At 38.4% G+C, this 288,358-nt stretch overlaps 5 protein-coding genes, 1 long non-coding RNA gene, 1 other non-coding gene and 1 pseudogene across 23 annotated transcripts in view; 4 read left to right on the forward strand and 4 right to left on the reverse strand.

The window, feature by feature from the left end:
* Positions 1 to 3,657: 3,657 nt before the first annotated feature.
* On the forward strand, positions 3,658 to 5,681 carry LOC113889528 (annotated as a pseudogene).
* A 5,909-nt stretch (positions 5,682 to 11,590) lies between these two features.
* On the forward strand, positions 11,591 to 73,870 carry WDR47 (WD repeat domain 47). Of its 10 annotated transcripts, none has more exons than XM_027536316.1 (15): positions 11,591 to 12,119; positions 33,983 to 34,149; positions 36,276 to 36,359; positions 40,822 to 40,927; positions 42,487 to 43,289; positions 47,664 to 47,787; positions 53,633 to 53,811; positions 56,946 to 57,203; positions 59,884 to 59,959; positions 62,043 to 62,200; positions 66,093 to 66,274; positions 67,069 to 67,245; positions 67,946 to 68,077; positions 70,604 to 70,822; positions 72,515 to 73,870. In XM_027536316.1, exons 2-15 carry the CDS (start codon positions 33,992 to 33,994, stop codon positions 72,655 to 72,657), a joined length of 2,799 nt encoding a protein of 932 aa, XP_027392117.1. In that variant the 5' UTR covers positions 11,591 to 12,119; positions 33,983 to 33,991; the 3' UTR covers positions 72,658 to 73,870. The 10 variants fall into 10 exon arrangements, with proteins under 10 accessions (XP_027392117.1, XP_027392121.1, XP_027392122.1 ...); XM_027536320.1 differs by having other exon boundaries at positions 11,593 to 12,119; positions 40,822 to 40,906; XM_027536321.1 differs by having other exon boundaries at positions 11,641 to 12,119; positions 40,822 to 40,906; positions 66,105 to 66,274; positions 67,075 to 67,245; positions 72,515 to 73,863.
* Positions 73,871 to 77,329: 3,459 nt separating this feature from the next.
* CLCC1 (chloride channel CLIC like 1) lies at positions 77,330 to 110,486 on the forward strand. Of its 3 annotated transcripts, XM_027536331.1 has the most exons (12): positions 77,330 to 77,487; positions 93,411 to 93,551; positions 93,957 to 94,058; positions 96,629 to 96,736; positions 98,755 to 98,976; positions 99,210 to 99,350; positions 100,692 to 100,785; positions 102,850 to 102,947; positions 103,218 to 103,364; positions 104,996 to 105,337; positions 108,234 to 108,509; positions 110,170 to 110,486. In XM_027536331.1, exons 2-11 carry the CDS (start codon positions 93,423 to 93,425, stop codon positions 108,477 to 108,479), a joined length of 1,629 nt encoding a protein of 542 aa, XP_027392132.1. In that variant the 5' UTR covers positions 77,330 to 77,487; positions 93,411 to 93,422; the 3' UTR covers positions 108,480 to 108,509; positions 110,170 to 110,486. The 3 variants fall into 3 exon arrangements, with proteins under 3 accessions (XP_027392132.1, XP_027392130.1, XP_027392131.1); XM_027536329.1 differs by having other exon boundaries at positions 108,234 to 110,486; XM_027536330.1 differs by having other exon boundaries at positions 77,330 to 77,474; positions 108,234 to 110,486.
* Positions 109,503 to 164,958, reverse strand: GPSM2 (G protein signaling modulator 2). Of its 4 annotated transcripts, XM_027536326.1 has the most exons (16): positions 164,690 to 164,775; positions 148,193 to 148,256; positions 146,433 to 146,735; positions 137,258 to 137,479; positions 136,608 to 136,743; positions 136,114 to 136,256; positions 135,107 to 135,230; positions 134,893 to 135,008; positions 131,941 to 132,096; positions 130,739 to 130,847; positions 129,487 to 129,616; positions 122,431 to 122,501; positions 120,554 to 120,730; positions 118,075 to 118,234; positions 116,972 to 117,189; positions 111,473 to 112,288 (listed from the first exon to the last, which is right to left on the reverse strand). In XM_027536326.1, exons 3-16 carry the CDS (start codon positions 146,486 to 146,488, stop codon positions 112,061 to 112,063), a joined length of 2,046 nt encoding a protein of 681 aa, XP_027392127.1. In that variant the 5' UTR covers positions 146,489 to 146,735; positions 148,193 to 148,256; positions 164,690 to 164,775; the 3' UTR covers positions 111,473 to 112,060. The 4 variants fall into 4 exon arrangements, with proteins under 4 accessions (XP_027392125.1, XP_027392127.1, XP_027392126.1 ...); XM_027536325.1 differs by lacking the exon at positions 148,193 to 148,256 and having other exon boundaries at positions 164,690 to 164,958; XM_027536327.1 differs by lacking the exons at positions 148,193 to 148,256; positions 164,690 to 164,775 and adding an exon at positions 164,300 to 164,419.
* On the reverse strand, positions 138,123 to 138,252 carry LOC113890596. The gene has a single exon (XR_003510555.1). It is a non-coding gene; the product is annotated as a small nucleolar RNA SNORA70 (small nucleolar RNA).
* A 24,900-nt stretch (positions 164,959 to 189,858) lies between the features above and the next one.
* Positions 189,859 to 190,963, reverse strand: LOC113890480. Its single transcript, XR_003510503.1, has 2 exons — positions 190,674 to 190,963; positions 189,859 to 190,025 (listed from the first exon to the last, which is right to left on the reverse strand). It is a non-coding gene; the product is annotated as an uncharacterized LOC113890480 (long non-coding RNA).
* Positions 190,964 to 197,176: 6,213 nt separating this feature from the next.
* AKNAD1 (AKNA domain containing 1) lies at positions 197,177 to 242,649 on the forward strand. Its single transcript, XM_027538238.1, has 15 exons — positions 197,177 to 198,163; positions 200,160 to 200,199; positions 200,363 to 200,511; positions 200,609 to 200,671; positions 209,052 to 209,185; positions 219,809 to 219,965; positions 226,991 to 227,093; positions 227,591 to 227,718; positions 227,823 to 227,908; positions 233,346 to 233,443; positions 237,168 to 237,290; positions 237,410 to 237,514; positions 239,788 to 239,869; positions 241,060 to 241,159; positions 241,867 to 242,649. Exons 1-15 carry the CDS (start codon positions 197,177 to 197,179, stop codon positions 241,996 to 241,998), a joined length of 2,487 nt encoding a protein of 828 aa, XP_027394039.1. The 3' UTR covers positions 241,999 to 242,649.
* Positions 242,650 to 247,678: 5,029 nt separating this feature from the next.
* Positions 247,679 to 288,358, reverse strand: part of STXBP3 (syntaxin binding protein 3) — a 54,312-nt gene continuing 13,632 nt past the window's right edge. The window contains exons 2-19 of one of the 3 annotated variants that reach the window (XM_027536332.1): positions 285,496 to 285,545; positions 284,804 to 284,885; positions 283,932 to 284,008; positions 280,886 to 280,964; positions 278,864 to 278,964; positions 275,765 to 275,919; positions 271,095 to 271,185; positions 269,938 to 270,062; positions 267,833 to 267,928; positions 267,641 to 267,698; positions 263,398 to 263,463; positions 262,537 to 262,617; positions 261,513 to 261,651; positions 260,420 to 260,526; positions 259,776 to 259,868; positions 257,496 to 257,581; positions 249,233 to 249,381; positions 247,679 to 248,405 (exon numbers count right to left, since the gene is read on the reverse strand). In XM_027536332.1, the coding sequence (XP_027392133.1) occupies positions 248,311 to 248,405; positions 249,233 to 249,381; positions 257,496 to 257,581; positions 259,776 to 259,868; positions 260,420 to 260,526; positions 261,513 to 261,651; positions 262,537 to 262,617; positions 263,398 to 263,463; positions 267,641 to 267,698; positions 267,833 to 267,928; positions 269,938 to 270,062; positions 271,095 to 271,185; positions 275,765 to 275,919; positions 278,864 to 278,964; positions 280,886 to 280,964; positions 283,932 to 284,008; positions 284,804 to 284,885; positions 285,496 to 285,545 (1,730 nt within the window). In that variant the 3' untranslated portion in view covers positions 247,679 to 248,310. The other 2 variants (XM_027536334.1, XM_027536333.1) reach the window with 2 other exon arrangements.

Here is a 288,358-nt window from a genome sequence, read left to right on the forward strand (position 1 = left end):
GAAAAGGAAAGATTTTAGAGAATTCCCATTCAAAAACCAAGTTTAAAAGTGGGTTAAAAAATATACATATATAATGGCTACCTTAAGGGACTCCCTTAATAAGATGGAAGGATAGAAATTAGAACAAAAGTCAGAATCTGTTCAGATTCCTTCTTATTTGCCTTCAGCTATTTGCAGATATTATAAAAAATTAGGACATTTGAGGTTTAATTGTTCTATACTTAAGAAAAAGAAAGAAAAAAAGAAAAACAATTTGGAAGTTGGGGTGACAAAACATTCATTCAGCTCAGTCGTGTCCGACTCTTTGCAACCCCATGAGTTACAGCATGCCAGGCCTCCCTGTCCATCACCAACTCCCAGAGTTCACTCAAACTCATGTGCATCAAGTTGGTGATGCCATCCAGCCATCTCATCCTCTGTCGTCCCCTCTCCTCCTGCCCCTAATCCCTCCCAGCATCAGAGTCTTTACCAATGAGTCAACACTTCGCATGAGGTAGCCAAAGTATTGGAGTTTCAGCTTCAGCATGAGTCCCTCCAATGAACACCCAGGACTGATCTCCTTTAGGATAGACTGGTTGGATCTCCTTGCAGTCCAAGGGACTCTCAAGAGTCTTCTCCAACATCACAGTTCAAAAGCATCAATTCTTTGGCGCTCAACTCTCTTCACAGTCCAACTCTGACATCCATATATGACCACTGGAAAAACCATAGCCTTGACTAGACAGACCTTTGTTAGCAAAGTAATATCTCTGCTTTTCAATATACTATCTAGGTTGGTCATAACTTTCCTTCCAAAGAGTAAGTGTCTTTTAATTTCATGGCTGCAATCACCATCTGCAGTGATTTTGGAGCCCCCAAAAATAAAGTCTGACACTGTTTCCACTGTTGCCCCATCTATTTGCCATGAAGTGATGGGACCAGATGCCATGATCTTAGTTTTCTGAATGTTGAGCTTTAAGCCAACTTTTTCACTCTCCTCTTTCATTTTCATCAAGAGAGTCTTTAGTTCCTCTTCACTTTCTGCCATAAGGGTGGTGTCATCTGCATATCTGAAGTTATTGATATTTCTCCCGGAAATCTTGATTCCAGCTTGTGCTGCCTGCAGCCCAGCGTTTCTCATAATGTACTCTGCATATAAGTTAAATAAGCAGGGTGACAATATACAGCCTTGATGTACTCCTTTTCCTATTTGGAACCAGTCTGTTGTTCCATGTCCAGTTCTAAATGTTGCTTCCTGACTTGCATATAGGTTTCTCAAGAGGCAGGTCAGGTGGTCTGCCATCTCTTTCAGAATTTTCCACACTTTATTGTGATCCACACAGTCAAAGGCTTTGGCATAGTCAAGAAAGCAGAAATAGATGTTTTTCTGGAACTCTCTTGCTTTTGCGATGAAGCAGCGGATGTTGGCAATTTGATCTCTGGTTCCTCTGCCTTTTCTAAAACCAGTTTCAACATCTGGAAGTTCACAGTTCATGTATTGCTGAAGCATGGCTTGGAGAATTTTGAGCATTACTTTACTAGCAATTGTGTGGTAGTTGGAGCATTCTTTGGCATAGCCTTTCTTTGGGATGGGAATGAAAACTGACCTTTTCCAGTCCTATGGCCACTGCTGAGTTTTCCAAATTTGCTGGCATATTGAGTGCAGCACTTTCACAGCATCATCTTTCAGGATTTGAAATAGCTCAACTGGGATTCCATCACCTCCACTAGCTTTGTTCGTAGTGATGCTTTCTAAGGCCCACTTGACTTCACATTCCAGGATGTCTGGCTCTAGGTCAGTGATCACACCATGGTGATTATCTGGGTCGTGAAGCTCTTTTTTGTACAGTTCTTCTGTGTATTCTTGCCATCTCTTCTTAATATCTTCTGCTTCTGTAAGGTCCATACCATTTCTGTCCTTTATCAAGCCCATCTTTGCATGAAATATTCCCTTGGTATCTCTAATTTTCTTAAAGTGATCTCCAGTCTTTCCCATTCTGTTTTCCTCTATTTCTTTGCATTGATCTCTGAGGAAGGCTTTCTTATCTCTCCTTGCTATTCTTTGGACTCTGCATTCAGATGCTTATATCTTTCCTTTTCTCCCTTGCTTTTCACTTCTCTTCTTTTCACAGCTATTTGTAAGGCCTCCCCAGACAGCCATTTTGCTTTTTTGCATTTCTTTTCCATGGGGATGGTCTTGATCCCTGTCTGCTGTACAATGTCACGAACCTCCATCCATAGTTCATCAGGCACTCTATCAGATCTAGTCCCTTAAATCTATTTGTCACTTCCACTGTATAATCATAAAGGATTTGATTTAGGTCATACCTGAATGGTCTAGTGGTTTTCCCCACTTTCTTCAATTTAAGTCTGAATTTGGCAATAAGGAGTTCATGGTCTGAGCCACAGTCAGCTCCTGGTCTTGTTTTTGCTGACTGTATAGAGCTTCTTCATCTTTGGCTACAAAGAATATAATCAATCTGATTTCGGTGATTTGACCATCTGGTGATGTCCATGTGTAGTGTCTTCTCTTGTGTTGTTGGAAGAGAGTGTTTGTTATGATCAGTGGGTTCTCTTGGCAAAACTTTATTAGCCTTTGCCCTGCTTCATTCTGTACTCCAAGGCCAAATTTGCCTGTTACTCCAGGTGTTTCTTCGGAGAAGGCAATGGCACCCCGCTCCAGTACTCTTGCCTGGAAAATCCCATGCATGGAGGAGCCTGGTAGGCTGCAGTCCATGGGGTCGCTAGGAGTCGGACACGACTGAGTGACTTCACTTTCACTTTTCACTATCATGCATTGGAGAAGGAAATGGCAACCCACTCCAGTGTTCTTGCCTGGAGAATCCCAGGGACGGGGGAGCCTGGTGGGCTGCCATCTCTGGGGTCGCACAGAGTCGGACACGACTGAAGTGACTTAGCAGCTTAGCTGCCAGGTGTTTCTTGACTTCCTACTTTTGCATTGCTGTCCCCTATAATGAAAAGGACATCTTTTTTGGGTGTTAGTTCTAAAAGGTCTTGTAGTTCTTCATAGTACTGTTCAATTCAGCTTCTTCAGCGTTACAAAACATTAAATGACTATAAACTAGTCCTGGAAGCCATAAATAGCCACAAAAAATGACTGGACAGAAATATGGGTTGTACCCCATTTGTAGATAGATATGGCTGGAAAGAAAATGTAGGTTATGGGACTTCGTAGTGATCCATGGGGTTGCAAAGAGTCGGGTACAACTTAGCTACTGAACAACAACAAGAAGAAGCGATTCAGTGGTTAAGGCTTTGCGCTTCCAATGTAAGGGACAGGTTGCAATGCCTAGTTGGGGAACAAAGGTCCCACAGGCTATGCAGCATGGCCAAAAAATTGTATATTAAAAAAAGGATCCCGCCAGCTCCGGCTTGCTGCCTGCCCACTCCCGGGTGTAGGGTGTGTGTTTATGGCGGAGGTGGGGAGGGGGGCGGTGCAGGGGACGTTCCTGCCGCTGCTGCCGCTTCTTTCACACTTTAGTTGGGAGCCAAGTGCCCGCGCTCAGTTACTGAAGAGCTGGCCGCCCGCCGCAGTCTCCAGCACGGAGGCACTTCAGCCGGGCTTCCAGGCTCTTACCTACCCCGGACTCTGGGAGGAGGGGAAGACCGGGACTCACCGTGGGAAGGAGGAGGGAAAAAGAGAAGCAGAGAGGAGGACGGGGTGTGTGTGGAGGGGGAGGGGACGGCGGCGGGAGGCTTGCCACCTTCGGGCACCGCTCCCCGCCCCCCCAGCCAGCCCCCCCCACCAAGTGAGCTCCCAAGTTGGAGATGGATTGAAATTTCTTTCAAAACTTGAAAACAAGAAACAAAGTGTTGTATGGACAGAAGATTAAGATGCATCATGTCGGGACCCCAAGTGCTTTATACTAAATAATATACCACGAGCAGCAGATCATAAGGAAAACTCTAGAAATTGCATATAGGGTGCATACGTCTTGACCGACTCAGCAAGAAGGTGGATTTATGTCCCCATGTCTGTAGAGATGATTTACAGTTCAGCCCAGCTGAAGCTGACGGAATGAGACTATGGGCTGTGCCTCTGCCAAGCATGTTGCCACTGTTCAAAATGAAGAGGAAGCCCAGAAAGGGAAGAACTACCAGAACGGAGATGTGTTTCGCGATGAGTATAGGATCAAACCGGTGGAAGAGGTCAAATACATGAAAAACGGGGCAGAAGAGGAGCAGAAGATAGCAGTCAGGAACCAAGAAACCTTGGAAAAAAGTGAGAGTTCAAATGTAAGACTTTAATAAAGAGATTCCAGGATTAGTTCATCAACCCAGAGCAAACATGTACATCTCTGAAACCCAACAAGAATTCTTCAGAATGTTGGATGAAAAAATTGAAAAGGGTCAAGATTACTGTTCGAAAAAAGAAGATACCACATAAAGCGGGAGCTGCTACTGTGTTAAATAGGTTACACCCCAGTTGAAATCTTTGCAAAGGACTGTTTTCTTCAGCCAACAGCACTATAGCAAAAGATTGTTCCATATTGTATGCCCCATTAAATTACAGTGTTTCTTAATGAACTTGCAAAGGAATATTGCTAAAAACAAACAAAAACTGTTATCAAACTTTCTTTGTTGCTGCTAGTTAAAACTTGTAACTTTGCACTTCTCTCAGTGTCCAGGTCTGCAAAATCCTGCAGTATCACCTTAAAGATACCGTTCTACAGATGCTCTCCAACCTGTTTTCTATAAGATGAGGTAGTGGTGAACTCAGATATCCAACTTCTGTTCTAGACTGGTTCTGCTTCTAAGACAAGCGCCTCCTTACCCCGTCCCTCCTCTCTGCCCGGAGCAGTCCAGAGTCTTGCTTCTCACTGGCAGTGTTGTGCTTTGGAGATGGGATGGTTGCTATGGCAAGGCTAGCTTCTTTGCTAAGAAGTAGAGACACTATTGTCGATTCAAAGCATGTCGTGACATGACTCCTGGAAGTGACATAGGAGTGAGCGGCAGGTGATTTCATTTCCTGGGTCTCTTAAAGATCAAGCTTGCAACATCAGTTTTGCTCAGATACAGCAGAAGTGCCATACAATCATTTAGAATCCTTCTTGCCCACTTTTTTTTCCTAAGAAAATTAAACATTTTACTGTTTTTATATTAAAAAAAAAAAAAAGAAAATGTGTGTTACCCTCCCTTTGTGACTAGCAAACTGCTGCCAGTCTTAAAGGAAATTACAACCTAGGATGACAATGGCATTATGAGGAATGTTCCAATTAGATAAGATCATTTAAAAAGTGTACTTAAAAGCAAGGGCTTCCAAATCAAACAAATAGAATTGGATACCTATTTTCATTGGTATGCAGGAACTGCCAAGAGGCCTCCAAATTCCAAAATAGCTTCATTGAAAAATTTGTTGTAAAAGGCATAAATAAGATGGGAGGCCAATGGTCTGACTGAACTTGTGATTTATAACTCAAATTCAGAGCATAATAGGAAATTTTTTTAGACCTTTTCCCCTAAGCTAAATGTACCCAGATAGAAAAGCATTGCAGCATAAGTGGATGGACAAATCATTCCTATGATAAGCAACTAAACTTACTGATTTCTCTCAAAAGGTTTGTAAGTATTCTAGCCTTAGAAAATCAAACCCCTTCTTGGAGGAACTTGCTTTCCTTCCCTCTGCCTTTGGAATGTAAGTGTTCTACAAACTTTAGGGAGGTTTTTTTTTTTTTAATGTAGTATAGTTGATTTACAGTGTTATGTTATTTTCTGCTGTACAACTAACTGTTCTATATATAGAATATATATTCTTTTTTATTATGGTTCATTATATGACATTGAATATAATTCCCTGTGCTATACAGTAGGACCTTATTGTTTATCTATTTTATATATAGTACTTTGTATCTGCTAATCTGTATCTCCTAATTTATCCTTCTCCCACCTCCTTTCCCCTTTGATAACCATAAGTTTGTTTTCTATGTCTGTGAATCTGTTTCTGTTTTGTAAATAAATTCATTTGTTTCATGTTTTAGATTCCACGTGTAAGTTTTATCATATGGTATAGATATATCTTTCTCTGTCTGATTTATTTCACTTAGTATGATAATCTCTTGGTCCATCCATGTTACTACAAATGGCATTATTTCCTTTTTTTATGGCTGAGTAGTGTGGTGTTGGAGAAGACTCTTGAGAGTCCCTTGGACTGCAAGGAGATCCAACCAGTCCATCCTAAAGGAGATCAGTCCTGGGTGTTCATTGGAAGGACTGATGCTGAAGCTGAAACTCCAATACTTTGGCTACCTCATGTGAAGAGTTGACTCATTGGAAAAGACCCTGATGCTGGGAGGGATTGGGGGCAGGAGGAGGAGGGGACGACAGAGGATGAGATGGCTGGATGGCATCACCGACTTGATGAACATGAGTTTGGGTAGACTCCAAGAGTTGGTGATGGACAGGGAGGCCTGGCGTGCTACAATTCATGGGGTTGCAAAGAGTCGGACATGACTGAGCAACTGAACTGAATTGAATTGAGTGTCGTATTCCAGTGTGTGTGTGTATCTTTATCCATTCATCTTTTGTTGGACATCAAGATTGCCTCTGTGTCTTGGCTATTGTAAACAGTGCTGCTAAGAACTGGATATTTCCCAGGTGGCTCAGTGATAAAGAATCAGTGTGCAATGCAGGAGGCGCAGGTTTGATCCCTGGGTCAGGAAGATCCTCTGTAGAAGGAAATGGCAACCAGAGCTTGGAGGGTCACGGTCCATGGGATCGCAAGAGTCAGATTTGACTTAGTGACTGAACAGCAACAAATAGTTGTTTTCACAAGTTCAGTAAGAATCGGTTCTTCTTGTAACAGGACACAATTGGACATATTAGCTATATTACCAAGTCTATGGTTGGATTATCATATTTAAGAGAGACATACATAGACCAGAAATATGATCAGAATGCTTTAAGAAACTAAGGTTGACTTTATGTAGCCAATAAAATCTCAAAGAGAAACAGACTGCTGTCTTGCTTGCAGAGTTTTCAGCAACCATACTAAGTAAGGAAGATCAATTCCTGACAGGTTACAGGAACTTCAGGTTATTGGGGGACCTTGAAAGATAAGAATTCACCCCAATATATATGAGTTAAAGGCAGTTCAAATGGTAAGTTGTCAACTTGACTTCTTGGCCTCAAGAGATGTTTAAAAGTCCAATCTTAAATTCCATGTGAAATTTTCCAACAAAGCAGTTTAGGAGAGCCTAGATGGTCAGTTCCTATTCTTGCTGTATTTAAGTAGATTAATAGGCCAAGTTATTGAAACTAAACTTACTTTGCAAACAGGTTTGTTTTAAGTTGGTAAAAATGAGGGTGATTTTAGAAAAATTATGTTTTAGTAATACAGTGTGGATATTAGATTCTAATACTATCCATTTTCTTTGAGGTTTGTTTTATACCAATAAACTGGACTAGATCCTCATACCTAGCTATAAATGGACTAGTCTCCTCATATCTAGCTACAACTCTCTGAACTAATGTCTGATTTTTCCCATTCTTTTGATTTGGGGTTATTGAGAACTGCCCTTGTTCCTGAAGCCCTGCACACTAAAACTAGAAAACTTGATATAAACTCCAGAGAAAACACCACAGTTGCTCATGTTTAGAAAATCTTTTTTTGCCTCTTCTTATGTGGGCCACTCAAATTTTACCAGTATATTTGATGATATCACCAAAGACATTCAAATGACAATTTGAAAATCTATCAAGTTGTCACTGCCTGCCCTATTCCATCTGAGTATGCTTTGAGCCAGACATCTAGAAATCTCTATTGGCTGCTTTCAGATCCCAGGAATTGGTATTATGTGTCTGCTCCAATCATTAATCATTGTTTTTATTTTGTCCCCATAGAAACGCCTTAGTAAATACATGATTGCTTCCACCATAGCCCTAATTTAGGGAGCCCACCTGATCACATCCTCCTGAAATTATTTAAAGGTGGGACTGTAGAGGAGCAAAATTAGCCACCCTAAAATGCGAAATGAAAGTCACTTAGTCGTGTCTGACTCTTTGCCATGGAATTCTCCCAGCCAGAGTACTGGAGTGGGTAGCCTTTCCCTTGCCCAGGGCATCTTCCCAACCCAGGGATTGAACAAGGTCTCCCGCATTGCAGGCAGATTCTTTACCAGCTGAGCCACAAGGGAAGTCCTCTCTTTGGCATAAGCATTATTTTGGGCTAATTATTTTTAACAAATAGTTGACTCCAGAAGTGGTGGGTTTTTTTTTTTTTTTTTCACCTCCAGCTTAGCTGCTTAAAGAATTTAGATAAAGTTCTGGTCCTGGAAGAGCACTGTCACTGGAGATGTGGACACAGAGTATGGGCTAAGTGTGGTAAGGGGAGCTCTTCAGGGCCTGGAGACCAGTGTCTTTGTGTCCCACTGTCTTTGCATGGTCCAGCAAACATTGCTTTACCAAACATTTTCCTATCTTCCTGTAAATTGTTTTCCTCCCCTTTAGAGTCCCAAATCCCTAACCCTTTCTCCTTCCCTCAGATGGTGTATAAGCCTCACTTGGCCTAACTTGGTTTCAGGCCTCCTATTCTTGTGGGGCCCCATTTATAGGTCGTACTCATGCTCACAGCCATGTCCGACTCTTTGTGACCCCCTGGGTTGTAGCATGCCAGGCTCCTCTGTCCAAGGAATTTTCCAGGCAAGAACACTGAGTGGGTTGCCATTTCCTCCTCCAGGGGATCTTCCTGATTCAGGGATGAAACCTGTATCTCCTGTGTCTCTTGCTGTTAGGCAGATTGTTTACTACTGTGCCACCTGGGAAATCCCACCATACAGAGGTAATTCAGTTCATTTTTCCCCCTGTTGATCTGTCCTGTACCAATTTAATCAGTAGGACCGCCCCCCCCAAAAAAAACTCAAGAAGGATGGGGGGGAGATTTCTCCCTTACAAACATATTATAAACATTTCCTTACATAAAGTTTCTAGTTTCTAAAAAATGTTGAACTATTAATTTAAATGGATTATTTTCCTTCCAAAACATGTTTTAAAATTTATTTTTGTTTTCAATATAACATTCAGATATTTACTTATTTACTTTACATCCTTGGTTCATGTATTCTTTTGTTTTTTCCTTTCTCTGGCTCTTTCTTTTTTGTTGTTGTTTTTAAAAATTTATTTTTTTAATTTGCCTTTATTTTTTTATGTGGTAACAAGAAGGTTTTTTACAAGGTTCAACCATCCACATATAATTTAAGCTTTTATTTGGGAGTATGGAGAGGAGCTCTGGTAGATGTGGTATTCTTCGTTCATAATCTTGGAGAAGCAGCCATGGTGTTACTCTGTTCTCCTAGAGCCACTGCTGGCTCTAAAGCACACAGCTCTGTGGTGTGTATGTATGAGTGTGCATTCTAATGAGAGTGGAACTTTTAAAACAAATTCCCTTACACCCACTGATCATTCCCTGTCTAGCCGAAGGCAAGATTTCTTAGGTTTGTACTCTGCTTCCTTCCTACTTTTGAGGAAAAACTAAAAACCTTTATTTCCCCCCATTTGGAAATGAGATTTGAGAATCAGATTAAAAGGAGTCCACCTTAGCCTATAGGGTTATTTGAGTCACTAGACATCATGAATCATTCTGTCAAGTTAGAACCTGCATTTTCAAGTGATGCTTAGCCTAGTTGCTGATCCAGAGGAGGCACTGTAAATATTTGGTGAATGATCGAGGCAGTACCTTTCCAACTAAGGACAGCCTTTCATCTCAGAAAGCCTTGTCCTTTCTGAATAATTCTCTGCTTTTCAGCAACTAGAGTGAAAGACAAGAAGATCTAATCTTAACCAGGGTGGCTGAGTGTAGAAGGAAAGGTGGTATCTTAGGCTAACAGCTATTAAGGTTGTAGTGTAAAACTTAATGTTACATTAGGAAGCAAATGTACAGTCAATGCATTTATCAGTGTGGAAGTAATAAGATGTGCCAGATGTCTTGTATTTCAGTGCCTGGTTCTTTTCCTCTCCCTACCCCCCTTTTCTGAAAATACAATGGTTGTATACTGCTTCCAATAATTTTGACTACTCTTAACTAGAAACTTAGATGCAAATAACACTATGTCCTAGGGCATGAGGGATATAAACATTAATGACCTCTTATTCCCTCTGCCTTGTCAAAATAAAGTCCATTTTCTTAAAGCTAAAATTCCCAGTTATTACATGGTGGAGTAAAAGTAGATAAAGAAGGTTTTAAAAAAAAAAAAAAAAAAAAAAAAAAAGAAGGTTTTAAGATTCAGAATAGTTAGAATCTTGGCTCTGCTACCTATCAGTTGTTAGATGACCTTGGGTGAGTTATTTCCCTTAATCTCTAAAATGGTAGTAATTAACAGGGCTTCCTTGGTGGCTCAGAGGTTAAAGTGTCTACCTCTAATGCAGGAGAGGACTGAGCGACCTAACAGGCACTTTAAGGGAGATGGTGAGGCTTAAGTGAGAACAAAAACAGGACATTTTGGTTTTTACTTGATGAATACCAAACTTATCTAGTGCCAGAAGGTCAGGTTATTCCTTTTTTTTTAAAATACCACTCAGCTGCTAATAAGTGGTAAGATGTTTTACAGATTGTTCTTGATTTGTAATTCTTTTGAGATTTAGATGAAGATTTAAATGATGCTCATTCTAGCAAGTGCTGTTCTTTGAGAATTAAGGTTGAGAAGCTGGTTGCCAAGTAAACTATACCGGTAAAATAGTCAATAGACAATTTCCAAGATATATTTAACCACTTTTTCATTTTATACATTCTGCAAAGTTGTTGTTGCTATTGTTTTTAACATCAAGACCCTTTGCTGTTTAGTCGCTAAGTCGAACCCTTTAGGACCCCAGGGAGTGCAGCACACCCGGCTTCCACGTCCTTCGCCATCTCCCAGTTTGCTCAAACTCATGTCCGTTGAGTCCCTGATGTCAAGATCCTAACAGGTTAGGGTAACACTAACTTGTGTTTACATTTATTTTTCTGTCACTTATCATTGAGAGGGTTCTTAATGAAGAGTTAATCAAGGCTAGGCAATTGAAGTTTGCAGTTAAGCGTCTGTGCTTAAATTGTTTTCTATCAATTTTTAAAATTTTTCCTAGCAACTTTTCCTCAAGCTATCGCTTCTTTTATCTTGAACTGGCTCAAATTCTTCCTTTCCAGAAATGTTTTTGATGTTTATTACCAGCCTCTTTTGTCACATTTTCCTCACTTCGGGAGACCCAGGTTACGAGGACCAAGTTTGTGCTCGGTAATCTTTCCTGAGTTCTACGTGATTATACCCCTGAATGCTTAATTCAGTTTGGTTAAGCATCAGATATATTTGTGGAATGCTGCTGTATGATAGGGTGGAAAGTAGTGAGGTAGTGGGGCTTATTACCAAAATGGGTAATGGAAAACAGAGAATGTGTTGTGTTAAATAACAAAAATGCTTTAAGCATCAAGAAGGGGGTAATTAAACTGCTGGAATTTTCAGTAAGTAAGTGGGACGTGAGAGTGAAGAGCGAAGAGAAGGTGGCGAGGTTTTACTTCGTTATCCTTTATTAATAGATCATCAGGGAGGAGTCTTAAGAGTCACGTCTAATGCGCGAACGACTCATTCGGAGGCGACAACCCCCTCCGCCCTACTTCGGGACGCGGGGTCATTGGCCGCCTAAGTGTCTGCGTCCTAGCTGCCGGTCTCTCACGCAGTCGCCGCGCCGAGTCTTCCTCCGAGTCCAGCTGCTCCTTTGAGCGCTAGCAGGGAGCCGGTCCACCAGGCCTATCCCCACCGCGCCCCGGGTTGGGGCCCGCCCAGCCTACTCTCCCTTCGGCGCAGGCACCTGCCTGGCCGCCCCGCTCGGCGGGGTCCTGAGGCGCCTCGGGGAAGCGCGCCGATTGGCTGCGGCTCGGGGCTGGTGCTTGGCTCCGGCGCCGCTTGACAACCGCAGTGTGCGAGAGGCTTAGCCGAGCGGTAGCCGGCTTCGGGAGGGGCAGACGCGAGGAAGGACGGACTGACGGGCTGATGGATTGACGCGCTGGGGGCAGGAGGCAGGACCGACGCCGAGCCCAGACCGCCACCCTCGCGCTCCCTCTCCAGCCCGGAACCCGCCTTTTCGGGGCCCGGTCCTCTGGCCTCCCAGCCGCTTTCTCCTCCGTGGTTTCTCCGGGCTCGACCCGGAGCCCTCAGGTGAGCGACTCCTGGAGGCGGAGGCGGGGTCGGGTTGCGCCTCGGGTTGTCATGGTCACCCGTCGCCGCCGGTCACCACCTGACAGGGCGGCGACCCTGGCGACCCCAAGGGCGGCGTTCCTGGCACGGGAGAAGGGTCTTGGGTAGGCTGGGGTGCTGGCTGGGTGGGGACTGGGGTCGTGGGTGAGGCCCTGGCGCCGACGGGTGGGGGCCAGGCCGAGACTGGAAGCCGCCGCTCCTGAACCACACCTTTGCCTCGCTGCTAGTCCGGCTTTGCCGACCAAGCCGACGCCCCTCGCCCTGGCACTGTCCGCCTTTGAGCACGGTGGGTGCCCATCTCGCTGCTGCTGTGGAGCGGGAGGGCGGCTGACGACGCTGATTCTTTCTTCCTCGCCCCTCTGCCAAGCCCAAGCGACAGCCAAGGGGCGCGCTCCCGTCCCTTTCTGGGCACGCCTTGGCCCGGAGGAGGGGAGGGCGCTGCGGGGCTGGGGCAGCCCCGCGGGGGCCGGGTTGGGCCTTCCTGACGTCAGTGGTCAGTGGCTGCAGGCCTTTGGGGGTCTGGGCGGAGTCGGGGAGAGGGGCCGCGACTAGATTTGGAGCTGGGGTTGGACCGGAGCCCCGGGGGCGTCTGCGTGGGAGAGAATAGGAGCTTGTAGAACTCATAGGGTTAAGCCGCTTACTTATGTTGGGGAGAAAAGAGATTGGGGCTCCAGCTCTGGAGCGAGGCCTTGGCCGAAAAGGGGCAGGAGGAACAGGGGAGGCATTTGACCAGCATTTGATTTTTTTTTTCCTCTCTGTACCCAGACGTGCAGTTAGTAACTACGCATAGTATCTGAGCAGAGCAATTTTGGCAACTTGGTTCTCTCTGCATAATGAGAGGAGAAGTCTTTGTTCCACCCAGATTCATAGGTTGTGATCCTAACACTTATTTCCCTCCCCTTGTTGCTGATTTAGAGTGCTTCAAGAAGTTAATGGCACAGAGATGAACATGTAAGGCTTGAATATGCTGTAAATATTTTTTTTTCCACAGTAAATCCAAATAGATTTCTTTTTTTTTTTTTTTGTCTCCAATGTTGGCATGTATTGCCTTGAAATTTTACTGTAATAGAATGGAGAAACGCCTAAGAGCCTATTTTCCTTTATATAGCATATTCCTGGGTCTCATTTAGAAGGAAAATGTGCTGAACAATTTTACCTTAGGTTTTAGTGAAATGATTGCTTCTACATAGGAAGGAAAAATTATTATAGTGACCAGCCAATTAAGCCATAACAGTGTATTGTTAGGGGAACACACACACACACACACAAATGCTTGAATTTGATGCCATTATAAATATGCAGGTTTTTTGTGAAGGAATTTTAATCTGTTTTGCACCCACTTTCCCACTTCCTAATTGTCTTTTTTTCTTTCTGAAGTCAGTACTAGGATTATATCATAAGAAAGCAGGGTACTATCCATTCCTAGTTACATAATGTGTTCAGTTTTTCTGTTTGTGAAGCCCCGTTATCAATTACTTACTAAATAGCGTTTGATATGCTTGACATATGCTGCAGTTTGAGAAACACTTCAAAATAAGTGTGAAAAGATGCAGTTTTCCTTAGTAGCTTAGTAAACTGAAAATCAGATTGCCTGGATTTAAGTTTCCCTTTGCTACTGATTGTAATCTTGGAAGAGCTGCTTACCCCACTGTTGACTAGTCTAATTTCCAAATGATAATACCTGCTTTTGTTTTAGTCTGGAAATGAGCTGTGAAGCTGAACAAAATAAAGTATTTGAAAGCAGTTTGGAAACAAAATTTAAGACATCTGTTGATTACCTTTTAATAGAATGAAGTGTTGACAGATTAATTAAAAATTTCTGAATGATCTATTTAGTATTTCTAGGTCCAAGACCTTATTGTAAGAAATAAGGGGCTTATAGAAACTATTAAAATACATCTTTAGTCCTTGGCAGAGGTTCTTTATTACTGTGGTGACATGGCGAAAGGGTGTGTTCTTTCTATATGTGGGTCAGGATTGCTTTCCTGGTTTCAGTAGGATGTTTTCATAGTTTAGAAAATAAGGCTATGGCCAATAACTCTTACTTGAGTTTCATTTGGTATTAAATAATTTGTAGTGTACATCATTGATTTTTGATCAAGAAATAGCTTACTTTATCCCGTCTGACCTATGGTTTTCAAATAGGAGTATTCGAGATAAGCTGAAATGTGCCAAGAAGTAAATCTGTGGCTACAGAATATGATACACATTTATGGAATTGTCATCAGTTTCCCTTGAAGACTTGGATAAAAAAAATTTTTTTTAATATTAAACAAGATATATGGAGAAGTAATATTGACACTAGTTTCTAAGGTAAAATTCAAATTTTATGTTTATAGGTTCTGTGGGGATGGGTTCAGTTTCTTTTGTCGTTTTAGAAGAATTGCCTTAGGCTTACTCAGCTAATGAATGAGAGATTTACTTCATAGGACAGGAAATAAGTTAAGTTCACTTTCTGAAGCTTTGACATTAGGCTCCAAATTACTTGAATCCTAACTATGTTCTCTTGTCTTCACCCCTATATAGGCCTGAAGGTTGTAATGGAAAGGTCACAGGATTTTAGACCCAGTTGTCCCATTCTTGCTTCTGCACTTTTTGCAGTGTGACCTGAGACAAGTAACTAACATCTCAGAGTATTAGTGTAATATTAGGTAAAATGAAGTTGGAAAGTTGTGAGAATTAATATAGATGATGTATGGGAGTGTTTAGCACAGGACCTGACATAGTGGCTGCACAGTAAATGTTAGCATGTTTTTCCCTTCTCATCTCTGCATGTTAGGATATTAACAATCCTTCAGACACATTCTTAGCAAGATACCTCATTATTCCTCTGAACTTCCATGAAATTTTGTCATTTTTTTTATGTTACTCTTTACATTTTATGTATAATGTTTTTGTACAGAAGACTTTAATCCACGTCTTCAGGTTATAAATCCATTGCTGACCCTTGTCTGAGAATACTTTTTTTTTTTGCCATTTAATTTTGAGACCATTACATTGAATAGCCAAAACTTACATATTTCAACTGATTTTTCTTTTTCTTTTGAATTTGTTTTTGTTTGAGTAAAAGGATACCGTCACAAAACACCACGCCCTCCTTTATAAGCCCTTCTTTTGTGTTTTATCTTCTTGTTCACTGTAGTAACTCAATCATTGTAACTCAGGGGTGCAGCATGATGCTAGCACATGTACACAAGTATTTTTAAATGAGTACTTCAAACATGTTTCTACAAGTACGAGTCTCTCCATGCCGCATCTTTACCATAGTTGATCTAATCAGGATTCCCAATGTTTTAAAATTACACCTAGCTTTTTTTTAAAAAACAAGGTAAACTTTTTCCAGATTAAATTTTTATATTTTATTCACAGCACAGTAGCTCTTCCAGAAAATTTTCCAGAAGATCCCCTGGAGAAGGGAATGGCAACCCACTCCAGTATTGCCTGGAAAATTCCATGGACAGAGGAGCCTGGCAGGCTACAGACCATGGGGTCACAAAGAGACATGACTGAGTGACTAACACATATAACACACAGCTCTTCCATAGCATGTTATTAGCAGCCCTTTTGACGCATTGTCCGAGGACAATGTCCTTACCTTATGAGTTCTAAAGAGGGAGAAATTTACATTGCACCAGTCACATTCATGTCACTCTGTTAGGAAGTTGATCTCATTTTACAAGTCGGCACTATTTTAGAGAAAAAGTACTACATGAAAAATGGCATAAAATTTTTGTATTATTTATAGTTGATGCATTTGATTCAAATAATGAATTCAAATAACTCATTCGAGAAATGAATGAAATTCTATGACTAAGTGCCAAGTTTTGTGAAACCTATTGAAAATGGAACTTATATAAAAATCATTGAGAAAGCTTTATAGAACTGAGCTAAAATTGGTGCCTTAATGTCCATTTTGATTTAACATTTTTCCTTTCTTCGCTTCCAATTTTATTGAGATATCATTGACAAACAGCACTGGGTAAATTTAAGGTGTACATAATGATTTGACTTGCATACATTATGAAATAATTATCATAAGTTTAGTGAACATCCATCATTTCATATAGATACAAAATTTTAAAAATAGGAAAAAATATTTTCCCTTGTGATGAGAACTCTTAGGATTTACTCTCAACAACTTTCTTGTATAATACTGTTGTTGTTTAGTTGCTAAGTTGTGTCCGACTCTTTGTGAATGCATGGACTGTGTAGCCCGCCAGCCTCCTCTGTCCATGGGATTTCCCAGGCAAGAATACTGGAGTGGGTTGCCATTTCCTTCTCCAGGAGATCTTCCGCCCCAGGGATCAAACCCAGGTCTCCTGCATTGGAGGCAGATTCGTTACCATTTGAGCCATCAGGGAAGCCCCCTGTTTAATATAGAGCAGTGTTAATTATTTTTATCATGTAGTACATTACATTCCTAGTACTTGTATAACTGGAAGTTTTTACCTTTTGATGGCCTTCGTCCACTTCTCCTTTCTCCTGCTCCTTACCCCTGATAACCACAAATCTGGTCTCTTTTTCTAAGAGTATGGTTTTGAAGACTGTGTAAGTTCCTGTTATATAACGTAGTGATTTGATATTTCTATACATTTCAAAATGATCACCATGATAAGTCTAGTCACAATATGTCACTCTATAGAGACATCACATATTAATAGTTATTGTCTTAGTCCCCACACTGTACATTTAATATCCATGACTCATTTTTTTGAAACTGGAAATTTGTACCTCTTAATTTCCCTCACCTGTCTCTTCCTCCCCTTATACCTTTCCTCTCTGGCAACCACCTGTTTGTTCTCTGTATGTATAACTGTTTCTGTTTTGTTTGTTTTTTAGGTTCCACATATAAGTGAAATCATTCAGTATTTACTTTTCTCTAACTTATTTCACTTAGCACAATACATGGCAAGATTTCATTCATCTTCTTTTTTTAAAGATTTATTTATTTTATATTTGGCTGTGCTGGGTGTTTGTTGCTACTCGAGGGCTTTCCCTCGTTGTGGCAAGTGGGAGCTAGTCTTCATGTGGTGCATGGGCTTCTTGCAGTGGCTTCTTCTGTTGCAGAACACAGGCTTTAGTGCAGGGTCCTCAGTAGTTGTGGTGCTTTGGCTCAGTAGTTGTGGCTGTGGGCTTAGTTGCTCCACGGCATGTGGAATCTTCCCTGACCAGGGATAGAACCCGTGTCCCCTGTATTGACAGGTGGATTCTTAACCATTGGACCACCAGGGAAACCTTTCATTCATTTTTTTTGGCTGAGTAATATTCTATTGTGTATATGTGTGTGTATACCACATCTTTCTCCATTCATCTATTAGTGTGCACTTAGGTTGCTTTTATATCTTATTTTTGTAAATAATGCAGCAATGAACATAGGGGTTCTTATATTTTTTCTAATTAGTGTCTTCATTTTTTTCAGATAAATATCTAGGAGTGGAATTGCTGGGTCCTATGGTAGTTCTATTTTTAATTTTTTGGGAATCTGTTTACTGTTTTCCATGGTGTCTGTACCAGTTTACATTCCCACCTGCAGTTCACAAGGGTTCTGTGTTTTCTGTATCCTTGCCAACAGTTGTTATTTGTTGTCTTTTTCAATAATAGCCATCCTGATGTGTGTGAGGATGTTACTGGTTTTGATTAGTATTTCCCTGGTGATTAGTTGAGCATATTTTCATTGCAGTCTGTATGTCTTTAGAAAAATATGTTTAAATCTTTTTGCCCATTTTTTAATCGGGTTGTTCATTTTTTGATGTTTTATGAGTTATTTGCATGTTTTGGTTATTAACCACTTGCTGTATATATTGTTTGAACATTTTTCCAAATTTTGCTTTTTAAAAAATATTATTTTGAGTGCTTGGAAATAGAATTGGGTTGGTTTTCTTTCTAACTTTAGGAAAAGCTTTTGAAATGAAATTCTGGGAAGTACAAAAAAACAGTATCTCACAAATAGATGATGTAAAGCAACTTTAGGTGTCTAGTTGTGCTCACTGTATAGTACCCACATTATGGGAATTGTTAAATTTCATTGTGTACAGTTGTTGACCAGACCACAACTCGAGGGAGAATTGTGTTCTATTTCAGGTGCTTTAAAGTGAGGTTAACAATTGTTCAGAGGAGAATGACTAGTATTGTAGGGAATCTGAAAGTTATATGAAGATTGGTTGAAGGAAGTAGGCGAATAAACATGATTGTCAGACTCAAATGTGTAAATTATTAACGTAACAAGTTTTTATTGTGCTGACCCTGAAGACACACCTAGATGAAAGTAGATTTCAATGCAATATTGGAAAACAAAATAAAATGCCTTTTTATACTTGTGAAAAATTGCAGGAATTCTGCATTATCTATTGCTGTGTAGCAAATTACCCCCAAACTAAGTGGCTTAAAACAACAAGTATTCACTTTACTGTTTCTGGAGGTCAGGAATCTGGGCCATCCCAGCTGGGAGCCTCTGAGTTTAGGTCTCTCCTGAGGTTGCAGTTAAGCTTCTCTAGGACCTATGGTCTCACCTGAAAGCTAGACTGGAGAATGATCTCCTTCCATGCTCAATGACTCAGACCTCTGTTCTTTGTTGGACTGAGGGCTTCCACTCTTCACAGACTGCTGACTGAAGACTTTCTTCAGTTCTTTGCTACTTGGATCTTTCCACAAGGTTTCTTCATGACGTGGCAGCTGACTTCCCCCAGAGAGAGCAGTTTGAGAGAGGGCACACACCTGCTCTTGGAATGGATGTTACCATCTCTTTATAAATCTTGGAAGTGACACCCCAACACTTCCAGTCTGCACTTGGGTACAAGTGAGTTACTAAATCCAGTCCACACTCAAGGGCCAGGGACTACGAAAGGGTGTAAAAACAGTAATAGTCTCGCTGGTGACTGTCTTAGAGTCTGAGACAGGTACCTTGGGTGGGGTATAGAAATTTTCTGTCATTGGAGGCATTTATGTAGACATTGGCAGATCATCTGTCAGAGATGTGTTCAGATATTCTGTGCTAAAAAAGAGTGGACAAAGGTACCTCCCAACTTAATTCTATGATGAGTTTATAAATGCTAAGGAAGTAGAAAAGCTGAGGATGGAAAACTCAAGTGGTTAGTTATATAGTATATATACTATTGTACTTCTTTCAGTAGTTAATGCTTATATATTTGTGGGTTTTTTAGTATGTTTTCAAGTTTTTGTGACTCATTACATTTTCTTATGTTTCTAAATATTCTGCTCTATAGTAGATACAGTTGTATACCTACTGACAAACTATTTTTTGTATGTTTAGTTTTTGAAGCATACTCAAATATTTTAAGTTCTACTTTTCTCATTGAAAACAAGTGTGGGAGTAAAAAAAAAAAAAAAGAACATAAAGGATAATTTTAATCTATTTTACAAAGATTACCTTGTCTTTAGGTGTGACAGAAAACTATACTAGAGATAGTTATATTTCATTATATAATGAAAAATGAAATTGTGTTCTTAGATAAGGCATCTCTTTTACCACAAATAAGGTAAAACACACAAATAAGCAAGTAAAGAATACTACATAAATTTATATGAATATTCACTTTGATCTTAATTGATAAGCATTAATTTGTGATTAGAATTTTAAATTAATTTTTATTATAAATATTACTCTTAAAAACATTCTGCCTGTCTTTTTTTTCCTGCCTATCTTTTTTACATGTGTTTTTATAGGTTGAAATTTTACCTAATAAACATTCGAATTTTTACCATAAGCTGCTATGATAATTTAAGGAATAAACTATTTAAAACTTTTAAAATTCTTTGCAAGATTAATACCTGAAACTTTTGACCCTGAGTCAGGAGACCTTGAGTTTCTTATGCTTAGCTCTGCCTAATGTCCAATAATAATTCTATAGTCAAGTGGTGGCATTGTTTCTCATTAGTAAGTAAAATTCACATTTTGAATAGTTCTAAAGAAGTTACTTGCTTTGGTCTGACCAAACTTAACCCTCCATGTTTCTCTTGAAATCCGTAACACAATTTATGAACTTTATGATTGGAAAAGTATTAAGTCTGAGACTGGAACTCAGCAGAGATCCAGTAGACCTTAAACAAACCCACTAAACCATGTTGTAGATTACTTGTAAACAAGTGATCTAAAGCAGTGTATTATTATTAATATTTTGCCACACCCGTGTGGCATGCAGGAGCTCCCAGAACAGGGAGGGAGCCCATGTCCCCTGCATTGGGAACATAGAGTCTTAACCACTAGACTGCCAGGGAGGTCCCTAAAAAAGTATATTATTTAAGAATAAAACAAATTTTTCACATACTTCCTTTTTAGATCTAAAATTCTTATGCTTTAAATTAGCACCGTAATTTTGCTTTTGGTCGTGCTTCAAAAACTAAGTTATGTTCAGCAGCAAAGCATTGTAGCAACACACTATTGAAATTTATCTAGTTTCTTCTTCCTCTTCTGCGATGGTATCTAAAAGCATTCAGAATGATACAGCATTTGACATACCGTTGTCTTTTGTCCTGCAGTACGGCCTGTAACAAAACCAGGCTGTCCTGACCCCTGGTAATAGAATTATTTACCTTTATCCCAAGAAGGTTGGGAAAGCACCAGAATCTGCCTGTGGAGTGTGCCCAGGCCAACTTCCAAGGAATTCATGCTGTGAGACCTGAAGTTCGTAGTAAAGTCAAAGTGGAAGTTGCTCAAGTCATTTCTGATGCTTTGCGACCCCATGGACTATATAGTCCATGGAATTCTCCAGGCCAGAATACTGGAGTGGGTTGCCATTCCCTTTTCCAGGGGATCTTCCCAACCCAGGGATCGAACCCAGGTCTCCCGCATTGCAGGCTTATGAGGTTGTCTAAAAAGTATAGACCAACATGTAGTGGTTCCGTATGTGCTACATATGTTTGTGACAGGATTAAATGCACTTTCCTTATCGAGGAGTAGAAAATTGTTGTGAAAGTATTGAAAACACAAGCCAGAATCAGAAAGCTAAATTAAAAAATTAAGCTTTTTTGAGTAATAAAAAGATCAAAAAGACGTAAAAATTTTTTTAATTAAAAAAAAATTTATTTAGACTTCCCCATATTCAGTATGGCTTTTCAAAGGTGCTTTCAAATCTGGTTTGTTTTAAAGTCAAAAGTTAAACAGCTAAGGGGCTCCCCTGATGGCTCAGTGGTAAAGAATCCGCCTACAGTGCTGGAGACACAGGAGACGTGGGCTCCATCCCTAGGTTGGGAAGCTCCCCTGGAGGAGGGCATGGCAACCGGCTCCAGTATTTTTGCTTGGAGAATCCCATGCACAGAGGAGCCTGGCGGGCTACAGTCCATAGGGTCGCAAAGAGTCGGACACTGAAGTGACTGAGCACGCACAGATGCAAACAGCTAAACTATAGAGTTCTTTCGATCTAAATTTTTTTTTTTTTTTCACTTTGGAGGTTTCCTTCCCTCCTGTCATTTTCAATACTGCTAGTTTTTTGATGACAGTATTCATTTGGATAACATAATTTAAAAATTAACTGGAGTTTATTAAGTAAAGGTTAGGAATTATATTTTACTAGACGTGGAGAGATCTTTTAAAATAAAAAAAGTAATCTTTAAATTCATTTTAGTATCTTACACAGTTGAGCTAATAATTTTGTCTCTCTAGCTAAAAGGGTATGTTTAAAACTCTGATTAGATTGTTGTTAACGTAGACTTCTAGCTTATTTACCCACCCTATTAGCATTGTTTAATAGAAAAACAATATGAAAAATGATAGAACTATGGACCTCTGTTGGAATAATTTTTATATTTTTCGAGTTCGATGAAGGTTTTTCATTTTGGCATATTTAGATGACCGTGTATCCATTTTATGTTTTTCCTTGTTTTTGTATTGTTGCCCTTTCTTTTCTTGGAAATAAATGTGATACAATAGAAAGAACTTTAGTCAACTTACCGTTCCAGTCTTGTTCTAGAGTTTTTGTCTACAGTCTTTTCTTCCTTCCTTCTCTCCCTTCCTGTTTCTGTTTCTGTGTCTCGCTTTGCCTATCTTCTCTGTCTCTGTATTTCTTTCACAGTCAAAAATTCTAATTTTCATTGTTACAAAGCTTAGGTTCGGGATTGGGGAGGAGGATGCAATTTCTTGCCTGTCAAGATAAGGCAACGCAGATATTTTAAGGAATTAATGAAAAATTGATCTGAAAATTAATCTAAGTATAAATATTTGCCTCCTTTTTACCTCTTTGTTTTTTGTTACACAGTTGAATAGGTTCCTTCAGTTACTTTTGAGAAATTTCTTGGATGGCGTCGACATCAATGTTGATATTGGAATTTATGTCCTGACATGTTTCTGAAAGAAGTATTCAGCTGCTAGTGAGATGTTCAGCCTTAATATAAATTCTGGGCTAAGTTTTTGACCATACAAAGCTTTGTGTCTTCATCTGTAAAATAGAGATAACGGTGTCAATCTTATGATTGTTATAAAGATCAATTAAGCAATATCAGATCCTACAATAGTTTTTGTGCCCAATAGTTTTTGCATTGTAAATGTAGCATTTAATCCTGTCTGTGGACTTGCCTTGTGGCTCAGATGGTAAAGAATCTGCCTGCAGTGCTGGGGACTTGGGGTCAATCCCTGGGTTGGGAAGATCCCCTGGAGAAGGGAATGGCTACCCACTCCAGTATTCTGGCCTGGAGAATTCCATGGACAGAGGAACTTGGCAGGCTATAGTCCATGTGGTTGGGATTCTTCTGTACCTGGTACCTTGATATAGAACTTTTGAGATCTAATTCTGTGATTTTTTTTCATTTTCATAGTTTTTTTCTGTTACAACTTTTATTTGTATAAGAAATGTATGTATAATTAAATAATACATGAATATATATTGGTTATAAACCGTTCAGATGATTTTGAATGATGAAGAGTAAATCTCCCTTCAATCCTTTCCTTTCCTAGTTCCCTGCCCTCCATCCATTCTCCTCCTTCTTTTCAGGGGTAACCACTCTGAACAGTTTGATATGCATCCCTCCAGCCTCTCTTTGTCATTTATTTAGATACAGAGATACTATGCTCTCCCTTTTAAAAGAGATAAATAGGCCTATTTCTGTTCATCGATTCGTCAAGTATTTGTTGATACCTGTATTTTTCTGTAATGTGTCTTTTTATTGGTAAGGTACAGTAGATATACATCACTGCATTAGTATTCTGTAATATGAATTTACCAAAAATTAACAGTTCTCCTATTGATGAGAGCTCAGTTCATTTCTAATTTTTCTCTATTACAAGTAAATCTTAAAGAACATCTTTGTATATGTTCAGTTCAGTCACTCAGTCGTGTCTGACTCTGCGACCCCATGAACCACAGCACGCCAGGCCTCCCTGCCCATCACTGACTCCCGGAGTCCACCCAAACCCATGTCCATTGTGTTGGTGATGCCGTCCAACCATCTCATACTCTATTGTCCCCTTCTTCTCCTGCCCTCAATCTTTCCCGGCATCAGGGTCTTTTCAAATGAGTCAGCCCTTCACATCAGGTGGCCAAAGTATTGGAGTTTCAGCTTCAACATCAGTCCTTCCAATGAACACCCAGAACTGATCTCCTTTAGGATAGACTGGTTGGATCTCCTCACAGTCCAGGGACTCTCAAGAGTCTTCTCCAACACCACAGTTCAAAAGCATCAATTTTTCGGTGCTCAGCTTTCTTTATAGTCCAACTCTCACATCAGTACATGACCACTGGAAAAACCATAGCCTTGACTAGATGGACCTTAGTTGACAAAGTAATGTCTGCTTTTTAATATGCTGTCTAGGTTGGTCATAACTTTCCTTTCAAGGAGTAAGCATCTTTTAATTTCATGGCTGCAGTCACCATCTGCAGTGATTTTGGAGCCCAAAAAAATAAAGTCAGCCACTGTTTCCCCATCTGTTTGCTATGAAGTGATGGGACAGGAAGCCATGATCTTAGTTTTCTGAATGTTGAATTTTAAGCCAAGTTTTTCACTCTCCTCTTTCATTTTCATCAAGAGACTCTTTAGTTCCTCTTCACTTTCTGCCATAAGGGTGGTTTCATCTGCGTATCTGAGGTTATTGATATTTCTCCCGGCAGTCTTGATTCCAGCTTGTGCTTCTTCCAGCCCAGTGTTTCTCATGATGTACTCTGCATAAAAGTTAAATAAGCAGGATGACAATATTACAGCCTTGACATACTCCTTTTCCTATTTGGAACCAGTCTGTTGTTCCATGTCCAGGTCTAAGTGTTGCTTCCTGACCTGCATATAGGTTTCTCAGGAGGCAGGTCAGGTGGTCTGGTATTCCCATCTCTTTCAGAATTTTCCACAGTTTATTGTAAACCACACAGTTAAAGGCTTTGGCATAGTCAATAAAGCAGAAATAAGTGTTTTTCTGGAACTCTCTTGCTTTTTCTATGATCCAGTGGATGTTGGCAATTTGATCTCTGGTTCCTCTGCCTTTTCTAAAACCAGCTTGAACATGTGGAAGTTCACGGTTCACGTATTGTATATGTATCTTTGTACCTATTTGTATATTTTTGCAGAATGGGTTCCTAGAAATAGAATTGGAATTGGTGAGTCAAAGAGTATATGCATTTAAAATTTTCATAGAAAATTTTCATAGATGAAAATTTCATACTGTCAAATTCTCTCTCCAAAAGTTTGTCCCAATTTATATTCTTTCTTTCATTATGTATTTTTAAAGATTTTTGGTCATACTGTGCAGCATATAGAGTCTTATTTCCCCAACTAGGGTTTGAACCTGTGCCCACTGTGGTGGAAACATGGAATCCTAACCACTGAATCCCCAGGGAAGTCCCCAATTTATATTCTTAACATGGTGTGTGTGAAGGGGCATTTACTCACACTCTTGGCAACTCTAGATAGTATCAGGTCTTTTAAATTTTGCCATTGTTGGTATCTTATTTTAATATTTCTAGTGAAGTTGAACATCTTTTCATCAATTTTTTGGGTTATTTTTAGTGCTGTGAATTGTTGTTCACCTGGAATTTTGGGGGAGATACTGATTTGAAGATGCTATTTTTATGTTCTGGATGGTAATCTTTTAGCCATTTGTATTATATTTGGTCCTTGTCCCTTATCTATTACCTTGTTCATGGGAACTTCTGTTAAATGGAAGATTTACATTTTACATTTTTAGTGCCAAATTTGGCAGTTTTTTAATTTACCTTTCCTGGATTTTATGTGACTGAATTACACAGTATGTGTCTACCTATCTTGTACATTTTTTTTAGTACTTTAGTAATTAAATGTATTTAAAAAATATTTGTGGGTTTGAATATGAAAATAATACAAATACTTTTATCTTATAAAGATTGAAATAATATTTGAATAGAATCTGAGAAGAGGGTCTCAGTTTATGAAAAAAATACAAATCATTCTGAAATGTTATTGCTTTGTTATATATATAAATAATGAATATATTATATTCCTTATAGTCTAATTATTTCCAGTTATTTGCAATTGGAAAGTCATTATATTTCATGTGTGTGTTGTTTTAGTCACTCAGTTGTGTTTGATCCATTGAGACTCCATGGACTGTAGTCTGCCAGGCTCTTCTGTCCATGGGGATTCTCTAGGCAGGAATATTGGAGTGAGTAGCCTATTGCTTCTTCAGGGGATCTTCCTGACCTAGGAATTGAACCAGGGTCTCCTGCAGTGCAGGCAGATTCTTTACCAGCTGAGTTACCAGGGAATATATGTTTCATATGTAATATTTAAATTATAAATATAATATATAAATTTCATATAAAATATTTAAAATTTTTGGAATAGGTAATAATTGCACATGGTCCAAAATTAAAAAGGTACAAAAGGGTATATAGTGATACCATTTTTCGTCTTTATTATCCATTCCATTTCTGTTGTTTATTATCCATTTTCCCCTCATGGAGATAACCAGTTTTATCAGTTTCTTGTGTCTATTGCCAGAGATATTTTATGCATATATACAACGTATTTTTATGTTAATTGATTCTTTTCTTTTTATAGCTTTATAAAGCTGCACCTGCTTTAAATGTAATTTGTTCTTCAGGCTAAAAATCATTCACAGTTCCAGAAGATAAATTAAAATAATTGATGAATAGAGAGCAGCTGTCAGCAGTAAGAAGGGACACATGCTGCATCCATGCTAGCTGATTAGTAGACGTGACAGGGCCTTGCAGTTAGAAGGGCTTTTCTTTTTTTTTTTTTTTAGAAGGGCTTTTCTTTTGTTGACGTAAATGATCTAAAACAAATCTTTCTTTTCTCTTGTTAAACTGACCTTAGAATCAGAGACTTCTGATTATTCCAGACTTGATATTTCCCGCTAAGAAAATATACTTCCTGTTATTGAAATGTGAGTTAAAACAAATGTAAAACTTGAAGGAAAATCATAGAAATTAGACAAACTAAATAACCCTCTTATTTTATGTGTGAAGAAATTGAGGCCAGTAGAAATTAAGTGACTTGCAATGTCACATTGATATTCCTGAAGGACCAGATATTTGTAGTTAGTAATCTGGCAGCAGCATAAGTTTTTGGAAAGCTTTTTTATTTAAGAGCTAGGATGTTTTTCCCCTCCCTCTTTTTTTTTTTTTTAAAGGAGAAGTTACAGTAGTCTTACGTTGCAGTTTGCTATTTTATAAAAAAATCTTCATAATAACTTCATTTCCTCATCTGCATTTTTGCCAGTAAACTGGAATGGTGAAGCACTATTGTTCAGCGTTAGGCACTCTAATTCTTGGAAAGTTAAAAGAAAGCAGTGTTTATTGTTTAGGATGGGGATAGGGACTAATGGAGCCTTTCTTAAACACTTTTTTTTCTTGACTATAAAATATTTAATGGATGTGCCCTAATTCCCTTAATGCTTTTGAATCATTCTTAGCCTTCTGCATTTTCTTCCTTCCTATTTTGTATTATAAGTTAGTGAAAGTACCTCATTGCAAAGGGACATTTAAATACCTATTTATGTTTGGTTAGAAAGCTGATATTTTTTCATGAAACATTTTTCATATCTATGTATGGAAATATACATAGAAGTCAATATATTTCTATTACCATTCTTTTTTTTCTTATCTATTGCTAACATTTTACCTTTAATCTTAGATTTCTAAAAATAATTTTATTTTTTTCCCTCTAATACATTCTTTTAATCTTGATTCACTTAGATAGTTATCAGCAGGAGTCCATATAGAGACCCCATCTGGAATTTAGTTTCTGTAGATGTTAATTGTATCTTAGTACTAAAATACTGACCTCTGTCTAGCTCATTTCCAGATATATTTACTTATTAAAAAAAACTCTTTTTTCCTTACTTCATTATTGAATATAAGTAAACATTTATTTCTTAGAGGAAAATTCATAGAGTTCACATTTTGAGATTTATTTTTTAATAGCAAATCTTTTAGTATGAAAATACTGAAACAATCTGATCCTCCCTACCCCAATTTTTTTTCTGTTTTACATGGAATACACTTTATTGTTGGCCCTATATATTATAAATTCTGCTTGGTGAGCACGCATGTACATGGGCTGGCATATCTACCTAAGATGTTTTCAAGGCTGATTTGGCTGAATAGATTGAAGGGCTGGAGCTTTATCCTTTAGAATGACTTTTTTTTTTTGGCCCCGCCATGGGATCTTAATTCCCTGACCAGGGATCAGACCTGGATCATTGGTAGTGAAAGCGTGGATGCCTAACCACTGGACTGCCAGGGAATTCCCTTGAATGGGTTTCATTTTATTTATTAATTTTTCTAATAAGTAGATTAAACATGTATTTCAAGTACTTATTTTAAATGTATATCTTTTTTTTTTTCAAACTTTTGTGTTAGAGTATAACTAATTAACAATGTTGTGGTAGTTTCAGGTGAACAGTGAAGGGACTCAGCCATACATGTACATGTATCCATCCTCCCCCAGACCTGTCTCCCATGTGCCATCCTGGCACATAACATTGAGTCAAGTTCCATGTACTATACTATAGGTCCTTGTTGGTTATCCATTTTTAATATAGCAGTGTGTACATGACCTTCCCCAACTCCCTAACTATCCCTTCCCTCTGGTGACCATAAGCTTGTTTTCTAAGTCTGTGAGTCTCTTTCTGTCTTGTAAGTAAGTTCATTTGTATCATTTCTTTTTAGATTCCAGGTATAAGGAATGTCATACAATATTTCTCTTTGTCAGTTGGACTGACTTCTCTCAGTATAACACTCTCTAGGTCCATCCGAGTTGCTGCAAATGGCCTTATTTCATTCTTTTTAACAGCTGAATATTATTTCTTTGCATGTATGTGCATCTTCTTTGTCCATTTCTCTGTCGATGGACATGTAGGTTGCTTCTATGTCTTGGCTATTGTAAGCAGTGCTGCAGTGAACATTAGGGTGCATCCTTTTGGATCATGTTTTTCTCCAGATGTATGCTCAGGAGTAGGATTGTAGGGTCATATGATAGCTCTAGTTTTAGTTTTTTAAGGGCCGTCAATACTGTTCTCCATAGTCGACTTGATGGACACGAGTTTGTGTAAGCTTCCGGAGTTGGTGATAGACAGGGAAGCTTGGTGTGCTGCAGTCCATGGGGTCTCAAAGAGTCGGACACGACTGAGCGACTGAACTGGACTGAACTGATACTGGCTGTGCCAATTTACATTCCCACCAACAGTGTAGGAGGGTTCCCTTCTCTCTACACCCTCTCCAGCATTTGTTGTTTGTGGATTTTTTTGATGATAGCCATTGAATGGCTTTTAGAAGAGTTGCAAACAAAATCATCTACTCTACTTTTTTTTCCTTGTAGGATAATTGCTCTACAATATGGTGTTGGCCTTTGCCATATATCAACATGAATCAGCCACAGGTATACATAGGCCCCTCCCTCCAGAGCCCCCAGCTCCCATCTCCCACTTTATGCCATCCCTCTAGGTTGAGCTCCCTGTATTAAACAGCAAATTCCCACTTGCTATCTGTTTCGCATGCAGTAATATATATGTCTCCATGCTGTCCTCTCAGTTTGCCCAGCCTCTCCTTCCCCTGCTGTGTCTACGAGTCTGTTCTCTGTCTGTGTCTTCATTGCTGCTCTGCTACTCTGTACTTTTTAAGAGACATTTCTTCATTGACTTTTTTTTTGCATCTTAAATTAATTCAAGTAATAATTATGAACATTTATGTACTGTCTGTCACATTAAAAATAATATTAGTGGTTCCTAAGCTCAGCAGTGGCCACAGGACTGGAAAAGGTCAGTTTTCATTCCCATCCCAAAGAAAGGCAATGCCAAAGAATGCTCAAACTACCACACAATTGCACTCATCTCACATGCTAGTAAAGTAATGCTCAAAATTCTCCAAGCCAGGCTTCAGCAATACGTGAACCGTGAACTTTCACATGTTCAAGCTGGTTTTAGAAAAGGCAGAGGAACCAGAGATCAAATTGCCAACATCCATTGGATCATCGAAAAAACAAGAGAGTTCCAGAAAAACATCTATTTCTGCTTTCTTGACTATGCCAAAGCCTTTGACTGTGTGGATCACAATAAACTGTGGAAAATTCTTCAAGAGATGGGAATACCAGACCACCTGACCTGCCTCTTGAGAAACCTGTATGCAGGTCAGGAAGCAACAGTTAGAACAGGACATGGAACAACAGACTGGTTCCAAATAGGAAAAGGAATCTGTCAAGGCTGTATATTGTCACCCTGCTTATTTAAGTTATATGCAGAGTACATCATGAGAAACGCTGGACTGGAAGAAGCACAAGCTGGAATCAAGACTGCTGGGAGAAATATCAATAACCTCAGATATGCAGATGCTGCTTCTGTTGCTGCTGCTAAGTCACGTCAGTCGTGTCCGACTCTGTGCGACCCCAGAGACAGCAGCCCACCAGGCTCTGCCGTCCCTGGGATTCTCCAGGCAAGAACACTGGAGTGGGTTGCCATTTCCTTCTCCAATGCATGAAAGTGAAAAGCGAAAGTGAAGTCGCTCAGTCATGTCCGACTCTTAGCAACCTCATGGACTGCAGCCTACCAGGCTCCTCTGTCCATGAGATTTTCCAGGTGAGAATACTGGAGTGGGGTGCCATTGCCTTGTCCGGATATGCAGATGACACCACCCTTATGGCAGAAAGTGAAGAGGAACTAAAAAGCCTCTTGATGAAAGTGAAAGTGGAGAGTGAAAAAGTTGGCTTAAAGCTCAACATTCAGAAAACGAAGATCATGGCATCCGGTCCCTTCACTTCTTGGGAAATAGATGGGGAAACAGTGGAAACAGTGTCAGACTTTATTTTTTTAGGCTCCAAAATCACTGCAGATGGTGACTGCAGCCATGAAATTAAAAGACACTTACTCCTTGGAAGGCAAGTTATGACCAACCTAGATAGCATATTCAAAAGCAGAGACATTAATTTGCCAACAAAGGCCCTTCTAGTCAAGGCTATGGTTTTTCCTGTGGTCATGTATGGATGTGAGAGTTGGACTGTGAAGAAGGCTGAGTGCTAAAGAATTAATGCTTTTGAACTGTGGTGTTGGAGAAGACTCTTGAGAGTCCCTTGGACTGCAAGGAGATCCAACCAGTCCATTCTGAAGGAGATCAGCCCTGGGATTTCTTTGGAAGGAATGATGCTAAAGCCGAAACTCCAGTACTTTGGCCACCTCATGTGAAGAGTTGACTCATTGGAAAAGACTCTGACTCTGGGAGGGATTGGGGGCAGGAGGAGAAGGGGACGACAGAGGATGAGATGGCTGGATGGCATCACTGACTCAATGGACTTGAGTCTGAGTGAACTCCGGGAGTTGGTGATGGACAGGGAGGCCTGGCGTGCTGCGATTTATGGGGTCGCAAAGAGTCAGACACGACTGAGCGACTGAACTGAACTGAACTGAACTGAAGCTAGTAGAATCTTACTGATTTATAGTCTCCCTGAGGGAAGAGGAAGAGGCATTTATTACTGAATTCTACTTCTCCGAATTAGAGGAAAATCTTAGCTTTGTAGTGACTAATAGTTTAAGGAGATTAAAAAATGTTGATGGATTATGCTTTTATATGTTATCTTTAAAATATATACAGCTAGGATTTTGGGAGCGTCTTCAAATGCTGCAGTAACAGAGGGTGTGTTCAAAAATTATAATTCTAAAATATAGTCATTATGTACCTATGTTTTATGTTGTATCTAGCAACAGTAAAGTTTATAAGAGTTAAAATTCTGGTTTGGATAATTAAAGTATACTTTTCTACTGGGAATTCTACAGTATAGAATTAAAACTTATGTTTTAAATTAATTTTTTAAAACCCTGAATAATTCCAGTTAATTAAGGTATATTTTTTGCATCTATTCAAAATCTAAGTATAAAATCATTGTAAAATATGTATTGTTGGAATATACTACTTCTCTTAGGCTTTATTGACTGATCAGAAATGATGGCAGCGTGAAACTTGTGGTTATGATTTAAATTTAAGTGGGACTGTTGCCATAGATTCAAAGTATAATAACTCCAGAGTTACTTAGTATTAAACTGAATGTTGAATAATATGAGGCCTATAAACTATTTGATATCATTGTATGTATTGAATGTTAGAAAGTTATGGTCTCAATTCTATATTAGGCTGTGTAATTGGTATATGGTGATTTAAATGAAGTGCCCTCTAAGAACTTTTGAGGCAGCTTTTCAGTTATTTTTCTGGGAGTTAAATTAGCAGTGGCTCATTGGTAAAGGATTCTCCTGCCAAAGCAGGAGACGTGGGTTTGATCCCTGGGTCAGGAAGATCCCTTGGAGGAGGAAATGGCAACTCACTCCAGTATTTTTGCCTGGGAAATCACATGGACAGAGGAGCCTGGCAGGCTTCACGGGGTTGCAAAGTGTTGGGCATGACTTAGTGACTAAACAACAACAATTCTTTTCTAGTAAGAACTATCTGAAGATTTGGGGAATGCTAAAATCAGTGTGCTCTAGGAATAATCTCAGAGAGACAATTGTGAAATATGATCAGAATTTATTGAATGGAAGTATCATTAATTTTATCGTACAAAGTCTTTTGAACAAAGTCTATGAACAGAAGGGTAGTCAGCTCAGAAGACAGCAAAGGGAAACCCAAAGCATGAGGAGTTGGGTGACTGGCCTGTTGGGGGAGAATTTGTGATTTGTCTGTTTCCTGAGGTAGGCATGTCCTTACTGTGGAGATGGATGTATGAGATTAGCTTAGTCTGATGTCATTACTTATTTGAGTCCTAATTACTTTCCCGTGCTCTGTCCTTGGTTTAGTGCCTTCTTCACCTAAGAGAAAAAATATGCTAATCTGATGAGCATTCTAGTCTGCCACATGATTGTAATTAATTCTCATTATGAAGAAATGAATTGTCAAAATAGTAAACAAATTGAAAAAAATAAACCTGTATGCGTACATGTATATATTTATATTTCTGTGCATTTGATTAAAGATAATTGGTCCTGTGGGAAAGATGCTGTTTTATCTGATCACGTTTGTTTGCAACCAGTCTCCTTAGCTTGCTATTCTTTTGTATTGCTCTGAGCCTGGACTTTTGAAAACTGCAACAACTTAGGGCATTTAAGTTGTGTGGTCTCATCTTTAAAATGAGAATGTTGACCTAATGCTCTTCAGAATTCCTCTTAGTTCTAATTCTTCATGATTAACTTGTGAGCTCAGTTGTATCACTGCAGACTTAACAGGTAAGAGAAGGGATTTGAAAGAACTGAAATATCATTGATGTTTATGTTGATAGTACCAATATTACTTAAAGTTGCGCTTTTCAATCAGCCTTGTTTTATTTGGTTCCAAAGTATAGAGTACAATATTTTACATGTTGCTGCTACATTCTGTAAACTTCTTAAGGACAGAGTGAGTACAGGACAGTGTATATCACAAAGAAAAGATATCCAGTGCTTATTGAATGAGTATATAGGACATAGCTAAACATGGTTTGGATATTTGTGACTTTAAAAATATTCTTTATTGCAAATTTTATACATATGTATGAGTAGACAGAATAATATTATCTTAGTTCATCTGAGGTGCTGTAATAGGATACCATAGACTCGGTGATCTATATATAGAAGAAATTTAGTGCTCACAATTCTAGATACTGGGAGTCAGAGATAAGGATGCTAGCATGGTTAGGTTCTGTGAGAGCCCTCTTGCTAATTGCAGACTGCTGAGTCACATTGTATTCTCCTAAGAGAGAGGGGTAAGCTAGCTTTCTGGGGTCTCTCTTACTTTTTAATTATTATTCTTTTTTTTAATTTAATTTTTCATTTTTATTTGGCCATGCCGAGAGGCAATGCAGGATTTTAGTTCCCCAACTAGGAACTACTGGTTGCCCATTGCAGTAGAAGCGTGGAGTCTTAACCACTGGACTACCAGGAAAACTGGGGTGTCTTTTACAAGGGCACTAATCCTAATCATGAGGGCTTTGTCCTCATTACCTAATCACCTCCCAAAGGTCTTTCCTCCTAATACCATCACTTAACATATGAATTTTGGGAAGACACTGATGTTCAGACCATAGCAAATATTATGAACCTCCATTTACCTATTACCCTACTTTAATAGTCATGATTATTATTTTTTCTTTACTTCCTGCCATGTGCCTTTTGTATTATTTTGAAGCAAATCTCAGACTTCATATCAATCTGTAATTCCAATGTATATCTCTCGAAGATAAACACTTAAAAAAATCATAGCTATACCTATATCATACCTCAAAGAATGACTTGGTTTTGACAAATATTACATTAATTTCACTTTGAATACCTGTACTAATTATTTCCAAGAAACTTGTTATGTGTAGTCTCCATGTAGTTAATAATGCTTAGAAGTAAAACAGTAGAACTAATTTTTGTTTTTATTTTGTTTAATATTTAGGCTATCGACATGACGGCTGAAGAAACAGTGAATGTCAAAGAGGTCGAAATCATTAAGCTAATCTTAGACTTCTTGAATTCAAAGAAGCTCCATATTAGTATGTTGGCCCTTGAGAAGGAAAGTGGAGTCATAAATGGCCTGTTTTCTGATGATATGCTTTTCCTGAGGTACGATTTCATTATCACTGTAAGGTTTGTAGCTCATTCCAAGAAATGTTAAGTATTAATAAGATAATAGGTACAATATAGGTAGGTGTTTATAATCATGAAAAGTAAGTATAATTTTTTAAGGTTTATTTCTATAATGAGACTTTACAAAATAAAGTTTTCTGTAGAATATTTTCAGGAGTAAGATCCAAAGATTCATTAAAAAGAGTCACAACTCTATTATGGTTGTGGCATCATGTAAAAGGTACTCTATTTAAAGAAATCAGAGACTGTAAAGTTAAAATATTTCTGAAATATCTCTTGTGGCTGTAGAAATAAAACATACTCATATAAATATATTCTTTGTAGAAAATACAGAAAAATAAGAAAAATCACCTCAACGTCCACACATAGTTTTTGATGCATATTAAAAAACCAGCAATTTTGTTTTGCTTTTATAATTTGTATCCTATTCTGTCCATTAACATTATAAGAATTCTCTGTGTGATTATAAATTTTTGCTTTTAAATTGTTCAGTTTACTTAATTTCCTAATAATTTCCCTATTTTTAGACAATTAAATTGTTTCCAGGTTTTCTTAAATGCTCTACTGAGCATCTTTCATACATATGACTTTTTCTGTATCTTGGATTATTTCCTTAGAACAAGTTTCTTGGAGATGGAATTGCAGAGCAAAAGGGAGTTAACATGTTTGCCAAAATGGAAAGCTAAATATATCCTTCCTTGAATTGGATGGAAAAAGAAAAACCCAAATTTCCAGACAGAGATGTATTCTGTGCTTATGTGGTACCAAATGTCCTTGACAGGGAGTACAGATTCTTGGATATGTAGCATTTTGTGAAATGAAAATGAAGTGTTTCTAACTCGTGAAGAAGGAACTTTTTAAAAAGCTTTATTATATCAGGAAAGTTTATTTAAATTCATTGCACTTCTCTGTATTTAATATGAATGTCACTGAGCCCTAGGGAGCTTAGTCAATGAAATGTGTAGCAGGAACCAATACTAAGGCAGTATTCTTTGGGCTTTGTCTTTCAAGTATTGCTATTCCTGGAATTTAGTAGTGGCTCTCTGATATCCCTCTGCAGAAACCCGTTGGTTTGTGGTGAAGTTTTACTGGTCTAAGGTGAAATGCAAAGAGTTAAAGAATAGGAAATTTTTCATTAAACTAAATGTGTTCTTCTAATGTATTCATCTTAAAGGGCTCACCTTTGAAATTATATCCTTCCTACTTTTTAAATGTTAAAATGTCCCTTTATAAAATGATTATGTTATATATTGTGATTGCTTTTTATTACTATTCATTCTTTGTAGAATTTTAAAAATTGACAATCTTATGTAGATCTTCTTGCTTGTTTCTTCCTTTTTAAATTTTCTGTTCTGAAAATGTGTAAGTAGGGAAATAACTTTTAAGAAAGAACAGCAATCTAAAAGCCTTATAACTTTTGGAAGTTCCCATAGACCACTTAAGTCAGAGAAACCTGGTATTATTCATTACTGTTTTCATTCTCAGAATGTAAACTTTAGTATATATTAAATTTAGTTAGATGGCCTCCAAGATGTTGAAGTCACATTTAGAGCAGTTTTTCAGCCTTAGTGCTGTTAACATCTTGTTGTGTGAGTGTGGGAGTTGTCCTGTGCATCGCAGGATGTAGGATATTTAGCAGTTCCTCTCACCCATACCCTGTAAATGCTGGTCACACCCCAGTTGTGACAACCAAAAATGTCCCCACACAGTGCCAGATGACTCCAGGGGGCAAAGCTGCCCCAAGTTGAGACCCACTGACTTAGACTGGGACACACCTACACACTGGCCCCTAAATAATACAGAATAACTTTAATAGTGGGGAAATAAATAAACTTTTCGATTTAGTTCAGTGTTTTTACATAGGTGAAGAAAAACATTTTAGAATTAGGAGTGGGTGCAGGTTCAGAGATTCTTCTCAAATAGCATATGTTGTTACAAATAATTTATGGGAAAAGTTAATTTTATTATGGTGGTTAAGGAATCAAGTAAAATATTAATCTTATTACCTGCTTTGTGATGTTCTAATGCTATCTTGTCATCTATTCTGCTTTTAACTAGTGTAACATAAATTTGATAGCAGGCATGGATTTTTCTTTATATAGGCAACTAATCCTTGATGGCCAATGGGATGAAGTTCTTCAGTTCATTCAGCCTCTAGAATGTATGGAAAAATTTGACAAAAAAAGGTAAGATTTCATATGAAACTTTCTGGTATCTTATAGTTGGTAGAAGTGTAGCAAGACAAAGCAATAAACAAAAATTTAAAAACAAGACTGTTAGCTTTCCTAGCACATAGTACCCTCAGTCCCATTGAGTTGGAGCATTTCTAGAGGACAGCTTGCATGTACTTCAATTAGTTTACTATCTGATATATAAAATTAGTCAACGGTGCCTGTATATAAAACATCACAAGGGACTATCTGAAGCAGTTGTTTCTTCATAATACTACAAAGATTTTAGAGATGTCATTCCATTGTTTCCTGACCTCCATTATTTCTGACAAAGAGTTATTTTTAATTCTCTTGTATATAATGTTTCTTTTTTTCTTCTTCAACTAGCTGCCTTCAAGATTTTCTCCTTGTCATTGGTTTTCAGCAGTTTGATTGTGCCTATGTGTGATTTACTTGGAGAAGGCAATGGCACCCCACTCTAGTACTCTTGCCTGGAAAATCCCATGGATGGAGGAGCCTGGTAGGCTGCAGTCCATGGGGTCGCTAAGAGTTGGACACGACTGAGTGACTTCACTTTCACTTTTCACTTTCATGCATTGGAGAAGGAAATGGCAACCCACTCCAGTGTTCTTGCCTGGAGAATCCCAGGGACGGGGGAGCCTGGTGGGCTGCCGTCTATGGGGTCGCACAGAGTCGGACACAATTGAAGTGACTTAGCAGCAGTGATTTACTTGTATTTTTCCTGCATGGGGTTTACTGAGGTTTTTGGATCTAAGTTAATGTCTTTCATCAAATTTGAGAAGTTTTTGGCAGTTATTTCTTCAAAAATTTTTTCTGCTCCTTTCTCTTCTCCTTCTAATTATATAGTATTAGATTGATATTGTTCCACAGTTTTGAAGCTTTGTTCCTTTTTTAAAAACATTTTTTCTGTGTATTCTTTAGTCTTGATTTACCCTCAACATTTATTGACACTTCCTTCAGTTAGTAATCTGCCCGTAAACAGTGAATTTTTCATTTCAAATATTGTACTTTTTGGTTGCAGAATTTACTTTAATTTCTAATTTTTCTGCTGAGATATTCCTGTTTGTTCATTGTGACTATATTTCCCAATAAAGTCCTTGAACTTATTTTTAGTAACTGTTCACTAATAGTTCTTATTTGCTAATTCCAACTTCTGGGTTACGTCAGGCTCAGTTTCTACTGATTGCCTTTTCTCTTAACTGTAAGTCACTCTTTTTTTCACATGTCTCATCATTTTTTAAAATATATTCTGCACATTGTGTATTCATTGTTGAAACTCTGGATTTCCGTTATCTTCTTTAGAAAATTATTGATTTTTATTCATACAGGGAGTATACTTTGTTATACTCAGAATGCAAAGTCTGTCCCTCACCTAACAGACGTCAGTTGAAATCTCTGCTCAGTTATTTAACCTTCAGTCTGCTGCTTTTGCTGGGCTGTTTGGAGTCTCCCTTGCATCTTCAGTTTTATGTATGGCCAAGGTTTTAGGCACAGTTTATATAGTAGATTTTGATATATTGTTCATTGTGGTTTCCTCTTGTTTTGGATCCTCCTACCCTCTCTGCCACTTTTCAGCAGTTCTGGCATACCAGACCTTTTTCTGACTTCTCAAAAATCTGTAAAACTGTAGCTTTCTGCTTGAGTTTTAGCTCACGCTGTGTGGATTGGGGAGTACCTCAACTGGAAGGCCCTATACCCTTCAATCTCACTCCCTAAAGTTCCCTTTTTTCATGTATTGACTTCCCTCTAGTTGTGCTAGCCTTTTTTTTTTTTTTTCCCTTTTGGTGCTTTCAAATAATTTTGGGGTTTTATCTAGGGTTTAATTGTTATTTGCAGAAAAGTTAGCCAGATACAAATTACTCCACCATTATCAGAAGTGAAACTTCCTGTTAGTTTCTGATTCTCCATAATTCATGCTATTTGATACTTTTTGGCTTTTGTACATTGTTTATTTACCTGGAATACTGTTTCTTACATCATCTTCTGCCTTTACATAGCACATGCTTGATCATCTTCCAAGAGTCAGTTCTTGTAAGACCCTCACCGTTCCTTGTAGACTTGGTTTAATACTCCTTCAAAATCTTTCTCTGTGTTAGTTACTCAGTCGTGTCCGACTCTTTGAGACCCCATGGACTATAGCCCTCCAGGCTCCTTTGTCCGTGGAATTCTCCAGGCAAATATTGCAGTGGGTTGCCATTCCCTTCTCCAGGGGATCTTCCTGACCTAGGGTTGAACCCCGGTCTCGTATTACAGGCAGATTCTTTACTGCTGAGCTACCCAGGAAACCCAGAGCCTTGCTGAATCCTATACATATTCCATGGAATTATTTAGATGATTCTCTTCTTTTTGTTTTTTAAGTTGAAGTATAGTTGATTTATAATACTGTGTTAGTTTCAGGTATATAGCATAATGATTCAGTATTTTTGCAGACTATATGCCATTATAGCTTATTACAAATTCTCTGTGCTATACAGTTAATCTTTGTTGCTTATCTGTTTTATGGATAGTAGTTTGCATCTGTTAACCTCATACCCCTAACTTATCCCCCACCACCAACTTTAGTAACCACAAGTTTGTTGTCTATGACTGTGAGTCTGTTTTGTATATACGTATATTCATTTATGGGAGAAGGCAGTGGCACCCCACTCCAGTACTGTTGCCCGGAAAATCCCATGGCTGGAGGAGCCTGGTGGGCTGCAGCCCATGGGGTCGCTAAGAGTCAGACACAACTGAGTGACTTCACTTTCACTTTTCACTTTCATGCATTGGAGAAGGAAATGGCAACCCACTCCAGTGTTCTTGCCTGGAGAATCCCAGGGACGGAAAAGCCTGGTAGGCTGCAATCCATGGGGTCGCAGAGTCGGACACGACTGAAGCAACTTGGCAGCAGCATATTCACTTATGTTATTTTTTAGATTCCACATATAAATGTTATCACATAGTATTTGTCTTTCTTTGACTTATTTCAGTAAGCACAATATTCTCTAGGTCCATCCATGTTTTTGTAGATGGCAATATTTTTTGTTTTCCACTTCCTTATATGACTTCTTTTTTTAAAATTTTTATTGGAGTATAGTTGGTTTACGATGTGTTAGTTTCAGGTACACAGCAGAATGATTCAGTTATACATAGACATATATCCATTCTTTTTTAGATTCTTGTCCTGTGTGAGTCATTACAGAATATTGAGTAGAGTTCTCTGTGCTAAACAGTAGGTCCTTATTAGTTATCTGTTCTATATATAGTAGTGTGTATATGTCAATCCCAATCTCCTACTTTATCCCTCTTCCCTTTTTCCCACTATTATGATTAAGATTGTTTTCTACATCTGTAACTCTGTTCCTGTTTTTTAAATAAGTTCATTTGTACTATTCTTTAAGATTTCACTTATAAGTGATATTATGTGATACTTGGCCTTCTTTGACTTACTTCAGTCAGTGTGACAATCTCTAGGTCCATCTGTGTTGCTGCAAATGGCATTATTTCATTCTTTTTTATGGCTGAGTAATAGTTATTGTGTGTGTGTATACACACACCATGACTTCTTTATCCAGTCATCTGTTACTGTGCATTAGATGAGTTGCTTTCATTAGATGCCCTTCTTTTTAAAGGCAGGGATTTTGTTTTATTGGCAAAACAAATGTTTATATTTGCTGTTATAACAATGGTTGGAAGAATGACTGTGAAGGTTCATTATTATTTTCTTTCAGCCCTTAGAAACACTTTTCTTTAAAGTGCTTAAGGCACTCAACATTTTTTGATTCATAGACAAGTCAAGTAGACTCTCCCTTTCCCCTCTCTGAAAAATACCTTTTAAAAAATTTTAAATCTACAGTTATTTTATGGCTTTTTAGCAGTTTTATTCATTTCATTCTACCCTTTCATCTCCATTTTTGTAAGACTTTTCTCATGTTTGAAAAGAAAAGACATATTTTGGGAAATAAAATATTTGGAATATAAAATGTTTTGATTTCATGTTAGATGAGTTTTGACATCTTCCATAAAAACTTGTTTGCTTAGAAGTAATATTTCAAATAAAAACCCTTCCTTTGAGTATTAAATTGTGATTACTTGCTATCTTTTAATTGTGGCTTATGAGTGATTGAACATACACACACAGGGCTTCAGTGTGATTAGCCTTATAAGATATTTTTAAGAATTTTTTGAAAGCAAAGGTACTTACAGTAACTAGTAAATACATTTGATTTATGAGACATTGGGAAATTAATTTTTTAAAGTCTTTTTTAAAAGGAATAATTGATCCTATAAGAAAAACTTGGCCTATTTTGCTTTAGGAGCTTGAGTTTCATTTTTAGTCATTGACATTGCTATAGTGAAAGGCAATGAAAGTGTTAGTCACTCAGTCGTGTCCGACTCTTTGCAACCCCATGGACTATAGCCTGTGCTATAATTCAACTTTTAATCATTTTAATGTTTCATATTTTATTTTTCACAGGTTTCGTTATATTATCCTGAAGCAGAAGTTTTTAGAAGCTTTATGTGTTAACAATGCAATGTCAGCAGAAGATGAGCCCCAGCATGTAAGATTTTTATTCCTGAAGGTTTGCGCCATAGTCTTGTTTCAGTCATAAGTATTTTATTCACTAAAACAAAAGATTCGTGTCATGAGTTAAAGTTTTTATGAGTGGTGGTGGGGCAAGATCTGTTGTTTTACGGGTGTAGTACTTTCAATCTGTAGTGCTTCTGGATTTGTTCTGTGATTTAGGCAAAGATGATACACACGAACGGCTGTTTGGTTGGAGAGTGTGTGCCCCTCTTGTTTAAGGTGATCTAGATAGCCGAAGATGTTTGACTTGATGAGTATATCATTGCTTCTTTTCTTATCCCAGAAGTGAATTATGTTTACCTCTTATTTCTGTCTTTTCAGTATTTTCTTTGATCCAGAGATTTTTTTTTTTAAAACCCTTTATTTTTCGGCTGTGCAGTACAACTTGTAGGATCTTAGTTTCCCAGCTAGAGGTTGAACCCAGGCCCTTGGAGTGAAAGCGCAGAGCCCTAACCACTGACAGCCAGGGAATTCCCCAGAGGTGTTTCTTAATAGAATGTTTATTTTTTAATGACAATTTAGATTTAATGATATTAAATTCTTTTTGGTTAGAGAGTTACTTTTAAAGTTTTAATATTAGTATTGTTGCATCCAAAACCAAAGAAACTTTTATTAAGTGCTAGTAAGTAATCATTGAAATAGTAGAGAAATGCTTGCCAGGTAATGATGTTTAAAGGTAGAAAGAGGTACTTCCCTGGTAGTCTAACAGTTGAGACTCAGCACTTCCACTGCAGAGGATTTGGGTTTGACCCCTGGTCAGGGAACTAAGCTTCCACATGCCAAATGGCATGACCAAAAAAAAAAAAAAAAAAATAGTGGAAAGAACACTGGAATATGAATGAGTCAAATAAGAATTTTCATTCTGTCTTTGTCACTAATCAACTGGATTACTTAGGTTAAATCTGCACCCTACCCCCACAGGTAAGATATAGAAGCTGTGCTATGCAATTTCTGAAGTTCTTTACATCACTGAAAGCTTATGATCCTAAGATAATATTCACTGTACAAATTACTTTGTCTTTTAGCTAAGCTTCCTTTTGTTCTATCTGCACCATTTTTGTAAAAGTGAACTGTAGATGTTGCCTTTCCTGATTTGCTTTCTTTCCCACACACATTTGTCCTAAGGCAAGTTTGAGAATGGCTCTTTCGCTTTTTCAGTAAGCTGGAGTGATGGCAGGGTATAGTAAACAGTTGAATGTTGGCATGCTTCAGTTTCATTGCTTGAAAACTTAATTATCCTTAGTCTTAAAAATTATGCATTGAAAATGATAGTATTAGTCTGAATTACCTTACTTTTTTCTAGGTAAAAGTTTAATATGCTAATAACCAAATTTTAAAATCTTTATTTTAGTAGTAGAAAAACATTTTGATTCTTCACTTGAAAGTTGTTATATAGCCCACCATTATATGAGTATTCTTTGACACCAGTGTATCCCTTTGCAATTGAACAGTTGAGAAAGTTTATAGAGTATTTTTGAGTAAAATACTTTCATTGTTTTCATATCTCATAGGATATGCTCTCTTTATAGCACTTGTTTTTTTTGTTTTTTACAGCTGGAATTTACCATGCAAGAAGCTGTGCAATGTTTACATGCCCTGGAAGAGTACTGTCCTTCTAAAGATGACTACAGCAAGCTCTGTTTGCTTTTGACTTTGCCTCGTTTGACCAATCATGCTGAATTTAAGGACTGGAATCCCAGCACTGCACGAGTTCACTGCTTTGAAGAGGCTTGTATCATGGTTGCAGAATTCATCCCTGCTGATAGGAAGCTAAGTGAGGCTGGTTTTAAAGCAAGTAACAATCGTTTATTTCAGCTTGTAATGAAGGGCCTACTTTATGAATGCTGTGTAGAATTTTGTCAAAGTAAAGCAACAGGAGAAGAAATTACAGAAAGTGAAGTACTACTTGGAATTGACCTCTTATGTGGTAATGGGTGTGATGATTTGGATCTGAGTTTATTGTCATGGCTCCAGAATCTCCCATCTTCGGTCTTCTCTTGTGCTTTTGAACAGAAAATGCTTAATATTCATGTTGACAAACTTCTAAAACCCACAAAAGCTGCATATGCTGATCTTTTGACACCTCTTATCAGCAAACTTTCTCCCTATCCATCATCTCCAATGAGAAGGCCTCAATCAGCTGATGCCTATATGACCCGCTCTCTGAATCCTGCTTTAGATGGCCTCACTTGTGGACTGACCAGTCACGATAAGAGAATCTCAGACCTTGGGAACAAAACTTCTCCAATGTCACACTCCTTTGCTAACTTCCATTATCCAGGAGTACAAAACCTCAGCAGAAGTCTCATGCTTGAGAATACAGAATGTCACAGTATTTATGAAGAATCCCCTGAACGGTAAGTATTTGCTTATAAAAATTGGTAGAGCTCCGTAAGTGTGAGATAATCTAATTGGGGTGTGTGTGTGTGTTTTCTAAATGTTCAAGTCTCTTTAGTTGAAAGTTAGTCTTTAAAACTTTATTTGTAAGGAGTTTTAAAAATTTTGATAATTAATATTATCTAGGAAAATCTTTATTTTTATGTCCTGTATTATCATTTTGCTGGTTATAAAGGCAGTGAATACATACTAAGAAATTTTGGAAAATGGAAGATTATCAGGAAGAAAATTAAAATCCCACACAATCTCACACTTAGATGACCAGTGTTTTTCCTATGAATACGTTTTTAAAAATTGAGAAGGTGCTATATATATTTTCATACAATTTGCTTTTTTTCGCTTGATAGATCATGAATTGTTCCCATATTCTTAAACGTTTATTGAGGTCAGTGATTAAGGGTATGTGCATTATTCCTTTGTATGACTGTATCATAGTTTTACCTAATTCCTTATTGTAGGAGAGTAGATAGTTTCCTGTAAATACTACTGTATTGAATATGTATATATATAAAAATCTCTGGTTATTTCCAGTTATCTTTAGTAATTCTTTGTATTTATTTATTTATTTATTTATACACACACATAAGGAATTTAAGTGTTAAAACCACCACTCAGTTTTTCTTTCAAATCTGGCATGAAATAATAATTTCCTGATTAGCAGTTCTTTATATCAAGGCTTAAGAAACTTCCTGTCTCAGTTTTCCAGGAATCCCATTGGGACACATGGCTGGTTTCCTATTCTCAGAGTTGATACTATGAATCATTACTATTGACTGCAATAAATTTACTAAAAGAGCATAAAAATGGGAACTTTTACTATTCACATAGGATAGTTGACAGCATTCTGTATTGAGGAAGAAGCACTGGACTTGGAATTTCTGTTTCTAATTAAAACAAGAGGAGATATTTAGTTAAGGCTTAAGAATTACAGGATAAATATTTATGGAAGCATTTTCTGTTAAGTTGCTGTGAGATTGTTGGGGATGGTGGATGTGATTTTCTTTAATGTTTTTTAAAGAAAGGAGAGGATTCTAGGATCAGTTAAGTGAGGGGACTTCCTAAAGCCTAGGGTGACTTCCTAAGGCATCTTACTGCTCTGTATTTTATATTTGAAAGATAAAGATGATATCTAGTGATGAAAATGAATGAGTATAATTTAATATAGGGCATCCTATTATTTAAATCCTAAAGGAATAGAGAATCTTGAATATTGGTAGAGACTATCTTAAACCTTTCTTTGACTTTTCAATCCCTTTAGAGAAAATTTTTGCTGTCTGGGTTGCTGAGCTTCTGGGGGAACTGGTGACATTTTTCTGAGTGTATGAGATGATAGGAGCTTCTTGGTCAATGTAATGAATAGCATGTTTGGAACTGTGCACCAGTGGGATTGTCTTGATAAAGAAAAAAGAAAAAACACAAAAAGCTAGCCAAATTTGACTCTACATGTGCTGTTTCCTATGTAAAGAAAGTACTGTAATTGAGAATTGACTGAATAAAGATGGAAAGAAGTGAAGTTATTAGACCATTATAGAGGGGTAAAATGTAACTTGTTAAAAGGTAAGTAATACATGTGTTTTTAGCTGAGCAGTAGTAATAACCCAGAAAACATCTGTCATGTCTCTGAAACTGGGAAACTTATGAGGCAAAGCAGTGTAGAACAGTGAGTAGAACATGGTCTTTGGAGCCAGACTATGGTATGAATAGTAGCTTTGCCATTTTCTAGCTGCATGATCTTGGGAGGCTACTTAATCTCTCTGAGCCCCAGTGACCTCCTCTATAAAATAAGGTGTTGACTTGTAGAATGAGATAAAGTTCCTAGCAGAGTGGTAAGCACGTGCTTGGTGCTTAATAAATACAAATTTCCCTCCTTCGGGGCTCGTACCCTTGGAAAGGACAGTGTGTCAAAAGGGCTACTAATATCATGTTCAGTTCAGTTCAGTTCAGTTGCTCAGTCGTGTCTGACGCTTTGCAACCCCAGGAATCTTAGCACACCAGGCCTCCCTGTCCATCACCAGCTCCCGGAGTTCACCCAAACTCATCCAGCCATCTCATCCTCTGTCATCCCCTTCTCCTCCTGCCCCTAATCCCTCCCAGCATCAGAGTCTTTTCCAATGAGTCAACTCTTTGCATGAGGTGGCCGAAGTATTGGAGTTTCAGCCTCAGCATCAGTCCTTCCAATGAACACCCAGGACTGGTCTCTTTTAGGATGGACTGGTTGGATCTCCTTGCAGTCCAAGGGACTCTCAAGAGTCTTCTCCAACACCACAGTTCAAAAGCATCAATTCTTCGGTGCTCAGCCTTCTTCACAGTCCAACTCTCACATCCATACATGACCACTGGAAAAACCATAGCCTTGACTAGACGGACCTTTGTTGGCAAAGTAATATCTCTGCTTTTGAATATGCTGTCTAGGTAGGTCATAACTTTCCTTCCAAGGAGTAAGCGTCTTTTAATTTCATGGCTGCAGTCACCATCTGCAGTGATTTTGGAGCCCAGAAAAATAAAGTCTGACAGTTTCCACTGTTTCCCCATCTATTTCCCATGAAGCGATGGGACCAGATGCCATCCATGATCTTCGTTTTCTGAATGTTGAGCTTTAAGCCAACTTTTTCACTCCTCTTTCACTTTCTTCAAGAGGCTTTTTAAAATAACATGTTATAGAAGAGCTATTTGGCTGTTGATAAAGTGTAAAAATTTATTTTGGAAAAAGTTTACCTGGTTTTGAAAAATGTTTTAAGAATAATTAGAAAATATGGGTAGCTCAGATCAATTATGTTAAAATGCCACATAAAGAGACTTTGGCTTGTGGTAATATATGTTTGAATTCAGTACTTATTTTAAAATATTTAATTGTCTACTCTGTCCTAGCACCATGCTGCATCCCCAGGATATAATGATTGAGTTACTATGGTGAAGAAGATAAAACCCACAGGAAAAGTTTATAAAAGAGTGTGTAGTGTTTTGAAGGATATATTTTGACTTGAACAGAAAGCAACTCAAAAAAGGAAGAAAAAGCTGTTGAAATATGCAAGCCGTGACTATGCAATATAATGGTCTCAAAATTAAATTGCAGGAAAAAAAAAATCTATTCCCAGACTTGGGCCAGCATTGGATTTGGAGTCCGAAGACCTGGATTCAAGTCCTAACTTTATTTACTAACTATGCAGTTTTGGGAACATGCCTTTTTTGAGTCTGTTTAGTCATCTGTGAAATGGGAGTTTTAATCTATTTTACAGGTCACTGTGCAGATTAAATGAGATAATGTATATGGAAATGTTGTGTAAATTGCAAAATTAAATGTTACTTTATAAAATTGTTTTAATCTGTCTACACAGTTAATAATTCTTACAGATTCTACTTTTGGATTAAAATGCATTTTCCTTTGGTCATTAGCAGTTTACAGCATAGTCCTGTAACCGAAAACTCTTCCCAGATCTTTTCTACTTCCTCCTCAGGGTGCATGTGTGTGTATATATGTCTAGATATTTATGACTACTAGGCTCCTAATGTACCTTTGTGAAGATGACTCTCTAGCTCTGCTTTTCTAAACCCTAGACCTCTATTTTAATTTGTCTTACATACTTATGCCTGGAGAGGCCATTATGAAGTCATCTCATAATCAAATTAATTGAAGACAAAATTCACTTTACTTTTGTACTTGTTCCCATGGTATCTGTTACTGATAGGTAATCTTTGTGAATGTGGTATTTGTCATCTTTGGATAATGTTAGTTATTAAAATTTTTAAACAGTGTAACTATGAAAAGTAGAAGTTGCCAGTGCCTAAGACGATGACAAGGAACAACCTGACAGAAGACATCAAACTTACTAATTAGTATACATTAAAAATACTTGAAAGATATTTCACTTTTATGTTAAGTACAAATAAATTGAAGAAAGCCTTTTAATAAAATCTCAGCTGTTCTTAGCTTTTTATTGAAATATATTGGAGGAAAGAAAATTGATGTTTGGATAACAGAATAACAGATTGAGTTCTTTAAGAGAATTTAGGCTTTAGGTCATTTGACCTATTAATTTGTAGATGAAGCTGAGCCACAGAGAATGTAAGTGATTTCCCAAGGCCACATATACTCTTTTAGATGGGAGTCCCTACCCTCCTTGCTTAATAATCCAGTGCTCTTTCATTATTAGCACATTCTATTTTTTTTTAATCCCTTACATATAGTACTTAAGAGAAAAAAGTAAAGTTTAAAATCTGTTTTTGTGCATTTTATATATACTTAAGCTAAATATGCCTCTTTTAAATTAAAATTTCTTTAGCTACATTACATTTTTCTTTACCCCTACTTCTTTTTTTCATTTATTACCCTGAAGTGATACACCTGTTGAGGCACAGAGACCTATCAGCAGTGAAATCCTGGGCCAGAGTTCAGTTTCAGAAAAGGAGCCTGCAAATGGAGCACAGAATCCAGGACCAGCTAAGCAAGAAAAAAATGAGGTAATGTTTATTACATCTCAGGTCTTTTAGAATTATCCATTTTGTAAGAAGTAATACTATTTGGTTGGATAGAATTTTAAAAGAATTTTTTGTTATTTCAGAGGAGAGAGAATACCTAGGTTTTCTTATTAATTAGATCATTTCTCCCTTCTTTAAGAATTTGTAGGTTTTTTGTTTTTTTAGTTATCATTATATATTTTAGAGCATTTTTAATGTATGAATTTATTAACAGTTAAAAATATCACAGTTGACATTCCTTCTGCATGTTTGAGAATTCATGCAATTGAATTCATATTAAAAGTAGCCAAGTTGTATTTTAAGATATGTGCTCTATATTTTACTAAGTAGATTTAATGAACAAGAAATTATGACATTTATAATGTAGAATAATACCTTATCTCTGCTTCCCTACTGGCTCAGCAGCAAAATAATCTGCTTGCAATGCAGTAGATATGAGTTTGATCCCTGGGTCGGGAAGACCCCCTGGAGAAGGAAATGGCAACCCACTCGACTATTCTTTTTTATTTTTTTTTAATAAAAGTATTAGGCTGTGTTGGTCTTCATTGCTGCGTGGGCTTTTCTCTCATTGCAGCGAGTGGGGGCTGTTCTCTGGCTACTGTGCACAGGCTTCTCATTGCGATGGCTTTTTTTATTGTGTAGCACAGACTCTCTAGGGTGCATGGGCTTCATGCAAGTTGTGGCTCTTGGGCTTCCAGCGCACTGGCTCAATAGTTGTGGCACATGGGCTTAGTTGCTTCTCAGCATGTGGGATCTTCCCAGACCAGGGATTGAACCTGTGTCTCCTGCATTGACAGGTGGATTCTTTATCACTGAGCCATTAGGGAAGCCCCCACTCCAGTATTCTTACTTGGGAAATACCATAAACAGAGGAGCCTAGCAGGCTATAGTTCATGAGGTCACAAGAGTTGGATGTGACTTAGCAACTCAACCATTACCACCACCACACCTTATCTAAGCCTTTAGAGTTCTAGTTTATTTTTCTGTGGTGCTTTGAAAAGAAGTTGTATTGTGAAATAAGGTGCAGATTTTATCATATATATAATATCCCACTTATAAAGTGTGAGTAGGTTTAATAAGTTGAATAAGTTTTTTTTGTGTTTGACTAAATATTAAAAATGAGGTTGAAAAATTATCCTTAAAAGTACATATGGATATGTACCAAACAACAGTATCCCCAAATATATGAAGCAAACATTGGCAAAGCTGAAGGGAGAAATAGACTGTTCTGCAGTAATAGTTGGAGGTTTCAATACCATACCTGCCATAATGGATAGACTATCTAAACAGAAGATCAGTAAGGATATAGAGGGCTTGAACAATGCTGTAAACCAGTTAGCGCTAACAGACATCTGTAGAATACTCAACAGTAGTGGAGTACACAGTCTTCTCCAGTGCACATGCAGCGTTCGTCAGGATGGACAGTATCTTAGGACTCAGTACATTTTAAAAGATTTAAAATCATGTAAAGTGTCTTCTCTGACCACAGAGGAATGAAGCTAGAAATGAGTAACAAGGAAAATTTTTAAATTGAAAATTTGAAAAAATGAATCAACACATTCTTAAACAACCAGTGGGTCAAAGAAGAAATCACAAGGGGAAATTAGAAAATACTTAGAGACTAATGAAAATGAGTACAACATAACAAATAGACAACAAGCTTATGGAATGCAGCAAAAGCAGTGCTCAGGGATAAATTTGTAGCTGTGAATGCTTACATTAAAAAAAGAAGAAAGATCCCAAATTAATAACTTTATGCCTTGAAGAGCCAAAGAAAGGAAGAGCATGCTCTATCCAAAGCTTGCAGAGGTAAGGAAATAATAAAGATTAGAGGAGAGAGAAATAAAAGAGAAAAGGGAAACAACAGGGAGAATCAACAAAATCAAAAGTTGGTTCTTTGAAAAGATCAACAAAATTGATAAGCCCTTAGCTAGACTGACAAAGAGAAAAGCGAATAACTAAAATAAATAAAAATACCTTACAGGGCTTCCCTTACAGGTGGCACTAGTGGTAAAGAACCCACCTGCCAGTCCAGGAGACACAAGAGATGTGAGTTTGATCCCTGGGTCGGGAAGATCCTCTGGAGGAGGAAATGGCAACCCACTCCAGTATTCTTGCCTGGAAAATTCCATGGACAGAGGGACCTGGTGGGCTACAGCCCATAGGGTCACAGAGTTGGACACGACTGAAATGACTTAGCATATCTACCTTACGACAATATAAAGGATTATAAGAGAATACTATGACCATTTGTAAACTAACATATTAGATAACTTAGATGAAGTGGACAAATTCCTTAGAAGCAAATTACTAAACTCACTTGGAAAGAAATAGAAAATCTCAACAGATCCATATTGAGTAAAGAATTGAATCAGTAATCAAAAAGCTTTCCAACAAAGGAAAGACAAGGATCAGATGACTTTACTGGTGAATTCTATAAACATTTAGGAAGAGTTAACAATAATCCTCAAAATTTTCCAAAAAATAAAAGAGGAGGGAACCCTTCCTAACTCATTCTGTGAGTTCAGCATTACCATCATAGCAAAGCCAAGTGAAAGTATTAGGAAAAAACTACAGACCAACATGTAGTATGAATATATAAGCAAAAATCAACAAAATACTAGCAAGCTAAAACCATTAGCATATTAAAAGGATTATACATCTTGACCAAGTGGATTGATTGCAGGATGCAAGTGTGGTGGTTCAACATAGAAAACTTTCAGTTTAATAATCACATTAATAGAATGAAGGAAAAAATAAACAACATGTGATTGTATCAATTGATGCAGAAAAGACATTTGACAAAATCAAACACTCTTTGCTGTTAAAAACTCTCAGAGAACTAATAATAGAATGGAACTTCCTCAGCATGGTGAAGATTATTTATGGAAAAACCAAGCTAATATCATACTTAATGGGGAATGACTAAAAGCTTTCTCCCTATAATCAGGAACAAAGATAAGGATGCTTGCTTTCACAATTGTTACTTCAACATTTGTTACAAGTTCTAGCCAGAGCAGTTAGACCAGAAAAATAAATAAATAGGGAAGGAAGAAGTAAAGCTGTCTCTATTCACAGATGACATAAATATTATATATCATCAGAAAGCATCCACATGACAGCTATTAAAGCTTATGAACAGGTTCATCAAAGTTGCAGGGTACAAGATCAACACATGAAAATTGTTTGTGTTTCTATATACCAGCAGTGAACAATCAGAAGAGGAAATTAAGAAAACAGTTTTGTTTACAGCAGCATATAAAAGGATAAAATACTTGGGAATAAATTAAGGAGGTGAAAAATTTGTATGCCAAAATCTACAAAACATTACTGAAAGAAGTTAAAGAAGACCTAAATAAATGAAAAGACATTCTGTGTTCACGAATGGGAAAATTTAATACTGTTAAGATGTAAATGCTACCCAACATTATTTACAAGTTTCATGTAATTTCTGTAAAAAATTCCACTGTCTATTTTGTAGTAATGGAAAAGCTAATACTCAAATACTTGGAATTGCAGCAGGCTTTGAATACCCAAAACAATTTTGCAAAAAGAAATACAAAATTGTAGGACTCACACTTTATAATTTCAAAACTTACTATAAAGCTACAGTAATTAAAACTGTGTAGTTCTTGTATAAGGATAGGCATATAGACCAGTGGAATAAATTGAGAGGCCAGAAGTAATTTCATATATCTGTGACCAGTTGATTTTTGGTATGGATGCCAAGTCTACTTAGTGGGGGAGAAATAATCTTTTCAACAGATGATGCTTGATATCTGGATTTCCACATGCAAAAAAGGAAGTAGGACCTCTGCCTCACACTGTATATAAAAATTAACTAAAACTAGATCAACAACTTAAGTACAGGACCTACATAAGTATAAAACTCAGAAGAAAACATAGGGATTAATCTTTACAACCTTAGATTTTGTAATATGTTCTTAGGTATAATACCAAAAGCTTAAGCAACAAATGCAAAAATTGAACTTCATCAAAATTAAAAACTTACTTGCATCAAAGGACATTATCAATAATCTGAAAGGACAGCCTCCAGAATGGGAACAATATTTGCAAATTATTTATCTGGTAAGGTTTTAGTATCTAGAAAATATAAAGAACTACAAGTCAACAATAAAAAAATCCATTTTAAAAAAGGAGTTGAATAGACAGGTCTCCAAATTGGCCAGATGTCTATAAATGGCCAATAAGTACATGAGAAAAATGCCTAATACCACTTGTCATTAGGGAAATGCACATCAAAACCACAATGAATTATAACTTCGCAATTACTAGAATGGCTAACAGTCTAAAATCAAAGCAGTAGAAAGTAATGTGTTGGTGAGAAAATAGAGAAATTTGAGGCCTCATACATTTCTGGTTGGTGTGTAAAATGGTGTAGTCACTGTAGTTTCGTGGTACCTCAAAAATCTAAACAAGAATTACTATATGACCCAGTCATTTTACTTCTAGGTATATACCCAAAAGCTTTGAAAGCAAAGGCTCAGATAAATAACTGTACATCCATGTTCATAGCATCGTTATTAACTGTGGCCAAAAGGTAGAAATAACTCATGTACATCCACAGGTTAATGGATAAACAAAAGCGATGTATCCATACGATGGAGTATTACTCAGCCATACAAAGGAATGAAGTCTGACATAGGCTGCAACTTGGATGAACCTTGAAAACATTGTGTTAAGTGAAATAATTCAGACACAAAAGGACAGATACTGTATGATTTGTTTACATGATATATCTAGGATAAGTAAATTCATAAGACAGAAAATGGAATAGAAGTTAGCAGACATTAGAGGAAGAAGGAAATGGGAGTTATTGCTTAATGGTTATAGAGTTTCTGTTAGGGGTGATAAAAATCTTTGGAAATAGATAATAGTGGTGGTTATGTAACACTATGACTCTTATGCCACTGAATTCCACACTGAATGGTTAAAATTACAATTTTTATATTTATTTTACCACAAAAAATTTTTTAAAGGACATAGAGATAATTTTGTTTCAGAGTTACTGCTGTAAGGTATGAAATACAGGGGGACCGTTACTATTCTCTGGGAAAGGGAGACAGTTTTAGCTTTAGTCAGTCAGTCATGCAGGACTCTTGGTTAAGCTTACTGTCAGTGTTGGCCAGTTTTAGAGATGATCCAGTTCATATGATCTCTGTAATTTGACCACACTCTAGCTTGGCAGGAGGGTCTTTCTTTGCCAATGTTGGAATTCACTATAATATCTAAGTCCTTTGAGTACTATGTAGTTCTTTTAGAAGAATGAAGTAGGAATGTTGAGACTGCAGGGTTTAACATCTGTTTAGTTTGTTTTCTTGTGAAGAGCCATTTGAATTAAAGTATTGTTTTTTATAAGCTTCCTTCCAGAGTAACCTATTTAGCCACAGCCACTTACATGCTTAAATTTTGTTAGACAAGGTTAATATTGTATTTATTAAATATTAATATAGTCCCTCAGTATTTTTTCCTAGTAATATAGATTTGTGCTAGTCTTTACATTTGTATTCTATATTCATGTCGTCCTTGTGACAACTGTAGTCTGTTTTTATTTGTGTTAGTCAGGGATCCAGGATGATCATTTGTTTTGGTCAGTCTTTTACTGTGGAATAGAGCAAATTAATCGATCTGATCTATTTGACTGTTAAGACTCATGCATACTATGTTATTTTTCAAAGATCCAATATATTAAGTATTTTCTGATTTGCTATCTATATGTTTTATGCAGCACTTATGGAAGTTACTGTTGAGTGATAACATATTCAATCATAGTCTGCTCAAACTTTTTTTTTTTAATATTTTTAAGCTTCGAGATTCAACAGAACAGTTTCAAGAATATTATAGGCAAAGATTGCGCTATCAACAGCACTTAGAACAGAAGGAGCAACAGCGACAGATATACCAGCAGATGCTGCTTGAAGGAGGTGTGAATCAGGAGGATGGTCCTGATCAGCAGCAGAATCTTACTGAACAATTCCTTAATAGGTCGGTCTTTTAGTCACTTTTTTATATATGAGGAATTATTTAAAAGCTATTAAGAGCATGCAGTAACCGCTACTTTCTGTGTATAGTTTGAAATTTTAAGGCTTTTTAAGTATTTCAAGTAGTGTAGAGTTACATAATCTCTTCAGTCACAGATGTCTGAGGGCTCATCCAGTTTTGTCCACTTTCTGTTAAATGGTCTCTCACATCTGAGCAAAGGGAGCTGTGAGCATGGTGGTTTCAGCATACAGGCTGAAAGTGGACTGCTTCTGGATCTGGCCATGTCCCAGGGTAGCTGAAGACTTACGGGAAATTACTGTCTTCAGATTGCTTGTTTCCTCATCTATTTCACAGGGTTGCCATGAAGATTAAACGAATTAACCTACATAAAGTATTTAGAACAGTACCTGGCATAGAGTAAACACTATATTAAGTGGTAGCTGTTATTTTATTCTTATCTTGAGAGCTTAAACTTTCAGATTTTATTGAATTCAGAATATTAAAATGATTCTTTCTTATTAATTTCTTCTAAAATGTATGAACTTACTATTTTTGACTATAGGAGGTAAATACATGGTAACATTTTTTTTTTTTTAGAAATCTGTAAACCAGAATATGTGTACTTAATTGAGCTAGAGTTGTTGGAAGATTGAGTTAACATATATTAAAAAAAATACTTAGAATAATTTCTAGCATATAGGAGGCATGCCATAAATGTTGGCTGTCATCATGATTTGGAGTAGGAGATGGCAACCCACTCCAGCATTCTTGCCTGGAGAATTCCATGGACAGAGGAACCTGGTGGGCTATTATAGTCCATGGGGTTACAAAAGACACGACTGAGCACACACACATGCATGCATCACCATGATTATAATTGGGCAGTGCAGTGGTGACTATCCTTTCTTGGTTCAGTAATATTGGAAGTAATCTGCTTGACATTCTGTGTGTTATTGCAAGTCAGTGAGCCTGAAACTGATCCTGTCTTCAGACCTTCACACAAGGAACATTTATAGTGGTATCTAGAGTCTAGGTAGTCCTCTGAACATTCAATTTGAAGATTATTTTCTTATCACCTCTGATCAAGTCACTGGCTTATCAGAATTATACTGATATGATGAACTGCTACTTCTGGTTCTTACATGTCTTCATTTCAGTAAAAGTCATAGTTGCAATTTGACTTCCTGTCTTCTTTTTTAGTGAAAGCAGATACTTAATATTGTTAGAACATAAAGTGACAAGGTTCTATGATTCCAGTAGTATGGATGTCCTTGCTCAGAAAAAAGGTTAAACTATTCAAGATGGTTTGTTTTTCCTTAAAGATAATTATAAATAGAATTCATTGTAATAATAGAATTCAATATAGATAATAGAATTCATTATCTTAAAATTATAAGAATTTTTTCTTACAATTTAGGTTCAGTTTAGGGTGTAACAACTGTTCTCAATTTCTTTAGCAATTAGAATTTTAAATTATACTAAAGGTAAGTATATTATAAAAATCCATAGAATAACCAGGTCTGTTATAAATATCAGTGGATGTTTATCCTAAACTTTTATAAATTAGTTTCATATAAAATTTCTGTTGTTTTCTTAACCTTTCCTTATCTATTCTTTTTTTTAACTCTTTAAAATAATACTTTTATTCAATCTTTTCTTCTAGACCTTCACTTTTATGTACCAGGACATTAAAGTATCTGACTAATACCAAGGACAAATTGAATAGAGATAGAAACTAGAAATTAAAATATATCTTTTCCCCTTTAATGTTTTAGTCTTTTGAGTCATTCTAGCAGCAGAACGCCATTTCCAGAATTAAATTTTGCTTCTTCCCTTCCAGAGGCATAGAAAGAGTTAGAGAAATAAGAGTCATGTTATGTAATAGAACTTACTAAAAAAAAATCAACTAAAGTATGATAGGCTTATTTATAACAGTATTATATCATTACTTCTGATATTTTCTGTTACTAATAATTGGCTCTTATTATAGGCATATTCTGCCCCTTCCCCATCTTCCCTAACTTTAGTGAGACAAAATTATGTTAACATTTTAGACTCTTCATGCTTAGCATTTCCCACATTTATTTGACTGAAGACTTTTTTTTTTTTTTAAATATGGGGAGCTTTTAACAAGATTAGTGTTTCATAGAAATCCTATTTACTTAAAAATTTTAACTGATAAATATTTAGTAATGGCTGCCAATTCCTTTAATAATTTTAAACTGATCTTTTAAGGTCTCTTAAAAACCCTAAACATACACGCATGCACAAGTGCACACGCATACACACGTACATGAACACTAAATGTTTAATTTAAAAAATTAGAAAATACAGTGAACCACAACACATCTTGGTAATCACATCCCTTATGTAGTCCTCTCTCATATTATATCCAGGCTGGAGAAAGTGATTCTGGGCCAGTTCTTGGCTAAATCTTGAGAGTCTGACAGCTTCCTCTAAAGTGCTCTTTGGAGCCCTGAGTCCAGCATAAGGAGTCAGGTTACTCTGACTTGCAGTGAGGGAAAAGCGCTCAGGCTACCTTGTTTTGCTCCCTGTCTAATATCCCTGGTGCCTAGATCAGAGCCTGGCAAATAGTTTTTGTAGAATGAATAAATGAATTGTAAAAAAATTAAAAAATTAAAAAAAAAATAAATGAATTGAATGAGTGAATGTGTGAATAATGGGGATGCCACTTGACTTTGTCCCATCATGGTTTGCACTAGTCATCCATTTCCTAGTTGATATGATATTACTAGACAGTAATATCGTTTCATTTCATTTCATGAAATGAAAATGGCTTGTTTTGTTTTGTTGGTGAAAAATTTGGTATTGAAAATTGGACCAAAGTTATACTGAAGTAGAAACAGATTTTTTTTTTTCCTGTTTGGTAAAAGGTACTTTTAAAAATTCAGTGATACCTATTATGTCTTATCTCTTTTACAGTGGTATCTTATAGGAAAATTTGGATCTTGCAGTTTCTTTGTTGTGTCTTAAACTGATGATGGTAATTTTTAGTACTAAACTTGTCATATATGTTATACGTGCATGTATTTACCGTCTCAGACTTTCAATATTCTATATGTTAGGAATATGACTAACTTTTTATTTTAATATAGTTACATTATTTTATTTTATAGGTCCATTCAAAAGCTCGGGGAATTAAATATTGGAATGGATAGCCTTGGTAATGAGGTACCAGCGCTCAACCAGCAATGTAATGGGAACAAAGGCAATGGATCTAATAATTCTTCTGTAACTAGTTTTTCTACACCACCCCACGACTCTAGTCAGAGATTAACCCATGATGCTTCAAGTATTCATGCAAGTACTCCTCGTATTCCTGGATCAGTAAATCATATGCCTTTTCTTGAGGAATCACCTTGTGGAAATCAAATGTAAGTGCTTTACTTTGTAAGACCTGGAAATGTTAACTTCAAACTAATAAATAGAAACTTAGAAAGTTGAATTTCTCTTATCTATTCTCTTCTACTAACTTCTGAGTCTCTTAATTGTCTTTATTCTCTAATTTTTCTTTTTGCTTTCTTACCACCACCAAGGCAATTCTATTTTCTATAACCCATTTTACTCAGAGATCATACAGCTTTAGGCTTTATATTCTCCCCAGTTTTTTCCCCTTGCCATTGATACCTTTCAACAAATAATCTTTTAATTCACAGACTTCCAGGGCATAAAAAGTTGTTCTATGACATGGTGGAGTGATTGCAGTAAGAGTCTTGGCAGCTCTGGTAGTTACAGCATCTGAGACTTCTCGCGTGTTTATGTTTTCACTAGTCAGAGAAAAATTTTCATCTTGCTATCATTAGTAAACAGGTGTTAACTTATGCAATGGAAATATTTGAGCATTTTCTTCATCTATTATAGCCTTAAACCACCTTAGAGTGGTTCATTTTAAAATGCATAACTTGCTCCTGGCATTTGTATAGAACTGGCTTTATAGATTTAGTATCAAAAGCTCTAGTTTTATACTTAAGGACATAAATTTATCTAATACTTGCTTTATTACAGTTTATATAAAACTTTTTCATGTACCCCTCAACTAGAACTCAAATTTTAAAATTTATTTCTATCAAAGTAATATACATACATGGTGTAAAAGGACAAATAGCACTTTAAGGCTTAAGACAAAACAGAATCCCTTATCTTACCCATCTTTGTCCATGACTTCTATCTTTAGTAGGCTGCCATTTTCAACCTAGACAGCTGTTTCTTTTCTGTGTGTCTCCACATTTCTGAAAAAATATGCTTCTATTGCTGTTTTTATTATCCCTTGATTCCCTGCCAGTTAGATTTAGGTACCATACTACTTACCCACAACACATTAATTTTGTCTACACCTTCTTCTAATATATGTTGGTTTTTGTTAAAAAAACTAAACAAAATAGGTTAACTAGTGTTAACATTACTATGGTCATGTAAATGTTATTTACAACTGAGTCATGTAATACAAATATATTTCCTTTTCTCAGAACTGTTTATTTTTCATGGAGAGAGTAATTGCCTCATTTTTGGTGTGCATCTGTATGTGTGCACATGCTTACTTTTCTTGGTACCTATCACTAAACTATCTGCAGATACTGTGACAGAACTGTAAAATCATAAAACTCCTCATTACAGTAAAAAATATCAGGTACTTTTTCTTTCCCCTCTGGGAAACACCCCTCCAGGATCATTCCTGCTTCACTGTATGTTCATTACTTCTAAGCCATTTTATTCAGGCCTGGAGAGTCCTGGGATAGTCCTTCACTATTCTCTTGGGAGTTTCCTTTGCCTCTTCCCTGTATTGAATTCCCTGTTTTCAGGATCTCATGTAGTTTCCTGAAAAGAGGTACAACATCAGAGAAGTTTCTGAGACCTTGCGTGTCTAAATATTTCATTTAGTATAGCTGAGTAAAGAATTCTACAATGGAAATCGTTCCTCGGAGTTTCAAAGGCATCACTTTATGGTCATGTACATATTGAAAAGTCTGATGCCATTGTGATCTGATCCTTTGAATGAGGACTGCTGCTTTTTCTACTGTAGAATTTTTTAGGACTTTGTCTGCCCTGATGTTCTAAAGCTTCATGATGATATCAGATTAGGTCTGTTTTACTTCATTTTTCTGGATACTTCATGGGCTCTTTTAATCTAGATTCATAAATACTAGAATATTGAAAACATTTATGTAACAATTTTCTTAGCTCTGTTTTCTATTTTTTTTGGTATTATTTTTATCTTTCAAGCTCTTTATTATTCTCTAATTTTCCTTAACTTTTTAAATAGATATTTTTCTTGCATTGTTTCCTCTTGTATTTCTAAGGATTTTAATTATATTTTGGTAGCTTTTGTTTCCTTAATTGTCTTTAGTCTCCATTTAAAAATTTTGTTTTGCTTTGGCTGTGTCCTATGACTTGTGGCATCTTAGTTCCCTGACAAGGGTTGGAACCTGTGTCCCTTGCAGTGGAAGCATGGCATCCTAACCATTGGCCACCAGGGAATTTCCTAGACTCTGTTTTTTTATTTAGGAGGCTTTCTTCAAGCATTTGTAAGAAGTGAGGTATTTTTTTAAAATGACTAGTTGGAAGGAAGGGCCACAGGTATGGATGCATCTGTTTACCTGTTGGTCTTACAAAAAAGTGATTAAACAGAAACATTGTGTTATTGTGGGACTCTCAACTGTCTAGTTTCTGTTAGTCTTTTCTCTTGGTCCAGATACTTGTTCTAAAGAGCAATCCAGTTTCCTCCTTGGGTTAAAACTTAACCAAAGTGACCAGGATTCTGGAACTAAGCAGGGAAAAGGTAGTGGACATCTTACTATGAAATTTGTACAGTTTGACTTAATCTTTTTCCCAGAATGGCTTCTCATTCCTTCCTTACAACCAACTATGCTTCGTGTTATGGAATCTAGCATCTCTTAACAGATGGCTCCAGAGAGTAATTATGACTGGGATCAGTGTGGCTTATAAATAAATGTTATAACCCCCAAAGAAATAAATATTAAGAGATTGAAAGAGTAAATTAGTTCCTGTTTTGATATTCAGAGAAAACGGTACTTGAATTTCTTTCTATTCACACAGTTCATCAGAACTTTCGGTCATTAAGCCACCTCTTGGAGATTCTTCAGGGAATCTATCAAGATCAAGAGAGGAAGAGGTAATACTTGGGGAAGGAGGTTTTGTTATTTTTATATTTACTTGCAAAGGAAGTATATTTACTTGTCAAGGAATTCTCAATTTAAGGAAAGAACCATCTTTAAGTAGTCCTTATTGTTAATAGTGGTAGTAATCTCAAGGTGGTTGAGTTTTCACTGAGTGAAGTGAAGGGGTTGCTGAGAAATAACATTTTGAGAGTATTCATATTAATGGTTCACTGGTGATCTTGGTGCATGAATTGGAGCTGTGTCACTACTCTCTGAATCCTGTGGTTAGTTAGCTAAGATATTTAATATCTTTACTCCTTTGGACTGTGCATCAATACATTTGTTTTCTGCTTTGGAACCAGATATCCTTCCCTAACTAGTATACACCTTCACTCTGTCTTATTTTCTCTAGTTCAAATTTTAATCCCATAAACAAAGTTATTATTTCAGATGCTTATGGGACCAAACAGGTGACATAAATGAATAAAGTTGATTACTTTTGTGATAAGTTCATAGGAATATTTGTCCCTTGCACAAAGAAATATGCTGACCTAATGTTTCCAGTGCTTTCGATTTTCAAGAAAACCTAGAAAGTTGGATTTTTATGTGAAGTCTATTTTTTAAATGTCAGCGGACTTTTAATAAATTTAAATACACTGGAGAAGAGCAAGTAAGATTGTGGCTCTGCCACTTCTGCTATAAAGCAACCCTTAGTAACTATTATTGGAGAAGGCAATGGCACCCCACTCCAGCACTCTTGCCTGGAAAATCCCATGGACGGAGGAGCCTGTGGGCTGCAGTCCATGGGGTCGCTAGGAGTCGGACACGACTGAGTGACTTCACTTTCACTTTGTACTTTCATGCATTGGAGAAGGAAATGGCAACCCACTCCAGTGTTCTTGCCTGGAGAATCCCAGGGATGGGGAGCCTGGTGGGCTGCTGTCTATGGGGTCACACAGAGTCGGACACGACTGAAGCGACTTAGCAGCAGCAGCAGTAACTATTATTAATGTGCCATTGGCCATGTAATCAATGAGTCATTCCCTTCTGTTTTTCTTAGCTACCCGTGTTATTCATTTGGTAAATAGTCAACCTTGTATATGGCTTAATGGAAAATGTATTTCTAGTCAAATACATTGATATGAATAATATAAGAATTCAATTCAGTTACATAAGACAGAGTCTAATATATCAGGTTTACCTCCTACTCCCCAATGAGGATGTTTTGCTGCATACATAAAACTTTGGGTAGGGAGATGCATAATCTCTTCATTGATATAATCACTATGGGTTCTAGAGGACTCAGCATACAATCAGAGCTGAAGTAAATTGCCTTTGGAAAGTATGAATGTCAAGTATATACACAAAGACAAAATTTAGGTGGGTCTCTGCACCACCCCCAGCCTGGAGGGCTTTGTTCCAGGTCCAGGATCCAGTCCTAGTCTGGGTAGCAGGGTGGTTTCAGATAACATCAATAGTAGGAGTCACCAAAGCTTTTATACAGCGCTGGTCGAGAGTTTTCCTTCCTCAGAGGAGGGAGGTGAGCAGACAAGTTGACAGTTGAAAACAGAAATGAGGCTGAAATTAAAGGTCCTGATTAAAACCATTTTTACAGTTTTAAAAGGGTATTTTACAATTTGAATTTGAAATAGTAGAGTATTCATTGCTGGAGATAACGGTAAACTTTTTTTTTTAACCCTAAAGTGATTAAATAATACTATTTTATATTTCCTACTTTTAGAAACATGAACAATGGTTTATTGTAAGAACTACAAATGTGGGCTGTTTTTTTCTTGACAGTTGAAGAGAACTTAATATGAGAATGCATATTCTTATGCTTTGTCTTTTGTCATAGAAAAGAAGAAAAACTTGAATGTCTATGAGCCGTCCAAGCTTAGTTTAGCAATGAGTAGCAAAAACAGAAAAATTTGGTTTATTTTAGATTTGCCATTCAAAAGAATGTATGCTTGTATTGATAGTGAACAGTAAAGTGATAAAGTGAATAATACAGTTCAAATGAATTTAAAATGGGATAAAGATGAATTCTTTCAAATTCTTTTTTTCATAGAATGACTTTCATATTCATTCTGCCCATAGGATGACAAATCAAAGAAGCAGTTTGTTTGTATTAATACCCTAGAAGACACACAAGCTGTTAGAGCAGTGGCTTTTCATCCAGGTGGTGGTCTATATGCTGTCGGTTCAAATTCAAAAACTCTGAGAGTATGTGCCTATCCAGAAGTGATTGATCCAAGGTAAGGAGACATGGTTTGTAGTGCCGTTTTTGCTTTAGTTTTAAATTTAGCTATATGGCCCCCTTTTTAAGAATCACCTTTTCAGTAGTGTTTTTCTTTTCCTTTTTTTAAGCTTTTACATTTTTGTTTTCAATACTTAGGAAATATATATAAGAATCACCAATTAACTTTATAAGTTGTTTTTCATAAAATGTTTTTAATTAGGCCCCTGTCCACTCAGTAGCCCAGTTTTCTTTATTTCTGTTGTTTTTTCTCATTTTTAAAATAAATCCACAAAATCCTTATATTCTAGTTAAATTACATGAAGACAAAGTAATGCTAGTTATAGACTTGGAGAAAAATTTAAATGTCTTATACTAATAGCTTCACAGAAGTATTAGGTTGCGGTATGTGATATTTGACCATTTTGACCTAGAAAGATTCAGTTTTCATTTGGTCAACGTAACTATGATTTTAAACTCTCTTGTTTTAACAGATTATGGGATTGGAAAATAAGGGATATATCTTTAAAGGCATAGGTTGCAAAAAAAAAAACAAGCATATGACCTTATGTATTAGGTATACAACTAATTCTTTAAAGTTACTGAGAAAGCAGATATCTTAAACGTAATCTCACAGAAAACTGGATTTGGGCTCTTTTTTGTCAATTTATTTGTTAAGGCTTTTACTGTCAAAATAAATGGGCATAAAGTATTTGGTAGATTTTGTGGTTAGAGAAATGGCCACAAATGGAATAGTTTTCATACCCGTAGACAAAAACATTCAAGCAAAACAAGCCACAGAGCTTTAAAATTTTAAATATGAAAAGGAGTACGTATCATAATGTGTTTTGGAAATTTTTTACAACCCTTAAGGCTTGTTTTTATTATAACCCGTTTGGAGAACAGAGGGGTGAGATTATTTATTTATTTGCATTTTTTGGTATATCTCTGTATCTGAAACTAGAAATTTAGGCTTTTGGTCTGTAGTAGCATTTAAAAGTTGAGAAAAGGAATATGGATCACGTTAGGTGATAGTAATGTCATTTATTGGTGCTATAGGATTATATGAGAGAGAATAGGTAGAATTCCAGATCGGAGAGTGGAAAAGAGCAAAAAACAATTAGGAAGCAGTGCCAAAGACTTTATATATTTAGGGTTCATCTGATCTTAAACTGACTCTCCCTTTTTGTGTTTTTCATGCTGGCACAAGTGTTTCATAGACTCTTCTTAAAGAAACTGATTTTTATGAAAAATAAATTCATTTATTTAACAAATATATTTTGAGCTCCTTCTCTGTGCTAGGCTTTGGGGATAGTTGTGAGTAAAACAAACATATTTATTGACCTTATGGAACTTCTGTTTTAGTGGAGAAGGTGGACATTATCCAGATAGACAAACTCATAAATGTAATTATACATTGTGATAGGTGCTCTGAAGAGAAAGTATAAGGTGCTGTAACAGTAAGATGGAGAGATGAGGAAACTGGGGAGTCAGAGTAGGACGTCTTTGAAGAAGAGGTGTTAAAGTTGAGATCTGTGGGTGGATAGAACCTAGCCATGTGAAAACAAGGAAGAAGATAAGGTTAGAGGGATCATGAAATGAGAAGGAGCTTGGCTTTTTAAGGAACCAAAACGAGTTCAGATCTGCTGGAGTACAGTGAGCAGAGTGTGATAAGGCTACAGAAGTAGATGTGAACTAAATTACGCAGAGCTTTGTGTCCATTTTGGATTTTATGGTGACTGCAGAGGGAAACTGCTGGAAGTTTTCAACAGAACAGTACTGTGATAAACTTTGGGTCAGATGACAGTAAGATTAAATGCTAAGAGAAAAGTAGGAGGAGGCTGTTGTCAATGGCTGGTGTGATGGCAGTGGAGATGGAGCAAAATGGATGAAGGTAAAATCCATTTAAAGAATTATTTGAAGATATACCTGTGGTGGATTCATTTCGATATTTGGCAAAACTAATACAATATTGTAAAGTTTAAAAATAAAATTTAAAAAAAGAAAAAAAAACAAAATTAGTTGGCCCTAGCAATGAACTTGATATGCAACTGAAAAGAGAATCTTTTGATCTGATTTATTTTCTCTATCACTATTAAACACCTTCTAAGAATTGAAGATTTATCAATATTTCTTGTTCTTTAAAAATGTCTTAATTATGAAAATTTTAAGCATACACAGAAGTGGAGATTAGTACACTGAAATGCAATAACTGTCAAGATTTTTGGTTGTATTTGCTTCATCCTTTTTGTTTGCTGAAGTATTTTAATGGATATGTCATTTCACCCTTTAGGATGGATCTCCAAAAACATGTGTTAATACATTTTCTTACAGAGACTTGATATTATCATTATACCTAATAAGGCCTTAAGCCTATGTTTTAAAGTACAAATAAGAGGCTACTACTCCAGTAAACCAATGTTCAGTTCAGTTCAGTCGCTCAGTCGTGTCCGACTCTTTGCGACCCCATGAATCGCAGCATGCCAGGCCTCCCTGTCCATCACCAACTCCCGGAGTTCACTCAGACTCACGTCCATCGAGTCAGTGATGCCATCCAGCCATCTCATCCTCTGTCGTCCCCTTCTCCTCCTGCCTCCAATCCCTCCCAGCATCAAAGTCTTTTCCAATGAGTCAACTCTTCGCATGAGGTGGCCAAAGTATTGGAGTTTCAGCTTTAGCATCATTCCTTCCAAAGAAATTCCAGGGCTGATCTCCTTCAGAATGGACTGGTTGGCTCTCCTTGCAGTCCAAGGGACTCTCAAGAGTCTTCTCCAACACCACAGTTCAAAAGCATCAATTCTTCGGTGCTCAGCTTTCTTCACAGTCCAACTCTCACATCCATACATGCCCACTGGAAAAACCATAGCCTTGACTAGACGGACCTTTGTTATCTAGGTTGGTCATAACTTTCCTTCCAAGGAGTAAGCGTCTTTTAATTTCATGGCTGCAGTCACCATCTATAGTGATTTTGGAGCCCAGAAGAATAAAGTCTGACACTGTTTGCACGGTTTCCCCATCTATTTCCCATGAAGTGATGGGCCCAGATGCCATGATCTTCATTTTCTGAATGTTGAGCTTTAAGCCAACTTTTTCACTCTCCACTTTCACTTTCATCAAGAGACTTTTTAGTTCCTCTTCACTTTGTGCTCCCATTAAAGGCCAAGCTCTCAAGGAGCATGGCATTTAAGACCTTCCTCAGTTGGACTTGCAGCTGCTCACCCATCCTATCTTTCTCAGTCTCTGGAATGCCCCAGGTTTCTCCCAGTCCCACAGACTTTTTCCCATGCTGTATGCTGGACCGGGGTCTCTACTGTGTTTTGTCTTCACTGAAGCAGTTCACCTGCCTTCATCTTTTTGTATAATAATTCTCCCTGTCCTTTAAGGCCTAGTACTTTGTATTGGACTATAACATTTATATTCAATACTTCCTTTACTGTATGTGGATAGTCGTGAAACATCTATCTCTGCCAGATATATTAAACTCAGGACAGAGCTCTAGCTGCTTTTAATTTTTCTCTATCCTTTGTCTTTTCTTTGCCCCAGGCAGTTGCTCATATTATATGTTTAATAAATGCTTATCGAACTTTTTAAATTTGGAAGACTTACTAGCTCTTTTTTAGAAATCTTTTTTGAGTTTCTGAATTAAAATCCATGAAAAATATGAAGACTTAAAAATATCCTGTTCTGTATGTGGTCTGAAATAAGACTCAAGATTAGTATAATAATGGTTAATAATTTTTTATGGTTGGATTTTGATTTTAAATATGCTTTAAATTTGTTTCATCTAAGATTTTGAAAAGTGTTATTAACATGTTGTCTGATACGTTTTTGCTCTCTCCCTCAAGAACAACCATAATACAGAAACTTCACATTCATTTACTAAGCAAGAAATTGAAATATCTTTTTGCAATTTTTCTTTCCAGTGCACATGACATACCTAAGCAGCCAGTGGTACGTTTTAAAAGGAATAAACATCACAAAGGATCCATTTACTGTGTGGCCTGGAGTCCCTGTGGGCAGTTACTTGCGACAGGGTCAAATGACAAATACGTCAAAGTGCTGCCCTTCAATGCAGAGACTTGTAATGCAACAGGTAGGGGCCGAGTATGTAAGCAATAGCCTCCTAGTGTGTTCTTTATGTTTCCCCATGTGTGTCTCTAATACAGCTCTGTACTGTTTTTGGTAAAATCCAAGAATATACCTTTAAGAATTGTTTACAATTGCTTGCATTCATGAGGCATTATTCTTTTTTAGTAAGTTCTTACAAGGTGGCTGGGTGAATAACTTCCAGACTTGTATTCGTGAAATTTTCTAGAGTATCTGTTTTTTTCTTTCATTTTCTTTTGAGATTTATCTTGGCTTTTAAGCCAAGAAGATAACTCTGTATATGGCTCTCTTTTAGTGATGGTGGTAACTGAATCGATATTTTGATTTCTTTTTTTTTTTATTTTTTTTTATTTTTCCCACGCTGCACGCCAGGGCCCCGGCCGCGGGTTCGGAGAACGACTGCTTGCGCCGCGCGATGGGCGAAGCGGCGGAGTGCGCTGGGCCGCCACGGGCGTGCGCGCGCGTGGAGGCGGGAGAAGTCATCCGCACCGCCCCTCGCCGCCAGAGGGGCTGGGGCCCGCGCTGGGGGCCCGGCCTTGGCGTGGCAGCGGCGGCCCGCCCCTCCTCCCTCGCTCCGCCCCGCCCCCTCGATATTTTGATTTCTTGAAGATTTTGTTTTAATTCAGTAAAATGAAATTGATTATTATATCAATCCCCAAATGATTATAGAGCATACCACTCTACCATTCTTCTCCTCTTAGTCAGTTTGGAGGCAGTTTAACAATCTTTAAATTATCACAGTAAGTTGAGCAGCGTCTTTTTTTAAAATTCTTATTGCTGTTTCAGGACCGGATCTGGAATTTAGTATGCATGATGGGACAATTAGAGACTTGGCATTTATGGAAGGCCCAGAAAGTGGTGGAGCTATTTTGATAAGTGCTGGAGCAGGGGATTGTAACATTTATACAACTGACTGTCAGAGAGGACAGGGCCTCCATGCTCTGAGTGGACATACTGGTATGTGATATCAGTCTCAGATGCTACTCTTTCTTTTGTTCATCTCATGCTTTTTTCCCCAATGCATTTTCATTAATGAGGGTATATTGCATCAAAAGGGATTTCTTCAGGAGAAGAACGTTTTATTTCAAAAACTAAGTCATGAACTTTCGATAACAACACAGTAACTGTAGCTGACATTTTCCTGTTTGCTAAAGCCTTTACTTATACACATAATTCCTTAATTTAACCCTCACAACAACCTTATAAGCCTGAAGTTCCTGTCTCCATTTTTATACGTGAAAAAAGCAAAATTTGAAAAGGCAAAATGACTTGCTCATTATCTTACGGCTGATCATGACAGAACAGAGGTATCTCCCCAGGTCTCTCCCGTCCAAAGCTGGTGATGTAACCCTGCAATCCTGTGTTTCCTCTTTGGAAAATTTGCCATAATTTCAAATGGTACTTTTTTTTTTTCAGTACTAATTATGATGTCCTGAAATATTTGACTCATCACAAAAGGTTTATGATTTTGATACAAGTTTTACTGAATTTAATTTTTTGAAAATTGCCAATATATTTGATATATGTGGAAAATCTCTACCACACAGTTTGAGTAACTAGATTATAAACATTCTCAACAATAAAGAATACTTAGCTTTGAATGTGTTATAGCAAAGTACTGTCCCACAGTAATAACTGACTCTGTGATCTTTTATAGGGCATATTTTAGCACTTTATACTTGGAGTGGCTGGATGATTGCATCTGGTTCCCAAGATAAGACTGTTAGATTCTGGGATCTTCGAGTACCAAGCTGTGTTCGTGTTGTTGGCACAACATTCCATGGAACTGGTAGGTTTTTCTGGAATTTAAATACATTTATATGAGAAAGAAACTTTATAAATTGCATTGACCTACTTCTTTGCCCCTGCAAAATATTAAAAAATCAGAACAATATAAACTAAATACTTGGTGTTTTATTGAGTAAATTCTTACTTTAAATTTACTTTAAATTCTTAAATTCCTTCATCTGTTATTCTATTTGTAAAAATAATATTCAACTAAGGAAATCGAGACCCAGGGAGATTAAATATCATGCCCTAATTATTCTGTTAGCAGGGCATTTTAGAACTCAGACCTTTTAAAAGAACATTTTTAAATGCATACATATGGCAGAAATTGAACAAAAGGTTATAGATCACTGTCCTCTTACTCCCATTTCTTGGTGTCTTCCCCTAAGGGACCAGTTTCTTATTTATTGTTCTAGAAATACTCTGTAAGTATATAACCAAAATGTTTGTGTATAATTTCCCTTCTCCTTTAAACACACATATACACAGACACAAATTGTAGCATATTTGCCTTACTTTTTTAACTTAACAAGGATTGCTCCATGTAAACTGAGGTTACTGCTCTTTGTGTTATATACACAGTATTCTGCCATTATTTTTGAGTCCCTTTTCTGCCTTTCTATTTTTTAATAGCAATTCTAAGGTACTTTTCCAAGTGAAAACGCCTGTCTTTCATTCTTAATTTTTTTGTTTTCTTTGAAAATGCTTTTTCCTCTCAGCTTTCATGGACATTGTTCTGTACTTTGAATCAACTCATATATGCTCTTCCACTTGTCTTCTCATGGTCAAGTGCTACTCATATTTGGTCTCAGCTCTTTCTAGCACCTAGCCAGAAAAGTCTTCTTTGCCTTAATTTGGGACCTTACTGTTATTTCTGTCTTTGAACTTCATTTATTTCCTTTAGACTTCATTTATTTCCTTTATCAGTACTTAAGATTATATATTTGTGTGTGGTCTCCTTCAATACAAATATTTTAAGTTTCACAAAGGCAGCAGTCATATATATTTTATTTCTCAGGGTAGATTTAGCACCTACCATAGTGCCTGGCCCAAAGCAGTAGTGTTATAATAACTGTTGAATAAATGAACCTAGATTTCCGTTGTCACCATAAACTTTGCATGTGTAAAGCTAAACTCGTTATATCCTCTCTTCTTCCCATTTTCTCTGTTTTTGATAATGGTTCTCTTATTTCCTTATGCATCTAGATTTGAAATCTGGGGCTCATTTTTGACTTCTTTTTTTTTTGCCCCCCGTCAGGCAGTTAATTGCCAAGACTATTGATTCTTTATTCAGTTTTTCCTGAAATCTGTGTGTCAACATTCAGGCCCTATTTTCTTCATTATTTTGCTATTCTATCTTATCTTCCAGTGGGTTCCCTTCTGTAGTCTGTCCATTTTAATTTGATACACACTTTCACATATATTAATCTTCCTAGAGCACTCCTTGGGTCATGTAAGTCTCTTGCTGAGAAACCTGCAGTGATGTTGTACTCTGTACAGGAACAAGCTCACACTGTACAGTTTGGCTTTCAAGATGCTTGACAGGTTTAGCCCTAACCTGCCTTTATGTCTTAGCTACAAGCTACCTTTTATGTTAACGTACTAAATCAAGTAACTCCAGCCAAACTAAACTACCTATCCTTAAATGTTTTTATTCTTTTCCTTTAAACATCTTCTCATGTAACTGTTCCTGATAGCCTCTTTTCTCTATCAAAAATTCAAGCAAAGATTATTTTTAATTACATGTATGTGTAATTATGTAAATGCATTCTCTCTTATTTATACTATTTACTGTTCTTCAGGACCTGACTTAGGTCCCCCTTTTCTTCCCAGGCCACTTTGGTTTACAGTAGTGTGTGTCAACCTTATTTTCATTATTGCTTCCCCTATGGGGAAAAACAAAATTATTTTTTTCCTAACAAGAGAAATTAAATACTAAGGAATGAGATTTTGGTTTGGTAGGGCTAAACTTTGAAGGGCTCCAAACCCTTGTTAACATTTAGGATTTTTTTGTCCCCTGAGAACCATTTTGCATCCCCTTGGAGGCATTGTTGTATGGCCTAAAGGGTCTGACCTGTGGACTCAGAGCTTATTTTTGGTTCAGTTCCTGTTGGTAGTTAATTATGTGTTGCTTAGAGATATTTTCCGCACTGTGTCCTAAAACATTTTGTTATTTAATCTTTTGTTCCCAGCTAGACTCTGAGCTAGGCATAGGAGAATTCTGGACACTTAACCAGCAGTGGGGCATTGGGAAAGGTGGCTCATCTGTTGCACTATAGGTAAAGCTCCAGGGGGTTCTCCCAGAGGACCAAAAAAAAAAAAAAAAGATCTTTCTCATTTCTCACAGAATCTTGCTTCTAAGGATGCAAGTATTTATCAGTTGATTATTGGATTCTTCTACTATAACTGAACAGTATTAACAAGCTTATTAAATCTTTAGTGTATGATTCAGTGAAAATAAATAGCTGTTGAAGTTTAACTGTATTGATTTTTGCATATTGAAACTTTCATTCCTCCTGCTCTACAGGCAGTGCAGTGGCATCTGTAGCTGTAGATCCTAGTGGCCGTCTTTTAGCCACAGGACAAGAAGATTCCAGCTGCATGTTATATGACATAAGAGGAGGAAGAATGGTGCAAAGTTACCACCCTCATTCCAGTGATGTTCGCTCTGTCCGATTCTCTCCTGGAGCTCACTACTTGCTAACAGGATCCTATGACATGAAAATAAAGGTGACAGACCTACAAGGTGATGGAAGTTGCTCTCCCCTCTTTTTTTAGTCTTTCCTATTGTACTTGGGGTCTTTCTTTTATGTTAATCTAGTGTAATTGACTATACATCATTTTCAGGTTTCAGTTTTATAGCTTTTATGAGCAAATTACTTGGTAATGTATTGTGACAAATTATTAAACCAAGTGAATTGTTAAATGGTTTATAAAATATTTAAAAGAATCAACATTTATTATATTGGATCATTTTGAGATCAATGATAGTAAATGTTAAAATATACATTTATGTACTCCTATTTACTCCTACTTTAAAATACTTAGGGTATTAATATAATCTGTATATTTCCAGTATCTAGTTTTGTTTTAAAACATACATTAAGCAGGTGTTTATTGTATACCAACTAGGGACAGATAGAGAGATGAATAAGACAGGTAACTTTCTTATGGATGGAGCTTACACTTTAGAGGCCAATAAAAAGCAAACTAATAAACAGTGTAATTTTAGGTATTGGCTAGTGCTATTAAAAAATTATCAAGGTTAGAGAAAGTAACAAGGTAGACAGGGGAAACCTATGCTAGACAGGCTAGAGCAGGTCTCACCAAGAAGTGCCATTTGCACAGAGACCTGATGAGAAGGACAAGCCATGCCAGGACCCTAGGAACAGACCATAGGTTAAGGTGCGGAGGCAGGAATGGGTTTGGTTTAATCATGACACTACAGGAAACCAGTGTGGCTGGAATTTAGTGAACCAAAGGAAAGAGAGGCAGGAGAATAAATCAGAGGCAGGGTTTTGTAGGCATTTTAAAAAGCAGAATAAGAATCCTTTGCAAGATTTAAAACAGGGAGTGATACGGTCTGAAATTTTAAAAAATAATTTTGAGTTATAGGGACAGTGGATTATAAGTATAAATATTAGTGAGAAAGCAACTGGACCAGTTCCATGGGAGATGATGGTGGCTTGGACTAGGGTTGTAGACGGGGAGGTATAATAGTAAGAAGTGACTGAATTAGGAATGTATTTTAATTTGTTTCCGTTAGATTTGGGCAGGGAGGGAAAAAAGCAATCAGTGCTGATTCCTAGGTTTTTGGCATGAGCAAAGCAGATGGTACCATTAATTGAGATGAGGAAGACAGGTAGGGAGAGAGACAGGTTTAGGCAAGAAAATCAAGAGTTTGCTTTAAACAAGTTAAACTTAAGATGACTGGTAAGGCAATCAAATGAAATGTCAAATAGCTACTTGTATACCAGCCTGAAGCTCAGATGAGAAGTCAAGGTTGGTGATGAAATATGCATGGATGGTGTAAGTATCTAAATGGCTATGGTAGCATGGTACTGGATGAAATTTCGTAGCAGGTGAGGTAGAAAGGAAACAAATTTGAAAGCTGACTGCTAGGATTCACCAGAATTTAAGTCAGGAAGAAGAGGGCAGTCATCAAAGGAGACTGGGGTGTAGTGGCACTGAAGTCGAGGAGATAGGAAGAGAGAGAGAGTTTCAGGGAGACAGTGGCAGCTGTGTCATGTTGCTGTGCAGGTGTTACCAAATACTGCTCATGTAATTAGGTCTTCAGTAATTTAAACTGTTTAAACTTTTCAGTGTACTATATTAATGTGTTAGGCTTTTATATACTGTAGTGTCTTAAAGTAATAGGAGACCTATGAAATCTATACATATTCTGTAATGTAAATCAAATCTCTTTTCTTTAATTTAGGAGACCTCACCAAACAGCTTCCTATAATGGTGGTGGGGGAACACAAAGACAAAGTGATTCAGTGCAGATGGCACACCCAGGATCTTTCCTTCCTGTCATCCTCTGCGGACAGAACTGTAACCCTCTGGACTTACAATGGATAGAGTACAGCCACTGTCAATCTATGCAGTGAAAGCAGAGACTTAAGACTACTGAGTTGTGAACATTACGAAGCTGAAGAACATGGGTTGACCTGGAAAGTGGCTTAGCACGAGGAGGCCCCTTATTACCATGTACCCCTGTCATAGGAGCTGTTGGGTGGTGTTATTCTGCAGTGCTTTGAGTCTTCCACGTGAGCTCGTGCTGCTGTGACCTGCTGTATGTAGTCTTGTTGCCAAAGTCTGCGGAAGAGCTCTTATGTTGTCAGTGTGCACTCAAAGTCAAGGTGGATGATGTGTGTTCGGTTTAGTATTAAATGCATTCCTTGATCTTTGCCTAAATAACAGTTTTATATACATACTGAAACTGAACTATACTTTAAGCATATTACTACATGTAACGCAACCAAGTTCTACACAGATTAAACATAGGTATTCAGAAATTACTTTTGCTTTTCTCACAACCCCTGAGGATACTGTATCACTTTTCAGCTAGAGGTCAGAATTTTATGTCTCTCCAGAGTTACATTGTTACTTTAACTAAGGATCATTATGGAGTTTTAAAATGGATGGAAAACTGCTTCTTAGTGCATTATGTGGTATAGGCCTTTTCTTTTTTCTTAAACCCAGGGATATAATTATTACTTTGTCATATTATTTTGTTTCAGGCTTAAAAGGTAAACGTGTTTGCTTCAGAAACTTGTTCATTTCAATTTTTTGAATGCAACAAGATACCTCCCTTCTAAACTGTACTGTAGGCAGAGCAGCAGCGTTATGTGATGCAGAACTTGACGGTACAGTAAATTTACTGGCTAGCATTTTTCCTCTTAAAAATTTAAGACTTTGCCATAGACTATAGCATGGCTTGAAATGCTATGTCTGCATGATAATTTAAAATGGGAAATTTAAATTTTGCACTCCAAAAGCTTATTTGGACTTTTTTTCTTGCACTGTTTTGTGTAATTCAGAATAATGGTTTTATTTCTATGGTATTGTAGATCCTAACATTTATGTACCTTTATTTTCATATTGTACAGTAATTTACTTTAAATTATTAAATAGGCTATTTATTTTAAATGCATTTGAGTTGGTTCTAATTATTGAACTGTCTGTGCACTGTATGTAGCAAGCATTTTTAATCTATTGTATACAAGTGGAAAAGGTATTAGAAGTGTAACTGTGCTATTATTTCAATAAAGACCTCTTCACACCTAAACTATTCCTGTCTCTCAGTGTCTCTGGTTTTAAGTCTAGAATGCTGTTTCTCCAGTTTACTTGGCAACTTTTGTGTCTTTTCTTTTATTCACTATCTAGAGAACTTTCTACCCTGAATATACTGTGAAAGTTGATTAATAAAAGCCAGGCAAAATGTATAAATTCTAAGTTAGATTGCAGCTACACTGAACTGAGTACTTTAGAAACAAAATCTGATTAGTTTGTGGCTATTCAATAGTACCGTTTTCCTACCTCTCAGGTATGCAGAAGAGAATTTTGCTAAAAACAGGCCAGTCTCCTTTAGTGTACTTTCATACTTAGTACTACACATTCTAGATATTATAGCAGGTCATTAGTGTTAAGTTTAAAAGTAGGAATAAAAGGGGGGGCAGTTTCTTGAGGTAAACCAGATCAACTTCATGGTAAAAAGTGTTCATAAAATTATGTCTTCTACCTCCATCACTGTCAGGGAGAAAACTTGAAGATCTTCCAGTATGTTGGGTATTCGTTTTCCCTTTGCAGTGCATTAGACAATAAGCACTAAAAGTTACCTTATTTCAATAGCTATCTGGTTATATGTCATTTTTTCTGTGCATCCTCACTGTCTTCTGCATGGAAGTAAATGTGAGAAGCTTCATGTGAGAAAAGAGAACTGGAGTATCTACATTCTCTGACTCCTTAGTTGGGGGGTTCATGGAAGGAGAGTGGGAATGGGAGGGTGGTACAGACCTTGATTTCTCCCTGGCAGAAGCTTCAGAGGTCTGATTCAAGTTTCATTTTTATTTTTTTGGCCATGCCATGCAGCTTGTGGGATCATAGTCCCCCGACCAGGGATTGAACCTGTGTCACGACAATGAATGTGCTGAGTCTTAACCACTGGATTTCAGGGAATTACCCAAATTTCATTTTTTAAATGTTTAAGTGTTTTTAAAAATTGAGATAAGCTAAAAGACATAACAGTGAAAGGGTATTTCCCATGAAATCAGAGAAAATACTTGCAAGTCATGTCTGATAATGGATTAATATTCAGAATATATAAAGGTCTCCTATCAAAAATTAATTTAAAAATGGGCAAAAGACTTGAATAGACATTTCTTCAAAGATGACAGACAAATGGCCAATAAGCATGTGAAAAGATACTCTATCACTAATCATTAGGGAAATGCAACTGAAAACCGCCTCACACCCAGTAGGAGATCCACTATCAAAAAAAAATAATAATAGGGACTTCCCTGGTGGTTTAGTGGTTGAGGCTGTGCTCCCAATGCAGGGGGTACAGGTTTGATCCCTGATGCAGGAACTAAGATCACACATGCTACGTGGTGTGGCCAAAAAACAAAAACAAGTAGGTTGTGGAGAAATTGGAACTCTTGTGCACTGTTGAAGGGAATACAAAATGGTGCAGCCATTGTGGAAAACAGTATGGTGGTTCCTCAAAAAATGAAAAACAGAATTACTGTTTAATCCAGCAATCCCACTTACCTCTAAGTGGGATCAAACTAATTCTGTTCCGAAAGAGTTCCGAATTCTCCACAACCTACTTGTTTTTGTGTTTTGGCCACACTGCAGAGTATATCATGAGAAACGCTGGGCTGGAAGAAGCACAAGCTGGAATCAAGATTGCCGGGAGAAATAATAACCTCAGATGTGCAGATGACATCACCCTTATGGCAGAAAGTGAAGAAGAACTCAAAAGCCTCTTGATGAAAGTGAAAGTGGAGAGTGAAAAAGTTGGCTTAAAGCTCAACATTCAGAAAACGAAGATCATGGCATCCGGTCCCATCACTTCATGGCAAATAGATGGGGAAACAGTGGAAACCATGTCAGACTTTATTTTTGGGGGCTCCAAAATCACTGCAGATGGTGACTGCAGCCATGAAATTAAAAGACGCTTACTCCTTGGAAGGAAAGTTATGACCAACCTAGATAGCATATTCAAAAGCAGAGACATTAGTTTTCCAACAAAGGCCCTTCTAGTCAAGGCTATGGTTTTTCCTGTGGTCATGTATGGATGTGAGAGTTGGACTGTGAAGAAGGCTGAGTGCCGAAGAATTGATGCTTTTGAACTGTGGTGTTGGAGAAGACTCTCATGAGAGTCCCTTGGGCTGCAAGGAGAGCCAACCAGTCCATTCTGAAGGAGATCAGCCCTGGGATTTCTTTGGAAGGAATGATGCTAAAGCTGAAACTCCAGTACTTTGGCCACCTCATGCGAAGAGTTGACTCATTGGAAAAGACTCTGATACTGGGAGGGATTGGGGGCAGGAGGAGAAGGGGACGACAGAGGATGAGATGGCTGGGTAGCATCACTGACTCGAAGGACGCGAGTCTGAGTGAACTCTGGGAGTTGGTGATGGACAGGGAGGCCTGGCGTGCTGCGATTCATGGGGTCGCAAAGAGTCGGACACGACTGAGCGACTGAACTGATGCTCAAAATAATTGAAATCGGGGTCACAAAGAGATATTGTACACTGATGTTCATAGCAGCATTATAAGAGCCAAAAGGTGAAAGAAACTGGAGTCTAACAGATAAATAAGCTGTGGTATACAATACAATGGAATAATTTCAGCCTTTAAAAAGGAAGGACATTTTGATACATATTATAACGTGGTTGATTCTTGAGGATATTATGCTAAGTGAAATAGGCCAGTTACAGAAAGACAAATATTATATGATTCCACTCAAGGTACCTGGAGTAGACAAATTCATAGAGATGAGTATCTTTGGTGGTTGCCCTGGGCAAAGAGGAAATAATGAATTTTACAAGGTGCACAGAGTTTCAGTTTTGCAGGATTAAAAGATTTATGGAGATGGGTGGTGGTCATACTTGCACAACAATATAAATGTCCTTAATGACAATTCTACTCTTAAAAACGGTTAAGATGATAAATTTTGTGTCAGGTGTATTTTAGTTTAAAAAAAATTGTGAAAAGCAACACACACACTCAAGTGTACTACATAATATGCCAAATTTTAACATACTTTGAAATTTGCTGCCCATAACCTTATGTACACCTCTCATTCCTCCTAATGTGTAAAATTCATTACTTCTTCTTTGGAGAATTTTCTGAACCTGCAAGGCCAGTACTTAAGGACAAAATCGAAGCAAAACTTAGTATTTCCAATTACCACAAAGCGTGCACTCCCCAACCCTTCCCCAGACCCAATACTACAGGACTACTGTTGTCATTAATTATGCCCCATTAAAAAAATTATGCTCAGAACAGATTTATGGGTTTTATTGCAAGAATATTAAGAATACTTAATATTCTAGAACTTAGAGGAAAATAAATGGATAAGAAAATATGCTTCGTACCCGTTTAATATATTTGGCTTCGAAGTAAGATTTCACTTGGAGAGTTCAGCTTATGAGGATCAAGAAACGCAGGCCTAAAGCAGGCCGACGGAGGTCGGCCCCGCCCCCTTGACGGGCCAATCAGCCACGCGTCCGGGAAGGACGTTCAGCCGCCGGCCGAGCGAATCGATGAGGACGCGCGCCAGGCAGGCCCCCAGCTGAGGTGCTCGGCGGCTTGCCGGGCGGCTGGCCATCTTCGCTAGCTGCCAAGTCTGTTATCTGTCTTCCCGGAGAGGCAGGCGGGCGACCCGAGACGTGAGTCCGCGAGGTGGGTTGCGTTTGTGCAGCGGGCGGGTTCCGCAGGCGGCGGCGCAGGCGAGGCCAGGGGCGCTGTCGGGGCCTGCGGGGGACTTCGGAGCGCGGCGTCGACCGGGGTGGGCGAGCGACCTGCCCCCTTATCTTACCGGCCAGTTGGCGGCCTTAACTCTGGTTGCCGCGCGGTTGCTCTCACTTTACGCGCTTCGAAGGGCGTCCTCGGGAAAAGGGGCAAGACGCGCAAAACGAGACGCGAGCAAACGTTGACTTTTGTTGGCTTCAGTTATCTCTGAAAACTTTAAAAACAATCTGAACGAATACCGTCAGCAGAATGGCTCGGATTTGGTTGTAGTTAAGTTTTCAAAAACTCCAAATTAATTTGAATGTTAAAATTAGAGATGAATATTTATGACTGGGTGGTGAAAAACAATGACATTTTTCACTGTGATGGTGGTTATGAAGGCGTGGTCCCCAGACTAGCTTTATCATCATTACTATCATCGTCGTCCTCATCTAAGAACTGTTAGAAATGCTCTCAAGTTTGAGAACCACAGTTCCAGGAAGCTGCACAAATGCACGCGAACTAAATTGCAACCCCCTGATTCCTATGCCCTTCAGTTGACTCTAATATCCACGTTAATTTTCTCACTCATTTCACGTGTAAACTCGTTGAAATCAGATGCTCCTCTTTTATGCCGATTTCCACTCAGTGGCTGGCAATCTCTTTGGAGATCTCTTTGTTGATAGCTGCCCAGTCTAGTATCTCCTGTTAGAGCCCACTCTGCATTTCCCACTTTGTAGGGATGGGATCCTGCAGTTCCTCTCCGCCTTCTCAGAATAGCCCCTCAGGACCTTTGGCATCCTGCTCTGGAGAGGCAGTTTTTAGGTAGAGCCAGTATGGGTTGGAGGGCTTCCCTGATAGCTCAGTTGGTAAAGAATCCGCCTGCAATGCAGGAAACCCCGGTTTGATTCCTAGGTCAGGAGGAACCTCTGGAGAAGGGGTAGGCTACCCACTCCAGTATTATTCTTGGATTTCCCTTGTGGTTCAGCTGGTAAAGAATCCGCCTGCAATGCGGGAGACCTGGGTTTGATTCCTGGGTTGGGAAGATTCCCTGGAGAAAGGAAAGGCTACTCACTCCAGTATTCTGGCCTGGAGAATTCCATGGACTGTTTAGTCTGCGTTGGGCCACATAATAGCTGAGTGGCCTTGGGCAAGTTACTTGTTTTTCTATTCTGTAAAATGAAGATAACAATAGTACTACTTCTAAGAGTTCTTGTGAGAATTAAATGAATGAATGTAACAGGTTTTGGCACATAATCAAATACTTGTACTATTATTTAACAACTTTGAGGTTATAAGCGTCAAACTTGCTACTATTATTTAACAACTTTGACGTTATAAGTGTCAAAATACTGACAGATGAAAAAATTGATTAAAAAAAAATAAAAACTAGGGGAGAGAGACTGCTGCTGCTGCTAAGTCACTTCAGTCATGTCCCACTCCGTGTGACCCCATAGTCGGCAGCCCACCAGGCTCCTCCGTCCCTGGGATTCTCCAGGCAAGAATACTAGAGAGGGTTGCCATTTCCATCTCCCATGCATGCATGCATGCTAAGTCACTTTAGTCGTGTCTGACTCTGTGCGACCCTGTGGACAGCAGCCCACCAGGCTCCTCCATCCACAGGATTCTCCAGGCAAGAATACTGGAGTGGGTTGCCATTTCCTTCTCTGGAGAGAGACTGATTATTGACAAATAGTAGAATCACAGATAGTGCCACTGAACTAAACCAACATAAGGTACTTTTCCTTAACACTTTGAGTGAGATGGTAAAGAATCTCTCTGCAATGCAGGAGACCTGGGTTCAATTCCTAGGTTGGGAAGATCCCCTGGAGGAGGACATGGCAACCCACTCCAGTATTCTTGCCTGGAGAATCCCTTGGACAGAGGAGCCTGAAGGGCTGCAGCTCACGGGGTTGCAGAGTTGGACACGCCTGAACGTCTAACACTTTGACTTCACTCTTTGCACTCATAGTGTAGTGTGCAGGCCAACATCTCTGCCATCACTGGGAGCTTGTTAGAAGTGTAGAGGCTCATGCCCACCTCAGATTTACTCAATCAGAATCTGTTTCTTAACAAGATCTCCACCAGGCTTGGATGTGGCTTTGTATGGAGGACGTGTGAGATCACCTGTGAGATTTCTCAAGGAGAAGTCAGGGACCGGAGGGGTTTGGCAGAAGGGCTTGACTTGGCAGCTGCTTCCATTATTCTGCTTCACCTCCTGGTCTTTTATCATTTCTGCATTGCTAACCCGTACCCCTAGGGCTGCTGATCATTATTGGAGAAAATAGCATAGCTGCCAAGAGTATTACCTTGTGGGGTTCATAGTCAAAACTCAGCTGCTTGACAGTTTTTTGATTTATCTCCCTTTGCGGAATGCCTCCTATTTTTCCAAATCTCCATTCTCCATCCCAGCCTGTGCACACAGAGACAGTCCGGATTTTCCAGTGGTCTTTTTCTCTGTCCTCTTAATAGTCACAATGTGAACCCTGAGCTTCTCTTTTTGCTTTCGAGCCTTTATTTCCATTCTTCCTTATTCATTTCTATTGATGTGCTCAGTCACTCAGTTGTGTCCAGTTCTTTGTGGCCTTATGGACTGTAGCCTGCTCCTCTGCCCATGGAATTTTCCAGGCAAGAATACTGGAATGGGATGCCATTTCCTTCTCCAGGGGATCTTCCTGATCCAGGGATCAAACCTGCCTCCCAGGTGGCAAACTGTCCTACCAGAAAAGCTCTATTGATGAAGTCATGTAAAACCTTGTTGCCTATGAAAATCATTAAGTGTAGCCTTGATTTACACTGCTGTCTTTTCTGAATCTCTGCTCAGTTCAGACTGTCATTGTCAGCTACCCTTAGTTCTTTTTTTTTTCTTTACTCACGCCTTGCAGTTTGATGGATCTTAGTTCCTTAACCGGGGGAGGCAACGGCACCCCACTCCAGTACTCTTGCCTGGAAAATCCCATGGACAGAGGAGCCTCGTAGACTGCAGTCCATGAAGTCGCTAAGAGTCAGACACGACTGAGCGACTTCACTTTGACTTTTCACTTTCATGCATTGGAGAAGGAAATGGCAACCCACTCCAGTGTTCTTGTCTGGAGAATCCCAGGGACGGGGGAGCCTGGTGGGCTGCCGTCTGTGGGGTCGCACAGAGTCGGACACGACTGAAGCGACTTAGCAGCAGTAGCAGCAGCAGTTCCTTAACCAGGGATTTATCCCCGGCCCATGGCAATGAAAGTGCAGAGTCCTAATCACTGGACTGCCAGGGAATTCCTTAGTTCTTTTATTCTCATTGAAAATGGTTGATTTACATTGTTGTGTTGGTTTCTGCTCTACAGAAGAGTGATTCAGTTATACGTATATATGTACACACTTTTTTCTTTTCCATTATGGTTTATCATAGGATACTGAATATAGTGCTCTGTGCTATAGAGTAGGACCTTGTGGTTTATCCATTTCAGATATAGCAGCTTGCATCTGCTAACCCCAAACTCCCATTCCATCCCTCTCCCACCCCCTTCCCGTCGGCAACCACAAGTGTGTTTTCTGTTCACCTACTTAGTTCTTAACTGCTTAGAATTAGGCTCTTCGTCATTTTATGAAAGTCATTTCACAGATGACCAACTAATTAACCAATCCAGTGACTTTTTTCAGACTTTCTTTTTCTCAGCTTCTCTGGAGTACTTAATATAGTTGAGTAACACCTCCTTCAGATTAAGCCCCTCTTGGCTTCTACACTTTGCATGTTTTTAGCTTGCCTTCTATTACTGTCATTAGTCTTGAGTCTCCTCTTTTATATTTGAATCTTCTCAAGGCTTTATTCCTTAGCTTAACTCTTTTTTTCCCTAATAAAGTATACAGTTATCCAGTATTTCTAAGTATCTCTGGAGCGTCAGAGGGATCTTAGGATGCCTTTCCCATCATTATTGTTATCTAGTGTTTTGACTTCACATTTTTAAACATAAAAAGTTAGTTTTTTCCAAAAACTCTCAGTTGTTTATTAAGTTTATCAGTATACTTGATTAGTCCTCATACTCCTTGGTTCTTTTAGTCATACCTTGCCTCATTGCAGGTAAACTTCTTTAACATATCAAGAGTCTGTGCGTTTTTGACTTTGTTTTTTTATGTCTGAAGAAATTTGTGTTAGTTTGCTAGGGCTACCATGACAGAGTACCCCAGACTGGGCAGCTTAGACGACAGAAATTTTTCTCAGTTTTGGAGGCTACAAATCCAAGGTCAAGGTGTCTGCAGAGTGGGTTTCCTGTAGTCTCTCTGGCTTGCAGGTGGCCATCTTCTCTTTGTGTCTTCATGTCATTCTCCCTCGGATCTGCCTGTGTCCAGATTTCCTCTTATAAGGACGCAAGTCATAGTGGAGTAGGGCTCATGCTAATAACCTCATTTTAACTTAATCACCTGTTTAGAGATCCTGCCTTCAAATATTCTGAGGAACTGGGGGTTAGGACTTCAACATACGAATTTGGATGGAGGGATATAGTTTAGGTCATAACAGTAGCTTAATTAGTCTTTCCCATAGCGGGGAAAAAACCTTTTGTAAAATGTGAAATAGACATACGTACAGAAAAGTGTGTAAAATACAAATGTTCAGCTTGCTGCTGCTGCTAAGTTGCTTCAGTCGTGTCCAACTCTGTACGACCCCATAGACGGCAGCCCACCAGGCTCCCCCGTCCCTCGGATTCTCCAGGCAAGAACACTGGAGTGGGTTGCCATTTCCTTCCCCAATGCATGAAAGTGAAAAGTGAAAGTGAAGTCGCTCAGTCGTGTCCGACTCTTCGAGACCCCATGGACTGCAGCCTACCAGGCTCCTCTGTCCATGGGATTTTCCAGGCAACAGTACTGGAGTGGGGTGCCATTGCCTTCTCCACCTTTTAAGCTAGGGTAATATTAATTTTGAGATTATTTATCAAAACTAGTTTAAATTATCTCACTTTCATGTTAGCTACATGAAATTGATTTATACATATGCTCAATACTCTTTACAGAGGGAAAAAATGTGCACATATATATAATGTATACATATGTATATATAGTCGCTCAGTCATGTTCAACTCTTTGCAACCCCGTGGACTGTGGCCCACCAGGCTCCTCCGGCCATTGGGATTCTCCAGGCAAGAATACTGGAGTGGGTTATGTTCACCTTAGCAAGTTACTAAAAAGCAAGCACCTATGTAATTACTGTCCGGGTTAAGGAGTAGGACATTGCCAGTGTCCTAGATGCCCTCCAGCACCTTTTCCCTTGTCTCATTCCTGATCGCAGAAGGAAGGGTCTCAATATTTACCAAGTGTAGTGCTTGCTATAGTACTCTGACAAAGTTTCTTTTATTCTTGGTTTGCTAAATGTTTTCTTTTAATCATGAATGAGTTTTCATTCTTTGATACTGGTTTTGGGGGCCTTCTCTTTTTCTTCGTTAATCTTATTATATATAGGGTTATCAGTTTTATTCATCATTTCAAAGAACCAAGTTTTGGTTTTATCATCTTCCCTATTACATGTTTTCTTATTTCTTTTTATTCTTTATTTTTGCATTGAATTCTTTCTGTGGTTCTTTCTCAGGCCTCAGCTACTTTCATCTTATGCGTGCATTGGTCAGCACTGTGCTGAATACTCAAAGGGGTCTGTTTTGATACCAGTTCTCTCAGACTGGGTGTCCGCCAGTTTAGTTCTGACACTGCCTATCCAGAGTTAGTGTACACCCCACAAGATAAGGTTACAAGACTTTCCCCACATAAGATGCAGGTCTTAGAGGCCACCTGTACTTTTGACCAACTAACTATAGATTGAGTGCTTCCCACAACCCCATCAGATTGGATGATTCACTAAAATGACTGAAAGCACTACAGTTAATGGTTATATTATAAAGAATATAGACAAAGATCAGCCAAATGAAGAGACAGACAGGGCAAGTCTGTGGGGGAGAGTGCAGCGCTTTTGTGTCCTCATGGAGGCCAGGGGTTTCATCAGCTCAGCACAGCAGTGTGTCACCAGCCAGGATGCTCCTGTGAGTTGCAGTGTCCGAGTTGTTTTTTTTTTCTGAATATATATATTTTATTGAAGTATAGCTGACTTACAGTGTTTCAGGTGCACAACAAGGTGATTCATTACACATATACACATATGTTATTTTTCAGATTATTTTCCATTATAGATTATTACAAGATATTGACTATAGGTCCCTGTGCTATACCGTAAACCCTTGTTGCATATCTATTTTTTAAAATTAGAAATCTAGCATTCATTCATACTAAGTCAAATGAGTGGAATCAAAATGTCAAAAATTTTTTAGTTAGGCAAAATTAATAAGTTTTCTAAAATATATATATTATGCATACTATTTAGTATAGTATAATATACATATATTATGCTATACTATGCTGCTGCTAAGTCGCTTCAGTTGTGTCCGACTCTGTGTGACCCCATAGACGGCAGCCCACCAGGCTCCACTGTCCCTGGGATTCTCCAGGCAAGAATACTGGAGTGGGTCGCCATTTCCTTCTCCAAATATATAAATATAAATACAAAAGCTTTTCTGTGCTTGCTAAAGGCTTCAGAAAAAACATCAAAAAAAAGATGGAGAAATTGGAAAACATAATCTAAATGAAATGGGAGCACTGAATATGAAATAGAGAAAGTAAAACTAGATAAAAGTAAAAGATCATCATATGGTCCAGTTTTTAAAATAAACATGGCTGCTAGTTAAAAACATCTGGAGCTCTGGGGGAAAAAAAAAAAAAGCAATACCTGAGCATTTGTATTTTTCAAAAAAATTTCAAGATAATTCTGCTATGCATCAGGATTTTAAAAAGCGATTAAAGGTTTTTCTATTAAATGGTAGTTTTGGTGATACAGAATTCTATTATTTTCCTGTTGACCAATCATGATACAGTGGTATTGAGTACTAGTTACATAATCACAATAGTAAAAGATGGTTATCAGTTTTCACAATCAATAGCCAGACCAAAAAAAAAGATAATTACAATTGCAAGCCATAATGGGAACATGTGCTGTGCTTAGTCACTCAGTTGTATCCAACTCTTTGTGACCCCATGGATCCTGCCAAGCTCCTCTGTCCAGGTAAGAATACTGGAGTGGGTTGCCATGCCCTCCTCCGGGGGAATCTTCCCAACCCAGGGATTGAACCCAGATCTCCAGTATTGCAGGCGGATTCTTTACCATCTGAGCCACCAGAGAAGCCCAGTGTAAAATAATTACATACAATTTGGAAAGTCAAGCAGGGTGCTGTGGTAAGTGGAAATGCATGTATGTACATGTTTGCATCTGCCCAGCCAGTCTGTGTCTTTTGGTTGATGCATTTAATCCATTTAAATTTAAGGTAGTGATTGATATGTATGATCCTATTACCATTTTCTTAATTCTTTTGGGTTTATTTTCTGTAAGTCTTTCCCTTCTCTTGTGTTTCCTGCCTGAAGAAGTTCCTTTAGCTTTTGTTGTAAAGCTTCTTTGGTGGTACTGAATTCTCTTAACTTTTGCTTGTCTGGAAAACTTTTGATTTCTCCATCAGATTTGAAGGAGAGTCTTGCTGGGTAGAGTATCCTTGGTTGTAGGTTTTTCCCTTTCATCACTTTCAATATATCCTGCCATTCCCTTCTGGCTTGTAGAGTTTCTGTTGAGAAATCAGCTGATAACCTTATGGGAATTCTCTTGTGTGTTATTTGTTGTTTTTCCTTGTTAATATTTTAACTTTGTCTTTAATTTTTGTCAGTTTGATTACTGTATGTATCAGTGTGTTCCTCCTTAGGTTTGTCCTGCTTGAAACTCTGTGCTGCTTGGACTTGGTTGACTATTTCCTTCCCCATGTTAGGGAAGTTTTCATCTATTATCTCTTCAAATATTTTCTCAGGTCCTTTCTCTCTCTCTTCTTTTCGGACCCCTATGGTGCAAATGTTGGTGCATTTAATGTTGTCCCAAAGGTCTGTTAGGCTGTCTTCCTTTTTTTCATTCTTTTCTCTATATTCTGTTCCGTGGCAGTGATTTCCATCATTCTGTCCTCCAGGTCATTTATCCGTTCTTCTGCCTCAGTAATTCTGCTATTAATTTCTTCTAATGTATTATTCATCTCTGTTTTTTGTTTTTTAGTTCTTCTAGGTCTTCGGTAAACATTTCTTGCATCTTCTCCATTGTTTTCAGAGCTCCTGGATCATCTTCACTATCATTATTCTGAATTCTTTTTCTGGAAGGTTGCCTATCTCCACTTCATTTAGTTTCTTTTCTGGGGTTTTATCTTGTCCCTTCATCTGGGACATAACTTTCTGTTTTTACATCCTAATTAACTTTCTGTAATGTGATTTTTGCTCCAGCTCCTGTGGGATTATGGTTCTTGCTTCTTCTGTTTGCCCTTTGATGGATGAGGCTAAGAGGCTTGTATAAGCTTTCTGATGGGAGGGACTGGCTGTGGGGAAAACTGGGTCTTGCTCTGGTGTGCATGGCCTTGCTCAGTAAAGTTTAATACAATTATCTGCTGATAGGTGGGGTCATTTTGTTGTCCTCTGATCACTTGATCTTTCAGCAGCATTTGATACAGTTATCTGTTCCCATTTTTCTTCACTTGGCTTCTGGAATAACAGCCTCTCCTGGTCTTCCTCCTGCCTCACCCATCTCTTATTAGCATCCGCTTGTTCTCTCCAACCTCCAAGTGTTGGCATGCTCCAGGTCTCAGTCTTTTATCTTCATAATAGATCCTGTGGTGATCTTAGCCAGTCCATGGTTTATCCATCTCATCTACATCTTTGCTGTTCAGTTGCTCAGTCGTGTCCGACTCTTTGCGACCCCATGAACTACAGAGAGCGTGCCAGGCTTCCCTGTTCATCACCAACTCCCAGAGCTTGCTCAAACTTGTGTCCATTGAGTCGGTGATGCCATCCAACCACCTCATCCTGTGTCATCGCCTTCTCCTCCTGCCCTCAATCTTTCCCAGCATCAGGGTCTTTTCCAGTGAATCAGCTCTTCACATCAGGTGGCCAAAGTATTGGAACTTCAGCTTCAGCATCAGCCTTTCCAATGAATATTCAGGGTTGATTTCCTTTAGGATTGACTGCATTGATCTCCTTGCTGTTCAAGGGACTCTCAAGAGTTTCCTCCAGTACCATAGTTCGAAAGCATCAATTCTTCGGCGATCAGCCTTCTTTATGGTCCTGCTCTCACATCCATATGTAACTATTGGAAAAACCATAGCTTTGACCAGACAGACCTTTGTTGGCAAAGTAATGTCTCTGCTTTTTAATAAGCTCTCTAAGTTAGTCATAGCTTTTCTTCCAAGGAGCAAGCGTCTTTTAATTTCATGGCTGCAGTCACTATCTGCAGTGATTTTGGAGCCCCCCAAAATAAAGCCTCTCATTGTTTCCAGTGTTTCCCCATCTATTTGCCTTGAAGTCATGGGACTGAATGTCGTGATTTCATTTTTCGCTGTTGAGCTTTAAGCCAGCTTTTTCACTCTTCCTCTTTCACTTTCATCAAGAGGCTCTTTAGTTCCTTTTCACTTTCTGCCGTTCGGGTGGTGTCATCTGCATATCTGAGGTTATTGATATTTCTCCTGGCAGTCTTGATTTCAGCCTGAGCTTCATCCAGCCTGGCATTTCGCATGATGTACTCTGCATATAAGTTAAATAAGCAGAGTGACAATATACAGCCTTGATGTTCTCCTTTCCTAATTTTGAACCAGTCCGTTGTTCCATGTCCAGTTCTCACTTTTTTTTTGTAGTTTTTTTTTAATTGAAGGATAATTGCTTTACAGTATTGTGTTGGTTTCTGCCAAACATCAACATTAATCAACCATAGGTATACATACGTCTCCTCCCTCCCCATCCCACTCCTCCAAGTTGTTACAGAGCCCAAGTTTGAGCTCCCTGAGTCATACAGCAAATTCCCTTTGGCTGTCTATTTTACATATGGTAATGTATGTTTCCATGTTACTCTCCATTCATTGTTGCTTCTTGACCTGCATATAGGTTTCTCAGGAGGCAGGTAAGGTGGTCTGGTATTCCCATCTCTTTAAAAATTTTCCACAGTTTGTTGTGATCCACACGGTAAAGCATCTGCCTGCAGTGCGGGAGACTCGGGTTGATCCCTGGGTTGGGAAGATCCCCTGGAGAAGGAAATGGCACTGTACTCCAGTTCTCATGCCTGGAAAATTCCATGGACTGAGGAGCCTGGTGGGCTACAGTCCATGGGGTAGCAAAGAGTCGGACACGACTGAGGGACTTCACTTTTGCTTTCACTTACACAAAAGCTGTGACAGGCTTTAACATAGTCAGTGAAACAGAAGTAGATGTTTTTCTGGAATTCTCTTTTTCTATGATCCAATGGATGTTGGCAGTTTGATTTCTGGTTTCTTTGCCTTCCTAAATCCAGTTTGTACATCTGGAAGTTCTCGATTCATGTACTGTTGAAGCCTGACGTGAAGGATTTTGAGCATTACCTTGCTAGGAGGTGAAATGAGTGCAGCTGTGTGGTAGTTTGAACATTCTTTGGCATTGCCCTTCTTTGGGATTGGAATGTAAACTGACCTTTTCCAGTCCTGTGGCCACTACTGAGTTTTCCAAATTTGCTGGCATATTGAGTGTGGCACTTTAACAGCTTCATCTTTTAGGATTTGAAATAGCTAAGCTACATCTTGAAGGCTGTCACCTGTATTTCTGTAGATCCACTTCTCTCCTTACCACCATACTGGTAAGGAGAGATGGGACATCTCTATGTGGTTATCAGTAAACATTTGAAATGTACTGTGTCTGAAGCAGAGCTCTTGATATATCAGAACTTGTTGTCTGCCCACCTGAGTGTCCTTCAGTCTTTTCCCATTCTCCCTGTTGCTCTGGTCACAAACCTTAACATCATCCTGTATCTTTTCTTGTCCTTACTTCTTACATCCAATTTACCAGAATTTCTGCAGTGCATTTCTATATTAATTACAGTAGCACAAGATGGTATTAAAAAACCAACCCCTCAAATCTTAGGACTTACCCTAAAATAAATTAATTTTCATTCACGTGAAAGTCAAAAAACATGTTCCCACTTAATAGGTGGCCTTGCATGTGGTTGTTTAGGGTCCAAGCTCCTTCCATAGTCAAGCTGCCCTCCTCTAGGGCTCAGCGTCCTCCCCATTGCCTGGTGGGGGCTTGGGGGACAGCTGATGGAAGTTCAAGCAGGGAGGCTTTCACGGATGTGGTGCATATTTCTTCCACTGCTGTTGTGCTGACCAGGACTTAATTGTCACATACTTAACTGGAAGACACCACTTGTTACCATGTGTTCAGAAAGAAGAAGTAATGTGCTTGGTGACCTGTTAGCTGGGCTTTGCCACATGTCTTCTTTCTAGTTTTCTGCTTTTGCCCTTCTGTTCCTGCTTCCACATAGCAGCCCCAGTGATTTTAAAATGTAATCCTGATTGTATCATTTTTGTGCTTAAAACTCTCTAGTGGCTGACTTCCTGTTACACTTAAGTAAAAACCATACTCGTTACTATGGCCTATTCCCCTTCTCCCCTCCAGCTCATTCACAAGACGTAGTTCACAAACCTTGACATCATCCTGAATCTTTTCTCATCCAATTTACCAGCAATCTCTGCAGTGCATTTCTGTGTTAATGTGCATAGCACAACCTCATGGTGTAAAAAAACAGTTGTTCTAGCCTTCTTACCCATTCTTTGAATACGTCAAACATAATCCCTACCTGGGCCTTTATGCTTGCTATCTTCTCTCTCTGAATTTTCTTTTCCTGAATCTTTCTACAGTTCGTTTATTATTTTTCTGCCTAATAATGTGGTTATGTACCACTGTGTAACAAACCACCCCAAAGTTTAGAGGCTTTAAACAACCATTTTCTCATCTCATAATTCTGTGGCTTATGGACTCTGTTGGACTCAGCTGGGTAGTCATCTTTTCCCACATGATGGTGGCAGATCACCAAGTCAGTTATCAAGGGATTGGACTGGATCCACCAAGAGGACTCACCTACATGACTGGTTGTTGATGTTGGCTGCCAACTGGGAGATCAGTGTGCCCTGACACGTGGGGTCTCCTGGTGACTTAACCTTTTCACAGCCTGGTGGCTGAGTTCCAAGGGAGAGTCCCCAAAAGCATGTCTTCCAAAGTAGTAAAGTAGAAGCAGCTGATCCTGGTATAGGGTAGGCCAGGCCATCTACACCTTTATCTTGTGTTATTTTCCTCATAGGACTTATCACTATCTGAAATTAATTTTTTGTCAATTTATTGTCATCCGCCACTAGAATGTAAGTTTCTTAAAGACGACCTGACTGGTCTAGCTTCCTGTTAGCCCCATCACGACAGTGCGTAGAATCCAGCAGCTATTTTGTAAATGTTGAACAAAGGAGTGCTGAACTCTTCCCCAGGCTGTATTCTCATTCTCAGTTTCTTGAAGTTAATGATATCACCGTTTTTGTTGATGGTGGGCCTTGAAATCTTACAGCCCTGTCTGTCATCGTTCTCCTTTTTTCCTTCTACGTGCATCCAGCTGCCAAGGTCTCTAGAATTAATCTTTAAAATGTGTCTGGGGGGTTGTTTCTGGTCTCATTGCCACAACTCTTTCAGATCAACATCCTTTTCTACTTCAGCCTCCTTTTGAACTGAGTCTACATTTAATTCTGGTTTCATCTTCCCCAAATATAGTTCCCATCCCCCTTGAAAACTATTGTTAGCAGGTAAAGTTAGTTACAAGCTTTTTACTTTGGCAGAGTCATCACAGCCCACCTCTCCAACTCTGTGTTCCACCATGTGCGTCCTCGTGTTTGCGGTTTCTGAGACGAACATGTTGCTTTCTGCCTCCCATGTCTTGCACTCTTAGAATGCTGCCCATACTACAAAGTCTATTTCCCATGCCCATTCCATGAAATCTTCCCGGTTGTTCCCAGTCAGATGTGCTATTTCATCCTTTCAGCCCTTGAAGCTCTGCTCTGAATCCTTGCTGAGGCCTTGATTGTTTGCATTTGCTGCTTACATTACTGAGTGTCTTTCACTTGCTGGCCACTGGGCTGGTTGTTGGGTTTAGAGAGGGGTGAGGCAAGATGGAGGAGAGGGCATTAGGAAGGTGAATTCAGACTTAAGTAAGGAGTTAACCTTCCCTGAAAGAGTTCACATTATAGTGCTGTGGTTTTCTACCTTCATTGTGTGATGGAACCAGCAGGGGAGCTTTGAAAATCCCTACACTTGGTTTTGACTAAAAAGATGCACAGCGTGAGAGTTGTGAGTTAAGTTTTATTTAGGACAAAATGAGAACTGCAGCCAAGAGACAGCACCTCAGGTAGCTCTGAGAGATTGCTCCAAAGAGGCCCTCCAGGCTCCTCTGTCCCTGGAATTCTCCAGGCAGGAATACTAGAGTGGATTGCCATTCCCTTCTCCAGGGGATCTTCCCAACCCAGGGATCGAACCTGGATCTCCTGCATTGCAGGCAGATTCTTTACCATCTGAGGCACCAGGGAAGCCCCCAGGGGAAGGTAAATATATGATTTTGATGCAGGGGGAGTTCAGTGCAATCAGGTGCTTACTTTACAAAAGGTTTTCTGCTAGTCACAAGGAGCTGATGTCACCACGAAGGGATTTAGTGCTTTTCTAGATAACGAGGAGATGCAAGGATTGGGATCATGAACTCAGTTCCCGAAAATATCTGTCTGAAGACCTCTTCCACCATTTCCCTGGAGCTCAGAGCACCTCATTCTCTGCCCTGAATTCCCCGCAGGGGCTGTTGAAGGTCTGCAGCTGCAGCAGCACAGGGTTCGGTCTTTGCAGAGGCAGATGGCGAACACCCCTGTTGTTTTTCAGTCACTGGCAAATGCTTTTGGCAAGTGCGTGTTTGTAGTTGACAGGCCAGTGCCGATTTGTAGACAGTGGTTCCTCACCTAGAGATTCTGATTTAATTGACTTGGGAGGTGGCCATAAGATTGGAAAATTCAGAAACTTCCCAGGTGATTCTAATGCAGGATTTTGTGGCAAGGGACGAGACTGACCAGTAAGTGGTTAATTTCAGTCTGTGTTATGCTAGAAGAAGAAACAGCACACCAGGAACACAAAGAAGTGTTTGGTTTAGCCTGAAGTTACTTTTATTCCTACAACTACACTGTAAGCCATTACTGGGCAGGGCCCAGGGCATTGCCATCTTGGAACTCCCTCACCTGATCCTTATTCACAGAGGCTGTTTGACAGAACATTCTGCAGTGATGGTAATGCTCTGTATCTGCACTGTCCAGTTTGGAAGCCACTCTGCCCAGTTTGGAAGCCACTAGCCATAGGTGGCAATTGAGCACTTGAAATGCAGCTAGTGAGAATAAGGAAATAATTTGCAGTGTAATTTTAATTTAAATAGCCACGTGTGGCTAATGGCTGCTGTATTGGACAATGTTGAATAGAGAAGATAGTGTGTTGAAACAATTTGACAGTGTTTATGCAGAGGCTTAGATGAAACAAGCTATTTTCTCTGATTGAGAGTTTAGTCACCTCATTTGAATCTTAATTTTGCACCTTTTAAGTTTCCCATTTCCCACAGCTTTACTGAGAAATTATTCACATACTGTACAATTCATCCATTTAAATTGTATAGTTCAGTTTTTTGGTATATTCACAGATAATGCACAACCATTTCCATAGTTAATTTTAGATCACTTTTCATCACCTCAAATAGAAACCCTGTAAACAGCTCACAGATATAGAGGGAAGACTTGTGGTTGCCAGGGGGCAGGGAGTTGGGGGAGGGATGGATTGGGAGTTCGGGGTGAGCAAGACAGACTATTATATTAATACATAGAATGGATAAATAACAAGGTTCTACTGTTTAGCACAGGGAACTATATTCAATATCCTGTGGTAAACCATAATGGAAAAGAATACAAAATGGAATGTATGCATATATATACTGAATCACTTTGCTACACAGCAGAAGCTAACACAACATTGTAGATCAACTATACTTCAATCAGAACAAAAGCTCTGTACCACTTAACTACCACCCCTGTGTCTCTTATATCCTCAGTCTCTTATATCCACTTACCAGTCTCTGTAGACTTTCCTATTCTGGACAGTTCATGTCAGTGGAATCATAATATATGGTTTCTGGTGACTGGCTTTTTTCACATGGCATAATGGGGGCTCAGCAGTGAAGAACCCACCTGCTAATTCAGGAGATGCGGGGTTGGATCTCTGGGTGGGTACGATTCCTTGGAGAAGGAAATAGCAATCCAGTCCAGTATCCTCAGTGGAGCTTGGTGGGCTACAGTCCATAGGGTCACAAAGAGTTGGACATGACTTAGCGACTGAACAACAAGGTTTTCAAGACTCTCCCACATTGTAGCGTGGATCAATACTTCATTCCTTTTTATGGCCTAATAATAATCCACTGTGTGATAGTCATTAGCTTATAGACATTTGGGTTGTTTCTCCACTTTGGCTGTTGTGAATAATGCAGCTGTAAATGTTTGTGTACAGGTTTTTGTGTTGACGTATATTTTCACTTCTCTTGGGTATATACCTCGGAATGGAATTGCCAAATCATTTAGAAAAAAAAATATATACATGTATATAGTCTCAATGAGACTGTGTGCACATGTATGTATGTGTTTATATACAAACACCATTTTACTGAGTATTTTTATTTCAGTTATTAAGACCCAGAGGGATGGTATGGGGAGGGAGGTGGGGGGGGGGGTTCAGGATGGTGAACATGTGTATACCGGTGGTGGATTCATGTTGATGTATGGCAAAACCAATACAATATTGTAAAGTAATTAGCCTCCAATTAAAATAAATAAATTTATATTAAAAAAAGAAAGCATTATCTTAACACTAGAAGTAGGTTGTTTTTATTAAAAGTAATCATACTTCAATATATGTGCTAATTTTTGTAGCATTCATGCAGGATGTTGTATTCTCTGCTCCTCTGTGAATGTCTGTGGCTGATAACTGCTTATGCTCATGATGATGAATGGATTGATCCCACAGACATGCTTAACTATGATGCTGCTTCAGGAAGAATGAGAAAATCTCAGGTATTTACAAAAATCCATGTGTGTATAATACCCTACCAGTCCTGTGATGGAAATAGTCTACATTTGTTACTGTTTTTCACAGAGCTGTGAAAGAGTCCTATGTCAGTGATTAATGACCATGCAGAATATCTTCCTGTCTCTTAGCCTAAGATGATTTCAACCCCACCTGTTTAATTCTGTTTCAGATTAGAATGTAAAGCTGATCAAGAAGCAAACCCATTTGATTTTAGTTCTTAGCTAGTATATAAATTTGAGGCTGTTATTTTTTTGGTGGTTTAATACAGTTGAAGAATATAACAAGCAAAGCCATAAAATGATGGAGTCAAAATTGTAGTCTTCACTAACTGTAGATTATTTTTACAACTGAACTATAAAGAAATAAAACCTCTCTCTGCTTTGCTTTAGGTGAAATATGGTATATCAGAGAAAGAAGAGGTCAATCCTGACTTGTCATGTGCTAATGAATTATCAGAATGTTACAACAGACTTGATTCTTTAACTTATAAGGTTAGGATTTTTTATTCATGATTTTTGTATTACTTATAGTATGTTAAATTGTTCTGTGTTTTCTGTCTTTGCTAACATTTCTTGTGTTTGTATGGATGTGAGAGTTGGACTGTGAAGAAAGCTGAGTGCTAAAGAATTAATGCTTTTGAACTGTGGTGTTGGAGAAGACTCTTGAGAGTCCCTGAGACTGCAAGGAGATCCAACCAGTCCATTCTGAATAAGATCAGTCCTGGGTGTTCTTTGGAAGGAATGATGCTAAAGCTGAAACTCCAGTACTTTGGCCACCTCATGCGAAGAGTTGACTCATTGGAAAAGACTCTGACGCTGGGAGGGATTGGGGGCAGGAGGAGAAGGGGACGACAGAGGATGAGATGGCTGGATGGCATCACCAACTCGATGTACATGAGTTTGAGTGAACTCTGGGAGTTGGTGATGGATAGGGAGGCCTGGCGTGCTGCGATTCCTGGGGTTGCAAAGAGTCGGACACAACTGAGCGACTGAACTGAACTTGTGTTTCTATCTAAAGTACAATTTACAAATATATAAATAATTTTTTTTCTTTAATTACCCTAGCCTTGGTTTCTCTTTACTCTGGCCTTGAATTTTTAAAAATTGTACTTTTATTTTCCTGTAATAACATTTATCTCACTATGTTGTAATTATTTCTTTACCAGGCTGAACGTTTCTTGGAACAAAGAATAATTTACTCATTCTTGATGCTCTATCACCTGTCACAATACTGGACTGTAGTAACTCATGACAAGTATAGCAAATGAAGAAATGTCTCTGCTGCTAGCTTATAAGCGTAACAGTTGCTCCTACAAATATAAGGGATTATTATAATCTGGTGTGTGGTAACTCTTATTTCATTTATTCAGTCCTTTTATTTCTGTGGCTGCAGTAGAGTTTGAGAAAGGAAGTAAGTCAAGATTGTTGGTTGGTTGAGTTGTTTGGGTTATGCTGCAAGAACCCACCTCTGTTGGTTTTGAAGCAGGGTGCTGGCGGCAGCGTGGAGGAGGCTGGGATGGGGGATGGCAGAGGTGCAGCAACGCTGAAGGCTCACCCTGAGGCTGTGACGGGGTGAAGAGAAAACTTTTCTGTGGTAGAATAGGCAAGTTGTGGTGGTTGAGGAATAGGGAAGAGCGAGAGTGAATGGGGGAGGGTTCCAGCTTGAGAGGCTGGGAGAGCTTGCTAATTGAGATCCAGATGTATCCCAGTGAGGTCTATAAGCAGCTGCTTGTGGTTCTTACCAAATGTGAATGTTGTCTCATCTGAGTGCTAGCAAAGAAAGGCTTGGATAAAATTTGCTTCAGTCTTAACTGCATTTTGTAGTGTAGTGAGCTAATTTGGCTGCCTGGTAGGAAATGGAGAAATGCCCTTTTACTGGAATTTTTCATTCCATTGTTTGTGACTTTGGGTCTGACATTGTAAAAACATGATTAGTAAAATGAAGTCTTTAGTCTTTGTTTAAAAAATTTTTTTTTACTCTTAAAAAGAAATTTAAAAATGTTAAGGTTTGTAAACCTTGCCTAAAAGCTGAGGAGTGCCCTGTGACTTCTTGAGTGTCATTCTGTCCTGGGTCTGTGTGTGCTGCTCAGTTCTTACGTGTTTATCATCTGAAGCCCATTCCAGTGCTCCACTCAGCTTGTGGTCCACACTCAAGTAATAAGTGGAAGTTGCTTATCGCAGGTTCTAAATGTCTTACGACGTGCACTACCCTCACTCAGAAACTAGCCGCTCTGGTGATTATAGACCTGAGTTCAGAGGAAGTCTGTCCTCATGAGGGATTCTGTGCAGACGGGCTGCCGTGTGTGGACGTCTGGAGAGGCCTTAGTTGAGTTGCTCAGTCGTGTCCAACTCTTTGCGACCCCATGGACTGCAGCACGCCAGGCTTCCCTGTCCATCACCAACTCATTGTTCAAACTCATGTCCTTTGAGTCGATGGTGCCATCCAACCATCTCATCCTCTGTTGTCCACTTCTTCTCCTGCCTTCAATCTTTCCCAGCATCAGGGTCTTTTCCAAGGAGTCAGTTCTTCGCCTCAGGTGGCCAAAGTATTCCTGCCATTTGGTAGGGCATGATTGATAGTTGGCAGGAAAAATCAGTAAAAGGCCAAAAAGTAATACACACATTCAAGAAAATCTTTGCTGTGTCCTTCATCTTCTAGCTGCATGTTGCCTCTGTTTCTGTTTGGCTGTGCTCTCTTTCTATTTTTTTTCTCCCCTTTTCCTTTTTTCTTTAAATCATTACTTTGGAATTAGGAAGGGGCAGATTGGTCCAAATGTTCTGCTTATCCACATCTCTGCTTCCTTGTTTCATGATCTTCAGCTTTAAAACTGCTGAAAGTCAGCAAGAAAACTGCCAGTTGGTGCAATATGGGACTCCTGGTGCTCTTTTGTTGCCTACTCTTTGCAAAGAGAACCCACAGAAAGCAGGCCAGCTCTACATTTTAATCAAGCTTGATGAACATAACCAGCTCCTTACTTTGACCTTGATGGGGCCACTAGGCTAGAAACTTGACCCTTACATTAAACTCTGACACTAACTAATGTATTTGTTTTGTGGTGCAGATTGATGAATGTGAAAAGCAAAAGAGAAAAGACTATGAAAGTCAAAGCAATCCGGTTTTTAGAAGATACTTAAATAAGATTTTGATTGAAACCAAAAAGCTTGGACTTGTGAGTATTTGATGTGATACTAATCAGTGTAGTGGATATTTTTGTTGTGTGTTAATCTCACATTGTGTCAGCAGTGATAAAGCATCATTATGCTTCAACAGAGAATACCTGACTTGCCCTTTTACCAAAACCTTAATCATGCAGGATTGAAGGTAGCGGCCTGCTGGTTTGGTGGAAGGCAAGTGAGCAGTGCTGACCCTTCTGCTTTTTCTTATAGTTCATGGGAATTTACTTACTCTGTGCACTGCTGTACCACCTAATTGAGTTGCGGGGAGAGGGAGATTGTTTTAAATTTGCTATTTGAACTTTGCTGATCAGTTGCAAACTTAAACTCATGACTTGGTAAGGAAATTCTATTCCAGTCCTTAGTTCTTTTCTATCATTTCCACACTTTCTTGTTCAAATGATGTAATATCATTACATATTGAGAAAAAGAAAAGTGGGTTTTAAGATTTTTCCCCTAGCTGTTTATTGTGGCAAGGGCTGCTTTATAGAATTACATGTCATGGACATATTGTTCATGATTAATATTAAGATTCCATTTTTTCGAGTCATTGTTTTCCCTTCAGGGAGTTGAAACATCTAGAAAACTTTAAAAAAGGGAAGGTTAAAATGAGCAATAATCCCACATTATTTTGGAGATGTAAAAGCAGATGTAATCATATGTATAACCTTCAGTTAGAGTCTTACAACAAGTGCAAGGTGGAAAAGAGTCTGTTTTATAGACGAGGAAACAAATGGAGCTAGAAAATACTCAAGATGGAGAAGCTTGGAATAGTTTTGGTTTTTTAGAAATATTTAATCAGTGACTACTTTTTTATACTTACTGATGATTTGTGATATTACATGACACTTGGGTTTTTCTCATTTTATACCTACTTTGTAATATAAAAATCAGTGTTTACTGTTAGAAAAGATAATTTTCTCTTATGTGAACTGTTTAATGTTTATAGAGATTTTGCTAACCTGTACTCGCACTAATAAAGATAGTTGTGAATGTCATGTATGTTTGTGGAAGCCCAGATTTTGCTGCTTTTTGAGATCCTTTTTGTTTTTCTTATTTTTACACTCTAAATTTTAGGCTGTTTGAAAGCTGTGTCAGCAAATGGAAAGTCATAAACTGAATCATAAAATAATGATAGTTTATCCTCACTGTTTGTGGATTCATATTTTGTAATGTTTTGAATACTAAACTTTATTTGTAACCTCAGAATCAGTACTCCTGCTTTTGTGTCACCCTTAGACATGCTCAGAGTGGCAAAACATTTGAGTTGCCTGATGAGCCCACTTTCAGTTGAGGTGAAACAAGGTCATTTTCAGCTCTCGTGTTATTTTGTGATCTCTTTATCTTTTCAGGCTATTTTCTAATTTTTAAACTTTTGCTGTTTAAAAATCTCCCAAGTGTTTTGCTGTCTAGTGATCCTAAGCACAGGGAGGCTGAGCTGTGCCTTAGAGAGAAATACCCTTGTTAGATAAGTTCAGTTCAATCACGAGTCATAGTGCTATTGGCTATGAGCTTAGTGTTAATGGATCCACAGTATGTATTAGGTGTCTTTAAACAGTAACATAAAATGTTATGAATTGATTGGTTGATGAAAATATGGGTGCAGGAAACTAAGCCCATATTTCCTTTAGGAACCATGGTTCAGTATTTGCTAACTGGTCCAAGGTGACTTTATAGAATGTAAGTACTACAGATAGAAGGAATCAACAATAATTTAGTAAAATGTACTATATGTTACTTGCATAGAGTTTTATAATCTTGAAATGTTTTATAATTTTAAAAACATGTTTTAAATTTGGAAATTTTGTACTTTTGAAATGTTTTTCATGTTTATTATCTTTGGTTTTCATGTTGGCCTGTGAGACAGACAGGTAGATATTATTATTCGTATTTTATACCTGGGAAATATCATGAACTAATTATTTAGTTCCAAGTTGGTTTTATCTTAATGTTTCATTGAGTAATGATAAAATTCTCCTTTTCTGTTTTTTTTTTTTTGGCAAATTTAATTCAGCCTGATGAAAACAAAGATGACATGCATTATGATGCCGAGATTATCCTTAAAAGACAAACCTTGTTAGAAATACAAAAGTTTCTCAGTGGAGAGGATTGGAAGCCAGGTGCCTTGGATGATGCACTAAGTGATATTTTAATTAATTTTAAGTTTCATGATTTTGAAACATGGAAGTGGCGATTTGAAGAATTTTTTGGAGTGGATCCGTATAATGTGTTCATGGTAAGATGGGATGAGGGGCACCTGATTAACAGTTTACTTTTTAAAATACTTTAAAAACTTCACCGTAATTATATTGAGAACTCACGCTAAGTCACTGATACTGGCTTGATGAACATGCAGCACAGTGGTACAAATGATTTTGTGTATTCAAGTCCAGTTCTTTTTCTTTGCTCTCAGTCAGCTCTTTTGATGGGGAGGATGGCTTGGCAGTGACTCTGTGTTTCTGTTTCCAGGTGCTTCTGTGTCTGCTCTGCATCGTGGCGTTAGTAGCTACTGAGCTCTGGACCTATGTTCGTTGGTACACCCAGTTGAAACGTGTTTTTTTCATCAGTTTTCTCATCAGTTTGGGATGGAATTGGATGTATTTATATAAGGTAATATATAAGTAGAAGTTTCTAAAACTCTAAAGTGTTATTTCATAATAGGAGACTAAGCTATTTAGAGCTAGTGTAACCTCGGGTGAGGGTGTGAGGCAGTGATTGGAGTGTTGGTGAGGAAATTGGCAGCTGCTCAGATGTCCCTGGTTTTTTGGGTCCTTGACCAAGTTAGTGGAAGGAAATGTGCAGTCCTGATTTTCATCCTGCTTATGTGTGGCATCTGGACAGCTAAATTAGAATAGAGTTATGTAGAGAAGTAAAAAATTCTCATGTTGGTAACTTGGGGTATGTCTTTTTTATTCTTTGCTAGAAATGATGCCAAAATACTATTTTCTAAAGTTAGATTATTTTATGACTATAAGAATGGTGTATTTATAGCAGAGAATATAGAAAGGATAGAAAAATACAGAGAAATTTAATTTTTAAAAAATTGTCTAGGGAATTTCCTGGTGGTCCAATGATTAGGAGTCGGTGTTCTCACTGCCAGGTATCCAGTTTGGGGAACTAAGAATCCTGCAAGTTGTATAGAGTGGCCCCCCCAAAAAAGTCTATAATTTTACCACCTAAAGATAACCACTGTTGATGTTGTGAGGTATTTATAAACTTTCCCAAATTTTTATTCTTTAAAAATCAGGACCACATTATATATTAACATTTGAACGAAGCATTATTTTTCGTGACAAATTGACATATTGTTCCTGTCAAACTAGCATAATCATTGAAGAAAAATTTTAGACCTTTTAATGAGTCAAGTGGCCAGCTATTTTCAGTGAATTCATCTGATTAAATCTTTGTGATATTTCTTTAACCTTTCTCTCTAAGTTCTGTAGCTTCTAGAACCAATTATTTACAAATTAGAGGAAGGAAGAAAGTTTGGTTGAAAATTATCTGTGATTTCCCCCAAGGCTTTGATTTATAAAAGACATTTTGGCCATTTGTGCTGAAAATCATTCAAAGCAAAACACCATTTTGTCATGAATTGTTTGGGAGAGTGAGTAGGCACTTAATATGTATAGTTATGTTTTGGGGCATGACGTGAGCTATATTTGAACTAATTTTTAAAACAATCTTCTCAGTAAAAAGGTTTTCTAGAATTCCTCCTCATAATTATTTTAAAAGAAGGCAATTGTAGTTAGTTCTTTACCAATTGAATGTGTTTTGCCGTGAGTTGAAAAGAGCCACTCTTTTAAAATAATATGTATTTTTTTCTGTGAAAAATTTTTAAATAATCTGGTTTGGATGAATGGTGAAGACACGCTTTGAAGTGTGGTTTTTAGGGTGAGTAGGCATAATCTTTATTGTTAGTAGCCTCTCATGGTTCCCTTTGGTGTTGGTCAGCTTGCTTTTGCCCAGCATCAGGCTGAAGTTGCCAAGATGGAGCCACTTAACAATGTATGTGCTGAGAAGATGAACTGGAGTGGAAGTCTCTGGGGTAAGATATTGGTTCTCTTGGCTTTATTTTGAGTAGAGTTTCTGAGAATGAGGAAACATTTTAATAATTACAAACAAATGATAAAATGCCAGAAGGAGGCTTTCCATGACTGAATCGTTAGTATCAGAACCGGCAGGAAGAGTTGTAGGCTTCAGTGACTTCTATGTTTATATGTCACAGGAAAGGGATAGAAAGTATGTATGTGTCAGCTCTGATATTATCTGTCTGCCTGAATTGGACTCACTTGTGTTTGTCTAGTTCTTAGCACAGTGTCTAGCACGTCCTGGGTCCTCAGCAGAAGTTTATTAGAGTATTTTCCATCTTTGATTTCATCTCTGTATTGACTTGTGAAATCTTACGTTGTAGCTTCGCTGTATGTTTTTTTTTCATTAAAGGGGAAATTATTTTACTTTTCTTTTCCTTCACATTTTATAAACATTCTCACTAATGTTGACTGCCTTTAGTTATATGTACCTAACAATGGGAGTGGTTTAATGATCAAATACTGTTTGTAAATAAAAGTCCAAACAATGACTGACTCAGAATAGAATTTCGGCAGCAAATCAAGGTGTCCAAAAAATTAATTTTCTTAAAAAGATATGGGAGCTAAACCAGCCCAGCCTTACTTCCCAGCCTCAGGGAATAACTGAATGCCTCCTGTAGCTCATACTAGTACATAAAATATTATTCAGTTCAGTTCAGTCACTCAGTCATGTCCGACTCTTTGCGACCCTATGGACTGCAGCATGCCAGACTTCTCTATCACCAGCTCCCAGAGTTTCCCCAAACTCATGTCCATCAACTCGGTGATGCCATCCAACCATCTCATCCTCTGTCGTCCCCTTCTCCTCCTGCCCTCAATCTTTCCCGGCATCAGGGTCTTTTCAAAAGAGTCAGCTCTTCGCATGAGGTGGCCAAAGTATTGGGAGTTTCAGCTTCAACATAGTCCTTCCAATGAACACCCAGGACTGATCTCCTTTAGGATGGACTGGTTGGATCTCCTTGCAGTCCAAGGGACTCTCAAGAGTCTTCTCCAACACCACAGTTCAAAAGCATCAATTCTTCAGCGCTCAGCTTTCTTTATAGTCCGACTCTTACATCCATACACGACCACTGGAAAAACCATAGCCTTGACTAGACGGACCTTTGTTGGCAAAGTAATGTCTCTGCTTTTTAATATGCTGTCTAGATTGGTCGTAACTTTTCTTCCAAGGAGCAAGCGTCTTTCAATTTTATGGCTGCAGTCACCATCTGCAGTGATTTTGGAGCCCAGAAAAATAAAGTCAGCCAATGTTTCCACTGTTTCCCCATCTATTTCCCATGAAGTGATGGGACCGGATGCCATGATCTTAGTTTTCTGAATGTTGAGCTTTAAGCCAACTTTGTCACTCTCCTCTTTCACTTTCATCAAGAGGCTTTTTAGTTCCTCTTCACTTTCTGCCATAAGGGTGGTGTCATCTGCATATCTGAGGTTATTGATATTTCTCCCAACAATCTCTTTCATAATTTTCCACAGTTAAAGTATTATACATGAGTCTGATTTAGAAGAAGAGAACTAATGTTCTACTTTGTTTTATAAGTAAAGAATTGACTTTTTAAATTTAATTTTATTGAGATAGTTGTAGATTCACAGGCAGTTGTAAGAATACAGAGAGATCCTACAGACTCTTTACCCATTTCCCCCACTGGTAACATCTTGCATGATTACACTAGTGCAGTATCACAGCCAGGATATCGACTTTGATACAAGCCACCTATCCTACTCAGATTTTTCCAGTTTTTTCTTGGATTCTTTGGTGTGTGTAAAGGACTGTTTTTAATTATTTACCATTTAGAAATCTTCATAAAATATTTTCTCTGTATAAGACTTGTATAATTTGAATGGATTTTTAAAATAAACATTTTGGACATGAGATGACATTTTAGAAAATCACTATTAGTAGGAGTCTATTTGTAAACATAGTTTAAAATTAATTGGGGGTTGTGGGGGGAAGGAGAGTTAAAACTATTATTTGGGAATGAAATGCAACTTAAAAAAAAAGACTGTTTTTTGTCTTCTAACAGAATGGCTTAGAAGTTCATGGACCTATAAGGATGACCCATGCCAGAAATACTACGAGCTCTTACTAGTCAACCCTATTTGGCTGGTCCCCCCAACAAAGGTTAGAATATATTTTGTGAAAATTACTTACACAAAGTGAGTAAAAAGTCTCTGTGTTTATTAAAAATTGTTTTTTTTAACTGTCACTTTGCTAATAATAAACCTTTGTTCTAGGAAAAATACTTCCATTACTGTCGTTTCCACATTAAAAGTATATGATAACATTTGTGGAATTCCGTAATTTCAGCCTCAGCACAGTTGATTTTGACTTACTCTATGCACCTCGATCCTTTGAGGGAAAAAATTAAGTTGCTTTTACCTTTCATTGTAGGCACTGGCAGTTACATTCACCAACTTTGTCACGGAGCCATTGAAGCATGTTGGGAAAGGAGCTGGTGAATTTATTAAAGCACTCATGAAGGAGATCCCAGTGTTACTGCACATTCCAGTGCTGATAATTATGGCATTAGCTGTCCTGGTTAGTACATAGCACTGTTAACAATTAATAGGATTTATAGAAAAAGGCAATTCTAGGATTATTAGGGTTTTTTTTAGTGTTGTAAATTGGGCTAAATCATGCTTAATGGCATGGAAAGATGATTTTTAAGTGATAAACGTTTGTTTATATTTGTCCATTCCTCTTAGTAAGAAAATGGTTCTCAAGTTTAATTGTAGATGTCAAAGTGGTGATTTAGAATAATACCCTCTTTTAACATTTGTTTTTTAAACTTTGTGAATCAGTATGCGTGGTATCAGTTGCTTATGTCCTCGTTGAGAAAAGGGGCATTATTTCAGTGTGAGCTTTTTTGCCACACTGAGAACTGGAGAACATTGGTTTTAGCATAGAATCAGAGAGGGATGTAGAAAGAGGTGCATGTACTGAGAAATAATTTAGGGGATCCGGGAACAGAGATTTATTAAGGAATCTTACAGTGTTACTTGTCATTCATCCATGGTCTCTTCAGCTCTTTTTTGGGTTGATTTTCAGCCCTTACCCTAATAAAGTAGTTGTCCCATAAAACAAAATGTAAAGAACTCAGATGTGCCATGGGAAATTATTAAAGAGTTCTCTTCCCTTAAGGATGTAAAATTTACTATGTTCTGTTTACTTAAAATTGATACTCTTTTGGTATTGCTGTTTGGCTTGTGACTAGGATTCATTGGTTCAGGGATCTGTTTTTGTTAGGTGACATTCGTGCAGTAGTAATTTAGTCTCTGAGACTGAAGTTAATAGCAAAACCCTATTATTGCTTGTTGCTTCATCTGCTGCCTTTTGCTGCTCCATCTTTAAAGAGTCATGTCTCTACTACAGTGGTTTTCAAATTTTTCTTCTCAGGACCCTTCTGTAGTCTTAAAAACTGAACACCACAAAAGCACTTGTTTGTGGGAGGTTTATTTATTGATATTTATCAGAAATTTAAAAAATACAGGTATCCACAAGCCCACAGTGCATGGGCCATCAGAGCGAGGGGGTCATTCTAGCCCCGCAAGACTCCACTGTACGTTTCACAAGGGCAGAGTGAAGAAGACTTAAGTCTTTGTATTATGAGAAGTTGAGACCTCACAGATTTGTGGAAGTCTCTGGGACCCCTAGTGGGTCCCTGGGCACACTTTGAGAACTACTGCCTAGTTTTTCCTTGGAGTGTGACTCAAAACTTTTTGAATTTTAGCTGTGGCTAAAGCAAGTTTATAAAATAAATAAACCTACTGGAGAATATTTGTATAATGGTATGCAACTTTAATTTTCAGCATCTACTTTATATGATGGATGTGAATATAGACAGCATATGAGCAATGATCAGACAATTAGTACCTTTTAAATTTCTAGGCTTTAGCCTAACTGCCATTATATAATTCAATAAAAATGTGTCCAGCTGATTGAAATGTCTACTTAATACTTAACGATTTCTCAAGTTTTGTTATGGGCTCTTCTGGTTCTATATTAATCTAGAGAAGCGATCTTTAATGAAAACCCTGTGAAACTAACATGTTTATGTCTATAACACAAGTTAAATTACATACTTTTGTTGGCATCAAGGAAATCACCTCAAAATTTCATTGTCAGTCAGTCATTAAGTACTCAGGAATATGTATTTCTTTTCCTTCTAGAGTTTCTGCTATGGTGCTGGCAAATCAGTCAATATGCTGAGACATGTGGGTGGTCCTGAAAGAGAAGCACCCCAGGCGCTTCAGGCAGGTGAAAGAAGACGGCAGCAGAAAATCGATTATAGACCCCATGGTGGAGCAGGTGATGCAGATTTCTATTATAGGGGCCAAATTAGCCCCATTGAGCAAGGCCCTAATGACAACACATATGAGGGTAGAAGAGATGTTTTGAGAGAGAGAGATGTTGGCTTGAGATTTCAGACTGGCAACAAGAGCCCTGAAGTGCTTCGGCCATTTGATTTACAAGAAGCAGAGGCGAGAGAGCATCCCAAGGTCGTACCTGGTGTAAGTCAGCAACTTTTTATTTTGCTGTCTCTTATTAATAGGCTTAAGTGCTTCCTATTAAGCTTTCAGTTAAGTGTTCTACTCTTACCTTTCATGGTTAATTATATCACCAGTGATATAATTATTCACTCTGTTTCCCTCATTCTGGTCAAGTTAGTCCAGCCTCAGAAGAAGTGAGATTTAATTTTTATGTTAAATACTAGTTAGCAGTAATTTGTTAGAACAGATAGCAATTCGTTTTATAGGAAGCCAACAAGTGACCATGACTGAAGTTTCTACCTTTGAAGAGATCAGAGAGAACTACCCCCTGAGGCTGGAGCCTTAGGGAGCTGGCCCACAGGAGAGCCCTGAAACCTTAGCTAGATGGGAGAGTGAGCTGGGGAAGGATCAAAAACCTTGCTTTTCCAAATCTTTTGGCTGGCTAGACTAACTTTTTTTATCTGGGGAATGGTCAGGCCTCTTTTCCACCATTATTGGCCATTTAAATAAAGGGACATTTCCATTTCTGTTTGAAAGAAGAATTTGTATTGTCATTTGCAAGGTTTACGTTGCAGATGTAAACCTTTGGGAAACCGTGACGAACACAGTAGAATCTAGGAACTTGTAGAATCCTTCCCATGGAGTTCCTGAGAAGGATAAAACATCTGCGTCGGTCTAGAAAATTAAGATGTTCCTTTCACATGAAACCGTTAGTCACTCAGTCGTGTCCAACTCTTTGCGACTCCATGGGCTGTAGCCCACCAGGCTTCTCTGTCCATGGAATTCTCTAGGAAAGAATACTGGAGTGGATTGCCATTCCCTTCTTCAGGGTATCTTCCCAACCCAGAGAGACCCAGAGATCGAACCCAAGTCTCTTGCATTGCAGGCAAATTCTTTACCATCTGAGCCACTGGTTATCTGTTACTTAATCTCAGAAATATTCCAGTTCCCAGCTCACTTGAAGGGAAAGCCAAAGATATCAAAATGGCCTAGGGCCTCCCACTGCTCTCCCCTCCCATGCTCCCTCCAGGCTCATTCTGCTTCAGTCACAAGGGCCTCCTGTCTGCTCCTTGAGCTCAGCCTTTGTACTTGCTATTCATTGTCTAGAATGCTGTTCCCATATATTCATAAGGTTCATTTCCTCAAGCCTTTACTCATATCTTTTCAGACCACGCTAATTTAAACAGCAATTCAGCCTTCCCACCCCCAGCATGATACTTTATTGCCCAGTAGTGAAGAGGAACTAAAAAGCCTCTTGATGAAAGTGAAAGTGGAGAGTGAAAAAGTTGGCTTAAAGCTCAAATTCAGAAAACGAAGATCATGGCATCCGGTCCCATCACTTCATGGGAAATAGATGGGGAAACAGTGTCAGACTTCATTTTTCTGGGCTCCAAAATCACTGCAGATGGTGACCGCAGCCATGAAATTAAAAGACACTTACTCCTCGGAAGGAAAGTTATGACCAACCTAGATAGCATATTCAAAAGCAGAGACATTACTTTGCCAACAAAGGTCCGTCTAGTCAAGGCTATGGTTTTTCCTGTGGTCATGTATGGATGTGAGAGTTGGACTGTGAAGAAGGCTGAGCGCTGAAGAATTGATGCTTTTGAACTGTGGTGTTGGAGAAGACTCTTGAGAGCCCCTTGGACTGCAAGGAGATCCAACGAGTCCATTCTGAAGGAAATCAGCCCTGGGATTTCTTTGGAAGGAATGATGCTAAAGCTGAAACTCCAGTACTTTGGCCACCTCATGCGAAGAGTTGACTCATTGGAAAAGACTCTGACGCTGGGAGGGATTGGGGGCAGGAGAAGGGGACGACAGAGGATGAGATGGCTGGATGGCATCACTGACTCTATGGACATTAGTCTGGGTGAACTCTGGGAGTTGGTGATGGACAGGGAGGCCTGGCGTGCTGCGATTCATGGGGTTGCAAAGAGTCGGACACGACTGAGCGACTGAACTGAACTGAAGTTCAGGGAAGGGGGCAGGAGTTTTCTTGCTGTCTTTTGTATCCCTAGGACCTATAACTTAAGGTATGCTCAGTGAACATTTGTCAAATGAATTATTCTCCCCAGGCAAGAGGAATTACAGTACTGGTCACCAGTCTTCCTGACCCTTCCTAAGCTGGGTCACTAGACCACCTAGCATATCCTGAGTGTCCCACTCTTCCATAGAGAGTTCTTTTTTTAATGTTTATTTTTAATTGGAGGATAATTACTTTACAAAGTTGTTGGTTTCTGCTGTAAAACAAGGTAAATCTCATAAGAATATATATATCCCCTCCCTCTTGAACCTCCCCACCATCCTATCCCTGTGGGTCATCACAGAGCACCAGGCTGAGCTCCCTGTGTGAGGCAGCAGCTTCCCACTGTGTTTTACATGTGGTAGTGTCTGTTTCCGGAGAAGGCAATGGCACCCCACTCCAGTACTCTCGCCTGGAAAATCCCATGGATGAAGGAGCCTGGAAGGCTGCAGTCCATGGGGTCGCTGAGGGTTGGACATGACTGAGCAACTTCACTTTCACTTTTCACTTTCATGCATTGGAGAAGGAAATGGCAACCCACTCCAGTGTTCTTGCCTGGAGAATCCCAGGGACGAGGCATCCCGGTGGGCTGGATGTCTATGGGGTCACACAGAGTCGGACATGACTGAAGTGACTCAGCAGTGTCTGTTTCAGTGCTACTCTCACAATTCGTCCCTCCTTCCCCCATTGTGTCCCCAAGTCTGTCTTCTATGTCCATAGACAGTCCTGTAAAGCTTAACATTTATCTAATTACAGTCCAGCACCGGGACAAGGACTTGAAAGAATTCAATGTTTGCTATAACAGATTTGTGGGAACTTGTTGAACATGTATATTACAAACCTTCATGTTATGTTAATTGAACAATTACAACACTGTAATTCTCTTCTTTGTAGCTTAAATCACCTAATTTGGAATCGAAGCCCAGAGAGATGGGTGAAATCCCAGGAGAAAGCACTCCGACAGAAAGCAGTACCGAAAGCAGCCAGCCAGCGAAGCCCGTCTCTGGCCAGAAGGTGTCAGAGGGTGTAGAAGGTTGCCCTGCAGTGGAGAAGGCCCAGCTTAGGACTGATGCCGCAGGTGGCCCAGAGGAAGGCAGCACGTGCAGCCCAGCAAGCACCGCAGTGGAAGTGTGCGGCTAGAGGAGCACAGACACGGGCCACGGTTCTGAGGTCGTCTTCAAGTTCTGTAAAGTAATCTCTTCACAGCTGTTTCTTCTGCACATATTCTGATATTTACTACATAGATGCCAACTTTAAACATCAGTATTTTTACTGACAATCAGAATTAACAAGTGTGCATGTATCTCTGTCCAAATTCATTTCTTTGATATTAAGATGCATCCCATAAAGTTTTTGAAGTGTTAATTTTGGAACAGGATCTCATAGATGAACATATGGCAGGTATTAATGATTTTGAATCGTGAAAAAGACCGTGTGAGGTAGGGGACATTGAAAAAGAAGTTGTTTACAGGCATGTATAGGAACCAACTCACCAAAGTGTGCTTTGCCTTTTGGAAGTCCTGTGATACCTACTTTAGTTAATAGAATTATTTCTTAGTTGTGCATCGGACCCAGAATGTTTCTAAAAATGGTAGCTACTCAAAATCAACATTGAAGGAAAGTCACTGTAGTCAAGTTTACCCTTGAGGTTTGCCCCTGAAGCCATGCGCTGCAGCATTTTAGAGCAGCCATGGAGTCTGCATCACCAGTGTCAGTCTGACCCCCTGTAGGCGGCCCACCAACCAACCTCATTGCTCAGCTCTTACAGCTGTTACTGGGCCTGCTTCTTTATCACCCTTTTACTTTATCCTTAGCTAAGACAGAACTGAAGACTGTCAGGGGAATTTAGATTACATAGCTTGTTAAATTGATAATCTCAATTTTACATACTTTGAGAATGGCTTTATTTCCCCAGCAAATAAGTACACAGGCTTTATAAGGCCTGTGTTCCTTGCTACTTAGAATCCCAGATTTGAGGTTATTAGATATTACTGTATCTTACAGTATAGTAAACCATATTGTCCAAGCCATATGAAGATCTAAATTTTAGAGATCTATACAAAGAGAAGGATAAATACCATGATAAAAGACGAGTGGGTTTTTAACCCTAGACAGGTGATATAATCCACACTTTAGTTATTCTGATTTTCAAACTGTTCTTCATTTTAAACTTAAAAAAAAAAAAGCAATTTATAAATTTTGCACGAAATCTAGCTAGGAAGCCACAATTATATGCATTTGGGTATTCTTTTAACCTTCACACTACAAGTTCCAGTCAGCTGCTTACTAAAAATGATACGAGTCGTTTTAAAATTTTCATGCAGGCATTTCTTTTAGAAAAGATTTAAAGCATTTGCTTTTCTATGTTTTTTTACATGAAATGCAGAATACCCCTTCTTGGATCCCAGAAGCATCACTTAGATGCCTATAACAAATTTAATTTTGTGTTAATATTATTTTCTAGCTTAATACTGCAAAACATCATTAGTATTTCATCAGAAAGGTAATTTTTTCCAATAAATGCAAAATGATTTATATAAAACTTTACAACACAGGCATGTAAGGATGTCTGCATTTTGGGATAGACTTGTGAACATCGATGCATATAAAGTAGTCCTCTGGGGGCCAGGTCTGTTTACTCTGCTGGTGAATGTGCTCCCAAGGTGCTATTTATCCTCTGAGCGGTGAAATGGATCCTCAGTTGATAGACTGTAACTGTGAGAGTAGAGTTAATGTTATTTTGCACTTCTGACTGCTGCTTATCAGTCCAAAAATGAATCTTTACAAGAAAATTTAAGTAAAAGTTCACCTTTGTATTCTTTCATTACAGACAACCATTTGGGGATGAACTCTACTTTGACAGCTAGCAAGGCAACAAGGTACTGCTGTTGGAAGATAACAGCAGAGTTCAGGGAAGACTTATTAAAGCAAATTGAATATTCAAGGTCAGTTTGTAACTAAAAGAAATAGGCTTGTTTACTGTTTAGCCAACATTTATCATTAAAGTCAAGGATTATAGTAACAAGCTTTTAGGAATAGCAGACTGAGGCAGACAGCTTTTTTAAAGCAATTTTTAAGTGGAATGGCTAACACTGAATGTTTATGGGGTCTAAGACCTACACAAAATAAACACTTATTTTTACATTATTGTGTTTTGGTATGCTGTCTTTGCTCAATAAATGTGCTTGTAAGAAAAAGCCCCACAAAATTTAAGTGCAGGTTTTAGTTTTAAACAGGTGCTAATCCAGGACATTATACCCTATATATAATAAATAAAACATAATATAATAAACCTTGGCCATTTGGAGAACTGGTTCTCATTGCCTATCAGAATCACCTGAAAGAGTTTTAGAATGAACAGAGGCCTAGCTCCCATCGCAGCTGTGCAGAATCAGAAGCAACCAGAAGCGAAGGAGTTGCCAGCTTGCTCCAGGTGTGGGCATCTGTATTCCGCAATTCAGTCTTAGTCCAGTCCCAGCTCAGTCCCATCCTGGATGACTTGCTTTTGCTAAACTTACGTCACATTATGTCCCCTTGTAAAACACCTTCAGTTTCTGGAAGGAGGAGGAAGAGGCTTAATGACAACTGGGGGCTTAACCTACATCTTTCATACTTAATTTTTGTGGCCTAGGTTTTTGACATAGTCACATAAGGGTTTGGAGAAGGCAATGGCAAGCCAATCCAGTACTCTTCCCTGGAAAATCCCATGGATGGAGGAGCCTGGTAGGCTGCAGTCCATGGGGTTGCGAAGAGTTGGACACGACTGAGCGATTTCACTTTCACTTTTCACTTTCATGCATTGGAGAAGGAAATGGCAATCCACTCCAGTGTTCTTGCCTGGAGAATCCCAGGGACGGGGGAGCCTGGTGGGCTGCCGTCTCTGGGGTCGCACAGAGTCGGACACAACTGAAGCGACTTAGCAGCAGCAGCAGCATAAGGGTTTTGGGGTTTTTTTGGACATTGGGTCCTAAAAAACTTTACAATAGTATTGTGCAACAGAACATACAATTTTAAACCATTACACACACACAAACACCACCCCCACACACACAAATGTACATATATACATACCTGTACTTATATGTATATGTATGCACATAAATTATTTTTAAAATTACACAAAGAGGCCAAACCACACTAAAACAAGTTTATTCTTAAATTCTTTTATGATGGCTTTGGCCTAAAAATATATTGAAAATAGAGATTTTCTTAGTGGGAAAAAAAATGTAGATTCTTTAACAGACTATATAATTTTTTACACATTGGTCAAGTATATTATTTTTATGAAACAGCGTAATTTCTCACTACATCCATGGTTAGGTATAAAAAATTGCCATTATCAATTAAGAGTAAAAAAATTACCCCAACAAGAGGATTAAATCCTACTCTAGATTCATTTTAACTTCCTGCTTTACAAATACTAGGTAAAGGAGTCTGACAAGTTGCCAAAGAACATAATCCCAAGCAGTAATCACAAAAGTTGATGAAGCACCTTTCAAGACACTTCCACTCAGAAACGAGTGAGTGTCCAGAGGAGTGTGAACACTATACTATTGAAGGTTAAATATTTACATCATGCTAAAAACGTTTTAAGCTGTAGTATAGTGCTATACTTTCTCCTTTTGGGGAAAAAAGTAGTAGATTGAATTTCCCTGCAGTGTTCTGAAAGGAAATAAGGTCATTAAAAAAAAAAAAAATTCAACAGTATACTAGTGGTTTGCTTATTTTTTCCCAGAATTTTTAAGTTCCAACGAAGCATTACTCTGCAAAAGGTCCTTGAGGCCAAATTCAGTGTCTCTGTTTTGATCTCTTTGTAAAAGAGCTCTCTGTTCATCCATTCTTTTTGCTTGAGACCGTAAAATGAGGCTAAGAAAGTCCTCATCTGGTACTGTTGGGCCCTTTGTGGCAGCAGGTGGTGGAGCGCATCTCTGATCATCTAATCTGGACCCCTAGAAATTCACAAGAGATTAAAAGACAAATAAGGTGAGCACCAAGGTATGTTGTGTCTACCATTCACAATAAGAAGTGTAGCTTTAAATGTTTACTGCCTTTTAGAACTGCTTAGAAATTTACTCAGTCTTTGGATCTGAAAACTAGTAAGATTGTTTCTTTGAAATGACTTATATAATCAGAATATGCCAGTTATGTTATAGTACACAGAAGTATAGCCATAGCTTCATGGCTTTGGTAAGAGTAGTTAAGACACAAGGTCACCTGTGTCCACAATGACAGCTCAAGATTATAATCTTACCATAATAGGCATCACCCAATAAAACTTACCAAATCTTTAGAAAGGTAATGTGAGGTACGGAAACTCTGCATCGCTTCCTTTTAACACTGTCTTTGGCCAAGGGTCAGCAAACCATAAGTCCACTGCCCATTGTTCTTGTAACAACAGTACTTTCATTTCAACACTGTGCTCATTTGTTTTGAACTGTGTATGGCTGTTTGCCTGCTACAGTGGCAGAGTTGAGCAGTTGCAACAAAGGCCAAAGGGCTCAAAAAGCCTAAAATAGTTTCTCTATGGTGGCTCAGACAGTAAAGCGTCTGTCTACAACGTGGGAGACCTGGGTTTGATCCCTGGGTTGGGAAGATCCCCTGGAGAAGGAAATGGCAACCCACTCCAGGACTATTGCCTGGAAAATCCCATGGACAGAGGAGCCTGGTAGGCTACAGTCCATGGGGTCGCTAAGAATTGGACACGACTGAGCGACTTCACACTTCACTATATGGCCCTTTACAGAAAAAGTTTGCCTACCCTTGGTCTTAAGCATTTAAATCTTTAAGTTCTAGCTTATGGTTCTTAGAAGTATGTTAGAAATGTTTTTGATCAAATAAAAAATAAAAGCACTTTAAAAGTCTACAGGATGGTGTCTGGTATTGTAGCCTACGAGGAAGAGTAGGACTGTGACAGCTGACGTCTGAGTGCCCTCTGTGTTGCCAGGCGCTGTGCACCGATGTGCCTACACATTTAGCCGCGCGATCCCGTGCGGATGCAGTGGTGGACTGGCCACTCGTCAGCACCACGCTGGTGCCCACACACACCTGCTTCACTCTTCATCATCTCTCCTGTCCCAGTTCTTGGTCCTGTCATTGTCCTCTAATTCATCCAGCACTCAGGCACTTCAGTTCCTAGACCTCCTCTCCCCTGGTGTTCTCATCGTTACCCTCTGCCTTATCCATTAGCTCTCATGGTCAGAGGCCAGACAGTTATTCTCATAAACTGCACCATCTCTGAAATCACTTTAATATCCCATGTTGACCACTGATTCCTATTTTTCCAGATCAGGCTCTCCAGTACTCTTCCAGTAAATCATTTTTTTAAAAACTGAGATAAAATAAACATAACATAAATTTACCATTTTACCCATTTTTAAGTGTACAGTTCGGTATCAGGTACATTCATATTGTGTAATTATCACCACCATCCATCTCCAGAACTTTTTTAGCCTCGCAAGACTGACACTCTACACCTATTAACAACTCCGCAGCCTCCCCTCCCTCTAGCCTCTGCAACCCCCATTCTCCTTTGTCTCTCTTAACTGACCCATACAAGTGGGATCACACAGTGTGTCCTCTTGTGACTGTATTTCTCAGCATAATAGCTTCAAGGTTCATCCATGTTGTAGTGTGTTTTTAAGGCCGAAAATATTCCATTGTGTAAGTACATCACGTTTTGTTTATCCAGTCATATGTTGGTAGACACTCGGGTTGCTTCCAGCTTTGGCTGTTGTGAATATGGGTGTATCATATTGTGAACAAGTATCTGTTCATGTCCTCGTTTTCAGTCATACCCAGAAGTGGGATTGCTGGATCATATGATAATTGTTTTTAATTTTTTAAGGAACTGGCATCGAGTTTTCCATAGGAGCTTCACCATTTTATAATCCTACCTGCCATGCACAAGGGTGCCAATTTCTCCACATCCACAACAACATTTGCTATTTTCTGCATTTTTTGGTTTGTTTCGATAGCTGTCCTAATGGGTGTAAGGTGGTATGTCACTGTGGTTTGATCGTCCTTTCTCTAATGATTTATGATGTCAAGCATCTTTTCCTGTGCTTATTGGCCATTTGTATATCTTCTCTGGAGAAGGATCTATTTGTGTTCTTCTCCCATTTTGAATCAGGTTTTTTGTTGTCGTTGAGCTTTTGGAGTTCTCTATATTTTGGATTAATCTTTATCAGTTACATGATTTGCAGATATTTTCTGTGGGTTGCCTTTGTGCTTTGTTGATAGTGTCTCTGCATAGAAGTTTTAAACTTTCATGAAGTCCAATTTGTCTTTTTCTTTTTTATTCCCTATGCCTTTAGTGTTATAATCAAGAAACCATAGCCAAATCTCAAGTCATGAAGCTTTCCCCTTATGTTTTATTCTAAGAGTTTTATAGTTTTTAGCTCTTATATTTAGGTCACTGATCCACTTTGAGTTAATTTTTGTATATGGTTATTAGGTATGTATGTATGTAGATATCCAGTTTTCCTAGCATCAATTGTTGATTCCTTCCATACTGAATGGTCTTGGCAACCTTGCTGAAAATTGTTTCACCATATATATATGAGTGTTTGCTTCTGGGCTACTGTTTTAATTACTGTAGCTCTGTAGTAAATTCGGAAATCTGGAAGTGTGAGTCCTCCAATATTGTTCTTCCTATTCAAGACAGTTTTGGTTATTTGGGTTTCCTTGAGATTCCATCTGCATTTTCGGATGGATTTTTTATTTATGTAAAAAGGCGTCACTGAAGGAAAAAGTCTTACAGTCCATGAACGTGAGACTTATGTCATCTTTAATTTCTATCAGAAATATTTTGTAGTTGTCACTGTATGAGTCTTTCACCTTCTTGGTTAATTCCTAACTATTCTCTTTGATACTACTTACAGCCTACTGTAATTGAAACGGTTTTTTTAAATTTCCCTTGGACTATTCATTATTAGCTTATAGAAACACAACTGATTGTGGATGTTGATATTATATCTTTTAACTTTGTGACTTTCTAACTTTTTTTTTCTTGGTGAAATCTTTGATTTTCTACACGTAAGATCCTGTCATTTCCAGGGAATTTCCTGGTGGTCCCGTGGTTAGGGCTCCATGCTTTTACTGCAGGATCATGGCTTTAATCCCTAGTTGGGGGAACTAAAATCCCTCATGCCATGTGGTGCAGCCAAAGGAAAAGACAAAGACCCTGTTATTTCTAAAACAGAGACAATTTTACTTCTTTACCAGTTTGGATGCCTTCTGTTTCTTTTCCTTACCTAACTGGCTAAAATTTCTGATACTATGTTGAATATAAGTGGCAAAGTGGGCATCCATGTCTTGTTCCTGATCTGAAGCTGTCGGTCTTTTTTCACTGAGTATGATGATCACACATACTGAGCACTGATATGATGATAGCTGGGGTAAATGATTTTTATTATGTCATGGTAGTTTCCTGCTATTCCTAGTTTGTTTATCATGAAAATGTGTTGAATTTCATCAAATAATTTTTCTGCATCAATTGAGATGATTGTTTTTTCCTTCATTTCATTATTGTGGTATATTACATTGGTTGATTTCCATATGTTGAACAATCTTTGGATTCTAGAAATAAACCACATCAAGTTTTATGGCATATAATCCTTTTAACATGGTGCTGGATTCTGTTTGCTAGTATTTTGTTAATTTTTGCATCTATATTCAAAAAGGATATTGGTCTGTAGTTTTCTTATAGAGTCTTAACTGGCCTTGGTATCAGGGCAGTATTTGCCTCATAGAATGACATAGGAAGTGTTCCCTTTCTTCAATTTTTGGAATTGGTGTTGTTTAAACATTTGGTAGAATTTACCCATGAAGCCATAGTCCAGGGCTTTTCTTCTGTCAGGATTTTTTTTCTTCTTCTTCTTCTCTGTTTCAGTACATGGCACTGAATTTACTAAAATTTACTGAATTTATTGAAATTTACTCAGTTATTCAAGCCGAAAAGGTAGGAATCATCCTGAAGTCTCTTTCTCATGCCCTCCATCTAGTTTATTAACAGATCTTGCCAACCAACCCTAATTTCAAAAATATGTCCCTATTCTGACCACTTACCACTATGCTACCACACTAGTCCAAGTCACCAATATTTTTTGCTTTATTAGCACATTAGTTTCCTTCTGACACCCTTGCCATCACATTCTTTCAGCAGTTGTTAGGATGATCCCCCAGAACCCTCTAATGTCTTTCTGTCACATCTGGAATACAAGACCTCATCATGGCCTATAAGAGTCTATGATCTAGGCTCTGACTACTTCATCCTCATCCTATAAGCTCTCCTCTACCTTTTACCCTATACCAGTCACACTAGCCACCTTGCCATTCCTTGAACATGCTGTCTCTGCACGGAATGCTCTTTCAGTAAATATTCACTGCTTTACCTTATTCAGGTCTCTGTTGCGGTGTCTACCACAGCTCAGAGGGAGTCATCAGCAACACCTCACCTCACAGCCAAAAGGAACACAAAAGAAGAAGCTATCACAAGGGAATGTTTCCCCGAATAATCAACTGATTGCCTCACTAATATACAATGAGCTTTTCCCAAGTTAGAATCATAATACTGCAAAAGTTCTCAACAACATCTGAGCTATATACAGAATGACAGAACTATGCAGACATGCCTGACATTTGACGAGGATGTCAAAGAAGTCTTCCTCAGGCTCTTTGTTGTCATTAGTCATCAGATGGCCAAGTACTGACTGACTGTTGTTTTGTGTCAGACGAAGCCCAGGCAGATTACTGAAACTGGCCCTCTGGTCATCTAGACGGCGGCTCTGTGAGCTGGCAAGAAGGTCTAAAAATTCATCTGTGTTGGGGGACACCACAGAAACTGGTGGTGCTATGGATAGAGGGGAAAAAAAAATCCCAAAATAACAGTCATTTAAGCATATGATACACATATAATTTATTTCTGCCTTATTCAGTCCCAGTGCCCTCCCTGCCCTCTAGTTTAGCTCTGTTGCTGAGCGTCACTGATAGGCTAGGGCCAGACTAGATGGGTGGTGAAGGGAGAATCAATTTCAGAGTACTGCATATGGTTATTCGGATTTGACTGTATTTCCCTTTATCTAATAGCACCCAATATGCAACTTTATAAGATATGGGGCTAGATTTTGGAGGTAAATAGCTTTTCTTACATAATTTCTCAGCCCAGGATGAATGGGACAGTATTTTTATTTCATGCTCTGGTCAGGACATTGAGCTAACTGTAAGTGCTGCTGGCAAGTCTTGATCTTCAGAAGTCTTTTGATAGCTGAAATAGAAAATTTTAAGTAGCCAACCTATTTTAATCTTTCTAAGGCTCAGGCAAGCCTTAGCTTCAGGTTCAGCCATAGCCACAGATTCCACTTCAGTCTGTCTAAGCTTTTCTTTTTTAAACCACGCATGAAACATTCGTATTTTACATGTAATCATAAGGTATGTATAACTAAAATTTTTTCCTTATTATTGTTAAGTTAGATTTTCTTTTCCCCAACCCCTAGGAAGCTCAGGAGGCAGTATGATATAGTTATTAGAAAGTACACAGCACTAGATAGAAATACAGATAAACTCAGGGGAACTAAAACAAAACCTTGTTTAAAGCTGTACAAATTCCAGCATTTCAAATATACTTCGATTCAGGCTCCTTGATTGTACCTCCTATGATAAGAATTAAATTCTCAGAAATAACTATAAGAATATCAAAGAGAATACTCAAACTGCAGGAGAGGCACAGATAACTTACTTTTTAGCATCCTTTTGAGGGGAGTGGAAGAAGCTGCCGCTGCAGCTGATGTAGAGTTCTTCTCTTGTAAGCAGCATCTCTGATCATCCATCCGATTGCTTTGAAATCGGCTTAATAGGTCAAAGAACCCTTCATCGCCGATAGAATCTGCACTGATTTTCTAAAATATTGAGAGAGAAAAATCTCAACATTCCAGTATTATCCTTAGATCATCAGTGAAACAATATCATCTACCTCAAATGCAAAGGATGAAGATTTAGAGTAAAAAGTTGACATTTTCTTTGTGTAAGATGGCACCACTTGGTAATAGTTATTTCAGTTCAACTAACAAAAAGCATTTCTAGTTATTTTACTTTTTGATCCTTGTATTTCTAAAGCTAAATAAGTGTACCTCAGACTTAGGGGAACTGTTACAGATACTGAATGAATTACCCAAATATCAGTGATAGGAACATGTGCCCCAGGTTCAAGTTCAGCTCTTAGATTCTACAACAGAATTTAAGTAAACAGAACTGATAAACTAAGAAAGCGTGTATATTTTCTTGATATAGTGACTTCTAAGGTCTTTTACTGTAAAGATTTGAAGATCCTGAAAAAAAAATATAAACTTCAAATGAATACTTGAGAAAGAGGGATACCTGTTATACTATATTTGGAAAGATTCAAAACTAAAATGACTAATGTTTAACAAAGGTAATTTTTTCACAATGATAGTCTTTATTGAAGTACATATACACAAAATGTTATGAGCCCTAGGAGAAGGGTGCAATTAATTCTTAGGTGAAATAGAAGCTTACGTGATATTTGAGTTCCTGAGCATAAGCATTTGCAGGGTAAAGATGTTTCATACTGATTAATATGCAATTCCAAAGATTTGTAGTGTTCAGGGGATAATGAACTGAAGGGCAGGCACAGGTAGTGAAGAAAGGGAGAAGAGGAGGCCAAGACAAAGGCCTCTGTATGACAGACTAACAAGCTAATTAAGGCTTATCCTATGTAAAATGAGAGGAGCATGGAATAGTCAACTTTAAGCAGTTTTGTACAGAAATAAAGCTGGCCCTTCCTGGTTTGAAGAGGTTAATAATGCAGGGAGAGGAATTAGTGCAGGTACCTATTCCAGAAATTTGGGTAAGATAAAGTAGTACATTAAGAATTAATACACAGTAGCAGAGATTTCTTAGGGATTAACTGGAACGGAAGGAGGAGGAGTCTAGAATGACGCCTGCGTTCCCAGCCTGGGAGACAGTGTACAAACAGCATCCCTTTTACTGAAGTAAGGAAAACAAGAGGGCTTGAGGTTTGGGAATGGTAAGTATGTGTATAAGCTACAGTCAAATGCATTAATCACTAACAAGACTTTTTCTAGAAGCATGAAGCCTCTTAATTCATAATTCTGCACACTGAAAGACAACAAGTCTCCGAAAATACAGACATCTTCAGTTAGGCTAATTGTGCTTGGTTAAGACCTCAAACCTTGAACAAAGATATTGCCTTCCAGTTCTGCTGTGGATCTACAAAAATATTCCTGGACCATTTTTATATACCTCATAATGTTTCCTTTTGTTAGTCATACATGTGTAAGAAACATGTAAAAAACTGATAGAATCAAAGCAAACAACACTGCAGGGTGCAGATATAAATAAAATGCTGACAACAAGATCAATAGAAATCTGTTAAATAAAAGACTACCACAGTTTTTTCAAAGGTTCTCACTGCTTGAAAAATGGACTTGGTAATTTGAAGTAGCTTCTTTGTAATTTATCTGATCTTTTTTTATCAGTGTAGGGTAGCTTCAGAGAAGGCAATAGCACCCCACTCCAGTACTCTTGCCTGGAAAATCCCATGGATGGAGGAGCCTGGAAGGCTGCAGTCTATGGGGTCACTGAGGGTCGGATACAACTGAGTGTCTTCACTTTCGCTTTTCACCTTCATGCATTGGAGAAGGAAATGGCAACCCACTCCAGTGTTCTTGAGCCTGGAGAATCCCAGGGACGGGGGAGCCTGGTGGGCTGCCATCTGTGGGGTCGCACAGAGTCGGACACAACTGAAGTGACTTAGCAGCAGCAGCAGGGTAGCTTAGAGATAGCCCTGATACTTACCAGTAATCCCATGGTATTTTTCAATTTCTAAATATTTTGTTATATTTAATAATATGAGTCCTACGCTCACTTTTAAGCAAAATTGTTTTTAACTCTATTAGAATTTTAGTAACAGAAATAAAGTTGATGCATGCAGACCTCACTTTAAATTAGTATTTAAAAATCCTTGAACATCTGAATTTAATTTGTTCTGACTTCTAAACTGAATGGAGGACATTTTAGTTTCTAGCTTTGAAAAATACAGAAAAAATAGGAAAATACAGAAGACTACTTTGAATAAGAAAGACATTTATATTGACTATCTAATAATAAATTATAAAAATCCAGTATGAATATAAAAAACTCAAAACACAATATTCTAAAACTTATTTTAAACATACCCTTTGAGAATTCGGATTTCGGTGATCAATGGAATTACTAGCGTCTTGGAGAACTTTAGTGGAGGAATTAGTTTTGTATTTTTTCCCCTTCAGTCTGTTGACAAAGAGGAGCTTTGCAGAAGGTTTGGCAATAAGAGGCTTTTGTTTAGCAAGAATTTCACTGTTCCAGTTTTGTACCTACAGAATTATAAATGGAAAACAGGACATTAAAAAAAACAGTAACTGGGAGCAGGGTGAGTTAATACATTCCTTTTTGACAATATATCTCACTGTTTTCAAAAGCTTGGACCAAATGTATGCTATGAATTTCTTATTATCAAAATATTAAAGTGGAGGTTTTTAGAAATCTTAATAAGTTTGCCAAAAGTCATAAAAATAAAATTTGGATGGTCAGAGAAGCTGAAGTTTTATTCTCAATGTGAGTTACCTGAAAATCAATTACAATTGGAAAGTTTGAATATCAAGAATTTTTAACCTTAAAAATTGACATCTAAAACTTACAAAGCAGTAGTAATTTTTTGTTGATAAAACTACTGAACTCTTTGACTTTATTATGAGGTAAAAAAAAAATCACAACTTAGAGATAAAGCCTTATCATCATTTGTCTATTGGAAAATTACAGGGTTGAATGTGATCAGCTTCTCATGGAATTACTGTTAGTACCACTTACAGATGCACCAAATTAATTTTGCTGCTTATTACTAGGTTCCTACCTACTAGAAGAAGGAAGATCTAAACTGACTTAAAAGTTTTTCTATTTTTTTTTAATACTCTATAGATTTAAAGATTTGCAAACCACACTCACAATATAAGAGGTAAATATTTGGAGAAAATCACAAAGCCCTTCAGAAGTTAACCAGAAGTTAAAAAAAAAAAAAAGTTTGTAATTAAAAATATATATTGGAAATTAGTTCAAATCAGATGTTGGTCTCATGATGACTACTTACACAAAACATGTCAATATTCAAAAATCATATGCCTATTATAAAAATAGAGCAGAAGAATATTTAATGACACTAAGATGTTGATATAGTACTGTATTATAAAATAGTATCTTAATATTCATATAAAATGCAAGATGAACAAATACAAAAATATTAATTTTCCTTTTGGAAGGTGTGATTATTGATAATTTTAATTTGCACATTGGAAGTTTCCCAAGTTATTATAATATATCTTATAAAAAGTGTTTTAAGAAATATCAATACAGCATAAACAAATAAGAGCAAACCATAGCAGTGTATTTAAGATAAATGGAGGTGGAAGAAAGCAGCCTAGATTTATTCTTCAGTAACCTTTTTCCCAATTAAGTCCCTTCTCTGTTACTTAAAAAACCAACAAAATCCTAGAGAAGATGCATCTTGAATAAAGAGTTATTGCTTTGTTTAAAAAAGCTTTTCAAAAGTGCAGCCAGAAAAACTAGCTTGATCATAAGTATCATTAATCTTGCCAATAATGTTGCTGATGTTTAGTTGAAAAAGTTTCTCAATCCTTTTTTTAATTTCCCTGATCTTCTTTTAATTAAAGAAAAACAAAGTAGTGCATGTACATGGTAAAATATTCAAACACTTCAAAACAGTATATTAAGTAAGCATTTCTTATAACCCAGACAGCAGTTTTGCCAGAGGTAATCAAGTTGTCAAGTATCTTACATACCCTTCTGCTGCCATGCAATTACAAAGGATATATGTGCATAAAAGTTCTCTTGAACAGATGGCACCATACTGTACACATTGTTTTTGCACTGTACTTGATTCTTTTCAAAGGAAAATGTTCAAGTGTTATCCATATGACAGGACTTAAATTATTTCATTTAAATTAAAAGTTGCTGAAATATTTTAACAGTTCAAGAAATTTAAAACAGAAAAACTGTCAACCTTTTCTGGTGTTAACTTCATAAGCTCCATGTTTTCCATACTGTGTCGGCGTCCAAACTTGGGGCGTGCACCTTTGGGAAAAAAATGTTAATTCAAATAAACTAGGGAGCCCTTAAGACTGCAAATTCAGCATCACTATGTTATTTAAAGTCTGCTCCACAAACCCATATGGAAGGAGGAAACATGTATAAACATATATTCTTTCAAGAATAATAATTTTCCACACCAACTAAATGAATAAAACATTTTGATGTAAGGAAATTAAGATTTTGGTTGGAAACTAACTTTGGTTACTAACATTACCCCTTAATTTAGAAAAGGCATTTCATAATAACTGGTTTTATATGATACACACAGTCTCCTAAAACCTACCCAAACGGTAGAGCAGTTTAAAAGTAAAAACATAAGGAAAGCATAAGGCCTTCAATTTTGAGGTAAGAATCAAAATAACATCCCCAAAACACTTCTCAGTTATCTGTTTCCATTTTAAGATCTCCACTGACAATAGATTTACTGCCAGTCAGGAAAAAAGTTTAATAAAAAGATCTTCAAATATCCTTTTCAAAAAGGTATCATTAAATATGAAAAGTTTTTATAGCCAAGAAATACATAATACCCAGTTTAAGAAAAAAACCATGGCCAACACATTAACTCCCCCTTTTGTAACTCACCCTATAAAATCCCTCTTCCTCCATAATTCATGTTTTTATTACACATGATACACCTCTAAGCAATGGAACTTGTTATATAGCGCTATAGAAATGGTCTCATACTGTGTGTTCTCTAACTTGGCTTCCTTTGAGCAATCTCATGTTTGTGAGACTCATCCAAGTTGCTACGAGGAGTTCAGTTTTCATGCGATTTATAGGACTAAGAAAGCATATACCGTTTCTGTTGGTGACAGATATTTAGGTTGCTTCCAATTATTTGTTGTAAGCAATATTACTATAGAAATTCTTGGAAATACTTCATGTACATGAGCAAGGCTTTGTTTTTTGGATGTCAGACGTGTAACTGGGAGTGGAGCTGCAGGATCATACGGCTGGTACATCTCCAACTCTACCAAAATGTTGCCTGACTGCTCTTTTGTGTACAACTTCTACTCCCATCAACACTGCGTAAGGATTTCTATTACTTATTTGTTTCAAACTGGTATCAGGCCTTTTAATTTTCATCCACCTCATCCACCAATACTACCTCACTATGGTTTTCCCTGATTAAGTGAAAGTCGCTCAGTCATGTCCAATTCTTTGCAACCTCATTGATAGTCCATGCAATTCTCCAGGCCAGAATACTGGAGTGGGTAGCTGTTCCCTTCTCCAGGGGATCTTCCCAACCCAAGGATCAAATCCAGGTCTCCCACATTGCAGGCGGATTCTTTATCAGCTGAGCCACCAGGGAAGCTTTCCCTGATTAAATGGGTTAAAAAGTGAAAATCACTCAGTCGTGTCCAACTTTTTGCAACCCCATGGACTATACAGTCCATGGAATTCTCCAGGCCAGAATACTGGAGTGGTAGCCTTTCCCTTCTCCTAGGGATCTTCCCAACCCAGGGATCGAATCCAGGTCTCCCGCATTGCAGGCAGATTCTTTACCAGCTGAGCCACAAGAGAAGCCCAAGAATACTGGAGCGGGTAGGCTAGCCCTTCTCCAGGGGATCTTCCTGACTCAATTGAACCAGGGTCTCCTTCACTGCAGGCGGATTCTTTCCCAACTGAGCTATCAGGGAAGCCCACCTTCTCACATATTTATGGGCTATTTGTATTTCTTCTATTCATCACTTTTGTCTATCTTTTAGTTAGGTTATCTGTCTTAATTCATAGGAGTTCTTATACATTGAGGATACAAATCCTTTTTAATCATTTGTGTTGCAAATGTCCTCTCAGTTTGTGGTTTATCTTTATGGTTTCTTTTAATGAAAGGAAGTTCTTAATTTCAATGTCAGTCTTCTTAATGGTTTTGTTCTTGTGTTTTGAGAAATCCTTCCCCTCTCTGATATCTTGACGATATTCTCCTTTACTTTCAGAGATACCATACCGATTGAACAGACCACTCATTCACTGTGATATGACCTTGAGCAATTACCTCTGTGTCATTCTGTTTTTCTCATTTGTAAAGAACAGTGATACCTACCTTATATATCACTGTGTGATGATAAATGCATCATCACTTGTAAAGAGGTTGGTCAATGCCTGGTACTCAGTAAGCATTTAGCAAGTGTTAGATGGCTGATCATAATTACTGCTTTAAATCTGTCTTTCATATTTAAATCTTTGGTCCATCAGGAATTTTTATGTGATACTAATTTCCATATATGCAAGGATTAAAAATATAGAGGCTCTATATCCTATTTGAGCTATTTGTCTCTATGCCAATAACACTGTCTTAATTAGCTTTATAATCTTTATATCTGTACAGAAAGCACTTCTCATTTCTTGTTTTTCATCAGGAATGTTTTGGCTTTGAGTTCTTAGCCCATTTTTCTTTCATGTAAATTCATGAACGACCTCATTGAGAGTTCCATGAAAAAGCTGTCATGATTTTCTTAGCAGCACAATGAATATATATCAATTTGGGAAGAACCGCCATCTTTTATAATATTTAGTTTTTTGACAGGAGCAATTCCTGACAGAAATGTGTTTAAGTTTCCCTTTATGCTAGCTTTTCTCATTTCTCCTTTCAGTTTAGTTCGTTTGCTTTTGTACATTGAAGTTTTGTTATTAGGCTTACCAGGTATCATACATATACATATAAGACTTTTTCTCCCTGCTGAATTGAATTGTTAACCATTGTGAAGTGACTGTCTTCTTAACAAGATCTTTTGCCTTAAAAGTACATTTTATCTGTTATTAATACAGCTGTACAGCTGTACCAGATTCTCTTCATTAGTTTTTCCATGGTACCCTTTTTTTTCCCCCAGTCCTTTTACTGTCAGACTTACATATTTAGTTGGATTTTGCTCTTTTACCAATTGGATACTCCTGTCCTTTACATGGAACATTTACATTTAATAGAATTACTGACATATTTGGATATTTGAGCTATTTTCTTCTTTATTGTGTTTACTAATATATATTATTAATTGGTTTCCTGATATTCAGTAGACTTGAATTCCTGTTTATTTTAAATACATTGTGGACTTGGTTTGCTAATATTTTGCTCAGAATTTTTCCATCTATGTTCATGAGTAAAGATTTGCCTGTTATTTTCCTTTCTTATATATATTGTTCTTGTCTAGTTTGGATATCAAGGTTATACTGTTTTTAGAAAGACTAACAGTGTTCTACTTTTCCAGTTACCTATATAATTTTACAGAAGGTTGGAATCAGTTTTTTTTTAATGTTTGGGAGATCACACTGTAAAATCCCCTTGGCCAGGTATTTTCTCAGTGGAAGGATTTTAAATAATGGACCAAATTTCTCTATGGTTTTAGGCATTAGTGATGTCATCCATTCAGATTACATTCTACCATTAGATTTTTTTAGATTCAATTTTGGTAAGCTTTTTTTTTTTTTTAGAAATTGTCCATTTCTTCTAAGTTTTCAAATAAAACTACTCAGGATAATCTCTTTATAATGTCTGCTGCATCTATATTATATCCCTTCTTTCTCTTTTTTTCTCCCTCAAATAATCTTGCTGTAGATTTGTTAGTCTTTAACTAAATTTTTGGGTTTTTAAAAATTCTCTTGGGCTTCCCTGGTGGCTCGGTGGTAAAGAATCCACCTGCCAAAGCAGGATACACAGGTTTGATCCCTGGTCCAGGAAGATCCCACATGTGGCAGAGCAACTAAGCCCATGTGCCACAACTACTGAGCCTGTGCTCCAGCGCCCGGGAGGCGCAGCTGCTGAAGCCCGTGCCTCAAAATGAATGCCCCACACTAGATAAGCCACCACAGTGAGAAGCCCATGCCCCACAACTAGAAAGGAGCCCCCACCTGCCGCAGCTGGAGACTAGCCTGCCCAGCAAAGAAGACCTAGCACAGCAAAAAAAAAACAAAACTCTCTATTGAATCTTTGTTTTAATAACATTAATTTCTGTTATTTCTTGCCTTCTATTTCTTTAGAGGGTTTTTTAAATTTTTTACTTAAAAGCTGGATAGTCAGCTCACTGAATCTTTTTCCTTTTTAAACATATGATGTAAGTTTTGCACCAATGTAAGTTATGTATCCTATAAATTAAAACTCAGTCCTAAATTATTTTCTAATTTTATGTTAAGATTTCTGCTTAAACCCATAAGGTTTAAGTGTGTTTTTAAGTTTTCAAATGAATATGTGTTATATATTATCTTCTTGTTAATTTCTAACTTAACTGTACCATGCTCAGGGCATGAAATCTTCGTGATACAGATTTTTTCAAATTTGCTGGTTTGGCATGGTGGTTAAATTTTTGGAAGTGTTTCTTTTTTTTTTTTAATTTTGTTTTTTTAATTTTATTTTTAAAACTTTACTGGAAGTGTTTCATGAATGCTTTCAAAGAATGTGAATTATCAATATTGTGAAAATGACTATACTACCAAATGCAATCTATAGATTCAATGCAATCCCTATCAAATTACCAATGGCATTTTTCACAGAACTAGAACAAAACATATTACAATTTGTATGGAAACACAAAAGACCCTGAATAGCCAAAGCAGTTTTGAGAAAGAAGAATGGAGCTGGAGTAATCAACTTCCTGACTTCAGACTATACCACAAAGCTACAGTCATCAAGAGAGTATGTACTGGTACAAAGACAGAAATATAGACCAATGGAACAAGATAGAAAGCCCACACACCTTATCTTTGACAAAGGAAGCAAGAATATACAATGAGGAAAAGATAGTCTCTTCAATAAGTGGTGCTGGGAACACTGGACAGCTACATGTAAAAGAATGAAATTAGACACTACCTAACACCATGCACAAAGAAAAACTCAAAATGGTGTAAAGACCTAAATGTAAGACCAGAAACTATAAAACCCTTAGAGGAAAAAACAAGCAGAACACTGTAGGACATAAGTCACAGCAAGATCCTCTGACTCACCCCCTAGAATAATGGAAATAAAAGCAAAAATAAACAAGTGGGATCTAATTAAACTTAACAGCTTTTGCATAGCAAAGGAAACTACAGACAAGGTGAAAAGACAGCCCTCAGAATGGGAGAAAATAATAGCAAATCAAACTGACAAAGGATTAATTTCCAAATATAAAAGCAGCTCATGCAACTCAATACCAGAAAAACAAACAACCCAGTCAAAAAGTGGGCAAAAAACCTAAACAGACATTTAGGTGGTTTAATCGCTAAGTTGTGTCTGACCCTTGAGACTCCATGGATTGTAGCCCAATAGGCTCCTATGTCCATGGGATTTCCCAGGCAAGAATACTGGAGTGGGTTACCATTTCCTTCTCCAGGGGATGGAACCTGGGTCTCCAGCATTGCAGGTGGAGCCACCATCTGAGCCACCAGGGAAGCCTTTAGCCACTAGCCATATGTGGCTTTTAAAACTTTAAATGGTATTTAAAAATTCACTTCTTTTTGCACTAGCCACATTTCAAGTGCTCAACAGCTACATATAGCTAGAGGCTATTCTAGTGGACAGCACAGATACAGAACATTTTATTCTTCACAGAAAGTTCTATTACATGGATCTAGAGTGTAGGATAAGAGGGAAAAGGATAACATTAGAAAGGAAGGAAGGATATGGATAGGCAGAAAATAGAAAAGGAAAGAGGGAAGAGAAAAGGTCAGCAACCAAACCCCAGGCACGACAGATGTCAAGGATGGAAACATGAGAAAGAGTAGAGTCATGAAGATGGGTGGTCAAGTGAGGTGGAGGCAAACCAGAAAGAAGTTAATCCTGGAGGCCAAATGAATGAAGCATTTGAAGAGGCAATGATCAGCTGTAGGAAATACTGCTGAGAAATCAAATAAGCTGACATCTAAAACTGACCATTGTATTTGGTAAAATGGAAGTCTCTGGTACCTTGAAAAGGTCTTAGTGTCATGATGGGGCCAAAGTCAAGAGTCCAGTAACTCTGAGGCAGAGTCCGGTGGGTTGAAGAGAGAATGGGAGGAGAATACGACAAGGAACAGTGATATTACTTTCGAGTTTTGTTACAGAGGGATACAAAGGAATTGATCTATAGCTGGAGGGATCCATGAGGACACATGATCATTTGTTAAAATATGAGAAGCTATTACAACTTAACCTACTTGAAAATTAAACACAGGAAAACCTTTTAGTCCATTATTCAATTGCAATGTACACGGTTGAGTTTACCATACTGTTCATACTTCACTAGCATTTTTCAACTAAATGTTCTTTCACAGTCTTGATCAGGTAACTAGCCACTAATTTTTTCTTTTCCTTCTTGCTTTTCTTTGTATGGGTTAGAGGAGGATATTGCAAAGATAAAAGCTAGATTTTTCACTGACTTTCAAGTTCAAAACATGTCTGTGTCAGTAATTTTTTTCAGACTGAGAATTTTTAAAGCCTAAGCTGAATGTTTAATGGAACTCACATAAGATTACATATAAATGGTATTCAAAACTGTGATTCTAATCTTGTTAATTTTATTTTTTTAATCAAAAGGGTTTTTTTCCACTTAGAAACAGTAGCATATTTTTTCCTGTGACAACATCAAAACCAAATCAGCATCTAAAGAAAAGTTCTAGGTGTTCTGAATTAAAAAAAAAAAATCCTAGGAGATTTTCCCTTAGAAACAAAATGAGGGGAAAAAACCTAAACAAATGTTAAATATGTAAAGACATTTGAAATTTAAAAGGTTAAATAGTAAAATTTTAAATTTTTGTTTCTTCATGTTTATACATTTTTGAACCAGCCCACAGATACAGAATTTAAATGTATTTTTACAAAAAAACTATACCTTCACCATATTCATGATAAAAGCTATAAAATAGGGTATATTGATAAATTAATGGGACAGTGGTAAAGCAAAAAGGTATAAAAAGTTCCTATGTTATATATCTTTCTGGATATGGTGAACTTGAAATAAATAATTTAAATATAAATCTTAAGGATAAAGAAATTGGGTTTTGAACACCTAATACTTACCATGCAAACTGTTATCAATTTCAATATTTTCTGATATCATTGAATTGTTTGTGCTGTAGCTCAGACCAAGAACCATTTGAAGGTCTGAGAGATTCAGTCGTGCTGTAAGCTCACCACTTCTATCTCCAACCTACAACCACAAGCATTTATTTATATATTTAGAGTAGTATTTAAAGTAAAGAATGGTGAAGATTAGTTGAAAATATTGTGAACCTAAAACTGGAAGAAAATATGGAGAAATGAAAATAGTTATTTTAGAATTATAATACTATAAATGAAATGGTTTTTTCCATTAATACTATTTTAAAGAAGAAAGAAAAGGAAAGTTTCTAAACTATGGCAGTAGGACTAATGAATATATTCTATCAACTCTTCTCTAAATATTAGACTGCTCTCAATCTCTGTGATCAATTAAATAATAATGTAGATTATTCTGTGACATGTTAACTTGGCATCACATGAATAAAATTTCCTTATAATATTTATTTCCATACTGCTGCTGCTGCTGCTAAGTCGCTTCAGTCATGTCCGACTCTGTGCGACCCCATAGACGGCAGCCCACCAGGCCCCACCGTCCCTGGGATTCTCCAGGCAAGAACACTGGAGTGGGTTGCCATTTCCTCCTCCAATGCATGAAAGTAAAAAGTGAAAGTGAAGTCGCTCAGTCGTGTCTGACTCTTAGCGACCCCATGGACTGCAGCCTACCAGGCTCCTCTGTCCATGGGATTTTCCAGGCAAGAGTACTGGAGTGGGGTGCCATTGCCTTCTCCCATACTGTAGTAGCAGTATTAAACCAGCACTAGACATCACACTAGGCACTTTTATATACTTTCTCTCTAATCCTTATAACAATTTGCAAAGCAGTTATTATTCCCATTTTACAGATGAAAGAAATGATGCTCAGAAAAGGTTTCCAAGCTCAAACAGCCAGCAAATGGCAGAACTGTAACAGGAACCAGTCCTTGATTCTAAAAGCCATCTTCCTCCTTTCATACCATGCTACTTTTCCACAAAGAGATGGGGGACAGTGGAGATAGGTCAGTAATCCTCTCCTCTATCCTACATCAAGGCCAGTGCAAACATACCTCTGATCTGTATCTTAAAATGCTTTCAGTTCTTATGCCTAGAGAACAATATATAATTAAATTTATTACTTGGCCATATAGCAGGATCCTAGAGAAATAATAGGGCTGCAGATCTGTGAATCACAGTAGCACAGATAAGCACAGATAACCATTTTTTAGTTTCATACCTCTCTTGAAATTTCCAAGTGTTTTTCAGCAAAATGCATTGCTTGGTCATGATTTCCTAGAGCTGTGTATGCATTTCCTAAGCTCCAACATGCTCTTCCTTCACCAATTCTACAAAATAATTCAAAGTTAACATACAGTTATCTGAAAGGAAGTCGGTGTGAAGAATAAAATCAAGTAGTAATTAAAAGTATAAAACAATTCTTTGAATTTATTTGGTCTTTCTTATAAAGAACAAACTATCATAATACTAGAGATATACAGTTGGCCTGCTTCAGGTTATGCATCTGGGGATTCAACCATGATCTGAGAAACTCCTGGATATGGAGGGCCGGTTGTACTACACCATTTTACACATGAGGCTTGAGTCTCCATGGCTTTTGGTATCAACAGGGGTCCTGGAATCTTAACCACCATAGATATCAAGGGACAACTGTGTTAAAATATCCAGATAATACTGAACTCAGAGTCAAGTTTTAAAATGGAAAAGATTTTTTTAAAACATGTAGTGTATTATAAAGTCTCAGGGATAGGTCTTGTAATTCAACTACCCCATTTTCTTTCTATGATAGCCTTACTGGGTAATCACTCACCATGAGGAAGACAGAACTCACTACCTCTTGAATTAGCATACTTCATTTTGAATAAGTATATAGAATTTTTCACACTGAAATAAAAATCTATCCTATTTAAAGCAAATGTCAGAAACTAAAGTCCTGTACAAATATTCTGTTTTTCCATATAGTTTAAAAAAAAAAAAGAATTAGCCATCAACATTTAAAAATCAGAATATTTTATATAAAACTCAGAATTCCTCCCTTCTCTTGAAAAAAGAGGTGGCTTTGGATCCTCATTCCTGGCCTGTGACACTTAGCTGGAGTGAAATAGCAGCTGTCCCCTTAACATTAGGAGTAATATCGAATTTCACCACAATTTTCCACACTGATCTAGTCAGGAGGACCTTTGCAGGTATGTGAGTTTGTGACCTACTTGGTTCAAGATTATAGGGAACCAGTCAAATCCTCTAAAATGTGCTAGCCCTTCAAAACATATGCTAGCATACAGAGAATGCTACTGAAACAGAGAAGATACCTTATAAAGAAATTAAAAAGAAAAGCAAACCAAAAAAGAAACTTAAAGGAAAAATTCTAGGGATTCAACAATATATTTTATCATAACAACAATAAAAAGGTGTAGAACTTACCTATCATTAAGCTCTTGAGCAATTGTTAAGTGCTTCAGATGATAATCAATGGCCTTCTCATAGTCTTGAAGTAAAGTATATGTGTTTCCAAGACTGTAGCAAGACTGTGCTTCTATAGCTCTGTCTTTAAGCTGGCGAGCCAAGAGTAGAGTCTTTCTGAAAAAAGAAATTAATTCTTACATAAAGATCATTTTTATTATTGGCTATAGTAAACATAAAATAAAACTCACTTTTCCTCCTGCCTTTAAAGTAAATCTACTTTAGGGCCTAATATCCCATACTTTCTCCACTACTTCTAGGTAAAATGAAAAGGCATTCTTGAAACACAAAAAACAAATCCAGACTTTTAGAATAAATATAAGAGTCCTATTAATTCCCCAGATAAAAGAAGAATTGATGCATGAGATCAAGTGCCTCTAAAGATTAACAGTATTTTTAACATTTAAAAAAACCTTTCCCTGTTGCTGAAGAATTGATGCTTTTGAACTGTGGTGTTGGAGAAGACTCTTGAGAGTCCCTTGGACTGCAAGGAGATCCAACCAGTCCATCCTAAAGGAGATTAGTCCTGAATATTCATTGGAAGGACTGGTGTTGAAGCTGAAACTCCAATACTTTGGCCACCTGATGTGAAGAGCTGTCTCAACTGAAAAGACCCTGATGCTGGTAAAGACTGAAGGCCCAAGTAGAAGGAGACAACAGAGGATGAGATGGTCGGATGGCATCACCAACTTAATGGAAATGAGTTTGAGTAAACTCCGGGCATTGGTGATGGAGGGAGGCCTGGAATGCTGCAGTCCATGGGGTCACAACTGAGCGCCTGAACTGAACTTCCCTGTTGCAGTGCAATACCATTAAGTCAGTTTGTCTACATACATCATACTGTTGCCTTTACATTTTGTCAAAACTGAAAATACTTAATGTAAATTGCTTTGTATAGGCCATAAGTCACCAATTCATGAAAAATATTAAATGCCACATTTAAATATTAACCAAACTCTACCTTGTGGAATCACCAATGAGAAGCCAGTGCAGTAGTTAAGAGCATGGGCTGTAGAGCCAGGAGGACTGGGTTCAAGTCCCAGCTTTGTGAGTTAGTACATCTGTAACTGGGACAAGTCACTCACCCTCTCTATGTACTAGTTTCCTCGTATGTAAAAAATAGGTTTTGTTAGGATTAAATGAATTAGTATATATAATGTGCTTAGCATAGCATCTTGCTCCCAGTAGAAGCTAATAAATGTTAGTGTTTTGTTATTATTCTCATTAGTGCTTCAATCTACAGATGCTTTTGGAGCCAATAATATAAATGACTCTTTCCTATAATTTCTGCCAAACAGTATAAATACTTCATATCATTATAACTATATGAAAAATAAGTATATGATAATGTGATAGTTTTATTAAGCAAACAAACCTGAAATTATGTATTTAATGATGATACTTTCAAATTTGTCACCCAGCAAGGCTACACACTTACTCTAACCTTGCCTGTCCTCACAAACATTTTTGGAAGACTTTTGGAATTGTCTTCTGACCCTGTGGCACAATCCTTTCTGGCATATGGTTATCCTTTGAGAATACAGTTAATTTGAAAATGGTTGGAAGTCTTTCTATAACCAAACTCTATTACTAAAGTAGCTTTACCGATTACTGTTTCTATCCTTTCTATTATAGACCTATAAAATTAAGATAGTTTTCCAGTGTGGCTCTGAAAACAATTCCAAAGAAGAGTTCCAAAAATATTTTTAACCAATATTTATGTAATATGTATGAAGTTCTGAGTTCTCCTTGCTTGGGGGTGTGTGGGGCAGGAGTAAGTTTCATTACTTTATACTCATGCTTCTTAAGTTAAACAGCCACCATCTCTACTTTCTTACAGAACTTTTCAGTATTTAATACAAATACATCATTGTTAAGACTTTTCTGTCTTTTGGATTTAAAATATAAGAAACTTTTATATTTAAAATCAAAATATATACTCCTTGTATAGTGATGTATTTTATTTAGAAGGTTATTTCACATCTAACTAGTCAACCAACAAATACCAACCATTAGTTGAAGTTTAAATGGGATGACATTCTAGTTTTTAATATGGACCTAAAGCAATTTTACTTTTTTTTTTTTTTAGATGATAAACTTTCCAGATCTCTCTCACATTAGATTTTTTAACAAAACATAAATCAGTCACTGTGTCTTTGGTTCAGTCATATTGGCTTCTGCCTAAGGCCTGTATGGACCTTCAATTCCCACTAATTAAAGAAAACACCAAACAATCTAGAAAGCAAAGATCAGGCAAAATGAAGCAGTCCAAACTTTGCTATCATGTATGTTTCAAGCCTACCAATAGCTTAAAAAGACTCTGTCTCAGAAGAAGCTGGGAGTGCTACTCAAGTGAATAGGGCCTCAGCTTAAAGAGAGAACCAAAGATAGGCAGAGAGGGTGGGAGAACTCGATAAGATGGTAGGATAAGGTGGGGGACATTCAGCAACTGCTGGAGGAAACCAGGGCATCTGTTTGTTACCAGGCTTTCATGTGGCCTCTCTGCAAACCCATCATTGGTGGTGGGGGAGCATGTAAATATATACACCATACATGCTGAACCAGTGTAAAAGACTTTAAACGTTTAGAATGTCATTGAAAACAGTTTTAAAGATTAAAAACTAATAAAAATATAAAGGGGCTATGCTGCTGCTACTAACTGTTAACAATAATATGTATCGAGCACTGTGTGCCAAGTACTATGCTAAATAAGTGCTTATATAGTCTTTAATTCAGTCCTCATAACAATCCCCAAAGTATTGATATCTTTGATTACAGATGAGAAGGCTGAGACTTAGACAGCCAAAGGTCCTGCTGCTTAAATGCACCAAAAAAGTCATAAACCCAAAGCCTATGATTCATTGACTGCATAACTAACCATTTTACATTTATCTACAGAAATATTAGACTAACTTGTAGTATTCAGAGGCAGTTTCAAATTCACCAAGAAATATATACGCATTTCCAAGGTTGCTGTATGCTCTTCTTTCAGCTGCTTTATCTCCAAATTCTTTCGCAATAAGGAGACGCTGAAACAGAAAGTTTTAATTAGATAAAACTAAAGAAAGTCTGAAAGCTGTTCAAAACACTGATGAAGAAAATGATCTGCTCCAAAGCTTTACTGTACCTGTTCATGAGCTATAACTGCATCCCTGAAGTTGCCAAGGAGGTAATGCGTGTTTCCAAGATTTCCAAAGGCACGTCCTTGGGCTGCTCGGTCACCCAAAGCAGTTACTAGTGATAAATTTTCCCTAAGTGGTAACAAAAAGTTTTTAAAAAACAAACAAACAAGGTTGAGAAAACCATTTATTGATTTTCATTTACAAATCGAATTCTTTATTTTTTTTTATGGGCGGGAGTAGTCTGAATTGGGTTATGAGGCCCCCATGCAGGATACCTCACCTCAGCCATTGAACTCACTTTGCTGGCAGTGAGTCTGTTCCAAACTCTGCTAAGGAGGCATCCGCCAGGACCCTCTGCAAAGGCGGGGTCCATAGCACCTCCTGCCCAGTCTGCCCTTGTGTGCGTGGAGCCCCGTTCTCTGGGAACTCACCTCCCCAAAGCTCAGGGAAGGCCCTTTTAGGGCCGCGCTATGGCCCTAGTCCCAGACCTTCCCAAGGGACATGGGACAGAGTGACTAAGTGCACTCAGCTCCTAGCCCCACTGATGAGCTTCTCTACAAATTGAATTCTTTATAGGAAAAAAAATGTAAATAAGCTTACAGCCATAATGTGCCAGGTTTTAATGATATGTCTGTGCTGGAGGGTGGCTACAGGAAATAACTGGGAATATTTTACTCAACCATTCAGGTAGGTTTCTTCTCAGAGTCCAGGACAGAGTAATCTTAGAACCCATACAGCTAAGAAGTTCTATGAAAGTCTGTTGATAAAAGACTCCGAATAACCCAAGACTCACTACTGATATTTCTTATTTGTACCACTAAGTGGCACTGGTCTGCAGTTTAAATGAAAGTTTTCCTGGGGAGGGAGGAGATTACGACTAATAGAACACTATAACATTTTAGCAGCAACTTGATGGTTTATTTTACTTACTAATGATTTTAAAATGTCTGCCAAACTTAAAAACTTTACTACTGTCTGAGGTGGACCACATGACTGCGTCAGGGCTACTCACTCATAATAATCCACAGCTGCCTGCAGAGCATTTCTTACTTCTTCTGGGAATTCTCCTACCTCCTGAGGACCAGGGCAGCCAAAACTTTTCCCTTTAGCATGATACACATTTCCAAGATTGTAAAGTGCTCTTGCTTCTCCCACCTAGATGAAGGTATCAGCAGTTTACATTTTGAAATCAGAGGCCAGTATTACAATGCTTATCACATATACTTATTTGTAACATCCTTGATATTATGGTCAAGAGAAAAAAATGTTTACATCAGCCATCCATACAGAACCACAAAACATATGACCATGTATGAAAGAAGGACCTCTTACTATTTCTTTTTCTCATCTATTAAAAATTTTTTTTGTTTCTCTTCTCATTTTCTCTTCTCTCACTTTCTTTTTGGTATTAACTTTTAGATAAACTACAGAATAATTAAATAGGATTAAAACACAAAGCAATTTCAATGAAAACATTTGGCCTACCATCTAACGTTTCCTCATTACCTTGTCATTAAGCTCTCTGGAAATATCCAGGTGTCGCTGACAACAAACTATAGCTTCATCAAAATTCCCAAGAACTTTTAAAGTATTTCCCAGATTACCACTAGCTTTAGCTTCCCCCAACTGGTCTCCAATAGTCCTGGGGTTTAAAGAAAAGATGTGTTAAAATATAAATCAGCCAGAATACAGTTTTCCCTAGAGAACAGATGACATGCTTAAGGTAAGAAAGACTCATTATTCTTGAAACCTACTTTAAATAAAAATTTTAAACTTACATTTCCGTATTTAAATATAATCTTAATTCACTTAATTAAACTCTAACATCATTTCACCACTATTCATTTACTTAATTAAACTGTGTTCAGCCTAAAGATTAGTTTTAAAATACAACAGAGGATGAGATGGCTGGATGGCATCACTGACTTGATGGACGTGAGTCTGGGTGAACTGTGGGAGTTGGTGATGGACAGGGAGGCCTGGCATGCTGCGATTCATGGGGTCGCAAAGAGTCGGACACGACTGAGCAACTGAACTGAACTGAACTGCTAATGAATTAAAACTCATTAAATGTACTATTCGTTTAACTGAATGAAAAAATTTTTGAAGTAACAGTTAATTTAGGGAGAAAGTATGAAAAAGCTTAAGTTAATTACCTTGCAAGAGTTAAATCATGATGATGGTATTCTAGTGCTTTGGCATAATCATGCAAATAGAAATAAGCATTGCCCAGCTGGCTGTAAATAGCGCTAAGAGTTTTTAAGTCTTCAGTTCCAACTTGAACTGCAGCTTCAAAGAATGACACACCAGCACGGCAGTCTCCAGATTTACACAGACGCTCCCCTTCCAAGGCCAGTTCGAGGCAAGAGGCTTCCATTCTATAAAATTATATAGGACAGACATTCACAACATTACATTACAACTGCATCACAGTGTCTTTTAACTTCCAGCAATATAATTTCAACGTGGACTGCGGCAATTCTTGGTTACAACAGCTGCCTCTACAACTGAAGTATATACACACTATTGATAAAACAGTAAACTTTTATAGCAAAAGCTAATCTGCCTATTCAAATGTCTCTCAACCACAAAGGTCTTTTTTTGACAGGAAGTAGGATTTATTGGTGGGCGTGAGTGAGGAGGGGACAGCACCAGGGCTCTCATGAGTGCAGGGCCCGCCATTTGTTCAGAGAGCTGCGATCAGGGATGCACTTGGCCTCACAGCCATCCGGGATAAGCCACTTTCCTGCCACCGTGTTTTCAAATTCATCTACATTAAACTTAGTAAAGCCCCACTCCTGGGGAGATGTGGATCTTCTGGTGGCCAGAAAACTTGAATTTGGCCCTGCAGAGAGCCTCAGTCACATGCTCCTTGCTCTGCAGCTTGGTGCAGATGGACGTTATGACTTGGCCAACATGGACCGCGGCCACTGTGCCCTGGGGCTTTCCAAAGGCACTCTGCATACCTGTCTGGAGCCAAGACTGGGGACAGCATGCCAGTCATGAGTGTCCACTGGAAAGAGGTGTCTCCAAGGTGCCTTAGGACAACCTGGAGAGCAACAGGCTGCATACACTACCGAGGAGGGTGCTGATGCAGCCACTGCACACTGGGCCCCCGTGGGGAGAAGAACACAAGAGGTCTTTTTTATAGGATAGCTGAACATCTGTATATGGAGCTGATGAAATAAAATTCACATTTTATGACAAGAGGAGGAAGACTTAAATAAAATTTTTCTTCTGCTCATTTGGCCTCCTTCCTCCCCTTTTGTGTGTGTTGCGCATCTGCATTAACCAGACCTCCTTAGGAGATAAGATTCCTTCTCAATCTCATCAGGGGTCACAACGACCCCTTAGGAGGTCGTGTAAGGAGCCACAGTGGTCCATTACTCATTTCTTGCTTTGTACAGGTAGATGTGGATTGTGAAAAATGTCAGTAATATGTCATCTAATGTACAGTGCTTGGACCTCAAAGGGGCAGAACAATTCTCCGAGCTTTCTGAGAGGTGTTCCCAGGTTATAATCCTCAATTTGGCTTGAATAAAATATTTCATTTCTTTCTTAGATCCATCGATTACTTTTTTTTTTGTCAACAGAGCTCATTCTAATTGGCTAACCTAGAGAAACCTGTTTTACCAATGAGAGAATCTAAAATAGTGTTTCCTAAACTGTTCTGAGTTATGGCAGACTAACGGGCTTTCTGGGAGTTTGGGGAGAAAAGGAATGCCTGTGGAGGAGAAGGCCTTTAAGTAATACTCTTCTCTATCCAGGTATGCAGGTGATCTACTCAGCCCCTCCAACCACACATCTCTATGTCATACTCAGGTGAACTCTCATATGCATGCAGGCACGCGCACGCGCGCGTGCACACACACACACACACTCCTTCCTTGTCTTACCACCACAGGATCACCTATACTGTAGAAAAATAGAAGAGCAAAATATCTTCAGGTACGAGGTACATTTCCATGAAAGAAGTGTTAAGAAACCTTATGTTATAAAGCAATGATTTAAAGATTTGCAGAAATTCTAATTCTCAAAGTCTGTCACTAAATTTTAAAAGCCAGAAGAATTAAGTTACTATAAATGTATCTAAGAGAAAAAACACCAATACTTCCAATTCCAATCCTACACTTTAGTAGGTGCTCTTCACCAAAGTTGCCATGGTGGGTCTTCAACATTTTCATGATTTCTGCCATTCACTTAAATGTATTTCTGTATTTGGCAAATTCCTTTCAATTGGCACGTGCCATTAACTGCCTTCTCTGGTGGCTCAGACAGTAAAGAATCCGCCTGCAATGCAGGAGACCTGGGTTCAGTCCCGGGTTGGGAAGGTCCCCTGGAGGAGGGCATGGCAACCCACTCCAGTATTCTCGCCTGGAGAATCCCCATGGACAGAGGGGCCTGGTGGGTTGCAGTCCATGTGGTTGTGGAGAGTAGGACACGACTCAGTGACTAAGCACAGCACATTAAAAAAAAAAAAAAAAATCTAGCTTCATCTAAAGCAGTATCCATGAAATTGAGTTTGATGTGATACTCACTTTTCTAATGCACATCAAAACAAATATGTAACTATTAAGACAGGGTGCTCAGGGCTGGTGCACTGGGATGAGGGATGGGATGGGGAGGGAGATGGGTGGGAGGTTCATGATGGGGAACACATGTACACCCATGGCTGATTCATGTGAATGTATGGCAAAAACCACCACAATATTGTAAAGTAATTAGCCTCCAATTAAAAAAAAAAAGTGAGTAAAATAAATTTAGGTACTACCAGTGGTATACCACCACCCTTTGGAAGACTCTGATTTAGCTCATCAAGCATTTTAATTTTTAGAGCAGCACTAAATTACTTCTTACTAAAATTGTCTTTGAGCAACACTACAGGAGTGGTGGTTCTTGATCCCGGCTGCACAATAGTGGAGCTCACATGGAGCACTTGTTAAAATTCAACTCTGGGTCCCACTCCCCTGGGCATGAGGTATGCCCTCAGAATTGTTTAAAAGCTCCCAGGTAATTCCAATGTACAAGACAGGGTTGAGAATCACTCCTGTAACAGGAAATGTGAATTAAACCACCACTCACCCTAAACTCATTGAGATCAATTAATACATTTCTTCAGGTGCTGTCTTTTAGCCTATAAAATTTCAAGGATCCTTAGAGTCATAAATTAAAATAGGGTTGTAAGAGTGGAAAATAAATCAGATGAAGCTAGATGAAAAATCTAGACTAACAGAGCCAAAGGTTCAAAGCAGAATTCTCGCTCAGAATAAGTAGATGAAAGTAGTCATCTCTGAGAGGTAATTTTTAAGTTTTATATCCAAGTGTCTTTTTTTTTTTTTAATAATTTAGCCAAAGGCTAAACTGCTTATTCACAGTTAGACTAGTGACTTCACCCTCACTTTATAAATCAAGGTAAAATAATGCAAGTTAACCTCTTTTTAGTATTTTGCTTTAACATTAGACTAGGAATGGGGTGGGGAAAGATAAAGCACATAGAAAAATAAATTAGTTTACTAGAAATCTTAAATTGCTGTTTTATATTTCTTTATAGGTCACTTCAAATTAATAAAGCCTATTTTTGTCTTTTACAAGTGAAAACTTCCCTTTATTTTTGAATATGAAAGAATTCATAAAAGAAAAAAGATTACTTTTGTTTAAGGTCTTATGAGGTTACTGGTGTACCACATGTGTGAAGAGAAATGAGTCAGCAAAAGATTAATATGTAAAAATGTGGTTTTATCAAAGGCTTCTTTTGCCAGACGTGGTACTTGAGCTAGTTATCTTTATTTGTCTAAATACTGAAACCACTGAACTTCTAAGAATTACCATGGGGGAAAAATTGGAAAAGACATTTTTACACATAAAATACATTACTGTTTCTATTAACAAATTTTAAGCATAATACCAATTATGGAAAAAATTATATGTTGAGCAATTTCACCACTAGGAGTTTATTTTAAAGCTACATCAATACAAATTTAAAAGGATGGTCACAGAAGCGAAAATCCACAGTTTAAACGCCCATCAACAGAGTAGTGGTTTAAAAAATTACATGTCACCATACGATAGAATCCTAGTGATGGCGCACGGCTTCACCCAGGGAGAGAGACACACTGTCGTCACCTGCGGAACCATCAACCCAGGATGATTAGGTTGCTGGCCAGGAAATTAATAAAAGACGAGGCTATTGAAGCAAATTTATTTTTAAAGCAGGACAAAAAAAATTAACATAAAAACTTCTCTGCCATTTGAGTCACTGCCTCGTGCACTGTGTATCTGCATGACACATTAACCGGATCCCCCAGAAGACACGGGAACGCCTACTTGCCCCCTACCCCCAGAAGGCAATTATTCCTGGAGCTAGCACATAGCTCCTTAAGAGAAAACTTTTTTCTCAATCCTGTAAGGTGTCACAATAGTCCACTACTCACCTTGTTGGATGATGTAAACTGTCAACATGCTACTTGGATGTAAAACTCTCCTAGTCTCAAAAACTTGTATTACTGTGCCTTGACTTCTCAGGCAGAGTAGTCCTTAAAGCTTTCTGAAAGACTGTCTCCAGGGTTATAATCCTCCGGTTAGCACAAATAATTTCCCTTTCCTTCTAAGATTGACTAGTGATTAACTTTTTTGTCAGAACTATTCATATATAGGATGTGTAAAAATTGGAAGTTAATAACAGTATATCCATATAGAACAGAGAAGCACCTTCTTCAAATATATATCTTCACCACAAATATTTGATGTTCTGAACTTAAATTTATACAACATTATAATGGAACCATCAATCCAAATGCTGTTGCATCTCACAAAACTTAACTATAAGGCTGAATGGCATCCTAAGAATTACAAATTTTCTAAAAGGTATTTTACATAATTCTCATTGGAAACAGTGATAGCTACCTGGAATCCTGCTGGCTACACCGCCGTCCTTAAAGGTGAGAGTGCCCTACAGGACAATCTACCTTAGAAAATTATTTCAGTAACAAATGCTCAAAATAAAGCTCCAACTCTCTAGCTTATGAGTTTATTTTGACATACAGTATAGTTCCGATATGCTTTATTGGAAAAGAAGTCAATGTTCTGGCAAAGTCTCCAACACCTCAAATATAGCTATTGCAAAATAGCGAAGGAAGGTTGGTTTATAAATTTTTTAGAAGATCATTAAATAGTAACAGAGAAAGTAATTTCATATCCTCTCTGTCTCTATGAGAGAATAGAATTACTTCATCTGTTTACCAGTTGGGTTGAAAACAAAGAACATACGAAGACTAGAAGACAAGCCAGGAAAATATCTGTCCATTAAAATATATCCCACATATAAAGTTTTCTTTTCATTCTTCCTAATAGCCCACTGAATTATATAATAAAAAAAAAGTACATTTCTAGTAAGTATAAAGACAGCACTACTATCTTGACTGAAATGTTTACATTTTTGTCAACAGATTGAACATTACAGCTTTAAATCTTCATCTTTGCACAATCTCACATCATTTCAACTTATTTTAACTTTTATATTTTATTATTTTTCACTTTTCTCCTACAACTTGATTTTTTTCTTTACTTTCGTCTTTCTGGTTTCTTGTGTTTACAGTGTATCAATGAAAGCAAAAGAGGATTAAAATCTTGATGCTATATTAAAAAAATTAATAGCCAGTTCTGTCCAAATCTGACTTCCCTTCAAAGACTTATATACTAATTAAGAATAAATGCTGGGATTCAGGACTTAAGATCAAAGCAAGAGTGCCCTGCACCTTCTCGACTGTGCTGTCTCCTGTGGCTGTCGACTGGCTCACTGCAGCCCCTAGTTCTACCTTCCACGTGTTTTAATTGGGCATAGATTTTTTATCACCAGTCCTAGCTGCCATAAACAATTTTCATCTGTCCAGTCTACCACATATATCAAGTTATTCTAGTTTACTTTGTCAAAGGGAAAGCGTAAAACTATCTTGCATTAAATTTAAATTCTGATCAGTAACTTGGTTTTAAAAGTGATTATTCTATACATTATAACAAATTTCATCCTCAAAATGATGCTGGGAGATGGGAATTATTATAGAAGGAGAAAATGATGCTCAGTGACCTGCTTAAGATCATATGATGGCAAAGCTGAGAGGTGAAATCCTGTCTTTGTCTCCAAATCCAGTGTTCTTTCCACCACTCCACATTACCTCAAACTATTCTTCAGAAAGAATATTATTAATAATTATATTTATCTAGCAAAATTGAAAGTCAATACTAAAATTGCATTCCTTCACAACTTAATTGCAATAGCCTAATTTTTATATTAAAGTATTGAAATGTTTTTCTTCAAAGTAACAAGTATAAACAAGGAAATTTCTTTGTTTACTTATATTTTTTACTTATATAATTTACTTATAAATTATATAAGTAAACAGTATAATTATATAAGTAAATAAAAATATTTACTTATATTTCTTTGTTATACTTAAACAAGTATATAACAAGCTAAACAAAGAAATACAAAACTAGAGAAATTAATATAATGAACCTGATATATCTACCTTTCTACATCAACAATTACCAATATATGATACATTATCAATATATATTTCATCTTTACCTCCACCCTCACTCTGCAACTTTTGAAGTAGATTCTAGAAAACATAGAATTTCATTTGTAAATATTTTGGTATGTACTTCTAAAAGATATGGAGTCATTTTCAAAAAATACAATCACAGTACTATTATCAATCCTAAAAATTTAATGGCAGTTATTTAAAATCAGTTGAACACTTTTAAAAAGTTTAGAAACAAATCCCATTTTTCTGTCAGTCTCCATTTCTCTCTACCTTCATAAATAAGTTGCAAAATATTTCATAAAGCATTCTGATATCTCTTAGGAGGTTTCTTAGTATCTGAAGAATTATTCCATGTCAAAATTTACAAACACACCGTACCACAGAAGCTCCTCCAGGGACAGACGAGGACCTCGATGAAAGAACCAGACGGATGCAACAGCACATGCTAAGTGTTTACCAGAATAGAAAAATAACCTATACAAGGACATGACATCTAAAAACGGGATACAAACTATTACCTGCAGTTATATACTAATCCAGTCATATACAGAATGCTAATTTCACAGGACTGACAAAACCAGAGATTTGTTTGGTGTAGTCTTACTAAAAATAGTTAAAAGTTTTACATTTCTTTTATAGGTGAAGTCTTGTATCAATATATAACCATGTTTGACCTATGCTATATCATGAAAAACAATAAATCTAAGATCTTCCTATAGGCACAGGTATAATCCACTCCTCATCAATTGTTACAATATTAAAAACATGGAAATATATACACTACCATATGTAAAACAGATAGGCAATGGGAATTCGCTGAATGACTTAGGGAACTCAAACCAGGCCTCTGTAACAACCTATTTGGGGGGGATGTGGTAGGAAGTGGGAGGGAAGTTCAAGAAGAAGGGGACATAGGTATACCTATGGTTGACTCATGTTGATGTATGGCAGAAACCACCACAATATTGTAAAGCAATTATCCTTCAATTAAAAAGAAATTTTTAAAAAAAGTAAGCCACTCTTGAAACTATTTAGCAAGACAGATAAACATCTTACTACATGTCTTATTAAACATTTTCAAGAGTGAACCATCAAGTTCATTTGATGGTTATATCCAATGAAATTCAAAGGACATTCCATCAAATGTGGTGCCAGACAACAAGCTAGGCATCATGGCTGCCCAAAGGGAGCCAATAGTCAAAGTAGGGAGTGGCAAAGGAGGAGGAGACAAACACATATAAACAGGTACACTGAATTTTAATATAGTTAGTGCTAAGAGAGAGAGATGCACAGGATATTTGAGCACAGAGAGGGCACTTAAAATATGGAGTTCAAAAACAGTTTCCAGAAGAATATTTTTGAGCTGAATTCCTAGATATGGAGTAGAATTAGCTAAACCAATAAAGTAGGAAGGGCATTCAGGTCATAGGGTGTAGCACGAACAAGGGCACTGAGTCACATACAAGGAACAAGGTGAGGGAATGCAGGAAGTAAGGATGAAGGAACACGTAGAGGCCTGGTAATGCAAGCTCCTGTGTACTACATTAAGCATGGCCCTACCCTGCAAGTGACTAGAAGCCACCAAAGAGATTATGCAGAGGTTGCATGATTAACTCTGTATCTGCAGACTGAGCCCTCTGGAGGAAAATTTAAAAGAGATTCCAAGAGGCCAGAATGGAGAATGGAGGGAGTCTGGAAGGAAGATGATGGGGGCCTGAACTTTCACAGTGGTGGAGAGAAGCCAGATGGATAGATGAATCTGAGCAGCATTTAGGAAGTAAAACTGGCAAGACTTCACACTAGACACAGAGGTTTCTGGAACTATGCCCCAGAGGGTAGAGCAAGAGCATTTCTATTAAAAATTCATTTAAATTATATTGAATGTCTTCCATTTTCTTTCATTTGAAACTTTTAAATTTGCAATAAAAATGCCCTCAGCTTACCTAGATAAACTTTCTTGGCACCATGCCCTAACATGAACCATCTGCTCCAAAGCCAATGACAGTAAATCTCATTCTTTCCTATGCAAGTGCTAAGATACCTAAGGTTTGGTATCAAACATCTTCACTCATTAGGGATAAGAACGCTATTCAAAGCTAGAAGTTCTGATGTTTATTTAATATTAACTCAACAGTTTTGATAAGGAATCTATTAATATCTAATCACCTGATAATTAAGTCTTCCATTCTAATATTTGTGTTTATTTTACAGTTAAGAACAATGAGCATAACTTCCAAAATAAATGTTAAATAATGACGATATACATATTCTTGCTTTGCTTCTAAATGTCTTAGAAATGTCATTAATATTTTACCACTAAATATTAAACTGATTATTTATCATGTTTAGAAAGTACCCACCCATTCCAACATTAACACCCCTTTTCTTAAAAGCTCATTTATAAAAGATCACTATTTAAAAATTGTAACAAAAATTAGGTTGTTCAGCCAACCACACTACAAAATCTATCTTCTACCCTCGAAGATTTAGAAATATATTTCACTTTAATATCTGCATTATAAAAAGAGTAACAGAGTTTAAAATAACTAATCATAAACTCTTCCACAGAACATTAGCAAACAAACTATAGAATATAATTGTTCTCTACTACCATTTCCCTATAGAAAGGATATAAAAACTTACTACAACCACAACAAAAAGAAAACACTGTTTAAAGGAGATACTAACTATGGCTAGTATATTTTCATATTTAAATTTCAAATGATCAGAGTTAAACACATGTTTAAATAAATATTAAAATTACCCACTAAGAAAGCAGCAGTCTTACCTGTAACGAACATGAAAAGAATGGTCTTCTCTCATGTTTATCAAATTTTCCTCCATCGAGTCATATTATAAGCTGGGTATACTAAGAAATTATTTTATTTTGTGCCAATCCAGCTCTACAATGTAGAATTGCTGCAGAACATTGTCCGGTTAGTATATTAATGAGTTGGTGTTAATACATCCTAAGCTCCTGCTTCTTCTTTATTAATAATGAAAGGAGGTCAATGTCAGACAGCTTAAAGGTTCAAAATGTGTCCCAAATCCTTGCATCTCTGGCCCTTTCAGCAGCACTTCAGCAACATTTCTGCAAAAGGAATACAAGATGTTTTGCTTGAAGTCCTGTTTTCAAAGAACAACCTAAAGTAATTCCAAGCTGTACATAATCACACAGCTAATTTCACAGACTGCTGTCATGTCAACTATGGCAGAAAAACAGCAAAGGGCTTAATCAACAGAGGGCTTCTAAATAAGGATGTAAACATATGATATTTACTTGAGACATGCACTTTTTAATTTTTTAAATTGGTTTAAAATACAATAATTTTATGTAATATTTTCCATTACAAATATAAAAGAATAGATATAATACTAGTATCTTAAAATTGTAATATTTTAAGATTTAAAAAACTACCATTAACAAATAAAATGAAAATTCAACAACTCATTTGAACAAGTCAGTCCTAAACTCTATAAATTTACTTCTTCAAAGAAGATATTTGTGCTGATTTTAAAATTTTCTCTGAAAGCGATTATACCCACAATGAACAGCAAAAGGATGAATATGAAGATGTAAAAGAGGACATCAAAATCGTAAAATGTGGGCGAGGGGAGTAAGAAAATGTAGATCTTTTTCCCCCTGGAATGTATCTGAGCCTGTATGACTACCAGTCTAAGGCAAGTAGATGTACGAAAGGGTTAACATACTTGAAAAACAGGGTAACCACAAATCAAAAACATACAATAGATTCACAGAAACCAAAAGAAAGAGAACATAAGTATAATACAAGAAAAAATCATCAAACCACAAAATGAAAAGCAAAAAGAAAAAGGGACAAAGAAGAAATACAAAAATCAATGGGAAAACAATGTTTAAAATGGCATAAATACATATCTATCAATAACTACATTAAATGTCAATGAACTAAATGCTCCAATCAAAAGATGGAATGGCAGTCTGGATTAAAACAACAGACTACAATATGCTGCCAACAAGAGACCCACTTTAAGGCAGAGTAGACTTATAGATTGAAAGTAAAGGGATGGAAAAGGATATCTCATGGAAACAAAAGTGACAAGAAAGCAAGAGTTGCTATACTCAGACAAAATAACTTTAAACCAAAAGCCATAAAGATAAAGAAGGATGCTATATGGTGATAAAAGGATCAATACAAGAAGAGGATTTTACACTCGTCAACATATACATCCAGCAAAAGCAGTTATAAGAGGGAAGTTTATAATAATACAATCTTACCTCAAGAAACAAGAAAAACATCAAATAAACAAGCTAAACTTGCATCTAAAACAACTAGAGAAAGAAGAACAAACAAAACCTCAAGTTAGTAGAAGGAAGGAAATCATAAAGATTAGAGCTGAAATAAATGAAATAGAGACAAAGAGAACAATCGCAAAGATCAATGAAACTAAAAGCTGGTTCTTTGAAAAGATAAAATTGATAAACCTTTAGCTAGACTTATCAAGGAAAAAAGGGAGAAGACTCAAATCAGTAGAATTAGAAATGAAAAATGAGAAGTTACAACTCACCCCATAGAAATTCCAAGGGTCATGAGACTACTATGAACAATTATATGCCAATAAAATGGACAACCTGGAAGAAATGGACAAATTCTTATAAAGGTACAGTCTCCATAGACTGTGAACCAGGAAAAAATAGAAAATATGAACAGACCAATCACAAGCATTAAAAGTGAAACTATTATTAAAAACCTCCCAACAAACAAAAGTCCAGGACCTCATAGCTTCCCAGGCCAATTTTATCAAACATTTGATTCCTTGTGACCCCATGGACTATACAGTCCATGGAATTCTCCAGGCCAGAATATTAGAGTGGTTGCCATGCCCTCCTCCAGGGGATCTTCCCAACTCAGGGATCAAACCCAGGTCTCCCACATTGCAGGTGGATTCATTACCAGCTGAGCCACCAAGGAAACCCATCAAACATTTAGAGAACAGTTAACAACTATCCTTCTGAAACTTTTCCAAAAAATCACAGAGGAAGGAAAACTTCCCAACTCATTTTATGAAGCCACCATCACCCTGATACCAAAACCAGATACCATCACCCTGATACCAAAACCAGATAAAGATACCACAGAAAAAGAAAATTACTTTTTATGATAAAAATAAAAAAGCTCTCCAGAAAGTGGGCATGCTGCCAAGTCGCTTCAGTCGTGTCTGACTCTGTGCGACCCCATAGGGCAGCCCACCAGGCTCCCCTGTCCCTGGGACTTTCCAGGCAAGAACACTGGAGTGGGTTGCCATTTCCTCCTCCAATGCATGAAAGTGAAAAGGGAAAGTGAAGTCACTCAGTTGTGTCCGACTCCTAGCAACCCCATGGACTGCAGCCTACCAGGCTCCTCCGTCCATGGGATTTTCCAGGCAAGAGTACTGGAGTGGGTTGCCATTGCCTTCTCCAAAAGTGGGCATGGAGGGTACATAACTCAACATAATAAGGCCATATATAATAAACCTGTATCCATTGTTTTCCCATCTAATTGCCATGAAGTGATGGGACTGGACACTGGAAACAGTGACAGACTTTCTTTTCTTGGGCTCCAAAATCACTGCAGAATGTAATTGCAGCCATTAAATTAAAAGATGCTTGCTCCTTGGAAGAAAACCTATGACCAACCTAGACAGCATATTAAAAAGAGAGACGCTACTTTGCCAACAAAGGTCTGTCTAGTCAAAGCTATGGTTTTTCCAGTAGTCATGTATGGATGTGAGAGTATTCCATTAAAAAAGCGCCAAAGAATTGATGCTTTTGAACTGTGGTGTTGGAGAAGACTCTTGAGAGTCCCTTGGACTGCAAGGAGATCAAACCAGTCAATCATAAAGGAAATCAGTCCTGAATATTCATTGGAAGGACTGATGCTGAAGCTGAAGCTCCCAAACTCTGGCTATCTGATGCGAAGAACTGACTCACTGGAAAAGACCCTGATGCTGGGAAAGACTGAAGGCAGGAGGAGAAGGGGATGACAGAGGATGAGATGATCGGATGGCATCACTGACTCGATGGACATGAGTTTGAGCAAGCTCTGGGAGTTGGTGACAGACAGGGAAGCCCTGCGTGCTGCAGTCCATGGAGTTGCACACAACTGAGTGACTGAACTGAACTGAAGGAGACAACTGAAAACTCTGTTTCAGACAACTGAAAACCTGTACTGTGAAAACTATAAGATGCTGATGAAAGAACTTGAAGATGACATAAACAGATGGAAAGATATACCATGTTCATGGATTGGAAGAATCAATGTTGTAAAAATGATTATACTACCCAAGGCAATCTACGGACTCAATGTAATCTCTATCAAATTACCAATGGCATTTTTTCATAGAACTAACACACAAAAAAATCTCAAAATTTGTATGGAGACACAGAACACCCCAAATAGCCAAAGCAATCTTTAAAAGAAAAACGGAGCTGGAAGAATCAGGCTCCATGACCTCCAACTATACTACAAACCTACAGTCATCAAAACAGTATGTAACCAGTACAAAAATAGAAATATAGACAACAGAACAGGATAGAAAACCCAGAAATAGCCCATGCACCTATGGTCAATTAATCTATGACAAAGGAGTCAAGACTACACAATGTTGGAAAGAGTCTCTTCAACAAATGGTGCTGGGAAAACTGGACAGCCACATGTTAAAAAAAAAAAATGAAATTAGATCATTCCTTAAGTCCATACACACAAAAAAGCTCAAAATGGATTAAAGACGTAAATGTGAGACTGGACGCTATAAAACTCCTAGGGGAAAACATAGGCAGAATACTCTGACATAAATCACAGCAACATCTTTTTAATCCATGTCCCGGAATAATGGAAATAAATGCAAAAATAAACAAATGGGACCTACTTAAACTCAAAAGCTTTTGCACAATAAAAGAAATGATAGACAAAATGAAAAGAGAGCCCACAGATTGGGAGAAAACATTTGCAAATGATGTGACCAATAAGGAATTAAGTCTCCAAAATTTACAGCTTATTAGGCTTACTAGCATCGATACAAACAACCCACTCAAAAAATGGGCAGACCTGAATAGACATTTCTGCAAAGAGGACATAAAGATAGCCAACAGGCACATGAAAAATGTTCAACATCACTAGTGTTCAAAGAAATGCAAATCAAAACTACCATGAGATATCACCTCACACCAGTCAGAATGGCTATCATCAAAAAATCCACAAACAACAAATGCTGGAGAGGGTGTGGGGACAAAGAAACCCTCTGGCACAGTTGGCAGGAATGTAAATTGGTATAGCCACTACGGAGAACAGTACGGATTTTCCTTAAAAAACTAAAAAACAGAGCTACCACATGACTCTACAATCCCACTCCTGGGCATATATCCAGAGAAAAACATGGCCCAGAAAGATACATGCACCCCAATGTTCACTGCAGCTCTGTTTATAATACCCAAGACATGGAAGCAACCTAAATGTCTGTTGACACAAGAATGGATAAAGAAGATATGCTATACATATACAATAGACTAGACTATTACTGAGCCATTATAAAGAATGAAATAGGGTCTTTTGAAGCAACATGGATGGACCTAGAGAATGCCATACTGAGTGAAGTAAGTCAGTGAAGAGATATATCATATGACATTCCTTACATAAGGAATCTAAAAGAAATCATGCAAATGAACTTATTTACAAAACAGAAAGAGACTCATGGACTTAGAAAATCAACTTATGGTTACCAGGGGGAAGGGACAGTTAGGGACTTTGGGAAAGTCAAGTACACACCGCTGTATTTAAAATGGATAACCAACAAAGACCTATTGTATAGCACATGGAACTCTGCTCAATGTTCTGTGCCAGCTTGGATGAGTCGGGGGTTTGAGGGGGAACAGATACATGTATATGTATGACTGAGTCTCTTTGCTGTTCACCTGAAACCACCAGAACATTGTTAATCAGCTATACCCCAATACAAAATGTTTTTGGTGTTAAAAAAGAATTAAACATATATGCATCTAATAAGGGAGTGCCCAATACATAAAACAAATACTAATAGATATAAAGGGAAAAATGAATAGGAATACAATAATAGTAGGAGACTTCAACACACTACTCACTTCAGTGGACAGATCTTTCATTCAGAGAATCAACATGGCAACAGAGATACTCAATAATGTAACAGAACAGTTAGACTTAATTGATATTTTCAGGACAAGACATCCAAAAAACCAGAATATAGATTCTTTTCAAGTGCATATGGAACATTTTCCAGGACTGATCACATACCAGGGCATAAAAGAAGCCTCAACAAATTTAAGAGTACAGAAATTAACTCAAGCATCCTTTCTGACCATAACACCATGAAATCAGAAATTAACCACAGAAGAAGAAATGAGGAAAAAAATAATTACATGGAGATTAAACAATATGCTACTGAAAAACCTCAATGGATCAACAATGGAATCAAAAAGGAAATTAAACTACAACCTTTAAGGTAACAGTTAAGAGAAACAAGGTAAAAATAAGATATATGTGCTTACATAAACAAAATTATACATATGTGTGTCTGTGTGAGTGTGTATGTATTCCTGGAATCCAGTGTTATAAACAACCCCATAGGTGAGCTAGTCCAACATATTACTACCACATTCCCAGAAAGGTTACAAGGCAGCTAATCCTAATTTTGAATAGTCCTTTTAGCAAGCTATTCCATATTTTGAGCAATCTTTCCATTTCTACCCATTTCTCCCTTCTACTGGCATCCAGTAAAGCCTAACTCCTTTTCCACATAACATCCTTCTAAGTATTTCAGCTATAATATAAACTAGACTCTAACTAATACACATTCACTGCTTTGTTAATTAACTATAATTAGAGAGGATAGTAGGGAACAGAGCAGGCGGAGCAAGGTAGAAAGGATTAGTCTAGAGGGACTTCCTAGAGCGAATGAGGTTTTCATATTAATAACCAAAGTGGCATATAAAAAACACAAAATATTATTCCTCTTATCCTCTCTCCTGGCCAACAAATGAAGCAGTATCTTAAGAAAGGAGGAAAAGATGGGTAATGGTTATTAAACCAACAAATCTCCTCTTTTTCCTTTTGTTTAGAATTCATTGTACTTTTTTTCTTTAATAAAAAACATTTAGGAAACTGGGCTTCCCAGCTGGTGCTTGTGGTATAGAACCACCTGCCACTGTAGGAGACACAAGAAACACAGGTTCAATCCCTAGGTCAGGAAGATTCCCTGGAGGAGGGTATGGCAACCCACTCCAGTATTCTTGCCTGGAGAATCCCATGGACAGAAGAGCCTGGCAGGCTATGGTCCACAGGGTTGCAAAGAGTCAGACATGACTGAAGCGACATGGCATGCAGACACATTAAGAGAATTAGTGTATTCAGAGCAACAGCTCCAAAGTGCATTTAAATTACACAACAGCTAAACTGTCAATTAAACTGTTTTCCACTACCACTTTGAGGTTTAGGTTATTTATAGTATGGGGCAGAAGGTGAGGTATTAGAATTAAGTTAAATTACAATTTAATTGAAATATTTTTCCAGCCGTGGTATCATAATGAAATCCCCAAGCTCACCAAGTATTAAAAAAAAAAGTTAACTTCATACTTATTAAAAAAATAAGTATTAATTAAATTAACAGATGTATATAAATGGAGCTGGATAATACCTTACTTGATTAGGACTGCATACAGAACTGTAAAAGAATGTATTTCACCACTTTACCAAGACAATTTATAAATGGTTTTACTATTTTCAATGGGAGAGTATCCCCCAAAAGTTACTCTTAAATTCAATCTCTGTAACAATTAAGTGGTATTTATCTTACATTTAGTCACTGAACAAACAAGTAATTCTTTTTTTTTTTGGCCACTTCATTTTTTTAATTGAAGGATATTTGCTTTACAGAATTTTGTGGTTTTCTGTCACACATCAACCAGAATCAGCCATAGGTACACCTCCCTCCTGAATCTCCCTTCCATCTCCCTCCCCATCCCACCTTTCTAGACTGTCGCAGAGCCCCTGCTTGAGTTCCCTGAGTCATACAGCAAATTCCCATTGGCTATCTATTTCACTTATGGTATTGTAAATTTCCATGTTACTCTCTCTATACAACTCACCCTCTCCCTTCTCCCCCCGCCCCCCACCCCATGTCCTTAGGTCTGTTTTCTATGTCTGTTTCTCCACTGCTGCCCTGAAAATAAATTCATCAGTACCATCTTTCTAGATTACATATATATGTGTCAGTACATGATATTTATACTTCTGAGTTCACTCTATATAATAGGCTCTAGATTCGTCCACCTCACTAGAAATGACTCAAATGTGTTCCTTTTTATGGCTGAGTAGTATTCCATTATGTATATGTACCACAGCTTCTTTATCCAGTCATCTGTCAATGGACATCTAGGTTGCTTCCATGTTCTAGCTATTGTAAATAGTGCTGCAATGAACACTGGGGTACATGTGTCTTTCTCAGTTTGGGTTTCCTCAGGGTATATGCCTAGAAATGAGATTGCCAGGTCGTATGGTGGTCATATGGTGGTTTTATTCCTAGTTTTTTAAGGACTCTCCATCCTGTCTTCCATAGTGGCTGCATCAGTTTCTATTCCTACCAGCAATGCAAGGGGGTTCCCTTTTCTCCACACTCTCTCCAGCATTTACTGTTTGTAGACTTTTTGATGATGGCTATTCTGACTGGTGTGAGGTGGTATCTCATTGTAGTTTTGATTTGCAGTTCTCTAATAATAAGCCATGTTGAGCATCTTTTCATTTGTTAGACATCTGTATTTCTTCTTTGGAGAAATGTCTGTTTAGGTCTTTTTCCCACTTTTTGATTGGGTTGTTTGTTTTTCTGATATTGAACTGTATGAACTGCTTGTGTATTTTGGAAATTAATTCTTTGTCAGTTGTTTCCTTTGCTATTATTTTCTCCCATTCTGAGGGCTGTTTTCTCACCATGTTTGTAGTTTCCTTTGTTGTGCAAATGCTTTTTTAAGTTTAATCAAGTAGTACCACTTGTTTATTTTTGTTTTTATTTCCATTACTCTAGGAGGTGGGTCATAGAAGGTCTTGCTTTGATTTATGTCATTGAGTGTTCTGCTTATGTTTTCCTCTAAGAGTTTTATAGTTTCTGGTCTTACATTTAGGCCTTTAATTCATTTTGAGTTTATCTTTGTGTATGGTGTTAGGAAGTGTTCTAATTTCATTCTTTTGCATGTAGCTGTCCAGTTTTCCCTACGCCACTTATTGAAGAGGCTATTTTTGCCCCACTCTACTTTCTTGAACAAACAAGTAATTCTTTATTCAATGATTCATGTTGCAAAAATCTCTAACCAGTTTATTAACAATATGTTCATTCATGCTCCACATGGAGTTAACAAACTCACTGCATATTTTTATGTATTACTAGTACAACACTAATAAAATTTACAATAATATTAAATCATAAATTTTTCATTAAGATAAGAAAATTTAATGACAGGACCAGGAAATGGAATGGAAATTACAGGTTTGAAAGAATATTAAGAAGTCATCAAGTTTAACTTCCACTCTCCATTAAGACTTACAACTAATAATTTACAAAGAACACATATGCCCTTAAAAACACCTCCCACGTTTAACAGCAATGCTCCAAAAACCACACTGCAAACAAAATTGTTAACTTACAGCATTTTTTGGTCTGACTATAGATAAAGAGAAAGCAATAAGTACTTTCCATATCCTAGAAACTGACAGAAGCATGTAGACTGCCTCATGTCTAATTACCTGATTAGGAAGTCAAAACAGGCAGACTCCCCAGTTACATACCCAGTCAGACTTCTAGACACTATCCAAGGTATGCAATCAGAGTAAACAATAAATCCCAGACTTGTTATACTCCACTGGCAACAAAGTATCTTCAAACTAGGTGACTAGGAAAAACAGGGGATAGACAGTTACAGCTGATCTTTTTGAATGGGTCTGAACTCCACAGGTCCACTTATAGGGGAACTTTTTTCAATAAATACATGCTATAGTACTATACAATCCACACTGTCGGAGAAGGGATAAGATACCCACTCCAGTATTCTTAGGCTTCCCTTGTGGCTCAGCTGGTAAAGAATTTGCCTGCAATGTGGGAGACCTGGGTTCGATCCCTGACTTGGGAAGATTCCCTGGAGAAGGGAAAGGCTACCCACTCCAGTATCCTGGCCTGGAGAATTCCATGGACTGTATAGTCCGTGGGGTCACAAAGAGTCGGAAATGACTGAGCAACTTTCCCTTCCCTTCACTTCACAGATGTAGAACCATGGATACAGAGGGGCCAAATGTAAAATTATTAATGGATTTTCCACTGCACAAGGGGTCAGCACCCCACACCTCCACAGTTTTCAAGAGTTAACTATCTATTTTTTGTCCTTATTTTGATTTACTGGAGAAGGCAATGGTAACCCACTCCAGTATTCTTACCTGGAGAATCCCATGGCCAGAAGAGACTGGTGGGCTACAGTCCATGGGGTCGCAAAGAGTTGGACGTGACTGAGCAACTAACACACACACATTTCGATTCATTTAAACTATCTACTCCTGACTGTAACCTAAATGCCAATAACTTTTGGTCTGATTCTTTCATTCATGTATCTCTATATACTAGTAAAACCCATTCGATAATAAATATAACTTACTTTTCTTGCCTCCAGGTTTGATAATTTAAATTCTTTAAACTTCTCTTATCTTAATAATTCCCTCTAAAGTACAATATTCAAATTCCCCAAATCCCTTTCAGTTGTAATGTTTCAAATCAGACATAGTAGCTGTTTATAAATTGGAACTGGAATAAATATTGAGGAAGAATGAAGGACATATTTAAATAAAATTCTTCCACTTTAGAATTCAGGGTACAGGTTAGAGCAATAATACACATCATAGTGCTAATGGGGTAGCAAAGTAGGATGCCGAAACATCCACTTATAAAATAAACTCAAGTAACTACCTTAGGTAAACTATTTTCTGTCAAATTAGGTATCTGTAAGTATATTCTTTGCAGCCAAAGATGGAGAAGCTCTATACAGACAGCAAAAACAAGACCGGGAGCTGACTGTGGCTCAGATCATGAGCTCCTTATTGCCAAATTCAGACTGAAATGGAAGAAAGTGGGGAAAACCACTAGACCATTCAGGTATGACCTAAATCAAATCCCTTATGATTATACAGTGGAAGTAAGAAATAGATTTAAGGGACTAGATCTGATAGATAGAGTGCCTGATGAACTATGGACTGAGGTTCGTGACATTGTACAGTAGACAGGGACCAAGATCATCCCCATGGAAAAGAAATGCAAAAGAGCAAAATGGCTGTCTGGGGAGGCCTTACAAATGGCTGTGAAAAGAAGAGAAGTGAAAAGCAAAGGAGAAAAGGAAAGATATAAGCATCTGAATGCAGAGTTCCAAAGAATAGCAAGAAGAGATAAGAAAGCCTTTCTCAGCAATCAGTGCAAAGAAATAGAGGAAAACAACAGAATGGGAAAGACTAGAGATCTCTTCAAGAAAATTAGAGATACCAAGGGAACATTTCATGCAAAGATGGGCTCGATAAAGGACAGAAATGGTAGGGACCTAACAGAAGCAGAAGATGTTAAGAAGAGGTGGCAAGAATACACAGAAGAACTATACAAAAAAGATTTTAACAACCAAGATAATCATGATGGTATGATCACTCACCTAGAGTCAGACATCCTGGAATGTGAAGTCAAGTGGGCCTTAGGAAGCATCACTACGAACAAAGCCAGTGGAGGTGATGGAATTCCAGTGGAGCTATTTCAAGTCCTGAAAGATGATGCTGTGAAAGTGCTGCACTCAATATGCCAGCAAATTTGAGAAACTCAGCAGTGGCCACAGGACTGGAAAAGGTCAGTTTTCATTCCCATCCCAAAGAAAGGCAATGCCAAAGAATGCTCAAACTACCGCACAGTTGCACTCATCTCACATGCTAGTAAAGTAATGCTCAAAATTCTCCAAGCCAGGCTTCAGCAATACGTGAACTGTGAACTTCCAGATGTTCAAGCTGGTGTTAGAAAAGGCAGAGGAACCAGAGATCAAATTGCCAACATCCGCTGGATCATCAAAAAAAGCAAGAGAGTTCCAGAAAAACATCTATTTCTGCTTTATTGACTATACCAAAGCCTTTGACAGTGTGGATCACAATAAACTGTGGAAAATTCTTCAAGAGATGGGAATACCAGACCACCTGACCTGCCTCTTGAGAAACCTGTATGCAGGTCAGGAAGCAACAGTTAGAACAGGACATGGAACAACAGACTGGTTCCAAATAGGAAAAGGAGTCTGTCAAGGCTGTATATTGTCACCCTGCTTATTTAACTTCTATGCAGAGTACGTCATGAGAAATGCTGGACTGGAAGAAGCACAAGCTGGAATCAAGATTGCCAGGAGAAATACCAATAACCTCAGATATGCAGATGACACGACCCTTATGGCAGAAAGTGAAGAGGAACTAAAAAGCCTCTTGATGAAAGTGAAAGAGGAGAGTGAAAAAGTTGGCTTAAACCAGTTGGCATCTGGTCCCATCACTTCATGGGAAATAGATGGGGGAACAGTGTCAGACTTTATTTTTTGGTCTCCAAAATCACTGCAGATGGTGACTGCAGCCATGAAATTAAAAGACGCTTACTCCTTGGAAGAAAAGTTATGACCAACCTAGATAGCATATTCAAAAGCAGAGACATTACTTTGCCGACAAGGGCCCGTCTAGTCAAGGCTATGGTTTTTCCAGTGGTCATGTGTGGATGTAAGAGTTGGACCGTGAAGAAGGCTGAGCGCCGAAGAATTGATGCTTTTGAACTATGGTGTTGGAGAAGACTCTTGAGAGTCCCTTGGACTGCAAGGAGATCCAACCAGTCCATTCTAAAGGAGATCAGCCCTGGGTGTTCTCTGGAAGGAAAGATGCTAAAGCTGAAACTCCAGTACTTTGGCCAGCTCATGTGAAGAGTTGACTCATTGGAAAAGACTCTGATGCGGGCAGGGATTGGGGGCAGGAGGAGAAGGGGATGACAGAGGATGAAATGGCTGGATGGCATCACTGACTTGATGGACGTTGAGTCTGAGTGAACTGCAGGAGTTGGTGATGGGCAGGGAGGCCTGGCATGCTGTGATTCATGGGGTCGCAAAGCGTTGGACATGACTGACTGGCTGAACTGAAGTGAACTGTGAAATATACACTAATTTATTTGTAGATGGTCTAAATATGGCTTGTCATCTGATCCAACCATCTATTTCTAGTTACATTTTATCTGAACGATATAGAGGCAACAGGATGGCAAATATAAGGAACAATGCATGAAAAATTCAAAGTAGGAAGGTAAAAGCAGGAAGTTTACTTAGAGTATTCAGTGTGTAAGAAAAAGCAAAAGCTATAGTAAGCAAAGTCCAACAGGAGTTCAGAGCTTGATTTCAGTGTGGCAGGTGTTGACCCAGTCAAAGAAAAATTATTCTGCCATCAGAATAAGACTGATGTGAGAAATTAGTGCCTAAAGAAAGTGAAGTCAGGATCAAGAAACACTAGGTACTTGATTAAGTAACCTAGCTAAGAGTACCTACAGAAAAATGAAAATAATGCCCTATGGCTTGAAGAGGGGCAAAGGTCAAACAGTGACAGCTGCTTACAAGACTTCCAATTATGAGGATAGGTGGAACAGTAGCAATATGCACAGTAACTGATGAACTGGACTGTAAGAGTCATACTTCAGAGATGAAATAAATGGAATATTTATATTAAACTTGTGCTTGGTAAGTGCTATGTTCACAAGAAACAAAAAGATATCAAACTTAAGATAATTTTAAATCAGATAAAACTTGATAAATGGGGAAGGATGGGAATGGGGGAAATAGAATGAGAGATTAATATTTCTTAGATTAAAATTTGTAAAGTACCAATGAGATTTAAACACTGTTAAAAACTGTGATGATTCAGTGGCAAAATTAAGGAGAAATTGCTAGGGGATAAAAAAATAAGGCAATGCAAAAAAGGTCTGATTCTTTATTCAACATATTTTCTACCAATAATATAAGTGTTGTGTAATACTGTGAATTAAACATAATTTCAGATTATATGCATCTGTGTATCTATATCTATCTATACTGTTACATATAGTTTTAGCGTTAACTGATAACTGTCATATATATCAAATGTAAATTACATAATTCAAAATTAATAAAAAAAATAATAGTGCATAGTAAAGCAGATCATTTCTTTCTCTATCATTCTGGAGAAAGGAGAATTTGCCAGAGTATGCTGTAAAAACTGAATCAATAAAGTTTTCTTTTAGCAAATATATAATCCTAAAGTATGTACATCAACTAAGGTTACATCTTAACTTATTGCTAACCTTTAAGTTTGCAACAATCAATATAAGTCTATAAGATGTTAGGCCAAGTTAGGTTAAAAAACAATAACTGTAACTGCTTACTAAATATATATTTTATTATAAAGACTTTCTAATAAGCTGCTTGTGACCACTGATCAGCAAAATAAAAAGAATAAATTCAAAGACTAGATTAGAATAATAGTTCTAGATTCCAAGTAAATCTATATCTTAAAGGCACACCACCAGTCAGAAGAGTTCTTATTTATTTTGAAATTAATCCTCATGGATCATTTTGAAAAACAGCAAATACATGCAAAGTCAAAGCACTATTGATTTTAAACTCTCGTATTTATTCTTGGCAGATCAGAACAAAAGAAATTTAGGTTCAGAGCTGTGGACGTTAAAAGGCAAAACAATGAATGCAACTATTTCAAAGTGGTATAATCCAAAAACAATTTTAGTAATATAAGAATTCCCCATCATGTTTTCAAAGGTTTACACCTAAAAGTTCACCATTCTAAACAACTAAACTATACATAATCTTCCATTTTGGTGAAGAATATTTATATTTCTATCCATCACATAAAGCTAAAAGGACTTCAAAGAATATGCTCCCTGGATAATCAAAATACTTAAAAAAGTCATACGTGAAATTTCAAATTAGATACATACTAAAACAAAATGGAATCTAGAAGATAGATTTGACTAGTTCAAGCTTTCATCTCAGCACTGCTGTTAAACAGTGAGAAAGGACCAAGTGTATGAGGCTACGTACAAGAGACATGCTGAATGTCTGTAGTTCACAGTAGTTTCCAACAGTCCCTACACGAAGCACTGCAGATATAATCATTACTGTACAGGCAGCCTCTTAAGTGTCTTAGGGTTTGGCAGCCCATGATAAAGCAGAAAGAAGCTGAATACTGAATATTTTCCTGAGAGGAAGGTGATAGACTAGAAAGGGGCTCTATTTTTAGATTATATATGGAGCCAGTATGAATTATGCCAGTGACCACACTAATCATTGAAACTGCTGAATGGGGTATGATGAGGTAGTTGCCTAAAAATTTCAAGAACCAAAGTTAGTTTCTTTTATGCAACAGCTCTAACCTTGGTTACCTTTTTCCCCTGCAAAACAGTTAATCAAAAATCCTATTTCAACAAGACTACTTACTTATATTTAAAAATATAAGTATGTCCAACTAAAGGAGAAAAGTCTCATCTGTGTTCATTAGACTAAAATTAGTAGTTTTCTCCCTATTACTTGGTCTTATTTCTCCTCAAAGTGAAGTCCAGAGTTTATAAATAATGTTAATTTTTCCTCCTATAAAAATTTTTGAATATACTGTACTTTTAATCATTAGTAAAATCAATAACCTTTTAGAGTTTCAATTAAACATATAAGTTACTTTTAGTTAATTACTGTAACCATGTAAAATTGGATACAAACCAGTATTTTAATATCAAGATTATAGAAGACACAATGATAATTTTTTAAAAATTCTAAATTCAATCAACTCCAATTATATTTTCAGTACATTACAAATGACTACTCAGGTTATAAGGCCAGGTAATCACAAGAAAAATGTCTGCAATCCAAAAACCCTATGATTCACACTAAGCTCGACTTCCTTAAAAAAAAAAAAAAAAAAACCCTAAATATATACATTAATCATTGCCCTTTCCAATCTGTACCTTTTGTTAATAAATAAGTTAATGGATAAACTTAACGCAATTAATAGGAGCTTTCAAAGAATACAAAATAAACATCATCTTATGAACACATTACTATGACAGAAAAAAAAGAAATACTTATTTGTAAACAATGGGGAGAACATAACTTGGAGAAAAACTGGTCACCAAGTCACCAGAAAATACAACTCACAGCCCTTTACTACTACCAATGTTGGTCAGCCATCAGCTTAAACCAATTAATATATGTATGAAGAACTAAACAGCGAAAAGAGAAAAGAAGTGGTTCCGTCTACTGAGCCTTGTTCTTGAATTAGTAAATGACAATGAATGAGTTCTCTTAACAGAAAAACTATGAAATGACAAAACTGGTTTCAAATACATTTTTAAGGAGAAATAAATCCCAAATGTAAAATGATTATATATGCCTTAAAAGAATCCCTAGAGAGTTTGAATTCAGAATTCTTCATGGGAAAATATAACTGCTTTCTCCTTCCAAAAGTTATCACCATTCTGTGTGAAAATGTTTCTATTCAATTCAGTAATGTTTTGAGATGATATTGGAAGAATAATTCTAAGTTAAAAGGACTAAGAAAAGTTTTTTTGAGGCAAGGAAATCTGTTCTGCAACTTGAAGGATGGGTAAACCTTACTACTAGGTAAATTGAGAAAAGGCATTTTAGTCACGGGGAAATGCTCACACAAAAGCAAAGGGGGGTGGGACTGTAGAGAAAGTGTGCCACTTTCTGGGGTTAGGAATCAGAAAAGAGAAGTCTAAGAAGGCACTAAATTGTGAGAGACTCTGAATACACATTTGGCTGAAGGAGTATTTGGCCTTGTATTTGTATGATAAGAAATCTTGTGATTTTTTCAACGAAGGAATTGAAAAGTTGGATCTGTGTTAGCAAGATAAACTGACAGACAGAAGAAAGTTACTTCAAAAACTCCAGAAACCATTCATGAAAATAAAGCCTTCTCTCCTCATCTCACAACACCAAGCAAATTGCTTTGCACAGAATCGATGTCCAACAAACTTTTTTGATTTCTTGCCTGAAGAAGGTAAGAACTGTAAAGAGGCGAAGAATCCTATGGTAGTGAGAAAACCAGACTTGAGTACATTTCTGCTCCACAGTAAAATGGATATTTATATTTATGTAAATAACTCAGGAAGAATCTTACTCATATTTTTACTGTTTTTATAAGGACAATTAGAAGGATATTGAAAGTGTTATGTGATTTATAAAGTATTGAAAGGAGAACAGCTGTCCAAAAAGAAGGGCTGAAATATTTCTGTATAGTTCACAGCAAAACACAGCATATACAGGCATCTTAAAAGTGGGATTATGTCTCTACAAATGGAATCCAGAGACCCAGAGATTTAAAGAAACACAGAAGCAACTGGGACTTGGCCATGTTTTGAATCTCTGCACAGTGACTAGTTACTACTTAAATGATCTAGTTAAACTCTCAGGGTTAGTTTGGCATAGTGAAACTTATCCAACATGTGTCTTGGTGATTAGAGATATGATTTACAAAAAGCACCTCAATGCCTGGCTCTGGTACTTAACAAAAGTACTCAATATAGTAGAAATAATCATAATTGCCATTGTTATTTTAAAAAAAATCACATGTCTATTAGATTTAGAATGCTAGTCTAAATCTATGTCATGTTTTCAATTTTAAAATTCCAGAGATCTAATTACGAAGTTTTTATCTTTTAGGTAAATTAGAAACATTTTATGCTTAAGAACAAGGCCATTTTAAAAACTACTATATCCTATCTTTGTTTTAATTAGCCGAGTACCAAGTCTTGAGATTTATATTAAAACATTGTAACACTGCATGTCTGATTTAATAACAGAAGTTAATACAACTAAACAGCTTATCCAGCCAAAGAGGATTTGGAGGGAATGCCTTCTAAAACAGTAACACATAACTTTTTACTCTGTATCAGCTTCAAGGTAAGCTGTCCCTCCTCCCCTGAGCCTCCACACTACACACACACTCACACATCAACCAAAAGCGATCTGCCCCCTTTAAACGATGATTACTGACTTCGAAACGGTCAGCCAAAGCTGCATCTTGAATAATGATAAGCCAAGCAAAAGTGGTATTTATCAGGTAATCGCACAGGTGATTATCAAGCCGGAAATCTTCCGTGCACCCTTCTAAAGTGGCAGCTTCAAAATTCAGCTTCCCACACAGGCCACCAGAGACTCCAATACAAGCCGAGTGAAAGGAAAGCCAAGAATCTACTTCGTTTAATTCCACGGGAGGGTTATATTATACATTAAAGCAAATAAAATTTCCACCCTTAGTCGTTTTCTTTAAGAGTTCAAATGATACCAGTTTAAAAACGAGCTAACTGGTTACCATTAAACAAGGAAACTATAGGTTTCTTATTATTCCAAGATACTCTATAGATTTTCAGCAAAGGGCTTTCTTGACATTCAATGCTTACGAAAACTTTTTGCACCAACTATCAATTTCTATGGTAAAGCGACAGGTTGATTTCCCCAGAGTCCATTAACTTCAGTATGGTAAACGCAGGTGTCTGACAAAGGCTGCCTGCTCTAGACAGCAAACTCACCACAAGAAACGCCATCCTTCTCGGATTTAATTCCACGGGGTTTCGCGTTTTTGTTTGTTACTCACACTCAGAATACGTAAGTTGTTCTTGTATCTACTGTCCTTTTTACTAAACGAACAAACTAGAGAAGAAAGCCCTTAGGATGTACTCTAATTTTTAAATGTCCAACCTGAAAGAAACTGAGTGCTCGACCCGGAGCGGGCTACTCCTCACCCCGAATTTCTGATTTCTCGACTTGCGTCCCCGCGACCACTCCGGCCCCCTCCTGACGCGAACAAAAGAGATCGCCCCCACACCCCAGACACAGAGCCCGCCCCCTACTCACTCACACGCCCCCCCTCCCTGTCACCTCCCTCCGTCTGGCGTCCGCAAACGCCCCTCCGAACTCACCTCCCTGGGGCCGGCGAGTGTAGGGAGCGCGGCGGAGACGGCGAAGCTGCAGCAGCAGAAGCCACCTGCGCAACAGGCGGGTGGCAGCGGCCGCTCCCGCGGCAGGTCCCTAAGCGGAGGCACCGCGGGAGGCCGGCGCGTGCCCCCCGCCCCCAGGTCACGTGGGCCAGAAGTCCCGATCCCTCCTCACCGCCCCCAGCGTCGGCCGCCACGCAAGGGTCCCGCAGCACCGCCCGCCCGCTACCGCGCCCCTCGTCTGCGCCTGCGCCCAGCTCCAGGCGCGCCCATTCAAACCGACGACGCCCCGCGTCTTTCGGACCCGCCAATGGCCGGCGGGAGGCGGGGCGATCGGCGCGCTGCCTCCGCCCCCCGGGCTGGGCTGGGCACTGCGTGTCAGGTTGAGGGAGGGCCTGTGGGCTCTTAGTCCCTCCGTTGCTCAAGGGTCTGTCCTCAACCACCAAAGCGAAGTTATTAATACTTTCCTGCCCTCCCGTTTCTTCTTCAGGCACTGACGAGTGGGCGAAAAATATCGTCCGCAAAGCGTCCTTTAGATCGGTCTGGCCGAGACCAGAAAGACCACTGAAAGACGGGAATCCCAAACAAGTGCCTCCTGCCCTGAAGGCTTGGTGCCGGCCCAGAGGCTGTCTCCCAGCGGCATCTGTGGGATGTTTGAGAAAAAGAGGGCTCTGTGAAAGGAACAGAGGGCCCCGTGTGAGAGTTTGAACAAGGCAGCCTCAGTTCTTGAGGCTGTGTGACAATTCTTGGTGTTCCCAGCTGTTAAAAAAGCAAACTTGTGTTGACTTCAGAATCGCTGGTTCCCAGGAAAATTGGAAGGCAGCTTTGCTGCGTTTTAAGCAGCTCCATTCCAAGATACGCTAGGAAGAATACGCTTTATTTACGCTCATTTCCTCTTCATATCAAGTTAACTGAAAAATGGGTCTGTTTGTTCTTTACAAAAATATTAAGATTATAGTCTCTCTTGGTTTAATTATCTGATGAATTTAATCAGATTATTTCTCAAATAGATATTTCTCCACTGAAATGAAGTTTAAATGTTTTTACAGGCTTAAGAATGTGTTAAGAAAACTCCAGTTTCAGTATCTCTCTGAATGATGGCCGTAACCAGTGATCCAAGCAACATTCCTATTAGGAACGCGTTACGGAAAAGTGGCTAAAATAACAGCTTTGGCATCAAACTAGACCTAGATTTGAGTTTCATCTCTGCCACTTACTGGTTGATTGACCTTGAACAGGTTGGTGGGTTAGTTGCTAAGTTGTGTCCGACTCTTGCGATCCCACGCCAGGCTCCTCTGTCCATGGGATTCTCCAGGTAAGAATACTGGAGTGGGTTGCCATTTCCTTCATCTTGAATGGGTTAGCTTTATCCTTTTTAGCCTTCAGTTCAGTTCAGTCGCTCAGTCGTGTCCGACTCTTTGCGACCCCATGAATCGCAGCACGCCAGGCCTCCCTGTCCATCACCAGCTCCCGGAGTTCACTCACACTCACGTCCATCGAGTCAGTGATGCCATCCAGCCATCTCATCCTCTGTTGTCCCCTTCTCCTCCTGCCCCCAATCCCTCCCAGCATCAGAGTCTTTTCCAATGAGTCAACTCTTCGCATGAGGTGGCCAAAGTACTGGAGTTTCAGCTTTAGCGTCATTCCTTCCAAAGAAATCCCAGGGCTGATCTCCTTCAGAATGGACTGGCTGGATCTCCTTGCAGTCCAAGGGACTCTCAAGAGTCTTCTCCAACACCACAGTTCAAAAGCATCAGTTCTTAGTTTCCTCAAATGTAAAACACAGATAGTAAATCCTCATTGAATAAGGGTGGTTGCGATGCTTACGTGAGGAAAGTTTTAAGTGGTTAACCTGACTGCTCAATAAATGGTACCTATTATCATTATTGTCAACCACTACCCTTAATATCAGGAGCTTATAAACACCTGAATTAACTGGCTGGTCTGGGGAGGCCTTACAAATAGCTGTGAAAAGAAGAGAAGTGAAAAGCAAAGGAGAAAAGGAAAGATATAAGCATCTGAATGCAGAGTTCCAAAGAATAGCAAGAAGAGATAAGAAAGCCTTTCTCAGCAATCAGTGCAAAGAAATAGAGGAAAACAACAGAATGGGAAAGACTAGAGATCTCTTCAAGAAAATTAGAGATACCAAGGGAACATTTCATGCAAAGATGGGCTCGATAAAGGACAGAAATGGTAGGGACCTAACAGAAGCAGAAGATGTTAAGAAGAGGTGGCAAGAATACACAGAAGAACTATACAAAAAAGATCTTCATGACCAAGATAATCACAATGGTATGATCACTCACCTAGAGCCCGACATCCTGGAATGTGAAGTCAAGTGGGCCTTAGAAAGCATCACTATGAACAAAGCTAGTGGAGGTGATGGAATTCCAGTTGAGCTATTTCAAATCCTGAAAGATGATGCTGTGAAAGTGCTGCACTCAATATGCCAGCAAATTTGGGAAACTCAGCAGTGGCCACAGGACTGGAAAAGGTCAGTTTTCATTCCCATCCCAAAGAAAGGCAATGCCAAAGAATGCTCAAACTACCGCACAGTTGCACTCATCTCACATGCTAGTAAAGTAATGCTCAAAATTCTCCAAGCCAGGCTTCAGCAATACGTGAACTGTGAACTTCCAGATGTTCAAGCTGGTGTTAGAAAAGGCAGAGGAACCAGAGATCAAATTGCCAACATCCACTGGATCATGGAAAAAGCAAGAGAGTTCCAGGAAAACATCTATTTCTGCTTTATTGACTATGCCAAAGCCTTTGACTGTGTGGATCACAATAAACTGTAGAAAATTCTGAAAGTGATGGGAATACCAGACCACTTGACCTGCCTCTTGAGAAACCTATATGCAGGTCAGGAAGCAACAGTTAGAACAGGACATGGAACAACAGACTGGTTCCAAATAGGAAAAGGAGTCTGTCAAGGCTGTATATTGTCACCCTGCTTATTTAACTTCTATGCAGAGTACATCATGAGAAACGCTGGGCTGGAAGAAGCACAAGCTAGAATCAAGATTGCTGGGAGAAATATCAATAACCTCAGATATGCAGATGACACCACCCTTATGGCAGAAAGTGAAGAGGAACTAAAAAGCCTCTTGATGAAAGAGAAAGTGAAGAGTGAAAAAGTTGGCTTAAAGTTCAACATTCAGAAAACGAAGATCATGGCATCTGGTCCCATCACTTCATGGGAAATAGATGGGGAAACAGTGGAAACAGTGTCAGACTTTATTTTTGGGGGCTCCAAAATCACTGCAGATGGTGATTGCAGCCATGAAATTAAAAGACGCTTACTCCTTGGAAGGAAAGTTATGACCAACCTAGATAGCATATTCAAAAGCAGAGACATTACTTTGCCAACAAAGGCCCGTCTAGTCAAGGCTATAGTTTTTCCAGTAGTCATGAGTGGATGTGAGAGTTGGACTGTGAAGAAAGCTGAGTGCCGAAGAATTGATGCTTTTGAACTCTGGTGTTGGAGAAGACTCTTGAGAGTCCCTTGGACTGCAAGGAGATCCAACCAGTCCATTCTAAAGGAGATCAGTCCTGGGTGTTCACTGGGAGGACTGATGCTAAAGCTGAAACTCCAATACTTTGGCTACCTCATGCGAAGAGTTGACTCATTGGAAAAGACTCTGATGCTGGGAGGGATTGGGGGCAGGAGGAGAAGGGGATGACAGAGGATGAGATGGCTGGATGGCATCACTGACTCAATGGACATGAGTTTGGGTGGACTCTGGGAGTTGGTGATGGACACGGAGGCCTGGTGTGCTGCAATTCATGGGGTCTCAAAGAGCCGGACACAACTGAGCAACTGAACTGAACTGAACTATTTCAGGTATTATAATCCCTTCTTACTCATCTTTTTGGGGTATTGATTCGAAAGCCACAAAGGAAGTACAGCAAATTCAACATGTCCAAAATGAATCATCATTTCCTCCTTTCCCGCTTTCAAGTCTTCTCTTACACATATGACTTTCTGTCACTCATATTAGTTACCTCCATCTTACTCAAGTTGAATATCTTTTAAAAGGTGTAAATCAGATTGTGTCACTCCTTTCCTTGATAACCTTTAGTGACTTCTCATTTGGTTTAAAATGAAATCTAAATTTCTTACCATGACCCACAAAACCCTACTCCATCTTCCCCTGCCCACCTCCTCACTCTCTTGAATTTCTCCCTCCAGAGGGTTCACTTCCCTCCAAGGACACAGGACCCTAGAATAGACTAAGCCTCAGGGTTCTCTCAGGGCATTCCCTGTCAGTTCCCTTTGCGAGTTTTTTCCCCCTAGGCTCTTTAAATGCTTGGCTTCTTTTCAGCCCTCAGCTTTCAGCTTATTCATCACAGTATTCAGCAAATATTTACTGAGTTTTTGCTATGTTTTAGGAACTGTTCTCTCTGTGTGTGCAGCTCAGTTGTGTCCGACTTTTTGCAACTTCATGGACTGTAGCCCACCAGGTTCCTCTGTCCGCGGAATTCTCCAGGCAAGAATACTGGTGTGGGGTGTCATTTCCTTCTCCGGTGATTTTCTCAACCCAGGAATTGAACTCGCATCTCCTGGGGCTCTTATGTCTCCTGCATTGGCAGGCGGGTTCTTTACCACTGGCGCCACCTGGGAAGCCCTAGGTGCTGGGAATATAGTAGTGAGCAGGACAGAACACAGCCCTGCCCTCCTGGAATTCAATTAAAATAAATAAGAACGATATCAATGAGGAGAATTCAAAGCAGGGGAATATGAGAGTGACTGAATGACAGCTCTATATTGAGTGTCAAGGTAAAACAGGCCACTCTGAGAAGACAGTATTCAAACTGAGATTTTAATAATCAAAAAGAGACAAGTTTCCAGCACAACTCAGGGAAGAGCACATTAGGCAGAAGGGAACCTCCAATCCAAGGACTAAATTTTAATGTGAGGAGTAGCTTTTTGTGTTTGAGAAGCTGGAAGGAGGCTGAGGAGAGCTTACAGCTCCAGTAGGCCTTTGTAAACCAGGGAAATATGTTTGGGCTTTATTGTTTAAATGTTATAGAAGCCAGTAAGAGATTTTAAACATGAGAATAACTTCATCTGTTTATATATATATTTTTAAAGTACTATGGAATAAATCTAGAATTTGAGACATTCTATAAGACAACTAGCCCAGACTCTTGATAAGCATTATTGTTTACAAAAAACAGACCAGGAAAAGTTCAAGAATCTTGATGGGGTTCTATATCAGAGGTGGGTAGGGAATACAGAGAGAAAAAAGAGTCGAAGAAAAGTGACTATAAAAGACAGTTGAAAAGCAACCAGGAAATTTTGAATATAGACTATATATTAGACAATATTATGGAATTACTGTTCGTTTTCTTACATATAACATGGAATTATGGCTATATAGAATTTTTTATTTTTAGAAGATGCAAGCTGAAATATTAAAGGTAAAGAGCCATGACTTCTGAAACTTATATTCAAATGGCTCAGCAAAAGAGAGAGAAATACAAACCAAATATTAACAATTGGGTCTAGATAAAGATATATGGGGAGGTGTGTGTGTGTGTGTGTGTGTGTCTAGATAAAGATATATGGAGGGGTGTGTGTGTGTGTGTGTGTGTGTGTGTGTGTGTGTGTCTAGATAAAGATATATGGAGGGGTGTGTGTGTGTGTGTGTGTGTGTGTGTGTCTAGATAAAGATATATGGAGGGGTGTGTGTGTGTGTATGTATGTATAGCTTCCCTAGTGGCTGAGTGGTAAAGAATCTATCTGCCAATGCAGGTTCAATCCCTGGATCATCAGGAAGATCCCCTGGAGAAGGAAGGGGCAACCCACTCCAGTATTCTTGCCTGGGAAATCCCATGGAAAGAGAAGCCTGGTGGGCTACAGTCCATAGGAGTAGCAAAAAATTTGGACACAACTTAGCAACTAAACAACTATATATATAGATAGATAGATACTATTCTTGCACTATTATATAAAGTATAAGATACTATTCTTGTACTCTAATATACTATATATATATAAGTATACATGTGTGTGTATATATATATATAGTATATATACTAAACTATATTCTGAAAGAGATAGGAATACCAGACCATCTGATCTGCCTCTTGAGAAATTTGTATGCAGGTCAGGAAGCAACAGTTAGAACTGGACATGGAACAACAGACTGGTTCCAAATAGGAAAAGGAGTTCGTCAAGGCTGTATATTGTCACCCTGTTTATTTAACTTATATGCAGAGTACATGATGAGAAACACTGGCCTGGAAGAAACACAAACTGGAATCAAGATTGCCAGGAGAAATATCAATAACCTCAGATATGTAGATGACACCACCCTTCTGGCAGAAAGTGAAGAGGAACTAAAAAGCCTCTTGATGAAAGTGAAAGAGGAGAGTGAAAAAGTTGGCTTAAAGCTCAACATTCAGAAAATGAAGATCATGGCATCCAGTCCCACCACTTCATGGGAAATAGATGGGGAAACAGTATCAGACTTTATTTTTCTGGGCTCCAAAATCACTACAGATGGTGACTGCAGCCATGAAATTAAAAGACGCTTACTCCTTAGAAGGAAAGTTATGACCAACCTAGATAGCATATTCAAAAGCAGAGACATCACTTTGCCAACAAAGGCCCGTCTAGTCAAGGCTATGGTTTTTCCTGTGGTCACGTATGGATGTGAGAGTTGGACTGTGAAGAAGGCTGAGCGCTGGAGAATTGATGCTTTTGAACTGCGGTTTTGGAGAAGACTCTTGAGAGTCCCTTGGACTGCAAGGAGATCCAGCCAGTCCATTCTGAAGGAGATCAGCCCTGGGATTTCTTTGGAGGGAATGATGCTAAAGCTGCAACTCCAGTACTTTGGTCACCTCATGCGAAGAGTTGACTCATTGGAAAAGACTCTGATGCTGGGAGGGATTGGGGGCAGGAGGAGAAGGGGATGACAGAGGATGAGATGGCTGGATGGCATCACTGACTCGATGGACATGAGTCTGGGTGAATTCTGGGAGTTGGTGATGGACAGGGAGGCCTGGCGTGCTGCAATTCATGAGGTCGCAAAGAGCGACTGATCTGATCTGATCTGATCTGATAGTATATACACACTATTCTTGTACTATACTATTCGTGTATTATTGTTTTACCTTTTCTGGAAATTTGGTATTTTTCAGAATAAAAAATTGGAAGAAAATCACTTTGTAGACTTCCATTTCTGACAGTAATGAAATAGTCTCACTCTCAGACTGAAAGCAACTTAAAATGGTTTTAAATATTTTTTAAAAAAAATAGAAAATTTGTTAATAAGCTAGCATGAAAGTAAGGACTGATTACTCAGAAGCCAAAAACTAGTGAGAGATAAGTAGAATGCTGAAACCAAGCTTTGTCTTGGCTAAACCAGATGAATTAGAGTTTTAGTTGTCATGGTCTCATGAGGCATAGAAAGAAGAAACAAAGGCCAGGTTCCTGCCAAGATGAGAAATTTCATAAGAGACTCTACACATAAAGCCAGGATCCCCCAGAAGGTCTCTTCAGCCTTTTTCCAGAAGACTACAAGAGAAAGTTACCTATAAGCAGCCTTAAAGTAGGATGGAGGGGGAAAAACCTCCTCTGAGACTTTTTTAAACCAAAGGCAATAATCTCATCTACCTGAGGTGTCTGAAAAAACTCAAGCACATAATTTACCTTAAAGTGGTTTCAGGTTGGTGGTGCTCTCACAGAGCTGGCAAAGGTAAACCAGGTCACGTTTAGAGAAATCTAAATGCTATAGGCTGAATGTCTGTGTCCCTGCAAAATTCATGTTTAAACCTAATCCTCAGTGTGATGGTATCTGGAGATAAGGCCTCTGGGTGGTAATTAGGTCCTAAGAGTGGGGCCCTTGTGAATGAGAATAGAGCCTTTATAAAGATGACCTCAGGGGACAACCTCACCCCTCTACCATGTGAAACAAAGTGAGGTGATGGCCTTCTATGAATCAGAAAATGTGCCTCACCAGACACCGAGTCTGCCAATGCCTTGATCTTGGGTTACCAGGCTTCAGAACTATGAGGAATAGGTGTTTTATTTATATAATGGTATCTTACTTTATGGTATTTTGTCAACCCAAGTGGACTGTAACACCAGCTTAACCCACATCCCAAACATTTCTACAGAAAAACTTACAAAAGTGAACTCTCAATCAAATCACAAATCATACAAAGAGACATCTTGTACAAGAATTAACAGAAAAGGAAAAAACCCAAAAATAAATAAAAAAATCTCAGATAACAGAATCAAATACATAAAGACTTTAAAACTAGAATTGATTATAGCCATGGATTATAAATAAGTATGTTTAATATGATAAAAGAAAATATAAATAACAAAGTTCTGCAAAAATGAATGGCAAGTTTAAAAAAATCTAGACTTAAAAAAATTTTTTTTTAATCCATAATAATTAGAATTTGACAGGTTTAACAGCAGATTAGACATGCTGAAGAGAATCGGCAAATTGGAACATAGAACTGAACTAGTTTTTTCATATAAAAGAATCACAAAGGATAGAGTAAGAAGATCTAATATATGTCTGATTGAAATTCTATGATGAGAAAAGAAGCAGATAATACTTTCAAGCAGGATTAAAAAAAAAAATTTACACCTACACATGAGATAATGAAAATGCAGAGCATTGAAAACAAAGAAGTAAGCTTAAAACCATCAAGAGAGAAATGACCAATTACCGCCAATGGAACAAAATGAGGCAGACATGTGACTTTGCAACTGCAAAAAAAGTAAACCAGAAGAATATCTTTGACACTATGGTCAGAGAAAATGACTGTCAGTCTCAAATTATTTAACCAGTGGAAGTATCTTTCAAAAATGAGGATTAAATGCCTTTTCAGGTAAACAAAAACTGACTTTGCCATTACAGAGCCTCACTGACTGAAGCTGTATGGGTTCTCTGTCAAGAAGGAAAATGGTCTTAGATGGATAGTTAAGGATGCAGGAAGGAAACGCTGACTATATTAAGTGGTAAATATTAATAAATACATATAAACAACTATTAGCTGATGTCATTTTTCTTTCTCACCTTGTAAACTCAATCAATCATCTATTCAATAACATATAGGTTGAAGTGCCTATTGTGTGGCAAACACTATGCTGGATACTAGGAAATCAGCAGTGGTGCTCTTACTGCACATTTCTAGATGACCCCCTGAAACACAGGCTTCCTTGACTTTTTCCAGTGCCTTGCAGAAGGAAGAGAGCAATGAGTGTGTATAACCTTAAACCTGCTGGGTTTTTGGGATAGATCAAGCTTAGCTTTTTTTTTTTTTTTTAAGCTGAAGTTGGATAGCTAGACTTTTCTCTAAGTTATAAATGACACCATTGAATCAACACAAATTTGAATAACTAGGTAGATAACACCTGTTGCTTCCAACAAATCTATCAAAGAATAATAACAGAGCTCCCTTTACTGAAAGAAAGAAAGAACGATGGGTGTGGAGGTTCCTCAGCAAGAATGTAAGCATGGCAGCTCTACCTTTTGGAATAAAACAGAAAAAATTAAGGGGAAGGAGCTTTCTAAAGGAATGCCTAAGAAAAGGGCCATGGGAAAGAGACCTCAAAATGCAGGAGGAAACAGCCTATTAACAGGCTTAATCTTTGATCTGAAATGGAGAGTTAATCAATCAATCATAATAGCTAAGATTGCTGTGCTATGCTAAGTCACTTCAGTCGTGTCCGACTCTGTACAACCCCATAGACGGCAGCCCACTAGGCTTCCCGTGCCTGGGATTCTCCAGGCAAGAACACTGGAGTGGGTTGCTATTTCCTTCTCCAATGCATGAGAGTGAAGAATGAAAGTGAAGTCGCCCAGTTGTGTCCGACTCTTAGCGACCTTGTGGACTGTAGCCCACCAGGCTCCTCCACCCATGGGATTTTCCAGGCAAGAGTACTGGAGTGGGGTGCCATTGTAAGATTAATTGATGCTAAATATGCACCAGGCACAGTTCTAAGCACTTTACATGCTTAAGGATTATACCTGTACCTTGACTCATATAAGGACTAAATGAATTAATACGTGTAAATTGCTTAGGACAATACCTAGTGCATATAAATACTATATACTTTTTGCTATTATTATTGTTTTAGGTAGGACTTACTTTCACAGCAACCCTATGAAGTAGGTACTAATATTAACCCCTTTTACAGAATGTAAGGTTGGCTTCCCTAGAAGCAGATCCTGAGACAGGGATTTAGAGCCATAGGATTTATTGAGACCTCTACAGAAGGAACCTATAAAGAGCAGTGAAAGGGATAGGGAACAGAAAAGAGCTGAGCAAGAATAACTCCAAGGAAATCTTAGCCTTGGTTTGATTCATAGATGGAGGGCTCTAGAGTCTAGAGCATAAACCTCACTTTAGAGAAGGGTGCTGACTTTTTGTTCCCTCTATCGTATGGGCCGAAATGTAACTTCCCCAGGTATGGCAGCTCCCTCTAGTGCAAACTCCACAGAGAGGAGAGCAGCTGTAATCCTTAGGAGCCAGTCTCACAGCAGCTGGGAGATGTTTATTTAGTAAAGGGCCTCTGAATAGGGCCTCTGTATAGCACCCACCACAGCTGGTAAATAGCAGAGCCAGTGTCGTCTCTCCCTATACTGCCTCTTGTGAAGTCAAAAGGAAAATGGTAAATGGAGACATATGTGACTGCCAAAGGGTCAGTACTAAATACTTAGTATTTAAAGAGCTCTTACAATGAATGAAACAACCCAACAGGAAAAAGAAAGGCAACAACCTGATAAAAAGGCAAAGGACAGGGAACAACACTTTACAATGGAAATTCAAAAAACCACAATGAGCCCACAAATGAACTTCAGCTTCACTAGTGTTTCAATAAATGTAAATTAAAACAATGGGACATCTTTTTTGCCTATTATATTGCAGATTTTAAAGGATGATAATACTGTTGGTGAGAGTATGTGAAATTACTCCTTTCATGTGCTGCTGTTGGGGCTAGAAACTGGTATTACCATTGCTGAGGGAGATTCTGTAATACATATAAAAAACCTCTGTACATCTTGACCAAATAATTCCATTTTTATGGTTTTACATAAATGACTGGACAAGTGCCCAAAATAAATGAACCAGATGTTCATTACATTCACCAATCATTTTTAATATGGAAACATTAGACACAACTTACATGTCCAGAGGATTGGTGAAAATAGTTATTAATCCATATAATGGAATATCATGTAGCCATTAAAAATTATGGCTGGTTGGCATAGAAAGATATTCTCAATGTATTAGATTGAATTCTTTAAAGAGCATGTTATGGACTTCTCGGTGGTGTAGTGGTAAAGAGTCCCCCTGCCAATGTAGGGGACACAGGTTCCATTCCTGGTCCTGGAAGATTCCACATGCCATGGAGCAACTAAGGCCATACTCACAACTACTGGAGCCTGTGAGCTCCAAGGTCTGCAAGTCACAACTACTAAGCCCATGCATTGCAACCATTGAAGCCCACGTACCTGCAGCCTGTGCTCTATAACAAAAAGAAGCCAGTGAAACGAGAAGCCTGCGCCTCTGCAAAGCAAAGAAGATCTGGTGCTGACAAGAATAAATAAATTAATTAAAAATTTAAAAAGAGCATGTAATAAAACTATAAATATTAATATGTTCTAACATTTTATAATATGCTCATTATTTTTTGGTTACTCTTGTAATAAAATAACTGGTCATATTGTGAATAATAGATAAATGAGCAAACTACTGAAATAATGCACAAATAAAGAAATAAAAATGGCCAATAAGCATATGAAAAATGTGCAACCACACCAGTTATCAAAGTACTTCAAATTAAAACAACACTGAAACTACTTTTTTGACAAAGATTTTTTAATTGTTACTATTTAGTGTTGCAGAGTATATATCAACATATCACTCCCAGGTTGTTGATGAGAATATATGCCTTTTGAAACTAATTTAGTATATATATTAAGAGCATTAACATATTTATACTCTGTCCTAATACTTTCTCACCTAAGAATTATTTCAAGAGGAAATAATTTAAAATACAAGCAAGAATGTTTACCGTTAGGTTATTTTAAAACATTGAAAAACTGGATACAACATAAATGTCTGTCATTAGGGAAATGATTAATTATAGTATAGCTATAGAGTGGATATAACTTTTAAAAAAAGGTATTTATTTCAAAGTTTTTAATAACAGGGAAATATTCTTGGTGTTAAGTGAAAAAAAGCATGTTGCAAAACTGTTTGTATATTATGACCCCAACTATATAAAATATGTGGCTCAGACAGTAAAGAATCTGCCTGCAATGCAGGAGACCTGGATTCGATTCCTGGGTCAGGAAGATCCCTTGGAGAATGAAATGGCAACCCACTCCAGTATTCTTGCCTGGGAAATCCCATGGAGAGAGGTGCTTGGAGGACTGCAGTCCATGGAGTTGCGAAGAGTCTGACACAACTGAGCTACTAACACTCGAAGAAAGAATTTGAAGCATTCTGACTCTACAGTTTTTGCTACTTTCACATTTTTTATTAAAGAGAAACAGGAATATTTTTAAGTTTAAAAATGAAGAAAAATTACTATGGATTTGTATATCCCCTCCATAAGGGCACATCTCTGTCATTTCCTTCTGGTGGCTTTGTATAAAAATTACTTACATATGAAATGGGATTAATAGCTTAGAAGTGAGGGGATCACAGAGTTTAGAAGTCTGGTGGGGGTGAGGAAATGCATCCTAAGCTGGGATGACCAACCGTTTCTGGACTGAGGGAGCCGCAGGATGCCAAACTTTCTCTTAAATCAGGACAAGATTGGTAAAGACAGGTGAGTTTGGCAACCTTTAGGGCTTGTGGAAGAAAGAAGGTAAGTGTAAGAAGCCTGTCTGAGAAAGAGAAGTGGTTCAGGGCTTTAATCAGGAAACAACTGTGGTCTTTTACAGAGTTAATTCCTGGGGTTCTCTAAAGTTGCATTAGATGGTTAGTATCGTAGCATAATAGCAGTTCCGGAGTCTGCCTGTTAGTAAAACAGTCAGGTGCTCTTACTTCACATGGCGTCATGAGTGAAAGAAGTTGCACAATGAAACTTACTTACTACCCTATTATTCCCAAAGGTCACTTAGGAGGGTGGATTGCTTAAAAGGGAAGCGAGACTCTTATGACTCCCCTATTGTCTGACTTCTAAGAGTTTATTTGTCTCTGGGATAGTGTGAGTACTCAGAAGTTCTCCTCTGAAGATAATACCCATGTTTTATAATGCTATTATCAGTTTTAATTATGGGATTGCAAATGTGCCCAGAGGTTCCCTTTGAGAAGGGAATCATGCAAATCTAAATTGTATTCACTTAGAATTCCTTCTACCTTTAATAATAACTAGACCCCACCTCAGACAGGTGTCACTGACACTTTCCAAACAGTCATTTCATTTTGTTGAGTAGGACTTCAGTAGGACCTGGAACTCAGAGTCACAAAGGACTCAGTTAACTTTTAGAGATGCCCTACTTCCCAGTTAGCTCAAATTCCTCCCAAGAAGTTGGGTGTAGTCATCCTACAGATACTTGCCAGCTAGCTTGCTGGGGGGTTGTGCAGAAAAGAGCACATCTTTTAAGAATATTGAATTTAAGAATATTGAGCAACAACTCCACATTCAGTTCAGTTCAGTTCAGTTCAGTCGCTCAGTCGTGTTCGACTCTTTGCGACCCCATGAATCGCAGCACACCAGGCCTCCCTGTCCATCACCAGCTCCCGGAGTTCACTCAGACTCACGTCCATCAAGTCAGTGATGCCATCCAGCCATCTCATCCTCTGTCGTCCCCTTCTCCTCCTGCCCCCAATCCCTCCCAGCATCAGAGTCTTTTCCAATGAGTCAACTCTTCACATGAGGTGCCAAAGTACTGGAGTTTCAGCTTTAGCATCGTTCCTTCCAAAGAAATCCCAGGGCTGATCTCCTTCAGAATGGACTGGTTGGATCTTCTTGCAGTCCAAGGGACTCTCAAGAGTCTTCTCCAACAACACAGTTCAAAAGTATCAATTCTTCAGCACTCAGCCTTCTTCACAGTCCAACTCTCACATCCATACATGACCACAGGAAAAACCATAGCCTTGACTAGATGAACCTTTGTTGGCAAAGTAATGTCTCTGCTTTAGAATATGCTATCTAGGTTGGTCATAACTTTCCTTCCAAGGAGTAAGCGTCTTTTAATTTCATGGCTGCAGTCACCATCTGCAGTGATTTTGGAGCCCGAAAAAATAAAGTCTGACACTGTTTCCACTGTTTCCCCATCTATTTCCCAAGAAGTGATGGGACTGGATGCCATGATCTTCGTTTTCTGAATGTTGAGCTTTAAGCCAACTTTTTCACTCTTCACTTTCTCTTTCATCAAGAGGCTTTTTAGTTCCTCTTCACTTTCTGCCATAAGGGTGGTGTCATCTGCATATCTGAGGTTATTGATTTTCTCCCAGCAATCTTGATTCCAGCTTGTGCTTCTTCCAGTCCAGCATTTCTCATGATGTACTCTGCATAGAAGTTAAATAAGCAGGGTGACAATATACAGCCTTGACGAACTCCTTTTCCTATTTGGAACCAGTCTGTTGTTCCATGTCCAGTTCTAACTGTTGCTTCCTGACCTGCATATAGGTTTCTCAAGAGGCAGGTCAGGTGGTCTGGCATTCCCATCTCTTTCAGAATTTTCCACACTTTATTGGGATCCACACAGTCAAAGGCTTTGGCATAGTCAATAAAGCAGAAATAGATGTTTTTCTGGAACTCTCTTGCTTTTTCGATGATCCAGCGGATGTTGGCAATTTGATCTCTGGTTCCTCTGCCTTTTCTAAAACCAGCTTGAACATCAGGAAGTTCACGGTTCACGTATTGCTGAAGCCTGGCTTGGAGAATTTTGAATATTACTTTACTAGCAAGTGAGATGACTCCACATTAGTGTCTGTAAATTCCCTTCATTGCTTCTATTCACAGCCGATTACAACTGCCCACCAGCTGCCCAGTAGTTTCATTGTGCAGCTTCTTTCACACATGGCACCATGTGAAGTAAGAGCACTTGACTGATTGCTTTGCCAACTGGCAGCCTCCAGGTCTGCTGTTAGGCTGTAACACTGAACATCAGGCTTTAAGACATTCATGAGTTCTCAGAGTCCCTCGAACTGTTTAGGTGGCTTAGAGATATCTCCACGCTGTCATGCAAGGTATAAAGGCTAACTTTTAAGTCCAACTTTCTCAATTAAATTTCAATATATATATGTCCTTCCACCAGGGAAGAGGAGGAAGGGGAAAGAAGACTGGACAGTCATTGAGCACCTCCCCATGTGTCGGACTCTGAGCAAGCCATTCTCTATACTTACCTCATTTAATCCCCACAAATACCCTTTATCCTCATATTGTGAATGAGAAAACCAAGGTTCCGATCATTTAGAAAAGTTAGTCAAGGTCCTCAACAAGGAGTGAGCTGAGTTTTTTTGTTTTTTGTTTTTAATATGTGTGCTCTTTCCCCTCTTATCAAACAGCCAAATGGGTCTTTCTCCTTCCTTCCCCTCCTCCTCCTCACTCCCCTCCTTTCTTCCACCAATATTTCATAATTGTGATAAATGTCATTAAAGAGATACGAGAGGGAGAGAGTAAAGAGATAAAGTAGGTGATTACATAGTTAATCCCACTAGGGGACTGTAAGTAGAAAAATTATGGGAGACCCTGTAAGTTAATGATTACTCGAGAGAGGCACACACAACCAAGCAGGCTTGCTAAGCAACAAAACGAGGCAGCAGAGGCACAAGACATGCCCCCAAACAATGAAAAGATGGTGGCATGAGAGGCACTTCCCGCTCAGTGAGCTCGCTAAGTTAATGATCCCTAGGACATGCCCTCTGAACACATAAACAATTTGTGGACCTAGCTGGACCATGAAGAGACAAGAAAACTCTCCTGCTCAACCTGGAGGAGGAGCTGATAATGGAAGCATGATGTCTACTCAAGAAAGAGTTTTTCTCCCCCTCCCTACTTTTCCTTGGATTGTGAAAAAGACTGCTTCTAAGCCTCACAAGCATCCAATTCTAATAGATCACTTCCTATTGATCACTTTACCTCTCACTGAATTTTATCCACACTGAGAACTAAAGGACTACCGTACCAGAGCTCTTGGGAGCCACCGAAACACCACCCAAATGGTTTCACACAGAGTGCTCTGAAGGCTCATATCACGTGAACCAGAACTACTACAGGACATGAGGGAAGGTTCTGGAGGAAGAGGAATGCTAAGAGACCAGTAAGAAATATGCAGGTAGAAAAACCTACTGTATAGCACAGGGAACACTGATCAATATTCTGTAATAATCTAAATGGGGAAAGAATTTGAATGTATATGTATAACTGAGTCTCTTTGCTGTATACCTGAAACTAACATACATTGTTAATCAACTATGCTCCAGTACTGAATAAAGATTCGAAAGAGGGAAGGTGGGACAGACACTTTTTAAGTAGAGTGAACAGCACGAAGGGAAGTCCCCAAGGTGGAGAGGAAGCGGGGCTGTTGGAGGAGCAGAAGAAATGACGTGCAGGGGGTACAAGGGCAGAGTGGAGCTCAGCAGTCTGCGAGGCAGACCGGGGCCAAGGAAAGTGAGTGCTTGAAGCTGGGGGAGAGGATCCTGTCCTTCACTGAATCATTTCACTCTGACCCGAAGCACTAAGGAAGAGGAGTATTTTCAGTCTTCACCAATAAAACACTTTTTTACCTTTGGAGTAGTGTTTCTTAACGAAGGCCCTATCGGTACTGGATGTGACTGATCTAGGTACAAGACTGCTCTGTCCCTTTCTTTCAGACTGGTCTCCAGGTAATAAGGGCTTCCCTGGTGGCTCAGACGGTAAAGCGTCTGCCAGTACTGCGGGAGACCCGGCTTTGATCCCTGGGTTGGGAAAGATCCCCTGGAGAAGGAAATGACAACCCACTCCAGTACTCTTGCCTGGAAAATTCCATGGACGGAGGAGCCTGGTAGGCTACAGTCCATGGGGTTGCAAAGAGTCGGACACGACTGAGCGACTTCACTTTTCCAGATAATAAATGCCAGCAGCAACTTCTTCCCCCCTAGCCCAGGCACTATGATGACCCAAAATACCCCACACATTTCTGAAACCTCCTGAGTGGTTCTGCCTCTCACTGAGAAAATGTTTCTCTAATTTGGGCTGCAAGAATCATTGCCACCAACTTCATGACTTCTTTATCCTTTCCTCTCTCAACATCCAAACTCCTCTTCTGCTAGATGTCCTTTCTACAGACATTCTAATGGTGCTGATGTTTGTCTCTATGACATATTGGGAGTGTTTTTTTAAAAAGTTATTTATTTATTTGGCTCTGCCAGGTCTTAGTTGCAGCATGTGGGATCTTTAGTTGTGGCATGCAGAACCCTTAGTTCCCTGACCAAGGACGGAATCCAGGCCCCCTGCATTGCAAGTATGGAATCTTAGCCACTGAATCACAGGGGAAGTCTCCTGGGGGCATTTTAATTTCATGTAGTAACTGTGGAGTCTGTTATATATCAAGGTTGGGAGTACAGATAGGGTAGTGACAGAGAAAGCTTACACAAGGGACAGAGGAGACAGAGGAGGAAGTGATGACCTCTCCTGGCCCACGAGGCCAGGGAGGATGAACATTTTACAGGTTGAGGAGGCAGCAGCACATTTTATGGAGACATAATATACCCAGTGAGCTTGGCAGCTGTAAAGAGCTTGGCATTGTTGAAGCATGAATTTCAAGTTGCGGTGTGGCAGGAAGACCGGTTGGAGAGAGGGGCAGCCACCGTTCACCAAGGGCCTCACATGTCATGATTAGGAGCTGAGAGAACATGCAAAATAAATTCCTAAATGTGGTATACTTACAAATTTTCAATCATCCTGAAATGACATCTGAATGAGATGTTTACGTTTTCTAGGGACTTCCCTGCCAGACTCCACACTTCCAATGCGGGGAATACATGTTCAATCCCCAGTTGGGGACATAAGATTCCACATGCCATACATCGTGACCAAAAAATAATAAAAAATAAAAAATAAAATACAGCTTCCAGAAAATCTGTTCATTCACTCATTCACTCATTAAACTTTTTAAAAAAACTTTCTAAAGAGCTATATAGATAAGGTCATGTCAGTGTGACACAGTTTCTCTCTGACTCTATAACCTCATTTATGAAGTTCCTGTGTGCCTTGGTAGATTTTAAAGTTTCTTTTCATGAATTTTTTAAACAGCTTTATTGAGGTATAGCTGACAATAAACAGCACACACTCTGAGTGCACAGTTTGTTAATTTCATGTTTATATGACATACCTATACATTTACGAAACCATCAATACAGTCATCATATTCATCCATAAAAATTTCCTCATGCTCCTTGGAAATCCCTCCCCCAACCTCCATCTCAAACCCAGGCAACCACTGATATGCTTTCTGTCACCACAGATTAGTCTGCTCTCTGTAGAGTTTTATATAAATATGTACTCTTTTTTTTTAATTTTGGTTTGGTGCTGGTGCTCAGATGCTCAGTCATGTCAGACTCTTTGCAACCCCATGGACTGTAGCCTACCAGGCTCCTCTGTCCACAGGGATTCTCCAGGCAAGAATACTGGAATGGGTTGCCATGCCCTCCTCTAGGGGATCTTCCCAGCCCAGGGATTGAACCTGAGTCTTTTACATCTCCTGCATTGGCAGAGGGATTCTTTACTACTAATGTCACTTGTGAAGCCCTGCTTCTTTCAAATAGCATAATTATTTTGAGATTCATCCATGTGATTTCATGTATCAATAGTTATCATTTTTTATTTTTTTAAAACACTTTCCACTTTGAGCTATGCCCCCCTACAGTACTTACTGTATCTCCACAAATTTGCTCCATGGGATAATAAATCTGCTTCACATTAGGAGGTGCTCTGGGGATAATAACCCCCCCTGGAACTATGAGATACTGCTTGAGGAAGAGATGATGATGCATAGACCCTAGTTTTCTAAGAATTCTCCCAAATATAAGAGTGCTATAATAAACAAAATAATGGAACCAAAATATGTCCACATCCTTGTGCCTAGAACCTTGAAAATACTACTTTACATGTCAAAAGGGATTTTATAAATGTGATTAAGATAGGGCTTTTGAGGTGAGAAGACTATCTTGGGTTATCTGAGTGGGGTCCTTTTGTAATCACGGGGGTCCTTGTAAGGGAAGAGGGAGGCAGGAGGAACAGAGTCAAAAAGAGACTGAAGATGTTGTTTGATGTTGTTGAAGATGTTGTTTGAAGATGATGTTTGATGTTGGCTTTGAAGATGGAGGAAGGGGTCACAGGCCAAGGAATGTAGATAGCCTTAAGAAGCTGGGAAAGGCAATGGAATGGATTCCCCCCTAGAGCCTGTAGAAGGAATACAGCCTGCTGACCTTGATTTTAGCCCAGAGAAACCTATTCTTGGACTTCTGTCCTCTAGAATCAAAAGATAAGAAATTTTTGTTGCTTTAAGCCACTGCATTTGTGAAAATTTGTTATAGCAGCAATAGGAAACTGATACAAATACCAATCCTATTTTAAAAAACCCCCAGTCTCTCTGTAACAACCTAGAGGGTGGGGGAAAGGGTGGGACGTAGGGTTCAAGAGGGAAGGGACTATATACGCCTATGGTTAATTCATGTTAAAAAAATTTTTTTTAATGCTGAATCTGACCACTTCTCTTTTCTCTTCCATTTTGTGACACGTGGTCTAATAGGAGTGGAAGCAGGTTGGATTTGGAATCAGACTGACATATCACAGCTGCTCCTCTGAGCTTATTTCCGCATCCTAAAGGAGGGGAGATGCAGTATTCATCTTTAGGGGGCATAGAAAGAATTGATGAGATGATATACACAAATGATATTTCACATGCTAGTAAGGTTATGCTCAAAATCCTTCAAGCTAGGCTTCAACAACACGTGAACTGAGAACTTCCAGATGTTTAAGTTGAGCTGGGGCAGAGGAACCAGAGATCAACTGCCAACATCCGTTGGATCATAGAAAAAGCAAGAGAATTCCAGAAAAATATCTACTTCTGCTTTATTTACTAAACTAAAGCCTTTGTGTGGATCACAACAAATTGTGGAAAATTCTTCAAGAAATGGGAATACCAGACCACCTTATCTGTCTTGTGACAAACTTGTATGTGGGTCAAGAAGCAGCATTTAGAACCGGACGTAGAACAACTAACTGGTTCAAAATTGGGAAAGAAGTACGACAAGGCTGTATATTGTCACCCTGCTTATTTAACTTACATGCAGAGTATACCATGGGAAATTCTTGGCTGGATGAATCACAAGCTAGAATCAAGATTGCTAGGAGATATATCAATAACCTCAGATACAAGTGAAGAGGAACTAAAGAGCCTCTTGATAAAAGTGACAGAGGAGAGCGATAAAGCTGGCTTAAAACTCAACATTCAAAAAACTAAGATCATGGCATCTAGTCCCATTACTTCATGCAAATAGAGGGGAAAAAGTGGAAGCAGTGACAGATTTTATTTTGGGGGGCTCCAAAATCACTGCGGATGGTGACTGCAGCCATGAAATTAAAAGACGCTTGCTTCTTGGAAGGAAAGCTATGACCAACCTGGACAGCATATTAAAAAGCAGAGACATCACTTTGCCGACAAAGAACTGTCTAGTCAAAGCTATGGCTTTCTCAGCAGTCATGTATGGATGTTAGAGTTGTACCATAAAGAAGGCTAAGCACTGAAGAATTGATGCTTTCAAGTTATGGTGCTGGAGAAGACTCTTGAGAGTCCCTTGGACTGCAAGGAGATCAAAACAGTCAGTCCTGAAGGCAATCAACCCTGAATATTCATTGGAGGGACTGATGCTAAAGCTGAAGTTCCAGTACTTCAGCCACCTGACGTGAAGAGCTGACTCATTGTAAAAGACCCTGAAGCTGGAAAAGACTGAAGGCAAAAGAAGGGAGCTGCAGAGGGTATGGCTAAGTAGCATCACCAACTCAGTGGACATGAATTTGAGAAAACCCCGGAAGACAGTGAATGACGGGGGAGGCTGGCGTGCTGCATCCATGGGGTCTCAGAGAGACATGACTTAGTAACTGAACAGCAACATACAGAAAGGGCCCAGCACACAGTACACCCTCAATAAATAGTCTTTTTCTTTACTTCCCACCGAACTTGATTGAAGAAACTCAATTTTCTTGCTAATGATGTGCTGTGAATTTTGGCTAAACTGCTTCTTCTCCTTCAACCTATTCCATGAGGGTAAAGGAAGATACCTGTTAAATCTCCAAGAGTGTTTATGAAGTCTCTTAGAGTTTGTAATGTGGCTAGATACTCTTGATTAAAAAGTATTATTTAGATGCCAAGTTCTGTTATCTTTTGAGTAGGTAATTATTTCCTGTCCTAAATTGTTCAGCGCTATACTAAAGTTCCATTTCTGAGATAATGATGTTGCTTGAGAGGGTGACAAGATACGTCACCTGAATGTTGTGAGTCTTAATTAACATTTTTCACTTTTCAAGCCTACACAAGCTTATCATAAAAAGCTAAATGTTGAGCATTATTTACTTTGTATATGGTGTCACTTCCAGTATTTTAATATAGCAACTAAAACTGCCCAATACAAGCTGGCATTTTAGCATTGGATTAGGCAATATTTACTTTACTTGGGGGAAGTCTAATTGAGAACTATTTAAAGAGCTTTGTGAGCTTCCCTGGTGTTCTGTGTTAAGAATCTGCCTGCCAACGCATGGGACAAGGGTTCTATTCCTGGTGCAGGAAGATCCCACAGGCCTTGGTAAAACTGAGCCCGTGAGCCACAACCTCTGCACCAGGGTTCTAAAGCCTGTGCTCCACAACGAGAGCAGTCACTGTAATGAGAAGCCATGCACTCCACCTGGAGAGTAGCCCCCACTCCTGGCAACCAGAAAAAGCCCTCATGCAGCACAGCCAAAAATAAATATTTTTTGAAAATAAAAGCTTTGTGCTTTTAATCAGTATAAGAAAAAGGTAAGGGAAATAGTGCTATTATTTTTCTACAAGGGTTTAGTTTTTAACAGATTTAAATGTCAAATTCTTATCTCTTAGATAACGCAATACAGATCGGTTTAAAAAGCTAAAATTTTGAAGTACTGAAAGAGATATTTATGTAACAATAAACAATATTTTTCAGCTAGCATTTATCAGACATTATGTGCCACACAGTGTTCTGAACCCTGTGCATGCTTGAAAGCTAAACTAAGCACAATCCAGCCCCAGCGTACTACAGTGAGTTAGAGAGCCTTGCTATCTGGATGGATTTCCAGGTATATAACTGGTTCATCAGGATGGGTGTGAGGGTGGAGGAGGATTTGTACAGCTAAGGACTTTGTTCCATAGTAATGGCTACCTTTTGGGGGACATACTACATGACAGACACTGGACAAAGCAAACACATTATCTTATTTTGTTCTTACATTAATCCTTTGAGGTACAGTTGTCATCACCATTTTACAAAATGGGAAAATAAGATTCAGAGAAGTCAATTGTCCAAAAGTGTGAGTATAGAGAGTGGCAGATCTAAGATTCAAACTCAAATCCTGCTGTCCCCAGAAGTGTCTGTGTGAGGTATAGACACTTATCCTGCTGCTGCTGCTGCTGCTGCTAAGTCGCTTCAGTCGCGTCCGACTCTGTGTGACCCCAGAGATGGCAGCCCACTAGGCTCCCCTGTCCCTGGGATTCTCCAGGCAAGAACACTGGAGTGGGTTGTCATTTCCTTCTCCAATGCATGAAAGTGGAAAGTGAAAGTGAAGTCGCTCAGTCATGTCCGACTCTTCGCAATCCCATGGACTGTAGCCCACCAGGCTCCTCTGTCCATGGGATTTTCCAGGCAAGAGTTCTGGAGTGGGGTGCCATTGCCTTCTCTGACACCTATCCTAAGTACTCAGAAATGTTCTGTGACTACAAGTATGTTTAAACCACAGGACAACAGGCTCCAGTCAGGGTGATCACTTTTTATCTGTTTAGATAATCATGTTTTCCTCATTTTCAATGCCAGGTATATTTCATTTTCTGTGAATTCATATCCTTTGCTCTTTGGGGTCATTTCCTTATTGATTCAAATGATCTTTATTATAAAATATGTGGAAATATAAGAAAGCATAACCAAGGAGTCATGATGAATTCCTCCTTCACCTTCAACTACCTTCACAAGCATGGTGCTGGGTTCTGTTGATTTTTCCTCCCAAATATGTCTTGTGTCTTGAAAACATCCATTTCTTTCATCTTCACTTTCATCACCCACTCTAGGTCCTTTCAGCTTCTCCAACACACAGAGTTTTTTTCACCTTCTAGTCTTTGGGTACATTTCCCCTGTGCCCAGAACACTCTGCCCCAGCTCTCTGCATGGCTGCTTTTGCATCCTTCAAGGCTCCATTTTGAAAAGTATGTTCTCAGAGAGTTCTTCCCTGCCTGTCTTATCTCAGGAAAGTTTTCCTTTCTTACATTCTTTTCCTATCTTTCAGAGTACTTATCACCATTTATAACACAAAATAGTCTAAATCTTTTGCATGTAATTAATGAATTAATATTTGTAAAGTGCTTAGAGCAGTGTAAGGCACATAAGTACTATGTAAGTGATGATTTAAAAAAAAAAAAAAACTCCCACAATCCTCACAACCCTACTTGTGCTATTAATGTCACCTTTTTACAGAGGACAAACAGGAACAGAGAAGTTAAGCAACTTGTCCAAAGCTGCACAGCTAATAAGTAACAGAGTCTAGCTACAAGCTCAGTCAGGGACCAAAATCTACGTATCCAACCATTTTCTACATTTCCTTTTCAGTCCAGGACCTAGAATAGTTCGTTGCACCTACTAGGTACTTTCAATAAATATCTGTTTAATAAATGAAGGGCTTCCCTGGTGGCTCAGATGGTAAAGAATCTGTCTGCAATGCGGAAGACCTGGGTTCAGTTGGGAAGATCCCCTAGAGAAGGATTGAAGGACATGCTCTATTAAGAAAATAAAATTTACCTGTAATCCTACCACATAGAGATTTTGGTATTCATACTTTAGATTTTTTTTAAATGTAAGGTTATACTTTTCATCAAAATCATAACTTTCAGAAATTATTTTGATAATTTAGATTATCAAAGCATCATAGATCAAGCATCAGTACATAATGTATTTGACATTTTATTCTTTAAAACATTTATAATTTCAAGTGAATTTTCTTCCTTTAGAAAGTAGGTGGAAGGTGGGGAAAAAAAGGCTAAGTCTTTAAACAAATGATAAAGAATTTTCTTAAAATATTCTGGCCCTTCTTTATCTCTAGGTAGAAGTTGCCAAACTACAGCTAGAAAGTCTAGGGAAAGCATGAGATATTTTAAAAAAATATTATACTTCTTTAAATCAAGTATGTTTTAAAATTTGTCATGAGAATTATCTTTAGAAAATCAACTGGCAAGAGTTTTCTAAATATTCTGAAAGCACAGCAAAGGTCCATTGTTTACAAATCAACAACAGTCTATGATGGTTACATGGCTATGTCAATGGGAAAATTAGATAAAAAGACAGCGGTCACCCATAATGGGCAAGAAAAACAAGCAAAGGCTACTGGTAAACACCAACGGGAAGCTTCTGCAGATACTGGTTTGCTCAGTTTCAAAGGATTTTTTTTTGTTCTTTTAAAATAGTTTCAGGATACATAACTTGTAGCAGCTGGTCATCAAATTCACATACACTCATGGAAGGCCCACACCACTAAGGCTGACTATGAATAATACATCGGCTCTCAGGGGAGGACTGGGTTGGTCTGCCGCTCCTTTGCAGTGTTCTCCTTCTGCCATTTGACAATAGCAAGATGAAGCCAGACACCATGCGGGATGGTGTGTGGTTACAGCCACAGACACTGCATTCATGAGCACTCCACGTTTCTGAGATAGAGTTAGTGGATAAGGACTACCAGAGCATAATCCAATGCAGTCACAGCAGTGGGAGCCTTGTATCACATTACCTTTGAAAATATTTTAATCTAGAAACACCATACATTGGATACAAAATCCATGACTACCTGACCTATCCCAGGCGTGGCCTGGGATATACTATTCCGAGATTATCTCCTATTTGCTTTGGGTAAATAGAAATCTTGAGCTAGGAATAGAGAAAGTTTGAAAATTAAAACAGAGTCTAAGTATTTTTGAATGCTTTTAAAAGACAATGAAAAATGACAAGCTTAGATCACATCAGAGGCTCCTCATGTAGTCTTCAAAGCTGATTTCTTACAGTCAAAGGGACCCAGACGCAGCATGATTTTGAAGCTCAGACTTTGTTCTATTATTCAGTTGCAGCCAACTTTCAACTATTGAAGAAAGAAGAAAGATGATTTAGAATAACAGGATTGCTTGTCTGTATTGCAAGATCCTTCAAGCAGCTCACTACTTGATGTCTAGAGATCCCAGGATGGAGGTGAGTTTCTTTTGCTTCTGCTGTCATCTTATCACTTCGTGTTGACTGCAACATGTGTTGTTTGAAGACTTAGAGAGTATTGATTTATGGGTTCAAAGTATCGTTGGATCTTGTACTTAAAGCTCCTAACTGTAATTTAGGCACATTCTTAACAACACACATATAGAGAAGTAAGAAGATTTTGGATTATTGCATCATTGCCTCCAACACTCAGCTCCTATTTTCATTCCAGTCAGTAGGGTGGATCTTGGAAGAGTGGGGTTGAGGATTTGAGTGGTAAGTTCCTTAGTGGAAGGAGGCAGGGAAGTGTTGGTGGCGAGAATGCCTATTTTTCCTCTGCCTCTGGGCCAGATACACCCTGATAAAGGCTAGCAGAGGTCTAAACACAGAGGGTAATGGGGACAAGGTTAAGAGATTGACACAGCCGCATGGCCCCACAGTTTTTCTTCAAAGGTGAAAACAGTCCTCTGATATATAACATCATGTGTAACATCTGTATTACCACTAAATGGGTCTGGTAAATAGAACAAACATCACCTACCAGCCAGAAACGATTCCCTGACCTTCTTTGGACTCCATTACTAAGGAGTCTTGGTTTTTCCATCTATAGACATTCTTAGTTGATTTCATTAGATTAACAGTCATCCCAGCCATGGCTATCTTCTCTTAAACTAGAGATATTAGTGAGGTCAGGCCAGAACTTGGGCACCAAATTCAGACTTCATAATAAAGTAAACCACGCAGGGAATAGATGTCAGCATGGTGAGCACTTTGCTGTTCATCCCTATTAGGGGATGACTGAGCTGTTTCCTCAGGGCCAGGTGAGGTGCTGGCTGCGTTTACTCAAAGTGTTCACTCGGAGGGTGATTTGTGAGCTATTGCTGAGCACATAATGGTTAGGATAGCTGCAAAAGCAGCCATGGCCCCACACAGGTTCACCTGAATTCAGTAAATCAAATTGGGTTCTAGAGAAATGTTCTGTTGGATTCTGATCAGAAACTCTTGGATATGCCTTTGGATTTCAAGACAGAGCTGAATACTGATATGGGAAGATGGTCCACTTCCTCTGAGCTACCTGTAAGGGGCCCTTTACAATTCTAAGGATATAGCTTGTCCTTTGGCAGAAAAACATCCTTTTAAAATCTTGCAAGCAGACACAAAAATAATGGTAGTAATTACAGAAGCTGCTTTCCTGTGTGTAATGGGAGAGTTTCTCAGGCCTCTAGCATCTCTTGGTGGTTGCTCTTCATTTTCCTTAAGAGTCATAGCAAAAAATAAATTTTATCAGTTTAAGCAGAATGATATTTTAGAAATTAGGATCTGGCTAACAAAGGGTCTTTTCCAGCAAGAAAGGCTTGGAGCTCAGCAATGAGCACCTCAAGATACAAAGAAGGTATGAGGATGAGTTTGGGGGCCACAGTTTGGGTCATGAAAAGTCCTGCAAATCTTAGAATTCATTTTTCTTTTCTTTTCTTTGTAGGCATTTAAAGATGCTCTCCCTCTCAAAAATTAGACAACTTTTAAAAACTGAAATATTTTGACATATAACAAGGTATAATTTTAAGGTATATGCTAATTTGATACATTATATATTGTAGTGATAACTAGATCACCATTGTAGTGATAACTAGACCTCCATCATGTTACATAATTATCATTTATTTAGTGGTTGGAATAATTAAGTTCTAGTCTCTTAGAAAGTTTGATGATTGTAATATTGTTGTCTGTATTCCTTATACTTTACTTTAGATCTCTAGGGCTTACTTATGGCTTGTTGCAAGTTTGTACCCTTAAACAACATATGTCTTACCCTCCATCCGCCACCCTCTGGTAATCACCATTCTACTCTTCATTTGTATGCATTTGGCCTTTTTAGATTCCACATATAAGTTATATCATACAGGACTTGCCTTTTTCTGTCTGACTTATTTCACTAAGCATAATGTGCTCAAGGTCCGTTAATGTTATGGTAAATGGCAGGATGTCATCTTTCTTGTTATACACATATGTATATGGCAGGATTCATTCTTTACTATATACATATGTGTACATATATATGTATATATGACATCTTCCATACATGAACCCTCATGTTCATAGCACCACTATTCACAGTAATCAAGACACAGAAACAACCCAAATGTCCACTGACAGAAATGGATAAAGAAGATACGGTGCATATATACAGTAGAATACTACTCAGCCATAAATGAAATAATGCTATTTGCAGCAACCTGGTTGGCCCTAGAGATGATCATACTAAGTGAAGTAAGTCAGAAAGAGAAAGACAAATGTCACATGATATCACTTACATGTGGAATCTAAAATATGACACAAATTAACGTATTTGTGAAACAGAAGCGGACTCACGACACAGAGGACAGACTTGCGGTTGCCGAGGGGAGGCGGGGAAGGGCGGGCTGAGGCGTCTGAGACGGGCGTATGCAAGCTAGTGTACACCAAAGGCATAAACTTTGTTGCTGTTGTTCAGTCACTAAGTCGAGTCTGACTCTGTGACCCCATGGACTGTAGCCTGCCAGGCTCCTCTGTCCATGGGATTTCCCAGCGAGAATACTGGAGTGGGTTGTTATTTCCTTCTCTGGGGGATCTTCCTGAGCTAGGGCTCAAACCTGTGTCTCCTGCATTGGTAGGCAGATTCTTTACCACTGAGTTATCAGGGTAACTTAGACAATGCTTTATCTAAAATTATTTTGTATTGGTTTTCATCCTTAAACAATAAATTCACTTAAAGGTAGATTTTTTTAAAGTAGTTTTGAGACCCCTATAGAGGTCATGTCTCATATAGGCCATTTCTTCCTTTATCCTGCCAATATGCCACAGATAAAGAGTACCTAGCTTTTTGTACTGGGCATTCTTCAGCACTCCAACACTGAGACTGGGTCTGTTTTTCATTTTTAAACTACCCTTATTGATTGCTCACTCTGTGCCAAACACTATGTCAGAACTTTATATACCTTACCTCACGTTCATCTAGCAATCCTGTGACCTAGGGATTATTATTCTTATTTTTCAGAAGAGGAAACTAAAATTCAGAAAAGTGAAGTAACTTGCCTGATGGCATAGAGCTAATGACTAGAGAAGCCAGAATTCAAATCCTGGTCTCCCAAGCCCAATTTCCCTCCGTGCTTTTGACCTTCCTGGGAAGCATTTCCCTTGTTCTTCAAGTTCAGTTGCAGTAGCCTGTAATTCTGTTCATACGCCTCACTTTACAGTAAATGTTAGACTGCTAAAGTAATCCTGCCGTGATGATGATGGTTCTTTTTCTATTTCTCTCTTTAAACAAAATACGTTTATTTGAATACTCTAACATTGACACCTATCTATAAATTCAAAATTGTGTACAATGTTTTATAGATATCTTTACCACATTTTATTTTTAGTCCCCCTTTTTTTTTTCCCTTCGAGAATTTAGCTCAGTTTTTTTGGTCAAACATATTCCTTTAGCTTTTTAGGTTATATAAATAAAGTACAAGTTATAGACTCATAAAAATTTAGATGGGGGAGAAGACGTCAGAGATCTGCTTCTCCAACCCCGTCATTATATGGGCAAGGGAGGCCGGCCAGGGGTTGTGGCCTCTTAGTTGACTCAGAGCTTCAGTTACTCCAGCTAAAACTGGAGGCAATTTGACTACTTCTATAAAGTTGTCCCAAAAGTTTATAAATCAAGAAGAGATATTTAAATGGATGCTTTCAATTTTATTTAAAAGAATACAGTGAAAGCGTTAGTCACGCAGTTGGGTCTGACTCTTTGTGATCCCGTGGATTGTAGTCCGCCAGGCTCCTCTGTCCATGGAATTCTCCAGCCAAGAACACTGGAGTGGGGGCTTCCCTGGTGGTCCAGTGGTTAAGAATCCACTTTGCAATGCAAAGGACATTGGTTTGATATCAGGTCTGGGAAGATGCCACATGCCACGCAACAACTAAGCCCGTGCACCACAACCAGTGAGTCTGCTGGCTGCAACTATTGAAGCCCTGTGCCTGAGAGCCTGTGCTCGGCCACGAGAGAAGCCACCACAATGAGAAGCCCACACACCGCAGTGAAGAGAAGACCTTGCTCACCACAGCTAGAGAAAGCCGCATATCACTGAAGACCCACCACGGCCAACAATAAATAGATTAAAAAAAAAAGAATACTGGAGTGGGTAGCCAATCCCTTCTCCAGAGGATCTTCCTGACCCAGGGATTGAATCCAGGTCTCCTGCGTTGCAGGCAGATTTTTTACCATATGAGCCACTAGGGAAGCTCCCCCAAAGAATAAAAGACTCATACCAAATGGCAGCTGCTTTTGCCCTGAACATTTTCAGGAGTATCCCTGAGACGTGCTACTACCACCAGACTGTGGCAGCTTGACAGGACTGCTCAGACTCTTCTTCGTTGCTGTTGACTTACAAATTTATTTTAGCTTCGGGCATGCTGCTGCTGCTGCTGCTAAGTCACTTCAGTCTGACTCTGTGCAACCCCATAGATGACAGCCCACCAGGCTCTCCCGTCCCTGGGATTCTCCAGGCAAGAACACTGGAGTGGGTTGCCATTTCCTTCTCCAATGCATGAACGTGAAAAGTGAAAGTGAAGTTACTCAGTCATGTCCGACCCTCAGTGACCCCATGGACTGCAGCCTTCCAGGCTCCTCCATTCATGGGATTTTCTAGGCAAGAGTACTGGAGTGGGGTGCCATTGCCTTCTCCGAGCTTCAGGCATATAACATAGTAATTCATTATTTTTACACATAATATTCCAGTTAAAGTTATCATAATATATTGGCTCTATTTGCTGTGCTGTATAACAGATCCTTGTAACTTATTTATTTTATACACAGTAGTTGGTGACTCTTAGTTCTCACTGCTAATTTCACCCTTTCCCTTTCTCTCCTTACTGATAATCACTAGATTGTTTTCTATATATGTGAGTCTGTTTCTGTTTTGTTTTGTTTCATTTTTTAGATTCTACATATAAATAACAGTTATCTTTGACTTATTTCATTAAATACAATAAACTCTATGTCCATCCATGTTGTTGAAAAAAGTAGAATTTAACTTTTACAGCTGACTAATATTCCACTGTGTATTGTATGTATTAGTCACTTGGTCGTGTGACTCCAGGGGATCTTCCTGACCCAGGGATTGAACCTGGGTCTCCTGTATTGTAGGCAGATTTGTTAACTGTCTGAGCCTATATATATGTATCTATAGATCTATATTGGAGAAGGAAATGGCAACCCACTCCAGTGTTCTTGCCTGGAGAATCCCATGGACAGAGAAGCCTGGTAGGCTGCAGTTCATGGGGTCGCACAGAGTTGGACACGACTGAAGCGACTTGGCATAGATCTATATAGACATATATGTATATATATACACACCATATTGTCAATATCTATTCATCTGTTGACACCTGGGTTGCTTCCACATCTTGGTTCTTGTAAATAATGCTGCTGTGAAGTTTGGGGTTCATTTATCTTTTTTAATTGATATTTTATTTTCAGATATATACCCCAAAATGGAATTGCTGGATCATATGGTAGTTATATTTATGGATTTTTGAGGAACCTTCATACTGTTTTCCATAGTGGCTGCACCAATTTACATTCCCACTAATGGCACAAAGGTGAAGTGTTCTCCACATCCTTGTCAACACTGGCTATTTGCAGACTTTTAAAAAAACTTTTTATTTTATATTGAAGTATAGCTGATTAACAACGTTGTGATAGCTTCAGGTGGACAGCAAAGGGACTCAGCCGTCCACACACATGTATCTGCTGCTGCTACCGCTAAGTCGCTTCAGTCGTGTCCGACTCTGTTCGACCCCATAGACTGCAGCCCACCAGGCTCCCCCGTCCCTGGGATTCTCCAGGCAAGAACACTGGAGTGGGTTGCCATTTCCTTCTCCAATGCATGAAAGTGAAAAGTGAAAGGGAAGTTGCTCAGTCGTGTCCGACCCTCAGCGACCCCATGGACTGCAGCCTACCAGGCTCCTCTGTCCGTGGGATTTTCCAGGCAAGAGTACTGGAGTGGGGTGCCATTGCCTTCTCCAATACATGTATCTAGTCTCCCCCAAACTCCCCTCCCATCCAGGCTGCCACAGAACACTGAGCAGAGTTCCCTGTGCTACACAGTAGGACCTTGTTGGTTATCTATTTAAAATACAGCAGTGTGTGCAAGTTGATCCTAAACTCCCTAACTCCCCCTTCCCCCCATTCTTCCTCTCTGGCAACCATAAGTTCGTTCTCAGAGCAAGGCAGCCTCTTGAACTGGGTCTGTCTGGATTCTAATCAGAAGAGGAATATGCTTGAAGGCAGACTAGCCTCCGGGTGTTCAAAAGACCTTTTTGTTCCTTATTCATATTTCTGTCAGTCATTCTCTGCCTTTTGCCAACATACGAGGGAAAACCAGAACAATGGGACCAGAATGTCTAGGGGGAGACAGATGAAAAAGCACTAAAACACTGAAAGTCAGTGGTTTGTTTGAGCTGATCCAGCTCTCAGTTCCATACACAGAGGCTTATCAGTGGTATGTGGACAAGGGACAGCCATGGTACTTAAAAAAAAAAAATCAATCCCTTACTTGCATCCCAAGCTGCTATTTTGGGAGCACAAATTTCAATTAGCACTTCCTAAGAGAAGTTGATAAACATTTGGTCATTAACTGGAAACCATTGTCTCCCTCAAAGTTTAATGAACACAATATTTAGCCCTACCTCCTTTCTAATTCCTTGCTTATATACCACCAATTATGTTAATGTAATTTTTAGGATCAGTTCCTCTTGGCAGAGCTTTCTGCCTTCACGTTTATAACTGCATTTCTCCAAATGGAAAACATCCACTTTGATCTGCAGAAAAATGATCTGCATCCACTTTGATAAGCATAGTTTCATACATTACATAAATAATATTTAACAATAATGTTCTTTTCATTTTGTACAGATGAGGACACACAGTGAAGACAATTAATGAAAACCAGAAGACCTACTGCTATAATTAAGAACATCAAGATCAGGAGCAACTGATAAAGGAGGTCAGGCTGCACATACATGGACAAAGCCTATTTCCTGGAAGACACAACTTCTAAGCAACAGGAGGATTTGCCTTATGATGAGGGTTTCTCCCAAGTTAAGCTATACCATGGTTATAATCTTACCTCAAGATATGACATCCTTGATGTCTCAAATCAAATGAATTTAACAGAAGATGAGTCTCAAGAAAAGGCTACATATAGAGAGACTTGCCAAGAGGCAGATATGACCATGACTTTGGATAAAATGACTGAAAACGCTGTCAGCAAAACATGTGATAAAGAGAATCAATGCACCATATATCTTCCTATTTCAGCTAATCAGGAAGATGCTTCAAAGTCAAACATTTCTGATATTTTACTCCATCACCTTTGCAAAGAAGAATTCTCCAAAGATCAAGGCATTAATTGTGAAACTCTCCCAGAGATCTCTAATAATGACAGCTTTGATGAAGCTATTATTAAAAATATTATTGTGTGGCACGTTAAGAATTCTTGGCCGACAGAACAATCCTCAGAACTCACTGACCTACTCAACTCCAAAAGTGATGATGAAAATAGCAATAAGCCCAGTTGTTTTCTGACTATGACGGAAGAAAACACCTCTGATTCAGATGAGTCAGTGGCTTCTGGAGAAAGCAACCATGAGGAAAATTCAAATTTTCTATCTAAAATCAAGAGTCTATGTGATAAACAAAAAAGTTGCCTATGGCAGACACCTCAGAAACAGGCTGAAAAAGAAAGCTCTGGCAACAAGTTCAAATATGGCCATAGTCAGGTTTATTACTGGTTCTCTAATTTCTCTAAGGTTGCTTCCAAAGTGAAAATTCCTAAAAATTACACGATTGACAAACCACTTATAACAGATCCACAAGCCAGCTTTTCTCCTAAATTGAGAGATAAGTCAGCTGTTGGGCAAGATATTTCAGAAAGCACATCTAGATCAAATTATGTTGAAAAACAAGAGCAGAAGTGGGAAACTACTCAACCTTCACAGCCAGTAGAGGTGAGTGAAAGCAGCCTTCAGGAAACACCCCCCAGGACCGCTGCTCATCCGTATGTGTGTGGGTCCTCAGAAGCTGCATAGAACTAAGTTGTAGTTCTGAGGTTCTGAATTCTAGTTCCAGTCCGGTACCCTGACCTCTCAGAGCTCAGTGGGTGTCCTCATGAGAAGAATCTGGAACTGAACTAACAATAACACAGAATAAAATCCAAATTCTTCAACCAGGAATTTGCATCTCCCCATGTTTCCTGTCATCCTAGCCTTCTGAACTCAGCTCCCCTCCCCCAGGAGTCATCCTGTTAGTGGGCTGGCCCCACCTTCTCTGAGCTCCTGCCTTACCAGGAACATCCCACCTCTGCTTATCAAACCCCCGCTCATTTTCATGATCTCCTTCAACTCCACACTGGCTGTAGGACTTTTCAGAATCCCACAGCCAGTCTTTTGCATCCGTATTTCTTAAATATTCTGTCAGAGCTTATCTCAGCCTCCTTGCATCATTACGATTTCCAAACATCTGTTCCTTCGACTAGATTTCAAGGCTCTGGAGGCAGCTGCCTCGTCTTCATCTTTCCATCACCCAATTCCCCCAGAGGCCTGGCCAGGTGTTTGCATATATTATGCCCTTGGTTATGAATGCTAACTTGAATTGTGATCTTTGATAACACATTTCAAGATGTTATACTGGTAACTATTTAACACAACATTTTGTTTACATTTAATTTATACTTTTTCCCCTTTCCCCATCTTTCCATCCTTCCACCCACCTTCCCAAATGCTGAGGCTGAGGATCTCATTGACTATTTGAGGTTCCGTAGTTAAATAAGTTTACATTAATGATCAAAGTAAACACTTTAGTTCTCCGGCACTTTTCCAGGACTGTATGATTTTTCTTTTAAGCAGTCTATGAAGGGCACCCTGCCTGAACACAGTCTGCCTGTCTCTATTTCCACCCCTTCATCCACCTTTTCTTTTAACTGAAACTTCTGGGGAATTTGAATAGAACTTCCCTTATGCCTTGCAACTACACACACACATACACACACCTGGAGTCAGCAGCCCACTCGGCCTTGACCAGGATGCTTCTCTCAGTCTTAGAGAAATCTGTACCCCCATGACACTGGGAAGTCTCCACATTCCTCATTCTGCTTGCAGAAGAACACTCTTGGGTGGGCACGGTTCTCAGGGCCCTGTGGGCAGTAGGGGCAGAACGAATATCAAGTTCATCTGTCTCTGGTAACGGGAGTCTGAAGTGGGGCATCTTCTTTTCTCTTGTCCTGTCCATTCAGGTTGGAGAACTGGGCTCTGTAGTTTCCATAGCCATATATACCCGAGATATTCCTAATAACCACAGTCTAGTTTGACCACAACATTGGCTGTCTGTCTCTAGTGTGTTTGTGAGCTGTGTGTGTTGGGAACAATGGGAAGACAATCAAGGTGAATCACTCTGGAATTTGAAGTCTTATCCAGTTAGCCTCTGGTGATTAGAAAAGGGAATGTCCTGTGTGAAGTCACTGTCTTGCTCCCAGACACTAGCCACCATGTATCTGGTGTTAGTGAGAGCGCTAGCAATAGAGTCAGTGACGAGACCAACAGAGGTCCCTGCCCTCGTGGAGCTTGTGGTCGACCTGTAGGAGAAGGGTTTGAGTATTCCATATAATAGTATCAAACACGATAACAGTAATAGCTAACATATATTGAATGTTTACCATGTGCCAGATACTATGGTAACATTTAATTCTCATCATGACACTATGAAGTAGGTTCTGTTACTATCCCCGTTTTATTGCTGAAGAATTTGAGGTTTATAGCAATGACGTAATTGCTCTGGGTCACCCGGCAGATAAGTGTCAGAGTGGAATTCAACCTTGGCATCAGGGCCTCAGCTCTTGACATAACCCTGGGTGGCCTCCATGATGACCAGAACACATTGGGTCATCCTACATAATGGTGTCGTTGGTTAATATCAACAGTAATGTTTTCTTATCTTTTCATTGTGCAGATGGAGCCCACAGTACATATCCACCAAGAACATCTCACAGGTACTAGCATTTTTAAACCTCTTTGACTTAGATATACCTTTTGAAAAGAGATTTTTTCAATAGCGAATGGTGGTGATTGCCACAGACTTCTGTTTTCGGTACTTAACAAAACTGCAATGCAGTTGAGATGAATGGTAGCCAAAATTTATTCTTTCTTTTACAGGAATAGAATCTGAGCCAAGTCTCTCTAACTTGCCATCGACTTCTCAGGAAGACCCTTCCTTGAGTTCTTCTTACATATTTCAAAAGATATCTCAGGGGAAGCAGATGTGTCAGAAGTTAAAAGAACAGACTGATCAACTGAAGGCTAAAGTAATACTTTTAAAGCTTATTATGAAAAATAGAAGTAATCAAATTCAAATATAAGACATCAGGCCCTTAATGAAATATTGCATTTTTTTCACTGCAGGTACAAGAATTTTCCAAGTGCATAGCACAGGATTCTCCCTATCATTTTCAACGCAGAAGGCTGGTAATGAATTTTATCACATTTCAAAAATCTTTATTAGGGAATTTGACACGCAAACATATGACATAAATGACTTTACAGCATCATATTTTCTCTACACTGGTCGGGGTAGGAATGTTCTGGTAAGAAAAATTTTGCTGAAGATTGAGCTATCTTTCTCTTACAAGGACTAAAAGAGAGTAGAGCTTTCTATTTCAATATATATTTAGCCCCTTTTCCTTCTCAGGGGGATCTGTATGGCTGTTTTTCCTCAGCAGTCATCCCATAATACACTGGAAACCATGGTAGGTTCAGGAAAACAATATGTCAGCCATTGTAAAGGGCAAGCACAGCCAGATTTGATGGGCCTGGGGGACACAGGCTATAAAAGTTGCCAATATCTGCAAACTCAATATATAAAACTTGAAAAACCTAAAAGTCAATCTTGAATACATGCTTTTCAGATCAAAATCTTTGGCTTTTACATCCTTGCTTTTTGTCACATTTCATCAAATTGCTACTTTACATTGGAACCCATAGCCTCGTTCATCAGTGTCAGGGTCATATGAAGTAGAGGTGAAGCGTGGCAATGGGGCAGAGCTGAGACTGCTAGAACCAGGGGTGTGTGAAGCTGAAGTTGTAGTTTAGGCCACTGGAGCAGCAGCGAGATGGGTGGTCAGATGTCCTGACACAAAGGACACGGGCAAAGGTCAGGACAGGCTGTGCTTCAGAAGCCAGACACAGACAAAAAACTAGGAAGATTCAAATGCTAAGACACACAGTTCATTCATTATTCTTTCATCATATGAAGTAAATAACTCACATTCATTCAACAACATTTGTGGGGTACTCCCTATGGCTCAGACTCTGCATCAGGCACCAGGAATTTGAAGACAAAGAAACAGTCCCTTTTTCAAGCGAATTATAGACTCCTGGGAACAACAGACCAGTAAACCCACAAGTAACATGCAGCATGGAAAGGTAACCTATGATTACACATGATGCTAATGGCAGCACGGAAGAGGCTCACCCTGACCAGTGGGAGAGGGCCTTGGAAGGCTTCCCAGAAGGGATTTCTGGACTGGGCAGTGTAGGAAGAATATGGCGGAGTAGGGCAAAGGGGTGTTCCAGGAAAAGGAACCAGCAGGTGCAGTGGCACAGGGGCAAGACAGTGCTGAGAGTGTGAGGAACCGTGTGGCAGTATAATTGACCAGATGGAGCTCACAGGGAAGGGAGGAGACTGGAGAGAGGTCCTTAGATAAGAACTGTACCATGAAAAGCCTTTATGCTGTGCTAAGGAGCTTAGATTAATTTCATCTTGAGGTGGCATGATGGGGCAACACTGGAGGGTTTAAAGCTGAGAAACAGCAGCTACCACGGGGGCAAGACAGTAGGAAATAGACTAGAAAATTATAATCCAGGTAACAAATTATGAAGTCCTAAACCAAGGCTGGCAATAAGGATGAAGAGGGGGACAAATCTAAGAGTTTAAGGAAGTGGTGGCAGACTGAACAAGGTAAATAAAGGGAGGGAGGAGGCCTGGATGCATGCCAGATTTCTAGCTTGGCTAACCAAGGTTAGGAATAAAAGTGGAGGATCCGGTTCAGAATGGGTGTGGGAGGCAGGCAGGAGGCCAGATGTCAAGTTCAGTTGGAACATTTTGAGGCACCTGTAGGACATCCAATTGGAGGGGTCTAGTAGGCAATTAGAGCCACGGATCTGAACTTCAGAGGATGTGTTTGGGTCAGACACGTAAATTTGGGTACAGCTGTAGGTTGAAGTTGTGCAGTGTAGAGATTGCTCAGGCAAACAAGTGGAGTAAGCAGTGAAGAAATTCAAGGTAGAGTCATGGGAAACAGCAACCAGGGGCAGGTAAGAGATCGATAAGGAGAAACTGGAATGGTCAAGACAGACCTGGAAGGGGCAGAGCTACAAAACCCAAGAGAAAAGAGGGTTCTGAGAAGGGGGGAGTGGGCCACACCATCCAGTCTTCAAAGAAGGAAGGAAAGCAAGATGTGCATTGGATTTGGTCACTGAGAGATCATGAGGGATCTTGGCAGCCCTGATTCCGATGAAGAGGTGGATCTACCGAAGCCAGATCGCAGGAGTCAAGGAGTGAATGATAGATGAGTAAAGTGAATGAGTGAAAAGTTGCTCAGTCATGTCCAACTCTGTGACCCCATGGACTGAATAGTACTAAATTCTCCAGGCCAAATACTGGAGTGAGTAGCCTTTCCCTTCTCCGGGGAATCTTCCTAACCCAGGGATCGAACCCAGGTCTCCCACATTGCAGGCAGATTCTTTACCAGCAGAGCCACCAGGGAACCCCAAGAATACTGGAGTGGGTAGCCTATCCCTTCTCCAGCAGATCTTCCTGACCCAGGAACTGAGCCAGGCAGATTCTTTACCAACTGAGCTATCAGGGAAGCCCTCCTAAAACCCAGGCTTTCAGAAACCCGGAGAACATAAATTTTTAAAGGGCCAAGCAAAACAGAGGAAAGTGGTTCGAGGCACTAGCCTTCTGAGGCCTCGGTTCAGGAAGTTTCCTCCTATGTTAGAGGGAATGTGGGGATTCGTGTTGGGACCCAGAGAAGAGGAGAGGTGATCTCTGACAGTGTTGGCCTGAGAGTTCCAGGCCCATTTGGTTCAGTGAAGGAAGGCCAGACAGGGCTAAAACCAACCTTCTCAGCAAGAGCAGCATATGTAGAAAGCATCTGGATTTTGGAGCAGACATCCTGGTTCTATGTGTTGACTATACAAATTTAAACCTTTCACATACCTGCCCATCTCAGAGTCACGTGAGTTAAATGAAGTACATTTATGGTAAGAAAACTATGTCCTAACTTCTTCTGAGGGTAGAATACAATTAAAATTCTGAGATTCCAAATTATAATTCATAATTGCTTTCTTCACTCTTCTCTTTCCTTTGAACACCTCATTCCTTCTCATGGCTTTAACCCCTGTTTCCATGCTGCCAATTCCCAATGACTAGTCCTCACTTCTCATCTACAGGGCCACATGCTGGTCCTGATTTTCCTTTGGATCTCCTGCTCTCACTGAACATTGTACCTTGCCCAACATTGACATCTTCATTCAAACTTGTTAGCCTTTTCAAATTCCTTGTTTTTGTCAGGGGGTTCACATTCTTCCCACCTCCCAAGCTAGGAATCTGTGTACCGTCTGTGAGATCTATAGTGCCAGTCAGGGTCTTGGCAAGAAAGAGATGACTTACTCCAGTGGAGGAACTGAGGAGGGTTTAGGAAGGTATTATTTTATAACCAATTAAGGGACAGAAAGGATCTCATGGAAGGAACAGTGGGGAAGAGGGACGGAGGAAGAACAGATAATGGTGCATGAGGAGAGCAGCGGTAGTTACAGGAGTAGCTGACAAGCTCTGTGGCTTTTGGTAGAGACACAGCCAATCCATGATAATACAGGCAGGAGGAAATCAAGGAAATAAAGACCTACCTCATCCTTCTTCAATTCCTCTCTCCTGCAGTTTGCCTTCCATTGACTGAAACCAACCAAAGCCAAGGGCGCTGGAGCCGGTTGGTACACTCCATTGAAGGCCAGCCTCCTGGTTGGGGGACAGAGAAAGATGGAGGATAGATCTGGAGGAAAATGGAAAACATGCACCACACTTGCCATTTTTTATGCCCTTTGGCCAATATGCTTCTAAACTTGTTTGTTTATTTTAATAATAGTAAGAGTAATAATGAAGATGATAGTTACCATCTATTGAGTGTGTACCATGCTCCTGGTGCTAAGCAGTATCTCATTTAATTTTCACAACATGAGGTGAGGGCTATTATGCTCTCAAATGCAAAAGTTGAAGCTTAGAGTTCAGGGTGACTGAAATCATACAATTAGAAGGTAACGATCTGAACTTGAACTCTGGTGTATCTGATTCTCTAACCCCACGATGCAGCATTCTTGCCTTTGGTAATATCTCTCCAATTTATCCTTTCCTCTCCATTTTCACTGATACTGCCTGGTCCAAGCCCTCTTGAGCATCCTTTAAACTGAGTTAAGTCTCACGTCTTCCATTGAGCCATGGCAAAGTATTCTATTCCACAGTCTCTATTCCCAACTGGAATAAAATCTCTGAGACAAGAGACTGTGCCTGATACAACTTTTGTGTCTCTCACACTCTGGGCACAGGACTAAACATGGGCAGTGCTCAGGGAATGCTTAGCGACTGGGGCTGCACACCTGTAGCCTCTGTACATCAAGACCCTGACCTGCAGAGTTTAAATACTCATCTGCATGAGCTACATCTGGAGGACTTACTCAAAGCTTCTGGCTAAATTTCCTGATATTCCTGCTCCATCACATCCTCCAAACCATTCAATCCCAGGTCCTTTAACTTCAATTTTTTTTACTGGATTATTTATTTTTTATTATCATTGCTGTACAAAGTTGTGTTAGTTTCTGGAGTATAATGAAGTGAATCAGCTATAGGTATACACATATCTCCTCCCTCTTGAAGTGGTCAAACAGGAGATGGCAAGAATGAACATCAACATTCTAGGAATCAGTGGACTAAAATGGAGTGGAATGGGTGAATTTAACTCAGGTGACCATTATATCTACTACTGTGGGCAAGAATCCCTTAGAAGAAATGGAGTAGCCATCATGGTCAACAAACGAGTCCAAAAGGCAGTACTTGGATGCAATCTCAAAAATGACAGAATGATCTCTATTTGCTTCCAAGGCAAACCATTCAGTATAACAGTAATCCAAGTCTATGCTCCAACCAGTAATGCTGAAGAAGCTGAAGTTGAACAGTCCTATGAAGACCTACAAGACCTTCTAGAACTAATACTCAAAATAGATGTCCTTTTCATTATAGGGGTCTGGAATACAAAAGTAGGAAGTCAAGAAACACCTGGAGTAACAGGCAAATTTGGCCTTGGAGTACAGAATGAAGCAGGGCAAGGCTAATAGAGTTTTGCCAAGAGAACACACTGGTCATAGCAAACACCCTCATTCAACAACACAAGAGAAGACTCTACACATGGACATCACCAGATGGTCGACACCAAAATCAGATTGATTATATTCTTTGCAGCCAAAGATGGAGAAGCTCTACACAGTCAGCAAAAACAAGACCAAAAGCTGACTGTGGCTCAGATCATGAACTCCTTGTTGCTAAATTCAGACTTAAATTGAAGAAAGTGGAAAAAACCACTAGACTATTCAGGTATGACCTAAATCAAATCCCTTACGATTATACAAAGGGAGTGAGAAATAGATTTAAGGGACTAGATCTGATAGACAGAGTGCCTGATGAACTATAGACAGAAGTTTGTGACACTGTACAGGAGACAGGGATCAAGACCATCCCCAAGAAAAAGAAATGCAAAAAGCAAAATGGCTGTCTGAAGAGGCCTTACAAATAGCTGAGAAAAGAGGAGAAATGAAAAGCGAAGAAGAAAGGGAAAGATACCCATTTGAATGCAGAGTTCCAAAGAATAGCAAGGAGAGATAAGAAAGCCTTCCTCGGTGATCAGTGCAAAGAAATAGAGGAAAACAATAGAATGGGAAAGACTAGAGATCTCTTCAAGAAAATTAGAGATACCAAGGGAACATTTCATGCAAAAATGGGCTTAATAAAGGACAGAAATTGTATGGACCTAGCAGAAGCCAGAAGATATTAAGAAGAGGTGGCAAGAATACACAGAAGAACTGTACAAAAAAGATCTTCATAACCCAGATAATCATGGTGGTATGATCACTCACCTAGAGCCAGACATCCTAGAATGTGAAGTCAGTTAGGAAGCATCATTACAGACAAAGCTAGTGGAGGTGATGGAATCCCAGTTGAGCTATTTCAAATCCTAAAAAATGATGCTGTAAAAGTGCTGCACTCAGTATGCCAGCAAATTTTGAAAACTCAGCAATGGCCACAGGACTGGAAAAGATCAGTTTTCATTCCAATCCCCAAAATAGGCAATGCCAAAGAATGCTCAAACTACTGCACTTTTGTACTCATCTCACATGCTAGTAAAGTAATGCTCAAAATTCTCCAAGCCAGACTTCAACAGTACATGAACCATGAACTTCCAGAAGTTCAAGCTGGTTTTAGAAAAGGCAGAGGGACAAGAAATCAAATTGCCAACGTCTGTCGGATCATTGAAAAAGCAAGAGAGTTCCAGAAAAACATCTATTTCTGCTTTATTGACTATGCCAAAGCCTTTGACTGTGTGGATGACAACAAACTGTGGAAAATTCTTAAAGAGATGGAAATACCAGACCACCTGACCTGCCTCTTGAGAAATCTGTATGCAGGTCAGGAATCAACAGTTAGAACTGGACAGGAACAACAGACAGGTTCCAAATAGGAAAAGGAGTACATCAAGGCTGTATATTGTCACCCTGCTTATTTAACTTATATGCAGAGTACATCATGAGAAATGCTGGCTGGAAGATCTACAAGCTGGAATCAAGATTGCCAGGAGAAATATCAATAACCTCAGATATGTAGATGACACCACCCTTATGGCAGAAAGCAAGGAACTAAAGAGCCTCTTGATGAAAGTGAAAGAGAAGAGTGAAAAAGTTGGCTTAAAGCTCAACATTCAGAAAACTAAGACCATGGCATCTGGTCCCATCATTTCATGGCAGATAGATGGGGAAACAGTGGAAACAGTGGCTGACTTTATTTTGGGGGGCTCCAAAATCACTGCAGATAGATTTGCAGCAATGAAATTAAAAGATGCTTACTTCTTGGAAGGAAAGTTATGATCAACCTAGACAGCATATTAAAAAGCGGAGACATTACTTTGCCAACAAAGGTCCGTCTAGTCAAGGTTTTGGTTTTTCCAGTAGTCATGTATGGATGTGAGAGTTGGATTATAAAGAAGGCTGAGCACTGAAGAATTGATGCTTTTGAACCAATCCATCCTAAGGGAAATCAGTCCTGAATATTCACTGGAAGGACTGATGTTGAGGCTGAAACTCCAATACTTTGGCCACCTGATGTGAAGAACTGACTCAATTGAAAAGACCCTGATGCTGGGAAAGATTGAAGGCGGGAGAAGAAGGGGACAACAGAGGATGAGTTGGTTGGATGACATCACCGACTCAATGGACATGAGTCTGAGTGAACTCCTGGAGTTGGTGATGGACAGGGAGGCCTGGCATGCTGCAGTCTGTGGGGTCACAGAGTTGGACGTGACTGAGTAACCCTAGAAGTTAGGTGCTTCTCTGGAGGTGTAAAATTTTAGAGTTAGGGTTAGGGTTACTGAACCTCCCTCTTCGACCTTCCTCCCACTTCCCCACCACATTGCATCCAACTAGCTCATCACAAAACACTGAGCTGAGCTCCCTGTGATATAGAGTAGGTTCCCAGGAGCGATCTGTTTTACACACAGCAGTTCACATGTCAATCCCAATCTCCCAATTCATCCCTCTGCGGTATCCACATCTTCATTCTCTACTTCTGCGTCTTTATTCCTGCCCTGCAAGTAGGTTCGTCTGCACCGTTTTTCTAGATTCCACATACACGCATCAATATTTGTTTTTCTGACTTACTTCATTCTGTATGACAGATTCTAGGTCCATCCACATCTCTGCAAATGACCCAATGTATTCCTTTTTATAGTTGAGTAATATTCTATTGTTAATATGCATCATATCTTCTTTATCTATTCATTGGTTGATGGACATGACCTGGCTATTATAAACAGTGCTGCAGTGAACATTGGAGTGCGCGTGTCTTTTTTTTTTTTTTTTTTACCCCGAGTGGGACTCGAACGCGTGTCTTTTTGAATTATGGTTTTCTCAGGATTTGTGTCCAGTAGTGGGGTTGCTGTGTCATATGGTAGCTCTAGCTTTAGTTTTTCAATGAACTGCCATACTATTCTCCATAGTGGCAGTGTCAGTCTGCATTCCCACCAAGAGGGTTTCCTTTTTTCCACCCTTCTCAAGCATTTATGGTTTCTAAGTTCTATGTGGCTTCTGGCATACTTCTAGAGCTTCAATTTCCTCCTCTATAAAACTGGGATAATAAACCTACTTTGTGACATTTACCATACTGATAGTGGATTAAATAAGATAATGAATGGAAAAGTGCTCTATAAGCTAAAAATTATTCTGCAAATATGTGGGATTATTAACGTGCCATTAACAAAATTAAAAGGCCTCTGAGTGGGTGCTAGGAAAGAAATCAGAAGTCACTGTAAGTCTCACTCTGTGCTGCGGGGGTGTTGCAAATGTTAAGATGGCTCTTGGGTTGTCTGTATTTTAGATGTCAGATGCTGAAACACAACCACTGCCAGGAGAAGGATGGCGGCTTAATTTTAACACTCCTGTAGGGTACACCCTCATTGTGTTGGCAGAAAAAACTACTACTACACACATGGGCTTACACGTGAATGATTCCAGCGTGTCCCTGCTACAGGTCCTGGAGAAATTGCAGGGACGCCTCAAACTGCTGGAGCAGGAGTTTCTGGCCAACAAGGAGAAGCACCTGACATTGGAGGAGCAAGTCCAGGAGCACGAATCCCCAGCTGTCAAGGACTTTGATCCAGAAAGGTAGGGCAGGCTTCACCTCTGTGGGGTGGAAGTGTCAGAGGTGAGCTCCTTCCGGAGGGATTCTGCAGGGGCTGCTGGCCTAGCGCTTGGAGCCCTACTGGTCTCGGGTCAGCAAAAACAGTGTCACCTTTGAACTGGTGTCACCCCACGCAGCGAGCAGTATGAAATTCCTGCTCTGTGTACGGTCCTGTGGGGGGCACCCAGAAAGAGTGTCCCAAATGAACAGTTGTCCCCTGGAGGAGACACTGCCACTGCCTTGCATTGTGCTGGATGTCATGATAATTGGTCCCGAGACTCGGAAGAGCACAAGAAAATCGCAGAAATGCTCATCTGCTAAGCCCAGAGGACCCTCTCCTCCCCAGGGTCCCCCCGCCCTGCCCTCTCCTTTACCTCATTCCTTTATTTCCCCTGCCTAACTCTTTTCTGTCCCTCTTTTTCCCTATCCACAGACAATACCCAAGGGATAGCAGGCAGGAAAGAATCACTGTTAGGTTGATTAATGTTGGGGTGAGGGACCCACAAATCCTGATAAAGGCAAAATGTTAAAACCTGAAGTCAAATGATTCCTGAATTAATTCACATTAGAAACTTGAGCGCACAAGCATACTGAGGATTCCAGTTGGCCATTTTGATGGCCCCATGCTCTGCTCTCTCCAACCCGAATAATTTTAAAAGATATATCCTAGGACTCAAGGCTGGGGTTGGTTCCATGTAATTTCCTGGTATGAATCTAAGGAACTCATTTAGTAGGCTTCATATTTGTAAATTCAGCTCTTTCTATTCATAGTATTTTAACACGAATTCATTCTCGACGCCAAAATATTTTAATGGCTTATATTTTGGCACTACTGTCCTGAAGTAATTTTCCCAAAGTACAATCTTACTTCTTCAAAATGAATGACATCTCTGTCTATGGCTATTTCAATACTGAGTAATTAGACAGCAAAGATGTGGTTTTAATATTGATTTTTTCCCCCAAAGGCTTTTTTCTCTTGGAAAAAAAGATCTCCACATGCTTTCACTATTTGTTTAAAAACTAATAGAGTGAGGATATTTATTTTCCAAGAAACCCCACTTGTTTTGGCAGTCATTTTAAAGACAGCCTCTGTGCACATTAAGACCAAAACTATGCAAGGCCTTATTTATATCCTAGTTACACCCACACTGTGCCTGGCCCTGGTATAAATCAAAAATGTTTCAACTGCAGTTATATCCCATATACAGGAAAAGCTTTCAACACTGGGGCAAGAAACAGACTTGGCCTCTCCCAAAACTCCCCTCAGAGCAAGCCAAGCATGGTCAGCTTCTCTTGTTCTCAAATGGGCAAAAAGCAGAACCCAGTCCAACCCTCGAGGCCTTGCCATGTTGAGAATCTTCTAAATGATGGCTACAAAGGCCACTGTCAATGGCTTTCAGTAAGCAAAAGAATTCTGCAGATTAATGGACAAACTGCTTAAGTCAGCTATTGTGTGCTTATTCAGTTCAATTCAGTTGCGCAGTCGTGTCCGACTCTTTGTGACCCCATGAACCGCAGCACGCCAGGCCTCCCTGTCCATCACCAACTCCCGGAGTCTACCCAAACCCATGTCCATCGAGTCGGTGATGCCATCCAACCATCTCATCCTCTGTCGTCCCCTTCTCCTCCTGCTCTCAATCTTTCCCAGCATCAGGGTCTTTTCAAATGAGTCAGCTCTTCACATCAGGTGGCCAAAGTATTGGAGTTTCAGCTTCAGCATCAGTCCTTTCAATGAACACCCAGGACTGATCTCCTTTAGAATGGACTGGTTGGATCTCCTTGCCATCCAAGGGACTCTCAAGAGTCTTCTCCAACACCACAGTTCAAAAGCATCTATTCTTCAGTGCTCAGCTTTCTTTATAGTCCAACTCACATCCATACATGACCACTGGAAAAACCATAGCCTTGACTAGACAGGTTTGTGACATTCTACAGGAAACAGGAATCAAGACCATCCCCAAGAAAAAGAAATGCAAAAAAGCAAAATGGCTGTCTGAGGAGGCCTTACAAATAGCTGTGAAAAGAAGGGAAGTGAAAAGCAAAGGAGAAAAGGAAAGATATACCCATTTGAATGCAGAGTTCCAAAGAATAGCAAGGAGAGATAAGAAAGCCTTCCTCAGCAATCAATGCAAAGAAATATAGGAAAACAATAGAATGGGAAAGACTAGAGATCTCTTCAAGAAAATTAGAGATACCAAGGGAGCATTTCATGCAAAGATGGGCACAATAAAGGACAGAAATGGTATGGACTTAACAGAAGCAAAAGATATTAAGAAGAGGTGGCAAGAATACACAGAAGAACTGTACAAAAAAGATCTTCACGACCTAGATAATTATGATGGTGTGACCACTCACCTAGAGCCAGACATCCTGGAATGTGAAGTTAAGTGGGCCTTAGGAAGCAGCACTACAAACAAAGCTAGTGGAGGTGATAGAATACCAGTTGAGCTATTTCAAATCCTGAAAGATGATGCTGTGAAAGTGCTGCACTCAATATGCCAGCAAATTTGGAAAACTTAGCAGTGGCCACAGGACTGGAAAAGGTCAGTTTTCATTCCAATCCCAAAGAAAGGCAATGCCAAAGAATGCTCAAACTACCACATAATTGCACTCATCTCACACACTAGTAAAGTAATGCACAAAATTCTCCAAGCCAGGCTTCAGCAATACATGAACCATGAACTTCCAGATGTTCAAGATGGATTCAGAAAAGGCAGAGGAACCAGAGATCAAATTGCCAACATCCACTGGATCATGGAAAAAGCAAGAGAGTTTCAGAAAAACATCTATTTCTGCTTTATTGACTATGCCAAAGCCTTTGATTGTGTGGATCACAATAAACTGTGGGAAATTCTGAAAGAGATGGGAATACCAGACCACCTGACCTGCCTCTTGAGAAATCTGTATGCAGGTCAGGAATCAACAGTTAGAACTGGACATGGAACAGACTGGTTCCAAATAGGAAAAGGAGTATATCAAGGCTGTATATTGTCACCCTGCTTCTTTAACTTATATGCAGAGTACATCATGAGAAATGCTGGACTGGAGGAAGCACAAGCTGGAATCAAGATTGCCGGGAGAAATATCAGTAACCTCAGATATGCAGATGACACCACCCTTATGGCAGAAAGTGAAGAGGAACTAAAGAACCTCGTGATGAAAGTGAAAGAGGAGAGTGAAAAAGTTGGCTTAAAGCTCAACATTCAGAAAACTAAAATCATGGCATCCAGTCCCATCACTTCATGGGAAATAGATGGGGAAACAGTGGAAACAGTGTCAGGCTTTATTTTTCTGGGCTCCAAAATCACTGCAGATGGTGACTGCAGCCATGAAATTAAAAGACGCTTACTCCTTGGAAGGGAAGTTATGACCAACCTAGACAGCATATTAAAAAGCTGAGACATTACTTTGCCAACAAAGGTCGGTCTAGTCAAGGTTATGGTTTTTCCAGTGGTCATGTATGGATGTGAAAGTTGGACTACAAAGAAAGCTGAGTGCTAAAGAATTGATGCTTTTGGACTGTGGTGTTGAAGAAGACTCCTGAGAGTCCCTTGGGCTGCAAGGAGATCCAACCAGTCCATCCTAAAGGAGATCAGTCCTGGGTGTTCATTGAAAGGACTGATGTTGAAGCTGAAACTCCAATACTTTGGCTACCTGATGCGAAGAGCTGACTCATTTGAAAAGACCCTAATGCTGGGAAAGATTGAGGGCAGGAGGAGAAGGGGATGACAGAGGATGAGATGGTTGGATGGCATCACTGACTCGATGGACATGGGTTTTAGTGGACTCCAGGAGTTGGTGATGGACAGGGAGGCCTGGCGTGCTGTGGTTCATGGGTTCACAAAGAGTCGGACATGACTGAGTGACTGAACTGGACTAGACAGACCTTTGTTGGCAAAGTAATTTCTCTGCTTTTATTATTTTGTCTAGGTTGGGCATAACTTTCCTTCCAAGGAGTAAGCATCTTTAATTTCATGGCTGCAGTCACCATCTGCAGTAATTTTGGAGCCCCCCAAAATAAAGTCAGCCACTGTTTCCACTATTTCCCCATCTATTTGCCATGAAGTGATGGGACTGGATGCCATGATCTTAGTTTTCTGAATGTTGAGCTTTAAGCCATCAATTCTTTGTCTCTGATACTATCTGCATATACTCTTGTCTTCTATTTTACAGAAAAGATCACAAATTCCTTCAAAAAATGTCTTTTCTCTACTTCTGGATCTGCATGTTGTCACCTCCTCTTTCTTCATTCACCTTCCAACCTCTACAGTCTTGATCCTTGAGCCCATCTCTTCCTGCTACCTTGAGAGTTTCTTCCATCATTTCACTTCCTTTAAATCTTTAGTGTCCCTTGCTGCCTGCTGAATTTTCTTCTTCCTGCCAGACTAGAGCATATTTTCCTATATTTTATTTATCAGTCTGGCTTTCCATGCTTAGATCTTTGTCCCAATACTCACTGAACAGGGCAGCCTTTTCTTACCAGTGTAAAGCCACTTTAATCATATACAAAACCCCCATGTGTATTAATACACATCCGCATGCAGTGTGTTCAGTCATTTCGGTATTGTCTGACTCTTTGTGACTCTATGGACTGTAGCCCACCAGGCCCCTCTGTCCATGGGATTCTCCAGGCAAGAATACTGGAGTGGGTTGGCATGCCCTCCTTCAGGGGATCTTCCCAACCCAGGGATCTATCCCACGTCTCTTATGTCTCCTGCATTGGCAGGTGGGTTTTTTTCTTTACCACTAGCGCCACCTGGGAAGCCCAATTTTGGGATTGGTTTTATTCTCCCCACTGATCTATGTTTCTATTTCTGCATTAACCACATAGTTCTAAATTACTATAGGTTAAGTATATTTTTTGATGTTTCTCCTTTTTTAAACTTTCTTTAGGTATTCTTATTCATTCTTCTTACTAATTAACTTCCTAATTAGCTCAAATTTATTTTTTCATTGATAGTCACTTTTATTGAGAAATATACTTTTAAGAACCAATTTTCTTTAATAAAATTCCATTTGAATTTTGTTTAGGATTTCACTGAATTTATAGATTAGTTCAGGAAAAGTTAAAATCTTTGCAATGAGTATTCTCATCCTATTCCCATGAAAACATCTCCAGCAAGTTTTTTTCATGTAGATTTTATACACGTTTTGTTAAATTTGTTCTTAGCTATTTTAGACTTTTCTCTGTGTTGTTAATGGATGTTTTCTGTAATTCATATACAGGAAATAAAGAAAATTGTAAATTTAACTTATGTGGGGCTACCTGATGCAATTCTGCTCTTAATATTTCACTGATTTTCAGTTGATTGTCTTAGTTTTTAGGTATGACAATCGTAGCATCTGCAAATGATAGGTCCCCTCATCTTCCTTTTTCTCCTTAAATATTTATATATCTTTACTTCTCTCCAACTTTTCTATATCACATTTCTTTACTTCATTTGCTATTTTTTCCAAAACAGTACGGAATAATCACAATACTAGTGAAAGCAATCATTCTTCTCATATTCCTAATGGTACTGGGATTTCTTCCAAATGTTATTGGGTATGAGGATTGCTGTAGGTTCAAGTAGATAAGCTTTATCAAGAAAGTTTCCTTCTATTCCTGGATTACTAAAGTGAGATTTTTTTTTTAATTTAGGAAGAAGTTTAACTCATGGGATCTAGAAATCTACTTAATCTCCTTTAATTTATTAATATAATGAAATATATTAATAAATACCCTAATGTTTATCTATAGAGTGAGTTGGGATATTTTCCCTTTTCTTTTTGTGTTCCAGAAGCATTACTTAACATCTTTGTTGAACTCTCATATAATCCCACTTGGATTTGGGGCCTTTGGGGGAGGCAAAACCATAAAACCCCTAAAAGATAAGACAGGAGAATACCCGGGTGACCTTTGTTATGGTGATTATTTTTGAGATACAACATCAAGGCACCACCTATACAATAAATAATTGATAAGCTAGACTTCATTAAAATTTAAAAGGTGTGCTCTGTGAAAGACTATGTAAAAGGAATGAGAAGACAAGACAGTGACTGGGAGAAAATATTGGCAAAAGCCACTTCTGATAAAAGATAGTCATCCAAAACACACAAAGAACTCTTACAACAATAAGAAAACTAACAACCCAATAAAAAAGTGCTAAAGATCTTAATACCTCACTGAAGAAAATACAGAAAAGGGAAATACGCATATGTAAAAGATGGCAAAAACACATATGAAAAGATGTTCCATGTTGTATGTCATCAGGGAAATGCAAATTAAAACAATGAGATACAACTACACACACTGTTAGAGTGCCCCGAATCTGGAATGCTAAAAGCACCAAATGCTGGTGAGCATGTCGTCCAGTAGGAACTCTCCTTTATTGCTGGTGGGAATGCAAAACGCTGTAGCCACTTTGGAAGACAATTTGGTGGTTTCTTTCAAAACTAAACATACTCTTACCATATGATCTAGCAATCACACTCCTTGGTACTTACACAAAGGAGATAAAAACTTATGTCCAAAAACATGCACACAAATGTTTCAAGCAGCTGTATTCAGAATCGTCAAAACTTGGAAGCAACCAAGATGTCCTTCAATAGATGGACCATACTAATAACTATGGTATGTTCTGACAGTGGGACATCATTTGTGCTAAAAGAAAATGAGCTATCAAGTTAGCAAAGACATGGAGAAAACCTAAATGCTTAATACTGAGAAAAAAGCTGATCTGAAAAGGCTACATATTGCATGCTTTCAATTATATGAAATTCTGGAAAAGGCAAGACTATGGCAACAATAAAAATATCAGTGGTTGCTGGCGGTAGGGATCGGTGAAGTTTGAATAAGTGGAGTACAAAGGATTTTTGGGGCAGTGAAAACACTCTACATGATATCATAAAGATGGATACATATTATACATTTGTTCAAACATAGAATATACAACACCAAGAGTGAATCCCAATGTAAAACTATAGACTTTGGGTGATATGATGTGTCAATGTAGGTTCATCAGTTATAGCACATGTACCACCTTGAGTGGGTGTCAATAATGGTGAAGGCTCTGCATGTGTAGAGGCAGAGAATATATGGGAAATCTCTGTATCTTCCTCTCACTTTTGCTGAGAAGCTAAAACTTCTCTAAAAAAAGTACTAACTGGGAAAATATTAACACATCTAAATAATTATTGCATTAAATAAAAATCAATATTAGGACTAATCTACAGTTCAGTTCACTTCAGTTCAGTCGCTCAGTCGTGTCCTACTCTTTGCAACCCCATGAATCGCAGCACACCAGGCCTCCCTGTCCATCACCAACTCCTGGAGTTCACTCAGACTCATGTCCATCGAGTCAGTGATGCCGTCCAGCCATCTCATCCTCTGTCGTCCCCTTCTCCTCCTGCCCTCAATCCCTCGCAGCATCAGAATCTTTTCCAATGAGTCAACTCTTCGCATGAGGTGGCCAAAGTACTGGACTTTCAGCTTTAGCATCATTCCTTCCAAAGAAATCCCCGGGCTGATCTCCTTTAGAATGGACTGGTTGGATCTCCTTGCAGTCCAAGGGACTCTCAAGAGTCTTCTCCAAAACCACAGTTCAAAAGCATCAATCCTTTGGCACTCAGCTTTCTTTATAGCCCAACTCTCACATCCATACATGACCACTGGAAAAACCATATCCTTGACTAGACGGATCTTTGTTGGCAAAGTAATGTCTCTGTTTTTGAATATGCTATCTAGGTTGGTCATAACTTTCCTTCCAAGGAGTAAGCGTCTTTTAATTTCATGGCTGCAGTCACCATCTGCAGTGATTTTGGAGCCCCAAAAAATAAAGTCTGACACTGTTTCCCCATCTATTTCCCATGAAGTGGTGGGACCGGATGCCATGATCTTTGTTTTCTGAATGTTGAGCTGTAGGCCAACTTTTTCACTCTCCTCTTTCACTTTCATCAAGAGGCTTTTTAGTTCCTCTTCACTTTCTGCCATACACACACACACTAATCTACAAGTCAATAATAAATGAGAAAAGCACATATGAAAACCAATGTATTGTAGCTAAAAAAACCACAATACTTTGAAGAAAATATTGTTTTAAAATGTATTTAATATGGGGGGGGGGGTAAAGTTCAAAATCAATAAACTAAGTACTCAAACCAGGAAAGCAGAAAAAGAACAATAAAATAAACTTCCAAAAGGAAGAGATTCCTAAAAGAAGCAATAAATACAATTTACAATAATTTGATCAATAAAATAAAATAGTTTCTTTGAAAATATCTATAAAATAGCCAATGGAAAGTTTGAGTGGAAAGCATAAATAATATTAAGAATGAGAATGGAAAAATACCAGAAGAAAAATTTTAGATTGACTGGGATTGAACAACTTCCTATCAACACCTTTTAAAATCTGGATGAAATAGACAAGTCTCTGGGAAAATATAAATTATTAAAATCTACTCAAAAAGAGGTAGGAAATCCCAAAAGACTAAAAACAAGAGGAAACTAGAAAAGATCTAGTTTGTTTCTAGAAACAAAAAATCTCCCAAAGGCACCTAATCCAAGTGGGATTATGGGTGAGTTCAACAAAGAAGACTTTAGGTAACTCTTCAGGAACATTAAAAAAAAAAAAAAAAAAAAAACTCATTCGATACCTAAACATGATCCTTCTATTCCTGGCCTATGATCCATTCCGAGTTGATTTTTGTGAAGAGTATAAGGTCTGTATCTAGATTGATTTTTTTGTAATGAATGTCCAATTGTCCCAGCACCATTTATTGAAAAGATTATCTTTGCTCAATTCTATTGACTTTACTCCTTTGCGAAATATCAGCTGACTAATTATATGTGGGTCTATTTATGGGCTTTCTGTTCCGCTGATCTGTTAGTCTTGCGCTTCATCAATACTACATTGCCTTATTTCTATAGCTTTAGAGTAAGTCTCGTGGTTGAGTCCTGTCAGTCCTCCAACTTGTTCTTATCTTTCAGTGTTGTGTTGACTGGTCCAGGTCTTTTGTCTCTACATATAAACTTTAGATAAGTTTGTCAATAGCCACAAAAGAAGTTGCCAGAATTTTTTTTTACTAGGATTGGTTAAGATCAAGTTGGGAAGAACAGACATCTCGATACTATCAACTCTTTCAATCCATGGATGTGTAACATCTCTCCATTTATTTGCTTTTGTGATTTCACCCAGAGTATTGCAGTTTTCTCCATAATGATCTTGTGCACATTTTGTTAGATTTATACCTAAGTTTATGGGGTCGCACAGAGTCGGAAACGACTGAAGTGACTTAGCATAGCATACCTAAGTTTTGAGTTGGACAAAAAGTTCCTTCAGGTTTTTCTGTACAATAATATGAGAAATCCAAATGAACTTTCTGGCCAATCCACATTTAATTTTTTGGATCTAAATGCAAATGATACTATGTTTTTAATTTCAAATTCCACTTGTTCAGCAAAGATATTTAGGAAAGTGATTGACTTTTATATATTAACCTTACACCCTGCAACTTCACTATAATTGCTTACGAGTTTCAAAGTTTTTTGGTTGCTTCTCTTGAATTTTCTACCCTATCATGTCATCTATGGACAATTTTATTTCTTCCTTTCCAATGTGTACTCTTTATTTCCTTTCCTTGTCTTATTGCGTTAGGTCGCACTTCCAGTACAGTGTTGAATAGGAGTGGTAAGAAGGAACACCTTTGCATTGTTTTTGATCTTAGTGAGTGAGACAGCTGTGATATAATTTTTAAAGTTTTGGAATTTATTGATACTTTTTTTGGGGGGGTAATAGATAAAATTGTATAATTTTAATGAATTTGGGGAAAATTAATTCTTTGGGGGCAAAATATATATACTTATATTTGTATGTGCACATGGAATCTCCTGCCTTGGAGGCAGATTCTTTACCATCTGAGCCATCAGGGAAGCCCTAAACTATACATACATACACATATACCTATATGTACATATACCTATGGATCAAGCTTATTAAATTACTCAGATTTTTCATGTAATTCTTTTTCAAGTCATATAAATCATTATTTTCTCAGAATTATAGCTCCTAGAACTTACTGTAAGGGACGTCAAAATAATCAGATCCACATAAGCAGGGTATTATCTCATAGTTGAGACACAGAAAGATTAAATAATCTGCCCAAGGATACACAGCTAATGAATAACAAAATAAGAATTAGAAATATACAACATAATATAATTAACAGTTCCGTATGTTATAAGGAAGTTGAGAGTAAGTCCTAAGAGTTCTCATCACACACATAAAATATTTTTTATTTAATATTATGTCTATATGAGATGATGGATGTTCACTAAACTTGTGATAATTATTTCATGATGAAAGTCAAATCTTTATGCTGTACACCTTAAATTTATCCAGTCCTGTATGTCAATTATATCTCCATAAAACTGGAAGAAAAGAAAGAGAAGAATCCAGGCCTTTGAAGTGAAACTATAAACAGGATGTCTGTCAGGGTCCATCATCCTTCCTGTCTGAAGACAGACCACCTTAAAAATGTAAATCAATGCTATATTCAAGAACTGTTGTTACTAGTAACAATATGGACTGCATACCCCATAAGATGCCTGTTTGTTTATATTTACCTAGAAAAGTAGAAGGTGAAATCTTCAAGTTGGAGATGCTACTTAAAGATTTTAAAGAAAAAATTTATAAAAGCAAATGTACTTCAGCTGTGTCTCTTCCCGTGAATTCTCCGATCAACCTGGATGACTTGTCATTCACATCCTCTCCACCCTTAAATGAGGTAATACAGCAACCTACAGCTAATTTCATGCCAGGAAAAATGGTTTTTATGTATGTATAGAATCCTAATTCATGGAATCACTGAATTCTATCTTAACATTCCATGAAAATTTAACTTTCCAAAGGCCTATGAATCATTATTTAAAGTAGAACCAGATTTTAAAAATTAGAAGCTATTTCAAGTGTTGGTTTTTGAAATTTCTTATTGGTTTAGGATGTAACAGTGCAGCTTAAACAGATGAACTGCTGAAGAACTATTTCTTCTGGATGAATAATAACATTTTTGTAGATTGTGTGTGCCTGGAAGAAATCATTTTTCTTCTTAATAGCTTTGTACTCTCCCTGCTACATAATAGCATACTCACTGAAAGAACTATTTTCCACGAGTCCACTTCTACGTTTTCTTTCTCTCAAGTTAAATTCTTTTGGATTGTCTATGTATGCAAGATCACGAATTCAAATTGATCACCACAGTCTCTCCATTCTTTTTGTAACCTCAAATATAAGACCATTTCAGACCAAATTAAAATTCCAACAAATGGAAACATCTGAATGATTGTGGATGTTACTCAAATTTAAGTAGATTTTAGTCAGAGTTAAGGACAGGATGTATGTTCAGATCAGTTCAGTTACTCAGTTGTGTCTGACTCTGCGACCCCATGGACTGTAGCACATCGGGCTTCCCTGTCCATCACCAACCCCGGGAGTTTGCTCAACTCACGTCCATCATGTCGGTGATGCCATCCAACCATCTCCTCCTCTGTCATCCCCTTCTCCTCCTGCCCTCAATTTTTTCCAGCATCGGGATTTTTTCAAATGAGTCAGTTCTTCACATCAGGTGGCCAAAGTACTGGAGTTTCAGCTTCAACATCAGTCCTTCCAATGAATATTCAGGAATGATTTCCTTTAGGATGGACTGGTTGGGATCTCTTTGCAGTCCAAGGGACTCTCAAGAGTCTTCTCCAACACCACAGTTCAAAAGCATCAATTCTTCGACGCTCAGTTTCTTTATAGTCCAACTCTCATATCCACACATGACCACTGGAAAAACCATAGCTTTGACTAGACAGACCTTTTTTGGCAAAGTAATGTCTCTGCTTTTTAATACGCTGTCTAGGTTGGCCATGGCCTTTCTTCCAAGGAGCAAGCATCTTTTAATTTCATGACTGCAGTCACCATCTGCAGTGATTTTGGAGCCCAAAAAAGAAAGGCTCTCCCTATAATGTTTCCCCATCTATTTGCCATGAAGTGATGGGACGGGATGCCACGATCTTAGTTTTCTAAATGTTGAGCTTAAGACAACTTTTTCACTCTCCTCTTTCACCTTTATCAAGAGGCTCTTTAGTTCTTCTTTGCTTTCTGCCATAGAGTGGTTTCATCTACATATTTGAGGTTATTGATATTTCTCCCGGCAATCCTGATTCCAGATTGTGCTTCATCCAGTCCAGCAGTTCTCATGATGTATTCTTCATAGAAGTTAAATAAGCAGGGTGACAATATACAGCCTTTACATCCTCCTTTCCTGATTTGGAACCAGTCTGTTGTCCCATGTCCATTTCTAACTGCTGCTTCTTGACTTGCATACAGAATTCTCAGGAGGGAGGTCAGGTGGTCTGGTATTCCCATCTTTTTCAGAATTTGCCACAGTTTGTTGTGATTCACACAGTCAAAGGCTTTGGTGTAGTCGATAAAGCAGAAGTAGATGTTTTTCTGGAACTCTCTTGCTTTTTTGATGAGTCAACAGATGTTGGCAGTTTGATCTCTGGTTCTTCTGCTTTTTCTGAATCCAGCTTGACCATCTGGAAGTTCACGGTTCACATACTGTTGCAGCCTGGCTTGGAGAATTTTGAGCCTTAATTTGCTAGCATGTGAGATAAGCACAATTGTGCAGTAGTTTGAACATTCTTTGGCATTGCCTTTTTTGGGGATTGGAATGAAAACTGATCTTTTCCAGTCCTGTGGCCACTGCCAAGTTTTCCAAATTTACTGGCATATTGAGTGCAACACTTTCACAGCATCAGCAGCAGCATCTGGAATTCTATCACCTCCAGTAGCTTTGTTCATAGAGACGCTTCCTAAGGTCCACTTGACTTCACACTCCAGGATGACTGGTTCTAGGTGAGTGATCACCCCATGGTAGTTATCTGAGCTATTAAGATATTTTTTGTATAGTTCTTCTGTATATTCTTGCTACCTCTTAATATCTTCTGCTTCTGTTAAGTCCATAGCATTTCTGTCCTTTATTGTGCCCATCTTTGCATAAAATATTCCCTTGGTATCTCTAATTTCCTTAAATAGATCTCTAGTCTTTCCCATTCTATTGTTTTCCTGTTTCTTTGCATAGATCACTTAGAAAGTCTTTCTTATCTCTCCTTGCTATTCTATGGAACTCTGCATTCAAATGAGTATATCTTTCCTTTTTTCCTTTGCCTTTAGCTTCTTTTCACAGCTATTTGTAAGGCCTCCTCAGACAACCATTTTGCCATTTTGCATTTCTTTTTCTTGGGGATGGTCTTGATCACTTCCTCCTGTACAATGTCACAAACCTCCATCCATAGTTCTTCAGGCACTCTGTCTATCAGATCTAATCTCTTGAATCTGTTTGTCACTTCCACCTTGAATCTGTTTGTCAAATTCCTTACAAATAATAATAAGGGATTTGATTTAGGTCATACCTGAATGGTCTAGTGGTTTTCCCTACTTTCTTCAATTTAAGTGTGAATTTTACAATACAGAGTTCATGATCTGAGCCACAGTCAGCTCCTGGTCTTGTTTTTGCTGACTGTATAGAGCTTCTCCACCTTTAGCTGTAAAGAATATAATCAATCTGATTTTGGTATTGACCATCTGGTGATGTCCACGTGTAGAGTCTTCTCTTGTTGGAAGAGGGTGTTTGCTGTGGCCAGTGCGTTCTCTTGGCAAAACTCTGTTAGCCTTTGCCCTACTTCATTTTGTACTCCAAGGCCAAATTTGCATGTTACTCCAGGTATCTCTTGACTTCCTACTTTTGCATTCCAGACAGGTGTTGAAGATTATACAAATGTTAGCCCTTCCAAACAAGTTAGGTTTGCCTCCTCAGAACACTTACAAAATCCGACCTGGCAAAATCCCATTCATTCAAGCCTCATCTTCAGAGTTAGGCCATTTATATGACCTGACCCTGATGCACAGCCACCCGCCCCAAGGCAGAATTCTTTGCCCCAGCCTCTGTGTCCCCATACAACTGTGTCTCATTTGTCTTGCACCTTTGTACTCATCTTTGCAGCCCAAACATTTAAGTGAATGCCCAATATGGAGTGCACACTCAGTATAGTAAACTCTGAGCCAGGGTGGTTTTAACAAATGATCTCAAAGGTTCACAGCTGGTTCTCTCTCTCGTCCTGAGCCAGTTAGCTTCAGCATGGTGTGAACGAGCCTAGTGAGGCAGCCCAGCCTCCTGGTCAGCACTCCATGAGGTATGGGTTTGCTCTTAATGGGTCCCAAGTTTACAGCAACTGTTGCAAGATGATGAGGACTCTATAACTTTGTGATAAATAGCCCTGAAAAGAGAGTCTACTGCTAGTATTACCTATTCATTCAGCAAATATTTATTGCTAAATGTTAGGCACTTTTCTAAGTATTAGGGATACAATATTAATAAGACAGACAAATCACTGTCAAGATGCTTACATTTCTGTGAGGGACACATGCAATGAACAGATAAAATTAACGGGGAACTACAGAATGTTAAAAGTGTTATGCAGGTGCCAGTAATAATGCATTTTTATGACTCTGAAGTCAGACTGTCTGGGTTCAAATCCAGGCTCTGTCACTGATCAGCTTTGTGACCTTAAGAAAGTTATGTAACCTCTCTGAGCCTGTTTCTTCCTGTGTAAAGTGAGGCTAATAATACCTATCTAAGCTTCCAACTCTTCTTCAGCAAAAAGACTTTGCAAACTGTAAAGGTGTGAACCAGGATAACTATTATGTTTGCTATAATTTTGTCATTATCATTTTAGATCCAGGGGTTTTTAATCCCAGTATTTCTAGTGTGTTTATAATGAAATATCTCAAAGTTGGTCCCAAGACTAGCAGCATTGGCTTCACCTGGCAGCTTCTTGGAAATTTTAATGATGTAATGAGGATATTTAAGTGAGTTAATATATATACTTAAGACAGGACCTGGCTCATAGTAACTATATTACCTGGGGGTAGCTACCTTGGTCATGATGGGATTTGACCAAAAGTAACTCACTGGGGGAGGTTAGGGTCAGAGGTGAGATGTGAATTGAGTACTGGGGGATGAGGAGGAGGCAGCTAGGTGAGGAGTCTGGGGAAGGGGACTCGAGGCAAGAGAATGCAATGCCTTAAGGACACAGAACTGATTTGAGTCCATTCCTATGGGACTGCAGCCCTAAGGGCAAGTCCTCTTGCGGCTCCCCAGTTACTCAAGGACCACTCCAGCCGTTCTGTAGGGTTCCCAGAGGGGACAGGAGGCCCCCTCTTCTGAGGAGCTGGCCCCGCAGCCCTAGCAAAGAGTGCATCGACGGGCTCCTCCTGAGGATTCAAGAGGGAGAAGTGGACAGTGGGTTCCACGGGAGCCTGGCTGCCTGGCTTGGGGGGAACCCTCTGCACAAAGGCTTCTGGAGGAGGGAGGGTAAGAAAAAGGCAAGTGGTCGCTTGACGTCCCCACCACACTCTACTTCAGGCTACTCCTTCCCACCATCCCCGGAGTACTGAAATTAAATTCTCAATGACTTCACCAGACTAAACAAAAGCCGAATAATCCCCCAAAGTGGGGCTCAAGAACTGACTCTAAAATTCAAACTGCTTTTTAAAAAACAACAACAACAAAACAAAACAGACTAACCAGAGTAAATGGCCGTGAGGTTGTCTTCTGCTCCAGGGTAGCATCTAGGAGCCCCGTCCTGGCTCCGTTCAGCTCATTGCCTTGGCACTTTTGCCCACCCAGTATGGCTGCCTGCGACTCTGAAATTAGCATAATTAAGACCACTTAGCTCTCGTTCTAATGGGTGTCCTGGATGTTAGTGCTGGTGAGAGCTGCCCACATGGCTAACCCTCCCCACTCTCTGAGCACGCAGGAGAAAGCTTCCTGAGGCAGTTGTTCTAGATCAGAGCTTGTCTCCAACTGCAGGGTGTCGAGGACTCACCTGCAGGTCTTACTGTATTCTGGCTTTGATTCAACAGGTCTGGGGTGAGCCTACAGTTCTGCATTTCTAACAAGCTCCCAACTGATGCCAATGCTGTTGGTTTGGGGACCACATTTTGAGATAATTCCATTATAAAGGAATTGGAAATACTGGGATTAAAAACCCCTGGGCCTAAAATAATAATGACAAATTTATAATAAGCTGTAGACAATAATAATTCTGCTGGTTCAGAACTTTGCTGCTTGCAAAGACTTCTTGAAGAAAAAAGTTGAAAGCTTACAAAGGTGAAGAGACTTGTCCAGCACAAATGACGGGGGATACTGGATCCCAAGTCTCCCAACTCGGGTAGAGGGCACCCCTCTACATTCTTCTAATATAGTGAAAGTGAAAGTGTTAGTCTCTCAGTTGTGTCCGACTCTTTGAGACTCCATCGACTGTAGCCCACCAGGCTCCTCTACCCACGGATTCTCCAGGCAAGAATACTGGAGTGGGTTGCCATGCTCTCCTCCGGGGATCTTACCAACTCAGGATCGAATCCAGGTCTCCTGCACTGCAGGCAGACTCTTTACCATCTGAGTTACCAGGGAAATCTGAAGTGCAGGGGTATCCCCTGTAGGCCTATGAGTGATAAAAGAAAACACAGAGGGAGAGTGAAGTTAAAAAAAAAAGCCTCATTATTTTTTAAATTATAACTATACAGGTTCATAGCAAAAAAAAAAAAATCAGAAAACAGAGAAAAGTATAAAAAGGAACATTTCTCTGGGAGAAAAACTGGTCTTTTTTCTCTGATACACATGCTTTTTGCAAAAGTGGGGTCATACATGTATTGTTTTATAATATACTTTTTAAATTTAACATTATATTGGGGGCCTCTCAACTGTTATTGAGTAAACCTACAGCTGCATTTTTAAGCACTGCTTTGTATTTCATTGTATGGGTAGACCCTGACTTATTAAACCAATCTCTTATTGATGGACATTCAATTGTTTCTGGTTCTTTGATAGGATAAACACTGCTTCAGTAAAATCATTTAACATGGAAACATTTGGCCAGAGTTGATTAGTTCCTTTGGAGAAAAATCTAGGATTGCAGATGATGGTTCAAAAGGTACATAGCGAAAATTTGATAAACTTGACTTTAGCAAAGTGGTGGCCACGGCAGTGCCTGGGAATGAAGGTGTCTTCAGCCTGAGCCAAACCAGGGCATCTATTTTTTTTCAACCTTCACTAAAGTGATAAGTGAAAACTGATAATGTGCTAATCTGTATTTCTTTGACTGTTTGTAAAATTTACCCATTTTTGTATGTTTCTTGGCCATTTCTACCACCTCTTTGACAGTATCAACATTTCAGTTAATGTTTGCAAAACCACAGTCAATATTTTTAAGAAAGGTGGACAACCTAGAAAACACTAAGAGCAATCAGTGCTCACTATTGAGATCTTTATCATACAAAGTGCTCTGACACAGGTACGAAAGAGCCATAGATGTGTGGTTAATGACACAAGTATTTGGGAAGGGCTCAGATGCCGGCTAGGTCACTCACTCGGTGTGACCCTGACAAGCAGCTTAAACTCTCTGAGTCTCAGATTATTCATCACTAAAATGAGGACAACCTGCCAGGATGGTGGGAAGGGATAAAGGAGACGATATGAGAGGCACCTGGCACAAGGAACGATCAACACATTTTTGCCAATAAGAAAACACTGAAACCCTCCAAAAAAGTGATGGATAAAAAAATAACTAAAAGTCACAAGTAGGGAATACGACCAATAAATAAACATATGGGGAAACACTTATTTCCTTTAACAACAGATGAAATGTTCATAACACAAGGAGCCACTCCTACTTTTTAAATGAACCAGAACATTTTCAAGAGATAATTCCTGATGCAGAGGAAGGTGTGGCCAAGCAAGCTGCCCATGCAGTTCGTGCAGCTTTGGTGGAAAGCAATCAGGCCACGTGTATCATCACACAAACACGTTCACAACCTTTGACCCAGACACTTCCTAAGGAAGTAATTCAAAATATGGAAATGTTTTGTACACTGTACAAAACATTCTATTTGTACAATGATGCTTCTTTCTCACCATTGTTTGTAATGGTGAGAAAAGTGTTTATTTTTTTGTTTACATAAAGGGTAAAACCATAGCAAGGGTGGTGTCAGCCCTTTCAGTTCCGTAGTGTGATGTTTGGGTGTGTGTTAAACGGGGACATATAAACAATAATTTAGGCCTCTAGACAGTCTCTAAACCTTGTTTTAATTCGCAGTTGAATACAGTGCTTTGGAAAGGCTTTTAGACTCTGCTGAACAGTGATCAGATTTAAGTCATTGAAGGATTTAAAAACCATCGTCAGTCTCTTCATCCTCTAGTGGAGTTTGGGGTAATTCGAAACCAAAGGAAAGAGAAAAAGACGGGGTGTGTGTTGGGGGAGTGTTCTGTCATCTGTAAACTAGACTTTTAAACGTCTGGAGAAGGAAGGAAGTCAAGGCAGGGTGGAATCTTCCTTTCTGTAAGCCCTAGGCTATTACAGCACAGAAACCCCGCCCCCTCCTCCCCCAACTCTCGCTCAAGCCAGAAAGAAGAGCCGAGGCGTCCTGCGATGGTGAGTCTGGAGGGGTCCGCACGCGTGCTGGGCTGTGCCCAAGCCCCTGAGGGGTGAGTCAAATCCTCGGTCGCATCCACATCTGTGTGTGTTTTGTGGTGCAGGAGGAGCCCAGCACCGCCTCGGGGAGGCAGGACCGTGCAGAGACGACCAGTGCAAGCTGTGCCTTCTGCCTCCGCGTACTTCAGTGGTGAGGGTTCCGGGCTGCTAAATTCCCAGGGTGGGTGGGAGCCTGTTCTGGGATAATAACTCCAGCGAGGATGGGCATCAACCCACTGAACGACCAGCAGCCACGAGCCAAGTTACAGAATCACAGACCTCAGGATTGGACACAGTGGCCGCCCTCTCTCTCAACTGACAAATCCCTTTAGCCGTGGCCCTCAACTGGGGAGAGCTTCAACCTTACCGTGCACGCTCAGATGCATCAGTCGTGGCCGATTCTTTGTGACCCCATGGACTGTAGCCCTCCAGGCTCTTCTGTCCATGGGATTCTCCAGTCAAGAATACTGGAGTGGGTAGCCATTTCCTTCTCCAGAGATTCCTCCCGATCCAGGGATGGACCCCTCATCTCTTGCATTGGCAGGCGGATTCTTTACCACTTTATCATTTGGGAGGCCCTCAACCTTACCAGGGGACTTGAAAATAATGTATATGCCTCAGCCCCACCTACTGTATTAGCCTCCCGGGGGTGGAGCCCTTGTGGGAATATTTCTTTTAAATTTCCCCTGACTCTGATAGGCCCCTTGGTTAAGAATCACAACTACAGCACATGGAGGGTGGTTTGGCCTGAAGGCTCCCTTTGAACCTTGCCCACCTGGGAGATTATTATACACCACTGTATACTAGCTCCCACCCTCACTACTCTCCCCTCACAATGACTGAAAAATCTTCCCTATTGGGTCTCACCTCTGTCCCCCAGTCCCACCAGAAATAAGCCTAATTCCACATCTCAGGGTTTACTTCTCCCCTATCCCTCAGCAAGAAATCATCCAGGTGACAAGCTGTAAACTGGGTAACAAAGTGTAGATGTGAAACCCTAGGGAGAGACCCTTTATGGGTTTGAAACACTCTTAGGTCAACTGTTAGTCCCCATGGATTCAGAATCATTTATTTGAAGCTTCTATCAATCAGCCAGATGTGCCTCCTCCAAGCTTCCGAGGTATAGTGGACTGAGGCCAAACCTTGACTAATTGACCTTAGAAAGGTTGAAAGTCAAGGAGGGAGGGGCAGTTTAGTTACCACAATTACGTGTGTGTAATGTACGCTAATAAAGGCAGGTGACAAGGTCTGAAAGACTGCAGTTTCCTGTTAGAAAGCATTCCAGCATGGGAATAGGTAATTGTCATCAGGGTTCTATTGAGTTTCCACCCCCTAAAAAATCTCCATGTGTCATCTGGTGTGGACCATCGGTCTAATAAACCATCAGCTTTGACTCTCAGGGATAGAAGGGTCTTGAATAATGCCAACTCCCTCAGTCAACCCAGGCTCACTATTTTTATTTATTGAATTAAAATCTAGGTTTTGAGGTGTTTTTTTTTGTTTTTTTGTTTTTAGTAAATATAATAAAGGGCTTCCCTGGTGGTTCAGTGGTAAAGAATCCACCTGCCAATGCAGGAGATTCAGGTTTGATTCCTGGGTTGGGAAAATCCCCTGGAGGAGGAAGTGGCAACTCACTCCAGTATACTTGCTTGGGAAATCACATGGACAGAGGAGGCTGGTGGACTAGAGTCCATGGGGTCACAAAGAGTCGGACTGCTGCTACTGCTGCTAAGTCGGTTCAGTCGTGTCCGACTCTGTGCAACCCCATAGATGGCAGCCCACCAGGCTCCTCTGTCCCTGGGATTCTCCAGGCAAGAACACTGGACTGGGTTGCCATTTCCTTCTCCAATGCATTAAAGTGAAAAGTGAAAGTGAAGTCGCTCAGTCATGTCCAACTCTTCTCGATCACATGGACTGCAGCCTACCAGGCTCCTATCCATGGAATTTCCCAGGCAAGAATACTGGAGTGGGGTGCCATTGCCTTCTCCAAAGAGTCGGACATGACTTAGCAACTAAACAACAGTAATAAAAATAAGTATAATAACAAATAGTCTGACATTTTAAAAACATTCTGATTAAGCATTCAAGGTACTAGATATTTCTCTACCAAATTTATAGTCTAGACCTCACAGAACAACTTAAGTACCAATACAGGGACCAATGTTCCAGACTACATTTTCTCTTTTATAACAAACAAGTTAGAAGGTAAAACACAGCCAAGTGTAAAATCAGATCTAACAGTAAATCTATTGCTGGCAATAGGCATGGTTTATCATTTGAAATCTTGGTAAACTACATCATCCTTGAGGAATTAATTGAACAGAAGACTGTATAGACTCTTTACTCTTTTAGAAGATTAGAGTTCTCTCAGATGGAATGTATTATCTATTTAGCCTACTGATGCACATACTGTTTGAAGGATATTTATATACATGCAGATAAATAACAATTATGCTACATGTAAAATGTTTATCCCTTTATGTCTGATGCAGAATTTTGGATTTAAGAGATTTTGGATTGCTGAAAAACTTTGTCTTGCTGAAAAACTGTCTTCTCAAGTAGAGCTTCCCTTAGCTGTTTGGCAAGAAGATTTTAGTGCACAAAGAAGTTTCAAAGAGGCGGAAAAAGAAAGTCGTGTATTAGACTGAGCTCACTTGAGCGCAATCCAAGTTTTCCACTTTGGAGAGCAGATGTTCACATGCCCCAGAGGAGGAGGGTGGAGGCAGAAAATAAGGTGTGAGAAAATATGTGACTCAGGAGGAGAGCATGTTTTTCCAAGAAGCAGGAAAGTGCCTGGCTTCTCAGCCCCTAGCCTCACAGACTCCAAGTAGGGTTGGAGTCCACCGGCAGCAGGCCCAGGCACAGTTGGATGAGCCTGCATTTGCAAGCAAGGCCTGAGGCTCAAACCCCATTTCCGGGAATCACACTCATTCCTGACTCACTGGCTATGTCCAGGATATCTTGGGCACGGTGCCCTCCACACTAAGAATGAGCAACGTTCCCTAGGGGCTTATTACAGTATCCTAGGGGCTGAGCTAGAACTTTCTTAAGAATTTTTATCAACTAAAATCCCTTTCAAGGAGTTAGAGTTTCTGTGAAGGAGGGAAACTGAAGCTACAGATGGCTGGGGGAAGTGTCCCAGTATGACTACCATAGCACATCTTTCTGATGTGGTGGCTTAGCATCGGTAAAATGAACACCACATGGTCTCTACAAAGCATCACTATGAACAAAGCTACTGGAGGTGATGGAATTCCAGCTGAGCTATTTCAAATCCTAAAAGATGATGCTGTGAAAATGCTGCACTCAATATGCCAGCAAATTTGGAAAACTTGGCCATGGCCACAGGACTGGAAAAGGTCAGTTTTCCTTCCAATCCCAAAGAAAGGCAATGCCAAAGAATGCTCAGACAACCATACTATTGCACTCATTTCAAATGCTAACAAGGTAATGCTCAAAATCCTTCAAGCTATGTTTCAACAGTATGTGTACTGAGACCTTCCAGATGTACAGCTAGATATAGAAAAGGCAGAGGAACCAGAGATCAAATTGCCAACTTTCGCTGGATCATAGAAAAAGCAAGAGAATTCCAGAAAAATATCTGCTTCACTGACTACGCTAAAACCTTTGACTATGTGGATCACAACAAACTAGAAAATTCTTAAAGAGATGGAAATACCAAACCTGCCTTACCTGCCTCCTGAGAAATCTGTATGCAGGTCAAGAAGCAACAGTTAGAACTGTTGGACCTGGAACAACGGACTGGTTCCAAACTGGGAAACGAATACATCAAGGCTGTATATTGTCACCCTGCTTATTTAACTTCTATGCAGAGTACATCATGAGAAATGCCAGGCTAGATGAAGCACAAGCTGGAATCAAGATTGCAGGGAGAAATATCAATAACCTCAGATATGCAGATGACACCACCCTTATGGCAGAAAGTGAGGAGGAATTAAAGAGCCTCTTGATGAAGGTGAAAGAGGAGAGTGAAAAAGCTGGCTTAAAACTCAACATTCAAAAAACCAAGATCATGGCATCTGGTCCCATCACTTCATGGCAAATAGATGGGCAAACAATGAAAACAGTGACAGACTCTAAAATCACTGCGGACGGTGACCGCAGCCATGAAATTAAAAGATGCTTGCTCCTTGGAAGAAAAGCTATGACCAACCTAGACCACATATTAAAAAAGCAGAGACATTACTTTGCCAACAAAGATCTATCTTGTCAAAGCTGTGGTTTATCTAGTAGTCATGTATGGATGTGAGAGCTGGACCATAAAGAAGGTTGAGCACCGAAGAATTAATGCTTTTGAACTGTGGTGTTGGAGAAGATTCTTGAGAGTCCCTTGGACTGCAAACAGATCAAACCAGTCAGTCCCAAAGGAAATCAATCCTGAATATTCGTTGGAAGGACTGATTCTGAAGCTGAAGCTCCAGTACTTTGGCCACCTGATAGGAAGAGCTGACTCACTGGAAAAGACCCTGATGCTGGGAAAGATTGAGGGCAGGAGAAGAAGGGGATGACAGAGGATGAGATGATTGGATGGCATCACTGACTCAATGGACGTGAGTTTGAGCAAGCTCCAGGAGATGGTGAAAGACTGGGAAACCTGGCGTGCTGGCATGCTGCAGGCCATGGGGTCACAAAGAGTTGGACACAACCAAGTGACTGAACAACAATGGTCTCATAGCCTTTAGCCCCATATTTGTCATTTAGTCACTAAATCATGTTCAACTCTATGTGACCCCATGGACTATAACCCACCAGGCTCCTCTATCCACAGAATTTCCTAGGCAAGAATATTGGAGTGGGTTGCCATTTCCTTCTCCACAGGATCTTCCTGACCCAGGGATTGAACCTGAGTCTCCTGCATTGTCAGGCAGATTCTTTATCACTGAGTCACCAGAGACACAGAACAAAATCCAGGACTTTTTGGATCACTCAGCTTGTACTTTTGGATACAAAGTCATGTGGTCTGGTACCAACAGGTAGCATAGCTTCTTCCCCTGATAAGAACTGAATTTGAAGCATGAATATGAAGAAAACTCTGTTTTATAATTCTGTATTTCATATTTCTGATTGTGTATGTGTATATGATGACTAGATATTATCCTCAGGAAAATGAAACAGATTTAATGTTTGGTATCCATGTTCTTGGGCTTCCCTGGTGGCTCAGACAGTAAAGAATCCACTTGCAATGCGAGAGACCTGGGTCGGGAAGATCCCCTAGAGAAAGGAATGGCTACCCATTCCAGTATTCTTACCTGGAGAATTCCATGAACAGAGGAGCCTGGCAGGCTATAGTCCATGGGGTTGCAAAGAGCCAGGCACGACTGAGCATCTAATATACACACACATAGATGTTCTCACCAGGCCAGATTGTGCTGGGTGCACTTTCTCATCAGGAAAGCTCTCAAACAGGCAGGCAGAGGGTTGAGGGTTGGCTGTGTTGAGAATGACATACATCCTCCATTGTTACTGGCTCTGACCTAAGAAATTTCACATTTCACTTTTACCAGTTCCTTCACTATCTCTATTAGCAGTGTACTAAATGTTTATGGAATCTTATGCATCTTTTTTAGGAAGCAAAAAATGGAGAAAAAAGATCACAGAGGAATTGACTGTGGAAGGTTTCCTATTGCCATTCAAGACAAGATGCTGCACCCAGATTCAGTGCTCGGTAAGCTGAGGGGTCTAGGGGCAGTCGTCATGGTTCCACTCCCTCTTTGGGTTCTGCTCACTATGGGCAGAATACCTGCTATGCTAAATAGCTTTACCTAGACTAGGGTGTTGCATGTTAATTTTTGTTTTTGCAAAATGTAAAGAATTAGTAATGAATTGATTCAGGCGAGATGTGGTCAAGCAGCGTGAAAGTGCCCACACCTGTCTCTGCCTGAAGTCGCAGGGCTCCATGATTCAGTCACGAGGTGGTCTCAGTTCTGTGCGGCAGCCCCCAGCATGAACCAGAATCTGCACCTGAGGAGCTCACCCACACGGGAGCTGCTGAGGACTTGTCCACATACATTTCATAGGAGCAGAAAGAGTGGAGAGGAGACCCAGAGAGCACCAGTGCATGGAATTCAATGATTTTTAGTCATAGGGACCTTTCTCCGAAGATAGTTTAAGCAGAAAAATAACCGCTGGCAGGACTGCTCTGTATGAAGAAGAGATGGGGCTGAGGCCTGCAGCTTAGGCAGCTATGAGGGAGAAAATCAGCACCCAAGCCTAATCTACCCAGTTCATACAGGAGGAAACGGGGGGCCAGAGAACTAACCAGGCTTGCTTACATTCCCATAGTCTGATAGCCAAGAGCCTTTTCTTCAGCTCGGTATTATTCCTACTCTGTCACATGTAGCTCTATTTCTTCTCTGTAGAAGACACATTTTCTAATAATAATAATAGGTTTCACTGACTGAACACTTACTCTATACACCAGAACCGAGCAGAGATTTTCAAAGTGTGGTCAGAGGGTCCCTGGAGGGCTGTGAGGTCCTCTTTTTTCCCTGAAAGAACAATATTGCAACAGGTTGAATGGAGACACACCTGTGGAAGCCAGCTGCCTTCGGTTAAGCCAGATAGTCCAGGTATTTGCCAAAACACAAAACACTGCTGCTCTTCTCACTGGTCACTGATTTTTTAAATTTTCAAAATAGCTATTTTCATAAAAAATGTTATTTTGTGAACATGAAATGATTATTGTTTTTAAAGTATTTTTTTTAATTTCTCAATTTAAAATTCTAAGAAAAAACCCTTGGGACTGCTCATTCAGTCTTCAGTTCAGTCACTCAGTCGTGTCCGACTCTTTGCGACCCCATAAATCGCAGCACACCAGGCCTCCCTGTCCATCACTATCTCCCAGAGTTCACTCAAACTCACGTCCATCGAGTGAGTGATGCCATCCAGCCATCTCATCCTCTGTCGTCCCCTTCTCCTCCTGCCCCCAATCCCTCCCAGCATCAGGATCTTTTCCAATGAGTCAACTCTTCACATGAGGTGGCCAAAGTACTGGACTTTCAGCTTTAGTATCATTTCTTCCAAAGAACACCCAGGGCTGATCTCCTTTAGGATGGACTGGTTGGATCTTCTTGCAGTCCAAGGGACTCTCAAGAGTCTTCTCCAACACCACAGTTCAAAAGCATCAATTCTTCAGTGTTCAGCTTTCTTCACAGTCCAACTCTCACATCCATACATGACCACTGGAAAAACCATAGCCTTGACTAGATGGACCTTTGTTGGCAAAGTAATGTCTCTGCTTTTCAATATGCTATCTAGGTTGGTCATAACTTTCCTTCTTAGGAAAATCTAAATGATTCTACAGAGTAAAAACGACTTGAAATTTATAAATAAATACTTCTCTACGGCAACCCACTCCAGTGTTCTTGCCTGGAGAATCCCAGGGACGGGGGAGCCTAGTGGGCCTCCGTCTATGGGGTCACACAGAATCGGACACAACTGAAGTGACTTAGCAGCAGCAGCAGCAGCAGCAATCCATGTTCAACCAACTGAATGTTGTATGACAGTTCTCCAGTGCAAGAAGATAGACTTTTAGTGCAGGTATGAAAAACACCACATATTATGATATATGAAAATGTTAGTCACTCAGTGTGTCTGACCCCATTGACTGTAGCCTGTCAGTCTCCTCTCTCCATGGGATTCTCTAGGTAAGAATACTGGAGGGAGTAGCCATTCCCTTCTCCAGGGCATCTTCCTGACACAGGAATCGAACTTGGGTCTCCTGCATTGTAGCATCTGAGGTACTAAAACTAGAATAAACAAAAGCTCTTTAGGGTCCTCAATTTTAAGAGCGTAAGAGGGTTCGGAAATCAAAAATTTGAGAATTGTTGACATATAGTATATATCACTGAACTATCATAATACCCTAAAAGGTAGGAATTATTGTCTTTATTGTATAGATAAGTAGGAATTAAGCAACTAGGGTCAAAGAGCCTGGTGTATTACCTATTGCTATGTAATGATGTATCCCCAAACTTAATGGCTCAAAACAACAAACATTTGCTATCTCATTGTTTCTGTGGGCCAGGAATTTGGGAGCCATTTAGCTGGGTGGTTCAGGCTCAAAGTGTCTCATGAGGCTGCAGTCAAGATGTTGGCCAATACTACCATCATCTGAAGGCTTTAATGGGGCTAGAGAATCTGCGTCTAAGGTTGTTCTCACACATGGCCATTGGCCAGGGGTCTCAGTTCCTCGCCAGGGGGCCAGTAGGCTGTTTGAATGTCATTATGATCTGGAAGCCTCCTTCCCCCAGGCAAGTGATCTAAGAGAAAGACTGAGATGGAAGTTTAAATGACTCTTACAACCTAGTTTTAGAAGTTACACAACATCATTACCACTATATTCTATTTGTTAAAAGCAAGTCACTAAATCCAACCACAATTGAGAGAGGAATTAGGTTCTATCCTTTGAGGAGCACGTTAGAGTTTGTGACATATTACCAACCATCACAGTCAGTACGTAGCAGAATCAGGCTTCAAACTCAGGCCTACGTTCTTTCCCTTGTACAACACAGCCAGCCCAGGGTGCACATCATTCTTCCTCTATTTGTAATTTCCTTGAGTTCTGAATTAGAAGGCATTCAGTGACTACTGACTGAGACTTGGGGAAGGGAAAAAACCTTCCTAGAGCTCACTCCATTTGTGATTTACACTTTGGTAGACAATTGTAACCATGAGTGCAGCAAGGCAGGCATTAATAGCACTGGCAGCAGTTTTGTCCCCCAACCCCTTCTCTGCTGGAATCGAGATGTTGCTTGGACACCCGAGTGTGACATACTCACCTGCTGGACCCAGGCTCCCATGCTCTGGCCTTCCTGGAGAGCGCCACTGCCCACAGCCAGCCAAACAAGACCCAGACCTGCACCAGATACACATGCTCTCTACTACTAGCTTCTCTGTGGTTCTGATGAGGGCAAAGCTATGATTCAAGTTCCCATATGGATTTATGAATGTGTTGTAGAGGAAAACCATCTTTCCAGTTGCCTGGATAATAAGCTCTTGGCCACTGTAGGGTCTGAGAAGAAAATGTGGATGTATCAGGGCAAATCTTGAGAAATAATTACAAATGCGAGATGGTCTGATAATTCAGTGGGCCAAATTCTCACAGATCCATCCATTAGAAGACCTACATGTGCTGGGCAAATCTTGAGACTTTCCTATCAGAACTGATACTTATCAAAACACCTCTCAGTTGTCATAAGGCGGGGGGGCGGTGTCCAAAATATCACCCCTATGCTGGCAACCTGTGTGATAAATTTCCCCCAGGGAAAATTGAACACTCTGGGGCTAATGCATATTTTGCATGATCAGAGCTCTACTGTCCAAAGCACATTTTAGGATTATAGTAATAAAAACCTCACACTTCCTTTGCATAACTTGGGCTTTTTCAGGTTCTGATACAGGATACAGCTGCTGTTCTGCATCTCGGATTGGACTGCAGAGTAGTAAGTGTGAGAACTGTGGCACTAAGATTCTTAACTCGCAGAGAGTCTGCAGGAAAGAACCACCTAAAGGTGAAAGCGACTCGGCCACCTCAGGATAAAAAAACAGGCTGTATCTGGTTCTCTGTCTGTAAGTGAGCACAACGGTTGTTTGCAGGCAATGAGTTGCATTTTTAATCTTTTCTTTTCAGAATTTCATTATAGATACAACACCCCAGGACAGAATTTCTTTAATCATACAGAAAGAAGTGCCTTTGCTCAGCTCCGCTATTTAAATGAAAATAATTCTTCACCGAGTAAGTACATCTCCTGCATGATCCCATCTTTGTAAATAACCTAGACTCCCTCCATGGGAGACACATGTCACACTGGCCACTGTTACCATATGCTGAGCACCTGCTGAGTGTGCTGCCTGGTCTCCAGCACTCATCTGACACTTCCACATCCAGCCCGACACCGGGATGGCAAGGGGCTGGGCTGGTAGATATGCAGTCCTAGCAATAAAGGACTTTGAAGTACGAAGTGCTATACCAGTGTAATCTGGCAACAAGTCATAAATATTTGATGAGCAAATGACTAACGGCCACTATTATTGTTATTATTCAGAAGGGGGAAAAGCTTTAAATACATCCCCAGTAAAAGTCAGTATGTAAAGAAATAGACTATTTTTACACTCCTTCAATATCATGTTGCTAATTTCAATGCAAAATTTTGCTGTCTTTGGAAATACCTAAAATCCCACAAACATTTATTTATAAAGATGAATAAGACAATGGCTACCTCCTCTCAAGGAGTTTACAACCTGTTGAAAAAAAGGAACTCATACTCTAATGAGGAAAGTTCACGGCAAGATGTGGTTAAGTGCTAAGAGAGCAGAGTGGACCAAGGGAACACAAAGTGGGGAGGGCACACCCTTGTCTTGCTTCTGAAAAACAACCGGGTCTGGTTCTCCGACATCCTTTCCTCATGGGTGAGTTCATACCTTCAGAGCTCTTTCCATTGCTGGGGACAGGGCACCAGAGAGAATGTTTCTGACCTTTCACAGTTGCGATGCCCAAGACTAAAGAATTGTGTTTAGCAGACTGACCTCAGCTGTGTCTCCCCTACCCACCCCCAGCTGCCCAATCCTCCAACTGGATGTGTTCTGTTGAGGTGACAGTCCCTAAGACTCCACAGAAGCAACAGGCACATTTCTTTACTATCTCCTTGGTTTTGGGGTCAACAGCACATGAGACTTCTCATTCTAATATATGAATGAGGAAAGCAATTGAGTCGTTTGACAAGTGATGTTGAAACGCCATTAGTAAATGTACAGTGGCCAAGAGGGTAGAAGTCTCAGGGAGGCGTCTTTTGTTCAGTGTTTAAGAGACCCTCCAGAAAGGACAGAAAGTGGAGCAGGCTGTTGCAGGAGGTCGTGAGTTCCACCTGCAGGCTGAGATACACGGTACTTTGTCAGGATGTTGTACATCTGTAGACTGAATGAGAATGGGACCAGATGACTCTATAACCCTTTCCAACTCTCAGTTTCTACAAATAAAGAATGAGATGACCAAGGAGTTAAGACTGAGGTCATTAGTACCACTGTTTGTCATGACAAGTAAGTCAGGGTGCAGTGTGACTAAATTTGGACTTTCTGGCTCCTACCTTGCCTTCCATGTCTGAGGGATAATCCCTCCCTGTCCCCTTGTCAAGTGGGACCCTCCTGAGAGGGAGTGAAGCTGAGATATTAGAGACCAGTGGATATGGCAGGAGACCAAAGGAGAAAGAAGGAAAACAGAGAAGAGAGGAGAGGCAAGAGAAGGGGGGAAAGGGAGCCTCAGTGACAGAGAAAGCAGATTTGTTGGCCACTGTGCTTCCGGGGTGGCTTAGTGCAAAGGAATCCACCTGCCAGTGCAGGAGACACAGGAGACATGGGTTCGATCTCTGGATCGGGAAGATCCCTTGAGGTAGGAAGTGGCAACCCACTCCAGTGTTCTTGCCTGGAAAATTCCATGGACAGGGTAGCGTGGTGGGCTGCAGTCCAAGGGGTTGCCAAGAGGTGGACGCAACGGAGCACACACACGCTTTGCCTCTCTTCCCTTCCCTGGAGCTTTTCATGTCTCCCGTGGTGACTTTCTTACATTTATCTTATCTGTTTAGTCTCTATTTTCTAGGATTGTCTTAGTAACATAATTTTTTAGTTTCTGACTCCTAGAATCCTTGCTCCTAAAGTAGAGAGGACTTTAGAAATCCATTTGGTCCAAGCGCTTGGAAAATATCATCCCTCCATTTGCCAGATGAAGAAGTTGAACCCATAGATATGCCCAGGTCACCCAGCTAGCACCAAAGGAACTTAGACTCCTGGTTTCTTGTCTGCTAATAAAACTCCTTTTAAACGTTGAATTTCTTTTCTTGAATTCAGAATACTCAATGGCTACTTTCCATGTTCCCTAGGTCTATTTCCTTATTAAAACTTTATGAAATATTTCACTTATACAGAAAAGTTCAGGAAAGGATAGCCATATACCCACCATTGGATTTGGGGATCATTTTTGTGCTCTGAATCTGACCACAGCTAACATTTTTTCAGCTCATTCAAAACCAAAATGGATCTGTTTCCAAAAAGCAAATCCAAAATCCTCTAATGACGGATGTGAACCCATATCAAGAAAGTAAGTATGATGAACAAAATGACCACCCATTTGGTGTATGCAGTGTGCTTAGTGCACTATTGTCTGCCCATGATCACCTACAGCAGCGGTCCCCAACCTTTTTGACATCAGGGGCCAGTTTTGTGCAAGACAGCTTTTCCATGGGGGTTCCGGGATGATTCAAGCACATTTATTGTGCACTTTATTTCTATTATTATTACATCAGTGCCACCTCAGATTGTCAGGCATCAGATCCCAGAGGTGGGGGCCCCTGACCTAGATCTTAGGTAGTAGTCAGGATTCAAACCTTTATCTGGCTAGTATTTCAATCATTCAGTTATTCTTTCAACAAATATTTGAGTGTCAATAGCAGGACATTGTGCTTGTCCTGAGGACACAGTGACAAAGTCAACTACTGTCTCTGCTCTTACTTTTTTGGTAGAGGAAAAGGGGGCATAGAGTACTATTACCTAATATGGTGGTTTAGAGAAGCTGAGTTCCAAAGAGTAAGTATGAATGAGTCAGCAAGGATGGAAGAGCACGAGCGAAGAAATGCCAGTCTGAGAGAGCCTCCTGGTGTGGAAAAGCCCTTGGCAAGTTCAGGAACAATGTGGCAGGAGCCTAAAAGAGGGTGAGGCAGTGGGGCAGGATAGGTGAGGGAAGGCTGGTGGGATGGGCATGGCCAGGCTGTGCAAGGGCTTGTCGGCTGCAGGAAGGAGTCTCAGGTTTAATGGGTAGACAATGAGATTTTTTTTTTTTTAACCAGAGTGTTTTTTAAAGCTTCCTCGTGTTTTAAAAGATCACTCTCACTACTAAGGGAGAGGAAATGGATTAGAGGAGTCAAGGACTGGAGCACAGAAGCCAAATAAGAGACCAGTACAATAAGCCAGGTGGGATGATGGCAGCTTAGCTAAGGGTGGTAGAAAAGGAAAGAGAGAAGACTAGTATTTAAGAGCTATTTAGGAGGCAGACTTGACAGTGTAGCAGAGTTCAGGCTGTGCAGTCACACTCATTCAGTGTGAACCCTACTACGCACTGCCTGGGGCGGTGCAGTGTGTATGAATACAGCCACCTGGGAGTTCTTGGGTTTGCATCTTGGTTCTGTGCAGATGGTGCACCAACTCCTCACACACACACACAGCCATTACTGAACCACAGAGTTGAAGAGGGTGCTTTACACAAGTATCAATGTGCTTTTGCCTTTCTTACAGGTCAGACCTTGCTACACTCTCCCCCCATTCCCACTCCTGCAGGATTTCTGAAAACACATCCTCCAGCAACTTTAGCAGTAACAAAGAAACGGAATCTGAGGTGAGGACCTTGCAGCTTGTGAGTTTGGTCTTCCTAACTACAAAACTGATGGCTTTTACGTTATTACAGTATGAGAGCATCAAAAAGTGTTCTGCTGAAACAACTCGTGCTCAGCATTAACATAAAGACACACAGCCTGAGCAGCCACATGGTTTGTGTTATTCCTAAATTGGTTCCCAGGGAAATTTCCTGAGAAAGTGTTTTGTGGGTGGTGCCTCAGCTCTAGGATTTCCCAGTGTGCCGTTCACAAGTTTGTTCCAGTGACACTGGGGTTAGAGCTGCCAGCAGTTTTGTTCTCAGTCAGGTCACTTTCAATGTCGCCACAAGCACGCGCCACATCCCTGTGTGCCCCTCAGCGGCTACGGGCCCTAAATCCCCTTCAGTGCCCCTCATCCCAAGAGTCTTTCTTCCTTCTCACAGATCTCTTTTTCCACAGCAGGGAAACAGCCCAGCAGGTTGCTGACCTCATCCTCTGATTCATGCTCATCGGTCACGTGTTTATCTTTTTTTCTGTCCCTTTCTCTACAAAATATATTCCATCTCACACTGGTTTCCTAGGAAACCAGCTCTCAAAAACAGAAATAGACTGGGTGGAAAACAGAATACTCCAAAAATTCCACTTTGCAATGTTTAATAATGAGATAACCCAATTACCAGGAGCAGTAGTAAATTTCTGTAACCAAAATGTGTGGACTTTTCCTCTGTAGATTTTAAACTCGTCTTTGGATCATGCCCTAAGGACAGCAACCATTCTGAAACAAACTACTGATCAAATGATTAGAACTATTGCAGAAGATCTTGCCAAAGTACAAAGATGGAGGAAAAAGTTGAAATACTAGTTTGACTCAAGGCAACCAAGGATTAAAAAAAAAATGCAGAGAAAACTTGGTCTTCCCTCCAAAGGTATTTTACTTATTATACAACTTATGAAGATGACTTTCTAGAGAAAACATCAAAATTGAAAGAAATGGAGGACACAATTTTTTTAAAAAATGGACCTCTGATTCTTAAAAATCAAAGTCAACACATATTTAAAAATAAATGTTACTAACTCATAATAAAAGAAATGAAAACAGTAACATATACTTTTACCTGTCAGTATGGCAAAAACTAAAGTTTGGAAAACCCAGGCTGTGTCAGGGAAGATGGGGGAGATGAGTGGTCTCATACACTGCTGATAGAAGTACATATTAGTGCCACTCTGTTGAAAGGCAACTCAATAATTGCTACCAAATTCTACAAATTCTGGAAGTGTTTACTTTCTGAGCAGCAATTCCACTACTAGGATTTTGCTTTTAAGTCACTCAAACAATATGTCACATAATGTGTATGAGGATGGCCACTGATGGGAAGGGCTCACAAATGGAACACATCTAATACCCTCTATGATGATTCAAAAACAATTACAGTCAGGACTTCTCTGGTCATCCAGTGGCTAAGCCTGAGCTCCCAAAACAGAGGGCCTGGGTTCGATCCCTGGTCAGGGAATTTGATCCCACATGCCTCAATTGAAAGATTCCTGCATGCTGTAACTAAAGATCCTGCATGCTGCAAGGAAGATCAAAGATCCCACATGCAGCGATAAAGACTTGGAGCAGCCAAATAAAGGTGAAATTTAATTTCAAAAATGACAGTCATACAGTTAATTCTCTGCAGCCACTGAAAAGAATGAGGTGTATAATCTGTAAGATAGTGAAGAAAAGCAAGCTAATAAGAAATATGTGTGACTTCATTTGTTTTTCAAAGAGCATATACATTTTATGGAAAGATACACAAAAATATTCAGTGGGCTTCTAGGAAATTCAACCCGAAGCCTCAAGAGAGGCTCTTTACTTTTCATTTACTTTCAGTACTTAATGGAATTCTTATGATTGTTTTATATATTATTTACTTAGAGATCTCCTGAAGTCAGAAATATGGAAAAATAACTGTCCTGGATTAATGAAACTTACCTAGGCAAAACTGCATGCAGGGATTAAGTCCTGATTTGCTGCTTTTAAGGACTGATGCTCAACCTCCGTAATGACAGAGTAGCAGGTTACTGGCTCTTTCCCTCTTTCCTGGGACTGAGTGAGTGAGTGAGTGAAGTCGCTCAGTCGTGTCCGACTCTTTGCAACCCCATGGACTGTACTACTTAAACTTTTGGGGATTCAACCCTCTTTGAGAATTTGATGAAAGTTAGGGAGCCTCCCTGCCCCATGCTCCTCTAAAAGTGGTATGAAATGCATGATTTTGCATACAATTTTTAAAAGTTCGTGCAGACCTGAAGCAAATCCAAGGCATCCAAATTAGAAGGGACTGCCATAAATGAATGTCCCTTACCCCAGAAATTAACCTTTATAGAAACTTACTATTGTAATTATTTAAAAATATGACCCATCCCTGCCTTATTAAACCATATTCCAAGTGTAATTTGTATTTCCTTGATGAGTATCATTATAAACAATCACCAAATCGTCTAATCCAAGAAACAGAAATCGGGCTATGCCCTTAAGGAATTCTGGAAGAGAGCTAGACTCTGATTTATAAGGATAATTTTATATTTACTGACTCAATAGTTTTTGGCTATCTCCTCCCTCATGAGACTTGACAGATCTCTTCTAATTCTGCTGCAATAATAAGCAAGAACAAGCTTCTAAAGTAAAAGTAATTGTATCTAGGACTTCCCTGGCAGTCCAGTGGTTAAGACTCTTCCAATTCAGGGGGCACAGGTTCAATTCCTGGTCAGGGAACTAAGATCCTGCATTTTGAGTGGTATAGCCAAAAAATTAAAAAAAAAGTAATTGTGTATCGAATGCTGAGTCCAGGGACTCGGCAGCATGAGTGGGACTCTTGGTAGAAGGCATTTACTGTCTGAGTTAACTATTAGATTTTACAAATGAAAATTCATCTAACATACCTTTCAATTGTAATCTTAGTGAATTATTTAAAATAGACCAAATTCATACTAAATAGGAATATATATTTATATTTAATAACCAAAATGTTGCTTTGGTAGTAGAACTTTTACTGTGGGAGGAAAACATTTCTTGTTCCTTTGATTTTAAAAGAAATCCTCTTGTATCCTGAAGGGACTCACAAAGGGTACAAATACCTATAGCAGAACTGAGTTATGGAAGCATCACAAGTTAACAAACACACCACCAGGATCTGGCCCGCTTGGATTTAGCTCAAATTCAAGAATTTTTGTGAACTGCTGTTTTTATTTAATTTTTGTGAGTATGACTGAATGATATGAATCCACTACACTTTATAAACCAAGTACATCTCAACAGGAAGCAAAAATGTGCTTCATAGATTGTGAGTCAATCATTTCAGTTAGGAGCAACAACAAAAGTGTTTTTCAGGGTCTTTGTACCAGAATCTGCAAAAAAAAAAAAATCCCCAAATCTGGGTGGGGAATCAGTTTATATTCGGAATTTATGTGTAATGACCTTACATCTTCAAATTCAGTAAGAAATTCAAGAAACAAAGGGGTCTCTCCAACTCTAAGTCTAAAATGCATATGAAACGTAGGCCTACAGGATCTCTTATCAGAGTGACAGGACACAGGGACCACTGCGGTCTGAAGTGACTGGATGGACCAGCGTTTGCTGTCATCACACTCTTAGTTCCGTTTGTCACAGGGCATTGGATTAGTGTGGATCTGTTCCATACACGTACTAACCCTGGACAGATAGCTAGCAAGGCATATTGAAGATCTCAGATAAAATGCAGACACCAAAAGATTAGCCTTCTCACTGGCAGTGTACTGTTCTCACGCTCAGCATTCAAAGAAAGCTGTTTATTAGACTGGTGGTTGCCAAGGCAGAGGGGGTTGGAGGAGGGACAGAGTGTTGGGACTGGTAGATATAAGCTTTTATGTAAAGCATGGATGAACAACAAAGTCCTACTGTATAGCACAGAGAACGATATTCACTATCCAAAAGAAGTGTACGTGTATGCACAATTGAATCATTTTGCTGTACAACACCACTAACACATTGTAAATCAACTATACTTCAATTAAAAAAAAACAAAAGTTTATTAATGTCAAACCTTTCCTCTCCACATACACATGTCATCCAGGTTAAATTATATAAACTTTTTGTACCTTAGCTTTCCTAAGCTTTAAAATGGAGATGATAATAGTGCCTATTTTCAAAGGATTAAATGAGAAGATTAAATGATGTAATATAAGCACTTAAAAACTGCCTCACATATAAAAGCATTTGCACATTCTTTTATTAGCATTACTTAGTAAAATAGCAAGTTCTGAAATTAATATGTCAAAACAGTAACTTTCCTATATATAAAAAAATTCTGTCTGAAAAACATGATAGAAGATCCAACTTATGTGGAACCATGAAAAATACTATGGTGATATGCAATACCTGTATAAAGAAAATAATGATTCTTAAGGTCGTATTTTCCCTGAATCAACCTATAAGTTCACTATGAACCTAATGAAAATATCAAAATAACTTTTGATATTAACAAAATGATGCTAAAGTTCACTTTTAAAAAATGCAATACCCAGAGAATTTCTGAAAAAAATAATGCTAATTCTGGTATGGGTGGAATAGAGATTATGTCTACCTATTAACACAACCTGAATTAAAATAGGGAGGGACTTCCCTGGTGGCCCACTGGTAGGACGCCACACTCCCAATGCAGGGAGCGGAGGTCTGATCCCTGGTCGGGAAACTATATCCCACATGCCCCAGCTAAGAGTTTGCATGCTCCAACCAAAACTCCCCATGCAGCACAAAGTTCAAAGATCCTGTGTGCCGCGACTAAGACCCAGCACAGCCAAATAAATAATGGTGATTAATAAATTAGAGGGACTTCCCGGGGGCCCAGTGATTGGGACTTTACTTTCCAGTGCAGGGGTGCAGGTTGGATCCCTGGTTGGGGAGCTGGGATCCCACATGCCTTGCAGCCAAAAGGCCACAACAGAACTGAAGCAGTGTTGTAAAACATTAAAAAAAGACTTTAAAAAAGCGGTCCACATTTAAAAAAAAAAATCTCTAAAACAGGGAATAAACTGGAAGATTGGGATTGACATATATATTCTACTAAATATAAAATGGATAACTAATAAGGACCTACTGAATAGCACAGCGAACTCTGACTTAGATGGGAAAAGAAGCTAAAGAGTGGACAGACGTATATGTATAACTGATTTCATTTTCCTGCACACTTGAAACTAACACAGCATTGTAAATCAACTATACTCCAATAGAAATTTTAAAATATAAAATAGAAGAAAATAAACTATAAATCAATAAAAAAGAATGTAGAAACAGGCCAAAATTCAAACTTAGTTTATGAGCAAGGTATTTCAGATTAATTGGGTAAAGAGGGATTGTCCAATAAAATTTGGTACGGTATCTATTTAGAAAGAAATAAAAATGGATCTTTGTTAAATACTGTATCAGTTAGGGTTCTCTGAAGGAATAGAAACTCCTCTAGATATTTTAAGAAGAGAGTGTTTTAATATAGAGAATTTAGTCCTTAAAAATCATGGGAAAAGCTGCAGGGGAAGAAACTTGGGACTCTATTTTTAGTCTCATGTCATATCACAATCTGACCCAGGGAATAGGAAGGTAGTGCCACCAGCTGCCTCATTGCCATGAGGCAGGTGACAGACACTAAAGCGTGCAGTCTGGTTGCTACAAACAACTGAAGGTAGGAACTTACTTGTCCACTGGCACAGCTACAGCAGATGGCCTCTGCCTCCTTTCTACCTTCAAAACCCCGACCAAATGCAAATATAAAGACAAGCAGAATCTAACCTGTTCAGAACCCCGCTTACCTTTTGAGTCTGAAAAACTTCCTTTTTAGCTTTTCATCCCTTGTTATATGGAATGGGGAGGCATGGCACATAATGCCAAATGCTAAGAGACAATATCTAGCATACATTCTCATATTAAAATCAGTTTCGGCAGGATGGTGAGAGTTACCTATGAAAAATAAAATGAACCCATCAAAACGCTCTAGAAGATCAATGGGTGAATTTACAACCTTAGGTGCAAAGATAGCTCTAAGTACAATACAAATTTGGAGGCCATAAAGGAAAAGTGATAGCTTTATCTAAATAAAAATTTTAAATGGTGGTATCAGTATTTTAAATGCACTAACATTTTGACAGCTATGTCCTCACTAGAAATTTACATTAAAGAAATATTTGTGTAAGTTTGCAAAGGTATGTACCCAAACAATGCAGCATTATTTGTAAGAGCAAAATTCTTTAGATAAGTGATATATAAAATTAGGGTCCATTATATGACAGAACATGACGAGGCCAGGTAAAAGGAGAGATCGGGAATGGAGAGGAGAGGTTCCCTTTGTTGTAACACATGTACACCCATATCGTCACATTATTCAACCTTATGCAAAGACTACATCATTATCATCTAAGTCAAAAGGAGTTACCTTGGTGGAAAGATTAGGATACATTCTTTTCCTTCTTTGTAATTCTCTTAGAAATTTAAAGTTTCCCAATGTTCCCATCCTCCCCCCAAAAAACAAAGATAATTTTTGTAAGTATGTATTTATTTTCTTAAAATGTTCATGATTATTTGTTTGATAATTTAAACATTCCAAAATTATATAAAATTGTGTTTTTTAGAAATATCTGGCAAGACAGTAAATGCTGTAAAATATTGCAATTAATGATTGAATTACTTTACATATAAAAGAAGTTATGAATTTCAGTTGAAAGAAAAACTGCACTTTTAGGAAATCATTCTATTATACATATAAATTTACAGTTTTCACTTTTATAATCTTTTCATTTAAAATTGTTTCCCCAAAAACTATATTCCAGCATAAGACAGACAAGTATCTAATAAGTAATTAGTATGTACACAGGTAGGCTGTGAAAAATTAACCACAACTATAATATATTCTGTTCCAAAGCTCAAAACATTTCCTTTTAGAAAGCATTTTAACATTTCTTCTCATCATCCACAAAGCAGCAATAATATTTAAATTAAAAATGGCAAATCCAATGATATGTAATCATAAACAGTCCCTTAAGAAACACATCTGAAAGTCATTATTCCTTAAAATATTTACAGTTTAAATTACATGAGAGCAACAATGTCTTGATCTATTTTAGTTGAACAAATTAATAAGAATCTCTAAATTGCTCCCCACCCAAAATGTTATTCATCTTTAGTAAAGGAGACTTTATCCTTGGGCTTATTCAGCATCTTTATATCATCCAACAGTTTTCTGGGTGTTAAAATATGCGTGGATCCTGGAAGAGGAAAAGATAAATCTTCAGAGGCCAGCAGTCAAATCAATTTTCCCTGGCTAACTATATTGCCTTGTCCTTCAAATATACAAAGTGCAGTAGCTTGGGGCAGCTTAACAAAATTTCTGTAGGCTGCCTTCCTAAACTACAATATTTTAATCCTTCCTCTTCACTAAGCATGCTCAGTAATCCACAAACAATGCCCACTACTATATTTTGTACTGTAGTTACCACTTTGTACTATATATTGATATACTGAAGAGCAAAATCAGAGGTTAGCCTGTCCCCCTGACAGAACAGCAAGAGTCACTGTGAATTCAGTCACAGAGAACTGTTAAGCAGAACCACAGAATGAAGCTTGATGTACAAATGCGGCATCTCCACACGTCAGGAGAGTCTAGGTATCAGTGGCTTTGACTGAAATTCTTAAAACTAAATTCCATACAGGCTCGGCCAACGTCAGGTCCACAGCCACAAGAAGTTTCAAAATATTTCTGTAGTAGAAATAAATGTTTCAAAAAGTATTTAATCATGAAAGCAAGAAAAGGATAGGATGAAATATTTTAAAGGATATATTTAATTATATTTAAAGAATGCAATATTCCTGAAACTCATTCTCTCAAAATCAAAATTGTAATTTTAAAAAATCATCAAAAGGTCAACCAGGAAAAAACTGGTACATCAGATAAAACACACTGATTCAAAAAATATTTTTTTACACTCAACAATTTAGTTCTAAATGTAAATTACAAGATAAAGTTTTACATATATATTTTTGCATCTAAGAGTTTGTTTTAAAAAAATAGACAAAAGGAAAACACAAGTCTTACCAATAATAACTTCACAGGACTTATGTGCCTGAGAAACTTCATAAGCACAACGCATTTCAGAGTATGTAATCCCTCCAATCACAAAAACAATCAGCTTAGATCCATTTTTTCGATCCTCTAAATAATTAGTTCTGGGTTTTTGCCGAGCACTAAAAAAATAAACACAAACACGTTAAAAATATTTCCAAAGCCATACTGTTTGTAGTCTTTAAAAGAGCCTAACTCAGGCAAACTCAAATTTGGCACCAACTGCACTGATTTTCGGAGAAGGCAATGCACCCCACTCCAGTACTCTTGCCTGGAAAATCCCATGGACGGAGGAGCCTGGTGGGTTGCAGTCCATGGGGTCGATAAGAGTTGGACACGACTGAGCGACTTCACTTTCACTTTTCACTTTCATGAATTGGAGAAGGAAATGGCAACCCACTCCAGTGTTCTTGCCTGGAGAATCCCAGGGACAGGGGAGCCTGGTGGGCTGCCGTCTATGGGGTCGCACAGAGTGGGACACGACAGAAGTGACTTAGCAGCAGCAGCAGCAGCACTGATTTTAAGAAAATGACTTAACTATGGTATGACTGGAGCACCACGAGCTAGGCAGGAGAGCCCAAGTTCAATTTTGATCTGAGAGAGTTTGGACAAATGACTCATAATCTAGCTTAGCATGTTTACCTATAAAACGGAGCTATGTGTGTGTGTGCTCAGTCATGTCCAACTCTTTGCGATCCCATGCACTACATCCCACCAGGCTCCTCTATCCATGGGATTTTCCAGGCAAGAATATTAGAGTGGGTTGCCATTTCCCTCTCCAGGGGACTTCCCAACCCAGGGATCAAAGCTGTGTCCCCTGTGTCGCCAGCACTGCAGATGGATTTTTTACCTCTGAGCCATCTGGGAAGCCCCAAACAGAGCTAAGGGCCTGTCTTATTTATTTCAGATAAATACATAGTATACCTGGAAAGTCTATGACTTACTGAAGTTAATTAAATAAAAGCAGGGCAGGTTGCATTGAGACAGTAGTAAGAGTTTTAAAGACATAGAGGAGGTGGGGGAAGCCCAGGTACTGATTTGGAGCTAACATGGTATGGCAATGTCCCTTGCTGGAACTCGCTGAAGTACTGAGATATCCAGACAGGAGATATCCAACACATCTGCACGCCTGTGTTCAATGCAGTTTTAGTCACAACAGTCAAGATATAAAAATAACCTAATGTCCATCAATGAACAAATTGACCAAAAAAAAATTGTGTATATATATTGTAGAATATTGTTCATCCTTAAAAAAGAAGCAAATTCTTCCATCTGCAACAACATGAATAAACAGGGAGGAAATTATGCTAAGTAAAATAAGGCAGACTCAGAAAGACTGCATGATCTCACTTATATGTGGAATCTAAAACAGTCAAACTCACAGAAGCACAGAGAAGAATGCTGGTGGTCTGGGAAGGTGGGCAGGGGAAGGGAATGAGACAATGTTGGTCAAAAGGGCACAAAATTCAACCATGCAAGATGAGTAAGTTCTAGAGATCTAATATAGAGCGTGGAGACTATAGTTAACAAAACCACACTGTATATTTGAAATATGCTAAGAGGACAGATTTTAATTAAGTCTTCTTGCCACAAAAAAAGAAAGGAAAGAAGGAAAATGGTAATTATGTGTATGTGGAGGTGATCGATATATTAACTAGCTTGTGGTGATTTCACAATGTATATGTATCAAACATCAAGCTGTATACCTTAAACATATGCAACATTATGAAATCAATTACCTCAATAATGCTGGTTAAAAAAAAGAGCAATGTGGGTTCCAATTCTGATTCTGCTTCTTTTTAATTCTGTATTATTTTTAGCAAGTTACTTAACCTCTCTCTAAACCTCAAGGGTTGTTTTCAAGATTAAATGCAATAATATACAGAAGACACTGTATGGGATACAGTGATACTGGGAAACCACTGAATAAACAGCTGTTATTTCTACCTCCTTCCCCCTTAGAATGCTCTAGATCTGCACTGATCAAGATAGTAGTCAGTAGCCACATGAGGCAATTTGAACTTAACTAAAATTAAAAATTCAGTTTCTCAGTCACACTAGCTACATATCAAGTGCTCAATAGTTATATATGGCTAGTGGTTATAAACAGGACAGTGAAGATAAAGGACATTCCATTATTGTAAGAAAGTTCTATTGGGTAGCACTGCTTTAAATCATAAAAATCACTATATTTGTTCCCATACCCCATGGGTAGAAATTCTGAGCTTTTATTTGAAAACTAAGTATTTTAGAATAAACATTTATGTAATCTATTAAAAATATGTCTAAATTATATATGTGTTCTAGTGAAATAAACCTTCTCCTTTTCCTAGTGTAAGAATAATATCCAATGTATTATCTTATACTCACTTTGGAAACCATATTCTAGATACCTCTAAGACATACAATATAGGATATCATGGTAAACTTTTAATAATGTTCTCAGTCTAGCCTTTTGGATGGTAATTTCCATCTGCCATTGTAAGGAATGACGAGATAATAAACAACAGAAAAAGTAAAGAGATTTAGTAGCTGGTTTTGAAAGGTGAAAGAGGAACAAGACACATTCTTGGTTTCCATACAGAATAAATCAAGGACATACTAAAAGTACAACTGTGGTTTAAAAATGTCCAAAAAAGGCAAGATAAATCTAGAAAGCAAAAGAAAAACCAGTAATATTTGCTCAAAATGATTATGTGATTCGAACAATTTTTAAACTTCTGAATAGCAATTTCAGGACAACAGGATTACATTTAATGTGTTTCATATGTATGTCTAAGACACTGTAATAGTTTTATACTGTGAAAGACACATAAATGATTACATCTCTGTACCCTAGAACTCTCACTCCAGAAACCACCTAGAAGCTCCTGTTAAAATAAGAGCAAACATCTGTTTAAAAGCATAGCTGAAAGATGCACATGCAAAACCTCTCTGAAGGTAACTCTCTCTCGATCCTGGGTACTGAAATAAGCTCAGAATCCAAAACAACAAAGCACATGAGGAAATAAGCAACCGTTAAGTGTCTGTACAAATGAAAAGCAGTAAAATTAGAACCCAAAGAATGTCACATGTTGAATTTAGTAAATTTTAGTATTTATTATTTTAGTAAAAAATAGACTAAGTATGTTGAAAATGATAAAGTAAAACAGAAAGCAAACAAAATGAGGACAAGCATATCGAAAAAGAAACAAGGACAATTTCTTAAAAAAAAGAAAGAAAGAAAGAAGGAAAAGTAAAGTCGATGAACACAGAAACTAAAAAATAAATAAATACAGCTTACTCAGCAGTTTAGGTACAAATTTAAGACAGAACTAAAGAATTGAAAATTAAATCCAAAGAAAATTTTCTAAAATGAAATACAAAAAGTAAAAGAAATATTAAAACTTGAGAGATATTACAAGGCATGAAAATAATGAGATGTTTGAATAAAATAAGAATTTATAAAAGATATGAAACCTAAGATTTTAGGAAATACATTTGAATCCCAATGAAAGAAATAAAAATAAACCCTCAGGTAGACATAGAATGGCACCCCACTCCAGTACTCCTGCCTGGAAAATCCCATGGACAGAGGAGCCTGGAAGGCTGCAGTCCATGGGGTCGCTGAGGGTCAGACATGACTGAGTGACTTCACTTTCACTTTTCACTTTCATGCATTGGAGAAGGAAATGGCAACCCACTCCAGTGTTCTTGCCAGCAGAATCCCAGGAACGGGGGAGCCTGGTGGGCTTCCGTCTATGGGGTCACACAGAGTCGGACACGACTGAAGTGACTTAGCAGCAGCAGCAGCAGACATAGAATAGGGAAATGTACAGAATATCAAAGATAAAAGCAACCAGAGAGAAAAGGCAAATTACCTATATAAAAGTATGACGAAACTGACAGAAAACACCCCACCCCCATACATACACCTTCCCAAGAGCTAAAGTGGAAACCAAGAAACAGCAGAATAACACCTCAGTGTTGCATGAAAATTACCATGAACCTAGAAATTCAAAGCTATCATATAAGAACAATAATAAAGACATTTTCAGACAGACAAAACCATAGAGACCCTACCACCAAGAGACCCACACTGAAGAAATTTCTGAAGGATACACATCAGAAAAGAATATAACTGAGCTCAAAAAAGGGGATGCAAGCAGAAGTGGTACACAACATGACTGGTTAATATACACATACAACTAAGAAAAATAATGGTCACCATTAATTCTGGAAATAAAAAAGACATAAGGTAAACAATAAAGAATTAAGAGAACATTTAAGGAGTACATAGTTTGAATTAAGTTTTCTAAGGCTCTGTACTGTTCATCAAGAGGGCAAAGATACTAATCTCAGACTTTGGTGAGTCAAAGATGTGTACTATAATTCTAAAGATAACTGCTATGAAAGTACAAATAAGCTATGTAACTTCTAAAATAGGAGAAAAGGGAAAAATAAAATTAAATAAAAGGTCCTTAGATCAAGAGAATTACCCTAAAGAAATACTCAAACACACGTAAATGTGTGAGAATGCTCACTGCATATTGTTAGGAAGGATGCTAGTTTTGACCTAGTCTAAATTTCCACTGTGTGGAAAATACATGAATAAACTGTGATAATCATATAAGAATACACCAAACAGCAGTAAAAAACTTTATACATGTATATCAATTTGGGATAAGTATCAAAGGATAATGTTGAGAAATACTTAAAAGCAAGTTGCAGGACTTCCCTGGTGATACAGTGGATAAGAATCTGCCTGCCAATGCAGGGGACACGGGTTTGATCCTTGGACTGGGAAGATCTCACATGCGCAGAGCAACTAAAGCCCATGCACAACTACTGAGCCCGTGCTCTCGAGCTCTTGAGCTGCAACTACTGAAACCCACATGTCACAACTGCTGAGCCTGCGTGCTGCAACTTCAGAAGCCATGAACCTTGAGCCTGTAGCAACACGGGAAGCCCTGCAACGAGAAGCCCGCGTACAACAAAGACCAGCCTCTGCTCACCAAACTAGAAAAAGCCTGTACACAGCAACGAAGACCCAGTGCAACCGTAAATAAATAAATTAATTAATAAAAAAAAAAGTTGCAGGAAGACACAACATGACACCATTTATATTAAGATTAAAAACAAAGATAGCTTGGGGTCATGATAGAGTAAGATGGTCAGAAGGCTGCCCACTAAGAAAACAAGTATAAACCTGGATGAAACTGTGGGGGAAAAAACCATTTCAGATCACTTGGGAAAATGAACCACAGGCAAATGACAAATTAAGAAGAATTTACTCTTTAAAAATGTTAGCTCTCTCTCTCTCTCCCTCTCTTCCTGCTTTTCTCACTTTTCTCTCCCCCTTCCTTTTTCGCTACCCTTCTCTTTCCTTTGTTTCTTTCCCTTTACCCTCTTTCTCTCTTTTTCTTCCCTCCTCCCTCTCTCTTTTTCTAACTTCCTTTCTTCCTTTCTCAATCTTGCTGCATTCCCTGATTCCTTCCTTCTCTGTTCCTCTCTCCTTTGCACTCTTTAGCTTTTTCTCTATCTTTAGATCTTTCTCTATTTTCTTTCTTTTTTTCTTTTTCACTTTTTTCTTTTTATTTTTTTCTCTCTTTTTTTTTTTTTGGCTTGGGTGAGGCCCCCCTGAGGGGGTTTTCTGCAAGGAGCAGGCTCTGTATATTGTGTATGTTTTAAAAGCTCCTTTGTTTAAAAGAAATTTTTTTTTTTTAACCTTTTTCAGCCTTAGGCAATGGTCTGGGAGGCTTTGGATGTAAACTGGGGAATTCTTAGGCCCTGGGAGGTGCAAGCGGAGGTGGGGTACTCGCCTTAAATCAGAAATTGTTGGATACATTTTTAAAGGTTTGTGTAGAGGGGGAGGGGGCTCGTCAGGGTGCCCGGCCGCTGCATCCTGTAAGCCCAAGCCCTCTCCTTCCTCCGGAGGTACAGCACAGTCTCCCTCCTTTTCTTTGTCAATGGCAGAAAATATGATCTGCGCAGGAGGTGGAGACCCACTACCATCCACCGCTATAGCCTCTCCCATAGGCTATCCAACAGCCTCATGAAAAAAAAAAAAAAAAGTTAATATATAGGTAAGAATGGTGGTGGTGACTATGCAACCTTTTGGCCTGAGGTTACATCCAACCTGCACAGTTCTTCCAACTCAGCAAAAACTGTAGCTTTACTGACTTGAAGCTGGCTGAGAGAACCACCAATTCTACTGCCTGAGGTGGAAGACTTGATACAAGGTAGGAAGCAAAGTGAGTACAGAATCCTACAGCTTTGCTAGTTAAAGGCAGACCTGGTTTAAAGACCTGCAGCACTGGTAGCACAAACCTTGGTCCCAGGATGGGACAGGTGGTATATCAGCCAAAATTTAATGGGGAAACCCTGAGACTAAGAAAGCCAAAGAAGACAAAGTCCCCCCACATCCTTAGCGACTGCCAAATTATGCCTGTGCCAGGGTAAGCCAGAGAAAGCCCAAGGAAAAAAATAAGAAAAAAAGAAGGGGGATAGTGGGGAGAAGACTCAAGAACTGACTATGACTTGTAATGCAGTCCTTAACCCACAATCAGATTGATCAGTGGTCAATGGAAGGTTTACAGGCTTGAGGTGTCTAAATACAAGCTCTGCCAAGATAACTGGCTGACCTCTAAACTATTCAGACATAGGGCAACTACTAGGAACCAAGCTAAAAAATTAAATTTAAAATAAAAAAAGCCCTACAATGACATCAGTGGCTACACTGCAAGGGGCATTGATCCCACAGCTTAAAATCTATACAAGTTACTAAAACAAAAAACAACTTAGAGTTGCTGTTACACAAAACAGTGTCTTAAAGGCTTAATTTTCAGCCAAAAATTAGTAGATGTGTAAGAAAACAATAAAGGATGATCCACATGCTGGAAAAAAAACCATCAACAGAAACTGACCCTAAGTGAATCCAGATGTTGGATTTACCAGACTTCAAAGATCCTATTATAAATATGATCAAATAATTAAAGAAAATTATGCTAGCAATATGTTAATCAATGGAGAATTTCAAAAGAGAAATGGAAAGTAAAAACGAAGCAAATGGAAATTCAAAAGGTGATTAGTACAATAATGAAATGAAAAATTGAGTAGATGGGCTCGATAGCAGATTTGAGATGTCAGATTAAAGAATCAAAGAACTGAAGATGGATCAATAGATATTAGCATATCTGAAGAACAGAAAGAAGAAAGATGGAAGAAAGGTAAACAGAGCCTCAGTGACCCATAAGACAAAGTCAAACGTTCCAACATCTGGGTGATGGACTTTCAAAAGCAGATGAGGGAGAAAGAAGTGGGCAGAAAAAATGTCAAGAAACAGCAACTGAAAACCTCTGAAATTTTGATGAGAACAATTAACTTGTAAATCCAAGAAAATTCAACTAATCCCAGGAAGAACAAACACAACAAGAACTCCACTTGGGCACACAACAGTTAAACTGCTAAAAGCCAAAGACCAGTAGAAAAATCCTACAAAACAGAACTCTATATACATTGTTTAGAATACAAATATATGTAGAAAATGTCTGAAGATATATAGATCAATGATAAACAGCAAATTCAAGATAGTGAAGAAGGGAGAATAATAAAAATCAGAGAGTGATATATAGGAAGCTTGAACTGTACTTAAAATGATTCATTTGTTAATCTGGGCACCAAGTATAGGGTATGCATTATAATACTCTCTACAGCTTTCTGAATGCTTCAAATATTTTCTCACCAAAAGTCATCAAAAAGGATTTTGTCATCTGCTAATGTGAAGGAAAAAAAAAAGATAAGGGGAGAAACTCTTCTCTAGTTTCATGAAAATATTTTTTATAATAAAGCACATTTTCATATTGCCTCTCTGTGTGTATGTGTGCATGTGTGTCTGTATGTCAGTCGTTCAGTCGTGTCCGGCTCTTTGTGACCCCATGGACTTTTCTGTCCATGGAATTTTCCTGGCAAGAATATTGGAGTGAGTTACCATTTCCTACTCCAGGGGATCTTCCCAACCAGGGATCAAACCCAAGTCTCTTACACTGGCAGGAGGATTCTTTACCACTGTGCCACCTGGGAAGCCCCATTGCTTATCTGGATTCATTAAGACAGTTACAGTTACAGAAAAACTACCTTTTAAGTGACTACATGCTTCAAGGAGAGTTATCAATATAGGAATATCTGTGTACCATTTCAATTATTAGTCTGCAATATCACAGTGAAAATTTCACTGACTTTCATTTACAGATTTTACCTTACAGCTCCTGAGCCATTCCAGACTGCTGGGCACTGGGAACAATATGGCCACTCTTTTGAATCTAATCTGTTATCAATGGCATCCTAGGGAAGATAAGAAATCCATCAAGAAGATACTATAAACTCCAATATTTTGTTTGTTTTACATAAAACTCAAAACTTGTATTTACAATTAAAGACCACAAGGATACATATTTAATAAAATAAGGTTAGCCCTCTTTTTGAAACTCACAAATCTTATTTGCTACAAAATTAATGCAATTATTAAACCAATATTTATTGCATGCCTACATTTCTTATTTAGAGGGTTACCACTTTGGTGTAAAAATCCCAGGTACTTTATCAGGGTCTTTATCTCGAGAATGCTAGGGGTTTGTAAATACCATCTTAACCCTGACAGACTTCTTAGGCTACCAGAGTCCAGGCCTTGCCTTTCATAGCTGAAGTCGTTCAGTCGTGTCCAACTCTTTGCGACCCCATGGACAATAGCCTACCAGGCTCCTTCGTCCATGGGATTTTCCAGGCAAGAATACTGGAGTGGGTTGCCATTTCCTCCTCCAGGAGATCTTCCCGATGCAGGGACTGAACCTCGGTCTCCTGCATTGTAGGCAGACACCTTACCGTCTGAGCCACCAGTGAAGTCTTTGCCCTTCACAGTGACAGCTTTAAAACAAAACATGCATCCTGGCCTAGGTGTATTCAAGACTATCTGATGAGATGGAAGAAGCTTTCTTTTTCATTTAAAAATGTTTCCTTCTTTTTACGGTTAACATCTTACGATATTTATGTGTATGTATATAATACACACATAGTGTTTGATCAGTACAGCATTTATATAGCTTATAAATAAATGTATAGTGTTTTAATCAGTACAGCACTTACACAGTTTATAAACAGCCACATACTGTAGGCTCCTGGTCACATTTATTATGAGAAAGTATACGTAATTAAAAGTTTGAAGACCACCGATTTAGAACACCGCAGCTTTAGAACATGGTTGCACAAACAGTAACAATAAGTAGGAATGGACACAAGGTCCTCTGTAGTCCTGCTGCTGCTGCTGCTAAGTCGTTTCAGTCATGTCCAACTCTGTGCGACCCCATAGACTGCAGCCCACCAGGCTCCCCTGTCCCTGGGATTCTCCAGGCAAGAACGCTGGAGTGGGTTGCCATTTCCTTCTCCAATGCATGAAAGTGAAAAGTGAAAGTGAAGTCGCTCAGTCGTGTCTGACTCTTAGAGACCCCATGGACTGCAGCCACCAGGCTCTTCCATCCATGGGATTTTCCAGGCAAGAGTACTGAAGTGGGGTACCATCGCCTTCTCTGTCCGTAGTCCTAGAGTATTTCAATAAGACTGCAAGATGTGAAGAATCAAAGCTTCAGGAGAACCCCAAAGGCCTTAGGTTGCTACTATAGTAAAGTGGAGTTTTTGAATTTAACATGTAAATCCTTGTTAAAAGGTTTGAGAAGGTCAATTCTTATTTTTAAAATACTATCAATAGCAAAGAAAAACTCCTTAGTTCCACATTCTTGTTACAGATCAGGAAAAAAAAAATCTTACATTGCAGGGAAAAGTCTAAACTCTGAAATCTTCATCTTAAATCAAGCATGTGTAAATGACATAGAATTAGTCAAGCAAAACAGAAAAATCATGGGATAAACTGTACACAATTTCCAAAGGAAAGTAGAAATTAATGTTTAATAAGTTAAAGGCAAATTGGAATAAATAGAACTATCTGATTATGACTTTATTGAGCTCATAATGCAATTATTAGTTCATTTTCTAATTTCCTATAATTGAAAATTATTTTCTAAAAGCAAACAGTACTAAAAGAATCAGGCATCTGTCGATTATAAAAGCAAACGATAGTGAGGTTTACATTTTAATCACAAATCCATTTATAAGAATATTGGAATTTAACACTCTAATAGTGATCACAAAAAATGTTGTTTTGTTGAACTTTCATTCAACTAAATTATTCATATTTCTGCTACATAGTAATTTCAAACAACAGAGTCTTTTTCATAAAGCATGCCTGTGCTTATCTTTTTAAATTTATTTTGAGGCAATTAGTGGTATGAATTGGCAGTCTTTAAGGGAGAACTTTCAAAAGCTTCCTCTCCTCCCTTGATATCAGATACAGCCTTCTTTTGTGAACCCTCTCAGTACTGCAGATAATTCCTGACCCAAAGATATGCTCAAACTGACAGATAAATGGACGGAGAGTAAAAAATATTCTACAAAGGGCAGAGTATAAATAAAATTTAATGAATTTTACCTCCAAAATATCTTTGATGAAAGGTGTCCATCTAGACAGTTGAAAAGTTTCTTCTGCAGACCGATCCTTTCTTGATGGTTTGCCTTGTTGAGACTAATATAATTAGAGGAAAAAAACTAAAGATCAGTGATTTTATTTAGTGATACTCTTTATCTTTTCTATCAAGATGTTTAATTTACAACAAATACTATGTTGTATTTGACTTAAGACTAAGAGTGGAAAAGTCCACTAAAAAAATCCGAATAGGTGTAGTCACATAACTTCACAGTATTTCTGTACATTAATGATAAAATTTATGATAGTATCAGAAAGTGTGTTTTCTCCAAAATGCTTATATAAAACTTGATGGGAAAGAGTAAGATTCTACAGACTTCTTCAAATTTTGCTATAAATAAATCATAGAAAGAAAAGCATAAATAGCAAATTACAATGGAAGCTAAAAGATATAAATTCACTAGAAAAATGTATTTGTCCAAATTACTCATACATGGAAAAGAAAAGAAAAATTTTAATATTTTATTTACCAAATCTACAAAGGAAATTAAGAAGACTGTCCACATGGATTCCCACATAAGAAAACACATTTAATGCAAACAACCATGCACGCACATGTATAAGTTTATACAGAATGTAAGATTTCTTACTGGAGGGACAATGGGAACACCGAGGTAGCTCCAGTTACGAATCATGTCACTCTCATTTTCTATCTTTACATTCTGGATCAATCTGTCCAAGTTTTCTTCTGTAGTTCCTTAGATAAATAAAAATGAATGCACAGTCAAATAATTGCTACCACAATCATTTCTAGGTTTACGTACCCAAGAATAAAGCTTTTTTTTTTAAAGAAAGCAAACATTTAAATTATATAACCTTCAATCTGCTCCCAATTCCACATTTTTCCTTTTATTTATCTTAATCAACTTTAACCACTACTTTTGATTCTACCAGGGTTTGATCCCTGGGTTGGGAAGATCCCCTGGAGAAGGGAAAGGCTACCTACTCCAGTATTCTGGCCTGGGGAATTCCATGGACTTTACAGTCCATGGGGTCGCAAAAAGACACGACTGAGCGACTTTCACTTTCACTTTTCACTTTAATTTTTCTAAGATTCTCTTATGAGTAGTAAACCACTTATTGTAAAGTAATTTTAGATCTGGGTACTCCTTGGAAGGAAAGTTATGACCAACCTAGATAGCATATTCAAAAGCACAGACATTACTTTGCCAACAAAGGTCCGTCTAGTCAAGGCTATGGTTTTTCCTGTGGTCATGTATGGATGTGAGAGTTGGACTGTGAAGAAAGCTGAGTGCCGAAGAATTGATGCTTTTGAACTGTGGTGTTGGAGAAGATTCTTGAGAGTCCCTTGGACTGCAAGGAGATCCAACCAGTCCATCCTAAAGGAGATCAGCCCTGGGTGTTCTTTGGAAGGAATGATGCTAAAGCTGCAACTCCAATACTTTGGCCACCTCATGTGAACAGCTGACTGATTGGAAAAGACCCTGATGCTGGGAGGGATTGGGGGCAGGAGGAGAAGGGGATGACAGAGGATGAGATGGCTGGATGGCATCACCAACTCAATGGACATGAGTGTGAGTGAACTCTGGGAGTTGGTGATGGACAGGGAGGCCTGGCGTGCTGCTATTCATGGGGTTGCCAAGAGTCAGACACGACTGAGCGACTGAACTGAACTGATCTTTATCTTAATATATTTATTAAAAAATAAACAATCTATATTACCATTAATACTGAAGATATAAAGTAGGATTGCTCTTATTTTATCATAATTATCATGATTTTTACTGAGTAGAACTGGAAGGAGTACTCGCATAGCATCTTTGACTTTCTGTCCTTCTGCATCAGTTCCAAGTGCCAGGTCCTTAATGAAAATGAGATATAGTCAGTGGTCTATGATCTAAATTCATTTTTCAGTTAAAAATATTACTAAAATTTGCCAAATTTTAATGGAAAATTGATGATATTTCATAGGAAATGTGAGCATCACTTGTAAACTATTACTGTATAAAATGTAAAAAGTCAAAACAATTCAGAAAGGAAGAAAATCATTAATCTAAACTTTTGCTAACATGGTAGACATGAGCTACATGTGGCTACTGAGCACTTGAAATGGCTCTAGTCTGAATCAAGATGTGCTGTAAGTTAAAACAACAGTTTGAAGATTTACATTTGAAAAAAAAGTGTAACATATTTCAATAATTGTTTTAATACTGATTACATGTTGAAATGATAGTATTTTGGATGTACTGAGTTAAATCAAGTATATTATTAAAATTAACCACACTCATCTCATTTTACATTTTTAATGTAATGACTAGAATATTTAAAATTAAATATGACTTGCATTCTATTTCTATTAGTACTGACTTGAACAGTTTTGGCATCAGAGAGGAGCCTTTAATTAAATGTACCTACACAGTACTCTGCAGGGTGTTACCTGAAATGCTGCACCCACTGAAAAAGGCCAGTCAACAATGTTACCCTGAATTAATGCTCCAAACATTGAAATCATCCCATTCAACCAAACATGCAGATTAGGAGGGACAGCCTACTATTAACATGATACTGTATAGCTACTTGTTAGCGTTGGTAAGGAATATTGTATTAAATACCAAGTGGGTGTATCTCCTCGTAAAAGAGATTGTGTGGTTTAGGGCACTATATTGAGCAAAAAGTTAGGTTTTACCTTACAGAGTTAATTCTGGAAATCTACCTTGAATGTAGGTGTTTCTGATTCTGCACTTACCTGTTCAGTTTTGCAGAGCTTTTCTATATTAGGCTTGAACTTATTCATGCAATCTTCTGCTAAGTTAAGATGAACAACTTGCTGAAAAACAGAAAAAAATCAATTATTTAAAGCATTTTCATTTCTTTCTGTGTAACTGATAATGCTAAACTTTTGAGATGGGCCTGAAGGGAAGTATGAGCTTATGTGGGAAGGAGGTACCATGTAAATCAAGGGAAACAACTCAAGAAAGGAAAAAAAGTGGAAATTATCATGATCTAAAGGGGACACTCAACAGACCACAAAAAACAGAACGAAAGGGTTGAACTTGTATTGGGTTTACAAGTAGTGAAAAATAAAGTGAGAAAAAACCAGTAAAGTCCATAAAGTCAAGCAGAAAAAGTTTGAATTTACGTTATTGATTTTTGATTAGGGAGTAATACAATAAAAAAAAATTTAAATATTATTCTGACAATGACTTCTGAGAAGGACTGGAACAGCAAAAACAAACAAAAAATAGTTTACCTGCCCACACAGCTTTAATTGCTTTAAAATTTACTAATATATAACTATTAATTCAAAGAAGCAAGCATAATAACAAGGACTTGTCAATCCAATATTGAATTTTCTTATTAAGCTGATAAAAAATAAAAGTTTCTCTGGCTGTTCAAGACAAAGATATAAAAAAGTTTTGGCTGGACTTGAACAAATATAGAGAATTCTATTGGGTAGCTTAGACATTTGGGGTATTTCTCAGACCTAAAGTAAGGGTTCAAAGGACAACTAATACCAAGTATTCCATGACACCCAATGCTAAACTTGACTACAGAACTGGGTGGACTAATAAATTAAAAATGATTTCTTATATATGATATCACTTACCTTAGTAATCTGTTTACGGAAATGAGGCATCTTTTTCATCAGCTGGGTAAGAGCACTAAGTGATGTCTAGGAAAAATCAAACATTTTAAAAAACTAACTTATGATTCAGTTATTTTATACAATAACTTTTAAATCCTATAGTTTTAAATCTTTATTAATTTACTAAATATTTGCCAATTAAAAAAAACAATTTCAAGAGGTTTCCAGTTGCAGCCATGATAAAAGTAGCTGATATAAAAATTATTCTCCCTCCATAAACAAAACCAAAATTGGACAAAATAAAAAAAGACAACAGCTTTCAAGCAAAGGATGTCTTAAAAATAGTTCAAAGTTAGGTTACTTGAGCAAAGGGAAGCACAGGAGGTGATCCCTGCACTTATCTGGCTCTTCTCTGGAACATTTTCCAAAGCACAGTAAAAGGAGGTAGAGTTCAAGTAGAAAAAAAAGTCTCTCTAGGCAGAGGAAAAAGAGATCAGAGTTTGGGGCTACTGAGGTAGGGTTTGCGGTCCAGGGGTAGCATAACTCACAGATGTGTAGAGGAGATGCCTTAGGATCCCTGGCCAAATACTAAGCTGCATGTGTACAGGGCATAAGTCTTAGAGGCCTAACAGAGAATGACTGCAGAGATTTCAGATGGTCTTTACACTAAGACAGTATTGGCATTCTCTGATCCAGACAAAGTAAAGAGCTCTAAGTGAACATCCCAGACATTCAGTCCTGGAAGGACTATGTCTTTGAACTAAATGTAAAAGTGAAATACACGCAACGTAACAAAAGCCTCACATGAAATTTCCACACAATCTAGGTTATCTACCAGCAAATTAACCGACTGCCAGAACAGAACTCAGCACTCTTTGTAAACAGAACATCATCAATAGCCTCTGCAATATAGCATCCATAAGCTCCAACATACAATATATAACTGGACATGTAAAACAGGAAAAAGTGATACTCAAGTGGTAAAAACAGTCAATAAAAGCAGACTCAAAATAATCCAGATACTGGAGTTAGCAGACAAGGAATTTAAAATAACATATTTATGTTAAAGAAAACAGGGGAAAAGATAAACTATAAATGAATGAAAAGATGGAGTATATCAGTAGAGAATCAGACTTTATTTTAAAAAATGCAATGAATGTCCCAGAACTAAATGCAATCTTTGAAATTAAAAATACAATGAATGACATACATTATTGGTGAGACTGTAAAATGGTACAGCAAACTAGTAAGTTTGGAAGTTTTCTACATGATTAAATATACATTTACTCTATAATATATAACCCAGCAATCCCACTCTTATTTAAACAAGTGAATGAAAACATCTGTTCACACAAAACCTGAATGTTCACAGTGGCTTTATTTGTAATTGCCATCAACTTGGGAAAAAACCTAAATGTTCTGCAATTTGTGAACGGATAACATCCATACAATATATCCATACAGCGTAATACTACTCAGCAATAAAAATGTCGAAGCTACTGTTATATGTCACATGGATGAATGTCAAGTGCAATAGATTAAATGAAAAAGACATATTGTTGTTTCTATTATGTTATGATGTAAATGACACTTAGCTGTCATTCTGGAAAAGGCAAAACTATAATAATAGAAGAAAAGAATAGTGGTTCTAAGGTGGAGAGGTTGCCTACCAAGTGGCAGAAGGCAATGGGGGGATATTGATGGAACCGTCCTATATCTTGGTTGCATGAGAGTATACATTTGTCAAAACTCACAGAATCATACACTATAAAGGGGAACTTTACTTTCTAACTCAGTTTAAAAAAGCACTAGTCAAAATAAAGCAGGTATGGCTATATTAAAATCAGACAAAGTAGAGTTTAAGGCAAGGAATACTGCAAATGAAAACTACAATGACATTTTATACTGATAAAAGATAAATTCAATAGAAAGAAAACTATCTTAAATTTATAAAGAGTCTAATTAAACAAGGCTGCATCAGTTGATACAGCTTTGAGAGTTGACAAGATTATTAAAATACACTACTTCAACCATACATTATACCATTCCTGGTAACTGATATAAAAAACAGATAAAAAGTTTGTAAAGAGATAGAATATTTGAATAACATGATGAATCAACTTGGCTTAATTAACATTCACGGAATTTGTATTCTTTTCAAGTACACATAGGGTATTTACCACAACAGATCATATGATAGGTCACAAGCCAAGCCTGAACAAATTTCAAAGGACTAAACTCATACAGACTCCATTCTCTGACCACTATATAATTAAATTACAACTCAGTAATAGTAAGATAAGTAGAAAACTCACAAACTCTTTGAAATTAAAAAAAAAAAAATTCCTATATAACACATGAGTCAAAGAAGAAATTATAATAAGAAAATATTCTGAGCTAAATGGAATTAAAAATAGGTTATTCCAAAACTTGGGAAATGCAGCTACATAATGTTAAGAAGGAAATAACTAAATATATATAGGAGAGAAAAAAGTCGAAAATCAATGTTCTTAACATCCGACTCAAGAAGTTAGAAAAAGAAAAACAAGCCAAAGAAAGTTGAAATCAATTCAATATAAAACTAACATACAAAAGAAAAATCAGCAAAGCCAAAAGTTGGTTCTTCGAAATACTAATAATTTATAAATAGGGGATGTTAATAGTAAAGAAACTAAAACACAAATCAACAAAATTAGGATTAAATAGAACATAGGTACAGGTTCTATAGACACTGAGAAGATAAGAGGATATTTGAAAATGTAGATGTAGTAGACAAATCCCTTAAAAATGCAGTATCCCAAAAGTGATATAAGAAAAAATTAAAATCTGAAGAGCTCTGTACCTATTAAAGACCTTATAATTAAAGACTTCCACATAAAGAAAACTCCATGCCCAGACTGCTTCAGTTGTGAAGTTTTTCAAGCAATGATGGGACAAGTAACGACCACGTTACACAAACACTTCCAGAGAATAATGTGACAGGGAAAGCATTACAATTCATTTTAGACCAATATAATTTTGCCACCAAAACTGCCTAGAACACTACCACAAGAATAAAAAGAATTATTGCTCATAAACCTAGAAATACTATTGCTCATAAACCTAGAAGTAAACATTCTACACAAAATATTAGCAAGCAGAATCCAGTGATATAGGAAAGGGATAAGTTATCATAACTTAGTGGAGCTAATTCTAAGAACGCATGGATGGTTTAATGTTAGAGAACAGTGAATGTAACTCATCACATGAACAGAATAAAAAAGGAAAAAATAATTTAATAGGTGCTGAAAAAGCATTTGATGAAGTCGGACACTCATTGTTGATTTAAAAAACAAACAAAAAAAAACCTGTTGACAAATATGGAATAGAAGGGAACTTCTTAATCTGACAAAGGATGTATCTACAATAACCTAAAACTACCATAATACCCAATGATGAAATAGCAAACACATTTCCCCCAAGGCTGGGAATGAGACAAGGATATCCTGTCACCAGATCTACTCTATATTTTACTGCTAGGAGGTATTAAGAAAATACCAAGAAAATACCAAATAGGAGGTATCAAGAAAATTAGTATAAAATGTATAAAGAGTCAAAAGGATAGGCCAAATTTTCTTTATTCATAGATATTATTGTGCAACTTTTGAAATGACAGAAATGTCCTATATCTTGATTTAGGTGGCAGTTCCACATGGTGTGTGTTTACATGTGTGTGTGTATGAATACAAATATATGTATGTAAATAGTTATTCAGTATACACATAAGATTTGTGCATTTTATTTAGGTAAATTATGAATGTGAAAAGTGAAAGTGTTAGTTGCTCAGTTGTGTCTGACATTGCGACCCCATGGACTGTAGCCTGCCAGGCTTCTCTGTCCCCAAGGGATTTCCCAGGCAAGACTACTGGAGTGGGTTGACATTCCCTTCTCCAGAGGATCTTCCCGACCCAGGGATCAAACCTGGGTCTCCTGCACTGCAGGCCAATTCTTTATCACTGAGCCACCATAGCTTAATATTAAAAACCCTAACATGAATACATTTATGCAATTGGCTAAATGGTCTTTTAAAAATAAACTTTAAATGTAGCAAGACAGATAATATTGCTAAGTGTTGAGGCTGAGTAATGGGTACAGGAAAGTTTATTTTCTCTACTTTGTGTATGTTAGAAACTTCTCAAATGGAAAGTTAAAAAGATAAAAAATTTTACACAAACTTTAAAATTCACATTTGTCATAACCTTGAAAGTTATATTAACACTCTTACCTTTCCTTCTGTTGCTTTCTTTGTTGATGAAATTTCCTTCATAAGCTTGGGAATTTCCCTGTCAAATTATTAGAAAGTTCTTTAAATTTCTAAAGTTTAATTCACAAAAGTATCTTAAGATTAAAAAATGTACTATTAGTACTCTGTAATTAGTATTTAAATATGGAACAAAAATTAAACAGGTTCACATACTCTAATACAACTGCAATATGGCGATGCCGAATTTTGACCCAGAGGTCATCATCTTCTTCAAGGATTGCCTCCTTTTCCTTCCCATCTGTCTTATATCTACAAGTAAGAGAAGTACGAAACTTTTGGATTATTTTGTGCCAGATAAAGTAAAAGAAAAGTTTTTATAAATAACAATTTTAAGACACAGCTCAAGAAACTGAAGATTTTTAGGAGGATAATGAATACCTATCCAAAACTAAGGCATATTGCTATCCATACAACAAAAATCAAGCGCCACGCCCACCACGACCTTTTTACTTTCAATGTTATTTTTTGCTGTCATTATTACAGACTTTTATCTCAGTATCTTAGAAACAAAAATTCAGTGTTCCACAGTCAACTTTAACAAGAGTGAATATATTAACAATTTGTATTCTAATTGCTCAAAACAATACTTTTGATGTACTAATAACCATCAACACAATTGTCAAACATCCATTAAGAAATGTCACTCCCTAATGAAGTCTATTAAATACTGAAGGTGTTTCAGAGTTGGTACAAAATTCACCAACATATATATTTATCTATTTCTATATTCTTTCCTTACCCTATAACCACATCTCCTTTAAAGAACTGGGAAAGGCAATGAGAAAAAAACTAATGTAGCCATTAAAAACTTTGATTGCTTTAATGAGTTCTACTGAACTGAGAGGCAATTAAAGAGGTTCAAGAAATTACTCCAAATGGATACTTAGAAATTTCTGCTCTGTATTATTTCCATTAAAAATCGTGATGGAGCACAATCCATAGGAAGTTCATGCTTCCCTCTAGTCTGATCCCTAGACTTTCTTGACTCATAAGAAAAGGCATATCTCTGATTTTTTTGTTTTTAAATAAGTCTCTCCACTACCCTTAAAAAATTAAATCTTGCTTTCCTTGCCAACAAACCTAGGGAGATAAATATTTTAAGTACTAGGTTAGAAATGTCTGAAAGTTAACGTCAATAAACTGGAACCAAATCCTTTAGTGTCCATTACTTCAAGTCATTTCCAAATCTCTTGAGCAATGTAGTTTAGAGACCTAAAGGATAAGAGAGATAAATAACATCCTTTCTGAAAATTCGGAATAAACTGCTTAAAACTACTTTTATACTAGAAAAATAGCTATGTTGCTCTGTCAGCTAATATTAATACAAGTAACAAAGAAAAACTCAGAATTTGACTAGAAGGCAAATAAAAATACAAGAGAAAATACAAAATTAGTTTAAACAATATTTAAGAAAAAATGTTAAATATAATTAGCACAAATTTTTGGATTTTTTAATCTACAAAAATTACTAAACATAAGATTTCAGAAAACTAATTTTCATTTTTATTACTTCCAAGCAGTAACTCTTGGCTGAAAAATGCCAATCTGGATTTTGAAATTATGATATCAAATAACATGTTTTATATATATGTGTGCATGTGGTACATACACTCAAATAACATGTTGTATATATATGTGTGTATGTATATACATAAATGATATACAAAGGTGACAATAAGATGGTTCCTTAATAGAAAAATAATTTCATTTTTCATTTAACTATTTGATATTACTTTTAAAGTTAATATGCTTATATCAGAGTTAAATCAATAATAGGTACCAAACTGGTAAAACTGCTTCTCTTCTCAATAACCATCCTATATAGTTTTCTAATATTCTAGTATTTTTAAATACATTATGGTGACAAGACACACGTTTACATACTTTTGGATGTCCAATTCAGAATAATCACTGCCTAACCAATTTGAATATGTTTTCCACTTCAGTAAATATAGTAGTGGGCCCGGTTTATTTACTGAAAAGTACAATTCCAGCTGTTTAAAACCTATTTTTGTTGCAGACATAGTTAAGGAAGCAAATATACCAAAAAAGCTTCAAAGCAGTTAAATTACCTATTAACTAACAAGGTCAGGACATTTTTAATAGATTATGATTATAGGTGTAAGAGAAAGATAAAGCCTTGAATAAAAAAGGGTATAGGATAGGCTTTAGATTTCTGTTGCCTGCATAAATCATTAAATGCTAACATCCTATCCTGTTTGTATATGCCCTATATATTCCCTTCAAGTTATACTTGCTTGTATGTATCATTCTCAATCGGCAGTAGATCGTATGCCATTGCCTGAAAGGTCAGTTCGTGCACAACAGTGGACACAGGATCAAAGCCACGATCAATTATTATGAGCTGGGAATGAGTTTTACCCTGGAATAACAAGATAAAATTATCTTAAGAAACTTCCATTTCTTTCTGTGAACACATTTTTAATATCTTAGAAAACAAAATCAGACTTATCCCACATTCTTAAACATGAAGTTATATTAAAATAGAAAAATATGAGAGGCACAAGAGGGGAAGAAAATAAGACTACAAAACCAAAGCTTTCATAATTAGATTAACAGGCCTACTTAATAATATGATACTGTGAAAATTCCTTTAAGAAAATAACATTTGGCTTTCACTAAATCTATTTTCTTGGAATTTAGCTTCATAAACACTAAAACTCATCTAAGTTATGAAAGGAAGATATTACCTGAGCTCTCTATGTTACACATTGCACTAAACTAAGCTTCCTAGTCCTCTGATACCACCTCTGTCAAGTCTACTCAGACTCCTCACTCTCCAACCCAAGCCCAAATGCTGGAATTCCCCAGGTTCCAATCTTAGTCTTTGATTATATTACCTTGATAAGATAGTAGTAGCTGTCATTTATTAAACTCCTATATGTGCCAAACACATGCTAATCTGCCTAATCCTCATACCAACCAACCAAAGTACATGTCATATGATCCATATTATATGAAAATACAACTCACAGTAAATATGTCCAAGAATACAGAGTTGGTGATAAAAGGAAAAACTGTTTATTAAATGTTTACAGCTTCAAGGATTATTCTAAAAACTTTTTATGTATTAATGCATTTAGTCCTCTATATTACAAAATAGGTATTCTCCTATTACCCCCTTTTTATAGATAAAAAACTTAACATAACTTGCTAATTGATATATACATGAATTAAATGGCAGAGCCAGGATCTGGACAAAGAACTTAATTCAAAACTGTTATGTTCCCCACTAAGCCACATTATCTATTACGATTTCTACTACCATTTAAATCAGTGATATCCAAATCAAAATTCTCAAACCAATGCTGGAAAATAAATGAACAGTCTCCTTGGTTTATAAAGAAATAAGACAGATTTTAAGCATAACCACTATTTGTCTTTTATATGTTACCTTTATTAGGCTCTTTTCATCAATCTTGTAGTAGTTTTCAAGCTTTTTTTCAACAAGCTGAGCAAGCTTACTGGCATTATCTAGAGGTTTACTAGAAACAAAAAAGATATTCAAACTATCTTTCAAGACACACTTTATATTATCAAGTTGAATTCTAAAATTAAACCATAAATTAAAAGATTTTATAAGCATGGAGAAATTTAGATAATAATACTAAACAAATATAATGCTATATCAATTTGTTTGGATTTTATCAATGTAAACCTTATCATATGTGCTTCAGATTTTTTTCATATGAAGGAAATATAAATAAAACTATAGTTTCTTTACTCCCCTCCCAATTCCCAGTCTTCACCCCTACCCCTAGCCACTCCTGCCCCAAAGCAACTACTACCATAATTTGATGTATATTCTTCCTATCATTACAATTATACATATATTTACTGTTTTATATGTATTTTTACAGTATATGTTTTTACTGTCATATATGTTTGAGATCTATGTTGACACACACATCAAAAAATATTTACTCATTTTAGTTCCATATAGTATTCCATCATATGATTATACTGGATTTACACATTCATTCCCCTAAAGATGGACATTTAAGTCATTCTCAATTTTATACTATTGCAAACAACATGGAAACAAATATCTTTATACATAAATATCCATGTAAATGTTTCTCTAGGTATATTATTTCTAAAAGTAGAATTGTGGGTCATATAGTATGTACGTTTTCAACTTTGCTACCATATTACTCTCCAAATTACTTGACCAATTATCTCTCCCAATTATCTATGAGATTTCCCTATATGCTAACATTTAGTCAACTTTCCAATATAGTTGTTTGTATAAAATCATATATCACTATCTTCTAAAATGATAAAACCATATTCTAAATTTTAACTTTAAGACCAGTGATATTAGTGTAACTTCTGAATCTATAAAGAAAATGTTGGAAAAGACTCTTCAATTAGCACACCAATCTCAAAAATGGAGGAACTCTTTGTAAAGGCTTCAAAGTGTTAAAGATCCTTTAGGTTTTATACTTCAAAAGTAAATGAAGCAGCAACTATACAGGATAATTTATTATACATTATGCCTTAAAATATTTTCAAAAGGAAATAATTTCATGTTAGAATTACACCTGAAAAGTTCATAAGGCATAGAAGAATACTTTACAAAAGAATAGGATAGGATTTTAAAAGCCTGGATTATTATTAACTACCACAAGAACTGGTAAGCTTATTAAATTATAAACCGGCTACAGTTATCCCTCAGGAGGGCTTCCCTGGTGGCTCAGTGGTAAAGAATCCACCTACAATGCAGGAGACCTGGATTTGATCCCTGGATTGGGAAGATCCCCTGGAGAAGGAAATGGCAACCCACTTCAGTATTCTTGCCTGGAGAATTCCAAGAACAGAGGAGCCTGGCAGGCTACCATCCATGGGGTTGCAAAAGTTGGACACGACTTAGTGACTAAACCACCACCAGTATCACAGGGGATTGGTTCCAGGACCTCATTCAGATATTAAAATCCACTGATGCTCAAGTCTCGTATAAAATGGTATAGAATTTGCATATAACCTATGCACATACCCCATATCCTTAAAAATCATCTCTAGATTACTTACAACACTAATATAATGTAATGCTATGTAAACAGTCATAAATACTATGTAAATGCTATGTAAATAGTGGTCTGCATGTAGCAAATTCAAGTTTTGCTTTTGGGGACTTCCTCGAATTTTTTTTTTTTTTTTTACATTTTCAATCCACAAATGGTTGAATTTGAGGATGCCAAACTTATGGATACAGGATAGTGGACCATATTACAGATTCATTTCCCTGAACAAGCCAAACACCAAGAGCAGAAGCTTGAACAGAGACTGAACTCTAGCAAAAGATAAACCACTTGGTTCAGAATGTAATTAGCACAGCACCTGTAAGAAAAAGAATTATTCTAACACTTGAGGTATGAGTAAAGAGCTTGTCTGGTCACATATGAATTAAGGAGATTTACAATATTTTCTTCTAAGTAATTTAGAAAACTTTTTAAATGGTTAAGGATAATGAAACTTAAATATAAAGCACTACATGAATTTGAAATTGAACAATTATGCCAACTACCTTGACAAATGTCAGTGTTTAAATTAAAGAACCTTTTAAAACAGAAGCAAGTTATATTACTTATTATTAGTAATAATAGTACAGTGTATTTACTTCTACCGTTTCATTAGCGCCATGCACTATATTGAGTGCTTTATAGGTATTAACTCATTTAATTCTAAAAAAAACTTTATGATGTGATTACTATTATTTTTCCCACTTCATATATAAAGAAATTGAGAGCAGAAGAATCATACAGCCAGTAAAAAGCAGAGATTAAAATCCAAGCTGGCTATATAGAACAACATGAAAGTCTAAGAACATAATATTGAGCAAAGCCATATATAAAAAAATATCATGACCCAATGTGAAGTCAAGTGGGCCTTAGAAAGCATCACTACGAACAAAGCTAGTGGAGGTGATGGAATTCCAGGTGAGCTATTCCAAATCCTGAAAGATGATGCTGTGAAAGTGCTGCACTCAATATGCCAGCAAATTTGGGAAACTCAGCAGTGGCCACAGGACTGGAAAAGGTCAGTTTTCATTCCAATCCCAAAGAAAGGCAATGCCAAAGAATGCTCAAACTACGGCACAATGGCACTCATCTCACACGCTAGTAAAGTAATGCTCAAAATTCTCCAAGCCAGGCTTCAGCAATATGTGAACCGTGAACTTCCTGATGTTCAAGCTGGTTTTAGAAAAGGCAGAGGAACCAGAGATCAAATTGCCAACATCTGCTGGATCATAGAAAAAGCAAGAGAGTTCCAGAAAAACATCTATTTCTGCTTTATTGACTATGCCAAAGCCTTTGACAGTGTGGATCACAATAAAGTGTGGAAAATTCTGAAAGAGATGGGAATACCAGACCACCTGACCTGCCTCTTGAGAAATCTGTATGCAGGTCAGGAAGCAACAGTTAGAACTGGACATGGAACAACAGACTGGTTCCAAATAGGAAAAGGAGTACATCAAGGCTGTATATTGTCACCCTGTTTATTTAACTTATATGCAGAGTACATCATGAGAAACGCTGGACTGGAAGAAACACAAGCTGGAATCAAGATTGCCGGGAGAAATATCAATAACCTCAGATATGCAGATGACACCACCCTTATGTGGCAGAAAGTGAAGAGGAACTAAAAAGCCTCTTGATGAAAGTCAAAGCGGAGAGTGAAAAAGTTGGCTTAAAGCTCAACATTCAGAAAACGAAGATCATGGCATCCGGTCCCACCACTTCATGGGAAATAGATGGGGAAACAGTGTCAGACTTTATTTTTCTGGGATCCAAAATCACTACAGATGGTGACTGCAGCCATGAAATTAAAAGACGCTTACTCCTTGGAAGGAAAGTTATGACCAACCTAGATAGCATATTCAAAAGCAGAGACATTACTTTGCCAACAAAGGTTCGTCTAGTCAAGGCTATGGTTTTTCCTGTGGTCATGTATGGATGTGAGAGTTGGACTGTGAAGAAGGCTAAGCGCTGAAGAATTGATGCTTTTGAACTGTGGTGTTGGAGAAGACTCTTGAGAGTCCCTTGGACTGCAAGGAGAGCCAACCAGTCCATTCTGAAGGAGATCAGCCCTGGGATTTCTTTGGAAGGAATGATGCTAAAGCTGAAACTCCAGTTCTTTGGCCACCTCATGCGAAGAGTTGACTCACTGGAAAAGACTCTGATGCTGGGAGGGATTGGGGGCAGGAGGAGAAGGGGACGACAGAGGATGAGATGGCTGGATGGCATCACTGACTCGATGGACGTGAGTCTGAGTGAACTCTGGGAGTTGGTGATGGACAGGGAGGCCTGGCGTGCTGCGATTCATGGGGTCGCAAAGAGTCAGACACGACTGAGTGACTGATCTGATCTGATATATATATCTAGTTCAATATCAGGCAAAACTGAAATATGTGTTAGAAGTCAGAATAACAGTTACTTCTGAGGAGGAGACAGTGGGTGATGACCAGAAGGGATCATAAGGGGGGCCTCTGAGATGCTGCTAGTATTTTATCTCTTGACCTGGGTGAAGTTAGATGTCTATGTTCACTTTGGAATGATTTATCAAGCCACATAAATATAATTTATGCACTTTATAGTAAACTTTACTTTTAATAAGGAGCAAATAAATAAAGGTACATAGTACTAAAGTCAAACTTTAACTTTAAAAAAAACCCCCAAATCTATTTAAAATGGTCACTGTAACTGGATACCATATTTAGACACTATAACCAGTATCCAGATACTATGACTATTTCAATTTGGTGGAAATGTAATGAAACATTAAATGTAAGACAGTATTCCCCACAGGGCAACAAAGACATTCTTCTAAGCATTCCTTAAACTCATGAAAATATTCATGTAAATCATACCAAGTTTAAGCTCTGAAATTCAGTAACAGAGGCTATCAGTTACTCTGAAATTTAAGCCTTAAACTTTAAATCTATATGTACAGCATGTTATAAAGAAAATCTGCAAACCAACACACAAAAGCACTGGGACATTACCTCTATACCAAAGAGCAAATAGACATCATAACATATAATGACACCACTGGGTGCCTTACCTTTTATATCTTACTCCAGGATTTTCATCCAGGGTAGCACATACTGTAACTATCTGCTCAGCCATTGCTTCCATGATGGTATCTTTTCCATTTCCATTACTTGGGTCTGGACTGTAACAGTAATAGAATGCATCTGGTACATCAAGAGTATATACCTAAGTTAGGCCAAAAAAGTCACACTGTCAATTTAGAAATTTGATTAAAAATATGTATCAAGAAAAGCACAGTTATTCCTTGGGACTCTACAAAATACTTGTACTAACCATGCTGTTTCCTGAAACAACTGTGTCTTTACCTTAATTAAATCTCATTTTCTCTGTCATCTTGATTTCATTCCTTTTCTCACTCTCCTTTCCTGCTTAATCTACCTCTCTCCTTCAGTTCTTGTTTTATATATAGATTGTACTGTTGGATTTTCTCTACCTGTGCAGCAAATAAAGGGATCTGAGGTAATCAAAGAAAAATAGAAACCTAATACCTGGCAAGAAGAAATAAAGCCAAAATTGGTCTATGTATCTGACATACATTAAAATCTCAACCAATCAGAGAATAACCTATCACTAACAGTAGGAGCCTGAACATGGACTGAGATTCAGCTAAAGCTAATGTGTTGTTTATGTCTGTCCTGCTCAGTCTTAGCTGCCATAACTGCCAACAAGTACCCTACAGCTGGACTGTGGCTTTCTCACAGTATTCTATCCCACTGCAGTAGAAAATATCTGTTCAAAAATATTTATTGCCCTTCCTGACAGGGCCCCTCCTTACAGGTGTATAGTTCCCACTCATGGATATCAGCCTATCTATGGTCATTGGAATGTGAACAGAAGTGACATGTGCCTACTTCCCTTCAGCTTACATCCCAGAATGAAGAGGATATAGAGCAAAGACCTAGTCAAACCACAGTGGACAATAACATGAATGAGAAATAAACTTTGTTGTTGTGAAACACTGAGATTTGGAGATTTGTTACCACATCTTAAATTAATCTAAGTTATTCTCTAATACTCCAATGAACCAAGTAGAACTCTGGAGCTGGTTTTCTTTCTACATTCACATCTTGCCTTTCCTTCCCTTTCCTCCCCCTACTTTCCATCACCAACATGATGTGTTCCTTTAGACTATTACCAAATGCTTTCTTCATCTCCATGACCCACAACCAGTTCCTTAAATACAGGAATTCTCCGTTACCCCCACTCACAACTTCCATTTACTTTTCTTGCAAAATTATAGCTAGCTTAGATCTATTTCTATCTAGACACAATCTAGCACCTTCTCTACTAACTATACCAGATTTTTTGTACTCCTAAGGTCCACTGTAAACAAACTTTCTTATATTGATGCTTTCCATCTAATTGTCCTAATTTATATGTGATAGTATTAATTAAACCCTTTGAAAGGGAAAGAGTTTTCTTTAATCCCTTTGACTCATGGATTTAGGAGAAGTCAACCACTTTTCTCTCCATGCAACTTCTAAATATGTTTAATGTAGAACTTCTCTTCTTTGGAAGACTATCATATCTGACTTTACCAATTTCTCTTCAATGATCTCCCAACTTCTACTTTTCCTTAAAGACTTTGGTACTCTTCTGTGTCTGCCCATTTTCTGCCATCATTCTTGATGGAACCTGGTGCCTCCTACAACTTGGTCCCAGTCTACCTACAGATTTACTTATCATACCATCACCCCTAATAATCCGTAATCCTGCTGCTTTCTTGTACTTTTCTGCTTCTGTATCTTTGCACTGAGGCTAGTCTCACTTTGTAGAGTATTAAACTAAAGTTACATAATATATTCGGAGAAGGCCATGGCAACCCATTCCAGTACTGTTGCCTGGAAAATCCCATGGACGGAGGAGCCTGGTAGGCTGCAGTCCATGGGGTTGTTAGGAGTCGGACACGACTAAGCGACTTCACTTTCACTTTTCACATTCATGCTTTGGAGAAGGAAATGGCAACCCAATCCAGTATTCTTGCCTGGAGAATTCCAGGGACGGCGGAGCCTGGTGGGCTGCCGTCTCTGAGGTCGCACAGAGTCGGACATGACTGAAGCAGCTTAGCAGTAGCACATAATATATTAAAGGAAAAAAATCTTAAAGTAACCTTTGGAAAACAGTTTAATGTTAAGCAGGTATCTAAAGATTTTACGATTATGGCCTTCATCAAAAACAGCAATAGCTTAAAAGAAAAATTCATTATTCAGGACCTTTTTATTTCTTAAAATATCAACCTTATGGTTCTAAGAAATAGTAAACTATTCCAATTCTACAAAATGTTAGAATCCAAACACAGAGAACAGAGCTAAACAATACACTAGCTGTGTGATTAGGGCAACTTACTTAACCACTTTGATTTCCCCATCTTTAAAATGGAGACAGAATTACCAATACATTTATGTAAAGCATTTAGGAAAGCACCTGACAGAGAAAGTACTGTGTGTTTGCAATTATTATTATTAATTGAAGGCTCATTAACTATTCCAAAGGCAAATCAAATCTATGAGAATCCTTCATTTTATAAATTAAAATAAACGATAGTTTATATAATGTTGTGTAAAAAGTTTACTAAAGAATTTTGTTTTAATATCACAAATGGTTACAGAATATAAACATTTTTCTTTGGAGTCATTTAACAAAGATTATGCTCAAAATCTTTTGATTTCATAATCTAATAGGGCTGTACATTTTGACACACACAGGACTTAGAGATGTGAAATTTAAGTCCACTTTTACTATTAACGCTATACTCCAATTTAGTACTCCTGTTCCTACCTTCATCAGAGTAAATGCTTATTTGTGGATTGTTTAAAATTCACCAAATGTACAACACATAAAATATTGTTAGGATAAGCCTTTTTAGCAAATAAGTTCATAAAACTGCATTTTAAAATCGTTATTACAAGGGTCAAGCAAGGAGAATGGGCAGCTTGTGCTTACAGTAAAACTTTTTATTTTTAATTTTAGTTTATAATAATCCAAAATAAAAGGAGTTTTACTCTAAGCACAAGCTGCCCATTCTCCTTGCTTGACCCTTGTAATAAGCCTTTCAATACTCAAAAAAATTTTTTTAATAAAACATTTAAAAAATAAAAGTAGAAAGTACCTGAGATTCAAGTGGAATGAAGGAAATATTTATTTCTTTACATCTTCTTACTGACTTGGAGCAAGAAGCCTTAATTTTGTTAAAGAGACTGTCAGGGCAGACTGAGAGGAGGAAAAAAAATCAAAGTATATAACTGCATTTAAATTTTCATTCTTTTGAATAAGTCATTCCAACATCCAAGAATATTTATTTTTATATATAATTACTGACTTTCACAAAGTAATTTACTATGAGGATAGAGATAATATGTAAATACTGCTTTTCACTTTATACAGCAGATAAATTCTAGCAATGAGCACTGTAACAGAAATTCCATTTTCCCCATTCATATCCACCATAACCTAAGATGTGTTTCCTTACAGAGCTGTTAACACAGCAAGCTAAAATTGTCAGGAAGGAAAATCAAGTCCAAACTAAGGACTTAATAAACTTTTGAAGGACTTTCAGAGCTTCTTAGGAATTCACACTTTTCTATATCTGCCACTAAGTGTAGCCACACCATACAAATTTTTCATCTTTCCTTGCATTATAGGGCTTTCTTCAATGTGAGGAAATTCCAAGCCTCCAAACTAGTAAATTCTGCACCCTAGAGCCGTCTTCCCCTTGCCCCTGCCTTTTACCTAACTGCTTATAGTTTCACTAAATCTAGGTTGGAGTATTAACCATGGGCTTCTACTATCTTTTAACACGATGTTCTTTATCATCAGCAAGCACTGTACCAGAGGGAAGAAAACTCCTTTTAAATAGAAATATATTGACTATTTAGATCTCCCCTGTAGAAGAATTAGAAAAGTTTGGAAGCACTGATTACCTCTACATTGATATTCCTCTTCTGTAATGTAAAATAGTACCGTATAAAGCATTTTGGCAATGTTACACTTAAATGGCAAGCACTATATTACAACTCCTGTTTTTATGTGGATTCTACACTAAAAAATGCAAGTAACATTTTCTTGCAAGGAACAGCTCCCAGGAAAATGTAAACTTTTGCTTTATGATATTTCTTTTGTATAATGTTAGACATGGAATAATTTTAGATCAAGAGTTTCTTTGAGTTGAGTAAAATGAAGGAAACCCTGTTACATGTTTTTAAGGAAAACATGCACACAGATACGTGTGTGGGTGTGTTCCCCTCTCCAATGTGTTTTCTAAATCTTGGCTCACTTACATAACCTGTTCATGTTTATGTGTGGTGTGGTGGGCGTTGTGTGTCGATTTTCAATTAGCCTGGCTGCAGGCTCCTCAGAGGTGTAGTGTTTTGAGCTTTCTGTCATTGTGCTGTTTCTCTTCAAGGCCAGTTTGTTGTAGTGTTTTGGTAGGATTCTCATAAATGGTGGTCTATAAAATATGGCATTTTTTCTAATAAAAAATTCAATTCAAAAAAAAAAAAAGATTCCTTAAATTAAAAGAGGCTTCACACATTAAAGTTTATCAACTCCATAAACATGATTTCTGTGTAACAAGGTTACTTAAATGGCAAATACTTATGATATGGCATTTTCTAAAATGCAAACTGCTGCTAGGTATGAGATAAATAATAATTTACAGGAAAAATAAGCTAGAAGGCTGCTTTTTATTTGAATCTACAGCATAGAAAAAGAAATGTGATAGATTTTCTCCCTTACTGTTAGCAGATGACAGTTTCTTCACTGCATCTCCCAAAGGGTCTTATAATATACTTTATTATACAGTCAAATCCCCAGTTGTAACTTTGGTTTAAAGAAGAATTCTCCCTGTTACTAGAACAGAATTTGAGGGATAGCTCTCTCTGTCAAACCCCTCTCCCCTGTACACCAGCAAAAATGACCATCTTCTGAAATTAGTTTGGAATGATTTAATTTTCTATCACCTTATCATGAATTAGGATAGAAATAACCTTAGGATAGAATTTTTAGATTCTTTCTAACCTAACTAGAACAAACAATAAATACAAAGTCACTACTATTAAAATTAGCCTAAGAAATATTTCATAATTAGTAGGATTTGAAATAATGAAGCAATAACTTTTACAAAGCTACTTACAGTCAGTGAAGTAGATATATGCTGCTTTATATTTGTTCTCTGATTTACCTCCAAAATCACGTAAAAAACAGTCTACAGACTGAAAAAAGGTTGGATGTTAATATACATTTTACCAAATACTAATTTAAATGTGCTACTTTTGAAATAACTAAGATTATTTTGATGATAAAGTAAAACCTTAACTGTCAAAACTGTAACTTACAAACTGATTTTTTAAGATGCTATGTTATCTAGCCACTTACAGTGAGAAGTGAAATAAGTAGTAAGGTAAGATATATGAACAGAGAGTGCTCTTTTGGTGATGAGGAGACCTAAGAATGGTCAAGTAACTAAGAAGCTGAAGCAACATAGAAGACAAGACTACTGGAAGAAAATGAATGTATGGTGAAGTATTACCTACACAGATAATGAAACCATCGAGACTATTACTGGAGAAGCGTTAAAGAGACTGCCAATGAGCTAAGAGCTAAAATTGCCAAGAGGGATTAGAATGAAAGACTAAAAGGTTAGCAGACTACGAGAAAGAGGGAAAGCAGGTAATATACTCTAACAGTATCTGCCTCTCTGCTGGTAGTTTTCAAGATACAACAGTCTGAAAGCAAAAACAATTTAATCTTCTCACCCATCTGTTCCTTTCTGTCTCCCTGCAACTCCTACAACCAGTATATTTCTGTTAGAGCTCATTAATGTATCCTGCAAGTCTCTTATCTTCCCCACCATGATTTCCATGATTTTTTTTTTTTTTTTTTGCTTTGAGATACTTTTTTTTTTTTAATATTTATTTATTATTTTGGTTACTCTGGATCTTAGTTGAGGCAAGTGAACTCTTAGTTGAGGCACGTGGGATCTAGTTCCCTGTCCAGGGATTGAACCTGGGCTTCCTGCATTGGAAGCACAGAGTCTTAGCCACTTGATCACAAGGGAAGTCCCGAGATACTTCGTTTTTATCTTAAAGACTATCAATTAAAATTTCCATAGTGATTATCCTCCTCTACAGTCAACTACTTAACTAAGAAAATATACTTCAGAGCTTCAGAAAGTTTTTACATGTTACACCAGAGTCTTAAGTGTACTATTTTCTGTTCAGATTATCACCCTTCCTTCCAAGCTCTTGTATTTTGCCATATGTATCCTCTTCTCATTCTTACTAAACCTTCTCTCTCAGGTCACTTGACCCACTTAGATGTGTGGTTGCTTCCATGTCAGCTCAGCTAACACTTAGGTTTAGTTGTTGGGAGTATCCTAAAGAGAGGCAGTACCATAAGAAGAAGGTAAACAGGTTTCTCTTCCTGAGGGCTATAAGTATAAAAGAAAACAAACCACCCATCTGACCTTTCCCTAGCTTCCCTGGTGGCTCAGAGGTTAAAGCGTCTGCCTGCAATGCAGGAGACCTGGGTTCTATCTCTGGGTCAGGAAGATCCCCTGGAGAAGGAAATGGCAATCCACTCCAGTATTCTTGCCTGGAAAATCCCACGGGCGGAGGAGCCTGGTGGGCTACAGTTCACAGGGTTGCAAAGAGTTGGACACGACTGAGCGACTTCACGTTCACATTCACAGATCTTTTATAACCAAAACTCTTCCTAAAATCTGTCATTTCATGACCCTTGCCTGAGAACTCTCTGTAGCTAGTCTCCAGATGCTTGCCCAGCCCCTGAGGAAGGAAATCTCACATCAAGTTTCTCTACAAGTGCCCAAAGAGTCCAAGGCTTCACATGTACCCATAGGTCTATAGGACCCAAAAGATAATTGATTCAGGACAGGAAGAGAAACTGGAGTTGGTTGTGGGAGATAAAGGAGTCACACTTAGATATAATGTTCTCTGAATTCTTTGATCCTTTCCTGAATATTTAATTCTGTATCCTGCTTTCTGTCACTTACATTAAAAATGAACATTTACATAGATCATTAAAATTTTCTAGAAATCTCATTTTCAATGGTCACATGGTCTTTCCTACCATTATGTGTTAATACTAAGAATTTCTCTGGATTTTAGGAATTTAGTTTGACCATTTACGGATTTTTTTTAACAATAAATTTTACGATTCAGAACGTTTTAAGGTTCTTGATATGGCAAGTTATTTTCCAAAATGGTTGTATTAATCTATACTCCCACTAGCAGTGTATAGTAGTTTCTGCTCCATTATCCATTGACAATGCATATTGAGAGCTAGATAAGATACATAGATAAGACAAATAAATAAATGTCTAAATATACACACACACTTTTTTTAGTCCCTCTGCCAATTTAGTAAGTGAAAATGGTGCTTTTAACTTTCATTTTTTTCTGAGCATAAATTTTCTTACAAAATTATATTACAGATAAGATACAAAATGTCATTAAAATCTACCAGCAGCCAACATGTAGAGATTACATAGTAAATATTTGGGTTTTTCCCTACTGTCTGCTAGAGTTAGAAGAAACTGGAAGTGTAAAATTAACATTTTTATTCTAAGAATAAGCCAAAGGATGTGTTGGAAAATGCACTCTCAGATACTATACAGAATAAATGAATCTGATACTTTATATGACTCTAAAAGCTTGTTGACTTTAAGTATGAATTAAATCATGGTTAGATTATAAATTTTAAAAATTCCTTTCCTATAAAAAATATATACACATACATATATATGCATATATGTGTGTATACACATACATATGTATGTGTATGCCATAGGGAAATAACTAACACTAATGGAAGATTAATCCAAGACTATTTCTTTTACATACACTTCTATTCTCCTAAAATCATGGTTGACTAGAAACTACATGAGTAACAAATTATTCAAAGAAACTTTGAAACTCTATTGTTTTATACAAATAAATTCTGCTTTCATATAGGGGAGAAAGGAATTCTTTCACATATATTCCCATTGAGAAGAATGCAAATAAAACAATCTTCGAACTCAGAAAGATTTTCTTACACAAACTAGTTTATAACACTACCTGTCTAATAAAGGACATTTTATTACTTTAAATTTTCTAAGAGAAAACCACATCTATGGTGAAAGTTTTGAAGAACATACTGTTTAGATTCAAAACACTCACCTTTGATGTTGGAGAGATAAAATAAAGAGCTTTCATTTGTCTGACAGGTTCTCGATTTTTATAAATATTCTCCACAACTAACAAAAAAAAGTCCAAAATATAAACAAAAGAATTATATTTGACTTAGAGTCTCAGTTTTCACATTACAAATTATGGCATTTAATATCTGTCTTCAAAAGTCTATTATGAAGAGCAAATTTAAATAAATGAGTTAAACAATGATGAGTTATGGATGATAATATGATTATGAATATTACAATATATTGATACTTTCCCCAAAATATAAGAAAAATTAAAATCTCATTAACACAATCCTGCCTGGTGGAAGACAGCAACTGTGGCAGTGTTATTTTTCATAACCCTACACTAAAGCTGATTTAAATTTGCAATTGCCTCATATCTAGGTAATAAAGAGAAGGTTAAAAAGTCAGTATTACACACTTGGAAATATGCACAAAAGTTGATTTTATGACATAAATCTTACTATCCATTTAAAAACAAAACATGAAAACCACAAACATCAGCCAAAATACTGAAGTAAACTTACTGCATCAACACACAAAACTATAACGAATATATAAAACAATAAAAAATTTGAAGAACAAACTCAACAAGGCAACTGACTTAGTCTTGGTTAGGGGTGCTTAATTATATGTCTCAGCTGAGGGGAAAAATCCTGACTTACAGAGGTTATTCTGAAGATTCACAAAGAAAAGAGTGTCCAGAATAATTATTATAGCTAGAGTTACTAAGAAAATAAGACATAATCCCCTGAGAAACACAATTACTAACTAAAATTTATTAATACTTTAAACTCTCCTTATCATAATAAAAAAAAAAAGTTTTTCATGGTGAGTATTTGAAACACTTACCAGTTATACCCTCTGCTAGAAGATCTGTCATTTTGCAACATGATGCCAAAAGCTTAGTGGTAAATTCATCTAGAAGCAATATCTTAAAATGAATATAAATTAAGCAATAGTATAAGCATTTGACTGCCAAGAATTCACAAAAGACATAATTTAATGCATTAAATATACTCAAATTCCATAATCTTTTTATAACAAAATTAAAATATCAGGAGAGCAAGCAAAATTATCTCAACTCATTTAACTTTCATGACTTAGAAATTTATTTCCTCAATATACGGTCATATAATATTATACATAAGTAAGCAATATTTTCACTTTGAAGCAGAATTTGTTCACTTCAAATGTATCTTATGTTGAACATCAAATTTTCTTAAAATCATAAAATGCTGCTTGTGGTGGAATAATTGTTCTAGGCACTGTTCTAAGCACTTTTCATGAATTAATTCATTTAATATTTACAACTACTCTATGTTACTACCATCCCTATTTTACAGATAAAGAAACAGGCATAGAGCCATCAAGTAATTTGCTCAAGAAGCCACAGCTAATAGGAGGTTAAGTTGGGATTTGAAGGCAAACACTATGGTTCTAACTCTGTATTTTATACAAGCGTAATAAGTAAAAAATATGTACAAGCCCTCAATAAAGGTTTCTAGTGTTATGCAAATTCTATGTGACTAGGTAAATCCTACCTTCCATTCGCCTTCTTTCTTGCAGTCATCAAACACTGTTGCTTTTATCTCTGCAAAGAAAAAGAGAACTATTTAGGAATCTTAATAAATTGTTAGAATAACTACTCAAAATGTTCAAGATGGCTGGGAAATATCACTTGCAATTGCTCAGCTTCATAACTGCTCAGCTTTACATATACACGAGTAGAAACCCAGTTCTCTTTAATACTTAACCTATACGGTACATTTAAACCATAATATATTTTAACTTTTTGAGACTAAAAATATTAAAAAGGCTAATATAATTATTGTCCTTTACAGCATCGGACTTTAGTTTCACCACCAGACACATCCACAATTGAGTGTTGTTTCCACTTTGGCCTAGCCATGTCATTCTTTCTGGTGCATGCGGGCTCAGTCACTCAGTTGTGTCAGATTCTTTGAGACCCCATGGACTATAGCCGACAAGGCTCTTCTGTCCATGGGATTTTCCTGGCAAGAATACTAGAGTGTGTTGCCATTTCTTCCTCCGGCAGACCATGTTTTGTCAGAACTCTCACCATGACCTGCCCATCTTGGGTGGCTTTGCACAGCATGGCTCATAGCTTCACTGAGTTATGCAAGCCCCTTCACCAAGACAAGGCTGTGATCCATGAAGGCAATACGTGAACCGAGAATTTCCAGATGTTCAAGCTGGGTTTCAAAGAGGCAGAGGAACAAGAGATCAAATTGTCTATGTTTAGTGAATCATGGAGAAAGCAAGGGAGTTCCAGGAAAACATTTAATTCTGCTTCATCCACTATGCTAAAACCTTTGACTGTGTGGATCACAACAAATGGAAAAATTCTTAAAGAGATGGGAATACCAGACCACCTGACCTGCCTCCTGAGAAATCTGTATGTGAGTCAAGAAGCAACAGTTACAATTGGACATGGAACAACTGGTTGAAAACTGGGAAAGGAGCATGACAAGACTGTATACTATGATCCTGCTTATTTAACTTATATGCAGAGTATATCATGCGAAATGCCAGGCTGGATGAATCACAAGATGGAACTAAGATTGTTGGGAGAAGTATTAACAACCTCAGATATACAGATGATACCACTCTAATGGCAGAGAGTGAAGAGGAACTAAAGAGTGTCTTGATGAGGGTCAAAGAGGAGAATGAAATAGCTGACTTAAAACTCAACATTCAAAAAACTAAGATCAGGGCATCCAGTCCCATCACTTAATGGCAAATAGAAAGGGAAAAAGTGGAAGCAAGGACATATTTTATTTTCTTGGGCTCCAAAATCACTGTGGACAGTGACCACAGCCATGAAATGAAAAGACACTCTTTGGAAGGAAAGCTATGATAAACTGAGACAGCGTATTACAAAGCAAAAATATCATTTTGCCAACAAAGGTCCATATAGTCAAAGCTATGGCTTTTCCAGTGTTGGATGTGAGAGTTGGACCATAAAGAAGGCTGAGTGCCAAAGAATTGATGCTTTCGAATTGTGGTGCTAAAGAAGAATCTTGAGAGTCCCTTGGACTGCAAGGAGATCAAACCAATCAGTCTTAAAGGAAATCAACTATGAATATTCATTGTAAGTACTGTTGTTGAAGCTCCAATATTTTGGCCACCTGATGTGGAAAGCAAACTCAGTGGAAAAGATCCTGATGCAGAGAAAGACTGAAGGCAAAATGAGAAGAGGGTAGCAGAGGAAGTGATGGTTAGATAGTATCACTGATACAATGCACAAGAATTTGAGCAAACTCTGGGAGTCAGCAGAGGACAAATGAGCCTGGAGTGCTACAGTCCATGAGACTGCAAAGAGTCAGACACAACTTAGAAAGTAAACAACAATAATATTTAATTATATAAACACATCTGGAAAAAATTTCTGAAAGTATTATTTGACTTGGTTTCCCCAACTCTACTTAAATCCTAAGTAAACAAGATGAAAACAAAAAACCAGCAGGAAAATCCCTAACCAGCTCATTACTAAATTACATCTGACAAATGAAACCAGGTAAGTAAGTTTCTTCCTGATTTACTTCATTACAATTTTCAAAAATGTGTTACAGCATTCAGTTCAGTCGCTCAGTTGTGCCGGACTCTGCGACCTCATGGACTATATAGCATGCCAGGCTTCCCTGTCCATCACCAACTCCTGGAGCTTGCTCAAATTCATGTCCATTGAGTCAGCGATGGCATCCAACCATCTCATCCTCTGTCGTTCCTTCTCCTCCTGCCTTCAATCTTTCCCAGCATCAGGGTCTTTTCCAATGAATCAGTTCTTCACATCAGGAGGCCAAAGTATTGGAGTTTCAGCTTTGGCATCAGTCATTCCAATAAATATTCAGGACTTATTTCCTTTAGGATGGACTGGTTTGACCTCCTTGCAGTCCAAGGGACTCTCAAGTTTTCTCAGCTTTCTTTAAAGTCCAATTCTCACATCCATACATGACTACTGGAAAAACCACAGCTTTGACTAGATGGACCTTTGTCAGTAAAGTAATGTCTCTGCTTTTTAATATACTGTCTAGGTTGGTCATAGCTTTTCTTTCAAGGAGCAAGTGTCCTTTAATTTCATGGCTGTAGTCACTGTCTGCAGTGATTTTGGAGCCCAAGAAAATAGTCTGTCACTGTTTCCATTGTTTCCCCATCAATTTGCCATGAAGTGATGGGACCAGATGCCATGATCTTCATTTTCTGAATGTTGAATTTTAAGCCAGCTTTTTCACTCTCCTCTTTCACATTTATCGAGATGTTGTTTAGTTCCTCTTCACTTTCTGCCATAAGGGTGGTGTCATCTGCATATCTAAGGTTATTGCTATTTCTCCTGGCCAGAATACTAGAGTGGGTAGCCTTTCTCTTCTCCAGGGGATCTTCCCA

Source organism: Bos indicus x Bos taurus, chromosome 3 (genome assembly GCF_003369695.1).
Source record: "Bos indicus x Bos taurus breed Angus x Brahman F1 hybrid chromosome 3, Bos_hybrid_MaternalHap_v2.0, whole genome shotgun sequence".
Lineage (NCBI taxonomy): Eukaryota > Metazoa > Chordata > Mammalia > Artiodactyla > Bovidae > Bos > Bos indicus x Bos taurus.

Excerpts from the sequence above, each read along its gene's own strand:
- WDR47 (XM_027536316.1), top strand. The coding sequence starts at position 33,992 with ATGACGGCTGAAGAAACAGTGAATGTCAAAGAGGTCGAAATCATTAAG. Across the intron at positions 59,960-62,042 it reads CAAGATCAAGAGAGGAAGAG|GATGACAAATCAAAGAAGCA; the intron begins GTAATACTTGGG and ends TTCTGCCCATAG. Across the intron at positions 68,078-70,603 it reads CACAACATTCCATGGAACTG|GCAGTGCAGTGGCATCTGTA; the intron begins GTAGGTTTTTCT and ends CCTGCTCTACAG.
- GPSM2 (XM_027536325.1), bottom strand. The coding sequence starts at position 146,488 with ATGGAGGAAAATTTGATAAACATGAGAGAAGACCATTCTTTTCATGTT. Across the intron at positions 136,257-136,607 it reads CCAGAGAGCTTAATGACAAG|GTGGGAGAAGCAAGAGCACT; the intron begins GTAATGAGGAAA and ends ACCTTCATCTAG. Across the intron at positions 112,289-116,971 it reads ACATCCTCGTCAAATGTCAG|GGGTCCAGATTAGATGATCA; the intron begins GCATGTCTGCAT and ends GTGAATTTCTAG.
- AKNAD1 (XM_027538238.1), top strand. The coding sequence starts at position 197,177 with ATGGACAAAGCCTATTTCCTGGAAGACACAACTTCTAAGCAACAGGAG. Across the intron at positions 227,719-227,822 it reads AGCCGAGGCGTCCTGCGATG|GAGGAGCCCAGCACCGCCTC; the intron begins GTGAGTCTGGAG and ends TTTGTGGTGCAG. Across the intron at positions 227,909-233,345 it reads TGCCTCCGCGTACTTCAGTG|GAAGCAAAAAATGGAGAAAA; the intron begins GTGAGGGTTCCG and ends CATCTTTTTTAG.
- CLCC1 (XM_027536329.1), top strand. The coding sequence starts at position 93,423 with ATGTTGTATTCTCTGCTCCTCTGTGAATGTCTGTGGCTGATAACTGCT. Across the intron at positions 99,351-100,691 it reads ATTGGATGTATTTATATAAG|CTTGCTTTTGCCCAGCATCA; the intron begins GTAATATATAAG and ends GGTGTTGGTCAG. Across the intron at positions 105,338-108,233 it reads ATCCCAAGGTCGTACCTGGT|CTTAAATCACCTAATTTGGA; the intron begins GTAAGTCAGCAA and ends TCTTCTTTGTAG.